Here is a 288,358-nt window from a genome sequence, read left to right as displayed (position 1 = left end):
ATCTTTTCTATAATTTCTCAAGGTTTCTCTCTTCTCAACCCCTCTCAAGCTTGAGAAGCTTAATTGGAATGGTTTTTGAATGCTATTGAAGTTAATTGATGAATGGTAGTGAAGAGTTACATAATTTGATGAATGCTATTGAAGTTAATTGATTAATGATAGTTAAGAGTTACATAAATTTCCATTTATATTTAATTCAAATGGTTTTTATGTAATTTCTCTCTCTCACTCAAGAAATGGTCATACTCATGACCCATTCTCAATCCAAATGAAGCTTTTCATAAAGTTTTTCCTTAATCCAAGATTAATCTACACTTGAGGTCAAATTAATGGCTTTTTTCTATGCTTTTAGTTTATGTATTTCATGAATATTGATGATTCAATTCATTATGGATTAATGATCCAATTAGGGATCATTCTAATGATTTCCTTAATGATAAGCTTTATCCCTTAGAAAAATTGAGATTTATCAGTCATAGCAGCGAAGCTATGGCAAAATTTTTATAAAAATTACGCATGAAATAATTTCATTCAAAGCATGAAAAGAGGACTTCCTACCATATTCTAGGAATTATCATCCTAGATTAATTGAAAGATATTCATTGTAAGCCTAGAGAAATTGATTTTTATATTATGCGTAATTGATTTTCATGCATAGAGGTATGCATAAAAGATTATTATTTTAACATAAAAGTGTTACTTTTATCATAATTAGATTTCATGCATAGAGGTATGCATAAAAGATTATTATTTTAACATAAAAGTGTTACTTTTATCATAATTAGATTTCATGCATAGAGGTATGCATAAAAGATTATTATTTTAACATAAAAGTGTTACTTTTATCATAATTAGATTTCATGCATAGAGGTATGCATAAAAGATTATTATTTTAATATAAAAGTGTTACTTTTATCATATTTGAATTTCATGCATAGAGGTATGCATAAAAGATGATTATTTTATTATAAAAGTGTGACTTTTATCATAATTGAATTTCATGCATAGAGGTATGCATAAGAGATGAATATTTTATTATAAAAGAGTTACTTTTAGCATAATTGAAATTCATGCATAAGAGATGAATATTTTATTATAAAAGAGTTACTTTTAGCATAATTGAATTTCATGCATAGAGGTATGCATAAGAGATGAATATTTTATTATAAAAGAGTTACTTTTAGCATAATTGAAATTCATGCATAGAGGTATGCATAAGAGATGAATATTTTATTATAAAAGAGTTACTTTTAGCATAATTGAATTTCATGCATAGAGGTATGCATAAGAGATGATTATTTTATTATAAAAGTGTTACGTTTATCACAATTGAATTTCATGCATAGAGGTATGCATAAAAGTTGATTATTTTATAAAAGTGTTACTTTTATCATATTTGAATTTCATGCATAGAGGTATGCATAAAAGATGATTATTTTATTATAAAAGTGTTACTTTTATCATAATTGAATTTCATGCATAGAGGTATGCATAAAAGTGTAACTTTTATCATATTTGAATTTCATGCATAGAGGTATGCATAAAAGATGATTATTTTATTATAAAAGTGTTACTTTTATCATATTTGAATTTCATGCATAGAGGTATGCATAAAAGATGATTATTTTATTATAAAAGTGTGACTTTTATCATAATTGAATTTCATGCATAGAGGTATGCATAAAAGTTGATTATTTTATTATAAAAGTGTGACTTTTATCATATTTGAATTTCATGCATAGAGGTATGCATAAAAGTTGATTATTTTATTATAAAAGTGTGACTTTTATCATATTTGAATTTCATGCATAGAGGTATGCATAAAAGTTGATTATTTTATTGTAAAAGTGTTACTTTTATCATATTGGATTTCATGCATAGAGGTATGCATAAAAGATATTCTTTTTATACTAAAAGTGTGATTTTTCATCATAAATGGATTTTATGCATAACTTAGATGCATAAGAGAAATTCTTTTACTCTAAAAGTGTAATTCCTACCAAATTGAATTTATGCATAAGAAGATGCATAAAAGATTGATTTTTAATTCAAAAGTGTCATTCTCATCTAAATTGAATTTATGCATAGGAAAATGCATAAAAGATTGAAATTTAATTCAAAAGTGTCATTTTCATTTAAAATGAATTTATGCATAGGAAGATGCATAAAAGATTGATTTTTACTTCGAAAGTATTAATCTCCTTAAATAGAATTTATGCATAAATAAATGTGTAAAGAAATCTTATATCAAATATAAGAATTCTCTTGTATTCTATAAATAGATATGAGATGTGATAGGATGTGATAAGAGGTGTATAAGATGTGATAAGAGGTGATAAGATGCTTATGAAATAAGTTAGGAGGTGATAAGATGAATTAAGATGTGTATGGGATGAGGTAAGAAGTGTATGTGATAGGATAAGATGTATATGGGTTGTGATAGGGCGACAATGGATGTGATGTAAAAGATTAGATGTGAAGGTATATGGGGTTATATGAATGGGAATGTGAAAATGGATGTATGTATGTGGATGTGTGGATATGGAGATGGGAGTGTGGATGTATGAATGTGAAAATGGATGTATGCATGAAGATGTATATGCATAGATGTGAATGTGGATGTAGATGTGGATGTATAGATATGAATGGGAATGTGGATGTGGATGTATAGTATGTGGATGTGGATGTATGAATGAGGACGTGATAGTGGATGTATGCATGTGGATGTGGATGTATGGATGTGGATATGGATGTGTATGTATGAATGTGGATATGGGATGTGGATGTATAAATGAGGATGTGAAAATGGAGGTAAGCATGTAGATGTGGATGTATGGATGTGAATGTGGATGTGGATGTGGATGAATGGATGTGGATACGGATGTGTATGTATGAATGTGGATATGGGATGTGGATGTATAAATGAGGATGTAAAAATGGATGTATGCATGTAGATGTGGATGTTTGGATGTGAATGTGAATGTGTATGTGAATTAATGTGTCGTCGATATGAGGAAATGGATGAGAATCAGTACACATTAAATGGAATGTGGAATAAGTAATGTGGACTAAGGAGGGATAATGTGGAAAGACGAGAGTTCGATTTCGAAACTGTATTTTGTGACTATTTGTAAATGACTGTTTTATGTCAAGAATGCTGGGGAAGCATTTTGACCGTCTTGTGGATTAAGGTCATGAAGACCTAATTGTTAAAGTTGCAACTACTGACGGAGAGTCAATGGAGGACGTCTCGCGTAGCAAGGTCGACCGAGGTCTTGACCAGCCTCGGTTCGATTTAAATGGTGAGCTTCCGGTGTACGGTGGATGAGGGACCAAGGAAGCGGCCTATGAGTGAAGCGCTAGGTCACCTGCGAAGGATCCTAGAGGGTGCTGACCATACGGTGCTCGGGCTCTGGATCGCCGAAGATACCCACACGTGCGTCGTGGAAGATATTGGAACAAGGAATAAGAGTTGTTTTCTGAAACCGGGCATGGATCTGGTTGATTGACCTTGCTGGTCCTCAACGGATGAGTCCATGGCTCTTTTATATGGATCTGTGGGTTGATCTTGCTGATCTTCCACGGAGATTCCATTCTGTTATATGAATATATTGCCGGTTACTATGAGCTAGGAACTATGGAAAAGGCCCCTGAGTGAACAGGTGGTGAGCGTTCTGGTTGCCAATGATGCCATAAGTATACCGATGAATGAATGACTGGAAATAAGGATTCAACCAGAGACTATGAGGATTGTCATCAGTGACATAATGGTTTCATTAAAGGATTGTTTTAAAGTTAGCTGATGCTAAGAAAAAGGCAATTTCATATTGGGTGTGTAAGTGGTGTGACTAGTTTTATATTTGCATGAACTTCCGGCTAGGGGGCCTTGGAACTCTTTTCCTTGGTACCCGGGACAAAACCTAACCAAATTCTTAATTGGATCCGATCACTACAGTGGTTGGGCGGTTGGCTAACCCATGGGACTAGATGGGGTTAGGGTGGACTGATGGATCCGTAAATCGAGACTCAATTTCTCTTATTACGATAGATGAAGTAAGTCTCGGATAGTAGTCATTCTATAGATAGGAATCAACGGCTGTGCCTCTTGATGGGGAAAAAAGCGTTGATCCCAATGATCCAAGTGCAAGTTTCGTCCCTGATCTGACCGAGTATCTTTATAGGTGTAGTCGGATCAGGTTGATCACTAATGGTCTTGACTACGTTAGAGTAAAAAGTTATCCTGGAGGAATCGCCCGTGCTTTCCGGATAAGGAAAGTTTTTCTAGGTTCGGTTTTGGAAAAACCGACGGATTAGTCTTTTGTCCGGATATCCATGGACGAGGCCCCGAGTGTGGGACCCTGCCTCGCGCTAGAAGTGCTACTTCTACTGCTAGTACCCCGAATCCGTTGCGCGGAGGGAACAGGGATCTCACACCATGGCCGCTCGTGAAAGTTTGCATTGCCTGCACAATTCATTCCCCCATGCCAAGACCAAGTGAGAGTGTCGAGTGGGATGCATGAATGACGGAAACACGATGTGCTAAAAAAAATGCAACATAAGGACTGCCATGAATATCCTAATATGATAATGGGTTAGCCTCTCTTTAATAGTTTATTCATGACACAAGGTCCTACCCCATAAGAAACAAGGCATCGGTCTCAAGGTACCATCGTGCTAGTAACGAGGAGTTCTACTAGGATTCTATATGGCGATAGCTATCTTCTTGGTCTTTTTTGTGTGTGTGTGTGTGTGTTTTCCATCTCCATTTTTTTTAAAATCATTATTTTTTTGTTTATTTTCTCACCTAAAATTGGCAAAAGGCCACTAAAAGCTTTGTGGGAGTATTTAGCATACTCCATCAGCATAGTTTAAGTTCAATTGTGGATAGGTAGGGGCATTACTAAGTCTAATAAGTAATATGGCCTTAAAGTTCCTCTAAGTGAAAATTAGAAAGAAAATTTTAACCACTGGCATCACAAGCAACAACAAAGGGTTTCCCCATCTCAGGAATCTTTAAAATACAGCTTTCAGCCACCTTTTGTTTTAAGGTCTCAAATACTTTTTGACATGATGCATTCCAAGAAAAACCTTTAGTTTTCTTAGTGAGATCGGTTAAAGGACTTGCAATCTTAGAGAAATCACGAATATGTGCCCTCTCAAATTGTGCCAACCCAATGAAGCTCCTCACATCTCTTACAGACTTTGGTATAGGCCACTCCACAATTGCTTTTACTTTATCTGGATCAATATGAATCCCATCTTTAGAAATAACCCTTCCCAAGTAAACCAACTTATCCTTAGCAAAGAAGCATTTACTCATTTTGGCATACAATTTATGATCACGCAACAGTTGGAGAGTTCTCTTAAGGTGAATTTCATGTTCCTCATTGTTCTTTGAATATACAAATATGTCATCCAAGAAAACAAGCATAAACTCATCAAGATAAGGATGAAATATATTATTCATCAAACACATGAAGGTTGCAGGTGCATTTGTCAATCCAAAAGCCAAAACAATAAATTCATAGTAGTGACCATATCGTGTGCGAAATGCAGTTTTGGGTATATCTTCTTGCTTTATTCGGATTTGGTGATAACCCGAACGTAAGTCAATCTTTGAAAACACTTTAGCCCCGCTCAAATGACTTAACAAATCATCTATGTGTGGCAAAGGATATTTATTTTTGATGGTCTGTTTATTCAACCCCCTATAGTCAATACAAAGTCGATATGACCCATCCTTCTTCTTTTGGAAAAGAACGGGACTTCCCCAAGGAGAGACACTAGGCCTAATGAAGCCCTTCTTAATGAGGTCGTCCAATTGCAATTTGAGTTCTTTTAACTCCTCAATGTTGAGCCTATAGGGAGCTCTAGAATAGGGTTCAGATGCTGGGTATAACTCAATTGCATGATCTACAGACCTAGGAGGAGGTAATCCCCACAAATCATCAGGAAAAACATCTTTATACTCCTCCAAAAGGTTGCCTACATATAAAGGATTTTCGGGTTTCTCCTCCTCTTTCAACTATCTCACAGCCTTGTTTTATACCCTTCAAGAGTTTTATTGCGGAAATAAGAACTCCCTTGTTATCTTTTTCAAGCCCCTTGGTGTTGAGTGTTGGTTTTGTGTTTGAATGTAAGAGTTCTTTCTTCGCAATCAATCAGCGCATGATTACCCACTAGCCAATCCATGCCAATGATTACATCTCGCTCACCCATGTCTATAACATAAAAGTTTCCTTTGTGTTCAGTTTCAGCCAACGTAAAATAAAGATTTTCAATGTACCCACTTGTGTAATGTCTTCTCCCATTAGCCAACTCAACCGGGCATTTTATATCTTGATGAACTTTGAGTTTCAATTTTTCAAACATTTTGGAAGAGATAAAACAATGAGTACTACCCGAGTCTATCAAAAAATGTATCTTTTGAGTCCCAATCTTTCCTGGAATTTTGATAACAGAAACCCTCAAATGTTCAAGAGAAGAAGAAGTCTTACACTTCATAAGAAAATCAGAACACTTACCTTCTTCGCTTGCATCCTCGATTGTGGTCTCCAAAACGTCATTCATCTTTGCTTGTAGTGGCTTGTCCATAGCTTTGTTTGGACACTCCTAGGTAAGATGTCCCTGCTCCCTGCATCGAAAGCATAATCCCAACCGCTTTGGCCTCTCCAAGAATTCAGGATCATGTTGCCAACGCACGGGTTTTCTCTTCTTACCATTGTTACTACCACAATTCTGATTTTGTGAAAAACTCCTCGGATTTGATGCACGGTTGTTGTCATTAGAAAAATTCTGATTTTGTCTTGGTCTTTGATTAAAGGGTGCGGATCCCTGAGGATGATGGCTTGTCGATATGATCCTAGAGCCATAAGCTCCAGAGTTTGTTTTCTTTTCATTGAACTTCTCCATCTTCTCGTAGTTCTCTACTCTAGGGACAGCATCAAGAAAATCCACACATCCAGATCCCTTGACTTGAAAACGTAGTGTGTCTCATAGCCCTTCAATAAACTTGCTCTTTAATGCATCGCCGGTCACCTCAGGTGCGTATTTGTGAAGCCGTAAATTTTTTTTGTTTGTATTCGTCCACTGACAGATTATGCTTGTCTTCTTCAAATTACTTGAAGCCGTAAAACTCCATCTTCTTCTCCATATTGAAGTGAGGCGAGCAATACCTTTTCTCAGCTTGAGTTTGAAATTCATCCCAAAAAATAGGTCCCACAATCGTTCGCGTCTGCATATAAGACTTCCACCAAAGTTTAGCAACACTTCGAAGCTGCAGAGTTGCAATTTTGGCCTTTGATTCTTCAAAAAATTCACGTAGCGCAAAGAAGTCTTCAAGCTCTTCTATCCATGCCTCGAGATCTTTGCCAGTCTTCTTTTCGCCATCAAACTCATTCAATTTTGCTTTCTTGAAAACCTGCTTAATTGCAGATTCACCAGCATCATCTTCCAAAGATCTCTCTCGTCTTCTAGTTGGCGGTCTTGCATCCCCAGCTCCATTGTTCGAAGGTTCACCCATTCCTAAATCCACAAAAATACCTTCAACCGGATTCACAATCGCCTTCCCTGCTTTCTCCCTTCTCAATTCATCTCACAAAGACTGAATTAGTGCTTCTTGTTCTCGGAGCCGTTCCTCTAAGTTCGCCATCTTCAAGGATGCAGCCTGCTCTGATAACAAGACCGTTCTAAACACAGTATAGAATATTGGTAGACAACAAGACCAAATCAAATAGATGGAGAGAGAGAGAGATTTTATTATATTGCAAGAGAGGTTACAACGAAAAAAGTACTTCTATACAGAAGCTCGACCACTCGACCACCCCCGAGCGTTTGTATGCATAGGCTGCCTTGATCACACTCACACTCGCAATCACACTCACCATCGCAATCACGCTCTCAATCACATTCACAATTGCAATCAAAAGAGTCTCGCGATATATGTGACACACACACTCACGGTACGCCGAATATAAAGAGACGCATTCTCCAAAAATAGCCAAAAGCAAGACGGTGCTACAAAAGCGCGCGGCCCTTCCTGCAAATTTTGGCACGCGGTCGATGCTGCAAAACGTGGTAAAATAACAAAAGAAAACTTTTAGAAAAGATTAGCAAAGTTGAGTTTTTTTTTTCACTGGAAAAATCAACCCTTCATCAAGCTTCCGTATCTCCAAAACTGATGAGAATTTACCTACGCTCGTGAGATAGTGTTTTGTTCTTCTCGGGGATCTCTACAAGCGCCGTGAGACACTCTCTCTCCAGACTTGCCTCCCAATTCTCAAAAAACTGACTTTAATATTGAATTTTCTAGAGAGAATGAAAAACAGGCATTTTCTTACTTCTCTAATCTAAGGCATTAAACGAGATTGAAAACGACTAAAGTATGAAACCTTCACTCTGGCAAAGTTGTTCTATGTGATAAGGACTACATTTCATACATACAAAACGTTTTCTAATTCAATCCATAACATGCTCAAAAATCAATCCCAATGTATGCACTTGTGAAGGTGGGATAAGTCACTGTCAGAACATGGCCATATGAGACTTTGCACAAACATCCAAAATCACCTAAAAATCACTTTTAAACTTTATCTACATGCATGATACAAAAAAGTTTATTATGGCCTACAAGGGTCTATTACATACTCCCCTCCTCTCAAAAACTCTGTCCTCAGAGTTGGAATGAAGGAAACTCTGATTTCAAAGTATCTAGATCTACCCAAGAAGCATCTTCGACAGGATATAAATCCCATTTAACCAAAACCTCTAGTATGTTTCTATTCCTAAGGTTTCGAACTCTCCTATCTAAAATGTAATCTGGTTGAACTCGAAGGGAACCATCATCTTGAAGCTTAGAGTTGTCCTGCAAAACATGGTGAACATTAGGAACATATTTCTTCAACAAACTAACATGGAAAACTGGATGGACCTTAACATGAGAAGGAAGTTCAAGTTCATAAGCCAATGATCCTATCTTTTTCAAAACTTTGAAAGGTCCAGCAAAACGAGCAGACAATCTTCTATCCTTCCCAAAACCCTTAAGAAAACCATGTCTCCGTTTTCAAATTCCAAACCCCTCTTATTCTTGTCATAGTGTTTCTTTTGTCTCTTTTGAGCCTCACGTATGTGTTTCTTGATTTTTGCCATTTGTTCAAGCATGTCTTTTGAAACTTTAACCTTGCTATCAGGATCAGAGAAGTTTAGAGGTGTAGCACAATTATACCCATACATGGCTTCAAAAGGTGTCATTTTAATGGATGCATGCCATGAGCTATTGTATGCGAATTCGACAAAAGTGACAAATAGTCAGTCCAAATGGTTTGTTTCTCATTTACATACATCCTAAGCATGTCCTCTAAAACCCAATTAACCCTTTCAGTTTCACCATCTGTTTGTGGACGAAAAGCAGTACTCATTCGCAATTGTGTGCCAATTGCATGAAAGGTTGCTTTCCAAAAGTTAGATGTAAACTTAGAATCCAGGTTAGAAACAATGCTTTTTGGCATACCATGCAGTCGAAAAATTTCCTTCACAAACAATTTTGCTATATGCATTGGGGTGTCACTCTTTTTCATTGGGAAGAAGTGAGCCATTTTTGTGAGTCTATCAACAACTACAAAGATAGTGCCATACACACCCCGTGTGATAAGCAATTTTGTAATGAAATCCATGGAAATTGATTCCCACTTTTTACCTGGTATATCTAATGGTTGCATTTGACCAGGCATACGTTTATGTTCAATTTTTACTTGTTGACAATGCAAGCATTCACGCACAAAGGATTGAATGTCATGTTTCATGTTTGGCCAAAAGAATGAACTTTTGATTTTGAGGTAGGTTTTGTTAAATCCCGGATGACCAGAGAAAGGAGTGTTGTGGCATTCATGCATGATTTGTTCTTTCAAAGAAGATGTGGAAGGAATACACACACGATTCCCAAAATAAAGATTGCCTTTATACAAATGAAAGTTTCCCTCAAACATTTCATGCGGATGCTCTTTCAAATAGGCAAGGATTTTGGAATAGAAAGGATCACTTTGCACTTGAACCCGAATTTCATCAATTAAATTTGTTTGTACAACACTCAAAATATTACATAAAGGAATTCGACATAAAGCATCTGCCACTTTGTTTTCTTTACCCATTCTTTACCCACAATGTACTTGAAGTCAAAATCATACTCACTCAACAATTGAATCCATCTCATTTGTCCATTATTAAGTAATGGTTGTGTAGAAATGTATTTTAAACTTTGATGATCAGTTCTCAATTCAAATTTTACACCAAGTAAGAGATGTCTCCAATGTTTTAAGCATGAACAACCGCAAGCATTTCCAAATCATGTACAGCATAATTCAATTCATGTTTCCTTAGCTTTTGTGACTCATATGCAACTACCCTCCCGTCTTGAGACAAAACACATCCAATTTGAAAACCACTAGCATCACAAGCAACAACAAAGGGTTTCCCCATCTCAGGAATCTTTAAAATACAGTTTTCAGCCACCTTTTGTTTTAAGGTCTCAAATGCTTTTTGACATGATGCATTCCAAGCAAAACCTTTAGGTTTCTTAGTGAGATCGGTCAAAGGACTTGCAATCTTAGAGAAATCACGAATATGTGCCCTCTCAAATTGTGCCAACGCAATGAAGCTCCTCACATCTCTTACAGACTTTGGTATAGGCCACTCCACAATTGCTTTTACTTTATCTGGATCAATATGAATCCCATCTTTAGAAATAACCCTTCCCAAGTAAACAAGCTTATCCTTAGCAAAGAAGCATTTACACTCATTTGCAAATATTAGAAAAGTCTCACAACCTTGTTTTATACCCCTCAAGAGTTTTATTGCAAAAATAAGAACTCCCTTGTTATCTTTTTCAAGCCCCTTGATTTTGTGTTGAGTGTTGGTTTTGTGTTTGAATGTAAGAGTTCTATCTTCGCAATCAATCAACCCATGATTACCCACTAGCCAATCCATGCCAATGATTACGTCATGCTCACCCATGTCTATAACATAAAAGTTTCCTTTATGTTCAGTTTCAGCCAACGTAAAAGAAAGATTTTCAATGTACCCACTTGTGTAATGTCTTCTCCCATTAGCCAACTCAACCAGGCGTTTTATATCTTGATTAACTTTGAGTTTCAATTTTTCAAACATTTTGGAAGAGAAAAAACAATGAGTACTACCCGAGTCTATCAAAAAATGTATCTTTTGAGTCCCAATCTTTCCCGGAATTTTGATATAACAGAAACCCTCAAATGTTCAAGAGAAGAAGAAGTCTTACACTTCATAAGAAAATTAGAACACTTACCTTCTTCGCTTGCATCCTCGATTGTGGTCTCCAAAACCTCATTCATCTTTGCTTGTAGTGGCTTGTCCATAGCTTTGTTTGGACACTCGTAGAGGTACGATGTCCCTGCTCCCTGCATCAAAAGCATAATCCCAACCGCTTTGCCCTTTCCAAGAATTCGGGATCATGTTGCCAATGCACGGGTTGTCTCTTATTACCATTGTTACTACCAGAATTCTGATTTTGTGAAAAACTCCTCGGATTTGGTGCACGGTTGTTGTCATTAGAAAAATTCTGATTGTGTCTTGGTCTTTGATTAAAGGGTGCGGATCCCTGAGGACGATGGCTTGTCGATATGATCCTAGAGCCATAAGCTCCAGAGTTTGCTTTCTTTTCATTGAACTTCTCCATCTTCTCGTAGTTCTCTACTCTAGCGACAGCATCAAGAAAATCCACACATCCAGATCCCTTGACTTGAAAACGTAGTGTGTCTCGTAGCGCTTCAGTAAACTTGCTCTTTAATGCATCGCCAGTCACCTCAGGTGCGTATTTGTGAAGCCGTAAAATTTTTTCCTTTGTATTTGTCCACTCACAGATTATGCTTGTCGTCTTCAAATTGCTTGAAGCCGTAAAACTCCATCTTCTTCTCCATATTGAAGTGAGGCGAGCAATACCTTTTCTCAGCTTGAGTTCGAAATTCATCCCACAAAATAGGTCCCACAATCATTCGCGTCTGCATATAAGACTTCCACCAAAGTTTAGCAACACTTCGAAGCTGCAGAGTTGCAATTTTGGCCTTTGATTCTTCAGAAAATTCACATAGCGCAAAGAAGTCTTGAAGCTCTTCTATCCATGCCTCGAGATCTTTGCCAGTCTTCTTTTCGCCATCAAACTCGTTCAATTTTTCTTTCTTGAAAACCTACTTAATTGCAGATTCACCAGCATCGTCTTCCAAAGATCTCTCTCGTCTTCTAGTTGGCGGTCTTGCATCCCCAGCTCCATTGTTCGAAGGTTCACCCATACCTAAATCCACAAAAATACCTTCAACCGGATTCACAGTCGCCTTCCCTACTTTCTCCCTTCTCAATTCATCTTGCAAAGACTGAATTAGTGCTTCTTGTTCTCGGAGCCGTTCCTCTACGTTTGCCATCTTCAAGGATGCAGCTTGCTCTGATACCACTTGTAACAAGACCGTTCTAAACACAATACAGAATATTGATAGACAACAAGACCAGATCAAATAGATGGAGAGAGAGAGATTTTATTATATTGCAAGAGAGGTTACAACAAAAAAAGTACTTGTATACAGAAGCTTGACCACCCGACCACCTCCGAGCGTTTGTATGCATAGGCTGCCTTGATCACACACACTCGCAATCACACTCACAATCGCAATCACGCTCTTAATCACATTCACAATCGCAATCACAGGAGGTCTCGCGATATATGTGTCACACACACACTCGCGGTATGTCGAATATAAAGAGGCGCGTTCTCCAAAAATAGCCAAAAGCGAGACGGTGCTCCAAAAGCGCGTAGCTCTTTCCTGCAAATTTTGGCACGTGGTCGATGCTGCAAAACATGGTAAAAAAACAAAAGAAAACGATTAGCAAAGTTTAGTTTTTTTTTTCACTGGAAAAATCGACCCTTCTTCAAGCTTTCGTATCTCCAAAACTGATGAGAATTTACTTGCGCTCGTGAGATAGTGTTTTGTTCTCCTCGGCGAGCTCTACAAGCGCCGTGAGACACTCTCTCTGCAGACTTGCCTCCCAATTCTCAAAAAACTGACTTTAATATTGAATTTTCTAGAGAGAGAATGAAAAACAGGCATTCTCTTACTTCTCTAATCTAAGGCATCAAACGAGATTGAAAACGACTAAAGTATGAAACCTTCACTCTGGCAAAGTTGTTCTATGTGATAAGGACTACATTTCATACATACAAAACGTTTTCTAATTCAATCCATAACATGCTCAAAAATCAATCCCAATGTATGCACTTGTGAAGGTGGGATGTCACTGTCAGAACATGGCCATATGAGACTGCACAAACATCCAAAATCACCTAAAAAACACTTTTAAACTTTATATACATGCATGATACAAAAAAGTTTATTATGGCCTACAAGGGTCTATTACATACCCCCCTCCTCTCAAAAACTATGTCCTCAGAGTTGGAATGAAGGAAACTCTGATTTCAAAGTATGTAGATCTACCCAAGAAGCATCTTCGACAGGATATAAATCCCATTTAACCAAAACCTCTAGTATGTTTCTATTCCTAAGGTTTCGAACTCTCCTATCTAAAATGTAATCTGGTTGAGTTTGAAGGGAACCATCATCTTGAAGCTTAGAGTTGTCCTGCAAAACATGGTGAACATTAGGAACATATTTCTTCAACAAACAAACATGGAAAACTGGATGGACCTTAACATGAGAAGGAAGTTCAAGTTCATAAGCCAATGATCCTATCTTTTTCAAAACTTTGAAAGGTCCAGCAAAACGAGGAGACAATCTTCTATCCTTCCCCAAAACCAAATTACTTCGTTGAGGCAAAACCCTTAAGAAAACCATGTCTCCCTTTTCAAATTCCAAACCCCTCTTATTCTTGTCATAGTGTTTCTTTTGTCTCTTTTGAGCCTCACGTATGTGTTTCTTGATTTTTGCCATTTGTTCAAGCATGTCTTTTGAAACTTTAACCTTGCTATCAGGATCAGAGAAGTTTAGAGGTGTAGCACAATTATACCCATACATGGCTTCAAAAGGTGTCATTTTAATGGATGCATGCCATGAGCTATTGTTGTTGGAGATGGAGGCGATAGCACACGAGACACAAGATTGAATCCCCAAAGTGTATGGAATACACACAATAGATGAGTATATATAGAGGAGATCCTAGGGCTATATATAGAGACATTCTATATATAGCCAACACCCCCGCTCAAAGAAGGGTCTCTAACTGTGGATGAAAAAACCCTTGGGGGCTCAAGGGAAAAACCCACAGCTCTATATACACCTACCGCTATATTAAATTATTTTATAGTTACAAAGTATTATTCAAAGGAGCTACATCACTCCCATATATACAATAGCCATGAAGGCTGCGAAGGAGCTACATCACTCCCATATATATACAATAGCCATGAAGGAGCTACATCACTCCCATATATACAATATCCATGAAGGAGCTACATCACTTCCATATATATACAATATCCATGAAGGAGCTACATCACTCCCATATATAAAATAGCCATGAAGGAGCTACATCACTCCCATATATACTTCATCACTCTTATGTGTACAATAGCCATGAAAGCTTTGAAGGAGTCATCGTCATCCATCTTCATGTTGTCTTGATCCATTCATGTAGGTTGGGTGCGAGTCTATCTTCGTGATGATGCCAAATAATATTTTTGTAGTCTCTTCTCTATATTGAAGCTCAACAATATCTAAATACAATCCTGATCCATAAACCCTGTAATATGGAAGAAGTCTCCATAACAAATGGAAAACCATAATTTTGTTATAGAAATATGAGATGTACACGAAAAGATGTACACAAAGAAATAGACATAAAGGTATCTTATATGGTTGCTTAGGAATATAGTCCATCCGCAAGGACATGCATGGCAATGTCAACTTGTGGAAGATCATCCAATCAATGGCAAATGAACTAGATTTGGTAAGAGAATCTGGTTACTTGGAGAAGTTGACTTGGAAGATTGACCTGTTAATAAACACTAAAATAGAAAATGACACTCATTCTAGTTAGTAAGGATATCATGGAAAGCTAGAATCATATCTTTGCCATGGGAAAAATCTATGACATAAGATCAAACCTCCATTATTATGAGTCAAGATAATGAGACAACTATAACTTGGATCAAACCTCCAGGATGACATGATATGAAAGTAAACCTCATAAGATGACAGGACGAGAAATCAAACCTCTGACATCCATAGGTAGAATGACCAGACATGATGAAAAAGCGAACCTCTGACATGAAACAATAATTAGGATGTAAACACCTCTGACAGGATGAAAAAGGAAACCTCTGACATGACATACTTGAAAGTAAACCTCATAAGATGATAGGCCAAGAAATCAAACGTGTGACATTCACAATCAGGATAGTAAACCTCAATCAGGATAGTAAACCTCATAAGATGACGGAACGAGAAATCAAACCTTTAACATCCGCCGCAGGCAACATGTAGCCAGGATGACATGATGTGAACATAAACCTCATAAGCTGATAGGACGAGAAATCAAACCTCTGACCTCAATCAGGATAGTAAACCTCATAAGATGACGGAACGAGAAATCAAACCTTTAACATCCGCCGCAGGCAACATGTAGCCAGGATGACATGATGTGAACATAAACCTCATAAGCTGACGGGACGAGAAATCAAACCTCTCAGGAAATATGCTCGACAGAATTTCTTGTTAGTTGCCATAGATTGAATTCCAAGACTTGACCACCATTATAGCCATTTAGACCTGCAGGGTTGCATTGTCGACCACAAAAGACATTGATAGACTTAAGTAAACCTGGTCAATCAGATGAGCCAAAGCCAAGGCACGGTGCATCCCCAATGACCATGGCATCATGGTAACAATCCATGGAAACGTAGTCAACCATCATTCACGAAACATGTAACCACATCACGGAACAACACCATGGCATCATGGATAAAATCCATGAAAACACAATCAACCAATATAGATTAGCCAAGTGAACCAACATCAACGAAACATGTAGCTTGGAATGACCAACAGCAACAAAACATATAGCTTGGAATGACCAACATCAACGAAACATATAACCATCATCATGGAACAACGATCCATGGAAACATAGTCAACCATCATTCACGAAACATGTAACCATCATCATAGAACAACACCATGGCATCATGGATACAATCCATGGAAACGTAGTCAACCATCATTCACGAAACATGTAACCATCATCATGGAACAACACCATGGCATCATGGATACAATCCATGGAAACGTAGTCAACCATCATTGACGAAACATGTAACCATCATCATGGAACAACACCATGGCATCATGGATACAATCCATGGAAACATATAGCTTGGAATGACCAACATCAACGAAACATATAACCATCATCATGGAACAACGATCCATGGAATCATGGATACAATCCATGGAAACATATAGCTTGGAATGACCAACATCAACGAAACATATAACCATCATCATGGAACAACGATCCATGAAAACATAGTCAACCATCATCGATGAAACATGTAACCATCATCATGGAACAACACCATGGCATCATGGATATCATGGACATTTTCAGGAAACGTGTAACCATCATCATGGAAGGAAACCATAGTATCATGAGACAATACCAAAGCATTAATACAAAGGTAAACCAAGTCAATGGATGCACATTCCATCAATATGAAAGAAACAAGATGCATTTAAAAGCATGATAATCATACCTATCAGCTCCTCATCTAGAAACAATTGACATACCTTTTCTTGAGGATTTAATATGAGAATCATACCTATCAGCTCCTCATCTGAAAAGTGAGGTTTGAGTATCCTCCATGCACTTGATGGATACCTACCCATATAGCAGTTTTCGTGATGGAAAACCAATGCTACCATTGTATGATGGAGATAAGGATCATGTCTCCACAAGATCTTCCTTAGGGTCACAAACTACTCCTGAATAGCTTTCATTAAAAGATGTCAAAATTAGCAGGTTACGATAGCCATATCAAACTCGACACCAAATGTAAGATGAGAAAGGTAAAATTAGCCTGAACTTGTGTAAAATAGTAGTTATGCTCTCTCTAAGAGACGCTTGATAGAGGATTCATGTATGAATTTCAATACAATTTCTCATAGTTAATGTAAAACAAACTATAAAATAGAGAACCTATCTCGCCATAATCCAAACTCTCCTGCTCTTGTTGGCACCTACTGCCTTCGCAAAATATCAAGGCCATGGTTAGCATAGATTTTCAGATTGTATATATGATCAAGAAACCATAAGAAGTGAAGATAGCAACATTGCGTGTAAGATGTGATCAGGGTAATGTAACGATAATGAAGTTTCGTGATGATGTGATCACGAAAATGTAACAATAATCGAGTTGCCTTTCAGAATAATGATGTTTTTCAACATCCAAATGACAGATGAACATATGAACATGAAAATCTAAATTTGATGAGGATTAGTAAACAAACACAAAAGTGTAAATCCTGTGTGGGAATGGCCCTCAACTTTAAAGCTTATTAAAATCATAAGGTTAAAGCTTATTAAAATCTTTGGGCCTCGTGTCTACACACATCAATGGGAAACAGGTGCAGGTGCTGCTGTGCCCACACACAACCAATACATCAAGAAAGCACGGTAAAGATATTATTAATCCATGGGAACAATGCCAAAAGAAAAGCTATTGAAGATCAATGGTATCAAAGGTAATGGTGCCCAAGAAGTATTATTTTCTTCTGCGCATAAAACTAAAACGTTAGCAAAAAGTGCGCCTGCCAAAAGAAAAGCTAAAGCCATACATAGCTACTGCTTGAAATAGAGAAGAAGATTTATTTGTTAATCATAAATAAAGCATGGAAGATAACAGTTGCGCGCTGTCGTCAACAGCACCTTCTCTCTTTCACAAGCGTGGAGGAGAGTAACTATTCTCCCTCTCTCTCTCTTCCGTTACCTCTCCGCACGGGAGGGAGAAGAACCCTCACACATAATTGAGTAACTATTCTCCCTCTCTCTCTCTTCCATTACCTCTCCGCACGGGAGGGAGAAGAACCCTCACACATAATATAGTGGGCGTCGTTCAAAAGCAACATAACGACTGTTCTAATTAGCCCCCAGCACGACACATCTCTATAGGCGACCACAACACCTACAGCTGTTGCAGAGAGTAACTATTCTCCCTCTCTCTCTCTTCCGTTACCTCTCCGCACGGGAGGGAGAAGAACCCTCACACACAATATAGTGGGCGTCGTTCAAAAGCAACATAACGACTGTTCTAATTAGCCCCCAGCACGGCACATCTCTATAGGCAACCACAACACCTACAGCTGTTGCAGTTGGCGCACAGCAGCCAGCCATCGTGCATAAGCCACTACACCTACAGCCGCATGTTGTATACATTCGGTAGGAGGTCAACACCTACAGCAACCACATGATGTAAACACCCGAGAGGAGGTCAACACCTACACAGAAGAGAGGTCAACACCTACACAGAAGAGCATGCAAGCAGCCATGTGAGAAGAGCTGCACAGTAGGTCTGCTGACGCCTGTCGTCGTCAAACAAAGAGCGCTTTTCTTTAAGTCTTAATAATTAAAAACAACCGAAGCTAAGGTTTCTGGAGCCCGTTCTCTATTTCTCTACACCCATCTCTCGCTCATGTGCCATCCAATAACACACACATGGCCGTATGGAAAGAAAAAGAGAAGCGTGTTGAGACTTTATCTTGCTTATCGTATGGAAAGAAGAAGAGAACCGTGATCGCCATGAATTGCACACGCTCTGATACCATGTTGGAGATGGAGGCGATAGCACACGAGACACAAGATTGAATCCCCAAAGTGTGTGGAATACACACAATAGATGAGTATATATAGAGGAGATCCTAGGGCTATATATAGAGACATTCTATATATAGCCAACAATTGTATGCGAATTCGACAAAAGTGACAAAATAGTCAGTCCAAATGGTTTGTTTCTCATTTACATACATCCTAAGCATGTCCTCTAAAACCCGATTAACCCTTTCAGTTTCACCATCTGTTTGTGGACGAAAAGCAGTACTCATTCGCAATTGTGTGCCAATTGCATGAAAGGTTGCTTTCCAAAAGTTAGATGTAAACTTAGAATCCAGGTTAGAAACAATGCTTTTTGGCATACCATGCAATCGAAAAATTTCCTTCACAAACAATTTTGCTATATGCATTGTGGTGTCAAGTCTTTTTCATTGGGAAGAAGTGAGCCATTTTTGTGAGTCTATCAACAACTACAAAGATAGTGTCATACCCACCCCGTGTGATAGGCAATTTTGTAATGAAATCCATGGAAATTGATTCCCACTTTTTACCTGGTATATCTAATGGTTGCATTTGACCAAGCATACGTTTATGTTTAATTTTTACTTGTTGACAATGCAAGCATTCACGCACAAAGGATTGAATGTCATGTTTCATGTTTGGCCAAAAGAACGAACTTTTAATTTTGGGGTAGGTTTTGTTAAATCCCGGATGACCAAAGAAAGGAGTGTTGTGGCATTCATGCATGATTTGTTCTTTCAAAGAAGATGTGGAAGGAATACACACACGATTCCCAAAATAAAGATTGCCTTTATACAAATGAAAGTTTCCCTCAAACATTTCATGCGGATGCTCTTTCAAATAAGCAAGGATTTTGGAATAAAAAGGATCACTTTGCACTTGAACCCGAATTTCATCAATTAAATTTGTTCGTACAACACTCAAAATATTACAGGAAGGAATTCGATTTAAAGCATCTGCCACTTTGTTTCTTTACCCACAATGTACTTGAAGTCAAAATCATACTCACTCAACAATTGAATCCATCTCTTTTGTCGATTATTAAGTAATGGTTATGTAAAAATGTATTTTAAACTTTGAAGATCAGTTCTCAATTCAAATTTTACATCAAGTAAGAGATGTCTCCAATGTTTTAAAGCATGAACAACCGCAAGCATTTCCAAATCATGTATAGCATAATTCAATTCATGTTTCCTTAACTTTTGTGACTCATATGCAACTACCCTCCCGTCTTGAGACAAAACACATCCAATTTGAAAACCACTGGCATCATAAGCAACAACAAAGGGTTTCCCCATCTGAGGAATCTTTAAAATACAGTTTTCAGCCACCTTTTGTTTTAAGGTCTCAAATGCTTTTTGACATGATGCATTCCAAGCAAAACCTTTAGTTTTCTTAGTGAGATCGGTCAAAGGACTTACAATCTTAGAGAAATCACGAATATGTGCCCTCTCAAATTGTGCCAACCCAATGAAGCTCCTCACATCTCCTACAGACATTGGTATAGGCCACTCCACAATTGCTTTTACTTTATTTGGATCAATATGAATCCCATCTTTAGAAATAGCCCTTCCCAAGTAAACAAGCTTATCCTTAGCAAAGAAGCATTTACTCATTTTGGCATACACTTTATGACCACGCAACACTTGGAGAGTTTTCTTAAGGTGAATTTCATGTTCCTCATTGTTCTTTGAATATACAAATATGTCATCCAAGAAAACAAGTATAAACTCATCAAGATAAGGATGAAATATATTATTCATCAAACACATGAAGGTTGCAGGTGCATTTGTCAATCCAAAAGCCAAAACAATAAATTCATAGTAGTGACCATATCGTGTGCGAAATGCAGTTTTGGGTATATCTTCTTGCTTTATTCGGATTTGGTGATAACCCAAACGTAAGTCAATCTTTGAAAACACTTTAGCCCTGCTCAATTGACTTAATAAATCATCTATGTGTGGCAAAGGATTTTTTTTTTTGATGGTCTGTTTATTCAACCCCCTATAGTCAATACAAAGTCGATATGACCCATCCTTCTTCTTTTGGAAAAGAACAGGACTTCCCCAAGGAGAGACACTAGGCCTTCTTAATGAGGTCGTCCAATTGCAATTTGAGTTCTTCTAACTCCTCAATGTTGAACCTATAGGGAGCTCTAGAATAGGGTTCAGATCCTGGGTATAACTCAATTGCATGATCTACAAACCTAGAGGAGGTAATCCTGGCAAATCATCAAGAAAAACATCTTTATACTCCTCCAAAAGTTTGTCCACATATAAAGGATTTTCGGGTTTCTCCTTCTCTTTCAACTCATTTGCAAATATTAGAGAAGTCTCACAGCCTTGTTTTATACCCCTCAAGAGTTTTATTGCAGAAATAAGAACTCCCTTGTTATCTTTTTCAAGCCCCTTGATTTTGTGTTGAGTGTTGGTTTTGTGTTTGAATGTAAGAGTTCTATCTTTGCAATCAATCAACGCATGATTACCCACTAGCCAATCCATGCCAATGATTACGTCTCGCTCACCCATGTCTATAACATAAAAGTTTCCTTTGTGTTCAGTTTTAGCCAACGTAAAAGAAAGATTTTCAATGTACCCACTTGTGTAATGTCTTCTCCCATTAGCCAACTCAAGCGGGCGTTTTATATCTTGATGAACTTTGAGTTTAAAATTCTCAGACATTTTGGAAGAGATAAAACAATGAGTACTACCCGAGTCTATCAAAAAATGTATCTTTTGAGTGCCAATCTTTCTCGGAATTTTGATATAACAAAAACCCTCAAATGTTCAAGAGAAGAAGAAGTCTTACACTTCATAAGAAAATCAGAACACTTACCTTCTTCGCTTGCATCCTTGATTGTGGTCTCCAAAACCTCATTCATCTTTGCTTGTAGTGGCTTGTCCATAGCTTTGTTTGGACACTTGTAGGTATGATGTCCCTGCTCCCCACATCGAAAGCATAATCCCAACCGCTTTTCCCTCTCCAAGAATTCGGGATCATGTTGCCAACGCACGAGTTATCTCTTCTTACCATTGTTATCACCAGAATTCTAATTTTGTAAAAAACTCCTCGGATTTGGTGCACGGTTTTTGTCATTAGAAAAATTCTGATTGTGTCTTGGTCTTTGATTAAAGGGTGCAGATCCCTGAGGACGATGGCTTGTCGATATGATCCTAGAGCCATACGCTCTAGAGTTTGCTTTCTTTTCATTGAACTTCTCCATCTTCTCGTAGTTCTCTGCTCTAGTGACAGCATCAAGAATATCCACACATCTAGATCCCTTGACTTGAAAACATAGTGTGTCTCGTAGCCCTTCAATAAACTTGCTCTTTAATGCATCGCCGGTCACCTCAGGTGCATATTTGTGAAGCCATAAAAAATTTTCTTTGTATTCGTCCACTAACAGATTATGCTTGTCTTCTTCAAATTGCTTAAAGCCATAAAACTCCATCTTCTTCTCCATATTGAAGTGAGGTGAGCAATACCTTTTCTCAGCTTGAGTTCGAAATTCATCCCACAAAATAGGTCCCACAATCGTTCGCGTCTGCATATAAGACTTCCACCAAAGTTTAGCAACACTTCGAAGCTGCAGAATTGCAATTTTGGCCTTTGATTCTTCAGAAAATTCGCGTAGCGCAAAGAAGTCTTCAAGCTCTTCTATCCATGCCTCGAGATCTTCGCCAGTCTTCTTTTCGCCATCAAACTCGTTCAATTTTGCTTTCTTGAAAACCTGCTTAATTGCAGATTCACCATCATCATCTTCCAAAGATCTCTCTCGTCTTCTAGTTGGCGGTCTTGCATCCCCAGCTCCATTGTTCGAAGGTTCACCCATTCCTAAATCCACAAAAATACCTTCAACCGGATTCACAGTCGCCTTCCCTGCTTTCTCCCTTCTCAATTCATCTCGCAAAGACTGAATTAGTGCTTCTTGTTCTCGGAGCCGTTCCTCTAAGTTTGCCATCTTCAAGGATGCAGCCTGCTCTGATACCACTTGTAATAAGACCGTTCTAAACACAATACAGAATATTGGTAGAAAACAAGACCAGATCAAATAGATGGAGAGAGAGAGATTTTATTATATTGTAAGAGAGGTTACAACGAAAAAAGTACTATACAGAAGCTCGACAACCCGACCACCCCCGAGCGTTTGTATGCATAGGTTGCATTGATCACACTCACACTCGCAATCACACTCACAATCGTAATCACGCTCTCAATAACATTCACAATCGCAATCACAAGAGGTCTCGCGATATATGTCACACACACACACTCGCGGTATGCCGAATATAGAGCGACGCGTTCTCCAAAAATAGCCAAAAGCGAGATGGTGCTCCAAAAGCGCGCGGCCCTTTTTTGCAAATTTTGGTGCGTGGTCGATGCTGTAAAACGTGGTAAAAAAACAAAAGAAATCTTTTCGAAAAGATTAGCAAAGTTGAGTTAAAAAAAAAAAAACTGGAAAAATCGACCCCTCTTCAAGCTTCCGTATCTCAAAAACTGATGAGAATTTACTTGCGCTCGTGAGATAGTGTTTTGTTCTCCTCGGCGAGCTCTACAAGCGCCGTGAGACACTCTCTCTAGACTTGCCTCCCAATTCTCAAAAAACAGACTTTAATATTGAATTTTCTAGAGAGAGAATGAAAAACAGGCATTTTCTTACTTTTTCTCTAATGTAAGGCATCAAACAAGATTGAAAACGACTAAAGTATGAAACCTTCACTCTGGCAAAGTTGTTCTATGTGATAAGGACTACATTTCATACATACAAAACTTTTTCTAATTCAATCCATAACATGCTCAAAAATCAATCCCAATGTATGCACTTGTGGTGGGATGTCACTGTCAGAACATGGCCATATGAGACTGCACAAACATCCAAAATCACCTAAAAATCACTTTTAAACTTTATCTACATGCATGATACAAAAAAGTTTATAATGGCCTACAAGGGTCTATTACACCCCCTTCTTGTTTTTCATCATCCATGGGCTTATGAAAGGGTGATGTAAGCATTTTAAAGCCAGTTTGTCCATAGATCTTCCTTGAGGATGATGTAGGTTTCATGAAGAACACTTTGAAACCATAACAACCATAAATGGTGCTTTCCCCAAAAATTTAAGGTTATTCTTTTCATTTTGGACCCCGTACATGAGTACAAGATCTCCAATGTTAAGTTTCTTATCTTTGACATGTTTGTCAAATCATTTTTTCCTTTTGTTTTTCTTAACTAGCATAGTTTACACTACTAGTTATTTGTCCTCCTCAAGTCGTTTCAAAGTGATTAAATGTTTAACTAGCTCATTACCACCAAGCTTTTTAGTTATAGCCACTTTTACGATAGGCAGCATGAAGTCCCAAGGCCTTACTACCTCAAGTCGTGAAAGCATCTTAAAGAGTATACACCCACTCGCAACCTTGTATGCAGTGTGATAGGCCCATAAAGAGTATACACCCAATCGCAACCTTGTATGCAGTGTGATAGGCCCATAAAGTTGTTATGTGTTTAAACTCCCAGTCATTGCGATGAGCTTCTACTCTTGTAGAGTAAGAATAGATATTAAGACCTTGTTTGTGCTCTTTGCTTGACCATTCGCATGTGGGTAACAGGCCGTTGACTTGCGATGTGAGATCATAAGAGTGCTGGTGAGATATTTGATCACATGATTGTTAAAATGACTCCCTTGATCATTCACTATCTCAAATGGGAATCCAAAGCATGTTACAATTATCTCATAAACAAACTTGGCAGTTTCCTAGGCATATTCCTTCCTTGAAGCTATTGCTTCAGCCCATTTGCCTAGGCATCTTCTTTCCTTGAAGATCTTGCTTTTAGCCCATTTGCCTAGGCATCTTCTTTCTTTGAAGCTCTTGCTTCAGCCCATTTGCCTAGGCATCTTCTTTCCTTGAAGATCTTGCTTTTAGCCCATTTGCCTAGGCATCTTCTTTCTTTGAAGCTCTTGCTTCAGCCCATTTGACTAAGCATCTTCCTTCCTTGCAGCTATTTCTTAAGACCATTTGGTAAAGTAATTTGTTGCGGTGACAATGATATATCTTTCTTGTGCTCATCATGCAGCAGGACTAATTCATCCAACATAACCATTTTTCAAAAGGTTTGTCTACTCAAACAGGATGCCATGGCATCATGTCCTTTTTTTGCAATTTGGGATAGCATTGCCACTCATCTCACAATCTTTGACAAGAGTACAGAATCCTTGAAGAGATTTGGCCACCAATACCCCAATTTGAGTATTTTTTTAGTTGTGATTTCTAATGTAAAATGTCCGCCCACTACCTCTTTGATTTCTGTTGTAAAATGTCCATCCACCACTACCCTTTAATGTGCTTGTTCCAAGATGTATAAGTGTTCATCCTCCCTGGGGAAACATCTTAGTATATCATCTTTAGCTCTCCTATAAGGGTTCCAATAATCAATTGGTAAGGCTTTGCTTCTTTTAGAAATTTTCTTGATATATCGTGCCTTAACTTTTTTAGTGTTGGGAAATCATTAGCAATAAAGGTAACAATTCTCTCACTCCACTCTGGTATAGCTTCCCTTGAATAGTGTAGCATCAGTTAAATTGTCCATGAACTCTAATTGGTGCTTCACCATTAGGTACACGTGCTAGATGATTCGTTATGATATGTTTTTTACCAGATCTAACAACTACGATGAAATCAAATTCAAGAAGAATTCATAATCACCTTGTAATTCTCCCTGTGGAGCATGGTTTATCAACAAGGTACAAGAGGGATTCATGTTTATCAAAACAAAAAAGAAATTTATTAGAAAGAAGGTAACAACATAAACCATTACTTGTTCGGATCATGGTGTCTCATAGATGATGAGAAATCTCATGGTTTGGACAAAATGAACATGCTAATCTAAAAGGTTAGCCTAATCACAATGTGATGAGCATAATGACACTAAGATAGGAGAGTGAGAGTTGTATTTCCATTAGATGTGTGCCTCTTAAATAGGTGGAGTACACGATGGATTTGCTAATCATGCTTAGTATCTTAACAAAGTCAATGATGCTCTCTACAAATATCTCCATAATTCTCTCCCTAGAATCTCTCCATGATTGTAGCCTTCACATGCCCTAGATTCTAGCTTCCAATGTCAACAAAGAGGTTACTTTTAATGCTCTTGGCTCCTAGTATACCTCATGGATTCTTTCACCTTTACTGGCATAGTCTACAACTACTGCAAGACTCTAACCTATGACAAATGACCCAAGGATTATGTTCTACATCCATAAATCCCGAGTACATCAATGTGTCCAATATTTCTAGCCCCTCACAGTCCGTGGTGGTATAATTAGTTTTAGATCCATTCAATTGATAGCTTGTGAAGCTAATAGGGTAGTCTAATTTAAAATCACATGGCTAGGCTAGGACACATCCAATGGCAATGTTTGATGCATCAATATGCTTATGGAAGATAATATCCCAATTTGAAACTCAGAAGGTTGGAGCAGTAGTTGTCTTGCCTCAATATATCATAGGTTGCTTGACACTCCTTGGTCCACACGAACACAATGAGTATCTTGTACAAAGGTCTAGCTAACTCAACCATATAATACTAGGAACCATCAATAGTAGCCAACATGAACTATACATCTTTGAACTCATTTGTAGTTTGTGGGTGGTGGTAAGTCCAAAATGACTTTGATTTTTCCCTCATCTATAGAAATACCATTTTTGGACACTATATGTCTCGATATAAGGGGATGTTTATGTGATCAGAGTACATAAATGAGCTACCATATCTCAAGGCATCATACTAGTAGCCCAGATAGCCCCCTAGTCATACACCATGTTTTAGACAACTCTGTGGCCATCATAGAAAAGCTTCTATTTATGGACAATCTCAACATAATCAACGAGATCACACAATGGTGAAAGCTAAGAAGTACACACATTCTTACCATCTTTACCTCATTCAAAATAGGATTATGAGCTCGAGATACTTAACTTAATACCATAACTGGTACCAATAGTACGGGTTAAGAACAAAATTATGCGAAATAGAAATTAAACTATAAGTAATCAAAGAAACCAAATGTATACAAGATAATTCTGTATAGCCCAATAAAAGAAAAAAGAAAAAACGTAAGAACTTGAAGATCCGCTATTACCAAATGAGATTCACTTTGAAGTCAACACCTTACATAGTTCTCTTATACCTTGCCTTGTTTGGTAAAAAAAATGTCAATCAAACTAATACATCTCCATATCTACCTCGATCACACAACACTCAACACACCATATACAAAGATAAGAGTACACACTATGAAAAGGTATGTTAACAATCTAAAATGGGATTGATCATGGTGAAGGACATAGATTAAGCATAAGATTAAGGTGGATTAAACCACACAAAAAACTCCATGAGAGAGAGAGAGAGATTGCACACTCAACACTCAATTCTATTCACTTGCATATCACAATGAACCATACAATGATATAGGCCCTCTAGCCTTATCCCACTTTACACATCATCATCCATGTGGCACTCCCTTTTCCAATCTTTTGGTCAACACTCACACACGATACAATATTACATGTGGCATTCCTATCTTACCACAATATCTTGCACTTCTAGGGTGCTTTCCCACATACAACACACAACACCACGATTACATCTCTCAAAACTTGTGATCTAGATTGCAACGTGTGTACTACTACAGGCATAAATTGTCTATGTCAAAGATATATATTTTTGTTGAGATATCTACTATATTTGGATCGCAGACAATCATCGCATGGCGGAAATGACTTATAACCCTTGGTTGATAGACCTATTAAAAAAAAGTTGATGTCCTGGTGCAATTGGAGCTACAGAATACTCTCAAATTTAGACAATCAAAGGCTCTAATCATGCACCTGATTAAAAACCATAAGCAAGATAGTCATGGATTTGTTCGAATGTTGACTGACCTGACAACACGCACTTCTCCACCGCTTGAAGGTAAGGCCTTGCCTTCACATTAAGGCCTGGGAGCTTGAAGTTATCCCCGATTACATTCCCGGTAGGCTGAATTTAGAACTACTTCCACAAAAGAAAATTGCAAAATACAGCCACAACTTCCTCAAAAGTTGTAGATGAGCATGTTCTTAGCACATAGATATAAGAAGGCGTGGTAGTTGATGCATGTCTAATTTGTATAGATCCACATACGCGAGGTGATGTAACTAATATGGCACTACGACTGAATATGGAACCAAAATATTCTTTGCTATTAATTAATATAGAGGTTAATGTGTGCTTTTTAATAATGTATGTCTATAGGTTGTGTACATCTCCCAAAAGAAAGCAAATTGGAGTCCCTAGGAATGCACAAAACAACATCGAGAGTTTTAGAGCGGCCTATAACGTTGTGACTTTTGCTCATTGTAGCAACAATAGTGGAACAAGGGCCCTCCCAACGTATAGACACAAGAGTACAATGGAAGACGGTCATCCTTAAAGGGGCATGCTTGTCAAAGGAATACGAAGCATCAAAATGCAAGGGAGAATTACATTTGTTGCACTCAGCAGTAGCTTGGGAATTGTATTTTTTAGATTTTATACTTTACATTGATAGGGTTTTTTGTGCTAAGTCCAGGAAGCTCAACGGAGGTGCCTGTCCACACGCCACTAAGATAATAAGGCTTAGAGGGAAGAATGGACTACATCAAGAAATCCAAAGGCTGACAGAGTAGGTTTAGAGTTTAAATCTTTTTGTATTGGAGATTTTTGGAGTTGATTAGGATCAAGTGTAGCCTCAAGGGAAATGTGATGACGTGAATATGATTGGAGCTATAATGGAGGAGGAAGAGTTCTCAAATGAGTCTGATGATGTAGATTTGGATCAGAGTCTTCATGTACTCAAATTCAAGGAACTTTGGAGCTAGATGCTAAGGTGCCTATTGAGGAAACTAGCTCAAGTTTGCAGGAAGAAAGATAGCATTGTAGAACAACCTGAGCTTTTTCTAGAGGAGAAAGGGAACTCCGTGGGTATGAAGGATGATGTGTGTGGTCAAGGAAAAACACTATTGCAGGCAAAATAGGTAACTGACGAGGGTTGCCTAAAAAGATTCCCTCCCAAAATGCATGAAAGCTTAAAAACACACTTTTTTTGAGAGCACATCTAGAATTCCATGTGGATTAAAAAACTAATTGAATTTTAACACTTTTTTCAAGAGATCAACACGTGGTGACCTCCATAGATTTATAAACTAATAATGCTTGACAGAAATACAACTTGACTTTCTAATGGAATAGAACAAGTCCTCACAACTTAAAGAAATACCAAATTTTTTTGAGTTAAAAATTATTTTATAAATTCGTGAATGAAAGAAACTTCTTGTAATGAACTTTCTTGGAGCAAAGTTAACCACTATACACAAATATACACATTATTTGACGAGTTATAAAAAACGATGAGAATAGATATCATCATAAGCTCCATAGATTATAAAAACCCCTACAATCATGCTTGAATCTATTTCTAAACCCAAATAACAAAGCCAATACAAATAATATGAAACAAAAGTTTTTCATACAAAGATGAGATGAAACTTCTTGAAAATTAGAGAAATAAACTAAAGTATGTAAAGTGGGAGAGTCATGATAAACTAAATTATGTAAAGTAGGCCCAATGAACATAATTAAAAATTTGGGTGCTCCTCTTTGGGAGAACTTGATTGGTGACAAACAGAGTAAGGCTGCACAACATAATAATCTAATGCAAGTTAAGGATGGAAGATTTATGGCCACAATCTATTGATGGAAAATAAACCCTACCTCATGAACCTTGGATTTTAGTATAGAGGGAGGAGAGAAGAGTGAAGAAGGTGATTGCATCCTTTCACACACCACCAAGTACTATGCATTGCCTTAAGAGTTCATTCACAAATACTCATAAGTCAATCAATGGCTTGAAATCTCATTAGTAGCACAAGTTTTTATACGTTTGTGTGACTGGTTTAAAATTTCTTTTTTTATCCTTCAAGTTTCACATACTTTACTCATTAATGTTTATTTGTTGATGGCATTGATTCGTAGTTTCGTAGTTTGTGGTTCATGTTGTAATCAAATATTGTGATTAGGAATAATTTTTTTTTTTTTTGCTTTGTTCTTTGTTTTGTAGGTTCCCTCTCTCTCCCAAGCTCTTCTCTAGTTCCTTATTACCATAAAGGAGGTTCACCTCCTTCTTTGCCATCCCTCCCCTCTCCTCTTGGTTGTGAGATGTGTGTGTGTGTGATTAGGGATAATGAATGTTTCTCTTTTTTGCTTTGTTCTTTGTTTTGCAGGTTCTCTCTCTCTCCCAAGCTCTTCTCCACTTCCTTACAAGTCAAGCATGTTCGCCTCTTCCTTTGCCCTCCCTTCCCTCTCCTCTTGGTTGTGAGATGTGTGTGTGTGTGTGTTTAGGGATAATGAATGTTTCTGCTTTTTACTTTGTTCTTTGTTTTGCAGTTTTCTCTCTCTCCCAAGCTCTTCTCCACTTCCTTACCACTCAAGCAGGTTCGCCTCCTTCTTTGCCCTCCCTCCCCTCTCATCTTGGTTGCATGTGCGTGTGTTGTGCTTTGTGAGATGTGTGCTTTTATTCTTGTGTATGCTCTTATTCAAGTGCCCATGTGGGCTTTGTTATGTGTGTGTAGAGACATGTCCCGCACTCTAGATGAGACACCAGCTTACTCTCCATCCCTCTCTCCATATGCCATGTCGCCTAACCAATTTATGGGTTTTTTAGCACAAGCCACGCCCGAGCAAAGAGTGATGGCACAACAATAGTTTGGGGGAGGAACGGGCACTTTGGCGGCACCATCGGGCACCACCACCGCTAACCCTAGTTCACCAATAGAAACCTCATGAAGAGCCGTCATATCCCTCCCTTAGGTCGCTCCTCCAACGCTCGTAGAGGACAACACTCTAGTGGTGGAGGTGGAGGTGTTTGTTGTCCAAGTGGGGGCACGGATGGGTCTACGCCCCCACCTGAGCATCCATCCCCATCTAGTGCCAAAAGCACTCCACGCTCGTGATCATTGGCGACATTTTGACACACACCCCACACCCGCCGATGGGAAAAAATATTATACAATTGTCAAAGGAAATGTGGTTTTGGGATGTCAAGCAAGAGATAAAGAGCCGTATCTGCGAGCTTTGCCACATTGTCTTTGCTAATGACTTTATGACGTTATGGCCAAAGTTTGATAAAGCTAAGAAAGAAAGAGTCATTAATCAAATCAAGGATGAGTACAAGCCAACCGTCGATAGTGATGTCGTCCCCATAAGGTGGATAAAGAACCACATGGTGGACGTCATGAAACATTGGCGGGGAGATGTGATTAGGAGAGTGAAGGCAGGGGGTGAGAAGCCTTGGTACATTAGCACCGCGAATTGGAATGATGAGAAGCAAAAGTATGCAAGAAATCCCCAATGCTAGAAGCAACAAGAGGATGCGGCCGATTGGAGAGCGTAGGAAGCTCTCCCGTTGGAAGCGGCGGTTGGGACGCATTCCATGTCTACTTTGTAAGTATCAATGCTTATCTTGTATGTTTTGTTTGATGTTATATTATGTTTATTATTTTTATGTTATGGTACTTTTAGAATCAAGTGGTTGGTCGGTTGGCAATGGGAGAAGAGGAGGACATTGCTCACTGCCCATAACACATACTTTCTTTTGGAGAAGCTTGAGCGAGAAGGCATCAACCTCAATTGGGGGAATGTTGCACATATGGTAAATGTGGCAAGCCTCAACCTTATGATTTGTATACTTGCTTTGCCATTGCATGTTAGATTGTTGTTTTGTATACCAAATCCTTAAGGGAAAAATATGAGTGAGGGCTTTACATAGAGTGGCCTTGCCCATGTCTCTCCTCTTGTACATACATATTTTGGTCAGCTCACATCTTTGTTTGAGCTTGTATAGCTTGTATACAACTACTTTATGCAATTTTGGTCATCGAGTATAAAAACCATTTTGCCTTTCCATACCATACTATGGTCTTCCGTCGGCTCATCTCGTCAAAGGAGGTTGTAATATGGTCTTTGATATGTAATTTCACATCTTGCAATATAATTTGGCCATTGTTTTGCACTTGTGTAAAATGTACATACTTTGTAATGTCAAAAACGTTATGACACTCCAACTTTTCCAACAAATTTGCTTCGTTCTTCATATCAGAGTACAGCTGACCTTGGTACTCTACAAGTTTGGCATAATGGTGCATCCAGCTACAATCTTGTAGCTGGATGCACCATTATGCCAAAAAAAAAATTTATACCTGCACGCGTCAAAATAAGCATCGAAAGTTCTTGCATTCGTCGAAATAACCATTGAAAATTTCGTGCATCCGTCGAAATAAGTGTCGAAATGCTCTGCATCCGTCGAAATAATCGTCATAATACCAATCAAAATAATCATCATAATTGTTGTCGAAATATGCATCAAAAATTCTGTCGAAATAAGAGTGGGAAAACATGTTTATTTGGATGCGTATTTCGACGCAGATATGGATGCATTTTTTGACGTTTCCATTTAGACGCTTATTTCCATGAGTATTTCTACGTTTTGGGATATTTGAGCTTAGTTCTAAAGCGTCGAAAAAGGCGTGGATAAGGGCCCTGTCTCTTTTAGTGTTGTCCATCTTTCCATGTTCCAAATATTAAATATGTTTAGCCTTAATTAAAGATATGTGAGCACATTGACTTATAAGAATTGTTGGTCACTTCGATAAATACAAACAAATGTTGCTCATGTATTGTAGCCATATTTTAGGCCAAACATTTTTAGTAAATGCTTCAGCTTTCTTTTGTGGAAAATCCCCATTCATACCTTGGTTCTGCTTAGTGTGTGAAACACTAACCAAGATTGGTGAAAGGACCAAACGGTTACAGAAGCAAATTTTATACTTCCAACTCGCCTATGGCCAACCGACAAGCCTACATACTTGCCGGCAACGAACATAGATATAAGCCAGCAAGTATGGGCGCTTTCTGGCTTGACCACCATAAGCAAGTTGGAAGCAAATTTTATGCTAACAATTTGAAATGACATAAAATAGGAAACAACCACTATATGCATGTATTGCCTTTGTTCCACTACCATATGCATGATGAAAACCAAACTTCTACCCATAATAAATTCATTGATCTGCAATCTGTTATCCATAACATGCTCCATGACCTATGGCCTACACAAAAATAATAAATTCATTGATCTACAATCTGTTATCCATAACATGCTCCATGACCTATGGCCTACACAAAAATAACCAAGCCTAAGCCCAACGTGAATTGAACCCCTAAGTAGCCATGTATGGCTACTCGACAACCACAAGGCTCCCCCTTCCACCCCATCTAGTAGTTAGTAACTCACCAAAGGAAAAAAAGCCATGTATGGCTACTCTACAACCAAGAGGCTCCCCCTTCCACCCCACCCGATATTTAGTAACTTACCAAAGAAAACAAAGCAAGCAAGATAAAAGCAAAGAAAAAGGTGACCACATTCATCTTTTCAATTGCATCTGCCTCCTTGGAGCTAGGGTAGAAAAGGTTACCGCATTCATCTTCACAATTGTATCTTCCTCCTTGGAGCTAGGGTAGAAAAGGATTTTACTTAGATTTTAAGGAATAAACTCCATGAAAAAGTCGATTATCAAGAGTACCTCATCGTTGTCCTTTATAGCTTCTTGTAGTTCCTCCTCTGTTAGGTCCATGTCTAGTGTAGGAGGGAGCGGTAAATTGGTGGACATTATAGGCTCTGAAACCTGCTGGGAGATCTTTGTCAACCCCATCCTCCTCTTTCTCATGGGATGTAGACAGTGTTGTTCTATCTGCATGTTCACTCGCCATCATGTTTAGGTGGGGACATGTACTCTTATTGGATAATGTTGTATCGTGATGGATAACTTGCTGGTTCACATCCTCAAGTACGATGGATACCATGCTACAAAAAATTCATCGACCTTAAGGATTCACATGCACAATTTTCCACCATGGGCTTCCATCTAGGTTCTTGTAAAAGAATGCTTATTGACAATTCATTGGAAAAAGGTTAGGTGTTTTCATTGTCCATAGAAACTTTAAGGAGCGGAAGGACTAAAAACGTGTGAGCTCTCTTCTCATGGTGGCATGAGGACCTCTGTACTTTGCACGGAAATAGCAAACTTTCAAAATGGCCTATAATACAGACTTGGTTGGGAGTTAGCACCGAATACACTTGCCAATATTATCCAGCTTGATTTGATAATTAGTTGATTCAACTACATACAATAAACCTCCTTAAAAAGATATGTCCTTGTAGTCAAGAGTGTTTACGAGATGCGATTTGTGTTTTTATCAAGGAAAGTTCAAGCCAATTTTTGACACACACATTCCTTTGCATATGCCTCTTCCTTCTTTAAGGGGGGCCGATTTGTGGCGTGCACATTCCTTTGCATATTCCTCTTGGATAGATTTACATATTGGTTTACATATTGAGGGTGCTGATTCACTACTTTATAGACCCCCCTATAGCGATGCCTTTTTCCATCTCTATAACCTTGGGGAAATTAAGCGTCACATATGTCGTCCCTACTAGACATCGCTTAAATGACATTTGTAATAACAAAAAAGTGTCGTATAAATGATGCATTCTTTGCATCACATAACCAGTGAAACATTGCTTAAGTGATGCCTAATATTTTATTTTGGGGAGTGTTGCTTAAGAAATGATAGGCATTGCTTAAGCAACTCTAATATGTTTTTTTTAATTTGCGTCAAATTATAATTTATATCTCACACACACACACACACAAGATACTCTCTCTCTCTCTCTCTCTCTCTCTGTGTCTCTCTCTCTCTAACACACACAAACAAGATACTCTCTCTCTTTCATTCTCTCTCTCACTCAAACACACACATGCAAAATCTATCTACATGAATGGCTTTAAAAGGGGGATAAAACCCCAACACAGCTCAACACAGTTGTGGAACCGCTTCAGGCTCACCCACATAGAAATTAGGGAAAAAACAAGCACTGTGCAAAATAGAAATATGTGCATGGTTGGCGATTGCAAATTCTCCACTTCCTAGATGGAGAATGTGTCTTCATGTCCGCCTAGCCATGCGATTCCAATAGTTTAAATTAGCTAATGTTTAGCTAATATATTTAGAACTAAACTAGAACTAATGTTACTGAATCAAAATGACTTACAAAAGAATCTACTAGAGGTATTTGGGTCTTAAGTTATTTATAGCCCTAGTATGTGGCTATCTCTATCTAGCGATCATCCCTTGCCCAGTTGCCTCTATAGGCCTCTCATACAGACAATGATTGTAAACGCTATGGAGGGTATCTAGGAGCATCACTTCCAACCGACGGAGAGGCTTTTAGCTTTTGGGGTGCTCTCTATTTGATTGCACCATCTAGGATTCCTGATGGTGGGCAAGGTCTTTTCATTGCACAAGATTTACACATGTCATCTCATTTAGAGGTCACTCTTATGACATTTTGTGGACCCATCTATTCATGGGGTCTATGGCATCAGCTTGCTCACTACATCAAGAGTATGATGACATATAGGGGCTATGCGCTAATGCCTCCTCTCTCATGAAAAAAGGCATTACGCATAATGAGGTAGAGAAACTTTCAATTGATGGCACACCCTATAGTCAAGGAAATATATCACGGCTAATCAACACTAGTAGAGGGAGGCATGAAAGAGCTAATTGTACTTTTGTGGATTGTGAGAATGTTCATGAGCCAGGGCATATGAGTAGAGGTGTGCCTAGATACATTGTAGTGAATGCAATTAGACCATTACGTAGTACAAGTGAAGAATTACTAGTGAATTATGGCTGGAATAGATGTCTACCAGCTCCTCATATAGAGGAGATGGATTTTTAGCCGCCGTCAATTTGTCTAAAATTTTATAAAAGACCATTGGTCATTGTCATTGTCTAGAATTTTATCATTGCCATTGGTCATTGTCATTTATATTTTTGGTCACTATGGACCTCATTACATTTAAAAATCAAATATCTTTGAGTTTATTTGAAATAAGTGTTGTGTATGATGTCATGATTTTATTAGCTTTTATGGTGTGTATATTAGATGGTGGAAGTAAAATTTCAGTACAAGTTATGCTTTGCATAAGGCTATGGTTGGCTTTGTTATGACTTCTCTTATTACTTTGGTGGCACTTGTCTTATTCATTTGTATTCTGTTTTTACACTTGCATGATTCCACATGGATCACACGTTCTAGATGATGATATTATGGAGGATGTGCCCATATATCACTAGGGTCACTCTCGATTTTTGATAAAATGTATGAGGATTCTACGAATTCAGGATCCTAGTACTTTTTAAAGGTTAAGAGAGTAATATGCCTGCCAGATAGAGAAACCTAACGATGAGAAACATAATGATGATGGCATGAATGATTTCCTTGACAACTAGTTTTAACATTGTACCCAAGAGGGTAAAAAATATATTTGAGATGAAGCACTTAAAAACATCTATGAGGGTTCCTTTTTGACATGATTAAGTGCGACCTTGCTCATCCTTTGAACCTCCAATCTTGAAACTTTTGGAGCAATGCATGAGTTTAAGCATTACTCGCGTAAGTGAAATGCATCTGAATTAGCTCAATGTTCATGATATGATATGCTTCTTTGCCAAACATCTTGTTAAGAATGCCTAGTTGCTTTCTAGCAAGATTTTACTGCCTCATAATGTCATTCCCAAAAAAATACATGAGGCAAGAAAGATGATGACCAACCTTGGACTTGACTATGAAACAGTTCATGCTTGCATCAATGATTGCTTTCTATATCGAGGAGATCATGAAAGTGTCGTTATTTGGCCCAAATACGGTGCATCACATTTCAAAAAGTGGCATCAAGAAATGTTTCTTAGAAGGTTCTAAGAGATTTTATATTAGCTCCGTGCGTGTAGAACACCGTTTTCGGAGCCCTGAGTTAGAAAAAACTCATGGATTGGGCCTTCTTCATGCACAATAATAGCACATGGCCACAATTTGCAAATGAGCCCTGTTATATCAAACTTGGCATTGTTCTCGATGGGATCAATCCCTTTTCGATGTGATCAAGAAAATGGCCAACTTGGTAGTAGCACTATGAACTACAACCTACCACCATTCATGTACATTAAGAAGGAGCACTTAATATTTTCTTTACTAGTTCCAGGTATGTGAAAAAGTAAATTGATGCCTAAATTGCATCCACTAAATCTCTTTATAGCAATTGGAAGACCTAACAGAAAAAACATACGAATATAGGAAAATGCCACAAGTGAAAGACATCAACATGTACCTGGCATCGCTGATCAAATATCTACAACAACTATGGAAAGTGATAAAAGTGCTTGACATGTCCAAGCCTATATGCGAACAAAGCTTTGAGGTTCCCGACATTCTAGCACGGACTATCCATGACTATCCTGCCTATGGTTTTTAATCAAGTGCATGATTAGAGCCTTTGATTGTCTGAATTTGAGAGTATTCTGTAGCTCCAATTGCACCAGGACATCAACTTTTTTTTAATAGGTCTATCAACCAAGGGTTATAAGTCATTTCTGCCATGCGATGATTGTCTGCAATCCAAATATAGTAGATATCTCAACAAAAATATATATCTTTGACATAGACAATTTATGCCTGTAGTACACACGTTGCAATCTAGATCACAAGTAAGACATTTCAATGGCATGGTTGAGAAAGGACCTTGTACTATACAAAAGACTCCTATAGACTGGTATAGAAAGTTGACAATTAGGCCTCTTTTAAATCTAGATGCAAAGATTACAAGTGACGCGAGGAAGAGGAAGACCATCATAAAGACAGAGGAAAAACATCAAGGGCACCTTCTATTTCATGCTAGTACAGTTCGGAGTAGTCCATAGATTTGAAGATTACACATCTTTGTGACGCAATGCACATTTTAAAAAATGTTGCACACTTGCTCCGGAAACACCTTGTGGGCTTGAAAGATTGAGAGGCTACAAGAGAATAATTAAAGGAACAAAACTCTGAGGCACCAAGAGGAGACAAGTGACTCCCAAACGAACTCTTGTCTTTCCATATTATCCACTCTCGGACCACATTACTTATTCCACATTCCATTGAATGTGTACTCGTTCTCATCCATTCACTCATATAGACTACACATTATCTCACATACACCTTCATATTCATTATTCTACATACATATCCATGTTCGTACGTCCACATCATACATCCAATTTCACATTCATACATACGCATCTACATGCATACATCCACATCCACATTCATACATCCATACCTCCATTTCCACATCCACACATCCACATTCATATTCATACATCCACATTCACATGCATACATCCATTTTCACATCCTCATTCATACATCCACATTCACATACATACATCCACATCCGTATCTACATCCATACATCCACATCCGTACATACATCCATACATCCACATTCACATACATACATCCACATCCGTATCTACATCCATACATCCACATCCACCTCTTCATTCACATTCACATCCATACATCCACATCTACATACATACATCCACATCTACATACATACATCCATACATCCACATCTACATACATACATCCATTTTCACATCCTCATTCATACATACACATCCACATACATACATACACATCCGTATCTACATCCATATATCCACATCCACATTCACATTCACATTCATACATATACATCTACATGTTCACATCTGTATCTACATCCATACATCCACATCCACATCCACATTCACATTCATACATATACATCTACATGTATACATCCACATCACATTCATACAACCATATTACATCCATTCTTGTCCTAACACATCCCATATACATCTTAACACATCCTAACTCATCTTAACACATTCTATCACATCTCATACACATCTTATCACATCTTTTCACATCTCATACACCTCTTATCACATCCTATCACTTTCCATACGCATCTTATCAAATCTTATCACATCTCATACACCTCTTATCACATTTCATATCTTTTTTAAGAGAATTCTTATATTTGATATAAGATTTCTCTACACATTTATTTATGCATAAATTCCATTTAAGGAGACTAACACTTTCGAAATTAAAATCAATCTTTTATGCATCTTCTTATGCATAAATTCAATTTGGTAGGAATTACACTTTTAGAATAAAAGAATTTCTCTTATGCATCTAAGTTATGCATAAAATCCATTTATGATGAAAATCACATTTTTAGTATAAAAAGAATATCTTTTATGCATACCTCTATGCATGAAATCCAATATGATAAAAGTAACACTCTTACAATAAAATAATCAACTTTTATGCATACCTCTATTATGCATGAAATTCACTTATGATAAAAGTCACACTTTTATAATAAAATAATCAACTTTTATGCATACCTCTATGCATGAAATTCAATATAATAAAAGACACACTTTTATAATAAAATAATCAATCTTTTATGCATACCTCTATGCATGAAATTCAATATAATAAAAGACATACTTTTATAATAAAATAATCAATCTTTTATGCATACCTTTATGCATGAAATTCAAATATGATAAAAGTAACACTTTTGATATAAAAATTTATCCATTATGCATACTTCTATGCATGAAATAAAAATGATAAAAGTAACACTTTTGATATAAAAATTTATCCTTTATGCATACTTCTATGCATGAAAATAAAAATGATAAAAATAACACTTTTGATATAAAAATTTATCCTTTATGCATACTTCTATGCATGAAAATAAAAATGATAAAAATAACACTTTTGATATAAAAATTTATCCTTTATGCATACTTCTATGCATGAAAATAAAAATGATAAAAATAACACTTTTGATATAAAAATTTATCCTTTATGCATACTTCTATGCATGAAAATAAAAATTGATAAAAATAACACTTTTGATATAAAAATTTATCCATTATGCATACTTCTATGCATGAAAATAAAAATTATAAAAGTAACACTTTTGATATAAAAATTTATCCTTTATGCATACTTCTATGCATGAAAATAAAAATGATAAAAAAAACACTTTTGATATAAAAATTTATCCTTTATGCATACTTCTATGCATGAAAATAAAAATGATAAAAATAACACTTTTGATATAAAAATTTATCCTTTATGCATACTTCTATGCATGAAAATAAAAATGATAAAAATAACACTTTTGATACAAAAATTTATCCTTTATGCATACTTCTATGCATGAAAATAAAAATTGATAAAAATAACACTTTTGATATAAAAATTTATCCATTATGCATACTTCTATGCATGAAAATAAAAATGGTAAAAGTAACACTTTTGATATAAAAATTTATCCTTTATGCATACTTCTATGCATGAAAATAAAAATGATAAAAATAACACTTTTGATATAAAAATTTATCCTTTATGCATACTTCTATGCATGAAAATAAAAATTGATAAAAATAACACTTTTGATATAAAAATTTATCCATTATGCATACTTCTATGCATGAAAATAAAAATGGTAAAAGTAACACTTTTGATATAAAAACTTATCCTTTATGCATAATATAAAAATTTAATTTCTCCATGATTATAATGAATTTCTTTCAATTAATCTAGGATGATAATTCCTAGAATATGGTAGGAAGTCCTCTTTTTATGCTTTGAATGAAATTATTTTATGCATAATTTTTATAAAAATTTTGCCATAGCTCCGCTGCTATGACTGATAAATCTCAATTTTTCTAAGGGATAAAGCTTATCATTAAGGAAATAATTAAAATGATCTCTAATTGGATCATTAATCCAAAAATGATTGAATCATCAATATACATAAACTAAAAGCATAGAAAAAAGCCATTAATTTGGCCTCAAGCATAGCTTAATCTTGGGTTAAGGAAAGGCTTTATGAAAAGCTTCATTTGGATTGAGAATGGGTCATGAGTATGACCATTTCTTGAGTGAGAGAGAGAAATTACATAAAAATCATTAGAATTTAAACATAAATAGAAATTTATGTAATTCTTTACTATCATTAATTACTTAACTTCAATAGCATTCATCAAATTATGTAACTCTTCACTACTATTCACCAATTAACTTCAATAGCATTTAAAAAAACCATACCAATTAAGCTTCTCAAGCTTGAGAGGGGTTGAGAAGAGAGAAACATTGAGAAATTATAGGAAAGATCAATATTCACTAATTACCTTACAAATTGCTTGATTCTTTGTTCACGGTAGAGGCCCCCAACCAATCAATTGGTTAAGTATGTTGATGGAGCCACCAATGGGGATTGAAGATGAAAGAAAGTAACAGGGGTGGGTTAGTCCCTCACCAAGGGAGTGGCTCATGAAGGAGTCACCACTTAGCATCTCACGGGAGAAGCTCACCATTGATTCTTGGAATAGATAACATTATCATGAATGAGCCATAATCCCATTTACATTGGTATTTATACTCCACCCAAGAGTTCACACCTACTTACTAGTTGTCCATGGCCTTGGGCCCATAATGCTTTCTTACAAACCATCCCTTCCCCAATGGTTTCGTCCTCGAAACCTCAAATGAATACCCCAAATTCGGAGAAGAATGTTCCATGTGGCTGAATTTACACCAACCCATATTGCTCTATCAATGCTTCATATCCCTCCAATGCTGAAATAGGTTGCCATGAAGCTTCTTCCTTAGGTAAACCTTTCCATTGAACAAGATACTCCACCAAGGTACGAGTGCGAAGTACCTTTTTCCTTGTACCCAAGATAGCTTCTGGAATGTATTCAATCATTTCCTCTTCATTCATTGGAGGTAACTCATCAACCATTTGATCGATCATACCCACATATCCTTTCAAGTGAGAGACATGAAACACATCATGAATCTTTGTTGTAGATGGAAGTAAGAGTTGATATGCAACCTCCCCAACTCTTCGTATCACTTGATAAGGACCATAATAGCGATGAGCTAGCTTGGTGTTGGTGCTTCCCTTCAAAGACGCATATCTTGACTTTGGTATTCTCAAAAGAACCCAATCTCCCACTTTGAATTCCAATGGTCTTCGATGAACATTGGCATATTGTCTCATTTTCTCTTGTGCAACCTTCAAATTACTTTTGCATTGTTGCAACAAAGCTTGCATCCTTTCAGCTTCCTCTTTGGCATTATGGTTAGAAGTCTCATATGTACCCACCAACATAGGCAAATTGACCTTGTAACCATATAAAGCCTCAAAGGGTGACATGCCAATGCTCACATGATATGTTGAGTTGTAAGCAAACTCAGCCAAAGGTAACCAATCATCCCATGTGCTTTGAGTATCATGACAATAGTGGCGTAGATATGTTTCCACCCATTTGTTTACTCTTTCTGTTTGACCATCGGTTTCGGGATGATAGGCGGTGCTTGGAGTAAGCTTGGTTCCCATATATTCAAACAATGTTCTCCAAAAAGTGCTCATGAATTTGACATCGCGATCACTCACAATTTGTGACGGCATACCATGCAACTTGAAAACCCCATCAACAAATTGCTTGGCAACATTTTGGGCTGAATATGTGACCTTGGAAGGAATGAAATGGGCCACTTTGGTCAATCTATCCACCACAACATACAAGCTGTCCCACCCTTTCTTTGTGCGCGGAAGGTTAGTAATGAAATCCATTGATATATGACTCCATTTGCCTTCGGGAATGGGCAATGGCTGAAGCAAACCTCCCGGTTTATGTGTAGGATCCTTGTTCAATTGACATGACCGGCACCCACTTACATAAGCATGAATGCTCTTCCACATCCCCTTCCAAAAGAAACTTTTCCTTATTGCATCAAAGGTTTTGTAGACACCCAAATGACCAGCCATAGGAGTACAATGCATCTCTTCCATGATCTTCTTGATAAATGATGAAGTAGGAACCAAGTAGACTTTTCCTTTGTAGTAGAGGAGACCATTTTTCAGCTCATAATGGGGTAACTCTTCACATACACCTTGCTGTAATTTCTGCACTATTTGTGAGGTTTCTTCATCAAACAAGTACTCTTCTTGTATCTCCATGATCCAATCTTTATGCACCTCAGAAATAGCATACAATGAGCAGGCCCACATACGAGACAAGGAATCGGCAACCACATTTTCTTTGCCCTTTGTGTATGTGATTTCAAAATCATAGTTTTGTAGTGTTGCTACCCACCTTCTTTGCTTAGGAGACAAATTGGGTTGTGTGAGGAAATACTTCAGCACCCTATGATCACTTCTCACATAAAAATGACTCCCATATAAGTAATGGTGCCATTTCTTGATAGCATGGAGTATAGCAATCATCTCTTGCTCATACACATGGAGTTCTCTTTCTTTGTCATTCAGCTTTCTACTTTCATAAGCAATGACTCCATGGTCTTGGTAAAGTACCGCACCAATCCCTCTTCCACTTGCATCCGCCCTTATTGTGAAAGGTTTGGTGAAGTCTGGACATACCAAAATAGGTGCTGATGTGAGCATCTTCTTCATATCTTCAAAGCTTTTGTTGGCAATGGCATCCCAAAAGAAGGTTTCCTTCTTCAATTTATCCGTCATTGGGGCTGCAATTTCTGCATAGTGGGCAATAAAGCGCCTATAGAATGAAGATAACCCCAAAAATCCCCTCAATTGAGTAGTGTTTGAAGGAACCGGCCAATTCCTAATACATTCCACTTTCTTTGGATCCACACAAATGCCATCCTTGCTCACAATGTGACCCAAATATTCCACCTCATGTGCCATGAAGGTACATTTTGTCTCCTTAACATACAACTTGTTTTGCCTCAAGACTTCCAAAACCTCTTTCACGTGCTTCAAATGCACTTCCTCATCTTTGCTATAGATAAGTATGTCGTCGAAAAAGACCAATACAAACTTGTAGAGGAAAGGTTGAAGCACTTTGTTCATCAATGCTTGAAAAGTTGCCGGTGCATTGCATAATCCAAACGGCATAACCATGAATTGGTAAAGACCCCTTTCTGTACGAAATGCTGTTTTGAACTCATCACCACTTTTCATCCTTATTTGATGGTATCCGGAACGCAAATCAATTTTTGAAAAGCATGTGGCACCCTTCAACTCATCCAAAAGATCATCCACCCTTGGTATTGGAAATCGATTTTTGATGGTGATCTTATTCAAATCACGGTAATCAATGCACATGCGAAAAGTACCATCCTTTTTCTTCACAAGTAGCACCGGAGAAGCAAAAGGAGATTGACTTGGTTCAACCCATCCCATGTCAATGAGTTCTTTTACTTGCTTTGCCACCTCTTCCTTCTCAACCTTTGACAAACGATAGGGAGGCTTGTTGATTGGTTTGGCATTTGGTTCCAAATCAATAGCATGATCAACACTCCTCTTTGGCGGCATTGATTTTGGCATGGTAAACACATCTTCATAATCCTTGAGTAGCTTAACCATGTCCACATTTTCGATGCAATCCTTTTTGCTATTATCTTCCTCTTTGCAAAGCTGTAGTACATAAACATAGCCCTCTTTCTTGAACTCTTTCTTCATTTGAGTAGCATTGATCATGAAGAGCTTGGACCCTTGCATTCCATTCAATGTAATAACCCTTCCATGATGCACAAAACTCATGAAACTTTTCTGTAAGTTCATGGTAAAAGAGTTCAAAGTGGACATCCAATCACATCCAAGTACTATGTCAATTGGTCCCAACTCAATCACCAAAAGATCAACTTTGCAAGAGTAGTTCTTGGACAACTCCAATTCTGTACTTTGACACTTCATATTGCAACTCATTGAATCACCATTGGCCACTTGCACCATGTGCTTGTTTGGTAAAGAAGTTGGTTGCATTTTGAGAGTGTTCAAAGACCTTTTATTGACAAAACTATGCGTGCTTCCAGTATCAATGAGTGCATATGCTGTTCTCCCATTCACCCATTCACCTTGATCTTCAATCTCAATGTGTTGGCACCCTTACTTCCCGCATAAGCATCATGAGAGATTGTACACAAGGTAGTATGTGCACTATTGTCTTCATCCCACACGCATAGAGGCATCCCATCATCCATTTTGTCATGAGCAAACTTTAGTTTCCCACCCGGATCAAAAGGAAACTCGGGATTTTCTTCATCAAAACCATCATCATGAGAACCTCCACCCTCATGAGGATCTCCCCATCCTAAGGCATCATTGCATTCAAGGAATTCCTCCTCCTCATGATTAGCATTGTCCTCAGTGATAATGTAGCTTATGGACATATCCTTGGATTTGCATACTTTGAAGTGATCCTTGTTCCATTTTTCTCCACATTTGAAACATAGACCTTTGAGCCTCATTTCATGCAAACGGTCCTCCTTGATAACCTTGCTTTTTGAACCCCCATTTGCTGGCTTGGACTCATTGTATGTAGCTTTGTTGGACATAAATGGTGGTTTAAATGGAAGTCTATTAGACCCTCTACCATACACGGTAGGAAACCTTGGAAGGTTAGGCCTTGCATTTGCATTTGCATGAGAACTCAAATCCGTTCTTGTAACCACTTCTCCCTTGGTGTTGCCTTTGTTAGCCCACTTTGACATATATTTTTCCTCATGAATTTCTGCAAGCATCATTGCTTTCTTCAAAGTTGCGGGCTCTTGAGATTTGACATCACCACCAATAGGAGTCTTCAAACCCCTTATATACTTGACGACTAGATAATGCTCATCAAAATCATCCAAGTATAATAGAAGTTTTAGAAACTTTTGAGAATAGGCCTTCACCGTTGTGACTTGTTCAATCTTGTCCCATTCTACAATGTGGTTATCCCTTTGCATTCGAGAAGTAAACTCCTCTGCCATGTCATTCTTGAATGCTTCCCAAGTAGAAATAACATAACCATGTGATTGCTTCCTTCTCCACCAAGTATGAGCAAAGCCTTCCAAATGCAATGAAGCAAAGTAAACCTTTGACATTTCACTTCTCGGGCTGATCTCGAAGTAGAGGTCCATTTTGTTTGCCCATTCTTCAAAGTCTTCGATAGAGTTTGACTCTCCCTTGAACTTTGTGAATGTGATTTTGTCCTTCACGGTCTTATCCATGTCATTCTGCATTCTTGGCCCTCTTTGCCGTGTTCTAGGATCATCAAATCCTCTTCCTTCACCCAAGTGTCTTTGCATTTGCTCATCTTCCCAATCCCAATCACATGCATCCTTTAGCCCTCTGTGCTCATAACTTCTTCTGGCATCCTGCATAAAGGACGTAGCTTTTGGAACATTGGCATTTGACTTCTCATGATAAGCATCACCCATAGGCCTTTTTCCTTTATCCACTTGAGACGAGTGTGACATCATCTGTCTCCCATGGTTTACCTCATGCATAGGCGGCAATCTTTCATGTCGGAACTCATGGTGTGCACTATCCATTACATTGTCATCCACTTCTTGATTAGACTTGGAAGAAGCCAACCCACTGATAGCATTACCCAAGTCTCTAAATCCCGTCTGCATCATATCACCAAGATAGTGTTGGCGCTTGTCAAAGCGTTCCATGAGTTGCTCACCAAACTGTTGTTGCCGACTAGCTAGGTTACCTTCAACCCGTTGGAACATACTCTCCATGGCTTTAAGCATCATGTCCATCGTGATCGGAGTAGTCCCCACCATGGGTTGAGAAGTCTCCAATGGCTGTGAATCACTAGTGGCATTTGAAGTCGAATCCTCCCCAACTCTTGTAGAAGATCCACTAGCCATTAATGGTTCGGGTTGCTTAGCATCTTGCTCACTCCGAACTCCTTTGTTTTGTCCCCCTCTAGTCATTTCCATGCATGAAATTTGGTCCCACTTGCAAACTAGCTCACTGTTTTGCTCCAAAATGTGACCAAATCACCAAATATGCCAAAACTCTTTGGAGACAAGTCCGATTTTGCTTCTCTTTAGGTCGATAGATCCGTAATGATAAGATCTTGGAGCTGAATGCCTGGGGCAAGAAAAATCTGGTGTGCAAGTACTCTCTGTTTTAGGGTTTGCGATAGAGGCCCAACTTTTAGTTCACTATCCAAACGATATCGGATTTTGATGATCTTTGTATCGTTGGAAAGCTCTCGATGAGACTAATAAGGATCCCCAAAAACAGATTTGAAAAAAAAGTCAACTGCCTTTGACCAGTCAACTATCCCGGCTGAAAGTCAAACTTTGACTTTGACCGCTCCAAACTTCTCCGATTTCAGAGATCTTCGGCTTGTTAGAAAGGTCTTGATGTGTAGATTAAGAATCATCAAGGACAGATTTGGAATAATCTTTGTAAACCCTAAAATTTAGGGTTCTGCCCTGACTGCAACTAGGCAAGTTTTTGCAAAAATTTTGCCATAACTTCCCCGCTTTTGCTTGCAAATCTCAATCTACCCATGCATTTGTATCATCATTAACCACTTGACCATTGCAAGGTATCAATCCACAAAGCGTTTTGACCATTGCAAGGCATCAACCACAAAGCATTTTTGCATGCAAATCCATATGGCATCACCCCTTTGTCATGATGCAACTTGAGTCGATGTAGAGGTTTGTTGCTTTGCTTTGCTTTGCTTTGGCTCAAGTATGGCTTTGATGTCGATGAAGCGCGTTGATGCTTGCCGATCTCCCGGCCAAGCACTTCTCACCCCTTCACCAAGTTTTCCTCCAAGGTGAAGGTTGAGGCTATGTCTTCACCACCAATGTACCTAATCCTCCACCATACCGCTTTTCCAAGGCAATCACGGCATGGTAGATTCATGACATGCTCCCCTTGGCCTCTCCAACCCATGCCAAGGTACCCTCACACATTGCTAGATTCACTAGGAAATGAAAGTGAATGCAATGGTGAGTGTATGTGATTGGAATTCACAAATGGGATGAGGGTAAGATCACTTACATGTGTAAGCATGACTCATGCTTTTATCATTTTACAAATCATAATGGCATCATGACCATGCCCTTTCATAGCTCCATTACAATCCCATCATCAACAACATCCAAGTGTCACAAAGCGGTGATCTCGGGTCGCGTTCTGGGCACGAGTTCCCACTCGGGACTAGAAAATCCAGTACAAAAGTGAAAACAGAGAGCACTTGCTGAATGCTGCACCTCAAGACCTATAGCTCGTCTCGAAGAGGACGACGAGCCGGTCGTTTTGAGTACTAGAACTCTAAAAACGGAGTTCGTATGAGAGAGTTATGACCAAAAACGTGCAACCGGCAATGGAAAACGGTCACCAAAAAGCAGACTTCCAACCCAAAACATTTTATTCAATCCCCCAAATGTGCCCAAAGCTATGCTCACTTATGCCAATATGCAAGGCATAGCATTGAATGGCTATGTGTAGCATTCAAGCATTCATAATGCATAAAGAGCAGCATGAATGGCCATGATTAAAGTCCAATTTCTGAAAATGGGAGTTTTATGTGTAATAAAACCCTAATTCACTCCATAGCTTGAAAGAATGCTTCAAAATTGTAAGGAAGTGATGGAGCAACTCACCAATGTCACCCGGGAAGCCTTAATGCTTGAATTTGTTGAAGGAGATGAAGATTAGGGTCACTTTGGTGAAAAACGTGGGAAGCTTTGGTAGTGATTTTCAGCCACATTGGGAGCCCCATTGCTCATGGAAAATAGGTGAAATACTTCATAAAACATTGCTAGATACATGAGAGACTCAATGCCCTTTGCTCATGTTGAGATTCCATGGTTAGGGTTTGCAAGAAAGCTCCCAAACAAAAAACGTTTTTGATTAACAACTGCTAATCAAGATTAGAAATTTTCCCCAATTTGGTCCACTCATTCTAAAAAAAAATAGGTCCATGTGCTCAGATTTGAACCACAAACTCTACCTTAGCCATATCCCCTTCCCCCATGAATCAAATGAAGCAGAAATCTCACGAAATGAGAAGAAGAAAAGAAAATTAAAAATCATGGATCAAAAGCCATGCTCTGATACCAATGAAAGAAAGTAACAGGGGTGGGTTAGTCCCTCACCAAGGGAGTGGCTCATGAAGGAGTCACCACTTAGCATCTCACGGGAGAAGCTCACCATTGATTCTTGGAATAGATAACATTATCATGAATGAGCCATAATCCCATTTACATTGGTATTTATACTCCACCCAAGAGTTCACACCTACTTACTAGTTGTCCATGGCCTTGGGCCCATAATGCTTTCTTACAGAAGAAAGAGGGAAGCTCCAAAAACTAGTGAATTATTAATGAATTCACAGTTCTTGGCTTAGGTGGAGTAGAGTAACGATGCATAAACACTATATATTTTTTTCAACAAGGGGAGGCTTCTATTTATAGGAAAAATTGAGCTCCTAACCAAACAAACTGATTCTAGAATTTTCCAACTCAGTTTGGTCAATTTTTGACCATTTTTAGGTCAGTTGAGCTAACTTTTTGTAACTAGACTTGAATTAGGAGAGAGGAGAGATGAAATATCTCAATTTTTATGAGTTTAAAACTCATTCAAGTATGTGAAATATGCACCTCCTTTAAAGAACTCCCCTTCCTTACATATGTGTCAAAATAGAATCATTATACCCAAAATATCTCATATTTTTAATATTGCTCATAGTTTTTTACTAATAAACCTTGTACATTTTCAACTCTTCATCTTATGTGAAATATGCACCTCCTTTAAAGAACTCCCCTTCCTTACATAGTGTCAATATGAAATCATTATACCCAAAATATCTCATATTTTTAATATTGCTCATAGTTTTTTACTAATAAACCTTGTACATTTTCAACTCTTCATCTTATGTGAAATATGCACCTCCTTTAAAGAACTCCCCTTCCTTACATAGTGTCAATATGAAATCATTATACCCAAAATATCTCATATTTTTAATATTGCTCATAGTTTTTTACTAATAAACCTTGTACATTTTCAACTCTTCATCTTATGTGAGCATTTACTCATTTTTGGGTATCTTCTTTTACAAAATTGGATTTATCTCCTCTCTACACATGGATTGATGCTATTGGCCCATAGGAACCTTAATTGGACCATAATCCAAAAATTTCTGAAAATCTAGACCCTTAGGCTAAGGTCCTTTATACCCATTTCTAATTAATTCCAATTGCACATTGGAAAGTTCTTTTTGAATTTCTGTTTCAGGGGAACTTATTTTAATAAGATGAGGTAATTTTTTATCCAAAAATATTAAAAATCTGAATATTCTCTCTCTAGAATATTTTCTCTCTCTATGTTAAAACAGTTAGAAACAAGTCTTTTATATTTTTGAAGAGGGATTGATTACAGGAGAAGATGCTGGACATTTTGAGAGGCTGGGGAGGAATCTTACATTCTCTCCCACTTGAAAAATGCGAGATGCCCTCATTTCGCAAACTGGGGGTAATTTCGCAAGATGCACAAGTATGAGACTGAGAGAAATTTTTTAATTAAGATTAATCACCAATTAAAAAAGTCTCAAAGAGAGTAAGGGTCAAGACAAGAACAAGATTTAAACTTTATTCATTCTTGAAACATATACAGTAAAGATAGAAGAACTCTTTACACTTCCATAAGCCTGTCCATCATATGATCACAAAAGCAGCACTCACAAGCTGCGCACGTATAAGGTAACTCATCTATGGGAATGATTCTGTTGGTTATTGTCGCGCCTATCTCAGTGGTATGAGGTGTTCTAACAAAAGGACCTCTGAGAGGCAAACCAAAAACGGGGTAAAGGCATATCTTCTGATGAGGAAGAAAACACGCCAGTAAGAAGACCCACTCAGAAAACCCAAGATGTCTTGATCTCATGATGCAGTAGTATCGAGGACCCAAACCCAAGGCTTCGATAACCATGGCCAAGCGGACATTGTTACGAAAGTGCTGCTAACCCCAGGGTGTTACCCTAGTTATGTCTTGATAGGTCCGCCATTTGGTCTGAGCTATAGACGTTCCCAAGTGAGGAAAAAGTGAGCGCTCATACTGTTCTATAAAATCCTTCTTCACAAACTCGCTTGCGTCTTAAAGGTGAGAAATCATCACGGATAAAACTAATTCCTGTTGCCAAGCCATGAAGGAGATTAAGAAGAAGGGAGATCGATCGAAGTAAGATTACTGTGAGCGATAAGTAAAAGTTGCGACTTATATAAAGGAAGGAGTTAGCGTAACCTAGAAGCCAACGGTATATTGCCACTGAAGTTTTACCGTCTTTCCATGATTTGGGTTTGGCACAAATTTCTATAGAAGGCATTAAGAACTTTGAGATGAGGAGATAAAAGAAGTTCGTAGGCTGTCACCTACTTTCTTTGATCCACAATAGCTGGGGGATAACTACTTATACTCCTCTAGAGATAAAGAAATTCTTTTGGTCCGTAATTAAATGAAGACTATAACTGCTTCTTTGAATTCTCTGACTGTCCTCTTCTTATTTGTATATTGTCTCTGTCGATCCTGGGCAGCGTTTATATCTTTATGAATTGCCTGCATCTGTTGCTCTAAGTCGCCAAGCATTTGACTGCTGGTCATCTCGACCCTAATCAATGGGTTGGACCTAGTTTAAGCAATCTTGTCCGAGACGGACCCTGATTAGATTGGTATGAAGGAATTGGTCTCTGAATTTGGGTTCTAGACTTCCCTGTGCCCTTGTCATGGTAGGAGTACTGATGAGACCAAAACCTTGGCATCCAAAACACCGGTTCTCACTTCTGAACTCATTGTTCTGAATTCTTAAAACAGGTGGGCTCCTGATAAGGTATTCTGGGGAAAGTGTCTTCCCTTTTTAAACAGAATCTTTCTTTTATTTTAGAGAGGGAATAATTTTAAGATCAGAAAGGGAGATTCTTACTCCTGTATACCTCGAAGGTTGGGGGGAGGAATCTTACAAACTTCTACCCCACTTAAAAAGGTGCGAGATGTCCTCATCTCGCAAAGTAGAGGACAACTCTTTTTCTTAGGATCCAATTTATTATGGGTTCCTTAGATTCTGGTCAACCCAACAGAATACTGGGATAAATATTCCTTATATAGAACTCATCATTAAATAATAATTCATTTAGATCATATCATTCCTACGATAATGGTCCATTAGACCGAAAAATTTCCTTCTGAACATTCCTCCACGGGAATTTCAGTTAAGTAAGTTATCAATTTGTCATCCCTTAACTTGATCTACTGTGACAAGTGTTAACAGTAGCAAGTTGACAGCACAATCAACTAATCTCATAGTGATTTGCTGAAATCATTATCATCATTCTAGTTATGAGTATCATCACAGAGACTCGTCCCATTCATTCTCATTGTGGTTTCGCTCAGGTTATAATATTCCAACTAAATTTCAAAAATCATCATTTTTCAATCAGAATCCAAATCAATTCATCAATTCTCAAACAGAATTAAAAATCATATCAACCACATTCGAAATCATCATCTGGATAGCATTAACGCTTATAATTTCAAGTCTTAGATTTACTCGTATATACTCTCAGTAAAGAGCTGCAGTTATACTCTCGGTATATACGGGTAGTCATGATACTTGGAACTATAAGATAGATACCATCATGTCTAGGCCTCAAGCAAGTCAGGGTTCCATACAATTGCGGTACTTCCATCTGAAAACCCAATTACTAAATTACGAATTTTTCAGTTTGAATATCAAATTGTATGAATTATATCACACAATTACAACCTTTTTGTGTTTCTTGATAAATTTTTGACATATTTGGCTTCTCAGTTGATCTTTATTAGCCAATTGCTCTGATGATTGTATCCTGTGACATCAAAATACTCTTCCAAGGCTTCCACCCATTTCTCTACAGCCTCACCCAGGTTCTCCCCTTCTCCTTTGAAGGGTCCTGGTTGAGACCTATGAAGAGCCTTGCGAACATCAAGGTCAAGCTCGTCATCTTCAGAGACAGGGTCTGGCTGACGACCACGGTTTCCTCGTCATCTTCAGAGACAGGGTCTGGCTGACGACCACGGTTTCCTCGTCATCTTTAGAGACAGGGTCTGGCTGACGACCACGGTTTCCTCGTCTCATGATTCTGCCAAAATTTATATATTATTAAATTTTTATTTTGATACTATTCACGAGATCCTAAGACTTAAGAGTTCGGAAAACAATTTCTTATACAAGACAAGATCTTAATGGAGATCTATGACATATGTCCGATAACAGATTTTTATTTATTTATATCAGCAACAGTTTGTTCGCCATAAACAATCATTTATCCAACAGGAATTTTTTAACCGAAAAACGTTTCTTTATTTATATAAAAGTTGCAATATGTACATAGAGCAACTCGGCTCTGAGTTCAAAATCTCCTCGAAAGACATATAAGAGGACCGTACTGGGCCATAGTCATGCCCTGTTACATAAGTTCTCTAACTCTGCGAAGGGAGCTATTATTTTCTCCTTAGGGATAAATCGACTAAGGAGTCTATAAACTCGGCAAGCAAGTCTGAAATTTTGAGGCGTTGAAAGATATAGAATGACACCACGCGTCATTTTCAGCTTTATCAAAATCATGGCCAATGAGAGGTTCTGCCTCAGCATTGCACGCCGGTTATAAGAGGCGTGGATATATAGCCCTGCAAACCACTTATGCTGTTGTCTCTCCACTGGGTTAGGAAAATATAATTCCTCGAAATGGCGTGCGAGTCTTGCTCGGCTTGTTCGTGTTGAAGCAGAAGAGATGAGATGCTCGAAGGCAAATGCAATCATATCTTGAGACTGGGTGAGGTCAGGAATACCAGATAAATGGAGAACTTCCATCTATAAAAATAATTTCTTTGATTAAAATTTCTTCATTAAAGAAGCTTACAGAATGAAAATACATTATGAAAATGCTGTTTCTGAATTCTTATTACCAATTTCAGATAAGAATTTAATTATCTTTATTAGCTTTCAAAACCCGCTCTGATACCAACTGTGAGATCCCTGTCCCCACCGCGCAACGGATTCGGGGTACTAGCAGCGGAAGTAGCACATCATGTGCGGGTAGGGTCTCACACTCGGGGCCTCGCCCACCACGGATATCCGGACAAGAGACTAATCCGTCCGTTTGTCCAAAACCGAAACCGAAAAAACTTCCTTTACCCGGAAAGCATGGGCGATTCCACCAGGATAACTCTTTACTCTAACGTAGTCAAGATCATTACGGATCAACTGATCTGACTGCACCTTTAACGGTACTTGGTCAAATCAAGGAAGAAACTTGCACTTGGATCATTGGGATCAACGCTTTTTTCCCCATCAAGAGGCACAGCCGTTGATTCCTTTCCATAGAACAATTTCTATCCGGGATCTACTTCATCTATCGTAATAATAGAAATTAAATCTCGATTTACGGATCCATCAGTCCAGCCTAACCCCATCCAGTCCCATGGGTTAGCCAACCGCCCAACCACTGTAGTGATGGGATCCAATTAAGAATTTGGTTAGGTTTTGTCCCGGGTACCAGGGAAAAGAGTTCCAAGGCCCCCTAGCCGGAAGTTCATGCAAACATAAAACTAGTCACACCACACAATATGAAATCGCCTTTTCCTTAGCATCAACTAGCTTTAAAACAATCCTTTAATAAAACCATTATGTCACTGATGACAATCCTCAAAGTCTCTAGTTGAATCCTTATTTCCAGTCATTCATTCATTGGTATACTTATTTCCAGTCATTCATTCATTGGTATACTTATGGCATCATTGGCAACCAGAACGCTCACCACCTGTTTGCTCAGGGGCCTTTTCCATAGTTCCTAGCTCATATAAACCGGCAATATATTCATATAATAGAATGGAATCTCCGTGGAAGATCAGCTAGATCAACCCACAGATCCATATAAAAGAGCCATGGACTCATCCGTTGAGGACCAGCAAGGTCAATCAACCAGATCCAAGCCCGGTTTCAGAAAACAACTCTTATTCCTTGTTCCAATATCTTCCACGACGCACGTGTGGGTATCTTCGGCGACCCAGAGCCCGAGCACCGTATGGTCAGCACCCTCTAGGATCCTTCGCAGGTGACCTAGCACTTCACTCATAGGCCGCTTCCTTGGTCCCTCATCCACCGTACTACCGGAAGCTCACCATTTAAATCGAACCGAGGCTGGTCAAGACCTCGATCGACCTTGCTATGCGAGACGTCCTCCATTGACTCTCCGTTAGCAGTTGCAACTTTATCAGTTCGGTCTTCATGACCTTAATCCTCAAGACGGTCAAAATGCTTCTCCAGCATTCTTGACATAAAACAGTCATTTACAAACAGTCACAAAATACAGTTTCTATAACGAACTCTTGTCTTTCCATATTATCCACTCTCGGACCACATTACTTATTCCACATTCCATTGAATGTGTACTCGTTCTCATCCATTCACTCATATAGACTACATATTATCTCACATACACCTTCATATTCATTATTCTACATACATATCCATGTTCGTACGTCCACATCATACATCCAATTTCACATTCATACATACGCATCTACATGCATACATCCACATCCACATTCATACATCCATACCTCCATTTCCACATCCACACATCCACATTCATATTCATACATCCACATTCACATGCATACATCCATTTTCACATCCTCATTCATACATCCACATTCACATACATACATCCACATCCGTATCTACATCCATACATCCACATCCACCTCTTCATTCACATTCACATCCATACATCCACATCTACATACATACATCCACATCTACATACATACATCCATATATCCACATCTACATACATACATCCATTTTCACATCCTCATTCATACATACACATCCACATACATACATACACATCCGTATCTACATCCATATATCCACATCCACATTCACATTCACATTCATACATATACATCTACATGTTCACATCCGTATCTACATCCATACATCCACATCCACATCCACATCCACATTCACATTCATACATATACATCTACATGTATACATCCACATCACATTCATACAACCATATTACATCCATTCTTGTCCTAACACATCCCATATACATCTTAACACATCCTAACTCATCTTAACACATTCTATCACATCTCATACACATCTTATCACATCTTTTCACATCTCATACACCTCTTATCACATCCTATCACTTTCCATACGCATCTTATCAAATCTTATCACATCTCATACACCTCTTATCACATTTCATATCTTTTTTAAGAGAATTCTTATATTTGATATAAGATTTCTCTACACATTTATTTATGCATAAATTCCATTTAAGGAGACTAACACTTTCGAAATTAAAATCAATCTTTTATGCATCTTCTTATGCATAAATTCAATTTGGTAGGAATTACACTTTTAGAATAAAAGAATTTCTCTTATGCATCTAAGTTATGCATAAAATCTATTTATGATGAAAATCACACTTTTAGTATAAAAAGAATATCTTTTATGCATACCTCTATGCATGAAATCCAATATGATAAAAGTAACACTCTTACAATAAAATAATCAACTTTTATGCATACCTCTATTATGCATGAAATTCAATTATGATAAAAGTCACACTTTTATAATAAAATAATCAACTTTTATGCATACCTCTATGCATGAAATTCAATATAATAAAAGACACACTTTTATAATAAAATAATCAATCTTTTATGCATACCTCTATGCACGAAATTCAATATAATAAAAGACACACTTTTATAATAAAATAATCAATCTTTTATGCATACCTTTATGCATGAAATTCAAATATGATAAAAGTAACACTTTTGATATAAAAATTTATCCATTATGCATACTTCTATGCATGAAATAAAAATGATAAAAGTAACACTTTTGATATAAAAATTTATCCTTTATGCATACTTCTATGCATGAAAATAAAAATGATAAAAATAACACTTTTGATATAAAAATTTATCCTTTATGCATACTTCTATGCATGAAAATAAAAATGATAAAAATAACACTTTTGATATAAAAATTTATCCTTTATGCATACTTCTATGCATGAAAATAAAAATGATAAAAATAACACTTTTGATATAAAAATTTATCCTTTATGCATACTTCTATGCATGAAAATAAAAATTGATAAAAATAACACTTTTGATATAAAAATTTATCCATTATGCATACTTCTATGCATGAAAATAAAAATGGTAAAAGTAACACTTTTGATATAAAAATTTATCCTTTATGCATACTTCTATGCATGAAAATAAAAATGATAAAAAAACACTTTTGATATAAAAATTTATCCTTTATGCATACTTCTATGCATGAAAATAAAAATGATAAAAATAACACTTTTGATATAAAAATTTATCCTTTATGCATACTTCTATGCATGAAAATAAAAATGATAAAAATAACACTTTTGATACAAAAATTTATCCTTTATGCATACTTCTATGCATGAAAATAAAAATTGATAAAAATAACACTTTTGATATAAAATTTATCCATTATGCATACTTCTATGCATGAAAATAAAAATGGTAAAAGTAACACTTTTGATATAAAAATTTATCCTTTATGCATACTTCTATGCATGAAAATAAAAATGATAAAAATAACACTTTTGATATAAAAATTTATCCTTTATGCATACTTCTATGCATGAAAATAAAAATTGATAAAAATAACACTTTTGATATAAAAATTTATCCATTATGCATACTTCTATGCATGAAAATAAAAATGGTAAAAGTAACACTTTTGATATAAAAACTTATCCTTTATGCATAATATAAAAATTTAATTTCTCCATGATTATAATGAATTTCTTTCAATTAATCTAGGATGATAATTCCTAGAATATGGTAGGAAGTCCTCTTTTTATGCTTTGAATGAAATTATTTTATGCATAATTTTTATAAAAATTTTGCCATAGCTCCGCTGCTATGACTGATAAATCTCAATTTTTCTAAGGGATAAAGCTTATCATTAAGGAAATAATTAAAATGATCTCTAATTGGATCATTAATCCAAAAATGATTGAATCATCAATATACATAAACTAAAAGCATAGAAAAAAGCCATTAATTTGGCCTCAAGCATAGCTTAATCTTGGGTTAAGGAAAGGCTTTATGAAAAGCTTCATTTGGATTGAGAATGGGTCATGAGTATGACCATTTCTTGAGTGAGAGAGAGAAATTACATAAAAACCATTAGAATTTAAACATAAATAGAAATTTATGTAATTCTTTACTATCATTAATTACTTAACTTCAATAGCATTCATCAAATTATGTAACTCTTCACTACTATTCACCAATTAACTTCAATAGCATTTAAAAAAACCATACCAATTAAGCTTCTCAAGCTTGAGAGGGGTTGAGAAGAGAGAAACATTGAGAAATTATAGGAAAGATCAATATTCACTAATTACCTTACAAATTGCTTGATTCTTTGCTCACGGTAGAGGCCCCCAACCAATCAATTGGTTAAGTATGTTGATGGAGCCACCAATGGGGATTGAAGAAAGAGGGAAGCTCCAAAAACTAGTGAATTATTAATGAATTCACAGTTCTTGGCTTAGGTGGAGTAGAGTAATGATGCATAAACACTATATATTTTTTTCAACAAGGGAAGGCTTCTATTTATAGGAAAAATTGAGCTCCTAACCAAACAAACTGGTTCTAGAATTTTCCAACTCAGTTTGGTCAATTTTTGACCATTTTTAGGTCAGTTGAGCTAACTTTTTGTAACTAGACTTGAATTAGGAGAGAGGAGAGATGAAATATCTCAATTTTTATGAGTTTAAAACTCATTCAAGCATGTGAAATATGCACCTCCTTTAAAGAAGTCTCCTTCCTTACATATGTGTCAAAATAGAATCATTAAAATATCTCATATTTTTAATATTGCTCATAGTTTTTTACTAATAAACCTTGTACATTTTCAACTCTTCATCTTATGTGAAATATGCACCTCCTTTAAAGAACTCCCCTTCCTTACATAGTGTCAATATGAAATCATTATACCCAAAATATCTCATATTTTTAATATTGCTCATAGTTTTTCACTAATAAACCTTGTACATTTTCAACTCTTCATCTTATGTGAGCATTTACTCATTTTTGGGTATCTTCTTTTACAAAATTGGATTTATCTCCTCCCTACACATGGATTGATGCTATTGGCCCATAGGAACCTTAATTGGACCATAATCCAAAAATTTCTAAAAATCTAGACCCTTAGGCTAAGGTCCTTTATACCCATTTCCAATTAATTCCAATTGCACATTGGAAAGTTCTTTTTGAATTTCTGTTTCAGGGGAACTTATTTTAATAAGATGAGATAATTTTCTATCCAAAAATATTAAAAATCTGAATATTCTCTCTCTAGAATATTTTCTCTCTCTAGGTTAAAATAGTTAGAAACAAGTCTTTTATATTTCTGAAGAGGGATTGATTACAGGAGAAGATGCTGGACATTTTGAGAGGCTGGGGAGGAATCTTACAAAGCTGAAGCATTTACTAAAAATGTTTGGCCTAAAATATGGCTATAATACATGAGCAACATTGGTTTTTATTTATCGAAGTGACCAACAATTCTTATTAGTCAATGTGTTCACATATCTTTAATTAAGACTAAACATATTTAATATTTGGGACATGGAAAGGTGGACAACACTAAAAGAGGCAGGGCCCTTATCCACGCTTTTTCGACGCTTTAGAACTAAGCTAAAAAATGCCAAAACGTAGAAATACTCATGGAAATAAGCGTCGAAATGGAAAGTCAAAAAATGCATCGAAATACGCATCCAAATAAACATGTTTTTCCACTCTTATTTTGATGGCATTTTCGACAACTATTAGGACGATTATTTTGACTGGTATTACGACGATTTTTCAACGGATGTAGAACATTTCGATGGATGCAGGAAATTTCTGACGGTTATTTCCACGAATGTAGGAACTTTTGATGCTTATTTTGAATCGTGCAGGTATAAATTCTTTATTGACATAATGGTGCATCCAACTACAATCTTGTAGCTAGATACACCATTATGCCAAACTTGTAGAGTACCCAAGTCAACTATACTCTAATATGAAGTACGAAGTAGATTTGTTGGAAAAGTTGGAGTGCCATAACGTTTTTGACATTACAAAGTATGTACATTGTACACAAGTGCAAACAATGGCCAAATTATATTGCAAGATGTGAAATTTACATATCAAAGGCCATATTACAACCTTTGATGAGATGAGCCGGCAGAAGACCATAGTATGGTATGGAAAGCAAAAATGGTTTTTATATTCGATGACCAAAATTGCATAAAATAGTTGTATACAAGCTATACAAGCTCAAAAAAAGATGTGAGCTGACCAAAATATGTATGTACAAGAGGAAAGACATGGGCATGGCCACTCTATGCGAAGCCCTCACTCATTTTTTTCCCTTAAGGATTTGGTATACAAAACAACAAGCTAACATGCAATGGCAAAGCAAGTATACAAATCATAAGGTTAAGGCTTGCCACATTTACCATATCTGGTTGACGCCTTCTCGCTCAAGCTTCTCCCCAAAAGAAAGTACGTGTTATGGGGTGGCGAGTAATGTCCTTCTCTTCTCCCATTGCCGACCGACCAACCACTTGATTCTAAAAGTACCATAACATAAAAATAATAAACATAATATAACATCAAATGAAACATACAAGATAAGCATTGATACTTACAAAGTAGACATGGAATGCGTCCCAACCGCCGCTTCCAAGGTGAGAGCTTCCTACGCTCTCCATTCGGGATTTCACCGCATCTTCTTGTTGCTTGTAGCGTTGGGGATTTCTTGCATACTTTTTCTTCTCCTCATTACAATCCTCGGTGCTGATGTACCAAGGCTTCTCACCCCCTCCCTTCACTCTCGTAGTCACATCTCCCCGCCAATGTCTCATGACGTCCACCATGTGGTCTTTTATCCACCTTATGGAGACAACATCACTACCAATGGTTGGCTTGTACTCATCCTTGATTTGATTAATGACTCTTTCTTTCTTAGCTTTATCCAACTTTGGCCATAAAGTCATAAAGTCATTAGCAAAGATAATGTGGCAAAGCTCACGGATGCGGCTCTTCATCTCTTGCCCGACATCATCCAAAACCACATTGTCATTAACAATTGTATAATATTTTTTCCCATATCGGGTGTGGGGTGTGTGTTGAAATGTCGCAATGATTACGAGCGTGGAGTACTTATGGCAATAGATGGGGATGTACGCTCACGTGGGGGCGTAGACCCATCCGTGCCCCCACTTGGACAACAACCACCTCCACCTCCACCACTAGAGAGTTGTCCTCTACAAGCGTTGTCCTCTGCGAGCGTTGGACGAGCGACCTGAGGGAGGGATCCGATGGCTCTTCATGGGGTTTCTATTGGTGTGTAGGGTTAGCGGTGGTGGTGTTTGATGGTGCGGCCAAAGTGCCTGCCCGTCCCCCAAAATATTGGTGTGCCATCGCTCTTTTCTCGAGCATGGCTTGTGCTAAAAAACCCATAAAATGGTCAGGCGACATGGCATATGGAGAGAGGGATGGAGAGTTAGCCGGTGTCTCATCATTTGGAGTGCGGGACATGTCTCTACACACACATAACAAAGCCCACATGGGCACTTGAATAAGAGCATACACAAGAATAAGAGCACACATCTCACAAAACACAACACACGCACATGTAACCAAGAGGAGAGTGGAGGGAGGGAAAAGAAGGAGGCGAGTGTGCTTGAGTGGTAAAAGGAAGTGGAGAAGAGCTTGGGAGAGAGAGAGAACCTGCAAAACAAAGAACAAAGTAAAAAACAGAAACATTCATTATCCCTAAACACACACACACACCTCACAACCAAGAGGAGAGGGGAGGGAGGGCAAAGAAGGAGGGCGAACCTACTTGAGTGGTAAGGAAGTGGAGGAGAGCTTGGGAGAGAGAGAGAACCTGCAAAATAAAGAACAAAGCAAAAAATAGAAACATTTGTTATCCCTAATCACACACACACACATCTCACAACCAAGAGGAGAGGGGAGGGATGGCAAAGAAGGAGAGGGGAGGGATGGCAAAGAAGGAGGTGAACCTCCTTGATAGGTAAGGAAGTGGAGAAGAGCTTAGGAGAGAGAGGGAACCTGCAAAACAAAGAACAAAGCAAAAAACAAGAAAATTATTCCTAATCACACACACACACATCTTACAACACATGCACATGCAACCAAGAGGAGAGGGGAGTGAGGGGGCAAAGGAGGCAAACCTGATGCTTGAGGGAGAAAAACGCACACGGTGTGCGCACAAAAGTGCAAAAAAAACTTAGTTTGATAGCACATGGCCACAATGCTTGTTGGGAGAGAGAGAGAACCTGCAAAATAAAGAACAAACCAAAAAACAGAAACATTCGTTATCCCTAATCACACACGCACACATCTCACAACCAAGAAGGAGAGGGGAGGGATGGCAAAGAAGGAGGTGAACCTCCTTCATAGGTAAGGAAGTGGAGAAGAGCTTGGGAGAGAGAGGGAACCTGCAAAACAAAGAACAAAGTAAAAAACAAGAAAATTATTCCTAATCACACACACACACATCTTACAACACATGCACATGCAACCAAGAGGAGAGAGGAGTGAGGGAAAAGGAGGCAAACCTGATGCTTGAGGGAGAAAAACGCACACGCGTGCACAAAGGTGCAAAAAAATTGAGGCTCTCTTTTACTGTAAAAACTTGCACCATCAAAAAACCGTCGAAACCACGGTTGAAAAAAGCGTGGAAAAAAGCGTCTAAAAATAACGTGGAAACAAGCATCGAAAAAAACATTTTCCCACGCTGATTTCGACCAAGGTTTCGGCATCCTTTTCCAAGGTGTTTTTGACAACCTTTTCACAATTGTATCCACAACCTTTTTGATGCTTATTTTGACGATCGCTACTTTTCATTCAAATTCAAAATCTTTCTAAATCTTGCGCGCGCACCTGACATTTCAAATTCCATATCACCGACTTCCACCCTCCACAAATACTTAAGGGAGGATCCCCCTCCAAAAATAAGCATTCGTTCCCATTATAAATCAATATGGAAACCATGGACAATGCCACACGCTCAAATTTTATTGATTTAGAGGAGAAGGCACTTTGCCCATGTACTGGCTGCAAATACCAAGTTGCTTAACGTCGACTAATTTGCAATGATCATACAAAAAAATGCATAATAATTTCGATGAGAACATCTAATTAGTGGCAATGTGCGCTTCAACAATGACGAACCAGTGGATATCCGGTCTTAACGATGGAGACCAACAAGAGTATCTGCAAACGAGGTGATCCAACAACCTGAGGAACTTGAGGCGGATTCGGAGCAAATACTAGAACATGACATGGATGACATGATAAATGCCTTAAAAATGATGGAACAAACTATCATGGTTTAGAACACGAAGGGGTAGAAGAAATCACACGATGTGTGGAATACGCTTCCCAAGAAGAGAAAGAGCTACGCAGGCTTGCTCGTCTTCCACTATATCATGGATATGCGCTTGCCTATCCATATTGAACTTGCAATCGATTTTTGGATGGTCTGATACAAGCGTATCAAATTTTTTTGTGTAAGTGATTATATCATATGTAATTAGTGAGCTATGTATCTTTATATGCATTTTCTTAGCCTGTCTATTTTGTGTAACAGCTTATTGAAACATCAAATATTGCCATAAGATAATGCTATGCCAATGGACCATAGTCGAGCAAAAACAATATTGCACTCGATTGGCATCGACTACAACACACATCATGCTTGTCTAAATGATTGTATTCTTTATCGACAAGAATATAACAATGCAGTACAATGTCCACATTATGGTACATCGAGATACAGACAAGACATGCAAGAAGAAAGGGTACCAGCAAAAGTTTTACGACACTTTTCCATCATCCCTCGAATTAAAACAATGTTCAAGTGCAAATCCATTGCAGGATTGATGAATTGGCACTGTAACACTGGGTCCACGGATGGTGTTATGCGTGTGCCCGCAGATTCCCTTACATGGAAGCACATTGAAGAGAAGTGGGTAGCCTTTCAGGAGGAGGCTCACCATATTCGACTCGGACTAGCGATGGATGGACTGAATCCATTTGGTCTACGAAGTACATCATGGAGTACAATGTGGCCTGTTTTTCTAGTTAACTATAATCTTCCACCATGGATAGAGATAAAAAAAAGGGCATCTTTTATTGTCTTTGATAGTTCTTGAAAAGTACAAGGTGAAGAACATGGATGTGTATTTAGCCCCTTTAGTTGAGGAGCTTCGTGTTCTATGGGAGGGCATGAAGTTCATGATATTTCCAAGAGGTTTGGACAACGTCTGCTAACATTGAAAAAAATACTTATGTGGACTATGCATGATTGGCCTGGCTATGGAGAGTGCTCTGGTAATGCTGTAGCTTGTTAACATATTATGTTAAGTCCTTATTGTCATCCAATTTTACCTGCTACAATCTTTTTTGATGTTCTACAGGGCTTTCAGGGTCAGGGTATAATGGATGTCCATTATGTGGGTCGCAACTTGAGGCTCGGTACTCAAAGTCTATGAAGAAGATAAGTATACGAGGGCCACAAGAAGTATCTCCATTAGGGGAAGGTTGAGGTCTAAAGGGGCACTTTAAGATGCCATGTGATTAAAAGGTTATTAAGGAAAAGAGCCAATCATGTGATGCCATGTATACAAAAATGTTGGGTGATTAAAGGTGGTCAAAAGATTCTTTAGAAGATGCCTTTTTGTACTTTTCATTTCCAAAAAGTGGGGGGAAAGTTTTTGAAATTTCAGACGTCCATAACTTCTACATATGAGCTCAAAATTTGTCAGAGATTACAGATCCAAAATCTACTCTTCGAGCTCTTTCCATAGATATGTCACATGATATAGTTTTGCTCGCTCGATTTCAAATTCAATTTTGGCGGGAAACTTTGAAATTCAAACTTCTAGCCGTTTGAAGAACAAGAAGGTATCTAAAGTCAAAGAAACTTAACGTTTTAACAAAAAGTCATTAAAATCATAATATGGCAGCTTAAAGGGCCCCTATAGACCTCAACCTTCCCTTAATGCCTGACAACCATCCTTTGCATGAGGGATTTCTAGGGAGGTCTTCTCGCATATGGAAGAGCAGTGATTGGAGAGCCTTATGGGAGCTAGATCCAACTTGCACACCTCCACGAATGAAGCATCTATCCATTTTCCATCAACTTCCATACTGGAATGACCTTCTAGTGAACCATCTTCTTGACCCAATGCAGATTTTCAAGAATAGCTGAGGTGCTTTGGAAAACCATCACAGAAGCAAAGGAGAGCAAGGCACAATGAGATGATTTACAAGAGGTTCAACACATGCAACGCTTATGGGCCCAAAATAGAGCAGATGGGAAGGTGAAGCTACCAAAAGCACCTTGGGTCATGACAAAGGAAGAGCAACAACATGTAAAGAAGTGCATTAGTGAGTTTCGTACCCATACAGGATGCATGCATTACTTAAAGGGAGCATTTACAAAGAACGATGAGCTAATTAGTGGCTTGAAGAGTCATGATTGGCACAAATTCTTACAATTCATGATTCCTATAGCCATCAAGGATTGCCTCAACGATGACATTAGAGCAACAATTTACAAAATTGGTGCAGTGGTGCATTGGATATCAAGGAAAGAGATTAGTAGAGACACATTGGAAGCAACACAGTTAAACTCCATCGAGACTGTTACAATGGCTGAGAAATACTTTCCAGCAAGTATTTTGACCATTCAATTGCACTTGCTAGTTCATGTGGATGATAAAGTTACTATGGCTCGGGTTGTCCATAGTCGATGGATGTTTTTCTTGGAGAGATTTATGAAGACACTTACAGGATTTGTTCGTCAAAGAGCTCGTCCTGAAGGTAGTATGGCAATGGGATGGCTTGTTCAAGAATCACTTGTATATATAGCTGAATTTCTCAGTACCTTTGATCCCGATATGCCAAGATTATGGATACAAGAAGAAGATGATTGACTAGTTGGAGAAGAGCCACAAGGAAAAGGCCTTGTGAGAACAATGGATATAGCATTGTGTGAGAAGATCAATAAATTTTGCATCTTAAACTCACATGCTATGGAGAAATGGATTGAGAGATATAACTTGGTGTGAAGGCTGAAAGGGACCAAGCTCGTTTGAGTTTTTGAAGGAGTCGAACAACCCGCACACTACCCTACCCAACAGAACTTGCACTTCTTTCATGACTTCCCTTCTAATAAATGGCTCGAGCAAACCATACTGCAAGCTAAATGCAATGGTGAATCAATAACTGATGAGGAGGAGGAGCCTGAATATGGTTGTGATTTCCATGTATGTGAGTTTGAGATATCGACGCATTGTCTTTTATATTGTGCTTTTGTAAAATTTTACAATAAAAATACTTATTTATTGTGCTTGCAGTATCGTAAGTTTGGGGAAATTTGGTCATGCGGACGTCACTTTCGAGTAGAAGGAATAGATAAAAAGAGAACAACATTTGATTGTAGTGTGAAGGCTAATTTCATGCAAGAAAGTCGTTCAAGTGCAAGTGATGGCAATACTAAAGTAGGCATGCTCGATTATTGTGGAACAATCCAAGATATTATCAAGGTTGGATTAGGAAAGTTTGATATGTTTATTTTTTATGTGAAATGGTTCAAATTGGTAAATGAAGGGGTGCAAGTAACTGTACGCAAAGACATGCATCAGGGCTAATCAACACTAGTAGAGGGAGGAATGAAAGACCTAATTGTACTTTTGTGGAGTGTGAGAATGTTCATGAGCCAGGGCATATGAGTAGAGATGTGCCTAGATACATTGTAGTGAATGCGATTAGACCATTACGTACTAGTGAAGAATTACTAGTGAATATGGCTAGCATAGATGTCTACCAGGTCCTCATATAGAGTAGATGGATTTTTAGCCGTCAAATCGTCTAAAATTTTATAAAAGGCCATTGGTCATTATCATTGTCTAGAATTTTATCATTGCCATTGGTCATTGTCATTTATATTTTTGGTCACTATGGACCTTATTACATTTAAAAATCAAATATCTTTGAGTTTATTTGAAATAAGTGTTGTGTATGATGTCATGATTTGATTAGCTTTTATGGTGTGTATATTAGATGGTGGAAGTAACATTTCAATACAAGTTATGCTTTACATAAGGCTATGGTTGGCTTTGTTATCACTTCTCTTGTTACTTTGGTGGCACTTGTCTTATTCATTCGTATTGTGTGTTTACACTTGCATGATTCCACACGGATCATAGGTTCTAGATGATGATATTATGGAGGATGTACCCATATATCGCTAGGGTCACTCTCTATTTTTGATAAAGTGTATGAGGATTCTACGAGTTCAGGATCCTAGTATTTTTTAAAGGTTAAGAGAGTAATATGCTTGTTAGATAGAGAAACCTAACGATGAGCAACATAATGATGATGGCAATGAATGAATTTCTTGACAAGTGGTTTCAACATTGTACCCGAGAGGGTAAAACATATCTTTGAGATGAAGCACTTCAAAACGTCTATGAGGGTTCCTTTTTGACACGATTGCGACCTAGATCATCCTCTGAACCTCCAATCTTGAAATTCTTGGAGCAATGCATAAGTTTAAGCATTACTCACGTAAGTGAAATGCAATTGAATTAGCGCAATGTTCATGATATGATATGTTTCTTTGCCTAAAATCTTGTTGTGAATGCCTAGTTGCTTTCTAGCAAGATTTTACCGCCTCATAATGTCATTCCCAAAAAAAGACATGAGGCAAGAAAGATGATGACCAACCTTGGACTTGACTATGAAACAGTTCATGCTTGCATCAATGATTGCTTTCTATATCAAGGAGAGCATGAAAGTGTCGTTATTTGTCCCAAATACGGTGCATCACATTTCAAAGAGGCATCAAGAAATGTTCTTAGAAGGTTCTATGACATTTTCCATTAGCTCCGCGCGTGTAGAACACCTTTTGCGGAGCCCTGAGTTAGAAAAAACTCATGGATTGGGCCTTCTTCACGCACATTAATAGCACATGGCCACAATTTGCAAATGAGCCCTGTTATATCAAACTTGGCATTGGTCTCGATGGGATCAATCCCTTTTCGATGCGATCAAGAAAATGGCCAACTTGGCCAATAGTACTCGTGAACTACAACCTACCACCATTCATGTACATTAAGCAGGAGCACTGAATATTTTCTTTACTAGTTCTAGATATGTGAAAAAGTAAATAGATGCCTAAATTGCATCCACTAAATCTTTTTTAGCAATTGGAAGACCTAATTGATAAAACATACGAATACATGAAAACACCACAAGTGAAAGACATCAACGTGTACCTGGCATCGCTGATCAAATATCTACAACAACTATGGAAAGTGATAAAAGTGCTTGACATGTCCAAGCCTATATGCGAACAAAGCTTTGAGGTTCCCGACATTCTAGCACGGACTATCCATGACTATCCTGCCTATGGTTTTTAATCAAGTGCATGATTAGAGCCTTTTATTGTCTGAATTTGAGAGTATTCTGCAGCTCCAATTGCACCAGGACATCAACTTTTTTTTAATAGGTCTATCAACCAAGGGTTATAAGTCATTTTCGCCATGTGATGATTGTCTGCAATAATCCAAATATAGTAGATATCTCAACAAACATATATATCTTTGACATAGACAATTTATGCCTGTAGTACACACGTTGCAATCTAGATCACAAGTAAGACATTTCAATGGCATGGTTGAGTAAGGACCTTGTAATATACAAAATATTCCTATAGACTGGTATAGAAAGTTGACAATTGGGCCTCTTTTAGATCTAGATGCAAAGATTACAAGTGACGAGAGGAAGAGGAAGACCATCATAAAGACAGAGGAAAAACATCAATGGCACCTTCTATTTTTTGCTAGTACAGTTTGGAGTAGTCGAAAGATTTGAAGATTACACATCTTTGTGACGCAATGCACATTTTAAAAAATGTTCCACACTTGCTCAGGAAACACCTTGTGGGCTTGAAAGATTGAGAGGCTACAAGAGCATAATTAAAGGAACAAAACTCTGAGGCACCAAGAGGAGACAAGTGACTCCCACTATGTCAATGGCATGGATATAAGAGAGAATGAGAAAGGCGCAAGAACAAGGTCATGACATCATGCGTGAGGATTTTGAGTTGAGTCTTGGGTGTGACAACAACGAGGTAAAATATGACATGATTTTTGTCTACACGCTTTTGTGATGTTTGCATTCTCTACCTTTGTATTTTAAGGTTCAGGTGTATAGCAACATCTGCGCCTATGGACATTATCTTCAACTTAAAAAGATCAATGATATCCTTGCATTGTTGCATAATTCTAGAATCTCTCTCATGCAAGTGCATGTGACACAAATCTAGTCGATGATGAGCTAGGTTGCGTGGGAGATCTAGAGAGCATGTTATGATGAGCTAGGTTACGTGGGAGATCTAGAGAGCATATATGAAGTCAACTACCATGTTATGTAGCAAGTAAAGATTACCTAGTAGTTGAATCAAACAAATTAGCAAATCAAGCTGGATGTTGGCAAGTGTATTTGGTGCTAACTGCTGACCAAGTCTGTATTATAGCCCATTTTGAAAGTTTGCTATTTCCGTGCAATGTACATAGGTCCTCATGCCACCATGAGAAGAGAGCTCACACGTTTTTGGTACATCCGCTCCTTAAAGTTTCTATGGACAATGAAAACACCTAACCTTTTTCTAATGAATTGTCAACAAGCGTTCTTTTACAATAACCTAGATGGAAGCCCATAGTGGAAAATTGTGCATGTGAATCCTTGAGGTCGATGAATTTCTTATAGCATGGTCTCCATTGTACTCGAGGATGTGAACCAGCAAGTTATCCATCACGATACAACATTATCCAATGAGAGTACATGTTCCCACCTGGACATGATGGCGAGTGAACATGCAAATAGAACAACACTCTCTACATCCCATGAGGAAGAGGAGGATGGGCTTGACAAAAATCTCCCAAAGTTTGGCATTGAGCAGGTTTCAGAGCCTATAATGTCCACCAATTTACCGATCCCTCCTAGACTAGACATGGACCTAACGAAGAAGGAACTACAAGAAGCTATAAAGGACAACGGTGAGGTACTCTTGATAATCCACATTTTCACTGAGTTTATTTCTTAAAAGCTAAGTAAAATCCTTTTCTACCCTAGCTCCAGGGAGGCAGATACAATTGTGATGAAGATGAATGTGGTAACCTTTTCTACCCTAGCTCCAAGGAGGCAGATGCAATTGCAAAGATGAATGTGGTCACCTTTTTCTTTGCTTTTAGCTTTCTTACTTCGTTTTCTTTGGTAAGCTACTAAATATTGGGTGGGGTGGAAGGGGGAGCCTCTTGGTTGTATAGTAGCCATACATGGTTTTTTTCCTTTGGTGAGTTACTAACTTCTAGATGGGGTGGAAGGGGGAGCCTCGTGGTTGTAGAGTCGCCATACATGGCTACTTAGGGGTTTGATTCACCTTGGGCTTAGGCTTGGTTATTTTTGTGCAGGCCATAGGTCATGGAGCATGTTATCGATAAAAGATTGCAGATCAATGAATTTATTATGAGTAGAAGTTCGGTTTTTATCATGCATATGGCAGTGGAACAAAGGTAATACATGCATATAGTTCTTGTTTCCTATCATATGTCATTTCAAATTATTAGCATAAAATTTGCTTCCAACTTGCTTATGGTCAAACTGGAAAGCGCCCATACTTGCTAGCTTATATCTATGTTAGCCTTTAAGCATGTAGGCTTGTCGGATTGGCCATAGGCAAGTTGGAAGTATAAAATTTGCTTTTGTAACCATTTGGTCCTTTCACCAATCTTGGTTAGTGTTTCACACACTAAGTAGAACCAAGGTATGAATGGGGATTTTCCACAAAAGAAAGCTGAAGCATTTACTAAAAATGTTTGGCCTAAAATATGGCTACAATACATGAGCAACATTGGTTTGTATTTATCGAAGTGACCAACAATTCTTATAAGTCAATGTGTTCACATATCTTTAATTAAGTCTAAACATATTTAATATTTGGGACATGGAAAGGTGGACAACACTAAAAGAGGCGGGGCCCTTATCCATGCCTTTTTCGACGCTTTAAGCTCAAAAATCCCAAAACATAGAAATACTCATGGAAATAAGCGTCAAAATGAAAACGTCAAAAAATGCGTCCGTATATGCATCCAAATAAACATGTTTTCCCACTCTTATTTCGACGGCATTTTTGACGCATATTTCAACGACAATTACGATGATTATTTTGACTAGTATTACAATGATTATTATGACGGATGCAGAACATTTTGACGGATGGATGCATGTTGCAATGATCACGACACTACATGGGGATGGATGCTCACGTGGGGGTGTAGATCCATCCGTGCCCCCACTTGGACAACAACCACCTCCACCTCCACCTCCACCTCCACCTCCACCTCCACCACTAGAGCGTTGTCCTCTGCGAGCGTTGGACGAGCGACCTAAGGGAGGGATTTGATGGCTCTTCATGGGGTTTCTATTGATGAACTAGGGATAGCAGTGGTGGTGCCCGAGGGTGCGACCAAAGTGCCCGCCCCTCCCCCAAAATATTATTGTGCCATCGCTCTTTGGTTGAGCGTGGCTTGTGCTAAAAAACCCATAAATTGGTCAGGCGACATGGCATATGGAGAGAGGGATGGAGAGTAAGCTGGTGTGTCATCTAGAGTGCCGGTCATGTCTCTACACACACATAACAAAGCCCGCATGGGCACTTGAATAAGAGCATACACAAGAATAAGAGCACAGATCTCACAAAACACAACACATGCACATGCAATCAAGAGGAGAGGGGAGGGAGGGCAAAGAAGGAGGCGAACCTGCTTGAGTGGTAAGGAAGTGGAGAAGAGCTTGGGAGAGACAGAGAACCTGCAAAAACAGAAACATTCATTATCCCTAAACACACATACACACACATCTCACAACCAAGAGGAGAGGGGAGGGATGGCAAAGAAGGAGGTGAACGTCCTTTAGTGGTAAGGAAGTGGAGAAGAGCTTGGGAGAGAGAGAGAACCTGCAAAGCAAAGAACAAAGCAAAAAACAAGAAAATTATTCCTAACCACAATATTTGATTACAACATGAACCACAAACTACGAATCAATGCCATCAACAAATAAAAATTAATGAGTAAAGTATGTAAAACTTGAAGGATAAAAAAAGAAATTTTAAACCAGTCGCACAAACGTATAAAAACTTGTGCTACTAATGAGATTTCAAGCCATTGATCGACTTATGAGTCTTTGTGAATGAACTCTTAAGGCAATTCATAGTACTTGGTGGTGTGTGAAAGGATGCAATCACCTTCTTCACTCTTCTCTCCTCCCTCTATAATAAAATCCAAGGTGCATGAGGTAGGATTTATTTTCCATCAATAGATTGTGGCCCCATAAATCTTCCATCCTCTTAACTTGCATTAGATTATTATGTTTTGCAACCTTACTCTCTTTTTCATCAATCAAGTTCTCCCAAAGAGGAGCACCTAAAATTTTAATAATGTTCATTGGGCCTACTTTACATAATTTAGTTTATCATGACTCTCCTACTTTACATACTTTAGTTTATTTCTCTAGAATTCTTCAAGAAGTTTCGTCTCATCTTTGTATGAAAAACTTTTATTTCATATTATTTGTATTGGCTTTGTTGTTTGGGTTTAGAAATAGATTCAAGCATGATTGTAGGTTTTTTTTTTAAATTATGGAGCTTATGATGATATCTGTTCTCATCGTTTTTTATCACTCGTCAAATAATGTGTATATTTGTGTACAGTGGTAAAATTTGTTCCAAGAAAGTTCATTAAAAAAAGTTTCTTTCATTCACAAATTTATAAAATAATTTTTTACTCAAAAAAAATTGGTATTTCTTTAAGTTGGGACTTGTTCTATCCCATTAGAAAGTCAAGTTGTATTTCTGTCAAGCATTATTAGTTTATAAATCTATGGAGGTCACCACGTTTTCTCTTGAAAAAAGTGTTAAAATTCAATTCGTTTTTTAATCCACACATGGAATTCTAGATGTGCTCTCAAAAAAAGTGTGTTTTTAAGCTTTCATGCATTTTGGGAGGGAATCTTTTTAGGTAACCCTCGTCACTTACCTATTTTGCCTGCAATAGTGTTTTTCCTTGACCACACACATCATCCTTCATACCCACGGCGTTCCCTTTCTCCTCTAGAAAAACTCATGTTGTTCTACAATGCGATCTTTCTTCTAATACCCCTGCAAACTTGAGCTAGTTTCCTCAATAGGCACCTTAGCATCTAGCTCCAAAGTTCCTTCAATTTGAGTACACGGAGACTCTGATCCAAATCTACATCATCAGACTCATTTGAGAACTCTTCCTCCTCCATTATAGCTCCAATCATATTCACGTCATCACATTTCCCTTGAGGCTACACTTGATCCTAATTAGCTCCAAAAATCTCCAATACAAAAAGATTTAAACTCTAAACCTACTCTGTCAGCCTTTGGATTTCTTGATGTAGTCCATTCTTCCCTCTACCTGGTTCCTCAATCCTTCGGATTTACACACATGTTCCCCTCTGCATATGCAAACTCATTGGCACATTTACCACCATATTCTTGCTTGCTTGCTTACCTCTCCTTCATTTCAAACTCCTTCTATCTCATTTTCTTCCTCCACTTCCCTAATGCTAGCCTCACAGCTTCATCAAAGGTTCTTGGATCTTTCAACTCCACTTTCACTGTGATTGCAATACTTCGACAAACTTATCTTTCTTTAGAAAGTCTAGAGATACATAGTTCTCCCCCAAGGCTCTCAAAATCCTTCTCCAAATAGTTTCAAACCTATCTACAAAGCTCAGTATATCCTCATCTTCTCTGTGGTTCAATTTGCTAAGTTGCCTCCATACACCTTCAGGTATTTTAGGCTTCCCACACCTTCCTCTTAAGCCTTCTTTCAACCTATCCCATCTTCCTCTCTTAGTCTGTGTGGAATCATATTTAACCATTCCCTCACTTTGTCTTTTAACAACAAGTATGCCATCCTCAGCTTATATGCTTCATCATCCTTGCCATTGCCTAAAGCCACTAGTTTAGTCCTCCTAAGGAACTAGGAAACATCCTCATTCTTCTGACCTCTCACAACTTCATAACCAAAGTGAGCAATTGGCTCTGAGTTGATTAACAGATGGACTCCAACCTAATGACAAAATCCCTTAACAAGAACTATCTGATCCTTAAAAGAAGCACCTAAATAATGTGTGGTTGGTAGGTGATGGCCTTTATACACCACCAGCAGGCACAGAAGAAGAAGACACAGTGGGATCAAAATTGGGGGATGCTGAAATCCCATCTCCAAAGGCACGAACCAACGTGGTTCCTATCCTCAACCCTCTAGCTGACTCCTTTGGACACTTCAACACCCTCCCAAGCTCCCTCTCTCTGGTTCAGCTATCTCCTCTTATTGTCCTCCTCCGAGGTTGACTCTGATAGAATTTCGTGGTGCTCATGCTAGATCAATATGTGGAGGAGAGAGACTCACAAAATAAAAGAAAATATCTTGCTTATTAAGTTGCTTAAAATAAAACTAAGCTTCATGCTTCATACAAATGCCTTTGGCATGTGCCTTTAAATAGACTTGCTAGTGGCCTAGGGTTAGGTGGCTCCCTTAGGACCATTCACACCCACACACCTTCTACACCCTTGTTCACTAAGGCTCCAAGGCCTATATCTTAATACCCCCCCTCAATACCAGCCATGAAAAAATGTGCTTGGAATGGGTGGTATTGGACATATGGTAAAAAAATTTACCTTTATAACATTAGGCTTACAAGAATGTTCATGGTGGTGTGGTTATGTAGGACTCACAACTATGTTTTTAGAGCCTTAGAGGCTAATACAATGATGCCATCTAAGTCTTTATTTAATGTCGATGAAGATGTACACCTTAATGATGGTGCACCCCACTCTTTGTGCTTGCTTGACCTCTTGTAGTTGACATGCTTTGGATGCCATTGCTTCCACATGCTTTCCATTTTGACCATTCTCACACAATGATCAAAACAAGGCTGCTACCCTTGCTTAAGTGGTTTGCACATAGATGTTCCTTCAACATGCTTGATGCTTTTCTGCAATATTATACCTCCTCCATGGGCAATGAGGGCCTTCTTTAGAGTAATGGTTATGAGGTAGATTTATATGGGAAAGGGAAAGGGAGGGTCTTACCACTTGCCTTATAGATTGGTCAAGGGCAGTGTCTACTCCTTGATTACAACAAAAGCTTTTATGCATGTTGGTTACATGATACCCATTAGGGTTTGAAGGTATAAGCTTAATGAAAGTGAGTAAGTAGTTGAGGTAAATGCTCAGACCAATAAGGTACATCATTCTTGGCTCAAGAAGGTGAGGGCATGGCTCATAATGCTGCCTATGCCTCTTACAAAGACAATGCCAAGAGATGCTTAAAAACATGACAAACAACAAGGTAGAGCACTTAGTGATGCTATGCTCAACCTTACAACTCATCTTAGAAGATGAAAATGTTTACTATGCAGCGGAATAACATGCCTTGGGCTTGGAAAATGAGAGCATATGGCTTATGACATGCCTATGACACTTACAAACAAGAGCCTCAAGGGTGATACAGAAAACTATTAAAGATGAGCACTTAGTGTACATGTGCCAAACTTTAAACCACTCAAGGAACTGAGTTTAATGATGAAAAACCAGAAAACGTCAACTTTTTTGGCTTATGGGATGAAGACAATGGTTTATGGTTGCACCATTTCTCCTTGTTGGAAGCTTGCCAAGGTAAGCATAGAAGCGGGTTGACGATGAAGATTTATAATGTGGCACTTATGGTGTGTGCCCGGCCTCCAATAATGAAGAAGAGCCTCCTTAGTGTTAAAGACCTCCTCCTTTAATGGTTATGACCACTATTAGTGTTAAGCAACACTATTAGTGCTTCTAAGCACACTTTGAGAAGCTTTGTGCACTTGAAGTTGTTGATGAAGCTTGATGAGAATGAGGCTCATCAATACCTCATGTGGTGAATGCCCACAACATCAGAGAATCTGGAGCAAAACACTTCAAGAAGCACTTAACAGATTTGAAGCTAATAAGAGGAGATTAGTGAAAGAAAACCTTAGATTTTGAAGCTTTAATGGTGAGCTTCAATGGCTACCAAAAGAGCAGCCTGGTTTTTTGACTGTAGTGCACGCATGGAGCAGCCATTGGGGCTGAGATTAGAACTATAGATGCTTGAGGCTATGGGCTTCAAAAGCCCTAAGCCCACAAGGCCTATTATGCTATGCAAACGTCGAATTCATGTACGACATCGACAGAGCACCCACAGGAACTGCGCCGGCCTGCACAGGCAGCAATGCCGTGACCGAGAGAGGGCGATTTGGCTGGTGATGAGCTGTACGAAAATGTCCACCCGGATGTCCTCTTCACTTTCTTATTTGAGAGCTCCCCAAGATTTTGCCTCCACGAGCTGCTAGAGCTCCTCCACTTGCAGGAGGTTCAGCTCCTGCTAGAGCTCCTCCACTCGCAGGAGGTTCAGCTCCATATAAGAAAAAGTGATAAATTTGACCTATTCTACACCACAAAAAGGCCTTATCATTCAAAGCTCTAGATACCATGATAGAATTTTGTGGTGCTCATACTAGATCATTATGTGGAGGAGAGAGACTCAAAAAATACAAGAAAATATCTTGCTTATTAAGTTGCTCAAAATACAACTATGCTTCATGCTTCATACAAATGCCTTTGGTATGTGCCTTTAAATAGACTTGCTAGTGGCCGAGGGTTAGGTGGCTCCCTTAGGACCATTCACACCCACACACCTTCCACACCCTTGTTTGCTAAGGCTCCAAGGCCTATATCTTAATAGACTCTCACCTCTAACACCTCTGATCTTTCACCTATAAGCCTCTCTTTGCATCAGCTAGCACTTCTATACCCTCTAGAAACTCAAACCAAGCTAGGACCTAACCCTGTGGAAATTGTGTGATGATAGTAGAAACCTAACGCTAGCTACCAAAGAATCACTATTTAGACCACATAATTGTTTGACTATTCATTTATGTGATAGTAGAGACTGTTGAGATTGTTAGACTTGGCCATTTTTCTAGAGAGAGGAGGTTTGGAAATCCTTCAGGGGAAAAATAAGAGTCCATATTTCTCCTAATGCACCGGCACCACAACCCGACACAAACACCAAAAGAGGACACAAATACACCCAGGGACATAATTGAACACTTCAGTAACCTCCTAGCCTCCCTATTCAAGCATCCAATTGCCTACTCAAATTGTCCTTTCTTGATAGTTTGTAGTCCTTATAAAAGACCCATTCTTGCCGTTGCCTGTCAATTTGGCTTAGACAGACACACTAGGTCCAATAGCCATCCGCATGACTCTTCCTGTCGCCCAACCGAAGGGTTTGATTGTGCTACATTCTCTAAGGACAATACCATGCACTTTGGTATAGAGACCAAATTGACTACGTAGGATGGCAACATTGCCGTTACCGGTGTGATGGAGTCTCAATATAATGGGGAGGTTGATGTGATGAAGTCTCGATATAATGGGGAGGTCGATGATCGGAGCACACACTTGAGCTACGAGCTTCTAAGGAATCCTACTGGTAGCCCCACGCATTAACCACGCTGTAGGAAATTTTGTGGTCATGTAGAAAATCTTGGAATATCGACAATCTCAGGACAATCAGAGGGAGCACACAATGGTAAAAGCCCAGCAGTAGACACTATCTTACAATCTTTACCTCACTGAAAATAGGATTTTGAGCTGTAGACACTTAATACCTTAACTTGTACCAATAGTAAGGGTTAAGAACAAAACTATGCGACACAGAACCCACATGTATATTGGGATAGTGCTATATGCCAAAAAGAAGAAGAAGAAGAGAAAACAAAAAAACCCAATGTATAGGAGATAGCTCGTGGAGGCTCTCTAGAAACTACGCATAGGAGCTATATTCATAGAGGTTTTTTAAAGCTCTATGTATAGAGCTATATGCGTAAATGCTTATGCATTAGCTCTGTAGCTCTTTGCATAAGCGATCCATTCATAAGAGCTAGTCTATACATAGAGCTATGCACAAGCTCTATATGCATCCAGCTATGTACATAGGATATAATGAACAAGATCTTATAAATAATGTTTAAGAGATTCCAAGTGTAAGAGATCTTATAAATAATGTTTAAGAGATTCCAAGTTTATGCATTATGAGACTTATGCTATGATATACATTTATAGGACATTGAAAAATTCCAATGCAGGTAATAGTGCTATATATTTATAAATAAGAGTCATGATGAGGACCAAATTCTTACTGAGCAGTGAATGCACATTTTAAGCAAACGCGTATGAGAGAAGAGGCTTGAGAACCGTACACTACTCAGATATAAAGAAAAGGTTAGCGTAATCTCTATCCATAAGCTTAATCCATAGATCACCTACATGCATAATCTTATGTATACACTACAAGAAGTAGGGGGATATATCTGTGTTTCTATCCACAAAGAAAGAAAAAAGACCAAGGGACTGAAAACATCATGTGTTTCAAGGTTATAAACATGGTTGAGAAGCTCATGGATTGGGTTATATTAGAGCTACTTTCATAGTTGTATTTTATAACTACATTTATAACCACAAAATGAACAAAAATCACAAAAACATTGGAACACCCATTTTGCCCAAACTTTTAAATGAAATTTAAGTACACATTATTAAGAGCAAGAACATATTAAGAAGATACAAATCTCATATTAACATTTCAGAGCATAGAGTAATATTACATCTAATATCTAAAATTATACCAAAAGTACATTTATTATATATACGATATATATGAAAACAAGAATCATATCCTCAACAATGTGTTCTGAACAACTAAAGTAGCGTGAAGTGGTCAAAGTCTTAACATATGGGGATGCTCTTTTTCTTCTTGGGTATCCTTAGCTATGACCAACATAGTGTTGTAGCCTTGGCTTATTCCTCTAACCAGATTCATGGAAAATTTATTTGTTACATTACATTTGACCTCTTCTCCTTAGAAAAATTAGCATCACCATCATATTAATTAAATGTTTATTACCTTGATAATTAATTAATAATAACCCTTTTCTCATGGAGTTAATTATTAGCTTGATAATCATTAGCATCATATTACCTAAATGTTAATTACCTTGATAATTAATTAACAACAACCCTATTCTCATGGAATTAATTATTAGCTTGATAATTAATAACATCCCTATTCTCATGGAATTAATTATTAGCTTGATAATTAATAACATCCCTATTCTCATGGAGTCAATTCATCCCAACAATTATGTCATAATATCCTGAATTCAAGATACAAAAATTGGATTTGGACCTGATATTCCAATATGAAAAGCAATAGATTCCAATAGTCCACTTGTGTAACTCCTTTACCACTAGCCTAAGGTCTAATAATGGTTTTAGATTAAACTTATCTTAAGAGACATAACATGATGACTAGTGCTAGAATCTATTTAGATCCAAGTGTTTTAGATTAAACTTATGTGTAATCTTAGGAGACATAAAAGTATGACTACTACTAAAATCTATTTAAACGAAAGTGTATTATATTCATTAAAGTTCCTTCAACCCTTTTGTGTTTGTGCTTTACCCAAATCAATAGTATCAAAACCACACAAAGAGAAGTTATGACACATACCTTCTTCTCTTCCCTCAACATAACCCTTGATGTGACACTAAACATTGAAAAATAGGATTAATGAAATCAAGATCTTTCTTCCATTCAACTCTCTCTATATAGCTTCTTTAAGGGGGCCTATTTATGACGTGCATATTTATCTTCCTTGTTTAAGGGAGCCTATTTGTTGTGACATGCATATTCCTCTTCCTTCTTTAAGGGAGCCTATTTGTTGTGACTTGCATATTCCTCTTTCTTCTTTAAGGGGGCCAATTTGTGACCTGCACATTCCTTTGTATATTCCCCTCTCAAATAGATTTACATATTTGAAAGTGTTTATTTTTTACAGGACATTCTTTTAAATACTCTCTCGGATTAATTTACATACTAATTTATGTACCGAGGGGGTTGTTGGTCTCCACATCTAAAACATGTGCTTAATATTTGGGCTCTTTTAATGAATTCAGGGTTCTTCTTCCATTTAACTCTTATGCACTTTGGTGAACATGGACATTCTATGGGATTTCTCCGATCTAGTGGTGGAAGGGAGAATATCAATGTTAAAGGTCACCATTTTCTTATTTGAGAGTGGAATGGTTGCTCTTGAAGCACGGTGTAGGTCTAGACTACTAACTATGTAGAATTCATCGATGGGCCAGTTCCTAGCCATTGGTGGTATTATGAAATCCTCACTTTTGGTGATAATAAACTATCAAGGTCAAAGTAATAATATTTAAGGAAATGTGGTATTAGGAATTGCTCAATTGCGAGCCTGCTACTTACCATGGGAGCACGGGAGGTTCTCTCACTCTCATTGTCTTTTTATATAGAGGGTTAGATGTAAATTGACATGCCCACTTGCCCACTTTCCCAGACTGAAAGTGCATACAATCGACCTCCTCAAAAAGATATGTCCTCAAGATATGTAACTGACACCACCACTTTCCCAGACTGCAAATGCATACAATCAACCTCCTTTAAAAAGATATGTCCTTATAGTCAAGAGTGTTTACGAGATGCAATTTGTGTTTTTATCAAGGAAGTTTCAAGCCAATTTTTGATACACAAATTCCTTTGCATTTGCCTCTTCCTTCTTTAAGGGGGGCCGATTTGTGGCATGCACGTTCCTTTGCATATTCCTATTGGATAGATTTACATATTGGTTTACATATTGAGGGTGCTGATTCAATACTACATAGAGCCCCCTATAGCAATGCCTTTTTCCATGTCTATAACCTTGGGGAAATTAAGTGTCACATATGTCGTCCCTATTAGACATCGCTTAAATGACGTTTGTAACAACAAAAAAGTGTCGTATAAATGATGCATTCTTTGCATCGCATAACCAATAAAACATCACTTAAGTAATGCCTAATATTTTATTTTGGGGAGTGTTGCTTAAGAAATGATGGGCATTGCTTAAGCAACTCTAAAAGTTTTTTTTTATTTGCGTCGAATTATAATATATATCTCACACACACACAAACAAGATACTCTCTCTCTTTCACTCTCTCTCTCTCACTCAAACACACACATGCAAAATCTATCTGCATGAATGGCTCCAAAAGGGGGGTAAATCCCCAACACAGCTCAGCACAGTTATGGAACCGCTTCAGGCTCACCCACATAGAAATTAGGGAAAACACAAACACTATGCAAGATAGAAGTATGTGCGTGGCCGCGATTGCAAATTCTCCACTTCTTGGATGGAGAATTTGTCTTCACAAATGGGTCCGACAGGGGGGTAAAACCCCATCACAACTAGTGGAATCGCTAACCCAGAGAGAAATTATGGCCTCTCTCTCTCTCTCTCTCTCTCACACACACACACACACACACACACACACAAAGCTCTCTCTCTCTCACACACACACACACACACACACAAAGCTCTCTCTCTCTCCCTCTCTCTCACACACACAAATCGCTCTCATACATACATAAATCAATTAATTAGTACTCTCTTTCTCTCTTGTGGATTCATCATACACAAATCTGTGTCGCATTACTCAAGCGTACGTCGCATTACTCAAGCAGATGTTGCATTACACAATTGAGTAGAAATACAATGTGTTGATTTAGTGTGCTTATTGGTCACAAATCTATGTCTCATTGACCAATAAGCACACTAAATCAACATACTATATCTGTACTCAATTGTGAAAAATATAAATGCCAATGTATAAATATACAAGTAATCGTACAATTCGATCAAGCATGGAGGATTATATGACCGGTAAGCACACTAACTTAACACATTATATTTGTACTCAATTGTGAAAAATATAAATGCTAATGTATATATATAAACGTAATCCTACAATCCGATCAACCTGGGGAATACAATCCGATCAAACCAAGAATACAATCCAAAGCCGAGGATATACAAGAAAAGGTACTATATATAACCAAAATCACTATACAAAGTGCACATAAATACATAAAGAATGGGTGAAAAAAAATGTGGTGGGTGAGTTAGCCTAGGACTGGTCATCATGAGATGAATGGCTATACTCATCGCGCTATTCATCACCATAGCTTGACTGATCTAATCCCTCTTTGCCCTGCTAAGTAACTAAACCAACCATAAGCTTCCAAGCTACCTCCTCTATGTCCGCCTAGCCATGTAATTCCTATGGTTTATTACACATCAATTAGCTAATGTTTAGCTAATATATTTAGAACTAAACTAGAACTAATGTTTCTCAATCAAAATGACTTACAAAAGAATCTAATAGAGGTATTTAGGTCTTAAGTTATTTAAAGCCCTAGTATGTGGCTATCTCTATCTAGCGATCATCCCTTGCCCAGTCCCCTCTAAAGGCCTCTCATACAAACAAATGATCATAGACGCTATGGAGGGTATCTGGGAGCATCACTTCCAACCGACGGAGAAGTTTTTAACTTTTGGGGTGCTCTCTATTTGATTGCACCATCTATGATTCTTGATTGTGGGCAAGGTCTTTTCATTGCACAAGATTTACACATGTCATCTCATTCAGAGGTCACTCTTATGACATTTTGTGGACCCATCTATTCATGGGGTCTATGGCATCAGCTTGCTCACTACATCAGGAGTATGATGGCATAAGGGCTATGCGCTAATGCGTCCTCTCTCATGAAAAAAGGCATTACACATAATGAGGTAGAGAAACTTTCAATTGATGGCACACCCTATAGTCAAGGAAATATATCACGGCTAATCAACACTAGTAGAGGGAGGCATGAAAGAGCTAATTGTACTTTTGTGGAGTGTGAGAATGTTCATGAGCCAGGGCATATGAGTAGAGGTGTGCCTAGATACATTGTAGTGAATGCGATTAGACCATTACGTACTGCTGAAGAAATGCTAGTGAATTATGGCTAGCATGGATGTCTGCCAACTCCTCATATAGAGTAGATGGATTTTTAGCTGTCAGTTTGTCTAAAATTTTATAAAAGGCAATTGGTCATTGTCATTGTCTAGAATTTTATCATTGCCATTGGTCATTGTCATTTATATTTTTGGTCACTATGGACCTCATTACATTTAAAAATCAAATATCTTTGAGTTTATTTGAAATAAGTGTTGTGTATGATGTCCTGATTTGATTAGCTTTTATGGTGTGTATATTAGATGGTGGAAGTAAAATTTCAATACAAGTTATGCTTTGCATAAGGCTATGGTTGGCTTTGTTATTACTTCTCTTATTACTTTGGTGGCACTTGTCTTATTCATTTGTATTGTTTGTTTACACTTGCATGATTCCACATGGATCACACATTCTAGATGATGATATTATGGAGGATGTACCCATATATCACTAGGGTCACTCTCGATTTTCCATAAAGTGTATAAGGATTCTATGAATTCAAGATCCTAGTACTTTTAAAAGGTTAAGAGAGTAATATGCCTGTCAGATAGAGAAACCTAATGATGAGCAACATAATGATGATGGCAAGAATGAATTCCTTGACAAGTGGTTTTAACATTGTACCCAAGAGGGTTGTTTTGATTGAGTTGGTGGAGATGAACCACTGGGATGTGTTGGTTTGATGTCTGGGGTGTTGGTTTTGAGTCAGTTTTGACTTAGTCAGCATCAGAAAAGAGAGTACATGGTCAGTTTAGGTCAATCATAGTCAGCTGGTCATCAATATAATCAGTTTTTGTGATGTTTTAGGGATCTTGTTTTGGAATTTTTGAGTTGAGAGGAACTGTTTGTGAGTCCTAGCTGACTATTGGAGATCTGCCACCGCCAGAGGTCAGTTGTCAAAAGTTAGAAGGCTTGGTGGTGTGATACGTATCTATGGCAGCTGTGAGTTAGCTATGTGATTATAATGTTAGGTCTTCTCTTGGTTTAAGTGCTTGGATGCTCTAGAAGTGCTAGCTAATGCAGAGGTGAGGATACCTCCATCCGTTGTATAAGTCTAGTTTGGTTGGTTGGGGACAGTCAATTCAGGTAGTTGGGTGCTAGTTGTAGTCACAAAAAAAAGCAAATTGTGTGATATCTCTTCAAATTTAGAGATGCCTGAGGGTCTATGGGTGTCTGAGGACATTTTGGAGAAGATTATTATTTACTATAGGCTTCTGAGTTAGATGATTCTGTGTCAGATACTTGAGGCAAAATTCAGCTAGTTGGTGAGAGAAAGGGCAGAAGAGGGTTCGCAAGATAATTAGGAAGGTCTTGGAGTTGTGGAGATTAGGTCAGTTGATGTTGGAGGATGGTAGAGGATCCTAGCGGACCCGATTTGGAATAAGGTGAGGTATCAGAATTGGGAAGCAGGTGGACAATTGGTATATGAGTTGTTTTGGGCAATCAAGAGAGTTTGTTGTCAGCTAGTGGTCAACTAACGGTATCTGCTTGATTCTGAGAGGTTCTCATACAAGGTTTCAAGGCTAGATAATGGTGGAGGACCTTCTGGGATCCCTGAGGATGGATTTATGACTAGAGACTGTGTTGAGATTCAAGCTCGATGTCAGTGTGAGCCAGCTATGCTATGTGCTGGCAGATTAGGTAGGAACATGTGTGAGACATAAATGACTGCGTGTCCAGCTGGTCATAGTGTGTGGACATTAGCTAGGGTTAGTAGAGTGTGGACACAACTCATTGTGTGTTGTGTGGATTATTGATTATGGCATTATGCTTTGTGTGAGAGTGGAGATGGCTTCCCTCTATGGTTAGGGTTTTCAATATACATTAGGGTTTGCTCCTGTGTGTGTGTCTCCTCCCCCTCTACCGTTCTTTCAACATGGTATCAGAGCCTTGTGCTGTTTATTAGGGTTTTTGAGTGAGTGAGTGAAGAGGGAGAAGAAGCTGTGAAGCTTGCCATTGGAGCTGTGAAGCTTGGAGCACACCAAATACTATCAGATCTGATAGCTTGGCCTACCAGGTAAGGTCTTCTAAACATCCTTGAGCGGATTGCAGGTGATACAGGCAAAAACAAAGCAAAATAGAGCAAATCAAAGCAAAGAGAAATTCTGGTTTTTGAAGCTTTCCATTAAAGCTTGGGAACATTGATGTATGGTGGAAATACATATAAAACTGGCAAAAGACATATATATTTGACAAAGAGGGATGTATTGGCAACCCATGTGCAAGCCTTGAACAAATTTTGGAGCAATTTGAATGCATTTCAAAGTGTGAAAATCTCTGGTTTTTGAGCTCTCACAAAACAGAGAGAAGGAAGCCCAAAATTGAAGCATTTGGAGTGTGATTTTGGCTAAAATCCCACCATTGGTGGATTTCACATGTACCAAGGTGTCTTGGGGACTTGTTTATCTCATTAACTAGCAATATAATCACTCCCAAAGGCCTCATTTGTAGGTGGCACAGCCAGAACAGAGGAAACAGAGTAGTTTTCTAATTTTTTGCCTACGGGGAGATCAAATTCTCATTGGTTGCTTGGTCCCTTCCACAATTGCTTTAGCAATTGGATGCTATACACTTTGGAGAAGAGGTCTATGTGATTTTTTTGGTCAATTATACCTAATTGAGCTGGGAATGAGCTGATTAAAATAGGTTGTTCACTGGTTACAGAGAAACAGGGTCATTTTAATTGAGCAATTAATCCTTGGTCTTATACAATTGGACAAATTCCTCTTACATGGAGTTGATGGACACTAATGCTAAGCTAATGAATGCCTGGTTGCTCAATTTGGACAAATATTGAAGGAATTAGAGCAAATTTTCTACTGGTTTTTCTGGTCTTTCCCAAAACAGAGAAAGGGGTTTTCAAAAATTGATATGTACACATGTCAGATGGTGTTGATACTCAACATTGAGGTTGATTAGGTGTCAATGCAAGTTGCCCATACTTGATTGCACCATTACATTGTGATTTGGAGCCGTGGAAGCGCATCAATACAGGGTATCTCGGACTGCGTGAGTCAGTTCATCTTGGATGATTATAGGTTGATTTTCTACATCAAATTTGGAGTTTGTTGGCTACCTTGGAGTATCTGGAACATTCATTGGAGTCTGGTTGAGCTGAGGAAGACTCATTTACAGATTTGAAGTGTGCGGAAGGTGTATGCATTAAGCAAACATGTCGGATAATCCAGTTCAGATTGTTGGTGAGAAGCTGGATAGGAAGAACTTCCAGGCATGGAAGTACAGGATAAAGAGTTTCTTGAAAGGGAAAGGATTTTGGAATCTCATTATAGGTGCTGAGCCAGAGCCTGAGCTACCTCGACAACCTACACAGCAGCAGCTTATTGCTCATAAGCAATGGTCAGAGAGAGCATTCAAAGTGCTGCATTATCTGTCTATATGTATTTCTGATGCTATGCTCATACACATACAGGATGCTGAGAATCCCAAAGATGCATGGGATACTTTGGTCAAGATGTTTGATACAGATACGAGTGCTCGCAAGTCTCAGTTACGACAACAGATACATAATGTGAAAAGGAATAAAAGGAGCATACATGATTATGTGCAAGAAATCAAGAAGTTTGCAGATGCATTGGCCACAATAAATGCCCCCATGCCTGATGATGATTTGGTGGATATTACCTTGCGTGGTCTTGGTAAGGAATACAAATCTTTTGATACATCTATCTCAGTGAGGAGTACAGGTTTACCCGACTTCGATGAGTTGGTTTCACTCTTGCTGGTTGAGGAAATCAAACTCAGTGATTCACTTCTGGATGCATCTACTAGCCATGATGATGGCAGAAATCAAGCTTTCTACTCGCAGAGAGGCTTTAGAGGCAGGAGGAGATTCGCATCACGTGGACGTGGTGGTAATGGTCGTGGATGGCAGGATAGGCCTCCACAACAGAATTTTCAGCCTTCATATGGTGCTCGAGATGGTCGTGGATATGCACCTCAGCGAGGCAGAGGTAACCCCCGTGGAAGAGGACGTTGGCAAGGCCAACAAAATTCTATGCAAGATGTTGAATGCCATTATTGTGGCAAATATGGTCATATGGCGAGAGATTGTTTCCGCAAACTGAATGATTTGAGAGGGGGTAGAGCACAACGTGGTGGTCATTATGGTGGCAATTATGCACAACATGGTGGTGGAAACTATGCATCAATAAGCAGTAATGATGGCACTGCAAATCATTTGTTTGCCATGAAGCATGTTGTGGGATCGATGACGACAAATGCTGAGAATGATGATACATGGTATATAGACTCAGGAGCATCAAACCATATGACATGTCATGGTGAATGGTTTGAGCATATGAAGCCTATGGATGTAAAAGGCTATGTGGAAACAGGTGATGATACCCAGCATGTCATTACACATGTTGGAAGTGTACCATTGGTCATGCATAATGGTCAAACAAAGTCTATGTCTGATGTATTGTACGTGCCTTCGATCACAAAGAGCTTGGCCTCAGTTGGTCAAATGGTGGAACAGGGATTACAGGTTCGCTTCAACGAGCATGGTTGCTTCGTTGAGGACTTTAAACATGGATGTAGAGTCATTGCTAAAGGAAAGAAAGAAGGCAGATTGTTTAAACTGGATGCTGGAATTCCTGAGCTAAAATCAGCCATGTTCTCAAAGAGCAGGAATGTGGTACACGACATTGATATGTGGCATAAGAGGATTGGACATGTCAATATACAGAGATTAAAGAACATGCAAACAAGAGGCATTGTCAATGGATTGCCTAGGTTCAAATATGATGGACATATGCATGTTTGTGAAGCCTGTCAGTTTGGAAAGCAGGCAAGGTTGAGGTTTCCTAGAGAAGGAAATATGAGTAACAGGCCACTTGAGATCATACATAGTGATGTATGGGGTCCTGCACAAAACCCATCTATCAGAGGCAGTTTATACTATGTCAGGATGACATGGATATACTTTCTGAGAGAGAAGAGTGAAGTGTTGGAAAAGTTCATGGATTTCAAAGCTTTTGCAGAAAAGCAATATGGCTGTTGGATTAAATGTTTGAGAACAGTTGGAGGTGGTGAATACACCTCAAAGGCTTTTGAGCATTTCTTGAGGAAGCATGGAATAAGAAGACAGTTGACTTGCAGGTATACACCTCAGCAGAATGGTGTGGCTGAGAGAAAGAATAGAGTCATATGTGAAGTGGCAAGGGCAATGCTTAATGAAAAGAGCATGCCAGATTATTATTGGGCAGAAGCATGTGCTACTGCAGTGTATATACTGAACAAAACACCTACAGTAGCCATTCATGGAAGCACGCCAGAGATGCGGCTTACAGGTTACAGGCCAGACATTGGACATCTCAAAGTTTTTGGATGCATAGCTTATGTACATGTGCCTGATGAAAGAAGAAGGAAGTTGGATCCTAAGGCAGAGAAATGTGTATTTGTTGGATATGCACAGGATCGAAAGGCATACAAATGTTATAATCCACAAACTAGACAAGTGGTCATCTCACAAGATGTGGTGTTTGATGAGCTTGCTAGTTGGTACAAAGCAAAAGATGAGGGAGTCATTGAGTCACTTGAGGCTGATGTGCCTGTGAACTTGCCACAAGCAAGTTCTAGTTCTACTACTATGTCTGGGCCAACAGAAGTTGAGAGTAGTACTGTACGTCCATGGTCAGGATGTTTGAGGCATGAGAGTGTGAGCACTGGGAGTAGTGCTATGGATAAAGGCAAGAAGAAAGTCGAAGGAATTGGAATCACAGGTTATGAGTCATCTAGTTCAGAGAGTTTGGATGAGGAGCTTGGCATACCTATTTTACGCACACCTGGTGCTAGGCAGGACAGATATGTGCCACCACATGCTAGAGTTACAAGTGTACAGAGTGACCCGCATGCATTGCGGAGATCCGAGAGAGTCAGATATCCCGTTGAGGTTGACATATAGAGATTTTGCTATGCACTATGCATATATGACATCTATGGTGAAGCATGTGGAACCTACATGCTATACAGAGGCTATTGGAGAGCATGTATGGGAGAAAGCAATGGATGTTGAGATGGACGCATTGGTCCATAATGATACATGGGACTTGGTTGCATTACCAAAGGACAAGAATGTTATTGGATGTAAATGGGTTTACAAAGTGAAGTGCAAATCTGATGATTCTATTGAGAGACATAAAGCTAGATTGGTAGCAAAGGGTTATGCACAGACCCAAGGATTGGACTATGATGAGACGTTTAGTCCAGTGGCTAAGATGGGCACAGTGAGAGGAGTCATTGCTATGGCTGCAGCTAATGGCTGGGAAATGCATCAGATGGATGTCAAGAATGCATTTCTGAATGGAGATCTACAAGAGGAAGTGTATATGGCACAGCCAGAAGGGTATGTACACCCTAGATATCCCACTCACGTATGCAGATTAAAAAAGGCATTGTATGGTCTGAAGCAAGCACCACGTGCTTGGAGTGATAAGATGAGAAGATATCTTATCTCACTTGGTTTTCAGATTTCTACAGCGCATTCTTCACTCTATGTGAAGAAGACAAAGCATGGGATTGTTTTACTAGTCATCTATGTGGATGACTTGATTATCACAGGTGATCATGGTGCAGATGTGATGCATGTCAAGAAAGCTTTGAGTGGGCAATTTGACATGAAAGATCTTGGTGAGTTGAGATACTTCCTTGGAATTGAAGTGGCGAAAGATCATGCAGGTACATGGTTAGTACAGCGCCAATATGCATTGGATATGTTGGCAAAATATGGCATGACAGGGTGTAAGCCTATGAGTACACCTTTGGAGAAAAATGTGAAGTTGCGGGCTGATTATGGCGAGGAATTGGATGATCCATCGATGTACAGGAAGATGGTTGGTAGTCTCATATAGATGACTATCACATGCCCGGATTTGAGTTATGCTGTGGGGCTAGTCAGCCAGTTTATGCAGAGTCCCAGGAAACCACATTTGGATGCAGTGAGATGCATCATGAGATATGTGAAGACCACAGCACATTATGGTTTATTTTATGAGAGTGGTAAAAGCTTGGACATACATGGCTACACAGATGCTGATTGGGCAGGTAGCGCATATGATAGGAGGTCTACTAGTGGATATGCTTTTACACTTGGAAGTGCCGTGGTGAGTTGGAGTAGCAAAAAGCAACCTACAGTTGCTTTATCTAGTACACAGGCTGAGTACAATGGTGCAGCCATTGCTACTTGTGAGGCTATATGGTTAAAGAGTCTCTTGACAAATTTATGTGAGCCCATTGGTGGCAAAATTGTCATTCATTGTGACAACATGAGCAGTATACAGTTGGCAAAGAATCCAGTGTTTCATACGAGGACCAAACACATAGAGGTCCATTATCACTTTGTCAGAGAAAAGGTGCTGGATGGTACAGTTGATCTTCAGTATGTGAAGACTGATGAGCAGGTGGCAGACATCTTTATGAAGCCACTTAGCAGGGAGAAGTTTGAGTACTTCCGGACTATTTTGGGAGTACATGGGATGAGCTTGAGGGGGAGTGTTGAGAGTCTTGATATCCCAAGCTCATCTACATCTTCATGGGCAGTGCATCATGAGCTTGAGAGGGGCTGTTGAGATTCAAGCTCGATGTCAGTGTGAGCCAGCTATGCTATGTGCTGGCAGATTAGGTAGGAACATGTGTGAGACATAAATGACCGCGTGTCTAGCTGGTCATAGTGTGTGGACATTAGCTAGGGTTAGTAGAGTGTGGACACAACTCATTGTGTGTTGTGTGGATTATGGATTATGGAATTATGCTTTGTGTGAGAGTGGAGATGGCTTCCCTCTATGGTTAGGGTTTGCAATATACATTAGGGTTTGCTCCTGTGTGTGTGTCTCCTCCCCCTCTACTGTTCTTTCAACAGATTGCACATTTCGAATATACTCTTTGAGACCTTTTCAATGATATATAGCATGGTGGGAAATTTGCATATTCAAGAAGTCCTGAAATTAGTGATGACATAGTATGTTACTCTTCGATACCTTTCCAATTATATAGAGTATGATGGGAAATTTTGCCTATTCAAGAAGTCTCCAAACTCTCCCTATACTTTCTTGTCTTTCAAGACTTTAGGGGGTGTATTTACCATACAGGAATATTCAATGTGCACGAGCGAGATCTCTACAAAAGTCTTTTGGCATTCAAAGTTGAGGGTGCTAAACTCTTTGTTCTAAGATCTCCATTTGAACCAATCGTGTTTCAAAAACCCACTAAAGTCATGAGAGCCGATTACATGCCATGCCATCACCAATTTGGGGACTTCTTGAATATGCAAAATTGCCCATCGTGCTATATATCATTGGAAAGGTCTTAAAGAGTAAATTCCAAATGTGAAAACTTTGCTCACTTCTAAGATGATTTGCAAAACATTCACCATGAGCCCATTTTTCTAGAGACAGGAGGTGTGGAAATCCAAAAGGGGAAAAAATGAGAGTCCATAATTTGCCTAATTATAGTTTCCCCCTCACGGCGGCGCACCTCGGACAGGGCCATAAAGGCAAGTTCTCCCAGACACATCATTGTTTTGGTGCCTCCATAGAGGAGGGCTCTGGAGCACCCTTCATTTTCCTATTTGTTCATATTAGGCACATTGGTGTTGATGGAGAAGCCACTAGTTTTCAATGGACATGGGTATGAGGATGTTTATGCTTTTTTTCATCTCGTAGGAAAAAAGTGCAGACATGCAAGGATTAAGGATGATATGGCTATACTGCACCTTTGTTAGATACTTGGTCCAGATCTGAACTCCTTGACAGCAGAGCAACTGGGTGTCTGTTGTTGATGTTGTAATGTAAGAAGTTTCAAATCATGGATGAAGATGAAGCAATGATGAGTTTTTGTTGAGTTATACTAGTCGAGGACCTCGTAGATTTTTTGGTGTTTTTGTCTTTTTTCTTGCATCCCCAAGTCTCAGGGATATTAAGATACTGAAGTGTTTTATCTACCTAAGGCTTTGTAAGAGTTTGACTTGTATGAGTGAGAATGTTTGTAAGATCATTTGTATTGAGGTTTCTTTTGTGATATGTTCATTGATCTGATAGGTTTTATGAATATTGATTCCCTGTGGTGGGTATCAGTCTGATGACTGAGGAACCAATTTTGAGTTAGTTCTGACATAGTCGGAACCAGTTGAGAAAGTTCAAAGAAGGTTCTACATCAGCTCTAAGAGTCAGTTGTGCTGCCCAATATCATTAGTTGAACGTGTAGGGATCTTATCCTAGCTTGTCTGAGTGGGTGAGAAATGAGTGTGAGCCAAGTCTAACAATCTCAGCAGTCTCTACTATCACATAAATCAATAGTCAGACAATTATGTGGTCTAAACAGTGATTCTTTGGTAGCTAGAGTTAGGTTTCTACTATCATCTTAGTTTCCACAGGGTTAGTTCCTAGCTTGGTTTGAGTTTTTGGAGGGTATAGAAGTGCTAGCTGATGCAAAGAGAGGCTTATAGGTGAAAGATCAGAGGTGTTAGAGGTGAGAGTCGACTTGGGAGGACAATAAGAGGAGATAGTTGAACCAGAGATGGAGCTTGGGAGGGTGTGGAAGTGTCCAAAGGAGTCAGCTAGAGGGTTGAGGATAGGAACCACATTGGTTCGCGCCTTTGGAGATGGGATTTCAGCATCCCCCAATTTTGATCCCATTGTGTCTTCTTCTTGTGTGCCTGCTGGTGGTGTATAGAGGCCATCATTTACAAACCACACATTATTCAGGTGCTCCTACTAAGGATCAGAGAGTTCTTGTTAAGGGATTTTGTCATTAGGTTGGAGTCCATCTGTTTATCAACTCAGAGCCAATTGCTCACTTTGGTTATGAAGTTTTGAGAGGTCAAAAGAATGAGGATGTTTCCCAGTTCCTTAGGAGGACTGAACTAGTGGCTTTAGGCAATGGCAAGGATGATGAAGCATATAAGCTGAGGATGGCAGACTTGTTGTTAAAAGACGAAGTGAGGGAATGGTTTAAATATGATTCCATAGAGACTAAGAGAGGAAGATGGGATAGGTTGAAAGAAGGCTTAAGAGGAAGGTATGGGAAGCATAAAATACCTGAAGGTATATGGAGGCAGCTTAGCAAATTGAACCACAGAGAATATGAGGATATATTGAGCTTTGTAGATAGGTTTGAAGCTATTTGGAGAAGGATTTTGAGAGCCTTGGGGGAGAACTATGTATCTCTAGACTTTCTAAAGAAAGATAAGTTTGTCGAAGTATTGCAATCATAGTGAAAGTGGAGTTGAAAGATCCTTTGACGAAGCTATGAGGCTAGCATTAGGGAAGTGGAGGAAGAAGATGAGGAAGAAGAAGTTTGAAATGAAGGAGAGGCAAGCAAGCAAGCTTATGGTGGTAGATGTGCCAATGAGTTTGCATATGTAGAGGAAAACATGTGTGTGAATCCAAAGGATTGAGGAACCAGGTAGAGGGAAGAATGGACTACATCCTGAAATCCAAAGGCTGACAGAGTAGGTTTAGAGTTTAAATCTTTTTGTACTAGGTTTAGAGTTTAAATCTTTTTGTACTGGAGATTTTTGGAGTTGATTAGGATCAAGTGTAGCCTCAAGGGAAATGTGATGACGTGAATATGATTGGAGCTATAATGGAGGAGGAAGAGTTCTCAAATGAGTCTAATGATGTAGATTTGGATCAGAGTCTTCGTGTACTCAAACTCAACGAACTTTGGAGCTAGATGCTAAGGTGCCTATTGAGGAAACTAGCTCAAGTTTGCAGGAAGAAAGATAGCATTGTAGAACAACCTGAGCTTTTTCTAGAGGAGAAAGGGAACTCTGTGGGTATGAAGGATGATGTGTGTGGTCAAGGAAAAACACTATTGTAAGCAAAATAGGTAACTGACGAGGGTTACCTAAAAAGATTCCCTCCCAAAATGCATGAAAGCTTAAAAACACACTCAAGAGAACACGTGGTGACCTCCATAGATTTACAAACTAAGAGTGCTTGACAGAAATACAACTTGACTTTCTAATGGGATAGAACAAGTCACCACAACTTAAAGTACACATTATTTGACGAGTGATAAAAAACGATGAGAATAGATATCATCATAAGCTCCATAATCTATAAAAAACCCTAAAATCATGCTTGAATCTATTTCTAAACCCAAATAACAAAGCCAATACAAATAATATGAAATAAAAGTTTTTCATACAAAGATGAGACGAAACTTCTTGAAGATTTATAGAGAAATAAACTAAAGTATGTAAAGTAGGAGAGTCATGAGATAAACTAAATTATGTAAAGTAGGCCCAATGAACATAATTAAAAATTTGGGTGCTCCTCTTTGGGAGAACTTGATTGGTGATAAAGAGAGTAAGGCTGCACAACATAATAATCTAATGCAAGTTAAGGATGGAAGATTCATGGCCACAATCTATTGATGGAAAATAAATCCTACCTCATGCACCTTGGATTTTATTATAGAGGGAGGAGAGAAGAGTGAAGAAGGTGATTGCATCCTTTCACTCACCACCAAGTACTATGCATTACCTTAAGAGTTCATTCACAAAGACTCATAAGTCAATCAATGGCTTGAAATCTCATTAGTAGCACAAGTTTTTATACGTTTGTGTGACTGGTTTAAAATTTCTTTTTTTATCCTTCAAGTTTCACATACTTTACTCATTAATGTTTATTTGTTGATGGCATTGATTCGTAGTTTGTGGTTCATGTTGTAATCAAATATTGGGATTAGGAATAATTTTCTTGTTTTTTACTTTGTTCTTTGTTTTGTAGGTTCCCTCTCTCTTCCAAGCTCTTCTCCACTTCCTTACCATAAAGGAGGTTCACCTCCTTCTTTGCCATCCCTCCCCTCTCCTCTCGGTTGTGAGATGTGTGTGTGATTAGGGATATTGAATGTTTCTGTTTTTTGCTTTGTTCTTTGTTTTGTGGGTTCTCTCTCTCTCCCAAGGTCTTCTCCACTTCCTTACCACTCAAGCAGGTTCGCCTCTTTCTTTGCCCTCCCTCCCCTCTACTCCTCTTGGTTGTGAGATGTGTGTGTGTGTGTGTTTAGGGATAATGAATGTTTCTGGTTTTTACTTTGTTCATTGTTTCGCAGGTTCTCTCTCTCTCCTAAGCTCTTCTCCACTTCCTTACCACTCAAGCAGGTTTGCCTCCTTCTTTGCCCTCGCTCCCCTCTCCTTTTGGTTGCATGTGCGTATGTTGTGTTTTGTGAGATGTGTGCTCTTATTCTTGTGTACGCTCTTATTCAAGTGCCCATGTGGGCTTTGTTATGTGTGTGTAAAGACAACTTACTCTCCATCCCTCTCTCCATATGCCACGGCTAACCCTAGTTCACCAATAGAAACCCCATGAAGAGCCGTCATATCCCTCCCTTAGGTCGCTCGTCCAACGCTCGCAGAGGACAACACTCTAGTGGTGGAGGTGGAGGCGGTTGTTGTCCAAGTGGGAGCACGGATGGGTCTACGCCCCCACGTGAGCATCCATCCCCATCTAGTGCCAGAAGCACTCCACGCTTGTGATCATTGGTGACATTTTGACACACACCCCACACCCCGATGGAGAGAAATATTATACAATTGTCAATGGAAATGTGGTTTTGGATGATGTTGGGCAAGAGATAAAGAGCCGCATCCACGAGATTTGCCACATTGTCTTTGCTAATGACTTTATGACTTTATGGCCAAAGTTGGATAAAGCTAAGAAAGAAAGAGTCATTATTCAAATCAAGGATGAGTACAAGCCAACCAGCGATAGTGATGTCATCCCCATAAGGTGGATAAAGGACCACATGGTGGACACCATCAAACATTGGCAGGGAGATGTGACTAGGAGAGTGAAAGCAGGGGGTGAGAAGCCTTGGTACATCAGCACCGAGGATTGGAATGAGGAGAGGCAAAAGTATGCAAGAAATCCCCAATACTACAAGCAACAAAAGGATGCGGTGAAAGCCTGAATGGAGAGCGTAGGAAGCTCTCCCCTTGGAAGCGGCGGTTGGGATGCATTCCATGTCTACTTTGTAAGTATCAATGCTGATCTTGTATGTTTCATTTGATGTTATATTATGTTTATTATTTTTATGTTATGGTACTTTTAGAATCAAGTGGTTGGTCGGCCGGCAATGGGAGAAGAGGAGGACAATGCTCGCCGCCCATAACACATACATTCTTTTGGAGAAGCTTGAGCAAGAAGGCATCAACCTCAATTGGGGGAATGTTGCACATATGATAAATGTGGCAAGCCTTAACCTTATGATTTGTATACTTGATTTTCCATTGCATGTTAGATTGTTGTTTTGTATACCAAATCCTTAAGGGAAAAAATTGAGTAAGGGCTTTACATAGAGTGGCCTTGCCCATGTCTCTCCTCTTGTACATACATATTTTGGTCAGCTCACATCTTTGTTTGAGCTTGTATAGCTTGTATACAACTACTTTATGCAGTTTTGGTCATCGAGTATAAAAACCATTTTGCCTTTCCATACCATACTATGGTCTTCTGTCGGCTCATCTCGTCAAAGGTTGTAATATGGTCTTTGATATGTAATTTCATATCTTGCAATATAATTTGGCCATTGTTTGCACTTGTTGACAATGTACATACTTTGTAATGTCAAAAACGTTATAGCACTCCAACTTTTCCAACAAATTCTCTTCGTTCTTCATATCAGAGTACAGTTGACTTTGGTACTCTACAAGTTTGGCATAATGGTGCATCCAGCTACAAGATTGTAGCTAGATGCACCATTACGCCAAAAAAAAAATTATACCTGCATGCGTCAAAATAAGCATCGAAAGTTCCTGCATTTGTCGAAATAACCGTTGAAAATTTCCTGCATTCATCAAAATAAGCATCGAAATGTTCTGCATCCGTCGAAATAATCGTCATAATACCAGTCAAAATAATCATCGAAATTGTTGTCGAAATATGCGTCAAAAATGCCGTCGAAATAAGAGTGGAAAAACATGTTTATTTGGATGCGTATTTCGACGCTTATATGGACGCATTTTTTGGCGTTTCCATTTCCACGCTTATTTCCATGAGTATTTCTACGTTCTGGGATTTTTGAGCTTAGTTCTAAAGCGTCGAAAAAGGCGTGGATAAGGGCCCTGCCTCTTTTAGTGTTGTGCACCTTTCCATGTCCCAAATATTAAATATGTTTAGCCTTAATTAAAGATATGTGAACACATTAACTTATAAGAATTGTTGGTCACTTCGATAAATACAAACAAATGTTGCTCATGTATTGTAGCCATATTTTAGGCTAAACATTTTTAGTAAACGCTTCAGCTTTCTTTTGTGGAAAATCCCCATTCATACCTTGGTTGTGCTTAGTGTGTGAAACACTAACCAAGATTGGTGAAAGGACCAAATGGTTACAGAAGAAAATTTTATACTTCCAACTCGCCTATGGCCAATCCGACAAGCCTACATGCTTGCCGGCTAACATAGATATAAGCCAGCAACAAGTATGGGCGCTTTCCGCCATAAGCAAGTTGGAAGCAAATTTTATGCTAACAATTTATAATGACATAAAATAGGAAACAAGAACTATATGCATGTATTACCTTTGTTCCACTACCATATGCATGATCAAAACGGAACTTCTACCCATAACAAATTCATTGATCTGCAATCTGTTATCCATAACATGCTCAATGACCTATGGCCTCCACAAAAATAACCAAGCCTAAGCCCAAGGTGAATCGAACCCCTAAGTAGCCATGTACGGCTACTCTACAACCACGAGGCTCCCCCTTCCACCCCATCTAGTAGTTAGTAACTCACCAAAGGAAAAAAAGCCATGTATGGCTACTCTACAACCAAGAGGCTCCCCCTTCCACCCCACCCGATATTTAGTAACTTACCAAAGAAAACAAAGCAAAGCAAGCTAAAAGCAAAGAAAAAGGTGACCACATTCATCTTTGCAATTGCATTTGCCTCCCTGGATTTTACTTAGCTTTTAAGGAATAAACTCCATGAAAAAGTCGATTATCAAGAGTACCTCATCGTTGTCCTTTACAGCTTCTTGTAGTTCCTCCTCCGTTAGGTCCATGTCTAGTGTAGGAGGGAGCGGTAAATTGGTGGACATTATAGGCTCTGAAACCTGCTCAATGCCAAACTTTGGGAGATCCTTGTAAACCCCATCCTCCTCTTCCTCATGGGATGTAGACAGTGTTGTTCTATCTGCATGTTCACTCGCCATGATGTCTAGGTGGGGTTATGTACTCTGATTGGATAATGTTGTATCGTGATGGATAACTTGCTCGCTCACATCCTCAAGTACGATGGAGACCATGCTACAAAAAATTCATCGACCTCAAGGATTCACATGCACAATTTTCCACCATGTGCTTCCATCTAGGTTCTTGTAAAAGAACGCTTATTGACAATTCATTGGAAAAAGGTTAGGTGTTTTCATTGTCCATAGAAACTTGAAGGAGTGGACGGACCTAAAACGTGTGAGCTCTCTTCTCATGGTGGCATGAGGACCTCTCTACTTTGCACGGAAATAGCAAACTTTCAAAATGGCCTATAATACAGACTTGGTTGGGAGTTAGTACCAAATACACTTGCCAATATTATCCAGCTTGATTTGATAATTAGTTGATTCAACTACTAGTTAGTCTTTACTTGCTACATAACATGGTAGTTGACTTCATGTATGCTCTCTAGATCTTCCACGTAACCTAGCTCATCATCGACTAGATTTGTGTCACATGCACTTGCATGAGAGAGATTTGTGTCACATGCACTTGCATGAGAGAGATTCTAGAATGATGCAACAATGCAAGGATATCATCGATCTTTTTAAGTCGAAGATAATGTCCATAGGCCCACATGTTGTTATACACCTGAACCTTAAAGTACAAAGGTAGAGAATGCAAACATCACAAAAGCATACAGACAAAAATCATGTCATATTTTACCTCCTTGTCACATCCAAGACTCAGCTCAAACTCCTCACGCATAATGTCATGACCTTGTTCTTGCGCCTTTCTCACTCGCTCTTATATCCATGCCATTGACATGGTGGGAGTCACTTGTCTCATCTTGGCGCCTCAGAGTTCTGTTCCTTTAATTATGCTCTTGTAGCCTCTCAATATTTCAAGCCCACAAGGTGTTTCTCGAGCAAGTGTGCAACATTTTTTAAAATGTGCATTACATCACAAAGATGTGTAGTCTTCAAATCTTTGAACTACTCCAAATTGTACTAGCATGAAATAGAAGGTGCCATTGATGTTTTTCCTCTGTCTTTATGATGGTCTTCCTCTTCCTCTGTCTTTATGATGGTCTTCCTCTTCCTCGTCACTTGTAATCTTTGTATCTAGATCTAATAGAGCCAGATTGTCAACTTTCTATACCAGTCTATAGGAATCTTTTGTATAGTACAAGGTCCTTTCTCAACCATGCCATTGAAATGTCTTACTTGTGATCTAGATTGCAACGTGTGTACTACAGGCATAAATTGTCTATGTCAAAGATATATATTTTTGTTGAGATATCTATTATATTTGGATCGCAGACAATCATCGCATGGTGGAAACGACTCATAACCCTTGGTTGATAGACCTATTAAAAAAAAGTTGATGTCCTGGTGCAATTGGAGCTGCAGAATACTCTCAAATTAAGACAATCAAAGGCTCTAATCATGCACTTGATTACCATACGCAGGATAGTCATGGATAGTCCGTGCTAGAATGTCGGGAACCTCAAAGCTTTGTTTGCATATAGGCTTGGACATGTCAAGCACTTTTATCACTTTCCATAGTTGTTGTAGATATTTGATCAGCGATGCCACGTACAGGTTGATGTCTTTCACTTGTGGCGTTTTCCTATATTCGTATGTTTTATCAATTAGGTCTTCCAATTGCTATAAAGAGATTTAGTGGATGCAATTTAGGCATCAATTTACTTTTTCACATACCTAGAACTAGTAAAGAAAATATTAAGTGCTCGTTCTTAATGTACATGAATGGTGGTAGGTTGTAGTTCATGAGTACTACAACTGGCCAAGTTGGCCATTTTCTTGATCACATCAAAAAGGGATTGATCCCATCGAGAACAATACCAAGTTTGATATAACAGGGCTTATTTGCAAATTGTGGCCATGTGCTATTAACGTGCGTGAAGAAGGCCCAATCCATGAGTTTTTCCTAACTCAGGGCTCCGAAAAAGGTGTTCTACACGCGTGGAGCTAATATAAAATGTCATAGAACCTTCTAAGAAACATTTCTTGATGCCGCTTTTTGAAATGTGATGCACCGTATTTGGGATAAATAACGACACTTTCATGATCTCCTCGATATAGAAAGCAATCATTGATGCAAGCATGAACTGTTTCATAGTCAAGTCCAAGGTTGGTCATCATCTTTCTTGCCTCATGTATTTTTTTGGGAATGACATTATGAGGCGGTAAAATCTTGCTAGAAAGCAACTAGGCATTCTTAACACTAGTTTGGTACCAAAACAGGACACTTAAGTGTCCTTTTTTGGGGGTTGCAAAAAAAAAATCAAACTCCTAATGTAGGCTTTAAAAACCAAAATGCTTCATTGGGCATGTAGAACATAACCCTATGCTTATGTAAAAAATGCTAAACATATAAAATGCCTTTTTATTTGGAAGTACATAAGCAACAAAGTAGCATATGTCTTGAAAATGAACATTTTTCAGGATTTTTCAAAATATGCAAGCATCATTCTCTCAAAAACAAAATCCAATGATATCAATAGCATTTTCCCCAAGATATTTTGATAGCATACATCAGTCCAAGGAGGTAGAAGTTCACCAAAAAAACCATTTTCCTTTCCTAGATTTTTTCCCAAAAAAGTTGCATAAAATCAGCAACATAAAATCAGCAAAAGTAACGCGTATTACCAAAACTCAATCACACCACTAAAAAATAATGTAGCCCTATCAATGAGAATGTTGATTATTGGTTTTCATGCTTGAGATGAGATAAATAAGCCATAATTTGATGTGTATGACACTAACTTAGCCTCCACTTAAGTAGGTTCTTATCGCCTAGTTCTAAAAAAACTGTAAAAAATAAAAATACAAAATTTGATCATCTTTTATCAAAAACTAATCATAACTATGCTTGCACAAGTAGTCTACACCTATAGTTACAACAAATAATGCATAGTCTACACCTATAGTTACAACAAATAATGCACTTACACAGCTTTCCCCTTTGATGAAAATCAAAATTAGGCTCATAATTAGACATTTTATGTATTAAAACAGGTTGCGCAAAAGGCCATGTATGAGAAGAGGCCCAAAAAGTGGCTCTAAAGTTTTGGAAAATTCAAAACAAAGTAGTATTTACCCTATATAACATGGGTGCACCTCAAGTTTTACATTATTAGCTTGCATATGGAAGGAGAAAAATTCATGCTCCACCTGTATAAAAAACGTCATTTCAATATTAGTGAGTCAAAAATTTATCCAATAATTGTTGTTTGATGATTGGAGGATTTAGTTTACATCATGGGCTTTCCATCAAGCCAAGTTTCATGATCAAACTATGTCCCTTCTAAAAGTTATGTCCAAATTACTACTATTTTGAAAACAACAAAAATCATGCATTTTATTAGCATGTGTCTAAGAAAATTAAAATATTGCCTTGCAAAAGCTAAGAAAAGTGCAATTTAAAAAATCTCACGGATTTTTTGGGTCTTAAGGAACATCTGTGGATGTTAAGCATTTCAAAACTCTTAATAGATTGCCCACAAAAATTCAAGAACTTTTCAGGACACTTTAGTGTCTCAGGACACTTAAGTGTCTAATTACAGAACTAGTGTTTACAAGATGTTAGGCAAAGAAGCATATCATATCATGAACATTGAGCTAATTCAAATGCATTTCACTTACGCGAGTAATGCTTAAACTTATGCATTGCTCCAAGAGTTTCAAGATTGGAGGTTCAGAGGATGAGCAAGGTCGCACTTAATCGTGTCAAAAAGGAACCCTCATAGACGTTTTTAAGTGCTTCATCTCAAAGATACACATATCTCAACTATCATATCAAATACAAACACTTGGATCCATTCATAGTTGAGACGAAACAAACTCTCAAATTTCATCAACTAGATCAAATTGATTGGCATCCAAACATCCCTAAGATATGGGGTATGCACAGTAAAAGCGGCAACAAGAGCAAGGGGGGCATCCACAACAAGATTGTCCCAATTCTTAAATTCCACAAAACTAGACCCAAAAAAAGCTATGTAACCACACCTACAGGCCACTACCAAACAAACACACCAGAGACAGAATTGAGCAAGCCTTGAGTAGTAGGTTCAGGTTCCAACAGAGCTGCAACACCACAAAAGTCCTAGGGAACCCATCATCCTACAAGATCCTGTATCTCGTTGCACTCTCTGCTATGAACAAGCTGATTTTCCCAATTCTATGCTATGTCAAACTAGACAAAACCAACAAGTTGCACAATATTTGCTATACAAAATCAAAAAAATCTTTTGTCTCTCCACCCCTTCTCAATGTTCTCTCATCTGGCTCGCCCCTTCAATGGTTCCTAATCTCCAATACCCCATCCCCACATTGCGCTTCTCAGTTATTGCGTGTATTTTTGTCAACCAATCTTGCCATCTGCACATGCAGCAGTCCCACACTTCACTTCACTTCAGCTCGCCAGAGCTATACACCTGAGGTTGGCGGTCATGCAACATCCCTTCTTCCTAAGGTTTCATGCATACTCTACAAGCCTTATTATCTTTTTGGGGTGTGGACAGGCACCTCCGTTGAGCTTCATGGACTTAGCACAAAAAACCCTATCAATGTAAAGTATAAAATCTGAAAATGACAATTCCCAAGCTACTACTTAGTGCAACAAATGTAATTCTCCCTTGCGTTTTGACGCTTCGTATTCCTTTGACAAGCATGCCCCTTTAAGGTGATCGTCTTCCATTGTACTCTTCTTGGTAAAACAAAGTTATGTCTATACGTTGGGAGGGCCCTTGTTCCACTATTGTTGCTACAATGAGGAAAAGTCACAACGTTATAGGCCGCTCTAAAACTCTCGATGTTGTTTTGTGCATTCCTAGGGGCTCCAATTTGCTTTCTTTTGGGAGATGTACACAACCTATAGACATACATTATTAAAAAGCACACATTAACCTCTATATTAATTAATAGCAAAGAATATTTTGGTTCCATATTCAGTCGTAGTGCCATATTAGTTACATCACCTCCTCGCGTATGTGGATCTATACAAATTAGACATGCATCAACTACCACGCCTTCTTATATCTAAGAGGGAACCTACATGCTCATCTACAACTTCTGAGGGAGTTGTGGCTGTATTTTGCAATTTTCTTTTGTGGAAGTAGTTCTAAATTCAGCCTGAAAGAGATAATTGAGAAACAACCCGGAATGTAATCGGGGATAACTTCAAGCTCCCAGGCCTTAATGTGAAGGCAAGGCCTTAACTTCAAGCGGCGCGGTCAACATTCGAACAAATTCTCTGGTCAAAGCAGGCATCGGTTGATGGTTCAAAAAAGAGATGCTATTTGGGGATCGGTTCAAAGAGCGGTTTTTGGGCAATGCGTATGAGATACGAAAGCCTGATTTTTCTCATCAAACAGAGAACGGTTCTCAATGAACGGCGGCTGCGCGTGAACCTTCTGTATTATCGCGTGAAGCTGATTCGTACCATGCCTGGCATCGCGCTGACCATTATGTATATAAATCTTCATGCTGGACTGCTCGTCCCAGATTCATACACTCTGCATCAAGCAATACTCTGAGACATCAAGCTCATTAATCTGCAATACTCTGAGACAGACAGATAGACAGACAGACAGAGAGACAGAGAGAGAGCCATCTTGCTTGCCTCAAACACACAGGTACGGTGCTACGAACGGCAAGCTTCTTGGTGCTACGAACGTCAAGCTTCTTAATCAATTCTTGAGAGAGAGAAAGAGAGGAGCGATGCTTACAAGCAGATGTGCTTTTATGATCCTTCTCTTGATAGTTTGTAGTCCTTATAAAAGACCCATTCTTGCCGTTGCGCGTCAATTTGGCTTAGACAGACACACTAGGTCCAATAGCCATCCGCATGACTCTTCCTGTCGCCCAACCGAAGGGTTTGATTGTGCTACATTCTCTAAGGACAATACCATGCACTTTATGGGGAGGTTGATGTGATGAAGTGTCGATATAATGGGGAGGTCGATGATCGGAGCACACACATGAGCTACGAGATTCTAAGGAATCCTACTGGTAGCCCTGGTAGCCCCCCAAGCATTAACCACGCTGTAGGAAATTTTGTGGTCATGTAGAAAAGCTTGGAATATCGACAATCTCAGGACAATCAGAGGGAGCACACAATGGTAAAAGCCCAGCAGTAGACACTATCTTACAATCTTTACCTCACTCAAAATAGGATTTTGAGCTGTAGACACTTAATACCTTAACTTGTACCAATAGATAGTAAGGGTTAAGAACAAAACTATGCGACACAGAAATCAATTATTATAGTTATAAACATGGTTGACAGGCTCATGGATTGGGTTATATTAGAGCTACTTTTATAGTTGTATTTTATAACTACATTTATAACCACAAAAAAACGAACAAAAATCACAAAACCATTGGAACACCCATTTTGCCCAAACTTTCAAATGAAATTTAAATACACATTATTAAGAGCAAGAACACATTAAGAAGATACAGATCTCATATTAACATTTCAAAGCATAGAGTAATATTACGTCTAATATCTAAAATTATACCAAAAGTACATCTATTATATATACGATATATATGAAAACAGGAATCATATCCTCAACAATGTGTTCTAAACAACTAAAGTAGCGTGAAGTGGTCAAAGTCTCTTAACATATGGGGGATGCTCTTTTTTTTCTTGGGTATCCTTAGCTATGACCAACATAGTGTTGTAGCCTTGGCTTAATTATTAGCTTAATTTTTAATTATGTTCATTGGGCCTACTTTACATAATTTAGTTTATCATGACTCTCCTACTTTACATACTTTAGTTTATTTCTCTATAAATCTTCATCAAGAAGTTTCGTCTCATCTTTGTATGAAAAACTCTTATTTCATATTATTTGTATTTGCTTTGTTATTTGGGTTTAGAAATAGAATCAAGCATGATTACAGGGTTTCTTATAGATTATGGAGCTTATGATGAAATCTATTCTCATCGTTTTTTATCACTCGTCAAATAATGTGTATATTTTTGTATAGTGGTAAACTTTGTTCCAAAAAAGTTCATTAAAAGAAGTTTCGTTCATTCACAAATTTATAAAATAATTTTTAACTCAAAAAAATTGGTTTTTCTTTAAGTTGTGGGGACTTGTTCTATCCCATTAGAAAGTCAAGTTGTATTTCTGTCAGGCATTATTAGTATATAAATCTATGGAGGTCACCACGTGTTCTCTTGAAAAAAGTGTTAAAATTCAATTTGTTTTTTAATCCACACATGGAATTCTAGATGTGCTCTCAAAAAAAGTGTGTTTTTAAGCTTTCATGCACTTTGGGAGGGAATCTTTTTAGGTAACCCTCGTCACTTACCTATTTTGCCTGCAATAGTGTTTTTCCTTGACCACACACATCATCCTTCATACCCACGGAGTTCCCTTTCTCCTCTAGAAAAAACTCAGGTTGTTCTACAATGCTATCTTTCTTCTAATAGACCTGCAAACTTGAGCTAGTTTCCTCAATAGCCACCTTAGCATCTAGCTCCAAAGTTCCTTGAATTTGAGTACACGGAGACTCTGATCCAAATCTACATCATCAGACTCATTTGAGAACTCTTCCTCCTCCATTATAGCTCCCATCATATTCACGTCATCACATTTCCCTTGAGGCTACACTTGATCCTAATCAACTCCAAAAATCTCCAGTACAAAAAGATTTAAACTCTCAATCTACTCTGTCAGCCTTTGGATTTCTTGATGTAGTCCATTCTTCCCTCTACCTGGTTCCTCAATCGTTCGGATTTACACACATGTTTCCCTCTGCATATGCAAACTCATTGGCACATCTACCACCATAGGCTTGCTTGCTTCCCTCTCCTTCATTTCAAACTCCTTCTTCCTCATCTTCTTCCTCCACTTCTGTAATGCTAGCCTCACAGCTTCATCAAAGGCACTTGGATCTTTCAACTCCACTTTCACTATGATTGCAATACTTCGACAAACTTATCTTTCTTTAGAAAGTCTAGAGATACATAGTTCTCCCCCAAGGCTCTCAAAATCCTTCTCCAAATAGCTTCAAACCTATCTACAAAGCTCAATATATCCTCATCTTCTATGTGGTTCGATTTGCTAAGCTGCCTCCATACACCTTCAGGTATTTTAGGCTTCCCATACCTTCCTCTTAAGCCTTCTTTCAACCTATCCCATCTTCCTCTCTTAGTCTCTATGGAATCATATTTAAACCATTCCCTCACTTCGTCTTTTCACAACAAGTCTGCCATCCTCAGCTTATATGCTTCATCATCCTTGCCAGTGCCTAAAGCCACTAGTTCAGTCCTCCTAAGGAATTGGGAAACATCCTCATTCTTTTGATCTCTCAAAACTTCATAACCAAAGTGAGGAATTGGCTCCGAGTTGATTAACAGATGGACTCCAACCTAATGACACAATCCCTTAACAAGAACTCTCTAATCCTTTTAGTAGGAGCACCTGAATAATGTGTGGTTGGTAGGTGATGGCCTCTATACACCACCAGCAGGCACACAAGAAGAAGACACAGTGGGATCAAAATTGGGGGATGCTGAAATCCCATCTCCAAAGGCAGGAACCAATGTGGTTCCTATCCTCAACCCTCTAGCTGACTCCTTTGGACACTTCAACACCCTCCCAAGCTCCCTCTCTGGTTCAGCTATCTCCTCTTATTGTCCTCCCAAGTCGACTCTCGCCTCTAACACCTCTGATCTTTCACCTATAAGCCTCTAACACCTCTGATCTTTCACCTATAAGCCTCGAACACCTGTGATCTTTCACCTATAAGCCTCTCTTTGCATCAGCTAGCACTTCTATACCCTCCAGAAACTCAAACCAAGCTAGGACCTAACCTTGTGGAAACTGTGATGATAGTAGAAACCTAACTCTAGCTACCAAAGAATCACTATTTAGACCACATAATTGTCTGACTATTGATTTATGTGATAGTAGAGACTACTGAGATTGTTAGACTTGGCTCACGCTCATTTCTTACCCACTCAGACAAGCTAGGATAAGATCCCTACACCTTCAGCTAATGATATTGGGCACAACTGACTCTTAGAGCTGATGTAGAACCTTCTTTGAACTTTCTCAACTGGTTGTGACTATGTCAGAACTAACTCAAAATTGGTTCCTCTGTCATCAGACTGATACCCACAGGGAATCAATATTCATAAAACCTATCAGATCAATGAACATATCACAAAAGAAACCTCAATACAAATGAGCTTACAAACATTCTCACTCATACAAGTCAAACTCTTACAGTGCCTTAGGTAGATAAAACACTTCAGTATCTCAATATCCCTGAGACTTGGGGATGCAAGAAAAAAGACAAAAACACCAAAAAATCTACGAGCTCCTCCAATAGTACAACTCAACAAAAACCCATCACCACTTCATCTTCATCCATGATTTGAAACTTCTTACATCACAACATCAACAACTGACACCCAGTTGCTCTGCTGTGTCAAGCAGTTCAGATCTAGACCAAGTCTCTAACAGAGGTGCAGTATAGCCTTATGATCCTTAATCCTTACACGGGTGCACTTCTTTCTTACGAGATGAAAAAAAGCATGAACATCCTCATACCCATGTCCATTGAAAACTAGTGGCTTCTTCATCAACACCAATGTGCCTAATATGAACAAATAGGAAACTGAAGGGTGCTCTCCTCTATGGACGCACCAAAATAATGATGTGTCTGGGAGAACTTGCCTTTATGGCCCCGTCCGAGGTGCGCTGCCCGTGAGGGGGAAATTATCATTAGGCAAAATATGGACTCTCATTTTTTTCCCTTTTGGATTTCCACACCTCGTGTCTCTAGAAAAATGGGCTCATGGTGAATGTTTTGCAAATCATCTTAGAAGTGAGCAAAGTTTTCACATTTGGAATTTACTCTTTAAGACCTTTCCAATGATATATAGCATGATGGGCAATTTTGCATATTCAAGAAGTCCCCAAATTGGTGATGGCATGGCATGTAATCGGCTCTCATGACTTTAGTGGGTTTTTGAAACACGATTGGTTCAAATGGAGATCTTAGAACAAAGAGTTTAGCACCCTCAACTTTGAATGCCAAAAGACTTTTGTAGACATCTCGCTCGTGCACATTGAATATTCCTGTATGGTAAATACACCCCCTAAAGTCTTGGAAGACAAGAAAGTATAGGGAGAGTTTGGGGACTTCTTGAATAGGCAAAATTTCCCATCATACTCTATATAATTGGAAAGGTATCGAAGAGTAACATACTATGTCATCACTAATTTCAAGACTTCTTGAATATGAAAATTTCCCACCATGCTATATATCATTGAAAAGGTCTCAAAGAGTATATTCCAAATGTGCAATCTCTAGTCATAAATCCATCCTCAAGGATCCCAGAATGTCCTCCACCATTATCTAGCCTTGAAACCTTGTATTAGAACCTCTCAGAATCAAGCAGATACCGTTAGTTGACCACTAGCTGACAGCAAACTCTCTTGACTGCCCAAAACAACTCATATACCAATTGTCCACCTGCTTCCCAATTCTGATACCTCACCTTATTCCAAATCGGGTCCCCTAGGATCCTCTACCATCCTCCAACATCAACTGACCTAATTTCCACAACTCCAAGACCTTCCTAATTATCCTGCTAACCCTCTTCTGCCCTTTCTCTCACCAACTAGCTGAATTTTGCCTCAAGTATCTGACACAAAATCATCTAACTCAGAAGCCTATAGTAAATAATAATCTTCTCCAAAATGTCCTCAGACACCCATAGACCCTCAGGCATCTCTAAATTTGAAGAGATATCACACAATTTCCTTTTTGTTGTGACAACTAGCACCCAACTACCTCTGAATTGACTGTCCCCAACCAACCAAACTAGACTTATACAACGGATGGAGGTATCCTCACCTCTGCATTAGCTAGCACTTCTAGAGCATCCAAGCACTTAAACCAAGCGAAGACCTAACATTATAATCACATAGCTAACTCACAGCTGCCATAGATACGTATCACACCACCAAGCCTTCTGACTTTTGACAACTGACCTCTGGTGGTGGCAGATCTCTAAAAGTCAGCTAGGACTCACAAACAGTTCCTCTCAACTCAGAAATTCCAAAACACGATCCCTAAACCATCAGAAAAACTGATTATATGACCAGCTGACTATGATTGACCTAAACTGACCATGTACTCTCTTTTCTGATGCTGGCTAAGTCAAAACTCACTCAAAACCAACACCCCAGACATCAAACCAACACATCCCAGTGGTTCATCTCCACCAACTCAATCAAAACAACACACATATCTCAACTATCATACCAAATACAAACACTTGTATCCATTCATAGTTGAGACAAAACAAACTCTCAAATTTCATCAACTAGATCAAATTGATTGGCATCCAAACATCCCTAAGATATGGGGTATGCACAGTAAAAGCGGCAACAAGAGCAAGGGGGGCATCCACAACAAGATTGTCCCAATTCTTAAATTCCACAAAACTAGACTCAAAAAAAGCTATGCAACCACACCTACAGGCCACTACCAAACAAACACACCAAAGACAGAATTGAGCAAGCCTTGAGTAGTAGGTTCAGGTTCCAACAGAGCTGCAACACCACAAAAGTCCTATGGAACCCATCATCCTACAAGATCCTGTATCTCGTTGCACTCTCTGCTATGAACAAGCTGATTTTCCCAATTCTATGCTATGTCAAACTAGACAAAACCAACAAGTTGCACAATATCTGCTATACAAAATCAAAAAAATCTTTTGTCTCTCCACCCCTTCTCAATGTTCTCTCATCTGGCTCTCCCCTTCAATGGTTCCTAATCTCCAATACCCCATCCCCACATTGCGCTTCTCAGCTATTGCGTGTATTTTTGTCAACCAATCTTGCCATCTGCACATGCAGCAGTCCCACACTTCACTTCAGCTCGCAAGAGCTATACACCTGCGGTTGGCGGTCATGCAACATCCCTTGTTCCTAAGGTTTCATACATACTCTACAAGCCTTATTTTCTTTGTGGGGTGTGGACAGGCACCTCCGTTGAGCTTCATGGACTTAGCACAAAAAACCCTAGCAATGTAAAGTATAAAATCTAAAAACGACAATTCCCAAGCTACTACTCAGTGCAACAAATGTAATTCTCCCTTGCGTTTTGACGCTTCGTATTCCTTTGACAAGCATGCCCCTTTAAGGATGACCGTCTTCCATTGTACTCTTCTTCGTAACAAAGTTGTGTCTATACGTTGGGAGGGCCCATGTTCCACTATTGTTGCTACAATGAGGAAAAGTCACAACGTTATAGGCCGCTCTAAAACTCTCGATGTTGTTTTGTGCATTCCTAGGGGCTCCAATTTGCTTTCTTTTGGGAGATGTACACAACCTATAGACATACATTATTAAAAAGCACACATTAACCTCTATATTAATTAATAGCAAAGAATATTTTGGTTCCATATTCAGTCGTAGTGCCATATTAGTTACATTACCTCGCGTATGTGGATCTATACAAATTAGACATGCATCAACTACCACGCCTTCTTATATCTAAGAGGGAACCTACATGCTCATCTACAACTTCTGAGGGAGTTGTGGCTGTATTTTGCAATTTTCTTTTGTGGAAGTAGTTCTAAATTCAGCCTGAAAGAGATAATTGAGAAACAACCCGGAATGTAATCGGGGATAACTTCAAGCGGTGGAGAAGTGCAACATTCGAACAAATTCTCTGGTCAAAGCAGGCATCGGTTGATGGTTCAAAAAAGAGATGCTATTTGGGGATCGGTTCAAAGAGCGGTTTTTGGGCAATGCGTATGAGATACGAAAGCCTGATTTTTCTCATCAAACAGAGAACGGTTCTCAATGAACGGCGGCTGCGCGTGAACCTTCTGTATTATCGCGTGAAGCTGATTCGTACCATGCCTGGCATCGCGCTGACCATTATGTATATAAATCTTCATGCTGGACTGCTCGTCCCAGATTCATACACTCTGCATCAAGCAATACTCTGAGACATCAAGCTCATTAATCTGCAATACTCTGAGACAGAAAGATAGACAGACAGACAGAGAGACAGAGAGAGAGCCATCTTGCTTGCCTCAAACACACAGGTACGGTGCTACGAACGGCAAGCTTCTTGGTGCTACGAACGTCAAGCTTCTTAATCAATTCTTGAGAGAGAGAAAGAGAGAGAGCGATGCTTACAAGCAGATGTGCTTTTATGATCCTTCTCTTGATAGTTTGTAGTCCTTATAAAAGACCCATTCTTGCCGTTGCGCGTCAATTTGGCTTAGACAGACACACTAGGTCCAATAGCCATCCGCATGACTCTTCCTGTCGCCCAACCGAAGGGTTTGATTGTGCTACATTCTCTAAGGACAATACCATGCACTTTGGTATAGAGACCAACTTGAGTAGGGAGGTTGGCAACATTGCCGTGACCGGTGTGATGGAGTCTCAATATAATGGGGAGGTTGATGTGATGAAGTCTCGATATAATGGGGAGGTTGATGTGATGAAGTGTCGATATAATGGGGAGGTCGATGATCGGAGCACACACATGAGCTACGAGATTCTAAGGAATCCTACTGGTAGCCCTGGTAGCCCCCCAAGCATTAACCACGCTGTAGGAAATTTTGTGGTCATGTAGAAAAGCTTGGAATATCGACAATCTCAGGACAATCAGAGGGAGCACACAATGGTAAAAGCCCAGCAGTAGACACTATCTTACAATCTTTACCTCACTCAAAATAGGATTTTGAGCTGTAGACACTTAATACCTTAACTTGTACCAATAGATAGTAAGGGTTAAGAACAAAACTATGCGACACAGAAATCAATTATTATAGTTATAAACATGGTTGACAGGCTCATGGATTGGGTTATATTAGAGCTACTTTTATAGTTGTATTTTATAACTACATTTATAACCACAAAAAAACGAACAAAAATCACAAAACCATTGGAACACCCATTTTGCCCAAACTTTCAAATGAAATTTAAATACACATTATTAAGAGCAAGAACACATTAAGAAGATACAGATCTCATATTAACATTTCAAAGCATAGAGTAATATTACGTCTAATATCTAAAATTATACCAAAAGTACATCTATTATATATACGATATATATGAAAACAGGAATCATATCCTCAACAATGTGTTCTAAACAACTAAAGTAGCGTGAAGTGGTCAAAGTCTCTTAACATATGGGGGATGCTCTTTTTTTTCTTGGGTATCCTTAGCTATGACCAACATAGTGTTGTAGCCTTGGCTTAATTATTAGCTTAATTTTAAATTATGTTCATTGGGCCTACTTTACATAATTTAGTTTATCATGACTCTCCTACTTTACATACTTTAGTTTATTTCTCTATAAATCTTCATCAAGAAGTTTCGTCTCATCTTTGTATGAAAAACTCTTATTTCATATTATTTGTATTTGCTTTGTTATTTGGGTTTAGAAATAGAATCAAGCATGATTATAGGGTTTCTTATAGATTATGGAGCTTATGATGATATCTATTCTCATCGTTTTTTATCACTCGTCAAATAATGTGTATATTTTTGTATAGTGGTAAACTTTGTTCCAAAAAAGTTCATTAAAAGAAGTTTCTTTCATTCACAAATTTATAAAATAATTTTTAACTCAAAAAAATTGGTTTTTCTTTAAGTTGTGGGGACTTGTTCTATCCCATTAGAAAGTCAAGTTGTATTTCTGTCAGGCATTATTAGTATATAAATCTATGGAGGTCACCACGTGTTCTCTTGAAAAAAGTGTTAAAATTCAATTTGTTTTTTAATCCACACATGGAATTCTAGATGTGCTCTCAAAAAAAGTGTGTTTTTAAGCTTTCATGCATTTTGGGAGGGAATCTTTTTAGGTAACCCTCGTCACGTACCTATTTTGCCTGCAATAGTGTTTTTCCTTGACCACACACATCATCCTTCATACCCACAGAGTTCCCTTTCTCCTCTAGAAAAAACTCAGGTTGTTCTACAATGCTATCTTTCTTCTAATAGACCTGCAAACTTGAGCTAGTTTCCTCAATAGGCACCTTAGCATCTAGCTCCAAAGTTCCTTGAATTTGAGTACACGGAGACTCTGAACCAAATCTACATCATCAGACTCATTTGAGAACTCTTCCTCCTCCATTATAGCTCCAATCATATTCACGTCATCACATTTCCCTTGAGGCTACACTTGATCCTAATCAACTCCAAAAATCTCCAGTACAAAAAGATTTAAACTCTCAACCTACTCTGTCAGCCTTTGGATTTCTTGATGTAGTCCATTCTTCCCTCTACCTGGTTCCTCAATCGTTCGGATTTACACACATGTTTCCCTCTGCATATGCAAACTCATTGGCACATCTACCACCATAAGCTTGCTTGCTTCCCTCTCCTTCATTTCAAACTCCTTCTTCCTCATCTTCAGCGTCCACTTCCCTAATGCTAGCCTCCCTGCTTCATCAAAGGCACTTGGATCTTTCAACTCCACTTTCACTATGATTGCAATACTTCGACAAAGTTATCTTTCTTTAGAAAGTCTAGAGATACATAGTTCTCCCCCAAAAGGCTCTCAAAATCCTTCTCCAAATAGCTTCAAACCTATCTACAAAGCTGAATATATCCTCATGTTCTATGTGGTTCGATTTGCTAAGCTACCTCCATACACCTTCAGGTATTTTAGGCTTCCCATACCTTCCTCTTAAGCCTTCTTTCAACCTATCCCATCTTCCTCTCTTAGTCTCTATGGAATCATATTTAAACCATTCCCTCACTTCGTCTTTTCACAACAAGTCTGTCATCCTCAGCTTATATGCTTCATCATCCTTGCCAGTGCCTAAAGCCACTAGTTCAGTCCTCCTAAGGAACTGGGAAACATCCTCATTCTTTTGACCTCTCAAAACTTCATAACCAAAGTGAGCAATTGGCTCCGAGTTGATTAACAGATGGACTCCAACCTAATGACACAATCCCTTAATAAGAACTCTCTGATCCTTTTAGTAGGAGCACCTGAATAATGTGTGGTTGGTAGGTGATGGCCTCTATACACCACCAGCAGGCACACAAGAAGAAGACACAGTGGGATCCAAATTGGGGGATGCTGAAATCCCATCTCCAAAGGCACGAACCAATGTGGTTCCTATCCTCAACCCTCTAGCTGACTCCTTTGGACACTTCAACACCCTCCCAAGCTCCCTCTGTGGTTCAGCTATCTCCTCTTATTGCCCTCCCAAGTCGACTCTCGCCTCTCACACCTCTGATCTTTCACCTATGAGCCTCTAACACCTGTGATCTTTCACCTATAAGCCTCTCTTTGCATCAGCTAGCACTTCTATACCCTCCAAAAACTCAAACCAAGCTAGGACCTAACCTTGTGGAAACTGTGATGATAGTAGAAACCTAACTCTAGCTACCAAAGAATCACTGTTTAGACCACATAATTGTCTGACTATTGATTTATGTGATAGTAGAGACTGCTGGGATTGTTAGACTTGGTTCACGCTCATTTCTTACCCACTCAGATAAGCTAGGATAAGATCCCTACACGTTCAGCTAATGATATTGGGCACAACTGACTCTTAGAGCTGATGTAGAACCTTCTTTGAACTTTCTCAACTGGTTCTGACTATGTCAGAACTAACTCAAAATTGGTTCCTCTGTCATCAGACTGATACCCACCACAGGGAATCAATATTCATAAAACCTATCAGATCAACGAACATATCACAAAAGAAACCTCAATACAAATGAGCTTACAAACATTCTCACTCATACAAGTCAAACTCTTACAGTGCCTTAGGTAGATAAAACACTTCAGTATCTCAATATCCCTGAGACTTGGGGATGCAAGAAAAAAAACAAAAACACCAAAAAATCTACGAGCTCCTCCAATAGTACAACTCAACAAAAACCCATCACCGCTTCATCTTTATCCATGATTTGAAACTTCTCACATCACAACATCAACAACAGACACCCAGTTGCTCTGCTGTGTCAAGCAGTTCAGATCTAGACCAAGTCTCTAACAGAGGTGCAGTATAGCCTTATGATCCTTAATCCTTGCACGGGTGCACTTCTTTCTTACGAGATGCAAAAAAGCATGAACATCCTCATACCCATGTCCATTGAAAACTAGTGGCTTCTCCATCAACACCAATGTGCCTAATATGAACAAATAGGAAACTGAAGGGTGCTCCAGAGCCCTCCTCTATGGACGCACCAAAATAATGATGTGTCTGGGAGAACTTGCCTTTATGGCCTCGTCCGAGGTGCGCTGCCCGTGAGGGGGAAATTATCATTAGGCAAAATATGGACTCTCATTTTTTCCCCTTTTGGATTTCCACACCTCCTGTCTCTAGAAAAATGGGCTCATGGTGAATGTTTTGAAAATCATCTTAGAAGTGAGCAAAGTTTTCACATTTGGAATTTACTCTTTAAGACCTTTCCAATGATATATGGCATGATGGGCAATTTTGCATATTCAAGAAGTCCCCAAATTGGTGATGGCATGGCATGTAATCAGCTCTCATGACTTTAGTGGGTTTTTGAAACACGATTGGTTCAAATGGAGATCTTAGAACAAAGAGTTTAGCACCCTCAACTTTGAATGCCAAAAGACTTTTGTAGAGATCTCGCTCGTGCATTGAAAAGGTCTCAAAGAGTATATTCCAAATGTGCAATCTCTAGTCATAAATCCATCCTCAAGGATCCCAGAATGTCCTCCACCATTATCTAGCCTTGAAACCTTGTATTAGAACCTCTCAGAAACAAGCAGCTACCGTTAGTTGACCACTAGCTGACAGCAAACTCTCTTGACTGCCCAAAACAACTCATATACCAATTGTCCACCTGCTTCCCAATTCTGATACCTCACCTTATTCCAAATGGGGTCCCCTAGGATCCTCTACCATCCTCCAACATCAACTGATCAAATCTCCACAAGTCCAAGACCTTCCTAATTATCCTGCTAACCCTCTTCTGCCCTTTCTCTCACCAACTAGCTGAATTCTGCCTCAAGAATCTGACACAGAATCATCTAACTCAGAAGCCTATAGTAAATAATAATCTTCTCCAAAATGTCCTCAGACACCCATAGACCCTCAGGCATCTCTAAATTTGAAGAGATATCACACAATTTGCTTTTTGTTGTGACTACAACTAGCACCCAACTACCTCTGAATTGACTGTCCCCAACCAACCAAACTAGGCTTATACAACGGATGGAGGTATCCTCACCTCTGCTTTAGCTAGCGCATCCAAGCACTTAAACCAAGCGAAGACCTAACATTATAATCACATAGCTAACTCACAGCTGCCATAGATACGTATCACACCACCAAGCCTTGTGACTTTTGACAACTGACCTCTGGTGGTGGCAGATCTCCAAAAGACAGCTAGGACTCACAAATAGTTCCTCTCAACTCAAAAATTCCAAAACAAGTTCCCTAAACCATCACAAAAACTGATTATATTGATGACCAGCTGACTATGATTGACCTAAACTGACCATGTACTCTCTTTTCTGATGCTGACTAAGTCAAAACTGACTCAAAACCAACACCCCAGACATCAAACCAACACATCCCAGTGGTTCATCTCCACCAACTCAATCAAAACAACACACATATCTCAACTATCATATCAAATACAAACACTTGTATCCATTCATAGTTGAGACAAAACAAACTCTCAAATTTCATCAACTAGATCAAATTGATTGGCATCCAAACATCCCTAAGATATGGGGTATGCACAATAAAAGCGGCAACAAGACCAAGGGGGGCATCCACAACAAGATTGTCCCAACTCTTAAATTCCACAAAACTAGACTCAAAAAAAGCTATGCAACCACACCTACAGGCCACTACCAAACAAACACACCAGAGACAGAATTGAGCAAGCCTTGAGTAGTAGGTTCAGGTTCCAACAGAGCTGCAACAACACAAAAGTCCTAGGGAACCCATCATCCTACAAGATCTTGTATCTCGTTGCACTCTCTGCTATGAACAAGCTGATTTTCCCAATTCTATGCTATGTCAAACTAGACAAAACCAAAAAGTTGCACAATATCTGCTATACAAAATCAAAAAAATCTTTTGTCTCTCCACTCCTTCTCAATGTTCTCTCATCTGGCTCTCCCCTTCAATGGTTCCTAATCTCCAATACCCCATCCCCACATTGCGCTTCTCAGCTATTGCGTGTATTTTTGTCAACCCATCTTGCCATCTGCACATGCAGCAGTCCCACACTTCACTTCACTTCAGCTCGCAAGAGCTATACACCTGCGGTTGGCGGTCATGCAACATCCCTTGTTCCTAAGGTTTCATACATACTCTACAAGCCTTATTATCTTTGTGGGGTGTGGACAGGCACCTACGTTGAGCTTTATGGACTTAGCACAAAAAACCCTATCAATGTAAAGTATAAAATCTAAAAACGACAATTCCCAAGCTACTGCTCACTGCAACAAATGTAATTCCCCCTTGCGTTTTGATGCTTCGTATTCCTTTGACAAGCATGCCCCTTTAAGGATGACCGTCTTCCATTGTACTCTTCTTCGTAACAAAGTTGTGTCTATACGTTGGGAGGGCCCTTGTTCCACTATTGTTGCTACAATGAGGAAAAGTCACAACGTTATAGGCCGCTCTAAAACTCTCGATGTTGTTTTGTGCATTCCTAGGGGCTCCAATCTGCTTTCTTTTGGGAGATGTACACAACCTATAGACATACATTATTAAAAAGCACACATTAACCTCTATATTAATTAATAGCAAAGAATATTTTGGTTCCATATTCAGTCGTAGTGCCATATTAGTTACATCACCTCGCGTATGTGGATCTATACGAATTAGTTATGCATCAACTACCACGCCTTCTTATATCTATGTGCTAAGAGGGAAACTACATGCTCATCTACAACTTCTGAGGGAGTTGTGGCTGTATTTTGCAATTTTCTTTTGTGGAAGTAGTTCTAAATTCAGCCTGATAGAGATAATTGAGAAACAACCGGGAATGTAATCGGGGATAACTTCAAGCTCCCAGGCCTTAATGTGAAGGCAAGGCCTTAACTTCAAGCGGTGGAGAAGTGCAACATTCGAACAAATTCTCTGGTCAAAGCAGGCATCGGTTGATGGTTCAAAAAAGAGATGCTATTTGGGGATCGGTTCAAAGAGCGGTTTTTGGGCAATGCGTATGAGATACGAAAGCCTGATTTTTCTCATCAAACAGAGAACGGTTCTCAATGAACGGCGGCTGCGCGTGAACCTTCTGTATTATCGCGTGAAGCTGATTCGTACCATGCCTGGCATCGCGCTGACCATTATGTATATAAATCTTCATGCTGGACTGCTCGTCCCAGATTCATACACTCTGCATCAAGCAATACTCTGAGACATCAAGCTCATTAATCTGCAATACTCTGAGACAGACAGATAGACAGACAGACAGAGAGACAGAGAGAGAGCCATCTTGCTTGCCTCAAACACACAGGTACGGTGCTACGAACGGCAAGCTTCTTGGTGCTACGAACGTCAAGCTTCTTAATCAATTCTTGAGAGAGAGAAAGAGAGAGAGCGATGCTTACAAGCAGATGTGCTTTTATGATCCTTCTCTTGATAGTTTGTAGTCCTTATAAAAGACCCATTCTTGCCGTTGCGCGTCAATTTGGCTTAGACAGACACACTAGGTCCAATAGCCATCCGCATGACTCTTCCTGTCGCCCAACCGAAGGGTTTGATTGTGCTACATTCTCTAAGGACAATACCATGCACTTTGGTATAGAGACCAACTTGAGTAGGGAGGTTGGCAACATTGCCGTGACCGGTGTGATGGAGTCTCAATATAATGGGGAGGTTGATGTGATGAAGTCTCGATATAATGGGGAGGTTGATGTGATGAAGTGTCGATATAATGGGGAGGTCGATGATCGGAGCACACACATGAGCTACGAGATTCTAAGGAATCCTACTGGTAGCCCTGGTAGCCCCCCAAGCATTAACCACGCTGTAGGAAATTTTGTGGTCATGTAGAAAAGCTTGGAATATCGACAATCTCAGGACAATCAGAGGGAGCACACAATGGTAAAAGCCCAGCAGTAGACACTATCTTACAATCTTTACCTCACTCAAAATAGGATTTTGAGCTGTAGACACTTAATACCTTAACTTGTACCAATAGATAGTAAGGGTTAAGAACAAAACTATGCGACACAGAAATCAATTATTATAGTTATAAACATGGTTGACAGGCTCATGGATTGGGTTATATTAGAGCTACTTTTATAGTTGTATTTTATAACTACATTTATAACCACAAAAAAACGAACAAAAATCACAAAACCATTGGAACACCCATTTTGCCCAAACTTTCAAATGAAATTTAAATACACATTATTAAGAGCAAGAACACATTAAGAAGATACAGATCTCATATTAACATTTCAAAGCATAGAGTAATATTACGTCTAATATCTAAAATTATACCAAAAGTACATCTATTATATATACGATATATATGAAAACAGGAATCATATCCTCAACAATGTGTTCTAAACAACTAAAGTAGCGTGAAGTGGTCAAAGTCTCTTAACATATGGGGGATGCTCTTTTTTTTCTTGGGTATCCTTAGCTATGACCAACATAGTGTTGTAGCCTTGGCTTAATTATTAGCTTAATTTTTAATTATGTTCATTGGGCCTACTTTACATAATTTAGTTTATCATGACTCTCCTACTTTACATACTTTAGTTTATTTCTCTATAAATCTTCATCAAGAAGTTTCGTCTCATCTTTGTATGAGAAACTATTATTTCATATTATTTGTATTTGCTTTGTTATTTGGGTTTAGAAATAGAATCAAGCATGATTGAAGGTTTTTTTATAGATTATGGAGCTTATGATGATATCTATTCTCATCGTTTTTTATCACTCGTCAAATAATGTGTATATTTTTGTATAGTGGTAAACTTTGCTCCAAGAAAGTTCATTAATAGAAGTTTCTTTCATTCACAAATTTATAAAATAATTTTTTACTCAAAAAAATTGGTATTTCTTTAAGTTGTGGGGACTTGTTCTATCCCATTAGAAAGTCAAGTTGTATTTCTGTCAAGCATTATTAGTATATAAATCTATGGAGTCACCACGTGTTCTCTTGAAAAAAGTGTTAAAATTCAATTTGTTTTTTAATCCACACATGGAATTCTAGATGTGCTCTCAAAAAAAGTGTGTTTTTAAGCTTTCATGCATTTTGGGAGGGAATCTTTTTAGGTAACCCTCGTCACGTACCTATTTTGCCTGCAATAGTGTTTTTCCTTGACCACACACATCATCCTTCATACCCACGGAGTTCCCTTTCTCCTCTAGAAAAAACTCAGGTTGTTCTACAATGCTATCTTTCTTCTAATAGCCCTGCAAACTTGAGCTAGTTTCCTCAATAGGCACCTTAGCATCTAGCTCCAAAGTTCCTTGAATTTGAGTACACGGAGACTCTGATCCAAATCTACATCATCAGACTCATTTGAGAACTCTTCCTCCTCCATTATAGCTCCAATCATATTCACGTCATCACATTTCCCTTGAGACTACACTTGATCCTAATCAACTCCAAAAATCTCCAGTAAAAAAAGATTTAAACTCTCAACCTACTCTGTCAGTCTTTGGATTTCTTGATGTAGTCCATTCTTCCCTCTACCTGGTTCCTCAATCGTTCGGATTTACACACATGTTTCCCTCTGCATATGCAAACTCATTGGCACATCTACCACCATAAGCTTGCTTGCTTCCCTCTCCTTCATTTCAAACTCCTTCTTCCTCATCTTCTTCTTCCACTTCCCTAATGCTAGCCTCACAGCTTCATCAAAGGCACTTGGATCTTTCAACTCCACTTTCACCATGATTGCAACACTTCGACAAACTCATTAGGAAAAAAGAGAGCTCATTTTGGGGCCTTTTACGGTTTGGAAAAATAAGCTCTCAACCAATCAACAAAGGGCCAACGTAACATTGGAAATTCACAAAAATAAGAGAAAATAGATAAAAGAAACAAGATTTTATGTAGGTACAAGCGTGCTACATTAATGTGGAGATTGGTTTTTTATTCTCACAAGATCTTTGGACATGAAGATAGAATCTAGTCTGACATTTTCTCTGACAAGGGCCTTCCCGCTTCTACCTTCCTTTGAACTTTGAAATGTTGTGCTGCCTTTCCTTCGAAAGGTCTACCATTCTACACCACTGCCCGATTGTGCAGCAGCCTCTTCTTTTCCAAAAGTGCTCCCTTGATTCTGTTTGGCTTAGAGTAAGATGTTTCTTGTCAACTGTCTGTCTGCCCACTTTCTCTTTCTTGAAACTTCACTTTGTTATCTTGTTTACATTACTTTGCTGTGGTTACAGATTCACAAGGTCTCCATGGTGAATAAAAACTATGGCCGTTCTTGTGAAAGACGCTCTGTGGATGATAATGCTATGAAGGCAAAATTATACCATACATCTTTACCCCGTCGACCTGCTTCTTCTATTTCTTCGGTAGAGAATTCAAGTACAGTCAAAACGTAAGGAACAACTTGGGAAAGGTTTAGTGTTTCGAAAGGAGCATGGGTGCTCATGCAACCTAGCAAAAGAAAGAGACCCCAGACAAAAAATATTTTCTTGGCATCATGGAAGGGAAGAGTACGAGATTTTAAAATCACCAAAGGGAAGATATCGGTGAAAGAAGTTTTGATTCAGCATGTGTACATGCATAAAGAACTTGTCTTGCGAGACTATCCAAATGATCTTCCGCAACACAGGCCTAATTGTATATTTTTCTATTGTGGTTTTGTTCTTTATGAGGTGTATGGATTTTTAAGATAAAGCTTTCTTTCTTTGCTTAATGACATTCTTGTGTTATTTTATTTCAGATTTATACCCTTCATCGTATGAGACATGGCAAAACATCGATTGTATTCTGGGATTTATAGATGTTTTGCATGGATCGATAGGAGAACAACAATACCAAGGTCGATGTGCAACAGAGCTAGCTCAATCGGGTATATTTTTTACTGATCATTTTTATCAGTTGCTGGACAATGCTAACACACATGGTGTGTTAAGAAAACAAGACCTTCCGGCATGGAATTCAGTGGATTGGCACATTTTAGTGTTACAGAGGCATATAGAGCCAAGCTTTTCAAAGAAGTACAGAAAGCTCTGAGGCCCAATATTGCCACAAGAATAATAAAAATTTCTTTATGCATGCCTCTCACAGTTTTTGTAGACTTGTTTAATACCTTTCCAGTGAAGGTTTCAAAAGCAATGTTCACAGTTAAAGCAACAAGTCTGGCATGCATGCCACAATTTTTGGATAAAGTTTGGGATAAGAAGACATGTAGTTCAGTGTTTTGTGAGGTTGTCCAACCTTCTATGCAACTGAAGTACATGGTTGCATCACAAAATTTTATTTTTTCTTTTTATTATAAGCGCAATCGAATGCTAGGTACAAAACTAGTCCCAATGGATCAAGATGAAGATTCTTTTGGTGCAGAAAATAAATGTCTTGATATTGATGTTGTTGAGTGATGTGCTAGTCAATATCTCATTAAGACAATGTTGCTCCCTAGCTCAATTGCGCAATGACATTCTGTTTGAGACAGAAGGTTCTATTTCAAAGGACTTTTTATTTATCTACAACAATAAGAAGGTATACCATCTGACTTATCCTAGTCTCATTAAGCACTGCTCTTAGTTTACTTTACCCTATTATTTCATATTGCTTTTTTGTAGGTGCTCAAAAGAAGAGAGAGTTCAATAAAATGCAAAGACATTGAAAATTTAAAATTTGAGATAGCACAGACTCCATAAACAAAGGTATTATATTCAATAAAGTAAAATTATGTACAGAAGTGTTTAATTATATATGTAGAACATATTCTTGACAACCATTTTCTATTTATCTACAGGCTGATCCAGAGGCTGCTCTACATGGTCCAAGCTCACCGTATCATCTTTTTTTTGAGAATCTATTTTCTGTTGCTCCATCCTGTCGTGTACAGTCTCTTGGTGCTGCTCCATTGTCTCCTCTACTGCCTTGGAGCATCTGCTTGCTGCTGCTCCATCTTCTCCTCAATAACATCAGCAGAAGCAGGTCCTTGTTCTTGTGGCTTCTCCTCATCAGCACTAGGTCCTTGTTCCTGTGGCACCACATCAGCATCATCTGTGTCATCAAGGTGTATGACACCTTCTCGGACTTTAGAGCTCTCACCCAACTCGACAGTAGCTGGTACAATAGGTTTAGGGAAGGCATACTTCAAAAACTTCCAAATTGTATCAGCTCTGAAACTATATACATAGTTCGAGCTAAAGCTATCTTCTCTCATCTGCAATGAGATATAATGATTTAGAACACTTTGTACCAATATCAATTATTTTGAAGCTAAATGAAAAATATTTTTTCTTACAAGCTCTGGCTGTCCTATCTCAAAATAGCTTGAAAGTATATATTTGGCACTAATCAGTACTCTCAAGCCCGCAGCTACTTGAATCATCTTGTTGTGGTGTCTGGACAGTTGGAAAGATATGTTAGAAACTGTTAATATCTGAACAAAACAAAATTATTAAATAAGTTCAAAGGCATAGCATGAAATAGACATCAGTAGAGGGAACGACTTTCTACCTCTAAATCTATTGGCTCTATTGAATCCAAAAGATTGACATTAGGAGGACAGTGATCCAATGCATCTAGAAGCCTTCTAATACAACTGCAATACATATAATTCAGTTAGTGTACATTAAATCAAAATAATGAAGTTTAAAGTTAAAAATAGCACACACACCACTTACAATTTCAGCTCTCTGTGTGTGTTTCTAAGAGAGTTGAATAAAAAGCATTGCTTCTGCTGGATGTCAATAGAAGCAAAGCTCCAGTGATCACTGCATAAGGAAAAAAGCATAAGAAATCAAAGGCTACAAGAGTTCTCAATCTTGAAGAAAAATCCCAAAAGAAGTACTCACCCACATACTTGTTATGGTATGAAAGTAGCAAAATATCGACCACATCAAAATCGCAGTGTTTGAACCAATTGAAAATATCCATGGGAGTTTCCTTTGGATCTCTTAACTTGAAGGAAATGGTAGGATCAAGTCAAAATTATTCTCTGAAGTTTCATCCTCAATATGGACAACTATGTTAGGGCCCAGCTCCTTCAACCTTCTCTGTATCTGCGGCTCCATCTGTACAGTCTCCACATCTATAGCAGATTTGGATTCTTTTATTTACTGCTTGAGTGACTCCTCATAAGCAGCTTTCCCTCTGGTGCTCTTTGAGTGGGTTACTTCAACAACCTTAACCTCATCTACCTTCAACTTTCTTGTAGGTGGAATTAATAATATGTCTCTCATTTTTATGTCTTGCCATTCCACAGGATGGACCAGCTCGTCATACCTCCATCTCACTCTGGACAAAGTGTTGAAGTCTTTGGCCATCAGAGTTACCCTGTGAGCATGGGCTGCTACCAGCATTGCATCTTCAAAATATTTCTCTAAGTAATCCTCTGCCATTTCCTGTAAGGAAAGAATGGCAGTCCTGTTCCACCTGAAACCAAGGTGCCAACTATCACATATGTCTCTCACTAGTCTCTGAAAAGGTGCCTTGGGGATTGCAAAGCCTATAGCTTTCTGTTGCTTCCTGATCTCCTTTAGCACACCTGCACCATGTTTCAATCTCTTGGACTTTTGCTGGATCAGGCTCATTGACTTCCCCTTCCTGCCATGTGCAACTCTTCCCTTTCTGGAGGCACACTACATTCCTTGTTACCTGCCCCAACTTCCCCTTCCTGCCATGTGCAACTCTTCCCTTTTTGGAGGCACACTACATTCCTTGTTACCTGCCCCAACTGCTGCTGCAAGCCCTGGCTCCTTGCCAGCCCTCCTTGCAGTTGACTTGGTTCTTGCCATCACTTTGAAAAGCTGCATACAAAGCAATGGAAAGAGATTACAGCCATGTAGAACATGGAATGATACAAGAAGGCAATGACAGGGGTGGATGAAGCAACATTTATAAATTTGCAACAAAACGCGATTTTGACAATTTGAAATTCCTAACAGCTCCCCCTCCCGTTTTCCTGCAAATACCTGAAGTAACATGCTATTACATTCCTACAGTGAATTCTCTGTCTTTACAACTAAAAACAATATGGATTGAGTTTATGCAAGGAGTGTACAGCCTTGAATAGCCTAGAAAGTCACAAAATCATAATAATACGGGTGGATGAAGCAACAGTTTTATATTTGCAACAAAATGCGATTTGGGTTGTTTGAAATTCCTAAAGCCTTCTCCTTGCGTTTTCCTGCAAATTCATGAGGCAGCATACTTGAACATGCCTTCAGTCATTTCACTGTGTTTGCAACTTGGTGCAAGATGGATTGAGTCTATAGAAGGCCAAAAGTGATCAATCTCTCACTCAACAAGCCCAATTCAAAAGTCTTCCTGCTTGTGGTTGCAGTGGAAAAAGCTAAGGAATGCATATAATATTTATCATAATATCTAAGCTACATCACATCACTCAGTACCTTATCCTAATATACTATTAAACAAGAAGAAAAGGATATAGAGTGTCTTACTGACCTGGAAGCTATCTGTAGGTGTGCTGTGCTGGTGATGAGTACCCTGTGCTGGGGATGAACCTGTGCTGCTGGTCAGGATGCTAATGGTGCAGAGTAGGGAGGTAGAGAGGCAAGAGAGCTGAGAGGGGAGGCCCTAGATAGGAGAGATTAAACAAGAGAGAAAAGATTAGTGCAAAATACAAACAAAGTAGCTAATAAATACCACACGTGTGGAATGTAGTCGTTTTTTCACACGTGTGGATGGGACCCAGATCTTTTGGAGTTTGAAACTTGGCAGGTGTGAATGGTACTTTTTGCCTTGGAACTTGTGCCAATCATGATTTCATAATCAGATCCATTAACACTCTTCCCTCCCCGTCTTTCATCCTTGCCAGCACCCCCCATCATCCTTTTCCTTCCCCCTCTGATCACTTCCTACCCAACACACTCCATCCACACTGCAACTTGCCTGAAAACTACTACCACTGCCAGATCTCTAGGTTACCTAGGCTGCAGCTCAAGTCTGGAAGGAGAGCAGAAGAATCACCAGTGCAACTCCAACAGCATGGAAAAGGAAAAGAAAGGTCAGAGATCTATATTCTTTTCAATGTTTTTTGATATATATTTCTTCCATCCATAGAATTCTTGAATCTTACTGCCCTGGAATCTGGTGCATCACCCTAGGATTTGATTGGAGATGGATATCAATAGGACCTAGAAGTTTGCAACAAAATGCGAGGAGAGTGCTTAACATTTTCCAAATGGCCCTATATCGTGTTTTCCTACAAATTCTTGTATTAGTTTTGGTTTTCATTTCTTCCTCATTGTTTTGCTCTCTTTGGCCCTGGGGAATTCTTCCTAGTATCATCTACTGTCCAGGACACTGTAAGATGATCCTAGCATTTGATTGGAGATGGATGTCAATAGAAATGGAGAATTTGCAACAAAATGCGAGGAGAGCACTTGACATTTTCCAAATGGCCCTGCATCGCGTTTTCTTGCAAATTCCTGTGTCCCTTTTGGTTTTCACTTCTTCCTCATTGTTTTGCTTTCTTTGGCCCTGGGGATTTCTTCCTTGATGATGAGAAAAGTTTTTGCTTTGGAACAATTGATTCTCAGGCCCCTCCTTTCAAGAGGAAGCTGGACTTTTCTGCTGCTATACTTAGACCACAGCAATCACCAGGTGATTCATGTGTGCTCATGAAGAGAGTTGTTTGGTGATATTATATACATTCCCTGATTGCATATGTCAGCATATAGAATTCATGATATATAAATTTTTGTTCAGGCAAAAGCAAGAGACTGGAGCAGAAAGGTGAGTCTTCCCTTTCAAAACAAAAGGAACCAGAAGAGGACAAATCTCCAGATTTGCTCCTATTTGACTTTCTTCACAAGTGCAAGGCTCAGAGGAACTTCCACATGTACCACAGTATTTTGAATAGGGAGTTCACTATGAGCTCTGTACTGGAGCATCACAGGAGATTTTCTTTCAGACCATTAGGATACCTTCAAACAACTGACAGAGGCAAGAAGAATTGTGGAAGGTGAAAAGGTTTTTGTGCATATAAATCATATTGTCTCCATTCAACCCTCTAGCTGACTCCTTTGGACACTTCAACACCCTCCCAAGCTCCCTCTCTGGTTCAGTTATCTTCTCTTATTGTCATCCCAAGTCGACTCTGATAGAATTTCGTGGTGCTCATGCTAGATCAATATGTGGAGGAGAGAGACTCACAAAATACAAGAAAGTATCTTGCTTATTAAGTCGCTCAAAATAAAACTAAGCTTCATGCCTCATACAAATGCCTTTAAATAGACTTGCTAGTGGCCTAGGGTTAGGTGGCTCCCTTAGGACCATTCACACCCACACACCTTCTACACCCTTGTTCACTAAGGCTCCAAGGCCTATATCTTAATACCGCCCCTCAATGCCAGCCACCATGAAAAAATGTGCTTGGAATGGGTAGGGAAAAAAAAATTGCCTTGGATGCCATTGCTTCCACATGCTTTCCATTTTGACCATTCTCACACAATGATCAAAACAAGGCTGCCACCCTTGCTTAAGTGGTTTGCACATAGATGTTCCTTCAACATGCTTGATGCTTTTCTGCATATTATACCTCCTCCATGGGCAATGAGGGCCTTCTTTTTAGAGTAATGGTTATGAGGTAGATTTATATGGGAAAGGGAAAGGGTTGACTTATAGATTGGTCAAGGGCAGTGTCTACTCCTTGATTACAACAAAAGCTTTTGTGCATGTTGGTTACATGATACCCAGTAGGGTTTGAAGGTACAAGCTTAATGAAAGTGAGTAAGTGGTTGAGGTAAATGCTCAAACCAATAAGGTACATCATTCTTGGCTCAAGAAGGTGAGGGCATGGCTCATAATGCTGCCTATGCCTCTTACAAAGACAATGCCAAGAGATGCTTAAAAACATGACAAACAACAAGGTAGATCACTTAGTGATGCTATGCTCAACCTTACAACTCATCTTAGAATATGAAAATGTTGAATACGCAGCGAAATAACATGCCTTGGGCTTGGGAAATGAGAGCATATGGCTTATGACATGCCTATGCCTCTTACAAACAAGAGCCTCAAGGGTGATACAGAAAACTATTAAAGATAAGCACTTAGTGTACATGTGCCCAACTTTAAACCACTCAAGGAACTGAGTTTAATGATGAAAAACCAGAAAACTTCAACCTCTTTGGCTTATGGGATGAAGACAATGGTTTATGGTTGCACCATTTCTCCTTGGAAATTTGACCTATTCTACACCACAAAAAGGCCTAATCAACCAAATCTCTAGATACCAAGATAGAATTTCGTGGTGCTTATGCTAGATCAATATGTGGAGGAGAGAGAGACACAATACAAGAAAATATCTTGCTTATTAAGTTGCTCAAAATACAACTAAGCTTCATTCTTCATACAAATGCCTTTGGCATGTGCCTTTAAATAGACTTGCTAGTGGCCTAGGGTTAGGTGGCTCCCTTAGGACCATTCACACCCACACACCTTCTACACCCTTGTTCACTAAGGCTCCAAGGCCTATATCTTAATAGACTCTCACCTCTAACACCTCTGATCTTCCACCTATAAGCCTCTCTTTGCATCAGCTCTAGCACTTCTATACTCTCCAGAAACTCAAACCAAACCCTGTGGAAACTGTGATGATAGTAGAAACCTAACTCTAGCTACCAAAGAATTACTGTTTAGACCACATAATTGTTTGACTATTGATTTATGTGATAGTAGAGACTGCTGAGACTGTTAGACTTGGCTCACGCTCATTTCTCACCCACTCAGACAAGCTAGGATAAGATCCCTACACCTTCAGCTAATGATATTGGGCTCAACTGACTCTTAGAGCTGATGTAGAACCTTCTTTGAACTTTCTCAACTAGTTTTGACTAGGTCAGAACTAACTCAAAATTGGTTCCTCAGTCATCAGAGTGATACCCACAGGGAATCAATCTTCATAAAACCTATCAAATCAACGAACATATCACAAAAGAAACCCCAATACAAATGAGCTTACAAACATTCTCACTCATACAAGTCAAACTCTTAGAGTGCCTTAGGTAGATAAAACACTTCAGTATCTCAATATCCGTGAGACTTGGGGATCCAAGAATAAAGACAAAAACACCAAAAAATCTACGAGGTCCTCCAATAGTATAACTCAACAAAAACTTATCACCGCTTCATCTTCATCCATGATTTGAAACTTCTCACATTACAACATCAACAACAGACACCCAGTTGCTCTGCTATCAAGCAGTTCAGATCCGGACCAAGTCTCTAACAAAGGTGCAGTATAGCCTTTCATCCTTAATCCTTGCACGTCTGCACTTCTTTCTTTACGAGATGAAAAAAAGCAAGAACATCCTCATACCCATGTCCATTGAAAACTAGTGGCTTCTCCATCAACACCAATGTGCCTAATATGAACAAATAGGAAACTGAAGGGTGCTCCAAAAACTGAAGGGTGCTCCACAGCCCTCCTCTATGGAGGCACCAAAACAATGATGTGTCTGGGAGAACTTGCCTTTATGGCCCCGTCTGAGGTGCGCCGCCGTGAGGGGGAAATTATCATTAGGCAAAATATGGACTCTCATTTTTTCCCCTTAAGGATTTCCACACCTCCTCCCTCTAGAAAAATGGGCTCATGGGGTGAATGTTTTGCAAATCATCTTACAAGTGAGCAAAGTTTTCACATTTGGAATTTACTCTTTAAGACCTTTCCAATGATATATAGCATGATGGGCAATTTTGCATATTCAAGAAGTCCCCAAATTGGTGATGGCATGGCATGTAATCGGCTCTAATGACTTTAGTGGGTTTTTGAAACACGATTGGTTCAAATGGAGATCTTAGAACAAAGAGTTTAGCACCCTCAACTTTGAATGCCAAAAGACTTTTGTAGAGATCTTGCTCGTGCAGATTGAATATTCTTGTACGGTAAATACGCCCCCTAAACTCTTGGAAGACAAGAAAGTATAGGGAGAGTTTGGGGACTTCTTGAATATGCAAAATTTCCCATCATACTCTATATAATTGGAAAGGTATCGAAGAGTAACATACTATGTCATCACCGATTTTGAGACTTCTTGAATATGCAAATTTCCCACCATGCTATATATCATTGGAAAGGTCTCAAAGAGTATATTCGAAATGTGCAATCTCTTTTAACTTTTGATTTGACTTGCAAAAATTTCATCATGAGCCCATTTTTCTAGAGAGAGGAGGTTTGGAAATCCTTAAGGGGAAAAATAAGAGCCCATATTTCTCCTAATGCACCGGTAACACAACCCAACACAAACACCAAAAGAGGACACAAATACACCCAGCTGACATAATTGAACACTTCAGTAACCTCCTAGCCTTCCTATTCAAGCATCCAACTGCCTACTCAAATTGTCCTTTTAGGTCAGCTCTCACCTCCAATACCTCTGATCTTCCAGCTAAATACCCCTCTTAACCAAGTTAGCTGACTCCGAGGTAACCAAAATTGATTCCACCTTCCCCAGAACTGGCTATGAACTGCCTCCGAATTCCTCTACTTATCCCTAGTCATAAATTCATTCTCCAGGATCCCAAAATGTCCTCCAACATTATGTAACCTTGAAACCTTGTATTAGAACCTCTCACAATCAAGCAACTACCTTTAGTTGACCACTAGCTGGCAGCAAACTCTCTTGACTGCCCCAAACAACTCATATACCAATTGTTCACCTGCTTCCCAATTCTGATACCTCACCTTATTCCAAAATGGGTCCGCTAAGATCCTCTACAATCCTCCAACATGAACTGACCTAATTTCCACAACTCCAAGACCTTCCTAATTATCTTGCTAACCCTCTTCTGCCCTTTCTCTCACCAACTAGCTGAATTTTGCCTCAAGTATTTGACACAGAATCATTTAACTCAGAAGCCTATAGTAAATAATAATCTTCTCCAAAATGTCCTCAGACACCCATAGACCCTCAGCCAGCTCTAAATTTGAACAGATATCACACAATTTGCTTTTTGTTGTGACTACAACTAGCACCCAACTACCTCTGAATTGACTGTCCCCAACCAACCAAACTAGGCTGATACAACGGATGGAGGTATCCTCACCTCTGCATTAGCTAGCACATCTAAAGCATCAAAGCACTTAAACCAAGCAAAGACCTAACCTTATAATCACATAGCTAACTCAAAGCTGCCATAGATACATATCAGACCACCAAGACTTCTGACTTTTGACAACTTTCTGGCAGATCTCCAATAGTCAGCTAGGACTCACAAACAGTTCCTCTCAACTCAAAAAATCCAAAACAAGATCCCTAAACCATCACAACTAATTCTATTGATGACCAGCTGACTATGACTGACCTAAACTGACCATGTACTCTCTTCTCAGATGCTGAGTAAGTCAAAACTAACTCAGAACCAACACCCAAGACATCAAACCAACACATCCCAGTGGTTCATCTCCACCAACTCAATCAAAACAACACACATATCTCAACTATCATATCAAATACAAACACTTGTATCCATTCATAGTTGAGACAAAACAAGCTCTCAAATTTCATCAACTAGATCAAATTGATTGGCATCCAAACATCCCTAAGATATGGGGTATGCACAGTAAAAGTGGCAACAAGAGCAAGGGGGGCATCCACAACAAGATTGTCCCAACTCTTAAATTCCTCAAAACTAGACTCAAAAAAAGCTTTGCAACCACACCTACAGGCCACTACCAAACAAACACACCAGAGAAAGAATTGAGCAAGCCTTAAGTAGTAGGTTCAAGTTCCAACAGAGCTGCAACACCACAAAAGTCCTAGGGAACCCATCATCCTACAATTGCACTCTCTACTATGAACAAGCCGATTTTCCCAATTCTATGCTATGTCCCGGTCTCCAGACAAACTAGACAAAACCAACAAGCTGCATAATATCTGCTATACCAAATCAAAAAAATATTGGGTCTCTCCACCCCTTCTCAATGTTCTCTCTTCTGCTTCTCCCCTTCAATGGTTTCCTAATATCCAATACCCCATCCCCACATTGCGCATCTCAGCTATTGCGTGTATTTTTGTCAACCAATCTTGCCATCTGCACATGCAGCAGTCCCACACTTCACTTCACTGCAAACTGGCAAGAGCTATACACCTAAGGTTGGCGGTCATGCGACATCCCTTGTTCCTAAGGTTTCATACATACTCTACAAGCCTTATTATCTTTGTGGGGTGTGGACATGCACCTCCATTGAGCCTCCTGTACTTAGCACAAAAAACCCTATAACCGTAAAGTATAAAATCTAAAAACGACAATTCCCAAGCTACTGCTCAGTGCAACAAATGTAATTCTCCCTTGCGTTTTGACGCTTCATATTCCTTTGACAAGCATGCCCCTTTAAGAATGACCATCTTCCATTGTACTCTTCTTCATAACAAAGTTGTGTCTATACGTTGGGAGGGCCCTTGTTCCACTATTGTTGCTACAATGAGCAAAAGTCACAACGTTATAGGCGGCTCTAAAACTCTCGATGTTGTTTTGTGCATTCCTAGGGGCTCCAATTTGCTTTTTTTTGGGAGATGTACACAACCTATAGACATACTTTATTAAAAAGCACACATTAACCTCTATATTAATTAATAGCAAAGAATATTTTGGTTTCATATTTAGTCGTAGTGCCATATTAGTTACGTCACCTCACGTATGTGGAACTATACAAACTAGACATGCATCAACTACCATGCCTTCTTATTTCTATGTGCTAAGAGGGAAACTACATGCTCATCTACAACTTCTGAGGGAGTTGTGGCTGTATTTTGCAATTTTCTTTTGTGGAAGTAGTTCTAAATTCAGCCTGATAGAGATAATTGAGAAACAACCGGGAATGTAGGCCTTAACGTGAAGGCAAGGCCTTAACTTCAAGCGGTGGAGAAGTGCGCGGTTCAGGTCAGTCAACATTCGAACAAATTCTCTGGTCAAAGCTGGCATCGGTTGAAGGTTCAAAAAAGAGATGCTATTTGGGGATCGGTTCAAAGAGCGGTTTTTGGGCAATGCGTATGAGATACGAAAGCCTGATTTTTCTCAATGAACGGCTGCTGCGCGTGAACCTTCTGTATTATCGCGTGAAGCTGATTCGTACCATGCCTGGCATCACGCTGACCATTATGTATATAAATCTTCATGCTGGACTGCTCGTCCCAGATTCATACACACTACATCAAGCTCATTAATCTGCAATACTCTGAGACAGACAGACAGACAGAGAGACAGAGAGAGAGCCATCTTGCTTGCCTCAAACACACAGGCACGGTGCTACGAACGGCAAGCTTCTTGGTGCTACGAACGTCAAGCTTCTTAATCAATCTTGAGAGAGAGAGAGAGAGCGATGCTTACTTTTATGATCCTTCTCTTGACAGTTTGTAGTCCTTATAAAAGGCCCATTCTTGCCGTTGCCCTTCAATTTGGCTTAGACAGACACACTAGGTCCAATAGCCATCCGCATGACTCTTCCTGTCGCCCAACCGAAGGGTTTGATTGTGCTACATTCTCTAAGGACAATACCATGCACTTTGGTATAGAGACCAACTTGACTACGGAGGTTGGCAACATTGCCGTTACCGGTGTGATGGAGTCTCAATATAATGGGGAGGTTGATGTGATGAAGTCTCGATATAATGGGGAGGTCGATGATCGGAGCACACACATGAGCTACGAGATTCTAAGGAATCCTTCTGGTAGCCCTGGTAGCCCCCCAAGCATTAACCACGCTGTAGGAAATTTTGTTGTCATGTAGAAAAGCTTGGAATATCAACAATCTCAGGACAATCAGAGGGAGCACACAATGGTAAAAGCCCAGTAGTAGACACTATCTCACAATCTTTACCTCACTCAAAATAGGATTTTGAGCTGTAGACACTTAATACCTTAACTTGTACCAATAGTAAGGGTAAGAACAAAACTATGCGACACAGAAATCAAATATTATAGTTATGAAAGAAACCACATGTATATTGGGATAGTGCTATATGCCAAAAATAAGAAGAAGAAGAAGAAGAGAAAACAAAAAAACCCAATGTATAGGAGATAGCTCGTGGAGGCTCTCTAGAAACTATGCATAGGAGGTATATTCATTGTATAGAGCTATATGCGTAAATGCTTATGCATTAGCTCTCTAGCTCTTTGCATAAGCGCTCCATTCATAAGAGCTAGTCCATACATAGAGCTATGCACAAGCTCTATATGCATCAAGCTATGTACATAGGATATAATGAACAAGATCTTATAAATAATGTTTAAGAGATTCCAAGTGTAAGAGATCTTATAAATAATGTTTAAGAGATTCCAAGTTTATGCATTATGAGACTTATGCTATGATATACATTTATAGGACATTGAAAAATTCCAATGCACGTAATAGTGCTATATATTTATAAATAAGAGTCATGATGAGGACAAAATTCTTACTGAACAGTGAATGCACATTTTAAGCAAATGCGTATGAGAGAAGAGGCTTGAGAACCCTACACTACTCAGATATAAAGAAAAGGTTAGCATAATCTCTATCCATAAGCTTAATCCATAGATCGCCTACATGCATAATCTTATGTATACACTACAAGAAGTAGGGGGATATATCCGTGTTTCTATCCACAAAGAAAGAAAAAAGGCCAAGGGACTGAAAACATCATGTGAGGTTATAAACATGGTTGACAGGCTCATGGATTGGGTTATATTAGAGCTACTTTTATAGTTGTATTTTATAACTACATATATAACCACAAAACAAACAAAAATAACAAAAACATTGGAACACCCATTTTATAACTACATTTATAGTTGTATTTTATAACCACAAAACGAACAAAAATGACAAAAACATTGGAACACCCATTTTGCCCAAACTTTCAAATGAAATTTAAGTACACATTATTAAGAGCAAGAACACATTATTAAGAGAAAGAACACATTATAAAGTACACATTATTAAGAGCAAGAACACATTAAGAAGACACAGATCTCATATTAACATTTCAGAGCATAGAGTAATATTACATCTAATATCTAAAATTATACCAAAAGTACATTTATTATATATACGATATATATGAAAACAGGAATCATATCCTCAACAATGTGTTCTAAACAACTAAAGTAGCGTGAAGTGGTCAAAGTCTCTTAACATATGGGGGATGCTCTTTTTCTTCTTGGGTATCCTTAGCTATGACCAACATAGTGTTGTAGCCTTGGCTTATTCCTCTAACCAGATTCATGGAAAATTTATTTGTTACATTACATTTGACCTCTTCTCCTCAGAAAAATTAGCATCACCATCATATTAATTAAATGTTTATTACCTTGAAAATTAATTAATAACAACCCTATTCTGATGGAGTTAATTATTAGCTTGATAATCATTACCATCATATTACTTAAATGTTAATTACCTTGATAATTAATTAATAACAACCCTATTCTGATGGAGTTAATTATTAGCTTAAGAATTAATAACAACCCTATTCTGATGGAGTTAATTATTAGCTTAAGAATTAATAACATCCCTATTCTCATGGAGTCAATTCATCCCAATAATTATGTCATAATATCGTGAATTCAAGATACAAAAATTGGATTTGGACTTGATATTCCAATATGGAAAGCAATAGATTCCAATAGTCCACTTGTGTAACTCCTTTACCACTAGCCTAAGGTCTAATAATGGTTTTAGATTAAACTTATCTTAGGAGACATAATAGGATGACTAGTGCTAGAATCTATTTAAATCCAAGTGTTTTAGATTAAACTTATGTGTAATCTTAGGAGACATAAAAGTATGACTACTACTAAATTCTATTTAAATGAAAGTGTCTTATATTCATTAAAGTTTCTTCAACCCTTTTGTGTTTGTGCTTTACCCAAATCAATAGTATCAAAACCACACAAGGAGAAGTTATGACACATACCTTCTTCTCTTCCCTCAACATAACCCTTGATGTGACACTAAACATTGAAAAATATGATTAACGAATTCAAGATCTTTCTTCCATTTAACTCTATCTATATAGCTTTTTTAAGGGGGCCTGTTTATGACGTGCATATTTATCTTCGTTGTTTAAGGGAGCCTATTTGTGACATGCATATTCCTCTTCCTTCTTTAAGGGGGCCGATTTGTGACCTGCACATTCCTTTGTATATTCCCCTCTCAAATAGATTTACATATTTGAAAGTGTTTATTTTTGACAGAACATTCTTTTAAATACTCCTCTCGGATTAATTTACATACTGATTTATGTACCGAGGGGGTTGTTGGTCTCCACATCTAAAACATGTGCTTAATATTTGGGCTCTTTTAATGAATTCAGGGTTCTTCTTCCATTTAACTCTTATGCACTTTGGTGAACATTGACATTCTATGGGATTTCTCCGATCTAGTGGAAGGGAGAATATCAATGTTAAAGGTCACCATTTTCTTATTTGAGAGTGGGATGGCTGCTCTTGAAGCAGGGTGTAGGTCTAGACTACTAACTATGTAGAATTCATCGATGGGCCAGTTCCTAGCCATTGGTGGTATTATGAAATCCTCACTTGGTGATAATAAACTATCAAGGTCAAAGTAAGCATATCTAAGGAAATGTGGTATTAGGAATTGCTCAATTGCCAGCCTGCTACTTACCATGGGAGCATGGGAGGTTCTCTCACTCTCATTGTCTTTTTATAGAGAGGGTTAGATGTAAATTGACATGCCCACTTTCCCAGACTGAAGTGCATACAATCGACCTCCTGAAAAAGATATATCCTCAAGATATGTAACTAACACCACCACTTTCCCAGACTACAAGTGCATACAATCAATTTAAAAAGATATGTCCTTAGAGTCAAGAGTGTTTACGAGATGCAAATTGTGTTTTTATCAAGGAAAGTTCAAGCCAATTTTTGACACACATTCCTTTGCATTTGCCTCTTCCTTCTTTAAGGGGGGCCAATTTGTGGCGTGCACATTCCTTTGCATCTTCCTCTTGGATAGATTTACATATTGAGGGTGCTGATTAAATACTACATAGACCCCCCTATAGCGATGCCTTTTTCCATCTCTATAACCTTGGGGAAATTAATGTCACATATCTCATCCCTATTAGACATCACTTAAATGACGTTTGTAACAACAAAAAAGTGTCGTATAAATGATGCATTCTTTGCATCCCATAACCAATGAAACATCACTTAAGTGATGCCTAATATTTTATTTTGGGGAGTGTTGCTTAAGAAATGATGGGCATTGCTTAAGCAACTCTAATATGTTTTTTTATTTGCGTTGAGTTATAATATATATCTCACACACACACACAAGATACTCTCTCTCTCTCTCTCTCTCTCTCTCTCTAACACACACAAACAAGATACTCTCTCTCTTTCACTGTCTCTCTCTCACTCAAACACACACATGCAAAATCTATCTGCAAGGGGGGTAAATCCCAAACACAACTCAACACAATTGTGGAACCGCTTCAGGCTCACCCACATAGAAATTAGGGAAAACATAAACACTATGCAAGATAGAAATATGTGCATGGCCGCGATTGCAAATTCGCCACTTCTTGGATGGAGAATTGGTCTTCACAAATGGGTCCGAAAGGGGGGTAAAAACCCAACGCAATTAAGGGGGGTAAAACCCCATCACAACTAGTGGAATCGCTAACCCACAGAGAAATTATGGCCTCTCTCTCTCTCTCTCTCTCTCTCTCACACACACACACACACACACACACACACACACACACAAAGCTCTCTCTCTCTCCCTCTCTCTCTCACACACAAACCGCTCTCATACATACATAAATCAATTAATTAGTACTCTCTTTCTCTCTTGTGGATTCATCATACACAAATCTATGTCGCATTACTCAAGCGTACGTCGCATTACTCAAGCAGACGTTGCATTACACAATTGAGTACAAATACAATGTGTTGATTTAGTGTGCTTATTGGTCACAAATCTATGTCTCATTGACCAATAAGCACGCTAAATCAACATACTATATTTGTACTCAATTGTGAAAAATATAAATGCTAATTTATATATATACATGTAATCGTACAATTCGATCAAGCATGGAGGATTATATGACTGGTAAGCACACTAACTTAACACATTATATTTGTACTCAATTGTGAAAAATATAAATGCTAATGTATATATATAAATGTAATCCTACAATCCGATCAGCCCGGGGAATACAATCCGATCAAACCAAAAATACAATCCAAAGCCGAGGATATACAAGAAAAGGTACTATATATAACCAAAATCACTATACAAAGTGCACATAAATACATAAAGAATGGGTGAAAAAAATGTGGTGGGTGAGTTAGCCTAGGACTGGTCATCATGAGATGAATGGCTATACTCATCACGCTATTGATCACCATAGCTTGACTTATGTAATCCCTCTTTGCCCTGCTAAGTAGCTAAACCAACCGCAAGCTTCCAAGCTACCTCCTCTATGTCCACCTAGCCATGTAATTCCTACGCTTTATTACACATCAATTAGCTAATGTTTAGCTAATATATTTAGAACTAAACTAGAACTAATGTTTCTGAATCAAAATGACTTACAAAAGAATCTACTAGAGGTATTTGGGTCTTAAGTTATTTATAGCCCTAGTATGTGGCTATCTCTATCTAGCAATCATCCCTTGCCCAGTCGCCTCTACAGGCCTCTCATACAGACAAATGATTATAAACGCTATGGAGGGTATCTGGGAGCATCACTTCCAACCAACGGAGAAGTTTTTAGCTTTTGGGGTGCTCTCTATTTGATTGCACCATCTATGATTCTTGATGGTGGGCAAGGTCTTTTCATTGCACAAGATTTACACGTCATATCATTCAGAGGTCACTCTTATGACATTTTGTGGACCCATCTATTCATGGGGTCTATGGCATCAGCTTGCTCACTACATCAGGAGTATGATGACATATGGGCTATGCGCTAATGCCTCCTCTCTCATGAAAAAAGGCATTACGCATAATGAGGTAGAGAAACTTTCAATTGATGGCACACCCTATAGTCAAGGAAATATATCAGGGCTAATCAACACTAGTAGAGGGAGGCATGAAAGAGCTAATTGTACTTTTATGGAGTGTGAGAATGTTCATGAGCCAGGGCATATGAGTAGAGGTGTGCCTAGATACATTGTAGTGAATGTGATTAGACCATTACGTACTGGTGAAGAAATGATAGTAGTGAATTATGGCTAGCATAGATGTCTTTCAGCTCCTCATATAGAGTAGATTTATTTTTAGCCGTTAGTTTGTCTAAAATTTTATAAAAGGCCATTGGTCATTGTCATTGTCTAGAATTTTATCATTGCCATTGGTCATTATCATTTATATTTTTGGTCACTATGGACCTCATTACATTTAAAAATCAAATATCTTTGAGTTTATTTGAAATAAGTTTTGTGTATGATGTCATGATTTGATTAGCTTTTATGGTGTGTATATTAGATGGTGGAAGTAAAATTTCAATACAAGTTATGCTTTGGCTATGGTTGGCTTTGTTATCACTTCTCTTATTACTTTGGTGGCACTTGTCCTATTCATTTGTATTGTCTGTTTACACTTGTATGATTCCACATGGATCACACGTTCTAGATGATGATATTATGGAGGATGTACCCATATATTGCTAGGGTCACTCTCGATTTTCGATAAAGTTTATAAGGATTCTACGAATTCAAGATCCTAGTACTTTTAAAAGGTTAAGAATATGCCTGTCAGATAGAGAAACCTAATGATGAGCAACATAATGATGATGGCAAGAATGAATTCCTTGACAAGTGGTTTTAACATTGTACCCAAGAGGGTTAAAAATATCTTTGAGATGAAGCACTTAAAAACGTCTATGAGGGTTCCTTTTTGACACGATTAAGTGCGACCTTGCTCATCCTCTGAACCTCCAATCTTCAAACTCTTGGAGCAATGCATAAGTTTAAGCACTACTCACGTAAGTGAAATGCATTTGAATTAGCTCAATGTTCATGATATGATATGTTTCTTTGCCTAACATCTTGTAATGAATGCCCGGTTGCTTTCTAGCAAGATTTTACCACCTCATAATGTCATTCCCAAAAAAAGACATGAGGCAAGAAAGATGATGACCAACCTTGGACTTGACTATGAAACAATTCATGCTTGCATCAATGACTGCTTTCTATATCGAGGAGAGCATGAAAGTGTTGTTATTTGTCCCAAATACAGTGCATCACATTTCAAAGTGGCATCAAGAAATGTTTCTTAGAAGGTTCTATGACATTTTATATTAGCTCCACGCGTGTAGAACACCTTTTTTGGAGCCCCGAGTTAGAAAAAACTCATGGATTGGGGCTTCTTCACGCACATTAATAGCACACATGGCCACAATTTGCAAATGAGCCCTGCTATATCAAACTTGGCATTGTTCTCAATGGGATCAATCCCTTTTTGATGCGATCAAGAAAATGGCCAACTTGGCCAGTGGTACTCATGAACTACAACCTACCACCATTCATGTACATTAAGAAGGAGCACTTAATATTTACTTTACTAGTTCTAGGTATGTGAAAAAGTCAATTGATGCCTAAATTGCATCCACTAAATCTCTTTATAGCAACTGGAAGACCTAATTGACAAAACATACGAATATAGGAAAATGCCACAAGTGAAAGACATCGTGTACCTGGCATCGCTGATCAAATATCTACAACAACTATGGAAAGTGATAAAAGTGCTTGACATGTCCAAGCCTATATGCAAACAAAGCTTTGAGGTTCCCAACATTCTAGCACAGACTATCCACGAGACTATCCTGCCTATGGTTTTTAATCAGGTGCATGATTAGAGCCTTTGATTGTCTGAATTTGAGAGTATTCTGCAGCTCCAATTGCACCAGGACATCAACTTTTTTTTAATAGGTCTATCAACCAAGGGCTATAAGTTGTTTCTGCCATGCGATGATTGTCAATCCAAATATAGTAGATATCTCAACAAAAATATATATCTTTGACATAGACAATTTATGCCTGTAGTACACACGTTGCAATCTAGATCACAAGTAAGACATTTCAATGGCATGGTTGAGAAAGGACCTTGTACTATACAAAAGATTCCTATAGGACTGGTATAGAAAGTTGACAATTTGGCCTCTTTTAGATCTAGATGCAAAGATTACAAGTGACGAGGAACAGGAAGACCATCATAAAGACAAAGAAAAAACATCAATGGCACCTTCTATTTCATGCTAGTACAGTTTGGAGTAGTCCAAATATTTGAAGATTACACATCTTTGTGACGCAATGCTCATTTTAAAAAATGTTGCACACTTTCTCGAGAAACACCTTGTGGGCTTCCAAGATTGAGAGGCTACAAGAGCATAATTAAAGGAACAAAACTCTGAGGCGCCAAGAGGAGACAAGTGACTCCCACCATGTCAATGGCATGGATATAAGAGCGAGTGAGAAAGGTGCAAGAACAAGGTCATGACATCATGCGTGAGGAGTTTGAGCTGAGTCTTGGGGATGTGACAAGGAGGTAAAATATGACATGATTTTTGTTTGTATGCTTTTGTGATGTTTGCATTCTCTACCTTTGTACTTTAAGGTTCAAGTGTATAGCAACATGTGGGCCTATCGACATTATCTTTGACTTAAAAAGATCGATGATATCCTTGCATTGTTGCATCATTCTAGAATCTCTCTCATGCAAGTGCATGTGACACAAATCTAGTGGATGATGAACTAGGTTACGTGGGAGATCTAGAGAGCATACATGAAGTCAACTACCATGTTATGTAGCAAATAAAGACTAACTAGTAGTTGAATCAACTAATTATCAAATCAAGTTGGATAATATTGGCAAGTGTATTAGGTGCTAACTCCCGACCAAGTCTGTATTATAGGACATTTTGAAAGTTTGCTATTTCCGTGCAAAGTACCGAGGTCCTCATGCCACCATGAGAAGAGAGCTCACACATTTTTGGTCTGTCCGCTCCTTAAATTTTCTATGGACAATGAAAACACCTAACCTTTTTCCAATGAATTGTCAATAAGTGTTCTTTTACAAGAACCTAGATGGAAGCCCATGGTGGAAAATTGTGCATATGAATCCTTGAGGTCGATGAATTTTTTGTAGCATGGTCTCCATCGTACTTGAGGATGTGAACTAGCAAGTTATCCATCAGGATACAACATTATCCAATAAGAGTACATGTCCCCACCTAGACATGATGGCGAGTGAACATGCAGATAGAACCACACTATCTACATCCCATGAGGAAGAGGAGGATGGGGTTGACAAGGATCTCCCAAAGTTTGGCATTGAGCAGGTTTTAGAGCCTATAATGTCCACCAATTTACCGCTCCCTCCTACACTAGACATAGACCTAACGGAGGAGGAACTACAAGAAGCTATAAAAGACAACGACGAGGTACTCTTGATAATCGACTTTTTCATGGAGTTTATTCGTTAAAAGCTAAGTAAAATCCTTTTCTACCCTAGCTCCAAGGAGGCAAATACAATTGTGATGAATATGAATGTGGTAACTGTTTCTACCCTACCTCCAAGGAGGCAGATGCAATTGCAAAGATGAATGTGGTCACCTTTTTCTTTGCTTTTAGCTTGCTTGCTTTGTTTTCTTTGGTAAGTTACTAAATATCAGGTGGGGTGGAAGGGGGAGCCTCTTGGTTGCAGAGCAGCCATACATGGCTTTTTTTCCTTTAATGGTGAGTTACTAACTACTAGATGCGGTGGAAGGGGGAGCTTGTACAAGTTGGCATGGTTGAGAAAGGACCTTGTACTATACAAAAGATTCCTATAGACTGGTATAGAAAGTTGACAATTTGGCTCTTTTAGATCTAGATGCAAAGATTACGAGTGACGAGGAAGAGGAAGACCATCATAAAGACAGAGGAAAAACATCAATGGCACCTTCTATTTCATGCTAGTACAATTTGGAGTAGTCCAAAGATTTGAAGATTACACATCTTTGTGATGCAATGCACATTTTAAAAAATGTTGCACACTTGCTCGAGAAACACCTTGTGGGCTTGAAAGATTGAGAGGCTACAAGAGCATAATTAAAGGAACAAAACTCTGAGGCGCCAAGACGAGACAAGTGACTCCCACCATGTAAATGGCATGGATATAAGAGCGAGTGAGAAAGACGCAAGAACAAGGTCATGACATTATGCGTGAGGAGTTTGAGCTGAGTCTTGGATGTGACAAGGAGGTAAAATATGACATGATTTTTGTTTGTATACTTTTGTGATGTTTGCATTCTCTACCTTTGTACTTTAAGGTTCAGGTGTATAGCAACATGTGGGCCTATGGACATTATCTTCGACTCAAAAAGATCGATGATATCCTTCCATTGTTGCATCATTCTAGAATCTCTCTCATGCAAGTGCATGTGACACAAATCTCTCTCATGCAAGTGCGTGTGACACAAATCTAGTCGACGATGAGCTAGGTTACATGGGAGATCTAGAGAGCATACATGAAGTCAACTACCATGTTATGTAGCAAGTAAAGACTAACTAGTAGTATAGTTAAATCAACTAATTATCAAATCAAGCTGGATAATATTGGCAAGTGTATTTGGTGCTAACTCCCGACCAAGTCTGTATTATAGGCCATTTTGAAAGTTTGCTATTTTTGTGCAAAGTACAGAGGTCCTCATGCCACCATGAGAAGAGAGCTCACACGTTTTAGGTCCGTCCGCTCCTTCAAGTTTCTATGGACAATGAAAACACCTAACCTTTTTCCAATGAATTGTTAATAAGTGTTCTTTTACAAGAACCTAGATGGAAGCCCATGGTGGAAAATTGTGCATGTGAATCCTTGAGGTCGATGAATTTTTTGTAGCATGGTCTCCATCGTACTTGAGGATGTGAACCACCAAGTTATCCATCACGATACAACATTATCCAATAAGAGTACATAACCCCACCTAGATATGATGGCGAGTGAACATGCAGATAGAACAACACTGTCTACATCCCATGAGGAAGAGGAGGATGGGGTTGACAAGGATCTCCCAAAGTTTGGCATTGAGCAGGTTTTAGAGCCTATAATGTCCACCAATTTACCGCTCCCTCCTTTACTAGACATGGACCTAACAGAGGAGGAACTACAAGAAGCTATAAAGGACAACGATGAGGTACTCTTGATAATTGACTTTTTCATGGAGTTTATTCCTTAAAAGCTAAGTAAAATCCTTTTCTACCCTAGCTCCAAGGAGGCAAATGCAATTATAAAGATGAATGTGGTCACCTTTTTCTTTGCTTTTAGCTTGCTTTGCTTTGTTTTCTTTGGTAAGTTACTAAATATCGGGTGGGGTGGAAGGGGGAGCCTCTTGGTTGTAGAGTAGCCATACATGGCTTTTTTTCCTTTGGTGAGTTACTAACTACTAGATGGGGTGGAAGGGGGAGCCTCGTGGTTGTAGAGTAGCCATACATGGCTACTTAGGGGTTCGATTCACCTTGGGCTTAGGCTTGGTTATTTTTGTGTAGGCCATAGGTCATGGATCATGTTATGGATAACAGATTGCAGATCAATGAATTTATTATGGGTAGAAGTTCGGTTTTGATCATGCATATGGTAGTGGAAGAAAGGTAATACATGCATATAGTTCTTGTTTCCTATTTTATGTCATTATAAATTGTTAGCATAAAATTTGCTTCCAACTTGCTTATGGCAGAAAGCGCCCATACTTGCTGGCTTATATCTATGTTAGCCAGCAAGCATGTAGGCTTGTCGGATTGGCCATAGGCGAGTTGGAAGTATAAAATTTTCTTTTGTAACCATTTGGTCCTTTCACCAATCTTGGTTAGTGTTTCACACACTAAGCACAACCAAGGTATGAATGGGGATTTTCCACAAAAGAAAGCTGAAGCATTTAGTAAAAATATTTAGCCTAAAATATGGCTACAATACATGAGCAACATTTGTTTGTATTTATCAAAGTGACCAACAATTCTTATAAGTCAATGTGTTCACATATCTTTAATTAAGGCTAAACATATTTAATATTTGGGACATGGAAAGGTGCACAACACTAAAAGAGGTGGGGCCCTTATCCACGCCTTTTTTGACGCTTTAGAACTAAGCTCAAAAATCCCAAAACGTAGAAATACTCATGGAAATAAGCGTCGAAATGGAAACGTCAAAAAATGCGTCCATATATGCGTCGAAATACGCGTCCAAATAAACATGTTTTTCCACTCTTATTTTGACGACATTTTTGACGCATATTTCGACAACAATTTCGATGATTATTTTGACTGGTATTATGACGATTATTTTGACGGATGCAGAACATTTCGATGCTTATTTTGACGGATGCAGGAAATTTTCAACGGTTATTTCAACGAATGCAGAAACTCTCGATGCTTATTTTGACGCGTGCAGGTATAAATTTTTTTTGGCATAATGGTGTATCTAGCTACAATCTCGTAGCTAGATGCACCATTATACCAAACTTGTAGAGTACCAAAGTCAACTGTACTCTGATATATGAAGAACGAAGCGAATTTGTTGGAAAAGTTGGAGTGCTATAACGTTTTTGACATTACAAAGTATGTACATTGTACACAAGTGCAAACAATGGACAAATTATATTGCACGATGTGAAATTACATATCAAAGACCATATTACAACCTTTGACGAGATGAGCCGACAGAAGACCATAGTATGGTATGGAAAGGCAAAATGGTTTTTATACTCGATGACCAAAATTGCATAAAGTAGTTGTATACAAGCTATACAAGCTTAAACAAAGATGTGAGCTGACCAAAATATGTATGTACAAGAGGAGAGACATGGGCAAGGCCACTCTATGTAAAGCCCTCACTCAATTTTTTCCCTTAAGGATTTGGTATCCAAAACAACAATCTAACATGCAATGGCAAAGCAAGTATACAAATCATAAGGTTAAGGCTTGCCACATTTACCATATGTGCAACATTCCCCCAATTGAGGTTGATGCCTTCTCGCTCAAGCTTCTCAAAAAGAATGTATGTGTTATGGGCGGCGAGCATTGTCCTCCTCTTCTCCCATTGCCGGCCGACCAACCACTTGATTCTAAAAGTACCATAACATAAAAATAATAAACATGATATAACATCAAATGAAACATACAAGATAAGCATTGATACTTACAAAGTAGACATGGAATGCGTCCCAACCGCCGCTTCCAAGGGGGACGCTCTCCATTTGGGCTTTCACTGCATCCTCTTGTTGCTTGTAGCATTGGGGATTTCTTGCATACTTTTGCTTCTCCTCATTCCAATCCTCGGTGTGCTGATGTACCAAGGCTTCTCACCCCCTGCTTTCACTCTCCTAGTCACATCTCCCTGCCAATGTTTGATGACGTCCACCATGTGGTCCTTTATCCACCTTATGGGGACGACATCACTATCGATGGTTGGATTGTTCTCATCCTTGATTTTATTAATGACTCTTTCTTTCTTAGCTTTATCCAACTTTGGCCATAAAGTCATAAAGTCTAGCAAAGACAATGTGGCAAAGCTCGTGGATGCGGCTCTTTATCTCTTGCCCGACATCATCCAAAACCACATTTCCATTGACAATTGTATAATATTTTTCCCCATCGGGTGTGGGGTGTGTGTCAAAATGTCGCCAATGATCACGAGCGTGGAGTGCTTCTAGCACTAGATGGGGATGGACGCTCACGTGGGGGCGTAGACCCATCCGTGCCCCCACTTGGACAACGACCGCCTCCACCTCCACCACTAGAGCGTTGTCCTCTGCAAGCGTTGGACGAGCGACCTAAGGGAGGGATACGAGGCTCTTCATGGGGTTTCTATTGGTGAACTAGGGTTAGCGGTGGCATATGGAGAGAGGGATGGAGAGTAAGCTGGTGTCTCATCTGGAGTGCGGGACATGTCTCGACACACACATAACAAAGCCCACATGGGCACTTGAATAAGAGCACACATCTCACAAAACACAACACACGCACATGCAACCAAAAGGAGAGCGGAGCGAGGGCAAAGAAGGAGGTGAACCTGCTTGACTAGTAAGGAAGTGGAGAAGAGCTTGGGAGAGAGAGAGAACCTGCGAAACAAAGAACAAAGTAAAAAACATTCATTATCCCTAAACACTTACGCACACACATCTCACAACCAAGAGGAGTACAGGGGAGGGAGGGCAAAGAAAGAGGTGAACCTACTTGACTGGTAAGGAAGTGTAAAAGAGCTTGGGAGAGAGAGAGAACCTACAAAACAAAGAACAAAGCAAAAAACAGAAACATTCAATATCCCTAATCACACACACCTCTCACACAACCAAGAGGAGAGGGGAGGGATGGCAAAGAAAGAGGTGAACCTCCTTTATGGTAAGGAAGTGGAGAAGAGCTTGGAAGAGAGAGGGAACCTACAAAACAAAGAACAAAGTAAAAAACAAGAAAACTATTCCTAATCCCAATATTTGATTACAACATGAACCACAAACTACGAATGAATGCCATCAACAAATAAACATTAATGAGTAAAGTATGTGAAACTTGAGGGATAAAAAAAGAAATTTTAAACTAGTCACACAAACGTATAAAAACTTGTGCTACTAATGAGATTTCAAGCCATTGATTGACTTATGAGTCTTTGTGAATGAACTCTTAAGGTAATGCATAGTACTTGGTGGTGTGTGAAAGGATGCAATCACCTTCTTCACTCTTCTGTCCTCCCTCTATAATAAAATCCAAGGTGCATGAGGTAGGATTTATTTCCCATCAATATATTGTGGCCATGAATCTTCCATCCTTAACTTGCATTAGATTATTATGTTGTGCAGCCTTACTCTCTTTGTCACCAATCAAGTTCTCCCAAAGAGGAGCACCCAAATTTTTAATTATGTTCATTGGGCCTACTTTACATAATTTAGTTTATCTCATGACTCTCCTACTTTACATACTTTAGTTTATTTCTCTAAAAATCTTCAAGATGTTTCGTCTCATCTTTGTATGAAAACTTTTATTTCATATTATTTGTATTGGCTTTGTTATTTGGGTTTAGAAATAGATTCAAGCATGATTGTAGGGTTTTTTATAAATTATGGAGCTTATGATGATATCTATTCTCATCGTTTTTTATCACTCGTCAAATAATGTGTACTTTAAGTTGTGGGGACTTGTTCTATCCCATTCGAAAGTCAAGTTGTATTTCTGTCAAGCATTATTAGTTTATAAATCTATGGAGGTCACCACGTGTTCTCTTGAAAAAAGTGTTAAAATTCACTTACTTTTTTAATCCACACATGGAATTCTAGATGTGCTCTCAAAAAAAGTGTTTTTTTAAGCTTTCATGCATTTTGGGAGGGAATCTTTTTAGGTAACCCTCGTCTGTTACCTATTTTGCCTGCAATAGTGTTTTTCCTTGACCACACACATCATCCTTCATACCCACGGAGTTCCCTTTCTCCTCTAGAAAAAACTCAAGTTGTTCTACAATGCTATCTTTCTGCTAATAGCCTTGTAAACTTGAGCTAGTTTCCTCAATAGGCACCTTAGCATCTAGCTCCAAAGTTCCTTGAATTTGAGTACACGAAGACTCTGATCCAAATCTACATCATCATACTCATTTGAGAACTCTTCCTCCTCCATTATAGCTCCAATCATATTCACGTCATCACAACAACTCCAAAAATCTCCAGTACAAAAAGATTTAAACTCTAAACGTACTCTGTCAGTCTTTGGATTTCAGGATGTACTCCATTCTTCCCTCTACCTGGTTCCTCAATCCTTCGGATTTACACACATGTTTTTCTCTGCATATGCAAACTCATTGGCACATCTACCACCATAAGTTTGCTTGCTTGCCTCTCCTTCATTTCAAACTCCTTCTTCCTCATCTTCTTCCTCCACTTCCCTAATGCTAGCCTCACAGCTTCATCAAAGGATCTTTCAACTCCACTTTCACTATGATTGCAATACTTCGACAAACTTATCTTTCTTTAGAAAGTCTAGAGATACATAGTTCTCCCCCAAGGCTCTCAAAATCCTTCTCCAAATAGCTTGAAACCTATCTACAAAGCTCAGTATATCCTCATCTTCTCTATGGTTCAATTTGCTAAGTTGCCTCCATACACCTTCAGGTATTTTAGGCTTCCCATACCTTCCTCTTAAGCCTTCTTTCAACCTATCCCATCTTCCTCTCTTAGTCTCTATGGAATCATATTTAAACCATTCCCTCACTTCGTCTTTTAACAACAAGTCTGCCATCCTCAGCTTATATGCTTCATCATCCTTGCCATTGCCTAAAGCCACTAGTTCAGTCCTCCTAAGGAACTGGGAAACATCCTCATTCTTCTGACTTCTCAAAACTTCATAACCAAAGTGAGCAATTGGCTCTGAGTTGATTAACAGATGGACTCCAACCTAATGACAAAATCCCTTAACAAGAACTCTCTGATCCTTAGCAGGAGCACTTGAATAATGTGTGGTTTGTAGGTGATGGCCTCTACACACCACCACTATACACCACGAGCAGGCACACAAGAAGAAGACACAGTGGGATCAAAATTGGGGGATGCTCAAATCCCATCTCCAAAGGCATGAACCAATGTGGTTCCTATCCTCAACTCTCTAGCTGACTCCTTTGGACACCAACACCCTCCCAAGCTCCCTCTCTGGTTCAACTATCTCCTCTTATTGTCCTCCCAAGTCGACTCTCACCTCTAACACCTCTGATCTTTCACCTATAAGCCTCTCTTTGCATCAGCTAGCACTTTTATACCCTCCAAAAACTCAACCCAAGCTAGGACCTAACCCTGAATTGTCTGACTATTGATTTATGTGATAGTAGAGAGTGCTGAGATTGTTAGACTTGGCTCACACTCATTTCTCACCCACTCAGACAAGCTAGGATAAGATCCCTACACGTTCAGCTAATGATATTGGGCACAACTGACTCTTAGAGCTGATGTAGAACCTTCTTTGAACTTTCTCAACTAGTTCTGACTATATCAGAACTAACTCAAAATTGGTTCCTCAGTCATCAGACTGATACCCACCACAGGGAATCAATATTCATAAAACCTATCAGATCAACAAACATATCACAAAAGAAACCTCAATACAAATGAGCTTACAAACATTCTCACTCATACAAGTCAAACTCTTACAAAGCCTTAGGTAGATAAAACACTTCAGTATCTCAATATCCCTGAGACTTGGGGATGCAAGAAAAAAGACAAAAACACCAAAAAATCTACGAGGTCCTCCAATAGTATAACTCAACAAAAACTCATCACAGCTTCATCTTCATCCATGATTTGAAACTTCTTACATTACAACATCAACAACAGACACCCAGTTGCTCTGCTGTCAAGCAGTTCAGATCCCGACCAAGTCTTTAACAAAGGTGCAGTATAGCCTTATCATCCTTAATCCTTGCATGTTTGCACTTTTTTCCTATGAGATAAAAAAAAAGCATGAACGTCCTAATATCCATGTCCATTGAAAACTAGTGGCTTCTCCATCAACACCAATGTGCCTAATATGAACAAATAGGAAAATGAAGGGTGCTTCAGAGCCCTCCTCTATGGAGGCACCAAAACAATGATGTGTCTGGGAGAACTTGCCTTTATGGCCCCGTCCGAGCTGCGCCACCGTAAGGGGGAAACTATCATTAGGCAAAATATGGACTCTCATTTTTTCCCCTTTTGGATTTCCACACCTCTTGTCTCTAGAAAAATGGGCTCATGGTGAATGTTTTGCAAATCATCTTAGAAGTGAGCAAAGTTTTCACATTTGGAATTTACTCTTTAAGACCTTTCCAATGATATATAGCATGATGGGCAATTTTGCATATTCAAGGAGTCCCCAAATTGGTGATGGCATGGCATGTAATCGTCTCTCATGACTTTAGTGGGTTTTTGAAACACGATTGGTTCAAATGGAGATCTTAGAACAAAGAGTTTAGCACCCTCAACTTTGAATGCCAAAAGACTTTTGAGATCTCGCTCGTGCACGTTGAATATTCCTGTATGGTAAATACACCCCCTAAAGTCTTGGAAGACAAGAAAGTATAGGGAGAGTTTGGGGACTTCTTGAATAGGTAAAATTTCCCATCATACTCTATATAATTGGAAAGGTATGGAAGAGTAACATACTATGTCATCACTAATTTCAGGACTTCTTCAATATGCAAATTTCCCACCATGCTATATATCATTGGAAAGGTCTCAAAGAGTATATTCCAAATGTGCAATCTCTAGTCATAAATCCATCCTCAAGGATCCCAGAATGTCCTCCACCATTATCTAGCCCTAAAACCTTGTATTAGAACCTCTCAGAATCAAGTAGCTACCGTTAGTTGACCACCACTAGCTGACAACAAACTCTCTTGACTGCCCAAAACAACTCATATACCAATTGTCCACCTACTTCCCAATTCTGATACCTCACCTTATTCCAAAACAGGTCCGCTAGGATCCTCTACCATCCTCCAACATCGACTGACCTAATCTTCACAACTCCAAGACCTTCCTAATTATCCTGCTGACCCTCTTCTGCCCTTTCTCTCACCAACTAGCTGAATTTTACCTCAAGTATCTGATACATAATCATCTAACTCAGAAGCCTATAGTAAATAATAATCTTCTTGAAAATGTCCTCAGACACCTAGAGACCCTCAGGCATCTCTAAATTTGAAGAGATATCATACAATTTGCTTTTTGTTGTGACTACAACTAGCACCCAACTACCTCTAAATTGACTGTCCCCAACCAACCAAACTAGACTTATACAATGGATGGAGGTATCCTCACCTCTGCATCAGCTAGCACTTCTAGAGCATCAAAGCACTTAAACCAAGCAAAGACCTAACATTATAATCACATAGCTAACTCACAGCTGCCATAGATACGTATCACACCACCAAGCCTTCTAACTTTTGACAACTGACCTTTGGTAGATATCCAATAGTCAGTTATGACGCACAAACAGTTCCTCTCAACTCAAAAATTCCAAAACAAGATCTCTAAACCATCACTAATTATATTGATGACCAGCTGACTATGATTGACCTAAACTGACCATGTACTCTCTTTTCTGATGCTGACTAAGTCAAAACTGACTCAAAACCAACACCCCAGACATCAAACCAACACATCCCAATGGTTTATCTCCACCAACTCAATCAAAACAACACACATATCTCAACTATCATATCAAATACAAACACTTGTATCCATTCATAGTTGAGACAAAACAAACTCTCAAATTTCATCAACTAGATCAAATTGATTGGCATCCAAACATCCCTAAGATATGGGGTATGCACAGTAAAAGCGGCAACAAGAGCATTAAGGGGGGCATCCACAACAAGATTGTCCCAACTCTTAAATTCCACAAAACTAGACTCAAAAAAAGCTCTGCAACCACACCTACAGGCCACTACCAAACAAACACACCAGAGACAGAATTGAGCAAGCCTTGAGTAGTAGGTTCAGGTTCCAACAGAGCTGCAACACCACAAAAGTCCTAGGGAACCCATCATCCTACAAGATCCTGTATCTCGTTTGCACTATCTGCTATGAACAAGCTAATTTTCCCAATTCTATGCTATGTCAAACTAGACAAAACCAACAAGTTGCACAATATCTGCTATACAAAATCAAAAAAATCTTTTGTCTCTCCACCCCTTCTCAATGTTCTCTCATCTGGCTCTCCCCTTCAATGGTTCCTAATCTCCAATACCCCATCCCCACATTGCGCTTCTCAGCTATTGCGTGTATTTTTGTCAACCAATCTTGCCATCTGCACATGCAACAGTTCCACACTTCACTTCACTTCACCTCGCAAGAGCTATACACCTGAGGTTGGCAGTCATGCAACATCCCTTGTTCCTAAGGTTTCATACTAGTACTCTACAAGCGTTATTATCTTTGTGGGGTGTGGGCAGGCACCTCCGTTGAGCTTCTTGGACTTAGCACAAAAAACCCTATCAATATAAAGTATAAAATCTAAAAATGACAATTCCCAAGCTACTGCTCAGTGCAACAAATATAATTCTCCCTTGCGTTTTGACGCTCTGTATTCCTTTGACAAGCATGCCCCTTTAAGGATGACCATCTTCCATTGTACTCTTCTTCGTAACAAAGTTGTGTCTATACGTTGGGAGGGCCCTTATTCCACTATTATTGCTACAATGAGAAAAAGTCACAATGTTATAGGCCGCTCTAAAACTCTCGACGTTGTTTTGTGCATTCCTAGGGGCTCCAATTTGCTTTCTTTTGGGAGATGTACACAACCTATAGACATACATTATTAAAAAGCACACATTAACCTCTATATTAATTAATAGCAAAGAATATTTTGGTTCCATATTCAGTCGTAGTGCCATATTAGTTACATCACCTCGCGTATGTGGATCCATACAAATTAGACATGCATCAACTACCACGCCTTCTTATATCTATGTGCTAAGAGGGAAACTACATGCTCATCTACACCTTCTGAGGGACACAATCTCTTAACAAGAACTCTCTGATCCTTTTAGTAGGAGCACCTGAATAATTTCTGGTTGGTAGGTGATGACCTCTATACACCACCAGCAGGCACACAAGAAGAAGACACAATGGGATCAAAATTGGGGAATGCTAAAATCCCATTTCCTAAGGCACGAACCAATGTGGTTCCTATCCTCAACCCTCTAGCTGACTCCTTTGAACACTTCAACACCCTCCCAAGCTCCCTCTCTGGTTCAGCTATCTCCTCTTATTGTCCTCCCAAGTCGACTCTTGCCTCTAACACCTCTGATCTTTCACCTATAAGCCTTTCTTTGCATCAGCTATCACTTCTATACCCTCCAGAAACTCAAACCAAGCTAGGACCCAACCATGTGGAAACTGTGATGATAGTAGAAACCTAACTCTAGCTACCAAAGAATCACTGTTTAGACCACATAATTGTCTGACTATTGATTTATGTGATAGTAGAGACTGCTGAGCTTGTTAGACTTGGCTCACGCTCATTTCTCACCCACTCAGACAAGCTAGGATAAGATCCCTCCACCTTCAGCTAATGATATTGGGCACAACTCACTCTTAGAGCTGATGTAGAACCTTCTTTGAACTTTCTCAACTGGTTCTGACTATGTCAGAACTAACTCAAAATTGGTTCCCCTGTTATCAGACTGATATCCACAGGGAATCAATATTCATAAAACCTATCAGATCAACGAACATATCACAAAAGAAACCTTAAGACAAATGAGCTTACAAACATTCTCACTCATACAAGTCAAACTCTTACAGTGCCTTAGGTAGATAAAACACTTCAATATCCCTGAGACTTGGGGATGCAAGAAAAAAGACAAAAACACCAAAAAAACTACGAGCTCCTCCATTAGTATAACTCAACAAAAACCCATCACCGCTTCATCTTCATCCATGATTTGAAACTTCTCACATCACAACATCAACAACAGACACCTAGTTGCTCTGCTGCTGTCAAGGCAGTTCAGATCTAGACCAAATCTCTAACAGAGGTGCAGTATAGCCTTATGATCCTTAATCCTTGCACGGGTGCACATCTTTCTTACGAGATGAAAAAAAGCATGAACATCCTCATACCCATGTCCATTGAAAACTAGTGGCTTCTCCATCAACACCAATGTGCCTAATATGAACAAATAGGAAACCGAAGAGTGCTCGAGAGCCCTCCTCTATGGACGCACCAAAATAATGATGTGTCTGGGAGAACTTGCCTTTATGGCCCCATCCGAGGTGCGCTGCCCGTGAGGGGGAAATTATCATTAGGCAAAATATGGACTCTCATTTTTTCCCCTTAAGGATTTCCACACCTCCTCTCTCTAGAAAAATGGGCTCATGGTGAATGTTTTGTGATCATCTTACAAGTGAGCAAAGTTTTCACATTTGGAATTTACTCTTTAAGACCTTTCCAATGATATATAGCATGATGGGCAATTTTTCATATTCACGAAGTCCCCAAATTTGGGGCCAAACCAAACTTGTGATGGCATGCCATGTAATCGGCTCTGATGACTTTAGTGGGTTTTGGAAACACGATTGGTTCAAATCGAGATCTTAGAACAAAGAGTTTAGCACCCTCAACTTTGAATGCCAAAAGACTTTTGTAGAGATCTCGCTCGTGCACATTGAATATTCTTGTACGATAAATACGCCCCCTAAAGTCTTGGAAGACAAGAAAGTATAGGGAGAGTTTGGGGACTTCTTAAATAGGCAAAATTTCCCATCATACTCTATATAATTGGAAAGGTATCGAAGAGTAACATACTATGTCATCACCAATTTCGGGACTTCTTGAATATGCAAATTTCCCACCATGCTATATAACATTGGAAAGGTCTCAAAGAGTATATTCCAAATGTGCAATCTCTATTAACTTTTGATTTGACTTGCAAAAATTTCTACAGAGAGGAGGTTTGGAAATCCTTAAGGGGAAAAATAAGAGTCCATATTTCTCCTAATGCACCGGCACCACAACCCAACACAAACACCAAAAGAGGACACAAATACACCCAGCTGACATAATTGAACACTTCAGTAACCTCCTAGCCTCCCTATTCAAGCATCCAACTCCCTACTCAAATTGTCCTTTAAGGTCAGCTCTCACCTCCAATACCTCTGATCTTCGAACTAAATACAACTGACTCCCAGGTAACCAAAATTGATTCCACCTTCCCCAGAACTGGCTATAAACTGCCTCCGAATTACTCTACTTGTCCCTAGTCATAAATCCATCCTCCAAGATCCAATAATGTACTCCAACATTTTCTAGCCTTGAAACCTTGTATTAGGACCTCTCAGAATCAAGCAGCTACCGTTAGTTGACCACTAGCTGACAGCAAACTCTCTTGACTACCCAAAACAACTCATATACCAATTGTCCACCTACTTCCCAATTCTGATACCTCACCTTATTCCAAAACGAGTCCGCTAGGATCCCCTACAATCCTCCAACATCAACTGACCTAATTTCCACAACTCCAAGACCTTCTTAATTATCCTGCTAACCCTCTTCTGCCCTTTCTCTCACCAACTAGCTGTATTTTGCCTCAAGTATTTGACACAGAATCATCTAACTCAAAAACCTATAGTCAATAATAATCTTCTCCAAAATGTCCTCAGACACCCATAGACCCTCAGGCATCTCTAAATTTGAAGAGATATCACACAATTTGCTTTTTGTTGTGACTACGACTAGCACCCAACTACCTCTGAATTGACTATCCCCAACCAACCAAGCTAGACTTATACAACGGATGGAGGTATCCTCACCTCTGCATCAGCTAGCACTTCTAGAGCATCAAAGCACTTAAACCAAGCGAAAACCTAACATTATGATCACATAGCTAACTCACAACTGCCATAGATACGTATCACACCACCAAGCCTTCTGACTTTTGACAACTGACCTCTGGTGGAGGCAGATCTCCAATAGTCAGCTAGGACTCACAAACAGTTCCTCTCAACTCAAAAATTCCAAAACAAGATCCCTAAACCATCACAACTGATTATATTGATGACTAGCTGACTATGACTGACCTAAACTGACCATGTACTCTCTTTTCTGATGCTGACTGAGTCAAAACTGACTCAAAACCAACACTCCAGACACATCCCAGTGGTTCATCTCCGCCAACTCAATCAAAACAACACACATATCTCAACTATCATATCAAATACAAACACTTGTATCCATTCATAGTTGAGACAAAACAAACTCTCAAATTTCATCAACTAGATCAAATTGATTGGCATGCAAACATCCCTAAGATATGGGGTATGCACAGTAAAAGCGGCAACAAGAGCATTAAGGGGGGCATCCACAACAAGATTGTCCCAACTCTTAAATTCCACAAAACTAGACTCAAAAAAAGCTCTGCAACCACACCTACAGGCCACTACCAAACAAACACACCAGAGACAGAATTGAGCAAGCCTTGAGTAGTAGGTTCAAGTTCCAACAGAGCTGCAACACCACAAAAGTCCTAGGGAACACATCATCCTACAAGATCCTTTATCTTGTTTGCACTCTCTGCTATGAACAAGCCGATTTTCCCAATTTTATGCTATGTCGAAACTAGACAAAACCAACAAGCTGCACAATATCTGCTATACAAAATCAAAAAAATCTTGGGTCTCTCCACCCCTTCTCAATGTTCTCTCTTCTGGCTCTCTCCTTCAATGGTTCCTAATCTCCAATACCCCATCCCCACATTGCGCTTCTCAGCTCTTGCGTGTATTTTTGTCAACCAATCTTGCCATCTGCACATGCAGCAGTCCCACACTTCACTTCACTTCAGCTCGCAAGAGCTATACACCTGAGGTTGGTGGTCATGCAACATCCCTTGTTCCTAAGGTTTCATACATACTCTACAAGCCTTATTATCTTTGTGGGGTGTGAACAAGCAACTCCATTGAGCTTCCTGGACTTAGCACAAAAAACCCTATCAACGTAAAGTATAAAATCTAAAAACGACAATTCCCAAGCTACTGCTCAGTGCAACAAATGTAATTCTCCCTTGCGTTTTGACGCTTCGTATTCCTTTGACAAGCATGCCCCTTTAAGGATGACCGTCTTCCATTGTACTCTTCTTCGTAACAAAGTTGTGTCTATACGTTGGGAGGGCCCTTGTTCCACTATTGTTGCTACAATGAGCAAAAGTCACAACGTTATAGGCCGCTCTAAAACTCTCGATGTTGTTTTGTGCATTCCTAGGGGCTCCAATTTGCTTTCTTTTGGGAGATGTACACAACCTATAGACATACATTATTAAAAAGCACACATTAACCTCTATATTAATTAATAGCAAATAATATTTTGGTTCCATATTCAGTCGTAGTGCCATATTAGTTACATCACCTCGCGTATGTGGATCTATACAAATTAGACATGCATGAACTACCACGCCTTCTTATATCTAAGAGGGAAACTACATGCTCATCTACAACTTCTAAGGGAGTTGTGGCTGTATTTTGCAATTTTCTTTTGTAAGTAAATATTAGGTAATTTGGGAAAAATCTCACATTTTGGGAATCAATTACTCCGTATAGTTTTGTACATATCTTAAACATACTAGCTCCAAATTTGTCGGAGATCATAGATTTAGATTATACTCTTCAAGATCTTTCCGATGATATGTCACATGAGGGGGTTTTGACAAACTTTTGGACAAGTTCACCATGCTCCCACTTTTCAAATGGGAATGGGATTTTTCCCAAATTATCTAATACGGTGTTTTGTGGAAGTAGTTCTAAATTCAGCCTGATAGAGATAATTGAGAAACAACCGGGAATGTAATCGGGGATAACTTCAAGCTCCCAGGCCTTAATGTGAAGACAAGGCCTTAACTTCAAGCGGTGTCGTCAGGTCAGTCAACATTCGAAAAAATTCTCTGGTCAAAGCAGGCATCGGTTGAAGGTTCAAAAATTCTCTGGTCAAAATTCTCTGGTCAAAGCAGGCATCGGTTGAAGGTTCAAAAAAGAGATGCTATTTGGGGATCGGTTCAAAGAGCGGTTTTTGGGCAATGCGTATGAGATACGAAAGCCTGATTTTTCTCATCAAACAGAGAACGGCGGCTGCGCGTGAAGCTGATTCGTACCATGCCTGGCATCGCGCTGACCAGTATGTATATAAATCTTCATGCTGGACTGCTCGTCCCAGATTCATACACTCTGCTTGTTGGCTCAAACAAACTACATCAAGCTCATTAATTTGCAATACTCTGAGACAGACAGATAGACAAACAGACAGAGAGACAGAGAGAGAGAGAGAGAGCCATCTTGCTTGCCTCAAACACACAGGCACGGTGCTACGAACGGCAAGCTTCTTGGTGCTACGAACGTCAAGCTTCTTAATCAATCTTGAGAGAGAGAGAGAGAGAGAGCGATGCTTACAAGCAGATGTGCTTTTATGATCCTTCTCTTGATAGTTTGTAGCCCTTATAAAAGACCCACTCTTGCCGTTGCCCGTCAATTTGGCTTAGACAGACACACTAGGTCCAATAGCCATCCGCATGACTCTTCCTGTCGCCCAACCGAAGGGTTTGATTGTGCTACATTCTCTAAGGACAATACCATGCACTTTGGTATAGAGACCAACTTGAGTAGGGAGGTTGGCAACATTGCCGTGACCGGTGTGATGGAGTCTCAATATAATGGGGAGGTTGATGTGATGAAGTCTCGATATAATGGGAAGGTCGATGATCGGAGCACACACATGAGCTACGAGATTCTAAGGAATCCTACTGGTAGCCCTGGTAGCCCCCCAAGCATTAACCACGCTGTAGGAAATTTTGCGGTCATGTAGAAAAGCTTGGAATATCGACAATCTCAGGACAATCAGAGGGAGCACACAATGGTAAAAGCCCAGCAGTAGACACTATCTTACAATCTTTACCTCACTCAAAATAGGATTTTGAGCTGTAGACACTTAATACCTTAACTTGTACCAATAGTAAGGGTTAAGAACGACACAGAAATCAAATATTATAGTTATGAAAGAAACCACATGTATATTGGGATAGTGCTATATGCCAAAAAGAAGAAGAAGAAGAGGAGAAAACAAAGAAACCCAATGTATAGGAGATAGCTCGTGGAGGCTCTCTAGAAACTATGCATAGGAGCTATATTCATAGAGGTTTTTTAAAGCTCTATGTATAGAGCTATATGCGTAAATGCTTATGCATTAGCTCTCTAGCTCTTTGCATAAGCGCTCCATTCATAAGAGCTAGTCTTTACATAGAGCTATGCATCAAGCTATGTACATAGGATATAATGAACAAGATCTTATAAATAATGTTTAAGAGATTCCAAATGTAAGAGATCTTATAAATAATGTTTAAGAGATTCCAAGTTTATGCATTATGAGACTTATGCTATGATATACATTTATAGGACATTGAAAAATTCCAATGCACGTAATAGTGCTATATATTTATAAATAAGAGTCACGATGAGGACCAAATTCTTACTAAACAGTGAATGCACATTTTAAGCAAACGCGTATGAGAGAAGAGGCTTGAGAATGGTACACTACTCAGATATAAAGAAAAGGTTAGCGTAATCTCTATCCATAAGCTTAATCCATAGATTGCCTATATGCATAATCTTATGTATACACTACAAGAAGTAGGGGGATATATCCGTGTTTCTATGCACAAAGACGGAAAAAAGACCAAGGGATTGAAAACATCATGTATTTCAAGGTTATAAACATGGTTGACAGGCTCATGGATTGGGTTATATTAGAGGTACTTTTATAGTTGTATTTTATAACTACATTTATAACCACAAGCTGAACAAAAATTACAAAAACATTGGAACACCCATTTTGCCCAAACTTTCAAATGAAATTTAAGTACACATTATTAAGAGCAAGAACACATTAAGAAGATACAGATCTCATATTAACATTTCAAATCACAGAGTAATATTACATCTAGTATCTAAAATTATACCAAAAGTACATTTATTATATATACGATATATATGAAAACAGGAATCATATCCTCAACAATGTGTTCTAAATAGCTAAAGTATCGTGAAGTGGTCAAAGTCTCTTAGCATATGGGGGATGCTCTTTTATATACCAAAAGTACATTTATTATATATACGATATATATGAAAACAGGAATCATATCCTCAACAATGTGTTCTAAATAGCTAAAGTATCGTGAAGTGGTCAAAGTCTCTTAGCATATGGGGGATTCTCTTTTTCTTCTTGGGGTATCCTTAGCTATGACCAACATAGTGTTGTAGCCTTGGCTTATACCTCTAACCAAATTCATGGAAAATTTATTTGTTACATTACATTTGAACTCTTCTCCTTAGAAAAATTAGCATCACCATCATATTAATTAAATGTATAATACCTTGATAATTAATTAATAACAGCCCTATTCTCATGGAGTTAATTATTAGCTTGATAATTATTACCATCATATTACTTAAATGTTAAATACCTTGATAATTAATTAATAACAACCCTATTCTCATGGAATTAATTATTAGCTTAGTAATTAATAACATCCCTATTCTCATGGAGTCAATTCATCCCAATAATTATGTCGTAATATCCCAAATTCAAGATAGAAAAATTGGATTTGGACCTGATATTCCAATATGGAAAGCAATAGATTCCAATAGTCCACTTGTGTAACTCCTTTACCACTAGCCTAAGGTCTAATAATGGTTTTAGATTAAACTTATCTTAGGAGACATAACAAGATGACTAGTGCTAGAATCTATTTAAATCCAAGTGTTTTAGATTAAACGTATGTGTAATCTTAGGAGACATAAAAGTATGACTACTAATAAAATCTATTTAAATGAAAGTGTATTATATTCATTAAAGTTCCTTCAACCCTTTTGTGTTTGTGCTTTACCCAAATCAATAGTAGCAAAACCACACAAAGAGGAGTTATGACACATACCTTCTTCTCTTCCCTCAACATAACCCTTGATGTGACACTAAACATGTCTTTGTGTGTACTCCTATCGACTATAGTCATCCCATATCCATCCAACTTCTTCTACTTTGGATTTCCATTATTCCCTTAAAATATTAGGCCTTGTTTGGATGTTTAAAAAAGACATGGCCTTGGTCTCCACATCTGAAAAATAGGATTAATGAATTCAAGATCCTTCTTCCATTCAACTCTCTCTATATAGCTTCTTTAAGGGGGCCTATTTATGACGTGCGTATTCCCTTTGCATATTTATCTTCCTTGTTTAAGGGAGCCTATTTGTGCATTCCTGTTCCTTCTTTAAGGGGCCGGATTTGTGACCTGCACATTCCCCTCTTAAACAAATTTACATATTTGAAAGTGTTTATTTCTGACAGGATATTCTTTTAAATATTCCTCTTGGATTAATTTACATATGAATTTATGTACCGAGGGGGTTGTTGGTCTCCACATCTGAAACATGTGCTTAATATTTGGGCTCTTTTAATGAATTCAGGGTTCTTCTTCCATTTAACTCTTATGCACTTTCGTGAACATTTACATTATGTGGGATTTCTCCGAGCTAGTGGAAGGGAGAATATCAATGTTAAACATCACCATTTTCTTATTTGAGAGTGGGATGGTTGCTCTTGAAGAAGCAGGGTGTAGGTCTAGACTACTAACTATGTAGAATTCATCGATGGGCCAGTTCCTAGCCATTGGTGGTTCCATGAAATCCTCATTTGGTGATAATAAACTATCAAGGTCAAAGTAAGCATATCTAAGGAAATATGGTATTAGGAATTGCTCAATTACCATCCTGCTACTTAGGATCTGCTCAATTACCATCAAGGTCAAGGTCAAAGTAAGCATATCTAAGGAAATATGGTATTAGGAATTGCTCAATTACCATCCTGCTACTTACCATGGGAGCATGGGAGGTTCTCTCACTCTCATTGTCTTTTTATAGAGAGGATTAGATGTAAATTGACATGCCCACTTTCCCAGACTTAAAGTGCAGACAATCGACCTCCTCAAAAAGATATGTCCTCAAGATATGTAACGGACACCACCACTTTCCCAGACTACAAGTGCATACAATCAACCTCCTTAAAAAGATATGTCCTTGTAGTTAAGAGTGTTTACGAGATGCAATTTGTGTTTTTATCAAGGAAAGTTCAAGCCAATTTTTGACACACGCACATTCCTTTGCATATGCCACTTCCTGCTTTAAGGGGGGCCGATTTGTGGCATGCACATTCCTTTGCATATTCCTCTTGGATAGATTTACATATTGGTTTACATATTGAGGGTGCTGATTCACTACTACATAGACCCCCCTATAGCGATGCCTTTTTCCATCTCTATAACCTTGGGGAAATTAAGCGTCACATATGTCATCCCTACTAGACATCGCTTAAATGACGTTTGTAACAACAAAAAAGTGTCATATAAATGAAGCATTCCTTGCATCACATAACCAATGAAACATCGCTTAAGTGATGCCTAATATTTTATTTTGGGGAGTGTTGCTTAAGAAATGATGGGCATTGCTTAAGCAACTCTAATATGTTTTTTTTATTTGCATCAAATTATAATTTATATCTCACACACACACACACACACACACAAGATACTCTCTCTCTCTCTCTCTCTCTCTCTCTCTCTCTCTCTCTAACACACACAAACAAGATACTCTCTCTCTTTCACTCTCTCTCTCTCTCTCTCAAACACACACATGCAAAATCTATCTACATGAATGGCTTTAAAAGGGGGGTAAAACCCCAACACAGCTCAACAACATAGTTGTGGAACCGCTTCAGGCTCACCCACATAGAAATTAGGGAAAACACAAACACTGTGCAAAATAGAAATATGTGCGTGGTTGCGATTGCAAATTCTCCACTTCCTAGATGGAGAATGTGTCTTCACAAATGGGTCCAAAAGGGGGGTAAAACCCCAGCACAACTAGTGGAATCGCTAACACAGAGAGAAATTAAGGCCTCTCTCTCTCTCTCTCTCTCTCTCTCTCTCTCTCACACACACACACACACACAAAGCTCTCTCTCTCTCTCTCTCCCTCTCTCACACACACAAAGCTCTCTCACACATACATAAATCAATTAATTAGTACTCTCTTTCTCTCTTGTGGATTGATCATACAATGTGTTGATCTAGTGTGCTTATTCGTCACAAATCTATGTCTCATTGACCAATAAGCACACTAAATCAACATACTGTATTTGTACTCAATTGTGAAAAATATAAATGCTAATGTATATATATACATGTAATCGTACAATTCGATCAAGCATGGAGGATTATATGACCAATAAGCACACTAACTTAACACATTATATTTGTACTCAATTGTGAAAAATATAAATGGTAATGTATATATATAAATGTAAACCTACTATCCGATCAACCCGGGAATACAATTCGATCAAACCGAGAATACAATCCAAAGCCGAGGATATACAAAAAAGGGTACTATATAACCAAAATCACTATACAAAGTGCACATAAATACATAAAGAATGGGTGAAAAAAAATGTGGTGGGTGAGTTAGCCTAGGACTGGTCATCATGAGATGAATGCCTATACTCCATCGCGCTATTCATCACCATAACTTGACTAATCTAATCCCTCTTTGCCCTGCTAAGTAGCTAAACCAACCGCAAGCTTGCAAGCTACCTCCTTCATGTCCGCCTAGCCATGCAATTCCTACAGTTTATTTCACACCAATTAGCTAATATATTTAGAACTAAACTAAAACTACTGTTTCTAAATCAAAATGACTTACAAAAGAATCTACTAGAGGTATTTGGGTCTTAAGTTATTTATAGCCCTAGTATGTGGCTATCTCTATCTAGCGATCATCCCTTGCCCAGTCGCCTCTATAGGCCTCTCATACAAACAAATGCTCCTAAACGCTATGGAGGGTATCTAGGAGCATCACTTCCAACAAACGGAGAGGTTTTTAGCTTTTGGGGTGCTCTCGATTTGATTGCACCATCTAGGATTCCTGATGGTGGGCAAGGTCTTTTCATTGCACAAGATTTACACATGTCATCTCATTCAGAGGTCACTCTTATGACATTTTGTGGACCCATCTATTCATGGGGTCTATGGCATCAGCTTGCTCACTACATCAGGAGTATGATGACATATGGGGGCTATGCACTAATGCCTCCTCTCTCATGAAAAAGGGCATTATGCATAATGAGGTAAAGAAACTTTCAACTGATGGCACACCCTATAGTCAAGTAAATATATGAGGGCTAATCAACACTAGTAGAGGGAGGCATGAAAGAGCTAATTGTACTTTTGTGGAGTGTGAGAATGTTCATGAGCCAGGGCATATGAGTAGAGGTGTGCCTAGATACATTGTAGTGAATGCGATTAGACCATTATGTAGTACAGGTGAAGAATCACTAGTGAATTATGGCTGGAATATATGTCTGCCAGCTCCTCATATAGAGTAGATGGATTTTTAGTCTTGTTAGTTTGTCTAAAATTTTATAAAAGGCCATTGGTCATTGTCATTGTCTAGAATTTTATCATTGCCATTGGTCATTGTCATTTATATTTTTGGTCACTATGGACCTCATTACATTTAAAAATCAAATATCTTTGAGTTTATTTGAAATAAGTGTTGTGTATGATGTCATGATTTGATTAGCTTTTATGGTGTGTATATTACATGGTGGAAGTAAAATTTCAGTACAAGTTATGCTTTGCTTAAGGCTATGGTTCGCTTTGTTATCACTTCTCTTATTACTTTGGTGGCACTTGTCTTATTCATTTGTATTGTGTGTTTACACTTGCATGATTCCACATGGATCACATGTTCTAGATGATGAAATTATGGAGGATGTACCCATTAGGGTCACTCTCGATTTTTGATAAAATGTATGAGGATTCTACAAATTAAGGATCCTAGTACTTTTGAAAGGTGAGGAGAGTAATATGCCTGTCAGATAGAGAAACCTAACGATGAGCAACATAATGATGATGGCATGGATGAATTCCTTGACAGCTAGTTTTAACATTGTACCCAAGAGGGTAAGAAATATCTTTGAGATGAAGCACTTAAAAACATCTATGAGGGTTCCTTTTTAACATGATTAAGTGTGACCTTGCTCATTCTCTAAACCTCCAATCTTGAAACTTTTGAAGCAATGCATAAGTTTAAGCATTAATTAGCTCAATGTTCATGATATGATATGTTTCTTTGCCTAACATCTTGTCAAGAATGCCTAGTTGCTTTCTAGCAAGATTTTACCACCTCATAATGTCATTCCCAAAAAAAGACATGAGGCAAGAAAGATGATGACCAACCTTGGACTTGACTGCTGTGAAATAGTTCATGCTTGCATCAATGATTGCTTTCTATATCGAGGAGATCATGAAAGTGTCGTTATTTGTCCCAAATACGGTGCATCACATTTCAAAGTGGCATCAAGAAATGTTTCTTAGAAGGTTCTATGACATTTTATATTAGCTCCGTGCGTGTAGAACGCCTTTTTCGGAGCCTTGAGTTAGAAAAAACTCATGGATTGGGCCTTCATTAGGAAGTGAATGGGGTCTTCTTGGGCCGTTTAATTTGCCCAAGCCTAATCAAGGTGATTGAGGAATAGCCAAATGGGGGGTTGCCATGTGGACTGAAATGTTGGGTTTTTAAGAGAGGTGTAAGAGTGGTCGAAGGGTGCACTTTTTTCCCAAAAAAGGGGGGGGGGGCAATTTTACAATTTTCGGACCTCCATAACTTCTACATACAAGCTCCGATTTGAGCGGAGATTACAGATCCGTGATCGACGCATCAAGAGCTTTCCATAGATATGTTACATGATATGGTTTTATCCGCTAGATTTTAAATTCCATTTTCCCCCCAAAATTCAAATTCGAATAAAGTCGCCGTTTTGAAGCTTCTAATTAGAAAACGTTTCTTCTTAAGAGAAAAGGTTTGACTCCCTTAAACTGCCAAATAAAAGGACCCAAGAAGCCTTCCATTGAGGTCCTAATGCTTCATGTACATTCATAGCACATGGCCACAATTTGCAAATGAGCCCTGTTATATCAAACTTGGCATTGTTCTCGATGGGATCAATCCCTTTTTGATGGGATCAAGAAAATGGCCAACTTGGCCAGTAGTACTCATGAACTACAACCTACCACCATTCATGTACATTAAGAAGGAGCACTTAATATTTTCTTTACTAGTTCTAGGTATGTGAAAAAGTAAATTGATGCCTAAATTGCATCCACTAAATCTCTTTATAGCAATTGGAAGACCTAATCGATAAAACATACGAATATAGGAAAATGCCACAAGTGAAAGACATCGTGTACCTAGCATCACTGATCAAATATCTACAACTATGGAAAGTGATAAAAGTGCTTGACATGTCCAAGCCTATATGCGAACAAAGCTTTGAGGTTCCCGACATTCTAGCACACGGACTATCCATGACTATCCAGCCTATGGTTTTTAATCAGGTGCATGATTAGGGCCTTTGATTGTCTTAATTTGAGAGTATTCTGCAGCTCCAATTACACCAGGACATCAACTTTTTTTTAATAGGTCTATCAACCAAGGGTTATAAGTCATTTCCGCCATGCGCGATGATTGTCTGCGATCCAAATATAGTAGATATCTCAACAAAAATATATATCTTTGACATAGACAATTTATGCCTGTAGTACACACGTTGCAATCTAGATCACAAGTAAGACATTTCAATGACATGGTTGAGAAAAGACCTTGTACTATACAAAAGATTCCTATAGACTGGTATAGAAAGTTGACAATTGGGCCTCTTTTAAATCTAGATGCAAAGATTACAAGTGACGAGGAAGAGGAAGACGATCATAAAGACAGAGGAAAAACATCAATGGCACCTTCTATTTCATGCTAGTAGAGTTTGGAGTAGTCGACAGATTTGAAGATTACACATCTTTGTGATGCAATGCACATTTTAAAAAATGTTGCACACTTGCTCGGGAAACACCTTGTGGGCTTGAAAGATTGAAAGGCTACAAGAGCATAATTAAAGGAACAAAACTCTGAGGCGCCAAGAGGAGACAAGTGACTCCCACCATGTCCATGGCATGGATATAAGAGCGAGTGATAAAGGCGCAAGAACAAGGTCATGACATCATGCATGAGGAGTTTGAGCTATCTTGGATGTGACAAGGAGGTAAAATATGACATGATTTTTGTCTGTATGCTTTTGTGATGTTTGCATTCTCTACCTTTGTACTTTAAGGTTCAGGTGTATAGCAACATGTGGGCCTATGGACATTATCTTTGACTTAAAAAGATCGATGATATCCTTGCATTGTTGCATCATTCTAGAATCTCTCTCATGCAAGTGCATGTGACACAAATGTAGTTGATGATGAGCTAGGTTACGTGGGAGATATAGAGAGCATACATGAAGTCAACTACCATGTTATGTAGCAAGTAAAGATTAACTAGTAGTTGAATCAACTAATTATCAAATCAAGCTGGATAATATTGGCAAGTGTATTTGGTGCTAACTCCTGACAAAGTCTGTATTATAGGCCATTTTGAAAGTTTACTATTTCCGTGCAAAGTAGAGAGGTCCTCATGCCACCATGAGAAGAGAGCTCACACGTTTTTGGTCCGTCCGCTCCTTAAAGTTTCTATGGACAATGAAAACAACTAACCTTTTTCCAATGAATTGTCAATAAGCGTTCTTTTAAAAGAACCTAGATGGAAGCCCACAGTGGAAAATTGTGCATGTGAATCCTTGAGGTCGATGAATTTTTTATAGCATGGTCTCCATCCTACTCGAGGATGTGAACCAGTAAGTTATCCATCACGATACAACATTATCCAATGAGAGTACATGTCCCCACCTAGACATGATGGGCGAGTGAACATGCAGATAGAACAACACTGTCTACATCCCATGAGGAAGAGGAGGATGGGGTTGACAAAGATCTCCCAAAGTTTGGCATTGAGCAGGTTTCAGAGCCTATAATGTCCACCAATTTATCGATCCCTCCTACACTAGACATGGACCTAACGGAAGAGAAACTACAAGAAGCTATAAAGGACAACGATGAGGTACTCTTGATAATCAACTTTTTCAGGGAGTTTGTTCCTTAAAAGCTAAGTAAAATCCTTTTCTACCCTAGCTCCAAGTAGGTAGATACAATTGTGAAGATGAATGCGGTAACCTTTTCTACCCTAGCTCTCCAAGGAGGCAAATGCAATTGCAAAGATGAATGTGGTCACCTTTTTCTTTGATTTTAGCTTGCTTGCTTCTTTTTCTTTGGTAAGTTACTAGATACTGGGTGGGGTGGAAGGGGAGCCTCGTGGTTGTAGAGTAGCCCATACATGGCTTTTTTTCCTTTGGTGAGTTACTAACTACTAGATGGGGTGGAAGGAGGAGCCTCGTGGTTGTAGAGTAGCCATAAATGGCTACTTAGGGGTTCGATTCACCTTGGGCTTAGGCTCGGTTATTTTTTTGCAGGCCATAGATCATGGAGCATGTTATGGATATAACAGATTACATATCAATGAATTTATTATGGGTAGAAGTTTGGTTTTTATCATGCATATGGCAATGGCACAAAGGTAATACATGCATATAGTTCTTGTTTCCTATTTTATGTCATTTCTAATTTTTAGCTTAAAATTTGCTTCCAACTTGCTTATGGTGAAAGCGCCCATACTTGCTCGCTTCTTATATCTATGTCTGCCGCAAGCATGTAGGCTTGTCAGATTGGCGAGTTGGAAGTATAAAATTTTCTTCTGTAACTATTTGGTCCTTTCACCAATCTTGGTTAGTGTTTCACACACTAAGCAGAACCAAGGTATGAATGGGGATTTTCCACAAAAGAAAGCTGAAGCATTTACTAAAAATGTTTCGCCTAAAATATGGCTACAATACATGAGCAACATTGGTTTTTATTTATCGAAGTGACCAACAATTCTTATTAGTCAATGTATTCACATATCTTTAATTGAGGCTAAACATGTTTAATATTTGGGACATGGAAAGGTGGACAACACTAAAAGAGGCGGGGCCCTTATCCACGCCTTTTTTCAACGCTTTAGAACTAAGCTAAAAAATCCCAAAACGTAGAAATACTCATGGAAATAAGCGTCGAAATGGAAAGTCAAAAAATGCGTCGAAATACGCATCCAAATAAACATGTTTTTCCACTCTTATTTCGATGGCATTTTCAACGCATATTTCGACAGCTATTATGATGATTATTTTGACTGGTATTACGATGATTATTTCAACGGATGCACAACATTTTGATGGATGCAGAAAATTTTCGACGGTTATTTCCACGAATGTAGGAACTTTCGACGCTTTTTTTTACTCGTGCAGGTATAAATTCTTTATCGGCATAATGGTGCATCTAGCTACAATCTTGTAGCTAGATGCACCATTATGCCAAAATTGTAGAGTACCAAAGTTAACTGTACTCTAATATGAAGAACGAAGCAGATTTGTTAGAAAAGTTGGAGTGCCATAACGTTTTTGACATTGCAAAGTATGTACATTGTACACAAGTGCAAACAATGGCCAAATTATATTGCAAGATATGAAATTTACATATCAAAGACCATATTACAACCTTTGATGAGATGATTCGGCAGAAGACCATAGTATGGTATGGAAAGCCAAAATGGTTTTTATACTCGATGACCAAATTTGCATAAAGTAGTTGTATACAAGCTATACAAGCTCAAACAAAGATGTGAGCTAACCAAAATATGTATGCACAAGAGGAAAGACATGGGCATGGCCACTCTATGCGAAGCCCTCACTCATTTCTTTCCCTTAAGGATTTGGTATACAAAAAAACAAGCTAACATGCAATGGCAAAGCAAGTATACAAATCATAAGGTTAAGGAGTGGCGAGCAATGTCCTCCTCTTCTCCCATTGCCGGTCGACCAACCACTTGATTCTAAAAGTACCATAACATAAAAATAATAAACATAATATAACATCAAATGAAACATACAAGATAAGCATTGATACTTACAAAGTAGACATGGAATGCGTCCCAACCGCCGCTTCCAAGGTGAGAGCTTCCTACGCTCTCCATTCGGGATTTCACTGCATCCTCTTGTTGCTTGTAGCTTTGGCGATTTCTTGCATACTTTTGCTTCTCCTCATTCCAATCCTCGGTGCTGATGTACCAAGGCTTCTCACCCCTTGTCTTCACTCTCATAGCCAATGTCTCATGATGTCGACCATGTGGTCTTTTATCCACCTTATGGAGACAACATCACTACCAATGGTTAGCTTGTACTAATCCTTGATTTTATTAATGAATCTTTCTTTCTTGGCTTTATCCAACTTTGGCCATAAAGTCATAAAGTCATTAGCAAAGACAATGTGGCAAAGCTCACGGATGTGGCTCTTCATCTCTTGCTCGACATCATCCAAAACCACATTGCCATTAACAATTGTATAATATTTTTTCCCATATCGGGTGTGGGGTGTGTGTCAAAATGTCGCAATGATCACGAGCGTGGAGTACTTATGGCAATAGATGGGGATGTACGCTCACGTGGGGGCTAGACCCATCCGTGCCCCCACTTGGACAACATCTGCCTCCACCTCCACCACTAGAGCATTGTCCTCTGCGAGCGTTGGACGAGTGACCTGAGGGAGGGATCCGATGGCTCTTCATGGGGTTTCTATTGGTGAACTAGGGTTAGCGGTGGTGGTGTTTGATGGTGCGGCCAAAGTGCCTACCCGTTCCCCAAAATATTAGTGTGCCATCGCTCTTTGCTCGGGCGTGGCTTGTGCTAAAAAACCCATAAAATGGTCAGGCGGCGACATGGCATATGGAGAGAGGGATGGAGAGTTAGCCGGTGTCTCATCTGGAGTGCGGGACATGTCTCGACACACACATAACAAAGCCCACATGGGCACTTGAATAAGAGCATACACAAGAATAAGAGCACACATCTCACAAAAGACAACACACGCACATGTAAGAGCACACAAGAATAAGAGCACACATCTCACAAAAGACAACACACGCACATGTAACCAAGAGGAGAAAGGAGGGAGGGAAAAGAAGGAGGCGAACCTGCTTGAGTGGTAAAAGGAAGTGGAGAAGAGCTTGGGAGAGAGAGAGAACTTGCTAAATAAAGAACAAAGTAAAAAACAAAAACATTCATTATCCCTAAACACACACACACACATCTCACAACCAAGAGGAGAGGGGAGGGAGGGCAAAGAAGGAGGCAAACCTACTTGAGTGGTAATGAAGTGGAGGAGAGCTAAGGAGAGAGAGAGAACCTGAAAAACAAAGAACAAAGCAAAATATAGAAACATTCGTTATCCCTAATCACACACACACACATCTCACAACCAAGAGGAGAGGGGAGTGATGGCAAAGATGGAGGTGAGGGATGGCAAAGAAGGAGGTGAACCTCCTTGATAGGTAATAAGGAAGTGGAGAAGAGCTTGGGAGAGAGAGGGAACCTGCAAAACAAAGAACAAAGCAAAAAAAAAAGAAAATTATTCCTAATCACACACACACACATCTTACAACACATGCACATGCAACCAAGAGGAGAGGGGAGTGAGGGGCAAAGGAGGCAAACCTCATGCTTGAGGGAGAAAAACGCACACGCACGCACAAAAGTGCAGAAAAATCGAGGCTCTGTTTTACTGTAAAAACTTGCACCATCAAAAAACTGTCAAAATCACGGTTGAAAAAAGCGTCTAAAAATAACATGGAAACAAGCATCGAAAAAAACATTTTCCCACCCTGATTTTGACCACGCTGATTTCGACCAAGGATTCGGCGTCCTTTTCGACAGTGTTTTCGACGACCTTTTCACGATTGTTTCCACAACCTTTTTGATGCTTATTTCGACGATCGCTACTTTTCATTCAAATTCAAAATCTTTCTAAATCTTGTGCGCTCCCGACATTTCAAATTCCATATCACCGACTTTCACCCTCCACAAATACTTAAGGAAGGATCCCCCTCCAAAAATAAGCATTCGTTCCCATTGTAAATCAATATGGAAACCATGGATGATGCCACACCCTCAAATTTTGTTGATTTAGAGGAGAAGACACTTTGCCCATGTACTCGCTGTGCAAATACCAAGTTGCTTGTTGACGTCGACGAATTTGCAATGATCATACAAAAAAATGGAGAATATTTTCGATGAGAACATCTAATTAGTGGCAATGCACGCTTCAACAATGATGAACCAGTGGATATCTGGCCTTAACGATGGAGACCAACAAGAGTATCTGCAAACGAGGTGATCCAACAACCCGAGGAACTTGAGGCGGATTCGGAGCAAATACTAGAACATGACATGGATGACATGATAAATGCCTTACAAATGATGGAACAAAATATCATGGTTTGGAACACGAAGGGGTAGAAGAAATCACACGACGTGTGGAATATGCTTCCCAAGAAGATAAAGAGCTACGCACGCTTGCTCGTCTTCCACTATATCATGGAGCACATGTGTGTGTTTTATGCGCTTGCCTATCCATATTGAACTTGCAATCGATTTTTGGATGGTCTGATACAAGCGTATCAATTTTTTAAGATGGCCTGATACAAGCGTATCAAAATCGTCTTCCACTATATCATGGAGCACATGTGTCTGTTTTATGCGCTTGCCTATCCATATTGAACTTGCAATCGATTTTTGGTGGATGGTCTGATACAAGCGTATCAATTTTTTAAGATGGCCTGATACAAGCGTATCAAATTTTTTTGCGTAAGTGATTATATCATATGTAATTAGTGAGCTATGTATCTTTATATGCATTTTCTTAGCCTGTCTTTTTTGTGTAACAGCTTATTGAAACATCAAATATTACCATAAGATAATGATATGCCAATGGACTGTAGTCGAGCAAAAATAATATTGCACTCGATTGGCATCGACTACAACACACATCATGCTTGTCCAAATGATTGTATTCTTATCGACAAGAATATAACAACGCAATACAATGTCCAAATTATGGTACATCGAGATACAGACAAGATATGCAAGGAGAAAGGGTACCAACAAAAGTTTTACGACACTTTCCCATCATCCCTCGGATTAAAACAATATTCAAGTGCAAATCCATTACAGGATTGATGAATTCGCACCGTAACACTGGGTCCACGGATGGTGTTATGCATGTGCCCCCGCAGATTCCCTTGCATGGAAGCACCTTGAAGAGAAGTGGGTAGCCTTTCAGGAGGAGGCTCGCCATATTCGACTCGGACTAGCGATGGATGGAGTGAATCCATTTGGTCTACAAAGTTCATCATGGAGTACATGGCCTCTTTTTCTAGTTAACTATAATCTTCCACCATGGATAGAGATTAAAAAAGGGCATCTTTTATTGTCTTTGATAGTTCCTGGAAAGTACAAGGTAAAGAACATGGATGTGTATTTAGCCCCTTTAGTTGAGGAGCTTTGTGTTCTATGGGAGGGCATGAAGTTCATGATATTTCCAAGAGGTTTGGACAACGTGTGCTAACATTGAGAGGAATACTTATGTGGACTATGCATGATTGGCCTGGCTATGGAGAGCGCTCTGGTAATGCTGTAGCTTGTTAACATATTATGTTAAGTCCTTATTGTCATCCAATTTTACATGCTATAATCTTTTTTGATGTTCTACAGGGCTTTCCGTATCAGGGTATAATGGATGTCCATTATGTGGGCCGCAACTTGAGGCTCGGTACTCAAAGTCTATGAAGAAGATAGTATACGAGGGCCACAAGAAGTATGTCCCTGACAATCATCCTTTGTATGAGGGATTTCTAGGGAGGTCTCCTCGCATATGGAAGAGTAGTGATTGGAGAGCCTTATGGGAGCTAGATTCAACTTGCACACCTCCACGAATTAAATGTATATCCATTTTCCATCAACTTCCATACTGGAATGACCTTCTAGTGAACCATCTTCTTGACCCAATGCACATTTTCAAGAATAGCTGAGGTGCTTTGGAAAACCATCACAGGAGCAAAGGAGAGCAAGGCACAATCAGATGATTTACAAGAGGTTCAACACATGCAACACTTATGGGCACAAAATAGAGCAGATGGGAAGGTGAAGCTACCAAAAGCACCTTGGGTCATGACAAAGGAAGAGCAACAACATGTAAAGAAGTGCATTAGTGAGTTTCGTACCCGTACAGGATTCATGCATTACTTGAAGGGGGCATTTACAAAGAACGATGAGCTTAGTGGCTTGAAGAGTCATGATGGGCACAAATTCTTACAATTCATGCTTCCTATAGCCATCAAGGTTTGCCTCAACGATGACATTTGAGCAACAATTTACAAAATTGGTGCAGTGGTGCGTTGGATATCAAGGAAAGAGATTAGTAGAGACACATTGGAAGCAGCACAGTTAAACTCCATCGAGACTGTTACAATGGCTAAGAAATACTTTCCAGCAAGTATTTTGACCATTCAATTGCACTTGCTAGTTTATGTGGTTGATGAAGTTACTATGGCTCGGGTTGTCCATATCCAATGGATGTTTTTCTTGGAGAGATTTATGAAGACACTTAAAGGATTTGTTTGTCAAAGAGCTTGCCCTGAAGGTAGTATGGCAATGGGATGGCTTGTTCAAGAATCACTTATATATATAGCTAAATTTCTCAGTACGTGTGATCCCGATATGCGAAGATTATGGATACAAGAAGAAGATGATTGACTAGTTGGAGAAGAGCCACAAGGGAAAGGCCTTGTGAGAACAATGGATATAGCATTGCATGAGAAGATCAATAAATTTGGATCGAGAGATATAACTTGGTGTGAAGGCTAAAAGGGACCAAGCTCGTTTGAGTTTTTGAAGGAGTGGAACAACATGCACACTACTGTACCCAACAGAACTTGCACTTCTTCCAGACTTTCCTTCTAATAAATGGCTCGAGCAAACCATACTGCAAGCTAAACGCAATGGTGAATCAAAAATTGATGAGGAGGAGGAGCTTGAATATGGTTGTGATTTCCATGTATGTGAGTTTGAGATATCAATGCATTGTCTTTTATGTTGTGCTTTTGTGAAATTTTACAATAAAAATACTTATTTATTGTGCTTGCAGTATCATAAGTTTGGGAAAATTTGGTCATGTGGACGTCACTTTTGAGTAGAAGGAATACATAAAAAGAGAACAACATTTGATTGTAGTGTGAAGGCTAATTTTATGCAAGAAAGTCGTTCAAGTGCAAGTGATGGCAATACTGAAGAAGGCATGCTTGATTATTGTGGAACAATCCAAGATATTTTCAAGGTTGGATTCAGAAAGTTTGATATGTTCATTTTTGATGTGAAATGGTTCAAGTTGGTAACTCAAAGGGCGCAAGTAACTGTATGCAAAGACATATATCAGGGCTAATCAACACTAGTAGAGGGAGGCATGAAAGAGCTAATTGTACTTTTATGGAGTGTGAGAATGTTCATGAGCCAGGGCATATGAGTAGAGGTGTGCCTAGATACATTGTAGTGAATGCAATTAAACCATTATGTACTGGTGAAGAATTACTAGTGAATTATGGCTGGCATAGATGTCTACCAACTCCTCATATAGAGTAGATGGATTTTTAGCCGTCAGTTTGTCTAAAATTTTATAAAAGGCCATTGGTCATTATCATTGTCTAGAATTTTATCATTGCCATTGGTCATTGTCATTTATATTTTTGGTCACTATGGACCTCATTACATTTAAAAATCAAACATCTTTGAGTTTATTTGAAATAAGTGTTGTGTATGATGTCATGATTTGATTAGCTTTTATGGTGTGTATATTAGATGGTGGAAGTAAAATTTCAATACAAGTTATGCTTTACATAAGGCTATGGTTGGCTTTGTTATCACTTCTCTTATTACTTTGGTGGCACTTGTCTTATTCATTTGTATTGTGTGTTTACACTTGCATGATTCCACATGGATCACACGTTCTAGATGATGATATTATGGAGGATGTACCCATATATCGCTAGGGTCACTCTCTATTTTTGAGATTAAGTGTATGAGAATTCTACGAGTTCAGGATCCTAGTACTTTTAAAAGGTTAAGAGAGTAATATGCTTGTCAGATAGAGAAACCTAACGATGAGCAACATAATGATGATGGCATGAATGAATTCCTTGACAAGTGGTTTCAACATTGTACCCAAGAGGGTAAAAAATATCTTTGAGATGAAGCACTTAAAAACGTCTATGAGGGTTCCTTTTTGACACGATTGCGACCTAGCTCATCCTCTGAACCTCCAATCTTGAAACTCTTGGAGCAATGCATAAGTTTAAGCATTACTCACGTTAGTGAAATGCAATTGAATTAGCTCAATGTTCATGATATGATATGTTTCTTTGCCTAACATCTTGTTGTGAATGCCTGGTTGCTTTCTAGCAAGATTTTACCGCCTCATTATGTCATTCCCAAAAAAGACATGAGGCAAGAAAGATGATGACCAACCTTGGACTTTTGACTCTATGAAACAGTTCATGCTTGCATCAATAATTGCTTTCTATATCAAGGAGAGCATGAAAGTGTCATTATTTGTCTGAAATACGGTGCATCACATATCAAAGAGGCATCAAGAAATGTTCCTAGAAGGTTCTATGACATTTACCATTAGCTCCGTGCGTGTAGAACACCTTTTTCGGAGCCCTGAGCGGGGCCCTTATCCACGCCTTTTTCGATGCTTTAAAACTAAGCTCAGAAATCCCAAAACGTAGAAATACTCATGGAAATAAGCGTCGAAAGGAAACGTAAAAAATGCATCCATATATGCGTCGAAATACGCGTCCAAATAAACATGTTTTTTCACTCTTATTTCGACGGCATTTTTGACGCATATTTTGACAACAATTACGATGATTATTTTGACTAGTATTACAATGATTATTTTGATGGATGCTGAACATTTTTGACGCTTATTTCGACGGATGCAGGATATTTTCGACGCTTATTTCGATGAATGCAAAAACTTTTGACGCTTATTTTGATGCGTGCAGGTATAATTTTCTTTTTTTGCATAATGGTGCATCTAGCTACAATCTTGTAGCTGGATGCACCATTATGCCAAACTTGTAGATTACCAAAGTCAACTGTACTCTGATATGAACAACGAAGCGAATTTATTGGAAAAGTTGGAGTGCCATAACGTTTCTGACATTACAAAGTATGTACATTGTACACAAGTGCAAACAACGACCAAATTATATTACAAGATGTGAAATTACATATCAAAGACCATATTACAACCTTTGACGAGATGAGCCGACGGAAGACCATAGTATGGTATGGAAAGGCAAAATGGTTTTTATACTCAATGATCAAAATTGCATAAAGTAGTTGTATACAAGCTATACAAGCTGAAACAAAGATGTGAGCTGACCAAAATATGTATGTACAAGAGAAAAGACATGGGCAAGGCCACTCTATGTAAAGCCCTCAATCATTTTTTTCCCTTAAGGATTTGGTATACAAAACAACAATTTTACATGCAATGGCAAAGCAAGTATACAAATCATAAGGTTAAGGCTCGCCACATTTACCATATCTGCAACATTCCCCCAATTAAGGTTGAGGCCTTCTCACTCAAGCTTCTCCAAAAGAAAGTACGTGTTATGGGGCGGCGAGCAATGTCCTCCTCTTCTCCCATTGCCAGCCCGACGAACCACTTGATTCTAAAAGTACCATAACATAAAAATAATAAACATAATATAACATCAAATAAAACATACAAGATAAGCATTGATACCTACAGAGTAGACATGGAATGCATCCCAACCGTTGCTTTCAAGGGGAGAGCTTCCTACGCTCTCCATTCCGGCTTTCACCGCATCCTCTTGTTGCTTGTAGCGTTGGGGATTTCTTGCATACTTTTGCTTCTCCTCATTCCAATCCTCGGTGATGTACCAAGGCTTCTCACCCCCTGCCTTCACTCTCCTAGTCACATCTCCTCGCCAATGTTTCATGACGTCCACCATGTGGTCCTTTATCCACCTTATTGGGGACGACATCACTATCAACGGTTGGCTTGTACTCATCCTTGATTTGATTAATGACTCTTTCTTTCTTAGCTTTATCCAACTTTGGCCATAAAGCCATAAAGTCACTAGCAAAGACAATGTGGCAAAGCTCGTGGATGCAGCTCTTTATCTCTTGCCCGACATCATCCAAAACCACATTTCCATTGACAATTGTATAATATTTTTTCCCATCAGGTGTGGGGTGTGTGTCGAAATGTCGCAATGATCATGAGCGTGGACTGATTCTGGCACTACATGGGGATGGATGCTCACGTGGGGGCGTAGACCCATCCATGCCTCCACTTGGACAACAACCACCTCCACCTCCATCACTAGAGCGTTGTCCTCTGCGAACATTGGACAAGCGACCTAAGGGAGGGATCCGACGGCTCTTCATGGGGTTCTATTGGTGAACTAGGGTTAGCGGTGGCGGTGCCTGATGGTGTGGCCAAAGTGCCCGCCCCTCCCCCAAAATATTGTTGTGCCATCGCTCTTTGCTCGGACGTGGCTTGTGCTATAAAACCCATCAATTGGTTAGGCGACATGGCATATGGAGAGAGGGATGGAGAGTAAGCTAGTGTCTCATCTAGAGTGCGGGACATGTCTCTACACACACATAACAAAGCCCACATGGGCACTTGAATAAGAGCATACACAAGAATAAGAGCACACATCTCACAAAACACAACACACGCACATGCAACCAAGAGGAGAGGGGAGGGAGGGCAAAGAAGGAGGCGAACCTGTTTGAGTGGTAAGGAAGTGGAGAAGAACTTGGGAGAGAGAGAGAACTTGCAAAACAAAGAACAAAGTAGAAAACAGAAACATTCATTATCCCTAAACACACACACACACATCTCACAACCAAGAGGAGAGGGGAGGGATGGCAAAGAAGGAGGTGAACCTCCTTTAGTGGTAAGGAAGTGGAGAAGAGCTTGGGAGAGAGAGGGAACCTACAAAACAAAGAAAAAAGTAAAAAACAAGAAAACTATTCCTAATCACAATATTTGATTACAACATGAACCACAAACTATGAGTCAATGCCCTCAACACATAAACATTAATGAGTAAAGTATGTAAAACTTGAAGGATAAAAAAAGAAATTTTAAACCAGTCGCACAAACGTATAAAAACTTGTGCTACTAATGAGATTTCAAGCCATTGATCGACTTATGAGTCTTTGTGAATGAACTCTTAAGGCAATTCATAGTACTTGGTGGTGTGTGAAAGGATGCAATCACCTTCTTCACTCTTCTCTCCTCCCTCTATAATAAAATCCAAGGTGCATGAGGTAGGATTTATTTTGCATCAATAGATTGTGGCCCCATAAATCTTCCATTCTCTAAACTTGCATTAGATTATTATGTTGTGCAACCTTACTCTCTTTGTCACCAATCAAGTTCTCCCAAAGAGGAGCACCCAAAATTTTAATAATGTTCATTGGGCCTACTTTACATAATTTAGTTTATCATGACTCTCCTACTTTACATACTTTAGTTTATTTCTCTAGAAATCTTCAAGAAGTTTCGTCTCATCTTTGTATGAAAAACTTTTATTTCATATTATTTGTATTGGCTTTGTTATTTGGGTTTAAAAATAGATTCAAGCATGATTGTAGGGTTTTTTATAAATTATGGAGCTTATGATGATATTAATTCTCATCGTTTTTTATCACTCGTCAAATAATGTGTATATTTGTATAGTGGTAAAATTTGTTCCAAGAAAGTTCAATAAAAGAAGTTTCTTTTATTCACGAATTTATAAAATAATTTTTAACTCAAAAAAATTGGTATTTCTTTAAGTTGGGATTTGTTCTATCCCATTAGAAAGTCAAGTTGTATTTCTGTCAAGCATTATTAGTTTATAAATCTATGGAGGTCACCACGTGTTCTCTTGAAAAAAGTGTTAAAATTCAATTAGTTTTTTAATCCTAGATGTGCTCTCAAAAAAAGTGTGTTTTAAAGCTTTCATGCATTTTGGGAGGGAATCTTTTTAGGTAACCCTCGTCTCGTCAGTTACCTATTTTGCCTGCAATAGTGTCTCCAAAAATCTCCAATACAAAAAGATTTAAACTCTAAACCTACTCTATCAGCCTTTGGATTTCTTGATGTAGTACATTCTTCCCTCTACCTGGTTCTTCAATCTTTAGGATTTACACACATGTTCCCCTCTGCATACGCAAACTCATTGGCACATTTACCACCATAAGCTTGCTTGCTTCCCTCTCCTTCATTTTTCGAACTCCTTCCTTATCTTCTTCCTCCACTTCCCTAATGCTAGCCTCACAGCTTCATCAAAGGTTCTTGGATCTTTCAACTCCACTTTCACTATGATTGCAATACTTCAACAAACTTATCTTTCTTTAGAAAGTCTAGAAATACATAGTTCTCCCCCAAGGCTCTCAAAATCCTTCTCCAAATAGCTTCAAACCTATCTACAAAGCTCAGTATATCCTCATCTTCTCTGTGGTTCAATTTGCTAAGTTGCCTCCATACACCTTCAGGTATTTTAGGCTTCCCATACCTTCCTCTTAAGCCTTCTTTCAACCTATCCCATCTTCCTCTCTTAGTCTCTATGGAATCATATTTAAACCATTCCCTCACTTCGTCTTTTAACAACAAGTTTGCCATCCTCAGCTTATATGCTTCATCATCCTTGCCACTGCCTAAAGCCACTAGTTCAGTCCTCCTAAGGAACTGGGAAACATCCTCATTCTTCTGACCTCTCAAAACTTCATAACCAAAGTGAGCAATTGGCTCTGAGTTGATTAACAGATGGACTCCAACCTAATGACAAGAACTCTCTGATCCTTAGTAGGAGCACTTGAATAATGTGTGGTTGGTAGGTGATGGCCTCTATACACCACCAGTAGGCACACAAGAAGAAAACACAGTGGGATCAAAATTGGCGGATGCTGAAATCCCATCTCCAAAGGCACGAACCAACGTGGTTCCTATCCTCAACTCTCTAGCTGACTCCTTTGGACACTTCAACACCCTCCCAAGCTCCCTCTCTGGTTCAGCTATCTTCTCTTATTGTTGTCCCAGGTTGACTCTGATAGAATTTCGTGGTGCTCATGCTAGATCAATATGTGGAGGAGAGAGACTCACAAAATACAAGAAAGTATCTTGCTTATTAAGTCGCTCAATATAAAACTAAGCTTCATGCTTCATACAAATGCCTTTGGCATGGGCCTTTAAATAGACTTGCTAGTGGCCTAGGGTTAGGTGGCTCCCTTAGGACCATTCACACCCACACACCTTCTACACCCTTGTTCACTAAGGCTCCAAGGCCTATATCTTAATACCGCCCCTCAATACCAGCCACCATGAAAAAATTTGCTTGGAATGGGTGGTATTGGACATAGGGGAAAAAAATTGCCTTTATAACATTAGGCTTACAAGAATGTTCATGGTGGTGTGGTTATCTAGGACTCACAACTATGTTTTTAGAGCCTTAGAGGCTAATACAATGATGCCACCTAAGTCTTTATTTGATGTTGACGAAGATGTACACCTTAATGATGGTGCACCTCACTCCTTGTGCTTGCTTGACCTCTTGTAGTTGACATGCTTTGGACGCCATTGCTTCCACATGCTTTCCATTTTGACCATTCTCACACAATGATCAAAACAAGGCTGCCACCCTTGCTTAAGTGGTTTGCACATAGATGTTCCTTCAACATGCTTGATGCTTTTCTGCATATTATACCTCCTCCTCCATGGACAATGAGGGCCTTCTTTAGAGTAATGGTTATGAGGTAGATTTATATGGGAAAGGGAAAGGGAGGTCTTACCACTTGCCTTATAGATTGGTCAAGGGGAGTGTCTACTCCTTGATTACAACAAAAGCTTTTGTGCATGTTGGTTACATGATACCCATTAGGGTTTGAAGGTACAAGCTTAATGAAAGTGAGTAAGTGGTTGAGGTAAATGCTCAAACCAATAAGGTACATTTTTCTTGGCTCAAGAAGGTGAGGGCATGGCTCATAATGGTGCCTATGCCTCCCCTTAAGGATTTCCACACCTCCTCCCTCTAGAAAAATGGGCTCATGGTGAATGTTTTGCAAATCATCTTACAAGTGAGCAAAGTTTTCACATTTGGAATTTACTCGTTAAGACCTTTCTAATGATATATAGCATGATGGGCAATTTTGCATATTCAAGAAGTCCCCAAATTGGTGATGGCATGGCATGTAATCAGCTCTAATGACTTTAGTGGGTTTTTGAAACACGATTGGTTCAAATGGAGATCTTAGAACAAAGAGTTTAGAACCCTCAACTTTGAATGCCAAAAGACTTTTGTAGAGATCTCGCTCGTGCAGATCCTTTAAGGTCAGCCCTCACCTCCAATACCTTTGATCTTCTAGCTAAATACCCCTCCTAACCTCAGCTGACTCCGAGGTAACCAAAATTGATTCCACCTTCCCAGAACTGGCTATGGACTGCCTCCGAATTCCTCTACTTGTCCCTAGTCATAAATTCATTCTCCAGGATCCCAAAATGTCCTCCAACATTATGTAGCCTTGAAACCTTGTATTAGAACCTCTCACAATCAAGCAACTACCTTTAGTTGACCACTAGCTGGCAGCAAACTCTCTTGACCGCCCCAAACAACTCATATACCAATTGTCCACCTGCTTCCCAATTCTGATACCTCACCTTATTCCAAAACGGGTTCGCTAGAATCCTCTACAATCCTCCAACATCAACTGACCTAATTTCCACAACTCCAAGACCTTCCTAATTATCTCGCTAACCCTCTTCTGCCCTTTCTCTCACCAACTAGCTTTAATTTGCCTCAAGTATTTGAGACAGAATCATTTAACTTAGAAGCCTATAGTAAATAATAATCTTCTCCAAAATGTCCTCAGACACCCACAGACCCTCAGGCATCTCTAAATTTGAAGAGATATCACACAATTTGCTTTTTGTTGTGAGCACCCAACTACCTCTGAATTGACTGTCCCCAACCAACCAAACTAGGTTGATACAACGGATGGAGGTATCCTCACCTTTGCATTAGCTAGCACTTCTAAAGCATCAAAGCACTTAAACCAAGCGAAGACCTAATCTTATCATCACATAGCTAACTCAAAGCTGCCATAGATACGTATGAGACCACCAAGACTTCTGACTTTTGACAAACTGACCTCCTCTAGCAGATCTCCAATAGTTAGCTAGGACTCACAACTCAAAAAATCCAAAACAAGATTCCTAAACCATCTCTCAACTCAAAAAATCCAAAACAAGATCCCTAAACCATCACAACTAATTCTATTGATGACCAGCTCACTATGACTGACCTAAACTGACCATGTACTCTCTTTTTTGATCCTGACTGAGTCAAAACTAACTCAGAACCAACACCCAAGACATCAAACCAACACATCCCAGTGGTTCATCTCGACCAACTCAATCAAAACAACACACATATCTCAACTATCATATCAAATACAAACACTTGTATCCATTCATAGTTGAGACAAAACAAGCTCTCAAATTTCATCAACTAGATCAAATTGATTGGCATCCAAACATCCCTAAGATATGGGGTATGCACAGTAAAAGCAGCAACAAGAGCAAGGGGGGAGGCATCCACAACAAGATTGTCCCAACTCTTAAATTCCACAAAACTAGACTCAAAAAAAGCTCTGCAACCACACCTACAGCCACTACCAACAAACACACCAGAGAAAGAATTGAGGAAGCCTTGAGTAGTAGGTTCAAGTTCCAACAGAGCTGCAACACCACAAAAGTCCTAGGGAACCTATCATCCTACAAGATCCTGTATCTTGTTTGCACTCTCTGCTATGAACAAGCCGATTTTCCCAATTCTATGCTATGTCACGGTCTCCAGACAAACTAGACAAAACCAACAAGCTGCACAATATCTGCTATACAAAATCAAAAAAATCTTGGGTCTCTCCACCCTTCTCAATGTTCTCTCTTCTGACTCTCCCCTTCAATGGTTCCTAATCTCCAATACCCCATCCCCACATTGCGCATCTCAGCTATTGCGTGTATTTTTGTCAACCAATCTTGCCATCTGCACATGCAGCAGTCCCACACTTCACTTCACTGCAAACTGGCAAGAGCTATACACCTGAGGTTGGCGGTCATGCAACATCCCTTCAATGGTTCCTAATCTCCAATACCCCATCCCCACATTGCGCATCTCAGCTATTGCGTGTATTTTTGTCAACCAATCTTGCCATCTGCACATGCAACAGTCCCACACTTCACTTCACTGCAAACTGGCAAGAGCTATACACCTGAGGTTGGCGGTCATGCAACATCCCTTGTTCCTAAGATTTCATACATAATCTACAAGCCTTATTACCTTTGTGGGGTGTGGACAGGCACCTCCATTGAGCTTCCTGTACTTAGCACAAAAAACCCTATCAACGTAAAGTATAAAATCTAAAAACGACAATTCCCAAGCTACTGCTCAGTGCAACAAATGTAATTCTCCCTTGCGTTTTGATGCTTCATATTCCTTTGACAAGCATGCTCCTTTAAGGATGACCGTCTTCCATTGTACTCTTCTTCATAACAAAGTTGTGTCTATACGTTGGGAGGGCCCTTGTTCCACTATTGTTGCTACAATGAGCAAAAGTCACAACGTTATAGGCGGCTCTAAAACTCTCGATGTTGTTTTGTGCATTCCTAGGGGCTCCAATTTGCTTTTTTTGGGAGATGTACACAACCTATAGACATACATTATTAAAAAGCACACATTAACCTCTATATTAATTAATAGCAAAGAATATTTTGGTTCCATATTTAGTCGTAGTGCCATATTAGTTACATCACCTCACATATGTGGAACTATACAAATTAGACATGCATCAACTACCACGCCTCTATGTGCTAAGAGGGAAACTACATGCTCATCTACAACGTCTGAGGGAGTTGTGGCTGTATTTTGCAATTTTCTCTTGTGGAAGTAGATCTAAATTCAGCCTGATAGAGATAATTGAGAAACAACCGGGAATGTAATCGGGGATAACTTCAAGCTCCCAGGCCTTAATGTGAAGGCAAGGCCTTAACTTCAAGCGGTGGAGAAGTGCGCGGTTCAGGTCAGTCAACATTCGAACAAATTCTCTGGTCAAAGCAGGCATCGGTTGAAGGTTCAAAAAAGAGATCGGTTCAAAGAGCGGTTTTTGGGCAATGCGTATGAGATACGAAAGCCTGATTTTTCTCATCAAACAGAGAACGGTTCTCAATGAACGGCTGCTGCGTCTGTATTATCGCGTGAAGCTGATTCGTACCATGCCTGGCATCGCGCTGACCATTATGTATATAAATCTTCATGCTGGACTGCTCGTCCCAGATTCATACACTCTGCTTGTTGGCTCAAACACACTACATCAAGCTCATTAATCTGCAATACTCTGAGACAGACAGATAGAGAGAGAGAGAGAGAGAGAGAGAGCGCCATCTTGCTTGCCTCAAACACACAGGCACGGTGCTACGAACGTCAAGCTTCTTAATCAATCTTGAGAGAGAGAGAGAGAGAGCGATGCTTATAAGCAGATGTGCTTTTATGATCCTTCTCTTGACAGTTTGTAGTCCTTATAAAAGGCCCATTCTTGCCGTTTCCCGTCAATTTGGCTTAGACAGAAACACTAGGTCCAATAGCCATCCGCATGACTCTTCCTGTCGCCCAACCGAAGGGTTTGATTGTGCTACATTCTATAAGGACAATACCATGCACTCTGGTATAGAGACCAACTTGACTACGGAGGTTGGCAACATTGATGGAGTCTCAATATAATGGGGAGGTTGATGTGATGAAGTCTCGATATAATGGGGAGGTCGATGATCGGAGCACACACATGAGCTACGAGATTCTAAGGAATCCTACTGGTAGCCCTGGTAGCCCCCCAAGCATTAACCACGCTGTAGGAAATTTTGTGGGCATGGCTCTATATGCATCAAGCTATGTACATAGGATATAATGAACAAGATCTTATAAATAATGTTTAAGAGATTCCAAGTGTAAGAGATCTTATAAATAATGTTTAAGAGATTCCAAGTTTATGCATTATGAGACTTATGCTATGATATACATTTATAGGACATTGAAAAATTCCAATGCACGTAATAGTGCTATATATTTATAAATAAGAGTCATGATGAGGACCAAATTCTTACTAAACAGTGAATGCACATTTTAAGAACGCGTATGAGAGAAGAGGCTTGAGAACCCTACACTACTCAGATATAAAGAAAAGGTTAGCGTAATCTCTATCCATAAGCTTAATCCATAGATCGCCTACATGCATAATCTTATGTATACACTACAAGAAGTAGGGGGATATATCCGTGTTTCTATCCACAAAGAAAAAAAAAAGACCAAGGGACTGAAAACATCATGTGTTTCAAGGTTATAAACATGGTTGATAGGCTCATGGATTGGGTTATATTAGAGCTACTTTTATAGTTGTATTTTATAACTACATTTATAACCACAAGCTGAACAAAAATCACAAAAAACATTGGAACACCCATTTTATAACTACATTTATAGTTGTACAAAAATGACAAAAACATTGGAACACCCATTTTGCCCAAACTTTCAAATGAAATTTAAGTACACATTATTAAGAGCAAGAACACATTATTAAGAGCAAGAACACATTAAGAAGATAGAGATCTCATATTAACATTTCAGAGCATAGAGTAATATTACGTCTAATATCTAAAATTATACCAAAAGTACATTTATTATATATCCGATATATATGAAAACAGGAATCATATCCTCAACAATGTGTTCTAAACAACTAAAGTAGCGTGAAGTGGTCAAAGTCTCTTAACATATGGGGGATGCTCTTTTTCTTCTTGGGTATCCTTAGCTATGACCAACATAGTGTTGTAGCCTTGGCTTATTCCTCTAACCAGATTCATGGAAAATTTATTTGTTACATTACATTTGACCTCTTCTCCTTAGAAAAATTAGCATCACCATCATATTAATTAAATGTTTATTACCTTGATAATTAATAACAACCCTATTTTGATGGAGTTAATTATTAGCTTGATAATCATTACCATCATATTACTTAAATGTTAATTACGTTGATAATTAATTAATAACAACCCTATTCTCATGGAATTAATTATTAGCTTAAGAATTAATAACATCCCTATTTTCATGGAGTCAATTCATCCCAATAATTATGTCATAATATCCTGAATTCAAGATACAAAAATTGGATTTGGACCTGATATTCCAATATGGAAAGCAATATATTCCAATAGTCCACTTGTGTAACTCCTTTACCACTAGCCTAAGGTCTAATAATGGTTTTAGATTAAACTTATCTTAGCAGACATAACAGGATGACTAGTGCTAGAATCTATTTAAATCCAAGTGTTTTAGATTAAACTTATGTGTAATCTAAGGAATAAACTCCATGTAAAAGTCGATTATCAAGAGTACCTCATCGTTGTCCTTTATAGCTTCTTGTAGTTCCTCCTCCGTTAGGTCCATGTCTGGTGTAGGAGGGAGCGGTAATTTGGTGGACATTATAGGCTCTAAAACTTGCTCAATGCAAAACTTTGGGAGATCCTTGTCAACCCCATCCTCCTCTTCCTCATGGGATGTAGACAGTGTTGTTCTATCTGCATGTTCACTCGCCATCATGTCTAGGTGGGGACATGTACTCTTATTGGATAATGTTGTATCGTGATGGATAACTTGGTGGTTCACATCCTCAAGTACGATGGAGACCATGCTACAAAAAATTCATCGACCTCAAGGATTCACATGCACAATTTTCCACCATGGGCTTCCATCTAGGTTCTTGTAAAAGAACGCTTATTGACAATTCATTGGAAAAAGGTTAGGTGTTTTCATTGTCCATAGAAACTTTAAGGAGTGGATGGACCAAAAACGTGTGAGCTCTCTTCTCATGGTGGCATGAGGACCTCTGTACTTTGCACGAAAATAGCAAACTTTCAAAATGGCCCGTAATACAGACTTGGTCAGGAGTTAGCACCAAATATACTTGCCAATATTATCCAGCTTGATTTGATAATTAGTTGATTCAATTACTAGTTAGTCTTTACTTGCTACATAACATGGTAGTTGACTTCATGTATGCTCTATAGATCTCCCACGTAACCTAGCTCATCATCGACTAGATTTGTGTCACATGCACTTGCATGAGAAAGATTCTAGAATGATGCAACAATGCAAGGATATCATCGATCTTTTTAAGTCGAAGATAATGTCCATAATCCCACATGTTGCTATACACCTAAAACTTAAAGTACAAAGATAGAGAATGCAAACATCACAAAAGCATACAGACAAAAATCATGTCATATTTTACCTCCTTGTCACATCCAAGACTCAACTCAAACTCCTCACGCATGATGTCATGACCTTGTTCTTGCACCTTTCTCACTCGCTCTTATATCCACTCTTATATCCATGCCATTGACATGGTGGGAGTCACTTGTCTCCTCTTGGCGCCTCAGAGCTTTGTTCCTTTAATTATGCTCTTGTAGCCTCTCAATCTTTCAAGCCCACAAGGTGTTTCCCGAGCAAGCGTGCAACATTTTTTAAAATGTGCATTGCATCACAAAGATGTGTAATCTTCAAATCTTGGACTACTCCAAACTCTACTAGCATGAAATAGAAGGTGCCATTGATGTTTTTCCTCTGTCTTTATGATGGTCTTCCTCTTCCTCGTCACTTGTAATCTTTGCATCTAGATCTAAAAGAGGCCAAATTGTCAACTTTCTATACCAGTCTATAGGAATCTTTTGTATAGTACAAGGTCCTTTCTCAACCATGCCATTGAAATGTCTTACTTGTGATCTAGATTGTAACATGTGTACTACAGGCATAAATTGTCTATGTCAAAGATATATATTTTTGTTGAGATATCTACTATATTTGGATCGCAAACAATCATCGCATGGCGGAAATTACTTATAACCCTTTTGGTGGGGCAGATAGACCTATTAAAAAAAGTTGATGTCCTGGTGCAATTGGAGCTGTTGAATACTCTCAAATTCAGACAATCAAAGGCTCTAATCATGCACTTGATTAAAAACCATAGGCAGGATAGTCATGGATAGTCCGTGCTAGAATGTCGGGAATCTCAAAGCTTTGTTTGCATATAGGCTTAGACATGTCAAGCACTTTTATCACTTTCCATAGTTGTTGTAGATATTTGATCAGTGATGCCAGGTACACGTTGATGTGTTTCACTTGTGGCTTTTTCCCTGCTAGTTCCTACTCTTGGAGCTATCATTTCTTAGCCTCACACGAGTTGTTCTACAGTAAGATAGTGGTCAAGTGACAAGGTTATCACATGTGACAAAGTCACTAAATAGTTGTGAGCTTGGACACTGAATAGCTAAAGAGGAAACGAAGAATCACAAGAGTGATGGAGCTACAACCATAGTGTCAGCTTACTGGGATGGCAAAATTCTTAGTAAAGAAGGGTGTGCTATAGCATTTGGTTACTAAGTCGCTGAAGAAACAACTTATGAGACTACATCTGATGATGAAGACACTGCATCAAGGTCACAATGGAGTGATGATGAAAAATAATGCATTTCACTTACGTGAGTAATGCTTAAACTTATGCATTGCTCCAAGAGTTTCAAGATTGGAGGTTGAGAGGATGAGCAAGGTCGCACTTAATCGTGTCAAAAAGGAACCCTCATAGACGTTTTTAAGTGCTTCATCTCAAAGATATTTTTTACCCTCTTAGGTACAATGTTAAAACCACTTGTCAAGGAATTCATTCTTGCCATCATCATTATGTTGCTCATCATTAGGTTTCTCTATTTGACAGGCATATTACTCTCTTAACTTTTTAAAAGTACTAGGATCTTGAATTCATAGATTCCTTATACACTTTATCGAAAATCGAGAGTGACCCTAGCGATATATGGGTACATCCTCCATAATATCATCATCTAGAACATGTGATCCATGTGGAATCATGCAAGTGTAAACAAACAATACAAATGATTAAGACAAGTGCCACCAAAGTAATAAGAGAAGTGATAACAAAGCCAACCATAGCCTTATGCAAAGCATAACTTGTATTGAAATTTTACTTCCACCATCTAATATACACACCATAAAAGCTAATCAAATCATGACATCATACACAACACTTATTTCAAGTAAACTCAAAGATATTTGATTTTTAAATGTAATGAGGTCCATAGTGACCAAAAATATAAATGACAATGACCAATGGCAATGATAAAATTCTAGACAATGACAATGACCAATGGCCTTTTATAAAATTTTAGACAAACTGACAGGGCTAAAAATACATCTACTCTATATGAGGAGCTGGCAGACATCTATGCTAGCCATTTATCACTAGCATTTCTTCACCAGTACATAATGGTCTAATCGCATTCACTACAATGTATCAAGGCACACCTCTACTCATGTGCCCTGGCTGATGAACATTCTCACACTCCACAAAAGTACAATTAGCTCTTTCATGCCTCCCTCTACTAGTGTTGATTAGCCCTAATATATTTCCTTGACTATAGGGTGTGCCATCAATTGAAAGTTTCTCTACCTCATTATGCGTAATGCCTTTTTTCATGAGAGAGGAGGCATTAGTGCATAGCCCATATGTCATCATACTCCTGATGTAGTGAGCAAGCTGATGCCATAGACCCCATGAATAGATGGGTCCACAAAATGTCATAAGAGTGACCTCTGAATGAGATGACATGTGTAAATCTTGTGCAATGAAAAGACCTTGCCCACCATCAAGAATCATAGATGGTGCAATCAAATAGAGAGCACCCCAAAAGCTAAAAACTTCTCCGTCGGTTGGAAATGATGCGCCCAGATACCCTCCATAGCGTTTACAATCATTTGTCTGTATGAGAGGCGACTCGGCAAGGGATGATCGCCAGATAGAGATAGCCACATACTAGGGCTATAAATAACTTAAGACCCAAATACCTCTAGTAGATTCTTTTGTAAGTTATTTTGATTCAAAAACATTAGTTCTAGTTTAGCAAAATATATTAGCTAAACATTAGCTAATTGATGTGTAATAAATCATAGGAATTACATGGCTAGGCAGACATAGAGGAGGTAGCTTGGAAGCTTGCGGTTGGTTTAGCTACTTAGCAGGGCAAAGAGGGATTAGATCTGTCAAGCTATGGTGATGAATAGCGCGATGAGTATATCCATTCATCTCATGATGACCAGTCCTAGGCTAACTCACCCACCACATTTTTTTTCACCCATTCTTTATGTATTTATGTGCACTTTGTATAGTGATTTTGGTTATATATAGTACCTTTTCTTGAATATATTCGGCTTTGGATTGTATTCTCGGTTTGATCGGACTGTATTCCCCGGGTTGATCGGATTGTAGGATTACATTTATATATATACATTAGCATTTATATTTTTCACAATTGAGTACAAAAATAATATGTTAAGTTAGTGTGCTTACCGGTCATATAATCATGCTTGATCGAATTGTACGATTACATGTATATATATACATTAGCATTTATATTTTTCACAATTGAGTACAAGTATAGTATGTTGATTTAGTGTGCTTATTGGTCAATGAGACATAGATTTGTGACCAATAAGCACACTAAATCAACACATTGTATTTTTACTCAATTGTGTAATGCAACATTTGCTTGAGTAATGCGACATTCACTTGAGTAATGCGACATAGATTTGTGTATGATAAATCCACAAGAGAGAAAGAGAGTACTAATTAATTGATCAACACATTGTATTTTTACTCAATTGTGTAATGCAACATTTGCTTGAGTAATGCGACATTCACTTGAGTAATGCGACATAGATTTGTGTATGATAAATCCACAAGAGAGAAAGAGAGTACTAATTAATTGATTTATGTATGTATGTATGAGAGCGATTTGTGTGTGAGAGAGAGAGGGAGAGAGAGAGAGCTTTGTGTGTGTGTGTGTGTGTGTGTGAGAGAGAGAGAGAGAGAGAGGCCATAATTTCTCTGTGGGTTAGCGATTCCACTAGTTGTGATGGGGTTTTACCCCCTTAACTGCGTTGGGGTTTTACCCCCCTTTTGGACCCATTTGTGAAGACCAATTCTCCATCCAAGAAGTGGCGAATTTGCAATCGCGGCCACGCACATATTTCTATCTTGCATAGTGTTTGTGTTTGAGCCTGAAGCGGTTCCACAACTATGTTGAGCTGTGTTGGGGATTTACCCCCCTTTTGGTGCCATTCATGCAGCAGATAGATTTTGCATGTGTGTGTTTGAGTGAGAGAGAGAGAGTGAAAGAGAGAGAGTATCTTGTTTGTGTGTGTTAGATAGAGAGAGAGAGAGAGAGAGTATCTTGTGTGTGTGTGTGAGATATATACTATAGTTTGATGCAAATAAAAAGAAACATATTAGAGTTCCTTAAGCAATGCCCATCATTTCTTAAGCAACACTCCCCAAAATAAAATATTAGGCATCACTTAAGCGATGTTTCATTGGTTATGCGATGCAAAGAATGCATCATTTATACGACACTTTTTTGTTGTTACAAACGTCATTTAAGCGATGTCTAATAGGGACGACATATGTGACACTTAATTTCCCCAAGGTTATAGAGATGGAAAAAGGCATCGCTCTAGGGGGGTCTATGTAGTATTGAATCAGCACCCTCAATATGTAAACCAATATGTAAATCTATCCAAGAGGAATATGCAAAGGAATGTGCACGCCACAAATCGGCCCTCCTTAAAGAAGGAAAAGGCAAATGCAAAGGAACGTGTGTGTCAAAAATTGGCTTGAACTTTCCTTGATAAAAACACAAATTGCATCTCGTAAACACTCTTGACTATAAGGACATATCTTTTTAAAGGAGGTTGATTGTATGCACTTGCAGTCTGGGAAAGTGGTGGTGTCAGTTACATATCTTGAGGATATATCTTTTTCAGGAGGTCGATTGTATGCACTTCAGTCCGGGAAAGTGGGTATGTTAATTTACATCTAACCCTCTCTATAAAAAGACACAGAGAGTGAGAGAACCTCCCGTGCTCCCATGGTAAGTAGCAGGCTGGCAATTGAGCAATTCCTAATACCACATTTCCTTAGATATGCTTACTTTGACCTTGATAGTTTATTATCACCGAGTGAGGATCTCATAATACCACCAATGGCTAGGAACTGGCCCATCGATGAATTCTACATAGTTAGTAGTCTAGACCTACACCCTGCTTCAAGAGCAACCATTCCACTCTCAAATAAGAAAATGGTGACCTTTAACATTGATATTCTACCTTCCACTAGATCGGAGAAATCCCATAGAATGTCAATGTTCACGAAAGTGCATAAGAGTTAAATGGAAGAAGAACCCTGAATTCATTAAAAGAGCCCAAGTATTAAGCACATGTTTTAGATGTGGAGACCAACAACCCCCTCGGTACATAAATTAGTATGTAAATTAATCCGAGAGGAGTATTTAAAAGAATGTCCTATAAAAAAAACACTTTCAAATATGTAAGTCTATTTGAGAGGGGAATATACAAAGGAATGTGCAGGTCACAAATCGGCCCCCTTAAAGAAGGAAGAGGAATATGCATGTCACAAATAGGCTCCCTTAAACAAGGAAGACAAATATGCACATCATAAATAGGCCCCCTTAAAGAAGCTATATAGAGAGAGTTGAATGGAAGAAAGATCTTGAATTCGTTAATCCTATTTTTCAATGTTTAGTGTCACATCAAGAGTTATGTTGAGGGAAGAGAAGAAGGTATGTGTCATAACTTCTCTTTGTGTGGTTTTGATACTATTGATTTGGGTAAAGCACAAACACAAAAGGGTTGAAGGAACTTTAATGAATATGATACACTTTCATTTAAATAGATTTTAGTAGTAGTCATACTTTTACGTCTCCTAAGATTACACATAAGTTTAATCTAAAACACTTGGATTTAAATAGATTCTAGCACTAGTCATCCTGTTATGTCTCCTAAGATAAGTTTAATCTAAAACCATTATTAGACCTTAGGCTAGTGGTAAAGGAGTTACACAAGTGGACTATTGGAATCTATTGCTTTCCATATTGGAATATCAGGTCCAAATCCAATTTTTGTATCTTGAATTTAGGATATTATGACATAAATATTGGGATGAATTGACTCCATGAGAATAGGGATGTTATTAATTATTACGCTAATATTTAATTCCATGAGAATAGGGTTGTTATAAATTAATTATCAAGGTAATTAACATTTAAGTAATATGATGGTAATGATTATCAAGCTAATAATTAACTCCATCAGAATAGGGTTGTTAATAATTAATTATCAAGGTAATAAACATTTAATTAATATGATGGTGATGCTATTTTTTCTAAGGAGAAGAGGTCAAATGTAATGTAACTAATAAATTTTCCATGAATCTGGTTAGAGGAATAAGCCAAGGCTACAACACTATGTTGGTCATAGCTAAGGATACCCAAGAAGAAAAAGAGCATCCCCCATATGTTAAGAGACTTTGACCACTTCACGCTACTTTAGTTGTTTAGAACACATTGTTGAGGATATGATTCCTGTTTTCATATATATCGTATAAATAATAAATGTACTTTTGGTAGAATTTTAGATATTAGACGTAATATTACTCTATGCTCTGAAATGTTAATATGAGATCTGTATCGTCTTAACGTGTTCTTGCTCTTAATAATGTGTACTTAAATTTCATTTGAAAGTTTGAGCAAAATGGTTGTTCCAATGTTTTTGTGATTTTTGTTCGTTTTGTGGTTATAAATGTAAATACAACTATAAAAGTAGCTCTAATATAACCCAATCCATGAGCCTGTCAACCATGTTTATAACCTTGAAACACATGATGTTTTCAGTCCCTTGGTCTTTTTTCTTTCTTTGTGGATAGAAACACGGATATATCCCCCTACTTCTTGTAGTGTATACATAAGATTATGCATGTAAGAATTTGGTCACCATCATGTTCAGTAAGAATTTGGTCCTAATCATGACTCATATTTATAAATATATAGCACTATTACGTGCATTGGAATTTTTCAATGTCCTATAAATGTATATCATAGCATAAGTCTCATAATGCATAAACTTGGAATCTCTTAAACATTATTTATAAGATCTCTTACACTTGGAATCTCTTAAACATTATTTATAAGATCTTGCTCATTATATCCTATGTACATAGCTTGATGCATATAGAGCTTGTCAATAGCTCTATGTATAGACTAGCTCTTATGAATGGAGCGCTTATGCAAATGCATAAGCATTTACGCATATAGCTCTATACATAGAGCTTTAAAAAACCTCTATGAATATAGCTCCTATGCATAGTTTCTAGAGAGCTTCCACGCGCTATCTTCTATACATTGGGTTTTTTTGTTTTCTCTTCTTCTTCTTCTTCTTCTTGGCATATAGCACTATCCCAATATACATGTGGTTTCTTTCATAACTATAATAATTGATTTCTGTGTCGCATAGTTTTGTTCTTAACCCTTACTATTGGTACAAGTTAAGGTATTAAGTGTCTACAGCTCAAAATCCTATTTTGAGTGAGGTAAAGATTGTAAGATAGTGTCTACTGCTGGGCTCGCTGGGCTTTTACCATTGTGTGCTCCCTCTAATTGTCCTGAGATTGTCGATATTCCAAGCTTTTCTACATGACCACAAAATTTCCTACAGCGTGGTTAATGCTTGGGGGGCTACCAGGGCTACCAGTAGGATTCCTTAGAATCTGGTAGCTCATGTGTGTGCTCCGATCATCGACCTCCCCATTATATGGAGACTTCATCACATCAACCTCCCCATTATATTGAGACTCCATCACACCGGTAACGGCAATGTTGCCAACCTCCGTAGTCAAGTTGGTCTCTACACCAAAGTGCATGGTATTGTCCTTAGAGAATGTAGCACAATCAAACCCTTCGGTTGGGCGACAGGAAGAGTCATGCGGATGGCTATTGGACCTAGTGTTTCTGTCTAAGCCAAATTGACGGGCAACGGCAAGAATGGGTCTTTTATAAGGACTACAAACTATCAAGAGAAGGATCATAAAAGCACAGCTGCTTGTAAGCATCGCTCTCTCTCTCTCTCTCAAGATTGATTAAGAAGCTTGACGTTCGTAGCACCAAGAAGCTTGCCGTTCGTAGCACCGTGCCTGTGTGTTTGAGGCAAGCAAGATGGCTTTCTCTCTCTCTCTCTCTCTCTGTGTCCATCTCAGAGTATTGCAGATTAATGAGCTTGATGTAGTGTGTTTGAGCCAACAAGCAGAGTGTATGAATCTGGGACGAGCAGTCCAGCATGAAGATTTATATACATAATGGCCAGCGCGATGCCAGGCATGGTACGAATCAGCTTCACGCGATAATACAGAAGGTTCACGCGCAGCAGCCGTTCACTGAGAACCGTTCTCTGTTTGATGAGAAAAATCAGGCTTTCGTATCTCATACGCATTGCCCAAAAACCGCTCTTTGAACCGATCCCCAAATAGCATCTCTTTTTTGAACCTTCAACCGATGCCTGCTTTGACCAGAGAATTTGTTCGAATGTTGACTGACCTGACGACAGTTGAACCGCGCACTTCTCCACCGCTTGAAGTTAAGGCCTTGCCTTCACATTAAGGCCTGGGAGCTTGAAGTTATCCCCGATTACATTCCCGGTTGTTTCTTAATTATCTCTATCAGGCTGAATTTAGAACTACTTCCACAAAAGAAAATTGCAAAATACAGCCACAACTCCCTCAGAAGTTGTAGATGAGCATGTAGTTTCCCTCTTAGCACATAGATATAAGAAGCCGTGGTAGTTGATGCATGTCTAATTTGTATAGATCCACATACGCGAGGTGATGTAACTAATATGGCACTATGACTGAATATAGAAGCAAAGATATTCTTTGCTATTAATTAATATCACTACTACATGGTAGCCTAATACTGGTGCTTATACCGACGTCATTGAACGGGGTCTAAAAAAGCCCCCTCAACGGTATAAACGTCGGTATATGCGTCGGAACGACGACGTCGGTATAAGCGTCGGGGAACAATACCGGCGCCTATACCGGTGTCTATACCGACGTTACACCGGCGCCTATACCGACATGTATACCGGCGTTTATACCGGCTACTATACCGGCTCTTATACCGGGGTCTATACCTGTGCCTATACCGACGTTTCACCGGCGTCTATACCGACGACAATACCGGCATGTATGCCAGCATGTATACCAGCACATATACCAGTGACTATACCGGCGTCTATACCGGGGAATATACCGACGCTGTAGCAAATTTTTTTTTATAGGCAGAATAGTGTTGCCTGGCTGCCTGCAATGAACAGGATCAACAACAGCAAACAGACAGCACCATTCTGTCTAAAATAGAGCACAAAAACAACCGTGCTTGTTTTTTTATTTTTCAGATCGATTAACAAGAAATTAAATTAAACATTAATACTCAAGAATCTTTTGATCATATACCAATAGTTTGAAGGTCATCTTACATCATGGTAATGCCTCCCAATTGACGGTCTCTCCTTCTTCTTCAAGCATCTCAAATAAGGCCACAAGGCCATGTTTGTGAGCGTACTTCTCCTCTCGCCTACTTGGTGGGTGATTCATGGCCAACTCCTACACAAACGATTAACAATTACAACTTTTAGAAATCAACATTTAGCCCACATACATACATTTACATAAATAAAATTGCTACAAATACTTACGAATTCATGGCGCATGGTTTCGTAACCACCACTCCCAAGATGAGAAGCCCCTACTGTTTGGAGTCTTGCCCTTGCCGCCTCTCTTTGTTGTTGAAACCTCTCTGGTGTCTCTGTGAGCTCTTGAGCAATGGCTTCCCACTCCCTCTCATCTAGCCAAACACGTTTCTCTTTCCCCTCTCTAAATGCATCCCTCGCCTCTGACCTACGATGCCCCATCAAAATGCGAGCTGTATACTGTATCCACTCATTAGAGACGACATTCATAGGGTCAGATGGCTGAAACTCTTGCTTTGTCTTTGTATTTATATAATTTTTCTTCTCCTTATCTTGCTGATCCCATTTAATCATGACAGAGTTGTGAAACTGTATAGTGCACAATTGTCGAATGCGTGTCTTCATTGCCTTCCCTGCACTATTCATTATTGGTGCCCCATCCCTAATTGTGTATATCTTGCTGTTGTCATGGTCATGTGCACCCCAGGGAGTGGAAGGTGAACCTATGGGTGTGCTATCAACAGATGAGAGCGAAGGACGATGCTCACGTGGTGGTGGTGTCACAGCATCTGTGGCACTACCACCACAACAACCTCCCCCTGAAGACCTACTATGTGAGCGACGTCTATGTGAAGAGGTGGTAGATCGAGCTGTAAGAGGAGTGGAAGGCTGTGTGGTATGAGGTGTGGGAGTTGCTGTCGTACCTACGGGTGTGGGAACTGGCGTCGGGAAGCCAGATGGTGAGGCAGATGTCCCTGCTCCAGAACCCCAATAACTCTGAGCCGCCATGGCTCTCTGCTCTGGAGTTATGGACGAAAGAAAACCATATAACTGTTGGGGACTCATGCCCTGCGGTGTAGGATTAAATGAGAAATCAGGACTGTATTCGAGCAGCGGTGAGTCATCACCCATGGCCTGTTGGACAAAAAACCATATGACAAACTTGTGCGAAATGAAAATTACACGGTAAACAATGAAAGAACCATATGACAAACATTAACAATGATAAACAACAATGGTAAAACTATATCAACTTGCACCTGCACTAGTGATTATGACGGTAAACATTAACAATGGTAAACAATGAAAGGACCATATGACAAGCATTAACTTTCCTAAACAACAATGGTAAACCATATCACTTTGCACCTTCAATGTCATAAAATCATTACAAATATGTCATAACTATTTGCATAATCATTAAGATACATCATTTTAAAAATCATTATCTATTCTATCATCCTCATTAAGATTAGTAGCCCCAAAGAGATCTATGTCTATGTACATTTCAGCATCCTCATCATTAAAAGTCCCTTGATGAAGGCTGTCCTCATCATCTATGTCTTCTTCCTCAACATGTTTTTCAGCTTCATTGGTTTGTACCTCTTCATTTGAATCTTGCTCTAGTTGCTCCTCTTCATTTGCTTACTCCTCTTCATTGTTGATATCGGCTTGTTCTTGCTGCTCTCCACCACCCTGTGAATCCACATCACCCTGTTGTAGCTCAAATTCTTCAAAAATTTGCTTACTGCGGGGGGCGACTTAAACCACAAATAGCCAGCGTGGATCTTTTGGATCCACTTTAAAGACAACCTGCTCACAATGCTCTAGGCGCACAAAAGTATCTTGCTGATCGGTCCATACCTTTGTGGAGTCCACTTGGATGAGACCACTCTTGTCTCTACGTACAGTTGCATGTGGCCCATTCGTGATTACCTTGAACCACTTCACATCAAAGATAAACAACTCAAAACTTCTGAAGCCAACCTTTAATATATCTTGAATGGTTCCAAAGTAATCAAGCATTCCCGTAATTGTGTTATCATCACTTGCACTTGCACGACTTTCTTGAACAAACTATGCTGTGACACCACAATCAAAGGTTTCTCTTCTTTGGTCTATTCGTTCTACTCGAAAATGACGTCCATGTGACCAAAACGCCCCATATTTGTGATACTGCAAATAGCACATAAAGATTGTTGATGGACAAACAAACACTGAAACATGTAGAGAAAAAAAAGAGAGACATGTAGAACTTAAACACTTACATGCCAATCGCATCCTTTTGTAAGCTCCTTCTCCTCCTCTGTTATAGTTAAACCAGCACGTTTGGCTTCTAAAATTGTAGCTTCTAGCCATCTACCTGTGGGAAAGTCCGGAAGAGCTTGCATACCTTTTGGATATGGGAGATTTCTTATAGTGCGATTCCTTCTGAAACTTAAACGATCTTGTACTCGCTGTCGCTTGAGAGCTTCATATGTCTCAATCCACTTCTCCATTACATGAGAGTTCAAGATGCAAAATTTGTTGATTTTTTTCCTCAAATTCTTATCCATCTTTCTCTTAATGCCTTGGCCTTGAGGTTCCTCACCAATGACTCGCCTGTTAGACTCTTGAGACCATAGTCAAGGTATCTCTGGATCTGAAGAACTTAGATATTCAGTGATGTAAACAAGGGACTCTTGTATCAGTCACCCTTCTGACATACTACCCTCTGGGCGAGCCATTTGGCGAACAAATCCCTTTAATGTCTTCATAAACCTCTCCAAAAAGAACATCCATCTTGAATGGACTGTTCCAGTAACTGCAACCTCATCTACAACATGAACTAGCAGATGCATCTGGATTGTTAATAAACTTGTAGGGAAAAACTTCTCTACCATGCAGACTGCCTCTATGGAGTTTAAACGCGCTGTCTCCAAAGTGTCTCTCTTTATCTCTTTTGAAGAAATCCAGCGCACCAATGTGCCAATCTTATAGATAGTAGCTCTAATGTCTTCAGTGAGGCAATCTTTTATTGCTATGGGTAGCACAAATTGTAGAAACTTGTGCCAATCATGACTCTTGAGGCCACTAAGATCATCATCCTTTGTAAATGCACTTTTCAAGCAATGTATACAACTTGTAGGAGTCCGAAACTCTGAAATTGTCCTCTTGACTTGTTGTTCCTCCATCTTACTAAAAACCCATGGGGCTCTTGGAAGTAGCACCTTTCCATTGGGTCTAGTGCGAGCCCACAACTCTTGCATGCAACCAATCTCTTCCAAGTCATCCCTTTGGCCTTTAGTCTCCTTTTTTCTTGTCATGGTCTTCCACAGAATGTCAGCTACATTCTTGAAAATATGCATCGGGTCAAGCAAATGGTTTATAAGGAGATCACCCCAATAGGGGAGTTGGTGAAAGATAGAGAGCCTCTTCATCCCAGGACATGCCAAGTTGCCACATTCCTCCCATTTGATCTTCCAATCGCTTGCCTTCAGTGCACTTGGAGGAGGTCTTCCTAGATTACCATCCCGCAATTCATGATTTTCTGGAAGATACCTAACATGTCCTTGGTAGACATTCTTTCGTAATGCTTTTGAGTATCTTGAATCAAGTCGAGGACCACATATAGGATATGCATTGTAACCCGATATAGACAAACTTGGGCATTCTCCATAGCCAGGCCAATCATGCATTGTCTACATGAGAATACCTTGCACAGTTGCAAGTCTTTGGCCACTCTGCTGCTTTGACATGTCCTTCACTTCAATTCCGTTCCACAAGGTGCGTAACTCATCAATAAGTGGTGCCAAATATACATCCATGTTCTTCACCTTGTACTTTCCTGGAACTATTAATGGGACCAACAAATGATCTTTCTTTATTGCTAACCATGGCGGAAGATTATAATTCACAAGCAAACAGGCCATGTGCTCCATGAAGAGCTCCTTAAACCAAAAGGGTTTACACCATCCATTGCTAGGCCAAGACGGAGGTTACGAGAGGATCTTTCCTAAAAGCCGGCCATTTCTCTTCAATGTGTCTCCATGCGGGTGAATCAGCAGGCAGGCACACGCATCACTTCATCTATGGATCGAGTTGTGGCATGCCATGTCATCAAGCTTGCTATAGATTTGCACCTGAACATGCTTTTTATTCTTGGGATGATTGGAAAGTGCCTAAGAACCTTTACCGGGACAGCTTCCCCCTGAACATCTTCTCTATATCTGTTAGAGCCACAATGGGGACATTCTTGCAAATGCAAAAGTACTAGGATCTTGAATTCGTAGAATCCTTATACACTTTATCGAAAATCGAGAGTGACCCTAGCAATATATGGGTACATCCTCCATAATATCATCATCTAGAACGTGTGATCCATGTGGAATCATACAAGTGTAAACAGACAATACAAATGAATAGGACAAGTGCCACCAAAGTAATAAGAGAAGTGATAACAAAGCCAACCATAGCCTTATGCAAAGCATAACTTGTATTGAAATTTTACTTCTACCATCTAATATACACACCATAAAAGCTAATCAAATCATGACATCATGCACAACACTTATTTCAAATAAACTCAAAGATATTTGATTTTTAAATTTAATGAGGTCCATAGTGACCAAAAATATAAATGACAATGACCAATGGCAATGATAAAATTCTAGACAATGACAATGACCAATGGCCTTTTATAAAATTTTAGACAAACTGACAGGGCTAAAAATACATCTACTCTATATGAGGAGCTGGCAGACATCTATGCTAGCCATAATTCACTATCACTTCTTCACCACTATGTAATGGTCTAATTGCATTCACTACAATGTATCTAGGCACACCTCTACTCATATGCCCTGGCTCATGAACATTCTCACACTCCATAAAAGTACAATTAGCTCTTTCATGCCTCCCTCTACTAGTGTTGATTAGCCTTGATATATTTCCTTGACTATAGGGTGTGCCATCAATTGAAAGTTTCTCTACCTCATTATGCGTAATGCCTTTTTTCATGAGAGAGGAGGCATTAGCGCATAGCCAATATGTCATCATACTCCTGAGTCCTGATGTAGTGAGCAAGCTGATGCCATAGACCCCATGAATAGATGGGTCCACAAAATGTCATAAGAGTGACTTCTGAATGATATGACATGTGTAAATCTTGTACAATGAAAAGACGTTGCCAACCATCAAGAATCATAGATGGTGCAATAAAATAGAGAGTACCCCAAAAGCTAAAAACTTCTCCGTCGGTTGGAAGTGATGCTCCCAGATACCCTCCATAGCGTTTATGATCATTTGTCTGTATGAGAGGCCTGTAGAGGCGACTGGGCAAGGGATGATCGCTAGATAGAGATAGCCACATACTAGGGCTATAAATAACTTAAGACCCAAATACCTCTAGTAGATTCTTTTGTAAGTCATTTTGATTCAGAAACATTAGTTCTAGTTTAGTTCTAAATATACTAGCTAAACATTAGCTAATTGATGTGTAATAAAGCGTAGGAATTACATGGCTAGGCAGACATAGAGGAGGTAGCTTGGAAGCTTGCGGTTGGTTTAGCTACTTAGCAGGGCAAAGAGGGATTACATCAGTCAAGTTATGGTGGATCAATAGCGCGATGAGTATAGCCATTCATCTCATGATGACCAGTCCTAGGCTAACTCACCCACCACATTTTTTTCACCCATTCTTTATGTATTTATAGCACTTTGTATAGTGATTTTGGTTATATATAGTACCTTTTCTTGTATATCATCGGCTTTGGATTGTATTCTCAGTTTGATCGGATTGTATTCCCCAGGTTGATCAGATTGTAGGATTACATTTATATATACACATTAGCATTTATATTTTTCACAATTGAGTACAAATATAATGTGTTAAGTTAGTGTGCTTACCGGTCATATAATCCTCCATGCTTGATCGAATTGTACGATTACATGTATATATATACATTAGCATTTATATTTTTCACAATTGAGTACAAATATAGTATGTTGATTTAGCGTGCTTATTGGTCAATGAGACATATATTTGTGACCAATAAGCACACTAAATCAACACATTGTATTTGTACTCAATTGTGTAATGCAACGTCTGCTTGAGTAATGCGACGTACACTTGAGTAATGCGACATAGATTTGTGTATGATGAATCCACAAGAGAGAAAGAGAGTACTAATTAATTGATTTATGTATGTATGAGAGCGATTTGTGTGTGAGAGAGAGAGGGAGAGAGAGAGAGCTTTGTGTGTGTGTGTGTGTGTGAGAGAGAGAGAGAGACAGAGAGGCCATAATTTCTCTGTGGGTTAGCGATTCCACTAGTTGTGATGGGGTTTTACCCCCCTTAATTGCGTTGGGGTTTTACCCCCCTTTCGGACCCATTTTTTAAGACCAATTCTCCATCCAAGAAGTGGTGAATTTGCAATTGCGGCCACACACATATTTCTATCTTGCATAGTGTTTGTGTTTTCACTAATTTCTATGTGGGTGAGCCTGAAGCGGTTCCACAACTGTGTTGAGTTGTGTTTGGGATTTACACCCCTTTTGGAGCCATTCATGCAGATAGATTTTGCATGTGTGTGTTTGAGTGAGAGAGAGAGAGTGAAAGAGAGAGAGTATCTTGTTTGTGTGTGTTAGAGAGAGAGAGAGAGAGAGTATCTTGTGTGTGTCTGTGAGATATATATTATAATTCGATGCAAATAAAAAAAACATATTAGAGTTGCTTAAGCAATGCCCATCATTTCTTAAGAAACACTCCCCAAAATAAAATATTAGGCATCACTTAAGCGATGTTTCATTGGTTATGTGATGCAAAGAATGCATCATTTATACGACACTTTTTTGTTGTTACAAATGTCATTTAAGTGATGTCTAATAGTGATGAGATATGTGACACTTAATTTCCCCAAGGTTATAGAGATGGAAAAAGGCATCGCTATAGGGGGGTCTATGTAGTATTGAATCAGCACCCTCAATATGTAAACCAATATGTAAATCTATCCAAGAGGAATATGCAAAGGAATGTGCACACACCACAAATCGGCCCCCCTTAAAGAAGGAAGAGGCAAATGCAAAGGAATGTGTGTGTCAAAAATTGGCTTGAACTCTCCTTGATAAAAACACAAATTGCATCTCGTAAACACTCTTGACTATAAGGACATATCTTTTTAAAGGAGGTTGGTTGTATGCACTTGCAGTCTGGGAAAGTGGTGGTGTTAGTTACATATCTTGAGAATATATCTTTTTCAGGAGGTCGATTGTATGCACTTCACTCTGGGAAAGTGGGCATGTCAATTTACATCTAACCCTCTCTATAAAAAGACAATGAGAGTGAGAGAACCTCCCGTGCTCCCATGGTAAGTAGCAGGCTGGCAATTGAGCAATTCCTAATACCACATTTCCTTAGATATGCTTACTTTGACCTTGATAGTTTATTACCAAGTGAGGATTTCATAATACCACCAATGGCTAGGAACTGGCCCATCGATGAATTCTACATAGTTAGTAGTCTAGACCTACACCCTGCTTCAAGAGCAACCATCCCACTCTCACATAAGAAAATGGTGACCTTTAACATTGATATTCTCCCTTCCACTAGATCTAGATCAGAGAAATCCCATAGAATGTCAATGTTCACCAAAGTGCATAAGAGTTAAATGGAAGAAGAACCCTGAATTCATTAAAAGAGCCCAAATATTAAGCACATGTTTTAGATGTGGAGACCAACAACCCCCTCGGTACATAAATTAGTATGGAAATTAATCCGATAGGAGTATTTAAAAGAATGTCTTGTCAAAAATAAACACTTTCAAATATGTAAATCTATTTGAGAGGGGAATATACAAAGGAATGTGCAGGTCACAAATTGGCCCCCTTAAAGAAGGAAGAGGAATATTATGCATGTCACAAATAGGCTCCCTTAAACAAGGAAGATAAATACGCACGTCATAAATAGGCCCCCGTAAAAAAGCTATATAGATAGAGTTGAATGGAAGAAAGATCTTGAATTCGTTAATCCTATTTTTCAATGTTTAGTGTCACATCAAAGGGTTATGTTGAGGGAAGAGAAGAAGGTATGTGTCATAACTTCTCTTTGTGTGGTTTTGATACAATTGATTTGGGTAAAGCACAAACACAAAAGGGTTGAAGGAACTTTAATGAATATAATACACTTTCATTTAAATAGATTTTAGTAGTAGTCATACAGCTAAGTAAAATCCTTTTCTACCCTAGCTCCAAGGAGGCAGATGCAATTGCAAAGATGAATGTGGTCACCTTTTTCTTTTCTTTTAGCTTGCTTACTTTGTTTTCTTTGGTAAGCTACTAAATATTGGGTGGGGTGGAAGGGGGAGCCTCTTGGTTGTAGAGTAGCCATACATGGCTTTTTTTCCTTTGGTGAGTTACTAACTACTAGATGGGGTGGAAGGGGGAGCCTCGTGGTTGTAGAGTAGCCATACATGGCTACTTAGGGGTTCGATTCACCTTGGGCTTAGGCTTGGTTATTTTTATGCAAGCCATAGGTCATGGAGCATGTTATGGATAACAAATTGCAGATCAATGAATTTATTATGGGTAGAAGTTCGGTTTTGATCATGCATATGGTAGTGGAACAAAGGTAATACATGCATATAGTTCTTGTTTCCTATTTTATGTCATTTCAAATTGTTAGCTTAAAATTTTCTTCCAACTTGCTTATGGTCAAAGCCAGAAAGCGACCATACTTGCTGGCTTATATCTATGGGCAAGCATGTAGGCTTGTCAGATTGGCCATAGGCGAGTTGGAAGTATAAAATTTGCTTCTGTAACCATTTGGTCCTTTCACCAATCTTGGTTAGTGTTTCACACACTAAGCACAAGGTATGAATGAGGATTTTCCACAAAAGAAAGCTGAAGCATTTACTAAAAATGTTTAGCCTAAAATATGGCTACAATACATGAGCAACATTGGTTTGTATTTATTGGCGTGACCAACAATTCTTATAAGTCAATGTGTTCACATATCTTTAATTAAGGCTAAACATATTTAATATTTGGGACATGGAAAGGTGGACAACACTAAAAGAGGCAGGGCCCTTATCTATGCCTTTTTTGATGGTTTAGAACTAAGCTCAAAAATCCCAAAACGTAGAAATACTCATGGAAATAAGCGTCGAAATGGAAATGTCAAAAAATGCGTCCATATATGCGTCGAAATATGCATCCAAATAAACATGTTTTTTCACTCTTATTTCGACGACATTTTTGATGCATATTTCGACAACAATTATGACAATTATTTCGATGGATGCAGAACATTTCGACGCTTATTTTGACGGATGCAGGAAAATTTCAATGGTTATTTCGACGAATGCAGGAACTTTCAACGCTTATTTTGACGCGTGCAGGTATAATTTTTTTTTGGCATAATGGTGCATCCAGCTACAATCTTATAGCTGGATGCACCATTATGCCAAACTTGTAGAGTATCAAAGTCAACTGTACTCTGATATGAAGAATGAAGCGAATTTGTTGGAAAAGTTGGAGTGCCATAACGTTTTTGACATTACAAAGTATGTACATTGTACACAAGTGCAAACAATGGCCAAATTATATTGCAAGATGTGAAATTACATATCAAAGACCATATTACAACCTTTGACGAGAGGATAGTATGGTATGGAAAGGCAAAATGGTTTTTATACTTGATGACCAGAATTGCATAAAGTAGTTGTATACAAGCTATGCAAGCTCAAACAAAGATGTGAGCTGACCAAAATATGTATGTACAAGAGGAAAGACATGGGCAAGGCCACTCTATTTAAAGCCCTCACTCAATTTTTTCCCTTAAGGATTTGGTATACAAAACAACAATCTAACATGCAATGGCAAAGCAAGTATACAAATCATAAGGTTAAGGCTTGCCACATTTACCACATGCGCAACATTCCCCCAATTGAGGTTGATGCCTTCTCGCTCAAGCTTCTCCAAAAGAAAGTACGTGTTATGGACGGCGAGCAATGTCCTCCTCTTCTCCCATTGCCGCCGACCAACCACTTGATTCTAAAAGTACCATAACATAAAAATAATAAACATAATATAACATCAAATGAAACATACAAGATAAGCATTGATACTTTACAAAGTAGACATGGAATGCGTCCCAACCGCCGCTTCCAAGGGGAGAGCTTCCTATGCTCTCCATTTGGGCTTTCACCGCATCCTCTTGTTGGTTGTAGCATCGGGGGTTTCTTGCATACTTTTGCTTCTCCTCATTCCAATCCTCGGTGCTGATGTACCAAGGCTTCTCACCCCCTGCCTTCACTCTCATAGTCACATCTCCCTGCCAATGTTTCATGACGTCCACCATATGGTCCTTTATCCACCTTATGGGGATGACATCACTATCGACAGTTGGCTTGTACTCATCCTTGATTTGATTAATGACTCTTTCTTTCTTAGCTTTATCCAACTTTGGCCATAAAGTCATAAAGTCATTAACAACAAAGACAATGTGGCAAAGCTCGCGGATGTGGCTCTTTATCTCTTGCCCGACATCATCCAAAATCACATTTCCATTGATAATTGTATAATATTTTTCCCCATCGGGTGTGGGGTGTGTGTCAAAATGTCGCCAATGATCACGAGTGTCGAGTGCTTCTGGCACTAGATGGGGATGGACGCTCACGTGGAGGCGTAGACCCATCCGTGCCTCCACTTGAACAACAACCGCCTCCACCTCCACCACTAGAGCGTTGTCCTCTACGAGTGTTGGACGAGCGACCGAAGGGAGGGATACGACGGCTCTTCATGGGGTTTCTATTGGTGAACTAGGGTTAGCGGTTGTGGTGCCCGATGGTGCAGCCAAAGTGCCTGCCCCTCCCCCAAAATATTGTTGTGCCATCGCTCTTTGCTCGGGCGTGGCTTGTGCTAAAAAACCCATAAATTGGTCAGGCGACATGCCATATGGAGAAAGGGATGGAGAGTAAGCTGGTGTCTCATCTGGAGTGCGGGGCATGTCTCTACACACACATAACAAAGCCCACATGGGCACTTAAATAAGAGCATACACAAGAATAAGATCATACACAAGAATAAGAGCACACATCTCATAAAAGACAACACACGCACATGCAACCAAGAGGAGAGGGGAGGGAGGGCAAAGAAGGAGGCGAACCTGCTTGAGTGGTAAGGAAGTGGAGAAGACCTTGGGAGACAGAGAGAACCTGCAAAACAAAGAACAAAGTAAAAAACAGAAACATTCGTTATCCCGAAACACACACACACACACACACATCTCACAACCAAGAGGAGAGGGGAGGGAGGGCAAAGAAAGAGGCGAACCTGCTTGACTGGTAAGGAAGTGGAGAAGAGCTTGGGAGAGAGAGAGAACCTGCAAAACAAAGAACAAAGCAAAAAACAGAAACATTCATTATCCCTAATAACACACACACATCTCACAACCAAGAGGAGAGGGGAGGGATGGCAAAGAAGGAGATGAACCTCCTTTATGGTAAGGAAGTGGAGAAGAGCTGGGGAGAGAGAGGGAACCTACAAAACAAAGAACAAAGCAAAAAACAAGAAAATTATTCCTAATCACAATATTTGATTACAACATGAACCACAAACTACGAATCAATGCCATCAACAAATAAACATTAATGAGTAAAGTATGTGAAACTTGAAGGATAAAAAAAGAAATTTTAAACCAGTCACACAAACGTATAAAAACTTGTGCTACTAATGAGATTTCAAGCCATTGATTGACTTATGAGTCTTCGTGAATGAACTCTTAAGGCAATGCATAGTACTTGGTGGTGTGTGAAAGGATGCAATCACCTTCTTCACTCTTCTCTCCTCCCTCTATAATAAAATCCAAGGTGCATGAGGTAGGATTTATTTTCCATCAATAGATTGTGGCCATAAATCTTCCATCCTCTTAACTTGCATTAGATTATTATGTTGTGCAGCCTTACTCTCTTTGTCACCAATCAAGTTCTCCCAAAGAGGAGCACCCAAATTTTTAATTATGTTCATTGGGCCTACTTTACATAATTTAGTTTATCATGACTCTCCTACTTTACATACTTTAGTTTATTTCTCTATAAATCTTCAAGAAGTTTCATCTCATCTTTGTATGAAAAACTTTTATTTCATATCATTTGTATTGGCTTTATTATTTGGGTTTAGAAATAGATTCAAGCATGTTGGGGTAAAGGCGTTATGCCCACCCTTATAGTGTGTACAAGCCCATAAGTTATAGTACATAGTACACTTAGTACTTTTAATGTACTAAGTGCACTATGTGTACTAGTGCAATATACATGTGTGATAGGGGAGTCACACACTCATGCTTTTATGAGTTGACTTATCCCCACAACTCTCTCTCTCTCTCTCCCTTGCTTCTCTGTGTATGTCTCCCATGAATGAACTCTAAACCCTAATTGACAGGTTTCTCCCCATCAACTGGTATCAAAGCAAGGTCTTCCCTCCCTCTTCCCTCTTCCTGCCTCTGTGTGAGCTGCTGGTCGTTTTTCTTCTGTGTGAGCCTATCAGATACGCAGCAAGGCCTGGCTGAGGCAGCACACGACCATACTCAGGCCTGGCTGTAGCGTGGCTGGGGCAGCCACTTCTGCATACGAGCACGTGGCACAAGGCATCATTCGCAGTCGGGCGGATAAACGCTACTAGGCGAAGGCAATAAGCGCTCAAGGCGCACGTGGCACAAGGCTGCGTAAGCGTGAAGCGAAGGCAACGAGCGAAGCGTGTGAGCAAAGCGCATTAGCGCTGGGCGTATAGGCGCTAGGCGAGTGAAGCGAACAGCAGCCAAGGCCAGGAGGAGCCCGTCGACGTGTATGCTTGTCGACTACTCGGGCATCGCCAGGGACGTTGGGAAGTGTGGAAACGAAGAAAGCCCTATTCCATAACCAGCCCACGTGGCTGCCCACCTGCACAGCAGCAACATCAGCAAGAAGCCTCCCTCCCTTTTCTGCAACAGCATCAAATCTCCTGCAACAGCATCTGCAATCAACAGAAATCAACCTGCAAATCAAAAAAAAAAAATCAAAAATTTCAGAGGTATTTTTGCTTCAATTTTGCGAATTTCTTATCAATTCAAGCAATTGAGCAGGTACAGGTGCCCAATTGCTCAATTTTTGAGCAAAATTGGCAAAATTGGGTGACATTGGTCACAATCAGGATAAATTTGCAGGAAATTGGTCAAATCAGGATCAATTTGCAGGAAATTGGTCAAATCAGGATCAATTTGCAGGAAATTGGATGTCGAAATTTGGGGCATTTGATGTAATTGTGCAATTAAGCACTCATACATGCTGTATGATGTGAGAAATTGCACATTTGGGCAAAATCGCAGCAAATTGCAGCAAATTGCAGTGCAAATCAAGGGGCTTTTGTGCCGATTTGGTTGATTTGCATGCAGGCAATCGCATTTGATGCTGTGAATAATGTGCTGATGCCTTACAAGCACTCAATGTGCCTGTAAATCAAGGGGCTTTCATGTATTTGATGTATATGTGGCCAGGGGGAAGCATCGTGAACACTCTGGATGCCTTCATGTGCGCAAATGTACCATGCATGATCAGAAATTGATCTCAAATCAAGGGGCTTTTTCAAGTTTTAATGCTTGTTGAGCTTGGCAAAGCAGCAGGCAAGACATTTATGCCTTGAATCCTCAGAAATCAGCTTGCAGTCAAGGGGCTTTTGCCCAATTTCTGTTCGGGACTGTTTTATGCAGTGTTCGTGACTGTAAAAATCTGATTTTCACTCATTTGGACAGCCAGGAGAGCATTTATTGCTATTGTACCTGCTGGTACAGATTTGGCACAGCTTTGTGCAAGTTTTGGCATGGCTGTACATTGTTTTGAGTGATCAAAAGGTTCAAATTCAGCTGCTGAAATTGCCGGTACAGGTTTGGTACATCATTTGTAAGCACTTAGTACTGCTGTACAGTACTTTGGAAGGGCAAAAGAGCACATTCAAGGTGCTGTCCAAAATCTGCAGCAACCAGATTTTGGTGTTTTCATCACAAAAAGTGGGAGAAAAGTTGCATTCTTGCTTCCGCAGTGGGAGATAAAGCTTGGGAGAACATTTGTTAGCACTTTGTGTGCTTTGGGTGCAGTGTTTGCACATCTTTTGGGTGCAGTGTTTGCACATTTGCAGGGAGTCAGGCATTACAGGTTGCATTTTGCTATGGCAACCACAGGTGAGAGCTCTTCATTGCTTCACATCAAGAAGCTTGAAGGCTCGCATAACTATGATATTTGGCAAACCCAGTGCTACAATGTGTTGCTTCAGAAAAAGCAGCACAAACCTATCAAAGAAAGGGGTGTGATGCCCGCTTCTCTTACAGCTGAAGAGTGGGAAGATATGGATGAGCTGGCAAGATCTACTATCATGTTGTCTGTGTCAGACTCATTACTTTTCAGCATTCGTGAAGAGAAGACAGCTTGGGGAATGTGGCAGAGATTGCAGGACTTGTATGCCCAACAAAGTGCCTCAAGCAAAGTGTATTGGTTGAAGAAACTCATAGGTCTTCAGATGAAGGAAGGGGCTTCTATGACAGCCCATCTCAATGAGTTTAATGGTATTGTCAGCCAGGTCATCAATCAAAAGTTGGCGATGGACGATGAGTTCAAAGCCACCTTTTTGTTATGCACTTTGCCAGAGAGTTGGGACACATTTAGGACAGCCACTAGCAATTCGAATGCTATGCTGTCATATGCAGATGTTGAGGGTGCTCTTCTTCAAGAAGAGATGAACAGGAAAAACAACTCTGTTGGCAAGTCTAATGCAATGAATGCACGTGGGAGATCCCAGCAAAGGGGGAAAAGCCAAGAAAGGGGAAGGAGCAAGTCTCGCTCCAAAAAGGATTTGGAATGCCATTATTGTGGCAAGAAGGGACACATTAAAAAACAATGCTACAAATGGAAAAATGATCAAAAAGAAAAGGGAAAAGGCAAAGACAAAGAGAAGGATGAAGCCAAAGATGTAAAGCCAAAGGGCAAAAGTGGAGTCAAGATCGAAGAAATCAATGTGTCACATGCAGGTGGCAGTGAGGATGAGGTCCTCTTTACGTCTTCACTTGATGCCCATTCACTTCTTACAGGTGGTCATGGTATGCACTCATGGATCATTGATTCAGGTGCCTCCTTTCATGTCACAGGTTGCAGAGACTTGTTTGTCAGGTACACTGCTGGCAATGAAGGAGTGGTTTATTTGGGTGATAACCATGCATGCAAAATTCTTGGCAGAGGTGATGTGAGGCTTGTATTTTCAGATGGCTCACAGCTTATGCTCCATGATGTCAGGCATGTGCCTGAGATCAAGAAGAATCTGCTTTCTACTGGACAGCTTGATGATGCTGATTATGTTACCACATTTGGTAGTGGAAAGTGGAAGATTAGTAAGGGCTCACTGGTTGTTGCCAGAGGCTCTAAGGTGGACACTCTTTATTTCATGCATGCAGGTGTTTGTCACCATGCTAATGTAAATGCAACCGAGCTGCCGGAAATTTCTATGTGGCATAGCCGGTTGGGACACATGAGTGTCAAAGGAATGGAGCAATTGTCTCTTTGGGTTACTTGCCTTCTCTAAAGTTTTCAAGTTTTCAATTTTGTGAGCATTGTATATATGGTAGGCAACTACAGTGCCCCCACAAGAAAGCTCTTGGACAGAAAGATGCTCAGTTAGAGCTTGTGCATACAGATGTATGTGAGATGCCTCAGCTTTCTTTGGGAGGGGCAAAATATTTTGTGTCTTTTATTGATGATGCCACACGCAAGGTGTGGGTTTATCCTCTTCGTTTGAAGAGTGATACATTCTCAGTGTTTGAGAAGTTTGTTGCTCTTGTTGAGAATCAAACTGGCAAAACACTGAAGGCTTTGCGTTCCGACAATGGTGGAGAGTATACGTCCAAACAGTTTCAGGACTTTTGTGATGCTAAAGGCATCAAGAGGGAGCTCTCTACTCCTTATGATCCTCCACAAAACGGGACAGCAGAGAGGATGAACAGGACCATACAGGAGAAGGTCCGTTCTATGTTGTCACATGCTGCATTACCTCATGGTTTTTGGGCTGAAGCTGTTATGACAGCCGTTCACCTTATAAACAGGTCACCTAACACGAGGCTTGGTGGGAAAGTGCCAGAAGAAGTATGGACAGGGAAGCCTCCGTCATACAAGCACTTGAGAGTGTTTGGTTGCGTTGCGTACGTGCACATACGCAGGGAAATGCGCACCAAACTTGATCCTAAGTCTCATAAATGTATATTCCTAGGATATGGTGACAGAGGTGAAATGGGGTATAGACTTTGGGATCCCATGAATAGAAAGATCATTCGCAGCAATGATGTCATTTTTGATGAAACATGCATGTATAAGGAGCCTGCAAGGCAACAGGAGCCTGGCAGAGTCATCTTTGATGATGATGGACATCATGGACAACAACAAAGGGCTGTAAATCAGCCATTACAGCAGGAAAACCAGCCCTTAAATGGTGCTGAAAATGGTCCAAATGGACAGCCAGATATGGCAGAAGATATCCCTATGGATATACCACAGTTGGAGGAGATACCGGGCATGATTTTTCAGCCTTATGGCATGGAACAGGAGCCACCAATGGGTGATATGCAGGCTGGACAGCAACCTGCAAATGATGGTCATTGGGTACGGAGGTCCACTAGACCCTCCAGAGCCCCTGACAGGTTTGTTCCAGGGGTTGACTATTTGATGCTTACTGACTGTGGGGAGCCCTCATGTTACAAAGAGGCTTTACAGAGGGCAGACAAAGCTCTATGGGAGCGTGCCATGAAGTCAGAGATGGATTCTCTGCATAAAAATGGAACATGGAAGTTGGTGCCTTTGCCTGCAGGCAAGAAGGTTTTGCCATGCAAGTGGGTATACAGGCTCAAAGTTGCATCAGATGCTAAGCCAAGATACAAAGCCAGGTTAGTGGCTAAGGGCTTCAAGCAGGAATATGGTGTGGACTTTGATGAGATCTTCTCTCCAGTGGTCAAAATGACCACACTTAGAGCTGTGTTGGCTTTGGTTGCGCATGATGATCTGGACTTGATTCAGATGGATGTGAAGACTGCTTTTCTTCACGGTGATCTCCATGAGGAGATATATATGCAGCAGCCAGAGGGTTATGCAGTAAGTGGAAAGGAGAAGCTTGTATGCAAGCTGAAAAAGAGTCTTTATGGGCTCAAACAGGCACCAAGAGAATGGTATCATAAATTTGATACATTCATGAAATCTCAGAAATTCAGGAGAAGTGATATAGATCACTGCTTGTACACCAAGAAAGCCTTGGATGGCAGTCTATTGATTCTCATTTTGTATGTTGATGATATGTTGATTGCCGGGAAATCTCGTAAAGAGATGGATGCTTTGAAGCAGAGGCTGCATCAAACCTTTGATATGAAGGATTTGGGTGATGCTAATCACATCTTGGGTATGCGGATACTTCGGGACAGAAATCAGCATGTGCTGTATTTGTCTCAGAAGGAATACATTGGCAAAGTCTTGCAGAGGTTCAATATGGACGGGGGGAAGAAAGCTAGTACTCCTTTGCCTCCATATGTGAAACTCAGTGCTATGGACAGCCCACAGTCGGATAGTGACAGGGCTGATATGGCCAAGATTCCGTATGCTTCAGCTTGTGGCAGTCTCATGTATGCCATGGTTGCTACTAGGCCGGACATTGCATTTGCAGTGGGAGTGGTTTCTAGATACATGGCCAACCCTGGCAAGAAGCATTGGGAAGCAGTGAAAGGTGTCATGAGATACCTGAAGGGCACACAGGATTTGTGCATTTGCTTTGGCAAACAGGATGCATTAGTGCATGGTTACACGGATTCGGATTATGCCGGTCATCCAGATAACCGGAAGTCTACTACCGGTTATGTGTTTACATTCACAGGAGGTGCTGTGTCATGGATATCCAGGATGCAGAAGTGCACAGCCTTATCTACTACAGAGGCCGAGTATATTGCAGCCACAGAGGCTTGCAAGGAGGCATTATGGCTATCTCGGTTAGTGGTTGATTTGGGCTATACAGGGGATATTCCATTGTTGTATTGTGACAGTCAGAGTGCCATTCAGTTGGCAAAGAACCCTGTTTTTCATGCAAAGACGAAGCATGTGGATGTGAAGTATCACTTCATAAGAGAGGTGATAGAGAACAAGCAAATTCAGCTTGTTAAGATTCACACGGATGACAACCCGGCTGATCTGTTGACGAAGAGTTTGCCTCCGGAGCGGTTTGCTCATTGCAGACACTTGATGGGCATTGGATGAGGCCAGTTTCAGCCTTGATATGGCCTTGTATATTATCATGTACATGCTGATTTTTTCTTTTCCTTTACTTAAGGGCACTTTGCCTTTAAGTGGGAGGTTGTTGGGGTAAAGGCGTTATGCCCACCCTTATAGTGTGTACAAGCCCATAAGTTATAGTACATAGTACACTTAGTACTTTTAATGTACTAAGTGCACTATGTGTACTAGTGCAATATACATGTGTGATAGGGGAGTCACACACTCATGCTTTTATGAGTTGACTTATCCCCACAACTCTCTCTCTCTCTCTCCCTTGCTTCTCTGTGTATGTCTCCCATGAATGAACTCTAAACCCTAATTGACAGGTTTCTCCCCATCAAAGCATGATTGTAGGGTTTTTTATAAATTATGGAGCTTATGATGATATCTATTCTCATTGTTTTTTATCACTCGTCAAATAATGTGTATATTTGTGTATAGTGGTAAACTTTGTTCCAAGAAAGTTCATTAAAAGAAGTTTCTTTCATTCACGAATTTATAAAATAAATTTTAACTCAAAAAATTGGTATTTCTTTAAGTTGTGGGGACTTGTTCTATCCCATTAGAAAGTCAAGTTGTATTTCTGTCAAGCATTATTAGTTTATAAATCTATGGAGTTCACCACGTGTTCTCTTGAAAAAAGTATTAAAATTCAATTAGTTTTTTAATCCACACATGGAATTCTAGATGTGCTCTCAAAAAAAGTGTGTTTTTAAGCTTTCATGCATTTTGGGAGGGAATCTTTTTAGGTAACCCTCGTCAGTTACCTATTTTGCCTGCAATAGTGTTTTTCCTTGACCACACACATCATCCTTCATACCCACGGAGTTCCCTTTCTCCTCTAGAAAAAACTCAGGTTGTTCTACAATGCTATCTTTGTTCTAATAGCCCTGCAAACTTGAGCTAGTTTCCTCAATAGACACTCTAGCATCTAGCTCCAAAGTTCCTTGAATTTGAGTACACGGAGACTCTGATCCAAATCTACATCATCAGACTCATTTGAGAACTCTTTCTTCTCCATTATAGCTCCAATCATATTCACGTCATCAAATTTCCCCTGAGGCTACACTTGATCCTAATGAGCTCCAAAAATCTCCAGTACAAAAAGATTTAAACTCTAAACCTACTCTGTCAGCCTTTGGATTTTTTGATGTAGTGCATTCTTCCCTCTACCTGGTTCCTCAATCCTTTGGATTTCTTGATGTAGTCCATTCTTCCCTCTACCTGGTTCCTCAATCCTTTGGATTTACACACATGTTTTCCTCTACATATGCAAACTCATTGGCACATCTACCACCATAAGCTTGCTTGCTTCCCTCTCCTTCATTTCAAACTCCTTCTTCCTCATCTTCTTCCTCCACTTCCCTAATGCTAGCCTCACAGCTTCATCAAAGGTTCTTGGATCTTTCAACTCCACTTTCACTATGATTGCAATACTTGGTTCAATTTGCTAAGCTACCTCCATACACCTTCAGGTATTTTAGGCTTCGCATACCTTCATCTTAAGCCTTCTTTCAACCTATCCCATCTTCCTCTCTGTCTCTATGGAATCATATTTAAACCATTCCCTCACTTCGTCTTTTAACAATAAGTCTGCCATCCTCAGCTTATATGCTTCATCATCCTTGCCATTGCGCCTAAAGCCACTAGTTCAGTCCTCCTAAGGAACTGGGAAACGTCCTCATTCTTCTGACCTCTCAAAACTTCATAACCAAAGTGAGCAATTGGCTTTGAGTTGATTAACAGATGGACTCCAACCTAATGACAAAATCCCTTAACAAGAACTCTCTGATCCTTAGTAGGAGCACCTAAATAATGTATGGTTGGTAGGTGATGGCCTCTATACACCACCAGCAGGCACACAAGAAGAAGACACAGTGGGATCAAAATTGGGGGATGCTAAAATCCCATCTCCAAAGGCACGAACCAATGTGGTTCCTATCCTCAACCCTCTAGCTGACTCCTTTGGACACTTCAACACCCTCCCAAGCTCCCTCTTGTTGAAATTACAGCAATGTGATGAGCTATGGTGGATGATCTTCTTGGTGTGGATCTTCTTCTTGGAAAGAGATGTTCTTCTTCTTTCATGACTGGGGCCATGAGCTTGTCCGTCAGGTCTTCTTGCTCCATGCGAGCAACATGTTTAAACATTTTGTTGACAGTTCTTTTGGGCTTTTGATGTTTATCTTGTATCATTATGCAATGCAAACCCAAATCTATGCGGGAGGTCTTACCTCTTGCCTTATTCTGGACAAGGGCAGTGTCTGATCCCATTTTTACACTAATGTAATGTGCCCAGTACATAATGCGTATAGCATTCATTCTAATGCACATTCCCAAATGCAACTCTGGCTGTGAATAATCTTGAATTTGAGTGAGATTTATAGGCATTAACCAAGGGTTAAATTCAAAATGATGATTACCACAAATTTATCAGCATATTTTTCCCAGAAATTACATTAAATCAAGGGTAACCAATTTGTACGGAATGGTTGGCGTATCAAACCAACTCCGAGTTGAAATCTGAAGTTATAGGGATCTGTATCAGATACCTAATGGTTAATTTGAACCCTCAATTTCACCAAAATATAGTGATTAGCACTGATTAATCATTGATTAGCAAATTAATCCTCTGTTTTGTGTGCAAAAAATAGAGTATGCGGGGAGTCCAGATCTGGGGCCTTAGGCTTCAAATGAGCTCAAATCCTTTCAAGGCTATGAATAGCAATGAGTCTAGTAGAGGATTAAGCAAATAAACACAAGATTTGACCAAATATTGAATGCTTAATCTCTGTTTTACCAAAGTCACCTGCAAATTTGATTAAGAGCTTGGATCTCATTGTAGACTTGATCAAATTGATTTCTGACCTCACCAGCTTGTAGAGCATGCTTGAAAACCCCTGGAGCTATGAGGAATTAGAGCAATTTGATTTGATGAAGTAGATCAGCGTGGAACTGTTGCGTTTCTTGGCGGTTTGTGCTTTTGATTAGCTTGGCTAGAGGAGCACTGAAGTAGCTAAGTATGGCTAGAAGCAATGGGCCTAATGTTGAGTGTGCAAGGAGCTAGAGCTCCTCCACCAGCTAGGGGTACACAGGTGAATTGAAAAAATAACTAAAATTTTGATTATTTTCTAATTATCTACTTATCCTAATTAACTAGATAATGGGCTCATAAATTTGATGGCTTCTAGGCATGGCTCTGATACCATGTTGAAATTACAGCAATGTGATGAGCTATGGTGGATCAAATACTAGAATCAACATTATTAACAAAGTGATTAGTAAATAATTAAGATGTGATTAGTGAGTAATTAACAAATAATTACAGCAATGTGATGAGGTATGGTGGATCAAATACTAGAATCAACATTATTAACAAAGTGATTAGTAAATAATTAAGATGTGATTAGTGAGTAATTAACAAATATCTTAATGTAGGCATGGATAATAAAAAAGGAGCAAATTCTCATTAGGCCAATGCCTCAATTCATAGACTTTACATCCAAGCATCTAATCCCACTGATTTCTCCTTGATTCACTCCACCTCTTTTGCTTGATTCTCTCCACCTCTTCACTCTTCCCATAATATCTCCCAAAATATCTCCACACTTCCTAAATCTTCTCATGCTACCCTTTATTCTCTCCCAGTAGATTCTTCTCAACTTTTCACATTTACAGATTCTCTTTTACAGCCTCTAACCAAGGACTGGTTCTCGTACACACACCCTATTCACTTGTATATTTCAACACCTCTCTGGTTCAGCTATCTCCTCTTATTGTCCTCCCAAGTCGACTCTCACCTCTAACACCTCTGATCTTTCACCTATAAGCCTCTCTTTGCATCAGCTAGCACTTCTATACCCTCCAGAAACTCAAACCAAGCTACGACCTAACCCTGTGGAAACTGTGATGATAGTACAAACCTAACTCTAGCTACCAAAGAATCACTGTTTAGACCACATAATTATCTGACTATTGATTTATGTGATAGTAGAGTATACTGACATTGTTAGACTTGGCTCACACTCATTTCTCACCCACTCAGACAAGCTAGGATAAGATCCCTACACCTTCAACTAATGATATTGGGCTCAACTGACTCTTAGAGCTGATGTAGAACCTTCTTTGAACTTTCTCAACTTGTTGTGACTAGGTCAGAACTAACTCAAAATTGGTTCCTCAGTCATAAGACTGATACCCACAGGGAATCAATATTCATAAAACCTATCAAATCAAAGAACATATCACAAAAGAAACCTCAATACAAATGAGCTTACAAACATTTTCACACTCATACAAGTCAAACTCTTACAGTGCCTTAGGTAGATAAAACACTTTAGTATCTCAATATCCCTGAGACTTGGGGATAAAGAATATTTTGGTTTCATATTCAGTCGTAGTGCCAATTAGTTACATCACCTCGCGTATGTGGATCTATACAAATTAGACATGCATCAACTACCACTCTTTCTTATATCTATGTGCTAAGAGGAAAACTACAACTTCTGAGGGAGTTGTGGCTGTATTTTGCAATTTTCTTTTGTGGAAGTAGTTCTAAATTCAGCCTGATAGAGATAATTGAGAAACAACCGGGAATGTAATCGGGGATAACTTCAAGCTCCCAGGCCTTAATGATGTGAAGGCAAGGCCTTAACTTCAAGCGGTGGAGAAGTGCGCGGTTCAACTGTCGTCAGGTCAGTCAACATTCGAACAAATTCTCTGGTCAAAGCAGGCATCGGTTGAAGGTTCAAAAAAGAGATGCTATTTGGGGATCGGTTCAAAGAGCGGTTTTTGGGCAATGCGTATGAGATACGAAAGCCTGATTTTTCTCATCAAACAGAGAACGGTTCTCAATGAACGGCTGCTGCGCGTGAACCTTCTGTATTATCGCGTGAAGCTGATTCGTACCATGCCTGGCATCGCGCTGACCATTATGTATATAAATCTTCATGCTGGACTGCTCGTCCCAGATTCATACACTCTGCTTGTTGGCTCAAACACACTACATCAAGCTCATTAATCTGCAATACTCTGAGACAGACAGATAGACAGACAGACAGAGAGACAGAGAGAGAGAGCCATCTTGCTTGCCTCAAACACACAGGCACGGTGCTACGAACGGCAAGCTTCTTGGTGCTACGAACGTCAAGCTTCTTAATCAATTCTTGAGAGAGAGAGTGAGAGAGAGCGATGCTTACAAGCAGATGTGCGTTTATGATCCTTCTCTTGATAGTTTGTAGTCCTTATAAAAGACCCATTCTTGCCGTTGCCCGTCAATTTGGCTTAGACAGACACACTAGGTCCAATAGCCATCCGCATGACTCTTCCTGTCGCCCAACCGAAGGGTTTGATGTGCTACATTCTCTAAGGACAATACCATGCACTTTGGTATAGAGACCAACTTGACTACGGAGGTTGGCAACATTGCCGTTACCGGTGTGATGGAGTCTCAATATAATGGGGAGGTTGATGTGATGAAGTCTCGATATAATGGGGAGGTCGATGATCGGAGCACACACATGAGCTACGAGATTCTAAGGAATCCTACTGGTAGCCCTGGTAGCCCCCCAAGCATTAACCACGCTGTAGGAAATTTTGTGGTCATGTAGAAAAGCTTGGAATATCGACAATCTCAGGACAATCAGAGGGAGCACACAATGGTAAAAGCCCAGCAGTAGACACTATCTTACAATCTTTACCTCACTCAAAATAGGATTTTGAGCTGTAGACACTTAATACCTTAACTTGTACCAATAGTAAGGGTTAAGAACAAAACTATGCCACACAGGAATCAATTATTATAGTTATAAACATGGTTGACAGGCTCATGGATTGGGTTATATTAGAGCTACTTTTATAGTTGTATTTTATAACTACATTTATAACCACAAAACGAACAAAAATCATAAAAACATTGGAACACCCATTTTGCCCAAACTTTCAAATGAAATTTAAGAACACATTATTAAGAGAGCAAGAACACATTAAGACGATACAGATCTCATATTAACATTTCAGAGCATAGAGTAATATTACGTCTAATATCTAAAATTATACCAAAAGTACATTTATTATATATACGAAAACAGGAATCATATCCTCAACAATGTGTTCTAAACAACTAAAGTATCGTGAAGTGGTCAAAGTCTCTTAGCATATGGGGGATGCTCTTTTTCTTCTTGGGGTATCCTTAGCTATGACCAACATAGTGTTGTAGCCTTGGCTTATTCCTCTAACCAGATTCATGGAAAATTTATCTGTTACATTACATTTGACCTCTTCTCCTTAGAAAAATTAGCATCACCATCATATTAATTAAATGTTTAATACCTTGATAATTAATTAATAACAGCCCTATTCTCATGGAGTTAATTATTAGATTGATAATTATTACCATCATATTACTTAAATGTTAATTACCTTGATAATTAATTAATAACAACCCTATTCTCATGGAATTAATTATTAGCTTAATAATTAATAACATCCCTATTCTCATGGAGTCAGCTCATCCCAATAATTATGTCGTAATATCCTAAATTCAAGATACAAAAATTGGATTTGGACCTGATATTCCAATATGGAAAGCAAAAGATTCCAATAGTCCACTTGTGTAACTCCTTTACCACTAGCCTAAGGTCTAATAATGGTTTTAGATTAAACTTATCTTAGGAGACATAACAGGATGACTAGTGCTAGAATCTATTTAAATCCAAGTGTTTTAGACATAACAGGATGACTAGTGCTAGAATCTATTTAAAACCAAGTGTTTTAGACATAACAGGATGACTAGTGCTAGAATCTATTTAAATCCAAGTGTTTTAGATTAAACTTATGTGTAATCTTAGGAGACATAAAAGTATGACTACTAATAAAATCTATTTAAATGAAAGTGTATTATATTCATTAAAGTTCCTTCAACCCTTTTGTGTTTGTGCTTTACCCAAATCAATAGTAGCAAAACCACACAAAGAGGAGTTATGACACATACCTTCTTCTCTTCCCTCAACATAACCCTTGATGTGACACTAAACATGTCTTTGTGTGTACTCCTGTCATCTATAGTCATCCCGTATCCATCCAACTTCTTCTACTTTGGATTTCCATTGTTTCCTTAAAATATTAGGCCTTGTTTGGATGTTCCAAAAAGACATGGCCTTGGTCTCCACATCTGAAAAATAGGATTAATGAATTCAAGATCCTTCTTCCATTCAACTCTCTCTATATAGCTTCTTTAAGGGGGCCTATTTATGACGTGCATATTCCCTTTGCATATTTATCTTCCTTGTTTAAGGGAGCCTATTTATGACGTGCATATTCCCTTTGCATATTTTTCTTCCTTGTTTAAGGGAGCCTATTTATGACATGCATATTCCTCTTCCTTCTTTAAGGGGGCCGATTTGTGACCTGCACATTCCTTTGTATATTCCCCTCTCAAACAAATTTACATATTTGAAAGTGTTTATTTCTGACAGGACATTCTTTTAAATATTCCTCTTGGATTAATTTACATATGAATTTATGTACCGAGGGGGTTGTTGGTCTCCACATCTAAAACATGTGCTTAATATTTGGGCTCTTTTAATGAATTCAGGGTTCTTCTTCCATTTAACTCTTATGCACTTTCGTGAACATTTACATTATGTGGGATTTCTCCGATGATCTAGTGGAAGGGAGAATATCAATGTTAAACGTCACCATTTTCTTATTTGAGAGTGGGATGGTTGCTCTTGAAGCAGGGTGTAGGTCTAGACTACTAACTATGTAGAATTCATCGATGGGCCAGTTCCTAGCCATTGGTGGTTCCATGAAATCCTCACTTGGTGATAATAAACTATCAAGGTCAAAGTAAGCATATCTAAGGAAATATGGTATTAGGAATTGCTCAATTGCCATCCTGCTACTTACCATGGGAGCACGGGAGGTTCTCTCACTCTCATTGTCTTTTTATAGAGAGGATTAGATGTAAATGGACATGCCCACTTTCCGAGACTGAAAGTGCATACAATCGACCTCCTCAAAAAGATATGTCCTCAAGATATGTAACTGACACCACCACTTTCCCAGACTGCGAGTGCATACAATCAACCTCCTTAAAAGGATATGTCCTTGTAGTCAAGAGTGTTGAGGAGATGCAATTTGTGTTTTTATCAAGGAAAGTTCAAGCCATTTTTTGACACGCACATTCCTTTGCATATGCCTCTTCCTTCTTTAAGGGGGGGCGATTTGTGGCGTGCACATTCCTTTGCATATTCCTCTTGGATAGATTTACATATTGACGGTGTTGATTCACTACTACATAGACCCCCCTATAGCGATGCCTTTTTCCATCTCTATAACCTTGGGGAAATTAAGCGTCACATATGTCGTCCCTACTAGACATCGCTTAAATGATGTTTGTAACAACAAAAAAGTGTCGTATAAATGATGCATTCTTTGCATCACATAACCAATGAAACATCGCTTAAGTGATGCCTAATATTTTATTTTGGGGAGTGTTGCTTAAGAAATGATGGGCATTGCTTAAGCAACTCTAATATGTTTTTTCTAATTTGCATCAAATTATAATTTATATCTCACACACACACACACACACACACAAGATACTCTCTCTCTCTCTCTCTCTCTCTCTCTCTCTCTCTCTCTCTCTCTCTAACACACACAAACAAGATACTCTCTCTCTCTCACTCAAACACACATGCAAAATCTATCTGCATGAATGGCTTTAAAAGGGGGGTAAAACCCCAACACAGCTCAACACAGTTGTGGAACCGCTTCAGGCTCACCCACATAGAAATTAGGGAAAACACAAACACTGTGTAAAGTAGAAATATGTGTGTGGTTGTGATTGCAAATTCTCCACTTCCTAGCTGGAGAATGTGTCTTCACAAATGGGTCCGAAAGGGGGTTAAAACCCCAGCACAACTAGTGGAATCGCTAACCCAGAGAGAAATTAAGGCCTCTCTCTCTCTCTCTTTCTCTCTCTCTCTCTTTCTCTCTCTCTCTCTCTCTCTCTCTCTCTCTCTCTCTCTCACACACACACACACACACACACAAAGTTCTCTCTCTCTCTCTCCCTCTGTCTCACAGACACAAAGCGCTCTCACACATACATAAATCAATTAATTAGTACTCTCTTTCTCTCTTGTGGATTGATCATACACAAATCTATGTCACATTACTCAAGCGTATGTCGCATTACTCAAGCAGACGTTGCATTACACAATTGAGTACAAATACAATGTGTTGATCTAGTGTGCTTATTGGTCACAAATCTATGTCTCATTGACCAACAAGCACACTAAATCAACATACTGTATTTGTACTCAATTGTGAAAAATATAAATGCTAATGTATATATATACATGTAATCGTACAATTCGATCAAGCATGGAGGATTATATGACCGATAAGCACACTAACTTAACACATTATATTTGTACTCAATTGTGAAAAATATAAATGCTAATGTATATTATAAATGTAATCCTACAATCCGATCAACCCGGGAATACAATCCGATCAAACCGAGAATAAAATCCAAAGCCGAGGTACTATATATAACCAAAATCACTATACAAAGTGCACATTAATACATAAAGAATGGGTGAAAAAAATGTGGTGGGTGAGTTAGCCTAGGACTGGTCATCATGAGATGAATGCCTATACTCATCGCGCTATTCATCACCATAGCTTGACTGATCTAATCCCTCTTTGCCCTGCTGAGTTATTCCTTGATGTAGTCTCAGGTATATAGAGATAGGTTTTAGTCTGTGAAAGTCTGGGATAAGGCCATCTTATTCCTTTATACAGGATTTTATTCATTTTTCCTAGACGGCATACTAGGGAGTTTCAAATTGTTAAGGTATGTATGGGTGGTATCACGGTGGTATGGGATGCTAGTGATCCCTCACATATATTATCTTATGGGATAATTTGGACTCAAGATTGTTGCTTTGCTTATATCACTTAGCATGCTGACCTCAACATCCAAAGACAATCTCATTTTCTAAATTAACTAGAAGTTATAGTGTGGGTATTCTCTAGATAAACTTATTTTATCTATAGCCTACATGTATTGATGAGTGTAATCTCATCGGCATATTCATTTGTTGAAATCTTTTTCTTTAGAGTTCAACGAGTTTATCTTGTTGTGTTCGGATTATGGAAATTTGGCTTTTTCCTTTGTTGGCATTTCTTTCTCTAGTTGCGTACTAGGTGATTTATACAGTCAACTTGATGGTTTACAGATGGACATATGTGACTCATCGAGATGCTGATGACTCTCTATGTTGATATGGGTAGCTCGGGATGTCGATTACTCCATGTACAGATGTGGGTACATCGGGGCGTCGATGAATCCTTGGTTCCTGTTGTTATAACGCCATGTTTTCCTACTTTATTCCAAATGGTTTACAACGAGGAGATTACTTTGAGTATGAATTCCTCTCATCATCCGTAGTCTGATGGGCAAACAAAGCGTATGAATCAGATTTAAGAGGATATGCTTTGTGCATATGTCTCTGGAAAAGCACCAAATTGGGAAAAATATCTTCCAATGATGGAATTTGCCTATAACAGTTCTAAACATACGGCTATTGGTTTTAGTCCGTTATTGCTTATGTATGGGTATTAACCTAGGGCACCTATTGATGTTGATCTTAAGGACATCGAGCTTGATGCATCGAGACATTTCTTGCGTGATATATGCAGGAAATGCTGACCGAAGCTCAGGATTCTATATGGAGTGCTCGGGATAAGGCTCGGTTCTATGCTGATAGAGGACGCTCAATTTGGTCTTTTGAGCCAGGAGCATTGGTTTATTTAAAAGTTCCTAAAGATTTTCAGACTTTGTCAAAAGGAAAATGCTCGAATTTATCTCCTAGAAATTGTGGTCTATTTCGATTTATACATCGGATTGGCATGGTTGCGTATGAACTTAAACTACCTCTACATGAGTTCATCCAATCTTTCATATCAGTAGATTGAAAGGGAAACTGGGAGGTGAGGATAACATAGTTACTGTTCAAGAACTCGTTAAAGTTGAAGAATTATCCTATGTTCCACATGTACCTAATAAGGTACTTGAATTCAGGGAAAGGAAACTTTGTAGTTGACTAATCCCTGAGGTTAAAATTAGGTAGAAAGATAGGGAAATAAAGGATTCGACTTAGGAGTCGGTTGATATTGTTCAGTGTAGTTATTCTTCTTTTCATTGCAAGAGTGCAATGTTTTGAGAGAGGGAAAGTATGTTATATGCACATTATGTGTGCATATACTAGGAGGTTAACCCACATTAGGCTTGTGAGCATGGGAGCATGGGAGCATGGGAACAAGCTCTAGTGGAGCATGGGTTGGGAATAACCTTAGGGTTAAGGGTAGGGTCAAGCATCCAAGGGTCACACATGGGAAATGGAGAGTCAAGAGCACACTCAAGGGAGGCTTGGAGGCTTAGGCTATGGTCTCTTGTGTAGAGGATCATATCTACTCACCTACCATTTCACACTATAGCTACATGCTATTGGATTGGAGTTATACCTCTTGATGTTATGGGAGATAATTATCTTGATGAAATGATCAGCTACATGCTTTTTACTAATGTTGATGATGCTTGGGAAGATTATCGGCCAAACATTTTTAGTAAATGCTTCAGCTTTCTTTTGTGGAAAATCCCCATTCATACCTTGGTTTTGCTTAGTGTGTGAAACACTAACCAAGATTGGTGAAAGGACCAAATGGTTACAGAAGCAAATTTTATACTTCCAACTCGCCAATCCGACAAGCCTACATGCTTGCCGGTGAACATAGATATAAGCGAGCAACTATGGGCGCTTTTCGGCTTGACCATAAGCAAGTTGGAAGCAAATTTTAAGCTAACAATTTGAAATGACATAAAATAGGAAACAAGAACTATATGCATGTATTACCTTTGTGCCATTGCCATATGCATGATAAAAACCAAACTTCTACCCATAATAAATTCATTGATCTATAATCTGTTATCCATAACATGCTCCATGAGCTATAGCCTGCAAAAAAATAACCGAGCCTGATCCCAAGGTGAACTGAACCCCTAAGTAGCCATTTATGGCTACTCTACAACCACGAGGCTCCACCTTCCACCCCATCTAGTACTTAGTAACTCACCAAAGGAAAAAAAGCCATGTATGGGCTACTCTACAACCAAGAGGCTCCCCCTTCCACCCCACCCAGTATCTAGTAACTTACCAAAGAAAAAGAAGCAAGCAAGCTAAAAGCAAAGACAAAGGTGACCACATTCATCTTTGCAATTGCATTGGAGCTAGGGTAGAAAAGGTTACCACATTCATCTTCACAATTGTATTTGCCTCCTTGGAGCTAGGGTAGAAAAGGATTTTACTTAGTTTTTAAGGAATAAACTCCGTTGAAAATTCGATTATCAAGATTACCTCATCGTTGTCCTTTATAGCTTCTTGTAGTTCCTCCTCCGTTAGGTCCATGTCTAGTGTAGGAGGGATCGGTAAATTGGTGGACATTATAGGCGCTGAAACCTGATCAATGCCAAACTTTGGGAGATCTTTGTCAACCCCATCCTCCTCTTCCTCATGGGATGTAGACAATGTTGTTCTATCTGCATGTTCACTCGCCGTCATGTCCAGGTGGGGACATGTACTCTCATTGGATAATGTTGTATTGTGATGGATAACTTATTGGTTCACATCCTCGAGTAGGATGGAGACCATGCTATAAAAAATTCATCAACCTCAAGGATTCACATGCACAATTTTCCACCGTGGGCTTCCATCTAGGCTCTTTTAAAAGAACGCTTATTGACAATTCATTGGAAAAAGGTTAGGTGTTTTCATTGTCCATAGAAACTTTAAGGAGCAGACGGACCATAAACGTGTGAGCTCTCTTCTCATGGTGGCATGAGGACCTCTGTACTTTGCATGAAAATAGCAAACTTTCAAAGTGTCCTATAATACAGACTTGGTCGGGAGTTAGCACCAAATACACTTGCCAATATTATCCAGCTTGATTTGATAATTAGTTGATTCAACTACTAGTTAATCTTTACTTGCTACATAACATGGTAGTTGACTTCATGTATGCTCTCTAGATCTCCCACGTAACCTAGCTCATCATCGACTAGATTTGTCACATGCACTTGCATGAGAGAGATACTAGAATGATGCAACAATGCAAGGATATCATCGATCTTTTTAAGTCCAAGATAATGTCCATAGGCCCACATGTTGCTATACACCTGAATCTTAAAGTACAAAGGTAGAGAATGCAAACATCACAAAAGCATACATACAAAAATCATGTCATTAGGGGAAGGTTGAGGTCTATAGGGGCCCTTTAAGCGGCCATATTATGATTTTAATGACTTTTTGTTAAAACGTTAAGTTTCTTTGACTTTAGATATCTTCTTGTTCTTCAAACGGTTAGAAGTTTGAATTTCAAAGTTTGCCACCAAAATTGAATTTGAAATCGAGCGAGCAAAACTATATCATGTGACATATCTATGGAAAGAGCTCGACGAGTAGATTCTGGATCTGTAATCTCCGACAAATTTTGAGCTCATATGTAGAAGTTATGGACGTCCGAAATTTCAAAAACTTTCCCCCTCACTTTTTGGAAATGAAAAGTACAAAAAAGCATCTTCTAGAGAATCTTTTGACCACCTTTAATCACCCAACATTTTTGTATACATGGCATCACACGATTGGCTCTTTTCCTTAATAACGTTTTAATCACATGGCATCTTAAAGGGCCCCTATAGACCTCAACCTTCCCCTAATGCATATTTTATCTCCTTAGTCACATCCAAGACTCAGCTCAAACTCCTCACGCATGATGTCATGACCTTGTTCTTGCGCCTTTATCACTCGCTCTTATATCCATGCCATGGACATGGTGGGAGTCACTTGTGTCCTCTTGGTGCCTCAAAGTTTTGTTCCTTTAATTATGCTCTTGTAGCCTCTCAATCTTTCAAGCCCACAAGGTGTTTCTCGAGCAAGTGTGCAACATTTTTTAAAATGTGCATTGCGTCACAAAGATGTGTAATCTTCAAATCTATCGACTACTCCAAACTGTACTAGCATGAAATAGAAGGTGCCATTGATGTTTTTCCTCTGTCTTTATGATGGTCTTCCTCTTCCTCGTCACTTGTAATCTTTGCATCTAGATCTAAAAGAGGCCCAATTGTCAACTTTCTATACTAGTCTATAGGAATCTTTTGTATAGTACAAGGTCCTTTCTCAACCATGCCATTGAAATGTCTTACTTGTGATCTAGATTGCAACGTGTGTACTACACGCATAAATTGTCTATGTCAAAGATATATATTTTTGTTGAGATATCTACTATATTTGGATCGCAGCACAGCAGAAAATCATCGCATGGCGAAAATGACTTATAACCCTTTTGGTACATAGACCTATTAAAAAAAAGTTGATGTCCTGGTGCAATTGGAGCTGCAGAATACTCTCAAATTCTGACAATCAAAGGCTCTAATCATGCACCTGATTAAAAACCATAGGCAAGACAGTCATGGATAGTCCGTGCTAGAATGTCGGGAACCTCAAAGCTTTGTTCGCATATAGGCTTGGACATGTCAAGCACTTTTATCACTTTCCATAGTTGAAGATATTTGATCAGCGATGCCAGGTACACGTTGATGTCTTTCACTTGTGGCGTTTTCCTATATTCGTATGTTTTATCAATTAGGTCTTCCAATTGCTATAAAGAGATTTAGTGGATGCAATTTAGGCATCAATTTACTTTTTCACATACCTAGAACTAGTAAAGAAAATATTAAGTGCTCCTTCTTAATGTACATGAATGGTGGTAGGTTATAGTTCATGAGTACTACTGGCCAAGTTGGCCATTTTCTTGATCGCATCAAAAAGGGATTGATCCCATCGAGAACAATGCCAAGTTTGATATAACAGGGCTCATTTGCAAATTGTGGCCATGTGCTATTAATGTGAATGAAGAAGGCCCAACCCATGAGTTTTTTCTAACTCAGGGCTCCGAAAAAGGTGTTCGACATGCGCGGAGCTAATATAAAATGTCATAGAACCTTCTAAGAAACATTTCTTGGTGCCTCTTTGAAATGTGATGCACTCTATTTGGGACAAATAATGACACTTTCATGCTCTCCTCGATATAGAAAGCAATCATTGATGCAAGCATTTTCTTCATAGTCAGGTTGATCATCATCTTTCTTGCCTCATTTCTTTTTTTGGGAATGACATTATGAGGCGGTAAAATCTTGCTAGAAAGCAACTAGGCATTCTTAACAAGATGTTAGGCAAAGAAACATATCATATCATGAACATTGAGCTAATTCAAATGCATTTCACTTACGTGAGTAAGTGAAATGCATTTCACTTACGTGAGTAATGCTTAAACTTATGCATTGCTCCAAAAGTTTCAAGATTGGAGGTTCAGAGGATGAGCAAGGTCGCACTTAATCGTGTCAAAAGGGAACCCTCATAGACGTTTTTAAGTGCTTCATCTCAAAGATATTTTTTACCCTCTTGGGTACAATGTTAAAACCACTTGTCAAGGAATTCATTCTTGCCATCATCATTATGTTGCTCATCATTAGGTTTCTCTATTTGACAGGCATATTACTCTCTTAACCTTTTAAAAGTACTAGGATCTTGAATTCGTAGATTCCTTATACACTTTATCAAAAATCGAGAGTGACCCTAGCGATATATGGGTACATCCTCCATAATATCATCATCTAGAACCTATGATCCATGTGGAATCATGCAAGTGTAAACAAACAATACAAATGATTAAGACAAGTGCCACCAAAGTAATAAGAGAAGTGATAACAAAGCCAACCATAGCCTTATGCAAAGCATAACTTGTATTGAAATTTTACTTCCACCATCTAATATACACACCATAAAAGCTAATCAAATCATGACATCATACACAACACTTATTTCAAGTAAACTCAAAGATATTTGATTTTTAAATGTAATGAGGTCCATAGTGACCAAAAATATAAATGACAATGACCAATGGCAATGATAAAATTCTAGACAATGACAATGACCAATGGCCTTTTATAAAATTTTAGACAAACTAACGGCTAAAAATCCATCTACTCTATATGAGGAGCTGGCAGACATCTATTCCAGCCAAAATTCACTAGTAATTCTTCACTTGTACTACATAATGGTCTAATCGCATTCACTACAATGTATCTAGGCACACCTCTACTCATATGCCCTGGCTCATGAACATTCTCACACTCCACGAAAGTACAATTAGCTCTTTCATGCCTCCCTCTACTAGTGTTGATTAGCCCTGATATATTTCCTTGACTATAGGGTGTGCCATCAATTTTGAAAGTTTCTCTACCTCATTATGCGTAATGCCTTTTTTCATGAGAGAGGAGGCATTAGCGCATAGCCCCCATATGTCATCATACTCTTGATGTAGTGAGCAAGCTGATGCCATACACCCCATGAATAGATGGGTCCACAAAATTTCATAAGAGTGACCTCTGAATGAGATGACATGTGTAAATCTTGTACAATGAAAAGACCTTGCCCACCATTAGGAATCCTAGATGGTGCAATCAAATAGAGAGCACCCCAAAAGCTAAAAACCTCTCCGTCGGTTGGAAGTGATGCTCCTAGATACCCTCCATAGCATTTACGATCATTTGTCTGTATGAGAGGCCTGTAGAGGCGACTGGGCAAGGGATGATTGCTAGATAGAGATAGCCACATACTAGGGCTATAAATAACTTAAGACCCAAATACCTCTAGTAGATTCTTTTGTAAGTCATTTTGATTCAGAAACATTAGTTCTAGTTTAGTTCTAAATATATTAGCTAAACATTAGCTAATTGGTGTGTAATAAACTGTAGGAATTGCATGGCTAGGCGGACATGAAGGAGGTAGCTTGGAAGCTTGCGGTTGGTTTAGCTACTAAGGTCAAAAGTTTTTCCAAAATTCGGAAAGCCAAAAGGTTTCCTGGAAGATGAAAAGCCAAAAGGTTTTAAGAGAAAAAAAAATCAAAAATTTCCAGAGATTTTTTTCTTCTCAAATCCCATATTTTCTCATAATTTGTTAGGCTTTTTTTTAAGCTTTTTTGAAAAAATTCCAAAAGCTTTTTTTGTAATAAAAAACTCATTTTTCAAAAAAAAATAAAGCTTTTTATAAGCTTTAAAAAAAAGACTCTTATAACTAAGGTTTTTTTAAAAAAACCTTTAAACAATGGGGGGGGCGAATTTCGCCGGTAGACTGTAGCGCAGCCCCCCTCCTACGTGCGCCAAAAAAAACTGAGCGAGAGGGATCATCTCTCCTCTCCATCTCCACTCCTCTCCTCCATCTTCTCCACTCAATTCCCCGTCCTTCTCTCTCTATTAACAGAGAGCTTAACTTTAATCTTTTGATTAAAGTTTTTAATTAAACCGTTACTTAATCATAATTAATATTAAGTATGATTAATGTTTAATTTTAAAAAAAAAACCTTTTAAGAGAAATTCACATGGTGGGAGGAAAATAGACGAGTAAAATCAGATTTGAGAGGCAGAGAGTGGAAAAACCTGCAAAAATGTATAAAAATTACATTCTTAATCATAAAGATGCTCAAACAAATTTTAAAAAACTTGGATAAAAATCTTAAAAGTTCTAGAAATTTAGGAAATCCATTCTACCAAAAATATCCACACTAAAATATGTGGTATTTTTGTAAAAATTTCCATTAATGCTTATTTTAAACCATAAAAAAAGAAAAAAATAGCATTAAACTCACGAAATTTCCCCACAACGTCGATTCGTCTATTGAATAGTAGTAACACACATTCCAATTGCCATATCGACAATCCACATGTAAATCATCAACACAAATCAACAAAATAATATTTTTATTAGTAAATATTAAAATTTACTTCAAAAAAGTACCAAAATTGCATGCAATAAGAAAGAAAAAATAACAACAATGAACTAGAGATTGCTCTCATACCACTGTTAAAGCCCTAAGATCTCTCTAGATAATTGTTATGCGTAAACATACATAAATCAGGCATAAACTCATCCTCCCAAACCCCCGAGCCCAAGGGATGCACACATGAATAATAATGAAATACATCATACCTTTATCTTGATGTCCCATACCATCAAGAGGTATAACTCAATTCAATAGCATGTAGCTATAGTGTGAAATAGTAGGTGAGTAGATATGATCCTCTACACAAGAGACCATAGCCTAAGCCTCCAAGCATCCAAGCATCCCTTGAGTGTGCCCCATGCCCCTATTATATAGGAGGGCCCTCAAGTGACTCTTGACTCTCCATTTCCTATGTGTGACCCTTGGATGCCTGACCCTAACCTTAACCCTTAAGGTTAGTCCTAATCCATGCTCCACTGGAGCTTGTTCCCATGCTCCCATGCTCATAAGCCTAATCTGGGTTAGCCTCCTAGTATATGCAAACATAATGTGCATATAACAGTGACCCTTGGATGCCTGACCCTAACCTTAACCCTTAAGGTTAGTCCTAACACATGCTCCACTAGAGCTTGTTCCCATGCTCCCATGCTCACAGGCCTAATGTGGGTTAGCCTCCTAGTATATGCACACATAATGTGCATATAATAGTCTCCTAGAATTACTCCATGCCTAACCCAAAATTGACATTTGAGTGGGTTCAATGATATGTAATACAACCTGTATCTTTCTAACACCTTACGTAAATAGCCAAGGTTTGCCTTCCACAAGGAGTTGACACAAAGGTTATCCATAAACACCTCAAGAAATTTCCAAATATATTCCTTATAAGCTATGCACATGAGGCGCTCTATGGTACCGGGGGCATTGGTTAGCCCGAAGGGCATGACACGGTATACGTAAGTTCCCCTTTTAGTAACAAAGGTTGTTTTATGCTGATCCTTGGGGACAATCAACACCTGGTTGTAGCCAGAGAATCCATCAAGGAAGTTGTAGGCTTCCTTTCCTACTACTCATTCTAGCACATGTTCAGTGAAGGATAAGGGGTAATGATCCCTTATGGTGGCGGCATTGATCTTTTTTGAGGTCCACACACACTCTTACCTTCCTATTTTTTTTGGGCACTATCACGATAGGTGATACGCACTTGGTGTACTCTATTCCATAGATGATTCTTGTGTCAATAAGTCTATCAATCTCTTCTCGGAGCATCTTGGAATACTTTAGGTTCATAGGATAAGCCCTTTATTTGACCGGCCTTGCTCTATCAATCATCGAGATAGTGTGCTTGACTACTTTGGGAGGTACACCTGTCTATGTACTTCTAGGCAAAGAAATCTTGAAATTCTGTAAAAGCAAAGCAATGAGATTGTTCTCTTCATCTATAGAGAGGTCTCCTCCAATGTATACTAGCCTGAGGTCTTCACCCAGGTCTGCCAGGTTAATCTCTTTTACCTTGGTTGGACCATCATAGGAGGTCCGTGGTTGTCCATTCTCGGACCTTTGGACCTAGTCATATTGCACAAATCTGTCAACCATCTGAAAGGTCTTGAAGTTTTTTGGCACTTGTGTGGTCTCTTCTACCCTAGCGCTTTATTCTTCCACTTGCCTCTTGGCTTCTTTTTCCACCAGTGGCAACTTCTTGTTGCATGACCTGTTGCATGTAGAGTGGCAAAGCTTTTCTGGTTCAAGTTTGGGATCAATGGGTTCCACTGGCTTAGGGGTGATCGTGTGGACTAGAAGGGAGATATTTTTGAACTCCTTTTGCCATATTTAGTTGAATTGGTCATGTGCTTCAACTTTCGTGACATATTTTAACCCATGAGGGTCAAAATCGTCAAGGAAAACATAGCGTTTGAGCCCATGGAATCCATCGGGCTTGCGAGTTTTATGGGAGCATGTTTCCTATGATGGCTCTAGTTTATTGGCATGTTCAAGTTATTGAGTGTCTACACTAGGTAGGTATGTTAAGCTAAGCATGGTTAGAGATGTGATCTCCTGCCTCTCCACCATATCAAACCTTGTTCCGGTGCACCTAGGAAGTATGTCCAGGGTTGCAAGGATATGTATCCAATTCTGAGAGTCTTCTAGCTCTAGAAGAGGTGCACACTCCTCACTATCCTTTTCATCATCTAATGTTTTGTGGCACATCTGACATGCATGGACTGCAATGGATCTAGTTGTTGTTGTTAATGAGTCCTCCACAAAGGGTTTTCCACTTATGGGATGTATCTTCCATGTGCGTAGGTTGATCTTTACTATCTGATCTTTCCTTCAAATGTAGATATGATTGGTATCCCAATTGTGGATCATTTTGGATTCCCTCGTGAATGGTTGCCAAAGAATGGAGTCATAAGGAATGGGCTGACATCCAAAGTTCATCACCACAAAGATATGGCAATAGGTAGTTCCAAGGATCTTTATTTTTGAATCCTTTAGTAGACCAATGGGTCTAGCTATGGCTTTGTTAGTGAGTTTGACTAGTAATGTTGTGTCATCCATGGCGGGTGCTCCCCATTTTTCCTAGCATTGTTTTGTAACAATGCTCACTCCTACTCCCCCATCTAGGATTGTTGTGACCTAGAGGCCATTGAAGGTTATCAGCAAAGACGCATTGAGTTCATTGCCTTCAAAGAATTTTCCAAGCTTATTTACTCAAAAGGTAGGGGTGCCAATGATCTCATGGGGTATAACTAGCTCATCTTCCTTAGATTCATTAGAGTTATCTATCCCCATGGAATCTTGCATGCCTGCCCCAAGGAATCCCCCATCAACTCTTTTAGATCTTCCCATAAGCTTGGGATACATTGAAGCAAGGTGCAAATAGGGATTTGGATCTGAGAAGAAAGGAAGGAAGAGAGACTAGCAATGTCTCTAGGAGCAGAGGCAATCCCATGAGGAAGATTGCTTTCTCTTAATCTCAAGCTCTTATGTGTATACGGTATGTGCATGGGGATTTATGTGTCCGTTATTTTAGGACGGTCATCCACCAGGTTTCTAATATTGTTAATGGTTTAACATGCTACCTCACAAACACAAGAGAGAAGAAGAAGAGAGTTCTTGTTGCAAGCGTCAAATCTGGTGATTTGCACTTGGCTAACCCTATGAGGGTTAACTCCCAGATGTGAGGCCATTAGTGTAAGATTACTCCCTCCATCTTTTGATATGTAAAGGTGTAAGAACCTCCCCTTCAGTCTATGTAATCATCCCCTAATTCAGAATGCAAGAAAACATTCTTTTATCCTGTTTTGGTCTAGAGAGTGAAAATATTCTAGAGAGAGGTAATACAGTTTTAAAATATTTTTGGATAATTATTTTCTCCCAGTCAATAGGAAGAGATCCCCTAAAACATAATCTTAAAAAAAGTTTTCCAATGTGCATTATAAATTAATTGAATATGTGTATTGGACATCTTGGCCTAGGGGTATATAATTTCAAAAAAAATTGATTAAGGTCCAAATAGTGTTCAAAAAGGGCCAATAAGGTTAATCCAAGTGTTGGAATAAGAAAAAGGCAAAGAATATAAGAAAATCCCCCAAAAATGAGTAAATTCTCGCATAAGATGAAGAGTTGACTAGTACTGGGTTTATTAGTTAAAAAATGAGATTTTTTAGTAAAAAATAAAATTTTTGACACCTCAAAATGGGGAGAAGGGCTCATGAAGTAGGAACCTAGAAATCACATCAAGGGGGCATTTGTAATTCAAAATAATGAGATATTTTTATCTCTCCTCTCTCCTCCTTCAAACCAAATCAAAAAAGTGAGCCAAACTAGTCTAAACTTGTCCACCAAAATGGATCAAACTAGAGCTGGAAGCCTCTAGATTCTAGTTGGACTTGGTTGGTGGCCTCCATCTCCTATAAATAGACCCCCATTCCTTTGTATTTTGATATTGGAGTAACTCTATGCTAGAGTAATTTTCAGTTTAGTATTTTTCTATTATCTCTTTACCTTGCCTCTCCATTGTGAAGTTTTGGGGCTTCACTAATCCTCTTCTTCTCTTGGAGATTGCGGTGGCCAAGCTTCTTCTTTGAGGGCTTCACATTTCCCTAAAGAAGCAAGCCAGAAACCAACGGTAAGCCTAAACAATGGTGTTTTTCTCTCTTCTAAATGGTAATCTTCTTCCCAAGTTACCCCCTTTAATGCTTGGGAAGAATTTTAATCTATGGTTTCTTCTTTAAAACTATGCTTTTTTTATTATATTGTTAAAATGGAATAATGCTAATCTTCTATGCTTAAAAGTAATGTTTTGATTTCTAAATCTCTCTTTTTGTAAGAATACTCACCTTGATGGATTAATCCTTCTTGGAAGGATAGATCTTAACCCTAATCTCATTTTCTTAACCAAATCTCTAGACCTAAGACGCTAGAGATAGAGATTAAGCATTTTTATGATTTTTAATCTAATTAAAATGAGGATTAGTTCATTTATGCTTGTTTAATGATAAGAAAATTCATATTTATTCATTTCAAAGTACAAGAAAGCTTGGGCTAACATTCTTATAATTATTTTCATATGGAAGTCATATTTGGGTATTTTTCTCAAATAAATAAGGTGCTTAAATGTAATTATGTTTATGTTTAAACTTAGATTTATGCATAAACTAATTTTTATGTTAAAAGGTTATTTTAACCATTTCTAATTCATAGAAAATGTGGGAAAGTTATGGTAAAATTTTATCAATAAAAAAATGAAGGTTTAGGCATAAATAATTTTTATTCTAAAATAGGAACTTTGAGTACTATTAATTCATAGAGAATGCGGGGAAACTATGGTAGAATTTTTATTATTAAAAAATGATTTTTTTGCATAGTTAAGTTTTATGCTAAAAGTGGAATTTTAAGCATTCTCATTTCATAGAAAAAATGGGAACGTTATGGTAAAATATTTATCATTAGAAAATGGAATTTATGCATAAATAACTTTTATATCAAAAGTGAAATTTTGAGTATTATCATTTCTTAGAAAATCTGGGGAAGTTATGGAAAATTTTATATCATTAGAGAATGAATTTATGCATGATAAATTTTATGCTAAAAGTGGAGTTTTGAGCATTATTCGTTTGCCTTAAAAATAAAGAAGGTTATGCACAAATTTCTAGATTCATTCAATTTATGAGAATCATGGAAATGATTTATTTAGATAAAAATTAATCAGTGTTTATGCTGAAAGAGGAAATATGGGTATAATTGATTTTGTAAATCCCATGAGATCGTATATGCATAAATCTTTTATTCAAAAAGAAGAATATTGAGTATATTTTATTTTGGGATAATTGAGATAAGAATGGGAAAATAATCATGGGAATGCATCGTGAAATCATGGATAAAATTTTAATCAAAAAGAGAAACACAAACATATTTAACTTTCAGAAAATGAAGTATATGTCTAGATTCTCAAAAAGTAGAATCTTGGGTACAGTCTAAAGGGAAAAAAGATTTTCCAGAAAAAGACCAGAAACATGCTTAGTTGGATGAATGTGAATAATTGTGGACTGACTTATTCCTAGACTTCGAGGAGGGAAAGGAATCCGAAACTCTTGAAAGGATCGAGGATCCAAAAGAGAATGGATATTTAGACTCAACTGAATTGACTCGAGAAAAGCTGTCTTAACTGAGCCAAGTAATGGCCCGAGACTTAGAAAGTCTTGTCAGTATAAAAAGAAGACTAACTATACTTGTAATCTGGTTGATGTGAATGAATGTGGTAATGATGTGAGATGATGTGAATGAATGTGGGAATGCTGTGAGATGATGTGAATGAATGTGGGAATGATGTGGGATGATATGAATGAATGTGGATATGATGTGAATGCATGTGGGAATGATGTAGGATGATGTGAATGGATGTGAATTGATGTGAGATGATGAGTGTGGATGTGAATTGAATTGAAATGATGTGATGTGAATTGATGTAGAAAAATATGGGATAATGAGAAATGACGTGGAATGATATGGGATGATAAGAAATGATGTGGAATGATGAGAAATTATGAGGAATAATGTGAAATGATGTGGAATGATTAGGAAAGATGGGAATTTTGTTTGGAACTGTATTTGTATATGAAAGCTATTTTTTAAGGATTGTTTTACGTCAAGTATTATGGGGAAAGCATTTTGACTATCTTGTGGAATGAGGTCATGGGACCTAAGTGGAAATGTTGCGCAACAGCTGACAAAGAGTGAATGAAGGACGTCTCGCGTGGCAAGATCGGTCGAGGTCTTGACTAGCCTTTTTTCGGTTAAAATGGTGAGCTTCTGGTACGGTGGATGAGGGACCAAGGAAGCGGCCTATGAGTGAAGTGCTAGGTCACCTACAAAGGAACCTAGAGGGTGCTGACCATACGGTGCTCGGCGCCTACGATACCCATGCATGCGTCAAGGAAGAAAATGAGTTGGAGTTTGTTTTCTGAACACCGGCATGGATCTGGTTGATTGGCCTTGCTAGTCTTCAACAGATGAGTTCATGGCTCTTTTACATGGATCTTATTGGCTGATCTAGCTGATCTTCACATGGAGAGTCCATATGAATTGTATGTGATTATATTCCTAGGTACTATGGGCTAGGAGCTATTGAAAAGGCCCCTGAGTGATCAGGTGGTGAGTGTTCCGGTTGCCACCAATAATGCCATAGGTATGCTGAGGAAGGATTGAATGGAATACTTGATTATATTCCTGGGTACTATGGGCTAGGAACTATTGAAAAGGCCCTTGAGTGAGCAGGTAGTGAGGGTTCTCGTTTTGCCAATGATGCCATAGGTACGCCGAGGAAGGAATGATTGGAAATTGGACTTGGAACTGGAATACTGAGGACTATGATGAACACACTGTGGTTTTATTACAATGCTATGTTTTAGAGATAGTTGAGTCTAAGAAAAGGCAATTTCATATTATAGGTGTAAAAGCGGTGTGTCTATTTAAGTTTTGCATGAGAGCCGGCTAGGGGGCCTGGGAACTCTTTTCCCTGGTACTCGGGACAAAACCTAACAAAATTTTTATAATGGATCCTATAAATACAGTGGTTGGGCGGTTGGCTAACCCATGGGATTGTAAGCTGGACTGATGGATTCCTATAATAAAATTCAATTCTATTCAACTTACGATAGTTGAAGTAAGTCTCCTTTTTCTATGGAAAATAATCAACTAATGTGCCTCTTTGACGGGGGAAAAAGCGTTGGTCTCTATGATCCAAGTGCAAGTTCCTCCCTTGATCCATCCATGTGACCCATCACTTTATTTATAATTTAAATCCAAAAGGAGTTAAACTTTAAATCCAACTGATTCTAGGGTTCCTTAAACTTTGGTCAACCCTCTCATAATCTTGGGATAAAGATCCCTTCTATAAGAAGAAACATACAAAACTTATTATCAGAAAATAGTTCATTCATATCCTTAACGCAATAATGGTCCATGAGACCAGTAATTTCATTTGAACATTTCCCACGGGAATTTCAGTTATACAAGTTCTCAATTTATTATTCCACATTTGGGTTTACTAGGCCCAAGGTTAAACTGTGAACAATTCTGTCAATAGCACGATCCACTAATCTTATAATGATTTGCTCAAAGTCTTGATCATCTTCCAAGTTACTAACATCATCACTCGAATTTCTCTCCATTCATCCTCATCTCATGACTTATTCAATTCATCAACCCAAATTCAAAAATCATCATCCTTCAACCAGAATCCAAATCAATTCATCAATTTTCAACCAGAATTCTAAAATCATATCAACCAGCATTCGAAAAATCATCATCTAGGATAGCATTTTTGCTTATAACTTCAAGGTCTTAGATTCACTCGTATATATTGTCAGTAAAGAGCTGCAATATACCCACGGTATATACTAGTGGTCATGGTCCTTGTTGATGTTATAAGGCAACTGTCTTCATATCTACGCCTCAAGCAAAGTAAGGGATTCCACACGATTGCGGTACTTCCATTTAAAAACATAATTTTTAATTTATGAATTCCCTTTCTGAATATCAATTCGTACGAGTATTAACACACAATAACAATCTTTTACTGGTAACTCATAAATTTTTAACATTTCTTGCTTTGGTTTATTAAATTCATTCATTTTGCTCTGATACCAACTCTGAGATCCCTTCCCCCTCTGCGCATCGCATTCTGGGGTGCTAGTAGTGGAAGTAGCAACCTCTTGCGCAGGGCAGAGCTTCCCACTCGGGGCCTCACACGAATGTCCGGACAAGAGACTAATCCCTCGGTTCTTCCAAAACCAAACCCAGAAAAAACTTCCCTCACCCATAAAGTATAGGCAACTCCTCCAGGAAAAAAAATTCTAACATAGTTAAGAGCCTTAACTACCCTTTCTCATTCCAACCGTACCCATGTGAATGAATGTGGGAATGATGTGAGATGATGTGAATGAATGTGGGAATGATGTGGGATGATATGAATAAATGTGGGAATGATGTGAATGAATGTGGGAATGATGTGAATGGATGTGAATTGATGTGAGATGATGTGAGTGGATGTGAATGGATGTGAGATGATGTGAATGGATGTGAATTGATGTGAGATGATGAGAGTGGATGTGAATTGATGTAGAAAAATATGGGATAATGAGAAATGACATGGAATGATATGGGATGATAAGAAATGATGTGGAATGATGAGAAATGATGAGGAATAATGTGAAAAGATGTGGAATGATGAGGAAAGATGGGAATTTTGTTTGGAACTGTATTTGTATGTGAACGCTATTTTTTAAGGATTGTTTTACGTCAAGTAGCTAGGAGGAAGCATTTTGACTATCTTGTGGAATGTGGTCGTGGTGGGGACCTAAGTGGAAATGTTGCAACAGCTGACAGATAGTCAATGACGGACGTCTCACATGGAAAGATCAGTCGAGGTCTTGACTAGCCTCGGTTCGGTTGAAATCATGAGCTTCCAGTATGGTGGATGAGGGACCAAGGAAGCGGCCTATGAGTGAAGCTCTAGGTCACCTCTGCGAAGGAACCTAGAGGGTGCTGACCATACGGTGCTCGGGCTTTGGGTTGCCCAAGATACCCACACACGCGTCGAGGAAGAAAATGAGTTGGAGTTTGTTTTCTGAACACGGGCATGGATCTGGTTGATTGGCCTTGCTGGTTTGCAGGCAACAGATGAGTTCATGGCTCTTTTACATGGATCTTATTGGTTGATCTAGATGATCTTCACATGGAGAGTCCATATGAATTTTATGTGATTATATTCCTAGGTACTATGGGCTAGGAACTATTGAAAAGGCCCTTGAGTGATCAGGTGGTGAGTGTTTCGGTTGCCACCAATAATGCCATAGGTATGCTGAGGAAGGAATGAATGGAATACTTGATTATATTCCTGGGTACTATGGGCTCGGAACTATTGAAAAGGCCCTTGAGTGAGCAAGTAGTGAGGGTTCTCGTTTTGCCAATGATGCCATAGGTACACCAAGGAAAGAATGATTGGAAACTCGTCTTGGAACTGGAATACTGAGGACTATGATGGAAACACCGTGGTTTTATTGCAATGCCGCATTTTGGAGATAGTTGAGTCTAAGAAAGGAAATTTCATATTGGGTGTAAAAGTGGTGTATCTATTCAAGTTTTGCATGAGAGCCAGCTAGGGGGCCTGGGAACTCTTTTCCCTGTTACGCGGGACAAAACGTAACCAAATATTTATAATGGATCCTATCAATATAGTGGTTGGGCGGTTGGCTAAACCATGGGATGGGGTTAGGCTGAACTGATGGATTCCTATAATAAAATTCAATTCTGTTTAAGTTACGATAGTTGAAGTAAGTCAAAGGATAATCCTTGTTCTATGGAAAAGAATCAACGATTGTGCCTCTTTGATGGGGAAGAAAACGTTTGTCTCTATGATCGAAGTGCAAGTTCCTCCCTTGATCCGGTCATGTGACTTGTGAGTTCGATCGGAATGAAAAAGGGTAGTCAAGGCTCTTGACTACGTTAGAAAATTTTTTCCTGGAGGAATCACCTATGCTTTTGGGGCAAGGGAAGTTTTTTTCGGGTTTGGTTTTGGAAGAACCGAGGGATTAGGCTCTTGTCTGAACATTCGGGCAAGGCCCTAAGTGGGAAGCTCTGCCCCTGCGTGCAAGAGGTTGCTACTTTCGCTACTAGCACCTCAGAATTCGATGCGCAGAGAGGGCCGGGATCTCACAATTAGGGGCTCACTCTACACTCTCTTTGTGTCACCCAAAGAGAGATCCATGTAAGCTAGGTAGGAGCAAGAGGGAAGGAGCCATGGAGAGCTCTACCTCTACTTCATGCCAATTGTATGCAAACAAGACAAGGTGGAGAGCAATGAGAAGGGAGAGAAACACCATTCCTATTCACATACACCAACAATCATAAGCATGCATGCATCACAAGCAAGCAAACTACCATAAGCGAGAGACAGAGAGAGAGAGAGAGAGAGAGAGAGAGAGAAGGCAAAACTCAATTAAGACAAATGGGATTGTCCCTTTTCATATTCCATAAAATGTCTTATTTACAATGGCCAGCCGCCCAATTACAAATGAGGGCCCAAAACTAGTCTTTCTAGTTTCAATAGCTCTATGTACATCAATTCCTTATTATGACCAAAATTACACAAGTCGTAAGCTTGTTCATCCCTTGTCTCATTTACAATTGGCGTTTAGCATGGTTACAAAAAAGATGGATTACAAAGGTAATGTGGTAGCGGCGCAAAAGGTCATGTTAATTGGAGTGGTTAACATACCCCCTCTTGATGGCAAGTCCATCCTTAAAACTGGTCGAAAAAAGCTATCTGTAGTAGATAGAGTATGTGGAGATGAAGTCCCACCTCGAGGTAGGTGTGAGAGGAGCACGATGGAAGATGCGGTAGCTCATCCATAACGTCATCTCCATCATGTCTTCAAAAGTCTGGAGCCGCCAAGTAGGCATCCACATGATATGTTCGTAGTAGCCGAATAACTGCTTGAGTGTGGGCCCTCTGTTGATGTCAAAGGCGAGGCCCTAGGCTCCCTTGGAGTAGTAGTTCCTTGTCGGGAAGGATTCCACCAAAGTGATGATAAGGTTAAAGCAGATGGTTGTAATCACTATTGGGTTCGGGACCTGGTTGTTATAATGGCAAATGAAATCATTGAGGCGCTTGACCATGGTTTCTTTTGTACATGGGTTTTTTGGTGTGACAGGGGTGCAAACCAATGGAAGTTGATTTGCAACTTTGGGTTCTTTTGCTATCTGGCATGGAGAGGTAATCCGAGTTGATCCTCATTGTGCACGGCGCGTGGAAATAAACCTCCCAAAAAAAGGGCCTGCTCAGGAAGGGTCGTCACCAAGCCAGCTCTCCCATGAGATGGAAGGTGATGGGACAAGTAGTGGCCGATGGTAGCCGCCCGTGGGTTCAGGGTGGGTGATCTTGCCTCGATGTCATGTGCTTGGCATCAAGGCAAAGGTGGAGGACATGAAGGTCGAGGCAATTGGTGATTTGGTTGATGGGGTGATGTTGGACCTGTCAACCAAGAAAAATGGAGATGGCCTTCTTGAACTCCATGTGATCCACGAGATCACACCAATTCAAGGGGTTTGGTAGAGGTTCAACGTTCTCGCGCTCAGATGGTGGTGGTGGTGGGATATCCCCTTCTTCGAATAGTTGATTGGTGGGTGGAAAAGCCAATGACGAGGGCGGAGGGAGTGTCGATGACGAAAGTCAGGTGGTGAGGAGGCACGAGTCGAGGAACGATGGGAGTCTAGGAGAGGTGGAGGGGATCTTCCTGAATGCTGTGTGCATTCCTAAGTTAAGGGATAGTGAAGATGGCGAGGGGGCGTGGGTGATGGGGGTGGAGTGAGAAAGTGAAAGGGGGGAGAAGAAGTTGGGGCACCAAAAAGTGGAAGTGTGGAGGTGATTGGGGGGTGGTGGGGGTGGGGTTTGTGTGCTAAGAGATGCAAATGAGGGTCTAGATGGTGGCGGAGGGGGTGGTGGTGAAGAGGCTCATGGGTTCGGAGGTGGCAAGATACCCTGCTTATTTATGCCCTCATCATTGTCGTCTCGGGGGTAGGGCCAGCTGCTGTGGCATCCTAAGGAGACCATGGGTGTAGAAGAAAGTAACTACAAGGGCATCCTTGGCTTCATGGAAATCACATGGAAATGCGATGTGTGTGTGTGTCATCAAACTTGCATATGCCAGTGGCCTCCATGACCTTGATTTGGGTGAAGCAACGGTGGTAGAGAATGAGGAGGCCGAGTGCTGAGTAGGGTGGTAGAGGATTGTTGAGGAGGGAGATGTAGGAGTCATGGACAAGATGCCAGCCAGCGGTGCAGAGGTATTGCAGCGCCTGGCTCTAGAGGAGGGGGAGATAAGGGTAGGGGAAGATACCATCTGGAAAGGATAACTCAATTAGGAGAGATGGGGTTGAGGCAGGGAAACCATATCGACGCAATAGGCTCCAGGCAGTTAGGGTGGCTTGAAGGGGATGGAAGGGGAGTTCAAAGAAGTCATGAGGGTGTTGGAAGGTGATCAACCCCTAGAAGAAAAAATGGGGGATGAGGCCTAGGCTATTAAGGGGGATCGTGGAGAGAGCATAAGTAAATTAATGGCAAGAGAGGGACTCCTCTATATACATATTGTATTGGAGGACGTTGAGGCGGATGGATCGGAACTATAGGTCGACGAGCTAACAAGGGGTTTGAGGCGGGAATGCCAAAATCAGGAGCTCTAATTGTGGTCTCCATAAGTGTGTCCACCTTATGATCGACCAAGCTGGATGAAGGGGCTAATGGAGTGGTTGGCAGCTGGTGGGTGACCCGGGCCTCTACCTCTCCGATCTGTTCATGTAAGTGATGGAGGACGTTGAGGCGGATGGATCGGAACTATAGGTCGACGAGCTAACAAGGGGTTTGAGGGGGGAATGCCAAAATCAGGAGCTCTAATTGTGGTCTCCATAAGTGTGTCCACCTTATGATCGACCAAGCTGGATGAAGGGGCTAATGGAGTGGTTGGCAGCTGGGTGACCCGGGCCTCTACCTCTCCGATCTGTTCATGTAAGTGATGAGGGGGGGGCCTTTGTTAAGTTTTGGTGCCTTGCAAAGTCTGCGGTGATGCGGGCAAGAGATTCCTCTGCGGTTTGGGCCCAGCTCATGGCCTCCTGATGCAGTCTTTCTATGACTGTAAGCTCTTTGTGAAAAGTCGCGGCCACTGCATGGGCTTGGTTCACTTGTTGGTGGCTGGAGCTTCATAATCCTACAAATGGCCATGCCCAACTTCTCTATCTAATGTGATCAAATTTTTCTACAGCTCCATGAACTGGACGTTTGTCTGGTATAACTCCTCAGACACTTCTCTCTCTTGGGATTTGGCTAATAACATTTCTCTCTATGAAATTTGTGCCACTTCTTGCTATTCCGAGAGATGCAATCTGTCATCTATTGGATGAGCTCTGGGACCATATTAACAAAACTCTCGACAAAATTGTGCATGTCTCCTTGAGGCGCATGGATGATTTTTGTGTACTTTTGGCTAAAGCTGCAAGTGTTGATGATATTTTGGATGTCATTGGGGGATGAGGGCTTGGCGTGATCATGAGGTGACATGTCTATGAACCTGTCAGGGGGTGGGGTCTCATAAAGACTTTTGTGAATGAATTTTAACCTCTCGAGATCCTCTTCCTCTTCTGTGGCCTTCTTAGCTGCTGTTGCAACTGCAACAACAATCTCTTCTTATGTGGGCCTGGGGCTTGGGCTGGTTGTGCCTGTTCTGTAGGTGTATGTAAGATTCTTCCCTCCAGCTTTTGAGGTGTAAAGGTGTAAAAACCTCCCCTTCTATTCTTGTAATTATTCCCCTCTCTGAACTAGAAGAAAGATCTTGTTTTACCCTGTTTTGGCCTAGAGAGAGAAAAAGTCTAGAGAGAGATCATCCTAAATTAAGATATCTTTGGATATAAAAATCCTCCTAGTGTCTAAAATGGATTCCCTTGAAACAAAAATTCAAAAAGAACTTTCCAATGTGCATTTGGAATTAATTGAAAATGTGTATAAAGGACCTTAGCCTAAGGGTCTACATTTTCAGAAATTTTTAGATTATGGTCCAATTAAGGTTCGAATGGGAAAATTAGATTTATTCAAGTGTTGGGATGAGATAAATCCAAAGAATAAAAGAAAACTACCAAAAATGAGTAAATGCTCACATAAGATGAAGAGTTGACTAAGTACAAGGTTTATTAGTTAAAAATTATGAGATATTACTAAAAAAAATGACATATTTTGGAATAATGATGCATTTTTGACACCTTGGTAAGGAGAGGGGGACTCTTGAGGTAGGTGCCTAATTCACACATGTGGATGAGTTTTTAATTCAAAAAAATTGTGATATTTTTATCTCTCCTCTCTCCTGGATCAAACCAAATAAAAAAGGGAGCTAAACTGATCCAAATCTTGTCCAAATTGATTCAAACTGAACCTCGAAAATTCTAGAACATAATTGGACTTGGTTAGTGGCCTCCCTCACCTATAAATAAATCCTTAGTCTTTTGTTAAAAAAACTGTGAACTATACCATGCTAGTATTACATTAAAATAATGATATTTTCTATTATCCCTTAAAAATCCTCTACTTTTGGAGGACTTGGAGCTTCTCTCTCTCTTCAACAATCCTTGGAGATTTCTTCTCAACATACTAAACCAATTGATTGGTTGGGGGCTTCCTTCTAAGATAAACAAGCAAGCCAAACCTTGAGGTAAGAAGTAATTTCATGGTTTTTGATTATATTCTCAATAATTTCAATTCTCAACCCCTCTCAAGCTTGAGAAGTTTCTAATTAATTGTTTATAATACAAATCAAGCTTTTCCTAAGAGTTGTAATGAATAATTAAGAAAAGTTTAATATTTATGCTTAATTAGGTTGCTTTTTATGTGTATGTCTCTCTCTCAAAAGAATAGTCATTCCTATGACTAATTCTTAAGCAAATGAATATTTCTCATTGATAAATTCTTAATTCAAAATCAATCTCTAAGCTTGTTAAGCTAGAGGTTAAGAAAATGGCTTTTTATGCTTTTATGCTAATAAAATTATGGTAAACTTATGAGTTAATTCCATAAATTGGATTTAAGTCTAAGGACAGTACTCTATCATAATTGTATTAGAAAGTCTTATTCTTTCTAGAAATATTAAAAATTATCAGTAATAGCAGAGCGAAGCTATGGTAAAATTTTAGAAATTAATACATAGCACATTTTTATGCATAATGTGAAAAGAGGACTTCCTACCATATTATAGGATTGGTCATCCTATGCTAAAAGAATGATTTTCATCACATTCATGAAAAATTAATTTTTAGTGTTTATGCATAAATAATTAATAAAAGAAAAGAGGAAATTTTGGTAATTTTATTTTTATGCAAAAAGAGGAATTTCCATGATAATGGAGATCCATGTAGTTAAATGGAAAAAGAGATATTTTGGTATATTAAAATAATGAATATTTTTTTAAAAGAGGAATTTTAGAAGAATTTATTAAAAGTGGAATTCCTGGCATATTTGAAATAATGGATATTTTTATTAAAGAAAAGAGGAATTTTAGATAAATTTATTTTATGATAAAAGAGGAATTCCCATGACATTTGGAATTCAATCATTTAAATGCAAAAAGAGGAATTCCCATGATATTTGAGATCCAAGAAATTAAATGGAAAAAGAGAAATTTTTAGCATAATTCAAATTATGAGTATTTATCAAAAGTGAAATTTGGAGCATTATTGGAAAATATGGGTAGAATTCATTTTTGTAAATCCCATGAATCTTTTACTGAAAAGAAGAATATTGAATATATTTCACTTGAGAAATTTGAGAAAGAATATGAAAATATCCGTCGAAAAAAAGTACTTTTAACTAGGCCAACCAATTGACAGAAATTTAGAAAAAGTCCCATCATCGGTATCGAAGTAGAAAAAGCTACTAAATGTGATTACAATGTGAATGCGATGTGATAGGATGTGAGTGCATGTGATAAGATGAGAATGTAATGTAAATGGATGTGGATGTGAAGAGATGTGGATGGGATGTGATGTGATGTAAATGGATGTGGATGTGAATGTGATGAGATATCGAGATGTGATGATATGTGAAAGGATGTGATGTGATGTAAATGGATGAGAATGAGATGTGTACGTGATGTAATGTGGATGGGATGTAGGTAATGTGATGTGGATGTAATGAATGAGATGGATGTGAATGGATGCGATGAAATGTGAATGGATGACATGTGATGTGATGTAAATAGATGTGAATGGATGAGATGTGATGTGAATGGATATGATGTGATGTGAAATAGATGTGATGTGAATAGAAATAGATGTGAATGAATGAGATGTGAATAGATGCGAATGGATGAGATGTGATGTGAATGGATGTGATGTGATGTGATGTAAATAGATGTGAATGGATGAGATGTGATGTGAATGGATGTGATGTGATGTGAAATGGATGTGATGTGAATAGGGATAGATGTGAATGAATGAGATGTGATTTGATGTGAATCGGGATAGATGTGAATGGATGAGATGTGATGTGAATGGAGTGATGTGATGTGATGTGAATCGGGATAGATGGGAATGGATAAGATGCAATGTGAATGGATGTGATGTGATGTGATATGGATATGGGTAGATGTGAATGGATGAGATGTGATGTGATATGGATATGGGTAGATGTGAATGGATGAGATGTGATGAGATGTAATATGATGTGACTAGATGAGAATGGATGAGATGTGATGAGATGTAATATGATGTGACTAGATGAGAATGGATGAAGGACGATGGGAATACATATGATTGGATATGAATTAAGAAATGTGAATTAATGTAAAAGAAAGTGGAATAACGAGAAATGGTGTGGAACAATGTGGAAAGATGAGAGTTCATTAGAAACTGTATTTGTGACCTATTTTTAAATGACTATTTTATGTCAAGAATGATGGGAAAGCATTTTGACCATCTTGTGAATGAGGTCGTGGGAGACCTAAGTGATAAAGTTGCAACAGCTAATGGAGAGTCAACGGAGGACATCTCGCCTAGCAAGGTCGCCAAGGTATTCACCAGCCTCGGTTTGATTTAAATGGTGAGCTTCTAGTATGGTGGATGAGGGACGAAGGAAGCGGCCTATGAGTGAAGCGCTAGGTGACCTGCGAAGGAGCCTAGAGGGTACTGACCATACGGTGCTCGAGGGCTCTAGGTCAGCGTCGAGGAAGAAAATGGAACAAGGAGGTAGAGTTGTTTTCTAAACTCGGACATGGATCTGGTTGATTGTCCTTGTTGGTCCTCAACAGATGCGTCCATGGCTCTTTTATAGGGATCTGTTGGTTGATCTTGTTGATCTTCAACGAAGAGTCCATCTGGAATTTTATAAGTGAATATATTTTCGGGTACTATGAGCTAGGAACTATTGAAAAGGCCCCTGAGTGGACAGGTGGTGAGCATTCTGGTTGCCAATGATGCCCGTACACCAATGAAGGAATGATTAGAAACTAGAATTCAACCAGATATTTTGGAGGATTATGATCAGTGATACTATGGTTTCATTAAAAGATTGTTTTAAAGACAACTGAATCTGTGAAACAGGCAATTTCATATTGGGTGTGTAAGTGGTGTGACTATCTTGAAGTTTGCTTGTGGTGCTGGCTAGGGGGCCTGGGAGCTCTTTTCCCTAGTACCCAGGGCAAAACATAACCAAATTCCTAAATGGATCCTATCACTATAGTGGTTGGGCGGTTGGCTAACCCATGGGACTGGATGGGGTTAGGCTCGACTAATGGATCCCTAAAATGAGACTCAATTCTGTTAAGGTACGATAGATGAAGTAAATCCTGGAAAAGAATCAATGACTGTGCCTCTCGATCAGGAAAAAAGCGTTGGTCTCTATGATCCAAGTGCAAGTCTTTTCCTTGATCTGATCATGTGACTTATGGGTTTGATCGAATCATTTTGGTTAGTTAAGGCTCTTGCCTTTGTTAGAATAAAAATATGCTCGAGGAATCGCCCATGCTTTCTGGGCGAGGGAAGTTTTTTCGGGTTCGGTTTTGGAAGAACTGAGGGATTAGTCTCTTGTCTCGATATCTGTGGACGAGGTCCCGGTGAGAGGCTCTGCCTTGTGCAAGAAGTGCTACTTCCGCTGCTAGCACCCTCAATTTGGTTGCGTGGAGGGGGTAGGGATCTTTCAGTGGTGTAGGTTCATGGTGGGGCCTCTTGGTTTGCTGAGGAAATGGGAGAGGTGAATGGATGGTATAAAGAAGAAATTGTGGCATCAGATCCGCTCAACTATATGGCTGGAGGAAGCTCTTCCCATCCCACCGAATAATAAAGAACCCGAGTAAGTAATGTGGCAACTGCTAATTTTCCCTTCGGGGTTGGATAATACTGCATGGAGCTCCCGGAAGAGGTAATCGACCAAATTTACTTGCTGGCCCTAGTGTACACTAGCCAAGGTTGTCAAACTGCACCTCCTAAACCTCTCCATCCACCTTGTTATGAGGAGAAACTGTAGGGCACATGATGGCATTACAAAGTCTTCCTAGGTAATGTTGCCCCACTCTCCACCATCCTTGTTGGCATTCCCCCTATACAGACCACGCATGAGCTTAAGGGAATTGACAAGGCGTACATATGGTTGTTTCACTTGTGGTAGTGCTAGTGCCTCCCACACAAGTCCTATGTTGAGCTGGGCTAGATGGCGTTAACAAGGCGAACAATTGGTTGTTTCACTTGTGGTAGTGCTAGTACATCCCGCACAAGTCCTATGTTGAGCTGGACTAAATGGCATTGCCCCTCAATATTCAAAATGATACCTCTTTGCTGATTTGCATCAAAGCTCTTTGTGAAATGTAATGAGTTAAAACCCTAAAGATCTCTCTAGCTAATCACTATGCATAAACCAGGCATATACTCATCCCCCCAACCACCCCCGAGCCCAAGTGTACACACATAAATACAATGAAGTACCACATACCTTACCTTGGTGTCCCATACCACCAAGAAATATGACTTCACTCCAGCAGAAGCTTTAGCATGAAATGAGAAGAGAGTAGATACAATGCTCTACACAAGAGAACTTCCCTTGAGTGTGCCCCATGCCCCTATTATATAGGAGGGACCTCAAGTAACACTTGACTCTCCCTAGACCTAACCCTTGACCCACTAGAGCATGTTCCCATGCTCACATGGCTAGGGTGGGTTAGCCTCCTAGTACATGCACATATAATGTGCACATTACATACTTCCCCTCTCTAAAAACATTTCACTCTTGCAATGAAAAGAAGGAAAACCATGCTAAACATTCTCAACTGACTCCCAAGCGCAATCCTCAACTTCCCTGTCTTTCCACTTAATTTTAACCTCAGGGATTAAGCAACTACAAAGTTTCCTTTCCCTAAATTCAAGTACCTTTTTAGGTTCATGTGCAACATAAGACAAATCTTCAACTTCAACGCGTTCTTGAGGAGTAGTTGTGTTATCATCACCTCCTAGCTTCTCTTTCAGTCTACTGACATGAAAGATTGGATGAACTCTGACATGTGGAGGTAGTTTTAGCTCATAGGCAACCATGCCAATCCAATGTATAACTCAAAATGGACCACAATATCTAGGAGATAATTTTGAGAACTTTCCTTTTGATGATGAAGTATGAGAACCTTTAGGAACTTTCAAATAAACCAATGCTCTTGGCTCAAAAGACTGAGGTCAGCGTTCCCTATTAGCATAAAACCGTGATTTATCCTGAGCACTCCTGAGCTTGGGTGTGCATTTCCTGTATATCATGCAAGAAATCCCTTAATACATCAAGCTCAATTTCCTTCAAACTGACATTAACAGGTGCATTGGGTTGATACCCATACATAAGCATGAACGGACTATAGTCAGTAGATGTATGCTTAGAACTGTACAGGAAAATTCCATCATTGGAAGATATTCCTCCCAACTTGATGGTTTTCTAGAGATATATGCACGAAGCATATCCTATACCATCATCTGATTCACACACTCTCGAGTGATCAAAGAAACTCATACTCAAAGTAGTTTCCAATTTCTTGAAAACTTCCTACTAAAAATGAGCCATGAACTTAGAGTCCCGACCGCTCACAATATCAGAAGGTAGACTATACATTCTAAACAGTTGCTCGACAAATTGGTAAGCAATTTCCTATGCTTTAACTGTTGTCTGTGTGGGTAAAAACCTAGCCATCTTTGTCAATCTTTCCACGACTACCCAAATGGCATCATGACCCCTGCTGGTACATGGAAGTCCCGTAAATGAGATCCATGGAAATACTTTCCCACTTTCGAGACAAAATATCCAAAGGATGTAATAACCCAGCAGATTTAAGGTGCTTTGCCTTATTAATCTGACACGTAACCACATAATTCTAAACAAAATCCTTCATTTTTTGCCAATAAAAAGTCCTTCTAACCAAAGACAAGGTACATTGTATGTCGTACCGATGGTAGATCATGGCACTCAAATAAAATCCTCAGTGTAATTTTCAGCACATCCAGTATGCAAACCTTATTATTTCAGAATAAAAGACCATTTCAAATAAAAAATGAGTTGGCTTTTCCTTCATTCACCAAGGTTTGATCTACCTCATAGTTAGACCCTGATTTTACCAAATTCTAATATTTTCCAAAGAAATTATCTATACTGCATTTTCCCCCGAGTGAATCATACGAGTTAGAAGTAATTTCCATGAAGCTAAGTTCATTAACTTCATGAATTTGACTCAACGCATTAGCAATGCTATTCAAGCTACCTTTCCTCTATTTAATAATAAATCAAATCCCTGCATCAATTCAACCCATCTAGCCTTTCTACCTTTGAAGTTTAGTTGGTCATAAATGAGCTGCAAAGACTGGTGATCTGTCAAGACCATAAACTAAGACACCTAGAGATACTATCTCCATGCCTTTAAAGCATAAATGATCACATACAACTCTTTCTCCTGAGATGGGTACCTAGTCTGTGCATCATTTGAGTTTCTTACTCTCGAAGGCCATAGGCTTTCCATCCTAGAACAAAGCTGCGCCTACCGCAAAATCACTAGCATCAATCTCAACAATGTGAGGCATACTAGGACCTGGTGTAGTAAGGCTAACACAGGAGCATCTTGAACTTTATATTTCAAAGTATCAAAAGTTTCCTGTAGCTTCTCATTCCACTCAATCGGAGAATTAGACTTCTTATTTTTACCCTTAAGAAGGTTGGTAAAAGGCACTGTTAACTTTGAATAATCCTTGACAGATTTTTGAAGAAATACCACAAAACCTAAGAAAGATCTTAATTGCTTGACCGTACGTGGAACTATCCATTCCAAAACCTTTTGGATCTGATCCAAATCCATACTTAAGCCATCTCGGATCTTATGACCCAAGTATAACAATTCCTTTTTGAAGAAATCACACTTAGATCTTATGACCCACGTATAACAATTCCTTTTTGAAGAAATCACACTTAGATAATTTACAATACAATTTCTCCTTCCTGAGCCTTCCTAGAACCTCTTTAAGATGATCCTCATGCTTAGCCAAAGTTTTATTGTATATCAAAATATCATCTAAGAACAACACCATGCATTTTCCTAACAGATCCCGAAATATATCATTCATCATTGTAAAGTTGCTCGTTCATTAGTGAGACCAAAAGGTAACACTAAAAATTCATAATGGCCATAATGTGTCCTAAAATAAGTTTTAGGAACACCTTCCTCTGCAATACAAATATGATGATAACTTGTTTGCAAATCAAGATTTGTGAAATACTTAGCTCCTTGTTGCAACCTATCAATAAGATCGTCTGATCTAGGCAATGGATATTTCTTCATTGTAACCTTGTTAAGACATTTATAATCAATACACATCTATCAGGTACCTTGATCTTTTTTCTTAACCAGGAGAATTGGTGCACCCCAAGGAGACTTACTTGGTCTAATTTGACCCATCCTCAAGTATTCAACTAGTTGCGTTTCTACCTCGTCTTCCTCAGTCTGGCTAAGCAGATATGGAAATACATCTCGAAATTCACTCTTAATGGAATTTAAGACTTTACTTTCCCAAACATCCAAAGAAATAGTGTTTACATCAAAATGAACACATGAAGACACTGGATCCATAAGCAATTGGAAAATTTCATAGCTAAAAAGATTTTCCATTAACTAAATCTCATTAATAAAAGTTTCCTTGGATATAACAATGTTTCCCTTAAGAGTAACAAGGTTTACATTGTGATGGAAAGACATCAAATGTTTGACCCGATCAAGAGAAAAATCCTTATTTTTTTGTGATGAAACCATTCCATCCCTAAAATGATGATGCCTTGTTGCTTCCTCCTGTTGCACCCTCACGGTGTCTTGCTGATGTAACCTCATCCCTTGCTGCTGCTTGAATTGCAATGCCTACTGCTGTTTGAACTGCAAAGCCTGCTACCGTAACAACTGCAACTCTGTCATTCCAAACCCTCTTGTCTTCTCCATTACCATAACATGCCGTTTACTGCAGTATGTACAATGCTATCAGTCCTGAATACAGCTGCTGCTCATGTGGAGAGTTCTGATTCTTTGTACGCTCTTTTAAGAGCCAAACTAAAGCAGCCTTTGCTTCAGACTTTGTATGTGGGCTATGCAAAACTTCAAAAGCGTCGTACATGGCAAGTCAATCGAGCTAGGTACATCTGACAGGATAATTGTCACCAAATCATCCTGTCAATTTAAAAAGTCTCGTGGCTGAGACACTTCATCAACAATATACATGAACATTTGCTGCAAAATTCTAGATAGCCACCAGCTAAAGAGTGTGGTCTGCACACTCGGTAGTCGACAAGCTAAGATCCTTCCACAACAACACATCATACCAACATCTCACATCGGCAAAGAGAAGACCACACCTCACAACCAGCATATTTCATCAAAGAAATACTTGGAAGCAAAAATATAGCATCAAAAAGTTGAAACTATATTGAACACGATGCCTACATTAATGATAGCAAGATAAATAGGAAGAACAACATGCTCCAAAACTGCGTGCACTTTTTACATGTTCATATGTATGGATTGTCGAACTGGTTACACAATATGCATGATTATATAACTCCGAAAACTTTACAGCATGCCGATAGAGCATCCCAAAATGATCAATCTACGAGATGACTGATCTGAAGACAACACATTTCCAAAATTGAAGTCGCAAAATGGGATAACCAAAACTCCCGCCAACTGTTACCTTGAAGGACCATTCACTGCAAGAAACAAAATTCGTAAATAATGGCAATAGGCAATACAAAGCTTACTGAAAAAAACAATTACTTACTTCAATACCTCTTTGAAAATTTTGTAGGTAAGTGCTACTCAACATGTTTAACAAAGTCGTTGAAGATTTTATAATCACTCTCATCAAGATGGTATTTTTCACTCGACACATTGTACGTCAAATTTGCCAATGCTATAATTGACTCAACGACAACCATATTCAAGTCCGTCAGGTCATATGTAAACATCCGTGATCCTTTAATTCTTTGATACCAACCAAGCTGTACTTCTATGCCTTGAGGCCGATTTGACAAGTCAAAGCTTCGTTTATAGTCCACATACCTACCTCCCACTTTCATCCTCATCTTTTGAACTCTTCCCAAGTACCACGTGCCTTGAGATACATCCATTTGGTTCAAGCTTGTGGGCTTCCCATTACGCTTTAGATGCTTGGTACTTGCTTGTCCTTGTGTGTCATCCACAAAATAGACAGCACAATCACTACCTATCCCAAAGAAATTCGCATTGCTTGAAGATTGTTGTTTTGATTCATGGGAAAAATAAACACCCTGTCTTACTCTTGTTAATCGATCCTTTGACAATGTTGAATTCCCATTTAATTGGCTAACCAATATAGATTTGAAGATATACTTTCCATCAACTTCTACAGTGTGGTTAATCTTTTGTCTCGTTGTGATTGTCTTTGAGTCATTTGCCTCATCTAAGATGCCATCAATTTCATGTCGTATCTCACTAACTGCAATGACCTCATCATTTTCATCCGGATCTCCTTGAAGTTGCTGGTCATCCTTTGTTGGCTGTTGAAAATCATCATAATCATTTGCTTCTCCCATATCAGCATCCAATTTTGACCATATCGATTCTGTATCCACCCAAGGTTGTGACCACCACTTCAAGCTCTCTCCTTTGTTGGCAGGTTTTAATCCCAATGGCTCACACAGGTTTTGAGCTTTCTGTAAGCCCTCTTTCAATGCATCCACTATTTTTCATCCGAGGAAACCGCTTCATAGTCACCTAAATCTGCTACTAAACTTCCTTCTTGCTTATTCAAACACTTCCAAATATGTTCTTGTTTCTTATGAGCTCGTGAAAAAGTCAACCCATCTACACTGCATTCGTGCATAGCAATCTTGTTCAAACTACCGATACTATGCAAGAGGTCTCCAAAGTCGAAAGCTCTTTCTTGTCCAATCATGCCTCCGATCTTACTAAAATAAATTTCAGCTGCATCTGACCCTGTGAGGTGTAATGGACACTTGAGAGATGGATAAAAGTCTCGAAACATCTTTATGAGAAGTACTACAAAATGGCAAGAAAGCTGAATATCTATATAGGCCTCTTTACTAATGAAATTTTGCTTCAAGCTGTATGATGGATGCTGATGAATCCATAACCTCCAAAGCTTGAAAAAGAAAGTAACCTTGGCTGCTAATACCACACGTTCCCTCAAATTTAAGTATGAAGATAAAAAAATATCAATATAATCAGCGACAATCTCCAAATATGCCCTTGTCCCTTGCATGCTTCTCTCCTTCTTCTGAAGCTTCATTAGACAACTTTACACCTGTCTGCTTGCAATCCTTTGAGCTGCCCCCCAATTTTGGTGATCATTTCTTTGTATATCTCCCTCTTGAAGTTTGTGCTGATCAATTGAAAATGCATGGTAAACCATTGCAACATGATTGAGTGTAATCCAAACCTTTCCTATGGCAAGTTGTCGAGTAGGACTATCAAGCGGACTAATAAGCTTCTTTCCACCATGTACAAAGTCTTGATCATGAAGACCATACACATGACCATCTACCATTCTCCCTCTTAGCTTCCAGCCACACCAATCAATAAAGAACTGGTCTTGGCTCTTTCCAAGGTAATCCTCGAGCATGAGCTTACGACGCCTGCTATCTCCATCTGAAGCATGTCCAATTATCGGTCCAATCACATCCTTTAGCTTTGCATTCCATATCCTCTCCACAAGATTCCACTGGTTTCTAACAAAAATGCTATCAAAGCGATTACATGTGGCTTGTACCATTAAAGCTAGTCTAGGGAGGCTATCGTGAAGAGGATTGACCATGAGAAGCAACATGGTTCTGAAAAGCGTCAACTATCTTCTCATAGCCTTCTGATCCGTCTCCCACAATGATCATGTCATTGGAAGAACATTGATGATATTCTCCTTTTTTCCCACAAAATCCAATAAGGGTATCATCCTTTGCATTCCATCTGCATTAGCACAAATCCACTTAAAGTTACTTCTTTCTTGCATACATTCTCTAAATGACAAAAAGAAAGGAAAATCCATTTACATGTCGAGATTATCTTACCTTATGCGACGTTTTATGGTTGTTTCATCTTCTACAATGATGATGGGAACCAATGAGGTTACTCCATGTTTGCTTTTTGCATCCATGTATATCTTCCCAACCGCATTGAAAATGTATTCATGCTCTCCAGAGACAAATTGGGTTGCCTTTTTGCCTTGTCTTCTTGTGGTGGACATGGATGGCCCTCCAAGGTTAGTACTCAAAAAGTCATGCAAGCGTGGCCCACCCCATAGTTTTATGACCTCAAACATTGTTTTTGTGGACTCAGAGAATCTTTGTGCCTGCTTAGCTTTTAGTGCATTCTTTGCAACATCTTGAAAAAAGTCCCACAAGGCTGGTTTACCTCCGAATTTGCCTTGCCTATGGGCCTCAATTATGTTATTGCAAAAGCGTCGGACATCTTTCCTATGGATGCATTCAATATTTGCTTCTTTGAGAGACCTAATTCTCACAGAAAGCACAACAAGCCTTGCTTTCAACCACCACAACTTTCTTTTTGCCTCTTTCAATTTTGACTTTGACTCAAGTGCAACGCTCTTTAACTCTTCACCACTGAGATAGTCTAATCTCCTTCCACCACCTGTGTTTTTGACCCCTCTCTTTTCTTTAGCAGTGGCTTCTCGTTGAATTCTCATACGAAAATCATGACAAGTGAGGACTTTTTTGCAATTGTCACAAGTAAAGGACTCAAATGGCTTGCCACAAGCTGAAATACGAAAGCAATTTTTGTGTCTATAGCACCCATCTACTTTCACTTCATTACATCCATCATATAGAGTAGCTTTTGTGTACGGCTCTGGATACCACTCACTTCCTATTTTTAAATCATGCAACATAGGTTTTATGTCTATCTCAATCCCTTTACAAGCCACAGTACTTTGCCATAATCCCCAACATAATAAATTTGATTTGCATGAAGAGAGCATATACGAGTCACCTTTCGAGTAGAAGGTGTTTCTGAATGGGATGGTGTGCCACTTTCAATCGGCTTGAGAAAAGAACCCAATGATTTTTTGACGATGATCTGCATCAAAAAGCTTCTTTGGCCGTCCAAATGTCCTTGCTAATCCATAGGGTGATTGGCTTGCTGATGTTTTGTTCACGACCATAATATGAGACTTGGAGTTGATGTGCTCGGTAAGAAGAGTTTGCAAATCTGGTCTTCGTGGACACAAGTGTAACCATTTGTTATCGTACCTGCAGACAACTCTTACCCTGCTTTTATCCTTGTAGTCATGTAAAGTTGCCTCAATCAGCTGAAAATCAGATCCTGCGAGATTTCGAACCCAGAATCCTTACACATTAGTCATCTCACAATTGGCAATAAAGTTCAAAATGCATTTAGAAAAACTTTCGAAAGAGTAGCTGAAAACCGAAATAAAATGTAGCTCAACAAAATCTAACAAATCTCGAAAATGTATTATTGAAAGTTTATCATTCAAAAGATGAGCACTTGCCTTCATGAGTGCTATTGAAAGCATGCATCTCCTCAACCGCTAACAAAATTGCAGTCTTATGATCTTCACCACTTTCTCCTACGTCTTTGAAGCCATTTGTTGTATTCACATTCAGCCCTCGTCGATGAGCTAGATATTTTCTTTGATGAGCTTGACTTTCTAACACATGGGTTCGCATGAAGTTAGAGAGACATGAGTAAGCTGATTGCTTTCTAAGGTATCCTGACCCATAAAAGGTTCCACATTCATGGCACCATATTTGAATCAAAGCATTGCCATTGAGATCTTTCGTACTCAGCTCAAACCTATCATCTCTCGATGGATTTTGCTCCTTCAACTTCTTGTGTACCTTCTCACATTGTATCTGCCACATTTGTAGTGTGGACATTGAAATGGATGTGCTCTTTAGCATGTTATAATCATACTCCGGGCTGCCACATATATTGTCTTCACTTCCACCAAATTTATTGCTTTCTTTGAGGCCTCTATCTTCCATGTACTCCTCCAAATCTTCACATTGTCTCTTTGCAGGTCTGTCTTCATCCTGAGCTCCATCAACTTTGGTGTTTAAGCCTCTCTTAATACCTACAACTTTGGCATTCTCTACTTGCCATCGCTCTTCTTGTATTGGGTTCAATGCACAAACTTCACCATCATCATCATCATCAATAATGAAAGTGAAAGAACCATCGACAAGCCCATCTGCTATAATCTCCTTTCGTAAATCATTGTATGTGGAATCAGCCGTAACTCGTATGTAACCAAGAAGCTTTTTCTCTGAAGACCCATAATCCAAAACTTTCATGCGATTCTTAGCAGCCATGAATGACCACCTTAGATATCTAAAAAAGACCATAAGAAAAGAGAAATATACTGATATTAAGACGATTCTCATAAATATGCAAAAGTTATGGACAATTATGCAGAGCTTGTTACATAGGCGGTGTACAGACTGAACAGCTGGATTCCCTAACGGAGAATGTACAAATTGTATACATGTAGCATTCAATGATTCAAAGACTGGGGAGAGCCTTGAAGGGGGGGAGAGAGAGAGAGAGAGAGAGAGAGACCTCATGGGCAATGGGTACAGAAGGCGGGGCGAGTCACAGACCTGAGAGTGAGAGAGAGATCCGATAGGCTTCGGTTCTTACCGGCGCAGAAAAACCACCGCAGAGCTTCGCGCTATGGTCCAGAGTGCAGAGTACCGTCACCCCCCTCCTTTACGAGCTCCTTTATTTACTATTTGAAACCACATGCGTTGCCTTTAGAAACCCCCCCTCCCCCCACCCTTCTCTCTCTCTCTCTCTCTCTCTCTCTCTCTCTCTCTCTCTCTCTCTCTCTCTCTCTCTCTGCGTTCTCCAACACGAGCGCACATTACAAGTGCCCTGCATCTCTCTTTTCCCCAGCCCCCCCTTCCTTGCTTGAAAAACAGTAAAAGAACAGTAAAAGATATGGGATGAGCTATCTATCTATGGGATGAGGGCCTTGGGCGCTCTGTTCCTGCGTTGAGGGGACAAGCGGACTAGAGATTCAAATTCTAGAGGGTGGTTATTGACATCTTTAATGCAGGTTTAAAGACCAAGGATCATTGCTAAAGACTAGTATAGATGGCTTTAAAGTTTTACTTTCAACAATCAAATGACTGGTAGACGAAAAAGCTTTTAACTAGGACTACAAGACTACTTCTGAAATTTTTGGACTAAAAAAACCCATAATGTAAATCTACATATGATACATAGATATATAACCCTTCTGTTTATTAAAAACTGTAAATCCATGGACTAAAAATACCCCTTATTTTGAACTCACATAGTATATTACACATCCTACTATGTGACCCCCCCCGAGTGAAAAACGTGAGCTACTTGAATAGCATCCTGAGCCGTTTTGACCTTGCATTTTTTTACCTCGTACTGATAGGCACGAGCTAGACCATTGATGAAAATACCACATCAGGTATGATCATCAAACTAGTTGGCTTTAGCAGCCAATTATTTAAACCTCTACACATAATTGTGAAGGGATTGATTTCCCATGCAATTTTTAACAAGCTTGGTAATTATTTTGATTCATCCTCTGGTTGGACAAACTATTTTTTAAAAGTTTCCTCAAAACTTTGCCAAGTAGTAGGAATGGAATCTTCTTTGAGATCCTTCCACCAAGTTAGTGCCTTTCCTTTCAATAACCTATGTGCCATCTGCAGCTTTTACACATCACTGAATGGGTGAAAGGCAAAGTGTGTATTCCACCTATTGAGCCAGGCATCTACACATTCCTAAGTCTTCTCCTTTTTCTCACCACCATACACCTTTGGTGTAAATGAAAGAGAAACTACTTTGGTGGGAGATGGAGGTGCCGCCCAAAATAGCTTTTTGCAAAGTCATGGCATTTGGCAATAGTTGCCTCTAGAGACGCTCTGTCACTCTCCAAAAATTCACTCTTTCCAAATAGCCTCCTCTTCTTTAACTTGGAATTTAAGATCTTCCCTATTTGAGTTGAGATGATCACTCATCTCATCGACATTATCATTGACTGAGAAGTCAATATGAGCCATGGAAATAAAGTTCTTCAAAAAATCATGATTCACTTGAACCAACTTCACTAGCCCACTCTTGACCAAAATGATCTAGCAAAGGGTTGTTGCAAGATCAAGGTGTCCAATGTTGTTTAGTTTATACTGGATTGGGACAATGCTTGGAGAGTAAATTTGTTGGATATGATAACTAAGCTATGAAGATTGATCAAAACATACTCAAGGTGGATCAAAGATTGTACAAGACATCATGAATATGAGGGACAAAAATTGGTATATGCAGAAAATTGATATGAGATTAACACAAGAAGACACTAATTGTGATTAGACAGGAACCAAACTTACATATTAATCACTTGATCATGACTTGTACCTTATTTAGAGACTCCTCTACCCTATTTTTAGTTGCATGAGTTGCATGAACAACATGCACGAACCATTTGTAGGCTTTACACACCAACCACTGACCACTAACCTATCCACCACATATTAATTTGGACTAAGGAGTTGGGATTAGATTTATCCAACAATCCCCCCTGAAGACCAACTTCTTACAAAACATGAATCAAGTCTAACAAACCTCCTTGACACAATGAGTAAGAGTCCCCCCTTAACAACAACATAGGGTAGTGTACTCTCCTGTACAACTTGTCAAGTTGGAACAACATAAGTCTTGACTCAACCACATACATGACATAATCTAAAAAGTATACTCCTCATCTATATCTTTTATACTGAGACTAGAAAGAAGATTTGTTTCTTCTTGTTGGTTGACTTCTTCAACCACATGTGCCTTTGCTTGCTTTTGATCTTTTTGGTAGCACTTTGAGGATGGATGATTCGTCTTCCCACAATACTCACAAGGATGTTTGGAGAAACAATCCTTAGTAAGATGATTTGTACGACCACAAATCATACACTTCTTCTTTGCCGATGTCGTAGTAATAGTATATGCATAAGGATCTATCACATCCTTTGTAATCTTCTTGTTTTCTTCTTGCAAAGAATTTATGATACTTTCCAAAGAAGGGACTGGCTCCTTCTCTTTAAGTACCATCACAATTTTTCTAAAGCTTGAAGGTAAGCTTTTAAGCAGGATAGCAATAGCATCTTCTTCAGGAACAGGAGATTTAACTTAAACCAACTGTGTCATTAAGCTCTTAAACCTGTTAATCAAAGCTGCTAAATTTTCATTACTCTCCATGGTTAGATCAAAGAGTTGCATCTTCAAACTGATCTTGGAATGCTTTGCCTTTGCACCAAAAGTACGTTCTAATAATTCCCAAGCTTCCATAGATGACTCAACATCATCAATATAATGAATAAAATCATCTTCTAAAGCAGTAATGATAATACCAAGTACTTGTTCATCTTTTGCTTGAAGTGCAGCCGTTGTAGCTCTTGTAACTGCAGCAGAAATACCTGCTTCATCTTCAGTAAGTGGCTTGACCATACTCCACAGATTTTTCTTCATGAGGTAGCCCTTCACCTTGATTTGCCAGGTATGGAACCCAGTTCCGTTGAATTTGTCGGGGAATTTGGAACTCATGATGATGAAATATGATGATTAATGTTGAGAACTTGCTCACATAGATGATTTAAGCCCAAATAGTAAAAATATCATCAATATAAATCAAAATAGGTATCACCATGTAGTTAGAGCAGAAACTGCAGAAAAGGGGCGACTGGAAAAATGATGCGTGCAGCTGCTACAGTGGACCATATGCCTCCAAACTTTGTGTGCTGAATCTTCACATAATGGACTTGCATCACCTCAAAGCAATTGACTCAATTCAAAGCGTCGTAGGTAAATTTCTACGCTGAACAGGAAACGGGCTGCGCTGATGGCGATTCAAAATTCACTGAGCTGCGTCAAAATTAGGTGATGAGCTTGGAGTTGTAGCATGCGTGGGAGCTAAGCTAAGATCCTATATCAAAAGATTAGCATTTTATCCACTCAGGTGCACACATGGAATCAAACTACAGCATGTGGTTCAAACTGAGAAAAACTGGCTATGGTGATTAAGAAATTGATTAGGATTTTTGCTAATAAACTAAGCCTAATTGAGTCAAGCTCTGATACCAAATGTTGGATATGATAACTAAGCTATGAAGATTGATCAAAACATACTCAAGGTGGATCAAAGATTGTACAAGACATCATGAATATGAGGGAAAAAATTTGGTATATGCAGAAAATTGATATGAGATTAACACAAGAAGACACTAATTGTGATTAGACATGAACCAAACTTACATAATCACTTGATCACAACTTGTACCTTATTTAGAGACTCCTCTACCCTATTTTTAGTTGCATGAGTTGCATGAACAACATGCACCAACCATTTGTAGGCTTTACACACCAACCAGTGACCACCAGCCTATCCACCACATATTAATTTGGACTAAGGAGTTGGGATTACATTTATCCAACAAAATTTGGGGGAGAAAGGTACTTCAAATGGGATAAAGAAACTAATAGAAAATATAAATTCACTTAAATTAATAAAATTAGTCTAATTAATAAAAAATATAATGAAATCATAAAAACATAATTTTTTCATACTTAGAGTGATCCAAATTTTTTTTCCATAGATGCACCATTACGAGTACACTAGTCCCTATAGATTTTAGATGATCTACATCAAAAATGTAATTTTTCTAATTAGATTATTAATATTTGATGGGCTTTTGATAGTTTGAAAGAATTTTGAAAAAGAGATCATTAAATATCCAACCATTGGATTTGCAATTTTGACTAACCACCACATTCTACTAATGTCTCAATATATATGCCACTCTTTTGATCTACAAGATTGAGCATTTCATCTGGTAGTTATTGTGGGTGCAAAAGTGGCATATATTATAACACTTTAAAGACCTTTGAAATATTTAAAGAAAATAGAAAAATAGCTTAAAATTTCTTTGAAAGTCAAGTTAAGCTCTATATTATGTGAAGATCTAAAGTCCAAAGTGGGAATCTCATATGAGTTTGTATGTAAAAGATATTAGCATTTTATGGAATCAATCCAAATTTGGGACACATTGACTTTGCACCTAAGGAAAATGAGGACTTCCGAGTATCTAACGCTTAATCAGATTATGCAACTATATTTCCAACTTTACATGTAAATTCCTTCGTTAGCTAGGAAAGATTATCCCTAAACGTAAACAAATGCCTAATTTTTTTTTACTTTTTACAGGGTGCCCTGAGTGGACAAAATTGGGCACCTTGATTCTCCACCCCAAATCAATTCGCTAGAAGTGACTGCACATAAGACAAAATGATTTAATTAGCATTTGGTGGCTAAACAACGGTAAAAATTCATGAAAACATCATTTAGAATTAATCCAAACGGAAATAACTACAAATACAAGGCACACTCACATTAATTATATGTGAATAACCCGCAACTATCTAATGTCAGCACGTAAAAACGTACTCCATTACTAAATAACCCCCGAAAACATTAAATTCTTGAGACAAAACAATTATCATGATTTTTTTCTAATTGTTTCTTTTTTGTAGGGCCTGGAAATTTACTAATTTTGAAATCCACCAAATTCTATCTTATGGAACTCCAAATCTACAATTTTTCAGAAACCTTTAGCAATAAAATTTGCTAAAATATAATTGATATTTTAAAAATACCAATTTTTAGAATTTTCCTAAGTTTGGTAATTATTTAAAAAATAGCCATGAGAATCCCATCGATCACGAAATTTTTCAATTCCACCCAACAATTCTCAAATCTAATTAAAATATCCAATTTTAATGGAATTACAAATTTTTTGGGTAAAAAATAGATTTTTTAATTAATTTGAATAGTCACGGGCGCCCGAATGAATACCCACATGATGATTGACAAACCGAGATATTCAAAAAATTATAAATAACCTTTGCCTAACTTTTTTAAATGAATTTTCACAAAATTTTCTAAATTTTTATTGTACCCCGAACACATTAGAATACAAATGGTCAGAAAATTTCGAAACCTGAATGTTCACCCCGGAATACGGACAGCCAAGGATTGTGGAAAATGAAGAGACAAAAAACTCTGAAATTAGAAAGGTCAAAAGAAAAAATTGGACCCCAAAGACCAAAGGGCTCAAGATGATTTTTTTAAAATATCACGAATATGAAGATTTTTTTCTTTTATATTAAAGCTTTTTTTTTTTAAATGAATGAATCGTGGGAGGGGGGGACACTATGCACTAGCTTCAAAAACAAATCCCCCGCCCCGCACGTGCACGCGTTGTGTGCACGATTTTTGTGTGGGAGAGGGGGAGGCATAATCTAACCTTTCTCTTCCCCAACCTCCTCTTCCATCTTTTCCCTCATCTTCTCTTCTCTTCCACTTTGATTAACAGAGAGATTATGGCTTAAATTTTAGTATACACTAATCATGATTATTCACTAGTCATGAATTTTAACTAATCAAATCTATCCATATAAGGGGTGTTCACACGCGGGAGAGAGAAAATGAAGGAAAATTTAGATTTAAGAAGTAGAAATTATGCCGCACACACGGGAGAGAATCCTGTAAGATTCCTCTCTCTAGCTTTTGGGATGTAAAGATGTAAGAACCTCCCCTTTAGTCTCTTTTAATGATTCCCCCCCCTCAGAAATGGAAAAAGATCTTGTTTGACCCTATTTTGGTCTAGAGAGAGAAAATTTTCTAGAGAGAGGTAATACAATTTTGAAATATTTTTGGATGAGTATTTTCTCCCAGTAAATAGGAAGAGATCCCTTGAAACAGAATTTTAAAAAGAGTTTTCCAATGTGCATTAGAATTTAATTGAAATGTGCACTAGACTTCTTAGCCTAGGGGTACATAATTTCAGAAAATTTTGATTAAGGTCCAAAGAGTGTTCTAATGGGCCTATAGGATTAATCCAAGTGTTTGAAAAAGAAAAATGCAAGAATTAGAGAAAAATGAAAAAAAAAAGAAATATCTACAAAAAAATAATAATAAAAGGCTCATATAAGGTGAAGGTTTCATAATTATGAGTTTTCTGATATTTTAGGAGACTTTTTGGGAGGCTTTGGAAAGGGAAAACCCCTCATCAAGAAGGCACCTAGAAATCACATCAAGGGGGCATGTTTTAATTGAAAAATATCATAAAGTGGCTAGATATTTTATCTCTCCTCTCTCCTCTTCCAAACTAGATCAAAAAGTGGGCAAAACTAGTCTAAAACTTGTCCAAATTGGATCAAACTGAAGCTGGAAGCATCTAGATCCTAGATGGACTTGGTTGGTGGCCTCCCTCACCTATAAATAGACCCCTATTTCTTTTTATTTTCATATAAGAGTAAATTTATGCTAGTGTAATTTTTAATTTAGTGTATTTTCCTCTTCCCTCTTCATTGGGCCTCCATTGTGAAGCTTTGGTGTTTCACTAAACCTCTTCTTCTCTTGAAGATTACCATTTTCCCTTGGTGCCCAAGCTTTTCCTTGAGAGATACACAACTTTTTCAAGGTAAAGAATCAAGCAAACCAAGGGTAAGCCTAAACAATGAAGTTTATGCTCTCTTTTTGGTGTTAATCTTTTTCCTAACCTCCCTCATGCTTGGGAAGCATTTTATTTTGTGGTTTTTCTCCTAAAAACACGATTTTCTTGATTTATGATGAATTAATGTTTATGTTTAAGCATAGGTTTATGCATAAACTAATTCTTATGTTAAAAGTATGATTTTGAACATTTTCAATTCATAGAAAATGCGGGAAAGTTATGGTAAAATTTTATTATTAGAAAATGAAGGTTTATGCATAAATAATTTTTATTCTAAAAGAGTAACTATGAGTATTATCATTTCATAGAAAATGCAAGGAAACTATGGCAGAATTTTTATCATTAAAAAATGAATTTTATGCATAATTAATTTTTATGCTAAAAGTGGAATTTTAAGGATTCTCATTTCATAGAAAATATTGGGAAGTTATGGTAAAATCTTTATCATTAGAAAATGAAATTTATGCATAAATAATTTTTATATTAAAAGTGGAATTTTGAGTATTATCATTTCATAGAGAATGTGGGGAAGCTACGAAAAAAATTATATCATTAGAGAATGAATTTATGCATAATAGATTTTATGCTAAAGCATTATTCATTTGCCTGAAAGATAAAGAAGGTTATGCACAAATTTTTTAGATTCATTCAATTTATGAGAATTATAGAAATGATTTTATAAATATAATTCATTTAGATAAAAATGGATTAGAGGGTGTGCATAAATATTTTATGCTAAAAGAGGGATTTCCATGATATTGTATTTTGGGAAAATCGAGAAAAGAAGGGAAAATATTCATAGGGGTGCATTGAGAAAGTATCGATAAATTTTTAATTAAAAGAGAAATTATGGGTATAATTAATTTTGTAAATCCCATGAGATCATATGCATAAATCTTTTATTCAAAAAGAGGAATATTGAGCATATTTTATTTTGGAAAAATGGAGATAAGAATGTGAAAATATTCATAGAAATGCATCGAGAAATCATGGATAAACTTTTAATCAAAAAGAGGAATCACAAACATAATTGACTTTGAGAATATGTTTAGATTCTCAAAAAATAGAATCTTGGATACATTCTAAATGGAAAAAGGATTTCCCAGAGAAAAGACCAGAAACATGCGTAGTTGGATGAATGTAAATAATTGTGACTGACTTACCCCTGATTCCCTCAAAAAGGAATCTAGAATTCTTGAAAGGATCGAGGATCCAAAAGAGAACGGAAATTTAGACTTAATGGAATTGAGTCGATAAAAAGTTACCTTTAACTGAGCCAAGTAATGGCCGAGACTTAGAAAGTCCTGTGAGTATAAAAAGTAGAGTAATTGTACTTTTAATCTGGTTGATGTGGGATGTGTGGAATAATGTAGAGAGATAAGAAGTAATGTGTGGGATGATGTGGAGAGATGAGAAGTAATGTGTGGATTGATGTGGATTGATGAGGAGGGATGTGTGGATGATGTGTGGTTGATGTGGAATGATGTGGATTGATGAGGAGGGATGTGTGGATGATGTGTGGTTGATGTGGATTGATGTGGGGATGATGTGGGATGATGTGGATGATGTGGAAATGATGTGGGATGATGTGAATTGATGTGGGATGATGTGAATGGATGTGAATTGATATAGAAAAATGTGGGATGATGTGAATGATGTGGGATGATGTGAATTGATGTAGAAAAATGTGGGATAATGAGAAATGACGTGGAATGATATGGAATGATGAGAAATGATATGGAATGATGAGAGATGATGAGGAATGATGTGAAAGGATGTGTAATGATGAGAAAAGATGGAAATTTTGTTTGGAAATTTTATTTGTATGTTAAATGTGTTTTTAAAGATTGTTTTACGTCAAGAATGCTAGGAAAGCATTTTGACTATCTTGTGGAATGAGGTCATGGGGAGACCTAAGTGGAAATGTTGCAATAGCATGGAGAGTCAAAGAAGGACGTCTCACATGGAAAGATTGGCCGAGGTCTTGACCAGCCTTGGCTTGGTTGAAATGGTGAGCTTTCGAGTACAGTGGATGAGGGACTAAGGAAGCGGCCTATGAGTGAAGCGCTAGGTCACCTGCTGCTGCTGCGAAGGAACCTAGAGGGCGCTGACCATATGGTGCTCGGGCTTTGGGTCACCAAAGATACCCACACATGCGTCGAGGAAGAAAATGAGTTGGAGTTGTTTTCTGAACATGGGCATGGATCTGGTTGATTGGCCTTGCTGGTCTTCAACGGATGAGTTCATGGCTCTTTTACATGTATCTTGTAGGTTGATCTAGCTGATCTTCAACGGAGAGTCCATATGGATTTTATGTGATTATACTCCTAGGTGCTATGGGCTAGGAACTATTGAAAAGGCCCCTAGGTGAGCAGGTGGTGAACGTTCTGGTTGCCAATGATCCATAGGTACGTTGAGGAAGGAATGAATGGAATTCTTGATTATATTCCTGGGTACTATTGGTTAGGAACTATTGAAAAGGCCCCTGAGTGAGTAGGTGGTGAGCGTTCTAGTTGCCAATGATGCCATAGGTACGCCAAGGAAGGAATGATTGGAAATTGGACTTGGAACTTGAATACTCAGGATTATGATGGAAACACTGTGGTTTTATTGCAATGCTATTTTGAAGATAGTTGAGTCTAAGAAAAGGTAATTTCATATTGGGTGCGTAAGTGGTATGTCTATTTACATTTTGTATGAGAGCTAGCTAGGGGGCATGGGAACTCTTTTCCCTGGTACCCGGGACAAAACATAGCTAAATTTATAATGGATCCTATCAATACAGTGGTTGGGCGGTTGGCTAACCCATGGGATTGGATGGAGTAAGGATGGATTGATGGATTCCTTTAATAAAATTCAATTCTGTTCAAGTTACAATAGTTGAAGTAAGTCATAGGATAGTTGAAGTAAGTCACAGGATAATCCTTGTTCTATGAAAAAGAATCAATGGCGGCTGTGCCTCTTTTGATAGGAAAAAAAGTGTTGGTCTCTATGAACCAAGTGCAAGTTCCTCCTTTGATTCGGCCTGTGACCTGAGTTCTGTCAGAATACAAAGGATAGTTAAGGCTCTTGACTACACTAGAATATTTTTCCTAGAGGAATCGCCTATGCTTTCTGGGCGGCAAGGGAAGTTTTTTTTTTCCGGGTTCGGTTTTGGAAGAGCCGTCGGATTAGTCCCTTGTTCGGACATTCATGGGTGAGGCCCTGAGTGGGAAGCTCTGCCCTACGTGTGAGGTTGCTACTTCCGCTGCCAACACTCCGGAGTTCAATGTGCATAGAGGGCAGGGACCTCACAGCATAATCTAACCTTTCTCTTCCCCAACCTCCTCTTCCATTTTTTCCCTCATCTTCTCTTCTCTTCCACTTTGATTAACAAAGAGATTATGGATTAAATTTGATTATACACTAATCATGATTATTCACACGTGGGAGAGAGAAAATGAAGGAAAATTTAGATTTGAGAGATATAAATTATGCCGCACACATGGGAGAGAACCCAATGCATCAACATGTTGCCCTTTCTGATTTTCAGTAGCAAATTGGTAGAAATTTGATAGCATACTCATGGTGGGAAACTCACAAAAATGCATTAAAAATTCCTTTTCTACCATAAAAATGCTCTTGAAAATTCCTAAAAATTGTAGAAATTTAGGGAATCATTTCTACCAAAAATACCCGCAATAGCATGTGCGGTATTTTGGTAAAAAAATCCATAAAATTCCTAATAGAGAAAAATAGCATTTCAACTCACAAAATTTTCCCGTAACATCGATACATCCATCCAACTTTCATATTGACGTTCCCAACGCATAGACCACCAAAACAAACCAAAAAATAATATTTTTTGCTTAGTAAATGTTAAAATTTACTTAAAATGCTAAAATTTTTAAATAATGAGAGAAAATAAAGAGGGGAAAAAACATCAAAAATTAACTAGAGACCACTCTCATACCACTGTTCAAACCCTAAAGATGTTTCTAGCTAATTACTATGCATAAACTAGGCATATACTCATCCACCCAACCACCCCCGAGCCCAAGGGTGCACACATAATACAATGAATTACCATATACCTTACCTTTGTGTCCCATACCACCAAGATATACGACTTTACTCCAGCAGCACATAGCTCTAGCATGAAATGACAAGAGAGTAGGTACAATGCTTTACACAAGAGAACATCCCTTGAGAGTGCCCCATGCCCCTATTATATAGGAGGGCTCTCAAGTGACTCTTGACTCTCCATTTCCATGTGTGACCCTGGGTTACCTGCTGCTGCTGACCCTAACCTCAACCCAAGGTTAGACCTAACCCTTGCCCCATTAGAGCATGTTCCCATGCTCCCATGCTCACATGCCTAGGGTGGGTTAGCCTACTAGTATATGCACATATAATGTGCACATAACACCCAAGGCTCCAGTGTAGGTAGTTGACCTAATCTCAGAAGCTCCAACTTTTGGACCACACTTGGGTATAGCATGACCCTATGTAGTAAACGAGCTTGTGATCAACTTTACGATGGTACTTCACATCAAGGAATGGACAATGTGTCCATTCACCTACTTCATCAGTGCTTCACCTACATGGGAGAGCTGGGTTGGGTGCTTCGCGTACTTCTGAAAGCGTCCATTTGTAGGTCTGTTTCGCCTCAAGGAACTATGGTGGAGAACCTCTAGGGAAGAATCTGAAAAGATATCTTAAAGGCTGGCTGTGAGGGTAAGGATTTGTGGAAAAAAATTTCAAGAGTTTGGCTAGGCTGAGACTGAAAAGTGAGAAAATGTGAGGAGGGGGCCCATATTTATAACTCGATGAAGAAGACACAATGGTGGCAAGTTCAGGGAACAAGCATGCAACTATAAGCATACGGGCATGGCAAGTCAGGCTACAAGAGAACATGCATGGCAAGATGATTGAACGACCGTGGGCTCGCGGGACTGGTTGGAACGACCAGGGGCTTTTGAATAGAGAGTCGGAATGGCCGTGGTGGCAATGTGCAAGAGAGGGAATGGCCATTCTAGACTGGGAACGTTCGTCGCAAGTCAGTCTTGAGAAGGAATCGGTCGTGTGAAAGTTGGGCCATGGGCTTTGTTTTTGAGGATGGAGCGGCCTTGGCGCTTATAATTCTGAGAAAGGAATGGCCGTGACACTTTGAATCTAATTTGATTTTTTTTTTGTACCCCTCATAGGTTTTGTAGACGGAGGCTATGCTACTACCACCACATTGCAGGTTTTGTAAGTGCCCAGTTTGCCAAAACGAAAGGAGTTTATGCCAATTAGGTAATGGGGAAGTAGGGGGTAGCACTTCCTGAAGAGATTTTAATGTGAGTGGCAAGGACATAGTTGGGGCTGAGGGAGTTGAAGGGAGTTTTGCGATCCTGTCAAGCCTCAGAATGAGAGGCGGAGGCATTGTTGACATTGAAGGTATATCTATAATGAATTTTGTCAGTGGTGGATCGAGGGTGAGTCTGTCACATAGGACTTTTTGCTTCCCTTTGTCTTGAGTAATTTGGATTGAAGATGTTGCCTTGGGTTCACATCATGAAGGGTCGATGATTAAGGTGTGACATGAGGCAGGAGCTTAGGTTGGAGAGATTTGGGGATCCATAGGGTATGATTACCTTCATAGTAATTTTGAGCAAGGAGAAGAGATTTTGGGATCCACCGAAGGGTTGAGTGCATGGGTTTAGGATTGGGTCAAGGGTCAGAGCTCCTAGGAGGGCACGTAGATTTGTGTGGATCTTGTACCTTGTAGGCTTGAGGTTGGCGAATGGGGGGCCTACTTTGGAGACAAGAAACTTTGAATGCCGGTTGGCAAGGGGGATGGTGGGACCTTTTGGGGATTTACAATGGAGATGTTCCCTCATAGAAGCCTTGTTCTACAAGAAGTTGCTTGGGAGCCCAGTGGTGGTGAGATATCAAACCCAGTGAAGATTTGTTAGTTTGGTTAGTAGTGTTAGATTGTTTAGTATGATGTGGTGTGGCAGCTTCTTGTGATTTGGCCATGTGAGAGTGTGCTGCCACATTGTGTGGTGGTTGTGTGGGTGTGAGAGGCTTTGGTGTGGATGGCATGTTTAGAGGCCTCTTTCTCTTGTTTAGAGGCCTCTTTCTCATGGGAACAGAAATGATAAGAGTGAGGTGTTGGGGTATTTGTGGGTGGTGGGAATGGGAGTTCGTGGCATTGGGGGAGTAACGGTAACTAGTTCTTCATCTGTCATTAGAACGGTAACATGGCCAGAAGCCAATTGTAGGGTGGTAGTCTGTGCATCTGAATCGATGTTGCATCTGTTATGGTCCATCCATCCCCTATCGAGGATGATCTCTTCACTCATAGTTCCTGCAGGCATCACATAAAACTTCCCCTCCATTGTTTTCATTGTTTTTTATTGTTTTCATTGTTTTTTATCATGGATGGTCTTCAAAGTGGCCTCAGTGAGAGGGCCATAGTAGCGTTTACGTTTGCTACCATTGAAGTATCCTGCCATCTCAACACCATCAAGGGTTTCAATGTGCATAGCACCTTGTGGTGTAATTTCAAAGACCAAAAAAGGTCCTAACCCATGGAGTTTAAGCTTTTTATTATGTGTGTTTGTGCTGAATAAGAGGACCATGTCACCCTCATTCATCTGTTTGTCCTTGAGTTGGTCGTCAAACCACTGTTTACACCTTATCTTTTCAACAATCATGCTGTAGACTACAAGGAGGTGGGTTTCATTGATCTTTTCAAGTTCAAATAGGCAACCGCTTAAAGCATTTTTGGTGAGTTTTTCGTGCACTATGACACCATGTAGGCTTGGGACGAAGAACTCCATGGGCATGACTGTTTTAGTTCCATAGGTTAAACTAAAGGGAGTAGCATTAGTTGCTGCCTTATATGAAGTTCTATAAGCCCAAAGTGCAGCCCTGCCAATTTCTATTCCCAGTTGTTCGGCTGGTCTCCCACTGTTTTGGTCAGAATGGCACACATGTCAGAATGACACACATGATTTTGTTTGTACTTTTGTCTTGGCCATTTGCTTGAAGATAGTAAGGGGAGGACTTCTTATGGGTGACAACGAACTCTTGTAAAAGGAATTTGATTACTTTGTTGATCAAATGTGTTCAATTGTCGTCGCTGACAAGCTCGAGAGGACACCCAAAGCGTGGGATTACACACTCATAGAGAAATTTGGCTGTTGATCTCATCTTCCTCTTAGCTTCGTTGAGTTGGTGGAACTCATGGGGATGTCCATCTTGTGCTCTCTGAGTTGGACGAACACGCACCCTATAGCAAACGCTAAGGCGTTAATATGGACATGGAAGATGAGATCCGAGTTGGGGGATCAAAGGATTGGAGATCTTGCCAAGGCTTTTTTGAGTGTAGTGTAAGCTCTGTGGCATTCTTCTATCCACTTAAATATTATAAGGAGTTCGTAAAGGGGTCTAGCAATATTAGCATACATACAAACGAATCACCGATAATAGCCAACATGCCCCATGAAGCGTTGGACGCCCTTGAAGTTAGTAGGTGGGGGCAGCTCGAGAATGAGCCACACTTTGCTGTGTCAGTCGATATTCCTTGCCTGGAGATGATGTGTCCTAGGATCACTCCGTATTGAACCCAGAATTGGCATTTAAGAGGGTTCAGCGAGATGCAATATAGTTTGCATTGCTCTAACACCTTACACAAACATGTGAGGTGCTCCTTCTAAGAAGAATTGACACATAGGTCATCCATGAAGACTTCTAGGAATTTCTTGAGATATTCCCAAAGAGTTGGAAGGTTCTCGGGGCTTTGGTCAACCCAAAGTGTGAGATCCCACTGCCCCCTCCCGGTTGCTAGTAGAGCGGAAGTAGCTTCTTCTTGCGCAGGGCGGGGTTTCCCACTTGGGGCCTCACCCTCGAATGTCCGGACACGAGAATAATCTGGTGGTGGTCATTCCGAAACCGAAACCAAGAAAATTTTCCTTGCCCGGAAAATGGGGACGATTCCACCTTTTTTATTTTCTTAACAAATTTTCTAACGGGGTCAAGAGACTAAACTAACCTTCAACTGATTAAACCAGATAGAAGGAAAACTGTAACCAACTTAATTTGAAGAAATCAATGCTTTTTTCTAACTGAAATCAGGCACAACCATTGATCTATTCATTTGAGAAAGTCTTCAAGTTATTATTTAGCTATTCGAGTTCTAAGGGTGTTCCTATTATTCAATTTCATTATTAAAATTCTACTGATTCCAGCCTACTAACCCCATCCGCGGCCCATGGGTTAGCCACCGCCCAACCACTGGAATTGGTAGAACCAGACAGTTACTCACCCACCCATAATTGAATGCCTTTCTTAACTTTTGCTTTCGAATACAAATACACACACACTCCTCTTTAAACTTTAACTTATAAAACAATCCCATTCACAAACAGTTATTGATTACAGATGTCATAACTCAAAATTTCCATCCAATCCTTGTTTCTAAAAAAAAAACAGTATCACTCTAGATTCTCCGTTGAGACTAGCTGGTCAGCAACGAGATCCAATAACAGACTACAATAATCATTGGTCCATCATACAAATCCTCCACGACATACGCATGGGTGTCCTAGGCACTGCGAGCCTGTGCATCGTCTGGTCAAAACCCTCCAAGATCCTCCTTAGGTGTCCTTGCACTTCACTCAGGGACCGCTTCGTCGGCCTTCGTCCATCGTACCAAAAGTGCACCATTTTAACCATATTGCGGCTGGTCAAGACCTGGGTAGGCTTTGCCGCGTGAGCTATGCTTTGAACACTCCCCCATCAGCTATTGCAAACCGAACTTACCTTAGAAAAACACATATACCAAATGCTCCCTCCAGCATTGTGGCGTAAGACAGTCCTTTAAGAAAACAGGGTTTCTATGCAAGTTTTCAGTTTGATTTTCTTTTGAATACAATGAGTATATCTAGAATCAGTATCCCCAAAACTTCATAATCGTAATACTGAATTTCAAAACAGAATTCCTCGAATTCTGTAACCTTGATCCTGAGATCAATTCAAAGGGTCTCAACTTAGTTTCAGATTTGGTGGGAGATTTGAGCGTATTTTCCTCAACTGGTCACATCTTCTTTCCTCAAAACTGACGAAAGAGTTTGGTGTTGGTCATAGTCTGATTCAGGGTTCGAGTCTGATAAGGTTTCTCCTGAGCTATCTTTCTCAAAAAGGGGAAGATATTTCAGTTACTATTTTACTGAATTTCATTTCATTGAATATTCACTTAACTGATTTCTCAAAAAGGGGGGTGATATTTCAGTTACTATTTTACTGAATTTCATTTCATTGAATATTCACTTAACTGATTTCTAAATTAATCACGAATTCCAATGAGAAATAGAGTAATCATTTATCTGAATATTTCGACTTCGATAGATTTCTTGAATTTTCTCTTTACAATCCGAGTGAATATAAAACGATACAAATTTCTCTCATAGAGTATTTACTTATTCATTTATCAAATACTTGTAGAAATTAAACTACTCTTTTAGAATAACATAAAAGTAAACTTTATTTTCCACTCAATTCAAGAAAATTTTGCCATAACCTCCTTTGTATGGATGATCATTTTTCAAATTTTAACATTCTAATATCAATTTAAAATTAATCCCAATTTGAAGTAAAGTACTCTAGTCTACTCAATTTTCACTTTCTAGTGAGTAAACAATAAGAAAAGTTTAATCAATTTATTTATTACTCATTCTAGGATAAAGAAAGGCTAAATTCTTAAGGAAGAGAAGGGGGTAGCCTTTTAATAAGGGCATAACATCAAGATTCACTTTAATCAACTTAAAAAAGAAACAAAGAAATAAAAAAACCATAGATTTGAAATTAAAAAGTAGATTTTTTTTGCTTACATAGAGTTTTGTGAGCTTTCCTTTGGCTTGAAGGATTGAGGGTTCTAGTCTTGTTTGGATCAAGAGTGGCCACCAATTTCTTTGGAGAGGATTTTGTCAAAAACATTTGAATTATCAAGAGAAATCAATGTAATTGGCTCTGGGTAGGAGTAGAGTAACAATGTATAAACACCATCAAGCTTTTACAAAGGGGGAGGCTTCTATTTATAGGAAAACGTGAGCCTCAAAGTAAGCAAACTGATTCTAGAATTTTCCAGATCAAGTTGGTCAATTTTTGACCATTTTTGGGTCAGTTCAGCTTACTTTTTGGAACTAGACTTGAAATAGGAGAGAGGAGAGATGAAATATCTCACCTAATTGATTTAAAATTGGGAAGCAATGATGGGAAAAAGGTGCCTCCTTCATGAGGGGGAATCCCCACTCTGAGAGAGGTGTCAAAAATTCATTTTTTTAATGTTTCCTTGGGTCCTTAGTCCACTCTTCATCTTATATGAGTATTTACTCATTTTTTGGTGGGGGGTTTTTCTTTATTTCTTCAATTCATCTCCTCCCTACATTTGGATTAATCTTATTGGTCCCTCAAAACCTTAATCCAAAATTTTTAGAAAATCTGAACCCTTAGGCTAAGGACTTAGGCTAAGGACTTGAGCAGGTTATAATTTATTTCTAATGCACCTTAGGAAATTCTTTTTAAACTTCTGTTTCGGGGGAATTGAGTTTAATAAGAAAGGATATTTTTCCATCCAAAGATATCTAAAACCAAAGTTACCTCTCTCTATGCCAAAACAGGTTGAAACAAGATCTTTTATTATTCTGACAAGGGGATTGATTATAGGGGAAGAAACTGGACATCTTGAGAGGCTAGGGAGGAATCTTACATTCTCTCCCAATTGAAAAATGCGAGATGTCCTCATCTCACAAACTGGGGGTAATCCCGCAACAGTTCGGTTTCTTTCTTCCACAGGTGGCGTCTTCAAAAGGATAGAACTTCCATTTGACTAGTAATTCTCTTAGAATTCTGTTCCTGAGAACCTTCTCTTGAACATCAAGGATTTCTTCAGGTTGGAGTTCCATCAGCCCTTGGGTTGAAGAAGTTAAGAGTTCAGCACTAAGCACATGATTCGGGCTCGGTATATACTTCTTAAGTAGGCTGACATGAAATACATTATGTACTTTGAGATGAGGAGGCAGAAGAAGTTTATAGGCTAAGTCACCTACTTTCTTTGTAATCAGATATGGCCCACAGTATCTGGGGGATAACTTCTTGTACCTCCCAAGAGATAAAGAACTTCTTTTGGGGCGTACTCGAATGAAGACCATATCTGCTTCTTCGAACTTTCTATCTGACCTCTTCTTATCTACATACTACTTCTGTCTATCCTGGGCCAAACACAAGGGACATCCTCTGGTGGATGTAATTTTGTCTTTGTAATTTTCCAAGTGTGTCTAACATCTGTATTACAAAAATAGCAATACTTCTCCTTTTTCCAGGAGGATAGTTGACAATCACTCCAAAAATAAGGATGACATCACCCCCTCGCAACTTTGAGCTACACTTTTTCCCCGATGCCCAGTGGTTGCACTCAACTCGATTCACTATTGGTATCCTCCGCAAGGCCCACTTTGTATCATGCACATCACTTTCAAGGCTCTCTAAAACTTTGCATTGCTCTTTGACCTCTATTGCAGGCTCTAACCTCTCTCTTGTCACATAGTTAAACTCAGGCCTATGGCTAGAGTTGCCAAAGTTTTCTTCTGTCGAGTCGTGTAGTGGCCTTTTGGCTCGAATAGTTTTATTCTCACCCTTGAATTTTACCCTATTTGAAAACATAGGGGTCCCCGCCAGTGCATCATCCACTGCTCGTGAGGTAGCTATTGGGGATGGACTTACTTTCTATCGAGAAAGAGCTCTCTCAACCAAAAGCTCCAATGTAGGCCCACAACCTGTGTATTTTCCTTCCAAGAAAGCCAGTTGTTTGGCACATTGGAAGTAAGCATTGATTAGATCTGTCACACAAGCATCATAAAGACTAATCTTTTGCCTATACCCCTCCCCTGCAAACCAGCTTGCATGCTTGGTCTCTGACATATTTGTCCTTGGGACAAGAGAATTGACAATAGGCTCTCCATCCTACAAGAGAGTGGTAGAAATTGATTAAAAACAATGCAGTGCACATAAGTAGGAGGCACACCATAATACAATGAATAATCTCTTACAAACATTACCTTTAAAATGAAATGACCCCATCGACTAACCCTATAGTGCCACCAACTCAACCAGCTAACAAGCTTAGGGATGTTTCTACCAGCTGCCTTGCCAGTTGCCCACCATGCTCGTATCCTGCGAAATTGCTGAAGGGCACTTTCTTTGTTTGGGGCAGTCCTCCACTTCTCACACATCTCCCTGTGCTTTTCTTGATGTGGGCTATAGATGTACCTCTGCGTGTGGACACGAAGGTTGTCTTCCCAATACCATAAACATGACCTTTCCCTTTCAATCATCTCCACTTTGCCGTCGTTGAAGACACGTCTCACTGCATTCCAGTTAGCGCCAGCCTCATCCGCCATAAACCCAAAAAAATTTGCTACCTTCCCTGTGTGCTCCACCATTACCAGATTCATGTTTTCCCAAAACATGACTTGAGCATCCTCATCCTCTTCTCTGAATTCACAAGTTGCTATTGTCAAAACAGCTCACCAATCGTGCATGCCGCAAATGGAAATAGAGTTATATTAAAGACACAAAACAAGCAATGCTCTCTACCGCTTGTAACTTACATGTGGTCATAAACATTTGCTCCCATTGTATGCCATCCAGTATCCACTCGATGCACATGATCAAAGTAGACCCATGCTTGATGAAGATCCCCATTACCATCCTTGTCCATTCATCGAACAATGTTAATCCCAGAACCAGGTCCAGTAGTAGACATCTTAAAGATAAAGCAACGCTCAGTAGTAGTGGTGGCTTACAATGGAAATCAAGAACCATGGAAGAACTCAAAATGCCATGTTCTTTTTAGATTAAGAATGGCTTCATATCCTTCACCCAGAGGCCATGTTGTTTTGCGTGTTTGCATTACCATCTGCGTCACCCTGCATTCATAAAGCATACTTAGTGTATTAAAGATGATAATTGCATACTATTCTTTGCTAAATTGCACTTCCTACGTACTTTTTGACATTTATCAAACTTTGCAACTCTTGCGACATCTCCTGCAGCTCCCTCTCTGTCATGAATTCTCCCTGTGCCTTGTCATCATCAGTGAACGCTCTTAGAACCACCTCCCTTGGCAGAATCATTTGTACCTTTCTGGGCTTAGCGTTGTGGTCGATGCCCACTGCACATGCTACAAAGGCCTTGATATTTCGTATCGATGCTCGGCACATTCCCTTGGAAACCATGTGTGTATGTTTGCCATAATGAATAAATAGTCTGTTGTGCATTGATTATTTTGGCATAAAATAATAGACATAGGCAGGACATTCTTTAAGACACATTGGCACATGCTTGCAGAAAAAACACTCAAGGTTCCCGAAGCTCCCAATTGCTAAATTTCCATCTTTTGGAGATTTTATCAGCTGCCCATTCCAATGGAGTTTGTTTGGTTGATTCATACGTGTCCTAAAGGAGCAGTGCTCATTCATGCACTGGAAGGTTCCCCCGCAGAAGCTCTTCCTAAGAACAAAAGTTTTATTGGCCCTAGTTTGCGTTTGTGGCTTTGTCCAAATGTTACCCTCGTATTTTTTCTCCATCCCTTCCATACCTTTCCCACCTTCATGCTCGTACGTATTGAACTTTGGGTACACCTTGGGAAGCTCTTTTACCTTGCCTTTGTGATCACAATCATGGATTAAAGTATGCAAGACATTATAAATTCTTAATTCTAAATCAATCTTTAAGCTTGTTAAGCTAGAGGTTAAGAAAATGGCTTTTTATGCTCTTATGCTAATAAAATTATGGTAAACTTATGATATAATTTCATAAATTAGATTTAATTCTAAGGATAGTTATTCTATCATAATTGTATTACAAAGTCTTATTCTTTCTAGAAATATTGAAAATTATCAGTAATAGTAGCAGTAGCGAAGCTATGGTAAAATTTTTAGAAATTAATACATAACTCATTTTTATGCATAATGTGAAAAGAGAACTTCCTACCATATTCTAGGATTGGACATCCTATGCTAAAAGAATGATTTTCATCAAATTCATAGGAAATAAGTTTTTAGTATTTATGCATAAATACTTAAATTAAGAAAAAATAAATTTTTGGTATTTTTATTTTTATGCAAAAAGAGAAATACCCATGATAATGGAGATCCATGTAATTAAATGGAGAAAGGAAAATTTTGGGATATTAAAATAATAAATATTTAATTTAAAGAGAAATTTTAGATAAATTTATTTTATGTATGAGAAAATTTAAATGATAAAAGAGGAATTCCTATGACATTTGGAACTCAATCATTTAAATGGTAAAAGTAGAATTCTTGCCATATTTGAATGAATGGATATTTTTATTTGAATGAAAAGAGGAGTTTTAGATAAAAAAAATTATGTATGAGAAATTTTAAATGATAAAAGAGGAATTCCTATGACATTTGGAATTTAATCATTTAAATGGTAAAAGTGGAATTCTTGACATATTTGAAATAATGGATATTTTTATTAAAGAAAAGAGGAATTTTAGATTATTTTATTTTATGATAAAAGATGAATTCCCATGACATTTGGAATTCAATCAATTAAATGCAAAAAGAGGAATTCCCATGATATTTGAGATCCAAGAAATTAAATGGAAAAAGAGAAATTTTTAGCATAATTCAAATTATGAGTATTTATCAAAAGTGGAATTTTGAGCAAAAGTGGAATTTTGAGCATTATTAATTTTATTGGGAAATATGGGTAGAGTTTTTTTTTGTAAATCCCATGAATCTTTTACTCAAAAGAAGAATATTGAATATATTTTAGTTGAGAAATTTGAGAAAGAATATGAAAATATCCATTGAGAAAAAGCTCCTTTAACTAGACCAAGCAATGGGCAGAAAATTAGAAAAGTCCCATCGGTAACGAAAATAGAAAATGTTACTAAATGTGAATAGGATGTGAGTGGATGTGATAGGATGTGAGGTGAAGTAAATGGATGTGGATGTGGATGTAAATGAAGAGATAAGAATGAGATGTGAGGATATGTGAAAGGATGTGATGTGATGTAAATGTATGTGAATGTGGACGTGATAAGGTGTGATGTGATGTAAATGGATGTGGATGTGGATGTGATGTGATGTAAATGGATGTGGATACGGATGTGATAAGATATGGTGTGATGCAAATGAATGTGGATGTGGACGTGATAAGGTGTGATGTGATGTAAATGGATGTGGATGTGGATGTGGATGTGAATGTGATAGGATGTGATGTGATGTAAATGGATATGGATATGGATGTGATAAGATGTGGTGTGATGCAAATGAATGTGGATGTGGATGTGATAAGGTGTGATGTGATATAAATGGATGTGGATGTGGATGTGATAGGATGTGATGTAATGTAAATGGATGTGGATATGGATGTGATAAGAGGTGGTGTGATGCAAATGAATGTGGATGTGATAAGATGTGATGTGATGTAAATGGATGTGGATGTGGATGAGATGTGACATGATGTAAAGGGATGTGGATGTGAATGTTATGAGATGTGGATGAAATGTGATGTGATGTTAATATACGTGGATGTGAATGTGAATGAATGGATGGATGTGGATAGACGTACATGTGAATGACTGAATGGATGTGGATAAATGAGATGGGATGTGTATGGATGTGATGAGATGTGGATAGATGTGAATCTGATGTAATGTGGATGGAATGAATGAGATATGATGTGGATGGAATGTATGAGATATGATTTGGATGTGATGTAATGTGGGTGGAATGAATGAGGTGTGATGTGAATGGATGTGATGTGATGTGAATCGAGATAGATGTGAATGGATGAGATGCAATGTGAATGGATGTGATGTGATGTGATGTAGATATGGATAGATGTGATGTGAAGTGGATGTGATGTGATGTGAAGTGGATGTGATGTGATGTGATGTGAATTGAGATAGATGTGAATGGATGTGAATGTGATGTGATGTAAATAGATGTGAATGGATGAGATGTGATGTGAATGGATGTGATGTGATGTGATGTGAATCAGGATAGATGTGAAAGGATGAGATGCAATGTAAATGGATGTGATGTGATGTGATATGGATATGGTTAGATGTGAATGAATGAGGATAGATGTGATGAGATGTAATATGATGTGATTGAATGAGAATGGATAAAGGACGATGGGAATACATATGATTGGATGTGGATAAAGCAATGTGAATTTGTGTAGAAGAATGTGGAATAACGAGAAATGATGTGGAACAATGTGGAAAGATGAGAGTTCGTTAGAAGCTCGAATTATGACCTATTTTAAAATGATTGTTTTATGTCAAGAATGCTGGGAAATCATTTTGGCCATCTTGTGAATGAGGTCGTGGAGACCAAATTGATAAAGTTCCAACAGCAAGCAGCTGACGGAGAGTCAACAGAGGACATCTCGCGTAGCAAGGTCGGTCGAGGTCTTGACCAGTCTCGGCTCGATTTAAATGGTGAGCTTCCGGTAGTACGGTGGATGAGGGACCAAGGAAGCGTCCTATGAGTGAAGCGCTAGGTGACATGCGAAGGAGCCTAGAGGGTGCTGATCATATGGTGCTCGGGCTCTCGGTCATCCAAGATACCCACGCGTGCATCGAAGAAGAAAATGGAACAAGGAGTTAGAGTTGTTTCTGAACTCGAGCATGGATCTGGTTGCTTGTCCTTGCTAGTCCTCAATGTATGAGTCCATGGCTCTTTTATATGGATCTGTTGGTTGATCTTGTTAATCTTAAACGGAGAGTCCATCTGGCTTGGACTTCCTACCATATTCTAGGACTGGACATCCTATGCTAAAAGAAATGGAGATCCATGTAATTAAATGGAGAAAGAGAAATTTTGGTATATTAAAATAATAAATATTTAATTTAAAGAGAAATTTTAGATAAATTTATTTTATGTATGAGAAAATTTAAATGATAAAAGAGGAATTCCGATGACATTTGGAATTCAATCATTTAAATGGTAAAAGTGGAATTCTTGGCATAGTTGAATTAATGGATATTTTTATTTGAATTTAAAGAGGAATTTTAGATAAATTTATTTTATGTATGAGAAAATTTAAATGATAAAAGAGGAATTCCTATGACATTTGGAATTCAATCATTTAAATGGTAAAAGTGGAATTCTTGGCATATTTGAGTTAATGGATATTTTTATTTGAATTTAAAGAAGAATTTTAGATAAATTTATTTTATGTATGAAAAAAATTAAATGATAAAAGAGGAATTCCTATGACATTTGGAATTCAATCATTTAAATGGTAAAAGTGGAATTCTTGACATATTTGAAATAATGGATATTTTTATTAAAAAAAAGAGAAATTTTAGATACTTTTATTTTATGATAAAAGAGGAATTCCCATGACATTTGGAATTCAATCAATTAAATGCAAAAAGAGGAATTCTCATGATATTTGAGATCCAAGAAATTAAATGGAAAAGGAGGAATTTTTACCATAATTCAAATTATGAGTATTTATCAAAAGTGGAATTTTGAGCATTATACATTTTATTGCGAAATATGGGTAGAGTTTATTTTTGTGAATCCCATGAATCTTTTACTCGAGAGAAGAATATTGAATATATTTCAGTTGAGAAATTTGAGAAAGAATACGAAAATATCCATTGAGAAAAAGTACCTTTATTAACTAGGCCAAGCAATTGGCAGAAAATTAGAAAAGTCCCATCGATAACGAAATAGAAAATGTTACTAAATGTGAATAGATGTGAATAAGATGTGAGTGGATGTGATAGGATGTGAGGTGATGTAAATGGATGTGGATGTGAATGAGGAGATGAGAATGAGATGTGAGGATATGTGAAAGGATGTGATGTGATGTAAATGGATGTGGATGTGGATGTGGACGTGATAAGGTGTGATGTGATGTAAATGGATGTGGATGTGGATGTGATAGGATGTGATGTGATGTAAATGGATGTGATAAGATGTGGTGTGATGCAAATGAATGTGGATGTGGACGTGATAAGGTGTAATGTGATGTAAATGGATGTGGATGTGAATGTGATAGGACGTGATGTGATGTAAATGGATGTGATAAGATGTGGTGTGATGCAAATGAATGTGGATGTGGATGTGATAAGGTGTGATGTGATGTAAATGGATGTGGATGTGGATGTGATAGGATGTGATGTGATGTAAATGGATCTGGATAAGAGGTGGTCTGATGCAAATGAATGTGGATGTGGATGTGATAAGATGTGATGTGATGCAAATGAATGTGGATGTGATAGGATGTGATGTGATGTAAATCGATGTGGATGAGATGTGACGTGATGTAAAGGGATGTGGATGTGAATGTGATGAGATGTGGATGAAATGTGATGTGATGTGAATATATGTGGATGTGAATGTGATTGAATGGATGGATGTGGATAGATGTGTATGTGAATGACTGGATGGATGTGGATGAATGAGATGGGATGTGTATGGATGTGATGAGATGTGGAAAGATGTGGATGTTGTGTAATGTAGATGGAATGAATGAGATATGATGTGGATAGATGTGGATGGAATGAATGAGATATGATGTGGACGTGATGTAATGTGGATGAAATGAATGAGATGTGATGTGAATGGATGGGATGTGATGTGAATCGGGATAGATGTAAATGGATAAGATGCAATGTGAATGGATGTGATGTGATGTGAATCTAGATA

Source organism: Cibotium barometz, chromosome 49 (genome assembly GCF_041138505.1).
Source record: "Cibotium barometz isolate CiBa-2024 chromosome 49, ASM4113850v1, whole genome shotgun sequence".
NCBI classification, from domain to species: domain Eukaryota; kingdom Viridiplantae; phylum Streptophyta; class Polypodiopsida; order Cyatheales; family Cibotiaceae; genus Cibotium; species Cibotium barometz.
Note: the sequence above shows the minus strand (reverse complement) of the source record.